Here is a 203,781-nt window from a genome sequence, read left to right on the forward strand (position 1 = left end):
GTACACGAAAATATAAATACAAACAATTCGAAAAAGTTTGATGAAGATCGGATGAATAGTTTTAGAGATATCACGTTCACCGCAACGGTACTTTTCAAAAAACTTAGTCCCGAGATAATTGCGTTTAATGTTTTGTGTTAACTTCATTCGCGGAAGAACCAACGCGACTGTAGTTTGAAATCTGATGTTCCGATCTGGATGAAATTTCGCACAGATATTTTCAAAAGCATGTACTTTCTGAATATTCAATAAAAATAAAAATAAAAAAAATAATTTTTTTTTGAGTTCCAACTTTGTATATAACCCTTAAGATAAAATTGAGTGTTAATATACGGTGTAAACTGTATATAAATGTGGTCGGTACTTAGCCTGATTCCATATGGCAAGAAACAGACACTTTTTATGCACTCTTACGACTCAAAACAGTACTATATACATTATCGTAGGCTTTCGGAAAACAATAAGATAATATAAAAGTTAAGAATGAAACACATCTTTCGACCGGCTGTTATTTTAAGAACGAGAATTACTTCAAAATTTCCGCATCCTAAACCTTTTCTCGCATTTTTTTCCTACAAATGGGTTCACACGGTCTCGAACCTTGAAGCATTAGCTTACGTGCCTGCAACAAACTTCATACACCATTTGATAGGTGTGGTTAGTTCGGACCAAACTCATTGGCTGTTGGGAAAACGCTTATTATTATACCACTCTGATTTACAACTTTGTCTATGCGAATGTGAGATAACTAACTCGCCTATCATAAGATACTCATATATTATAAAATCTCCATTTTTCGTCCATAGAAGATACCCAATAAAATTGTTTGCAAAATTTATCAAATCATAGAAATCATATTAATCATATCAACTTTTTCAAAATTTACTTTAGGATTAACTTTAGCTTCAACATGTTTCGAGTTCTATGAATACACGCTTTTTACATTTCTTATAAAAGAAATGTATAGAATTCGCTCAAACTTTCAAGATTTTTTCCGAGGCCCGGAGGGCCGAGTCTTATATACCAATCGACTCAGCTCGATGATTTGGGACAATGTCTGTGTGTGTGTGTCTGTGTGTGTGTGTGTGTATGTAACGGACAAATTCTCATTCGTGTTTCTCAGCAATGGCTGAACCGATCTTATCCAAACCAATTTTAAATGAAAGAACTAAAAAACAGTATGAACGCTATTAATTTGTTTTTGATTCTGATGTTTAGTTTCCAAGATATGAATGTTTAAATGCGTAAAAATGGCGTTTTTCGCAGTTTCTTGGAATTATTTGCCGAAGTTGACAATATAGATCAACAATTTATATTTTTTTAGACAGCTTTAACGAATACCTTTCGAACAAGCTGTAGATTGTTGAAATCGGACTATTATCAAAAGAGATATTTAACATTAAATGCGGACGAAAGATTTTTATCATTTACCATTGCCAGAAATATGACCAAAAACATGTAATCTATTATTAACGCCAAAACGGCTTATTTTAGGTCAATAGTATCTTCGGAGAATTTAATGGAGGAAATATGCGCTTTCTTTTGGTATTGTGCTTTTGCTGATTAATCCCCCTATGAGTCAGATATTTTCACAAATTTTCTTGGAAGTGATTATATCGAAATGATGCCTTCTACAAATTTGTAGCTCTTACTTTTGCGAATAACTTTACTGAAGACTTCAAATATCTATTTTGAATACTTTAAAAGTTATGGCTTGTTGTTTGTGGATTACTCTTTGTCGCCTATTTATTGTTCAATATAGAAATAATCCATTGAAATAAGCCAAACATTATTTCGACAAATCGAATTTTGTATTTCATTTTTCCTCCTGCAACCGCTAGAAATAATCACCGAACACTTCCAAGTTGTCTGGAAGGAACTTGATAACTTATCAGTGCAAAAATGTTCATTTGTGCGAACCTTCTGACTGCAATTTTTCTAACTAATGACCATCGGATCGATCTGAAACATATCGGAAAATGAAAAGCGAAATAAATAACTCCAAGCAACGGCGTAGCCCAGAGAAGGTTTTGGGGTTTAACACCATACAATGCCCGATTTAGTCAATATCCCCATTTTGTCAGCCTAAAATACACCATTAAATTGATAAAAATGGGTCTTTATTGTATGTATTATTCACTGTGTTTCACATTAATAGGTACATTTCATTTTTGGGGATTTTTTATTGCATCGAACTACAACAATTTTTAGGTAATTTTCAAGGGGTTTTTTTTATAAACTTCTTCCAAAATTTGGCGAACCTATTCCAATTCGTATACCAATTAATTGGTATACTTAAGGGTTAATATGTTGCAGATAGAGAAAATACTGAAATTTTCAGCTTTTTTCTTACACAATATTACGAAAGATTATTAAACAATTTTTCTTAATAAGTTTGTGAAAATTATAAACTATTTGAATTTTTTTAATAGTATAATTTTTTTTATTTAGCCGTGATTTTTTAATAAATAGTGACCGTCGCTTCACAACGTAGTCTATTTTTCATGGCTTGCGGTGAGCACGATCTCTCGAATTGCTGAACTGAAAATTATGGAATAGAAATTAATTTTTAGTATTCTTTATTTTACTCGCCGCGCAGATAGCTGCCCTAAGACGATTTCGCTAGATTTTCAGAGCACTGTGCACACAGTGCATTAACGCAAGTGACGGAAGGTTATCGAAAAGTTTCGTGAAAATGAAAATTCCAGTAATGATGATGACTTTCCCAAACGGTTCGTTTTCGAGAGCATTCAAGTTCTTTGGCATTAGGATTAGCGATAATAATTCAAATCAAGGATACTACTGGGAAGTCACCTTTAGAAAAAGTCGATGTCGAAGTAAAATTTGGAACTATGTACGCATGCACTTCAAAGATAGCGTGATATCCGGAGCTGCGATTTCATTTCAACCCTTTTTTGTGAAAATGGCGATACTTACAAATGTAAACATAAGGCTTTTTTCATACATGCGAATGAGGGCTTTGAAACGCAACCAATTAACCTAAAAATTTTGATTCTACGATATTGCTTTCTTAAACTACAGCAAAAAATACAACGGGCGAAACTGTATTTTTGTTTGTTTATTTAAAGTTTCGCCCTCCACGCTCCATGCAAACAAACAGGGCGATACTTTTTTTGCTAGCAGTTTAGAAGCGAAACTGTCATTTTCGTATTTTTTTTAGGATTATCAAGCTGATACCAGCTGTAAATAGTAACAATGATCGCTATTGAAAAAACCCGGACGAAATCAGTGGTGTAGAACGGTCGTTATTGTAAAAAAACGTAAGAACGATACTTCAATGCTGATAGGTGGTACCGAAAAAGTAAACAATCGCCAAAGGGGCGATACTATCATTTTGTAAATTTCAATAGCAAAAACAAATTTTAATTTAATAATTTCAAATACTTCATGAAGTTTTGGGTTTCGATCACTGAATCATGCAATCTAGGATATAAAAAACACAATAGTTTTTAAATAGGAAATAAAAGTCTGGAAATATTCACTGTTGATTTTCTTTGAATGGTGTCCTTTAGGAAAATTCAGTTTTCCCACCACAATTTAGATATTTTATTAACAGAGCATTAACAATAATTCGTAGCTATGTCTATTTTATGGGCCATTTTTTCGCTTCCCATTGATTTGATTTGAGATTTCTAGCGCTGATGTTGTCCTATGCTGATTTGAGCGATTCTCTGAGTCCTGCCACTTTCCCATGTAGTATGTGTTATCAAAAACATCGCGAAGCATCAAGTTCTAAATGTTCTCAAACGATATAATATCCGAAGAGAGTGATAAGAGTTATAAGAAATGTCTCATCACACTGTTAGGTGGATTAAAAGCGTTTTATATTTATAGTTCTGTTAACATAAGTACCTGCTCTGGTCTTGAAATTAACTGAAGCTTTTTATAAACAATATATACAAAAACTCATAATTTTAACTATAACCTAAAAGTATTGCCCATAATTACATAGTTCTAAGCTCCTATTTAAGGTACGATGCAATCATACTTGTATGGGAACGAATTGGAGACAATATCAACATATAACTAAGACCTTCTTTTCTACAAAGTTTCGTTCTATTTTTTCGTTTTGAAAACTTAACAGAGCTGATATTTTAATTTGGGGATTGAATTGAAGTCGGTACCAAGCCAGCATTTCATACGAAATTAGCCTCACCACCCTTTGATTTACGATTCTTGGCGTAGAATACTTGGATTAATTTGGCTATTACCTACTCCCATTTGTGTGGTCGTAATTGTTGCATATTATTGCACTAATAATGATCCTTTTTCTACATTATATGACTTAGCACAGATAACAGGCGTTTAGGGTCGATTCGAAACGTGTATAAATACCCGCTACCAAAATTCCGAGTAAATTGGCAAACGTTTGTAGGTGGCGCAGTGATCGACGCACTGTAGTTGCCAAAAACACGTAGCAAACAGTTGCGTAGATGGCAATAGTAAAACACGTTTTTCCAACGTTTATCAATTTGAAAGTTTACAGTTTTGTTCTAGCTTAAATGTCTGTTATCTGTGGACATAGTTTGCACTCATGCACTCAGCGAAGTTTCACACGATTAAACCAACAAAATTCATTTTTGATATCAATCGACAGTCTATTTTTGATTCTAAACTCTTTGATTGTTCAATATACAATATTTAATTGTTGAACTAACAATATTATGTTTATTCCAACCAAATTTTATTTAATTTTGGTTTTGCCTAGTAGTAAATCAGTGTGTATTGAAAATGTGTACCATATTTTTAATTTGTTAATGAAAATAACTATGTATTAATAAAAAAAACCAAATGTATACATGCTCCTACAAATTTTGGAATTCCGGTTTAAAAAAATTTCGCAGTCCAGGCACACCAAACTGAACACTGTGGTAAGTGTCAATGTTAAAATAATTAATAACATTGGAAGTAACATAAGCTTTGAAACTTTCAGAACAACCTCAAAATGCTGAAAATAAACAGCTGGCAAATGATCCTGTAACATTTTAAAATTAACAGCAAATTTAAAAATAACAATAAAATTTTTCTATTTTACTTTTATTAACAAACATCAATAGTAAAGATTGTCTTCTGTATTTGTTGTTGTTTCAATAAAATCATATTGCTGGACCAATCGTGTTCACAACATTAGATCAATAATACTGGCAATCGTTTCAACAATAATATTGTTGATTCAACCGATGATGTGATTGAAATCTAGAAACGTCAAAACCAGAATTTATTGTAGAAATAACAATATTACGGATTGAATCAAGTACTGAATACTATTAGCCCTGAGATAATAATAATTATTGTTGAGCTTAAACCAGAATATTATTATATCACAATTCATTTTTCTGCGTGTATACGAGCATCGTAAAGGAGTCATCTCAACGCACTATTTGAGATAAATTTTGTATAATGCTCATGCATGCGGTGTACCATTATACGATTCCGATACAAATTGTATGCTTATACGATTTTTGTTGGTCATCCTTATACGACGCCGAGTTAATTGGGTGACTACTACCGAATTTAATTTGAACGAAGTATTGGTCACTCGTAAATTTCCCATATAAACCTTTTTGCCATTCTACTATAGTCTACTATAGAAAGGTTATGCAATCATTCTGAAAATCGAACTTGTAACAGAGGCCCGGAGGGCCGAAATTCTTATATCATTGGACTCACTTCGACGAGTCGGCAAATGTGTGTTTGTATGTGACCAACAATCGTACATCGGTTACTCGGAGAACTGATTTTCTCACACTTAGTCTTAAATGAAAGGCACAGGTTGCTATGGAATTTAATTATGAGTGCTTTATTTTTTAATTTGCATCGCTCATTTGAAGAATGTGATGACTGCTAAAATAACGAGAAATGTCCAAAGGAATTTATACCACTACTCAAATGGTAGATTCTGTGAAGTTGAGTTACCGTATTCCTTGTGAGATGAACAGAGTAGCTGAGATGAATTGGGATTCGTCTACTCCATATCGGAATGATCTGCTTGGTTTCATTACCACACTGGATGGAATTATTCTCGCTTCACGAATCTAACCTCAATCGTATTACTGCTCCGAAGCACGAGATCTGCCACAAAGTTTATCTCTTCCAAGCGTGTCTTCGGCAGTACCTTGAACTGCAGTAGCGTATGTGCGATAACGGCCTTCAGTTCCATCATCGCATACTTCTGACCGATACAGTTTCTTGGCCCGGCGCTAAACGGTACGTAAGCATATGGATTCCTACGATCAACGTTCTCCGGTAGGAAGCGGTCCGCGTTAAATACATCAGGATCTGGAAACTGCTCCGGGTCTCGATGCAAGTCAAAGATATGAAGGTTGACAACGACACCCGCCGGTATAATGTTGCCATCCGACAGTACGATGTCTTCGGAAACAGCTCTCGAGATGAACGTCACCGGTGGCCACAGACGGAGACATTCTTTTATCGCCCTATCCATGAACTTCATTTCCGCGTAATCTTGTGGACTGAATGGTCCATCTTTAACCAATTTTTGGCTTTTTACTTCGCAGATTTCCTTATGTATTCGTTCCTGGACGTGTTGCTCTCTCGCCAGAGTAAAGAAGATGAACACCAGTGCCGACGCTGTAGTGTCGTGCCCCTCGAAGGTGAACGTATCCACTTCCTCGCGGATACCTTCGTCGTCAATCTGTTGCTTCTGTTCAGCTAGTAACAGTGAATCCAGCATGGCGTAACGCTTCTTTGTGCTGGTGTAACTGTAAGAGATCTTCTAGAAATTATCGTAGATTATCGACAAAGACACGATATTACAGGTTTTCTTCGGTAATGACTTCCGTCTTGTCAGAAATTTGTTGGAACTCCTGTCTTCGTTGGTTAATAATACCAGTTGTAAAAGAGTGAACTGGAAGTAACAATTTCTGCAGAGCGTTTTGGTACCCGTTAAGCTTACACGCTAAATCACTGTGCAACCATGGTCGCATCAGTCGGTGAACTAACATTTCTCCGATTTCGTACAGCTTCTGTCGATATTCGTCAGCACCTGCCGTAGATGATAGCTTTACACCCATTGAAGTTTCTGAAATATACTTCTATTGATAGTCACCTTTATAATTAATAGCAACCGGAGCCTACCACATATAGTACTCAAGGTAAACCTGGACATCACGGGTTGCAGCTTTGTAGCTCTTCCTAAACTGGCATCTTTGGACAGCGTCGCTATTAATTGATCACATTCCTCAACGAACGTTTGATGGAAACCATTGAGTATGTTAAAATGAAATGTAGGTGTTAAAATCCTGCGACGTTGCATCCATTTTGGGCCCGTGCTATTCAGCAAACCCAATCCTAGCAGTGGATGTAAGAACTTATAGAATCGGCTCTTATCGATGTTCTTAGTACTGGATAGCAATGATTCAGCTTCACGCACTCGCACTACATTTAGCACACAGAACCAATCGTTCCACCAGAATCGGTATGATCCGCCGTACTTCTTGGCCCAACCACGTGCACACTGAAATGTTTTCGCTGCAAACGAATTATTAGCTCCTAACTGGAGAAATTTTGTAATTTCTTTTACCTTGATTTAGAAACAAGATTTCACACAATGTCCCAATAAGCGGTCGAGTCGGTGGACCTGCAAATTTATTTATTGCACGAAACATTCGTCCTCTTTTGTTCATCAGGTCCAGAACAAAAATCACCAGCAGTAACAAGCCAACAATAAATAACCAATAATTTATAGAAAAATCCATTGCGTTTCAAGATTTTCACCCTTTGGGTTTTCCACAACCAATCCACAAGAGCACAATTTCAACTCTGAGTGCCGATGTTCGGAGTGTCAGTTTATTATAAATATGCGGCATAGTTTATCAACAATGCAAATGATAAGACGGTGATAAGGCGAGCGCACTTCTAGGATCATTTATATGGCAAATTACCTATTTACAAACATTGGGATCGTCAAGCTTCAATGCGAAAGAGTTTATGGCTTCGATCGGAGAGAGCACATCATATTCCGAAACGGGTGGGGGCGGTTGTGTTTTTACCACAGCCAAATGGACGCCATAGTATGAATTCTTCTTGACACTTCGACCAGATCCGTTGTTTTCGACAGCATCACCCCGCCAAGAATCTCAAGTGTGCTTTACTTAGAGGCCGTTGATATAAGTCACGTGGAAAGATATACCACAATTTTTGGCACTCTCCTCCCGCTGTGTGGGCAAGCAAGGACTTTTAGGTGATTAAATGAAGAATATAAGTCTTCTTTTCTTACATCAATTGATAGAGCACAATTTTCTAAATATAGCAACATATATGTACAATCCTTAAAACTTCAGAATACATTGATTTTCTACAAAAATGTAAACATGTCCGAGTTTGACACTATCGGTCTTCCTTGACAGTGAATTTAGCCACATGGGTTAACATATACATTTTTTATAATAGAAATATAAAGAATTCGCTCACACTTGTAAGAGGTTTCCGAGGCCCAGTGGGCCAAGTTTTAAGTACCAATCGACTCAGCTCAACGTTTTGGGATTAAGTTAAGTTAATTGGCAGCAAGAGTGGGACATCGCGGAGAAGAGAAGGTGGACCCACCGACTCATCCCATCATTGCTTAGGTCCATAGGAAGCATGGAAAGGTGAACTTCCATTAGACGCAGTTTTTGCCCGGGCAAGTATGCTTCCAGGACTGCCCGCAGCGATTTGGACATGCTTCGTCACCCCTTTGTCCGGACTGTTCAAACGTGCAAGAGAAACCGAAGTACGTGCTCTTCGAATGCCCTAGGTTCGAAGAAGTCCCTTCGTACCTTTGTATGCCTGGTGTGACAATTGACAATATCGTTGAAGAGATGTGCCACGACGAGCATACCTGGGACGCTGTCAACAAAGTGGTTACGAGTATACTCTCCGTGCTGCAGAGGAAGTGGAAGAAGGAAGATTCGGGGCGCCAGAGAACCGGACGTCTGGTTTCACAGGAATTGCAGGACCGACCTCGACACCCTACCGTGTAGCTTGTGAGTAGGCTAGATCCACCACCGGGGAGCTAAATGGCTCACGGAAACGAACATCGGTATTGGGAGCAATCTACCGTCAGAGAATTCACGGTAGGGTAGGTTCGCCGCCCTGGACTACCCGACAGAATCGTGACGAAAATGGGAGCTAATTGGCTCACGAAACAAACACCGTTACCGAGAGAAATTGCGTTACCGGTAAACTCACACTCGGAGTAGGATAATATCTGAGTCGATCTCGATAAAGCTGGGAGCTAAATAGCTCTAGGAAGCGGGTATCGGTGTTAAGAGAAATTCCTCCGTCGGGGAACTATCGGTCGGAGTAGAATGAGTTCGCCGTTGGGGACTATCCAAGTGGATCGTGATAATGCCGGGAGCTGAATGAATCACGGAAACAGGAGCTAAATGGTTCAAGGAATCAGCTCCTAAAAGGTTCATGAAGACAAGAGCTAAACGGCCACGTAATAGATGGAGACAAGAAGCAAGAGAAGAGTCGGGAGTTAAATCAAAGCTCAAAGATCGAACCATTTCATGAACCAAGTGAGGCTCCGAGATAGAACAGAAGCAAGAGGGGCGATGAAAACACAACGAACCCCCCCCCCCCCCCACGAAGTAATACCTTGACGTAGTTCCGTGGGGAAGCAGCTCCGACGAAGCGAGTCTGTGTCACTCCTTCTAAGATCCTAAGGTTTCAGTAATCACAGATCTTAGCAATAAAAGCACCCAAACCCAAGCGAAGTACCAACCGGCACATCAGGATCGACGCCAATAACATCTTGATTATGGTATACTGACCATGGCGAACGTCGACGGACAGGATACGGATCACGAATCAGATGGCGACTTTGGGCTGACAGGCGTGTATGGAAGTATGACAACGACTTGAAATGGCAAGTGGGCTAACAGTACGGCTGCCTCCGTCCCGCCAAAACCTTGGGAGGTCTCCGGCTACGTTCAAAACTCGTCACTATTCAGTTCGTGGTACTATGTTCGAATGGACCATTCTGCCGTTAAACAATTGTGATATGGAGGACAAGAGCCTCGGGACCAAGAGGCAGACGCGCGAGAGCGTTGTCATTGCTGAAGGAAAGGACGTCCCCCAACAAGGAGAAAGCTGGAGTATCGTTGTAGGTCGGAAGAAGAAACACGGGAAACAGCAAAAGCGGAAGAAAGAGCGAACAGAGGAGCAGAAGAGAAAAGGAAAAACTCCGGTTCCTCAGAAGGCACTAAAGGGAGAAGCCGTGCTCGTCAAAGCCAATGACGCGACAGCGTATGCAGCGCTGCTCAAGAAGGTCAGAGAGTACTCGGAGCTGGGGTATTTGAGGGAAGTGTGGTAAGAAGTGATGTTGATGGAGGATCCCATGATTAACAGCTCAACCTTGCAGGAGATTATTACCAAATCAATGGGTGAAAAGGCAGAAGTTAAAGCCTTAAACCCGGAGATGTGTGCAACAACCTGGATGAGGTCACGACAAAAGACGTGCTGAGAGTTGTACTGAAGCAGCAATGTAACCTGGACGACGTGCACGTGACGATCCGGTTAAAGAAGTGGTACGGAGCAACTCAGACAGCGATGATTCGTTTACCGGTAACCGCTGCTGACAAGGCGCTGGAGGTAGGGAAAGTTACGGTCAGATGGTCGAGATGTCCATTGAGAGCCGCCCCTCGAGTGGGCTTTAGACATTTGGCAGGGGCTTGCAAAGGCCCGGATAGGTCCAGGATTTGCTGGAAATGCGGGTAGACGGGCCATCTTGAGAGCGACTCCACAGGTGGGGAGGTGGTTTGTACTCCAGCGGACGGAAGCGACCATCACACGGGTGGCTTAAATACCCTGCCTACAAGAGGGCGACCGCAGGCCAACGGCAATGGAGATAACCCAGATAAATCTGAATCACTGTGACACCGCACAGCAACTATTATTGCAGTATACGACAGAAATTATGTGTGATGTCGCTTTGACTGCAGATCCGTATCAAGTTCCCCCTGATAACGGTAACTGGGTGGCGGATAGATCGGGAATGGCTGTGATACAAGTTATGGGCGAGTTCCCCATTCAAGAAGTGGTAGAATGCTCATACGAGGGCTTCGTGATCGCCAAAATCAACGGCGTCTTCGTGTGCAGCTGTTGCGCTCATCTAAGGGTGTCAGTGTTACAGTAAAATGTGTAATTTAATTTTTAAAAGGGAGGAACAAGATATTAGTGTGTACTGCAAGAGGTGCGCATTTGACGGCCCGCTTTAAAGCAAAAGATCGTAGCACAATTTCTTTGAAAACAAATCCCTGGATGAACGGGTGACAGAAAATAAAAATAGGTAGTCCGAGAAAAGATTTGACCGAGTACGGTCGGTGGCGGTTTTTTCTCCCGCTGCACAGAGGAGTAACTGGAGTCGAATCCTGGCCAAAACTATTTATTGCGGCTATTGCTGTTATTATGCCTTAATATGAACTAAAAATAGAAAATAACTGGTTTTTGGGACTATTTGGCATCTATTCACCCACCAGTGTAGGGGTCGATTTTCTTGATCCTTTCGAATACTAGTATTTTCGAGGTGATCTTTGAGAATACATTTGTTTTTCCCGCTTCATGAACAGTTGGTCAGTGCAAAAGGAAGAAGAAAAGGGATACTTGTGCACATTAGAGTGGGTCATGGTTATATGAAAAAAAAATAAAATTTGGCTCCGAGTAACTTTTTGGGATTCATTTAGCTCCCAGAACAACTATGCAAATTTTTAGCTCGATCGGTGAAAATATATTTTTGCGCCCGCGGTTTAAAGTTTACATGGAGTTTCGTATGGGGAAATTATCTTTTGCAAATTAATTCTTCCAAGAGTCGTCCGTTACCTCCTAAAAATAAATAGATGTCTGATTTTCATAGCAAATTTCTCAAGAAAACAAAGTCCAGAAGACTGCAAAAAGATATGATGCTTGTGGAAAAAGTTATTAAGCAAAATCCGATTGATGCCCTGAAGATTGATGAAAATTTCACTTTTCATAGCATCACTGCTTCTGACGGTCTAATTATATACAAACATTTGTAACTTTCTTTTATTATGTACAAAAGAAGCCTCAATTTATTCCTCAAAACCTTGCGAAGTAAACAAATAGCGTAGATAAACGATTTAGACACATTAAGAGAGGATTAAAACAAAATTGCGTATAATTGGACAAGCAACAGCAGTGGTGCTAGAAAAAAAGAATATTTTATCAACCGTCAGAGCATCAATCGGTTTCTGCTTAATAACTTTTTTCTCAAGCGTCAGATCGTTTTGTGGTTTTCGAGACTTTGTTTCTTTGTTAAATTTCCTTTAAAAGTCACATAACGATTTATTTTTAGGAAGTAATGGGCGACTCCTGGAGGAATTATTTTGTAAAAGTTAATTTTTCCATGCAAAATCCCATGTAAACTTTAAACAGTGGGCGCAAAAATATAGTTTCACCGATCGAGCTAAAAATTTGCACAGTTATTTTAGGACCCAAATGGTACCTAAAAAGTTGCTCGGAGCTGGAATCTAATTTTTGTCCCACCCTAGTGCACATATTCATAAAGATTCATTTTGCCACACATAGTATTTGACCCTGCAGCATTTTGGCGTTGAATTGAATTGAATGTTTTTCGGATAGCCGGAACCTTGTTTTGTAATGTTGTTTCAGCAACTTTGCCGGATCTTACCGTATAATGTAACTTTTTTATCATTCAAATTTGGAATAAATTGTTAAAAAAAGGTGTTTTCAAAACTGGTCCAATACACAGCAACACTACTATTTTCGATTATTTTTAAGCTGAGGTTATAAAAATAGTTGTGTTCAATTACGTTTGTTATAATATTGTCTTATTTAATACAGTCATCATCATTTGAAAGCGATTTTGCTGTAAATGTAATAAAAAATGATTAAAAACCCTTAAAATATCACCATTTTGCATCCATGCAAAAATTCTTTAGCAATGTTTGGCATACTCTTTATTTTGCCACAACATCCAGTATGCTTTTAGGTATCTAAAAAAAATATAGCTAAATAAAAAATCGAAAAAAAATGTTTTATATATATAATTCGTTTATTTGACACGGCTCATAGCGGTAGCTTAACGGAGCCGTGGATCTTTTATATGTTTACAAATGTAAAAATAAAAATACAAACAAGAATTATAATAGTAATAATGGATCTCGAGCGCGCAACTTTTTATTGCGAGCGGAGACCTTCTTTCGCGGGGTTTGCTGGCAATCTGCATCTGGGGGGTCATTTAATTCTTTTTTGTTTTTCACGTCCAGGTCGAAGCCGGCTTGGTGTCCGTGATCAGATGTTTTTCCTTGTTTCTTGTACTTATTGCTGACCAGCGTGAATCCGTCACTGTTATTGTTATCCTTGCTAATGTTGCTTACAGTTGATTTTGCGGTACTGGATGCTTCCTTTGTGGTTGTCATTATGGTCTGTGCAACTGCTGCCACAAATTTGGCCACCGTTTGTGGTTCAGGCATTGGTATTGAAAACTCTGTTTTGGGTTGGTTTGCCGTAGATGAGTTGGCAATCGGCTGAGATGCGTCTTCCTCTGCATCTTCCGCGCACGGTTAGGTCATGTAACCTTACATCTATATAATCATTCTCAATATATACGGGAATCTTAATTCCAACGTTGTCACTTTCAACCACGTGTTTTAAGTTGTTCTTCAAAACGAAACGCTCGGCTTGTGCTAACGTGTTGAATGATATTAACACTGCACTGCGAAGATGATGATACTGAAGGTACAACACTTCCGTAAGTCTAAGTTGCATTTTTATCTTCAGAAGGTATTCCACTTCACTAAAACTCGGTCGTTTTAAACAAAATTTAAAGTCAACGACCGCAGCGTTGGGTCGGAGTAGAGCTTTTTCGTCAACTTTACTGATGATGACAAGAATAGTCCGATGTTTCCTTTGTTCTCGAGACAATGCACTCTAGATCGAGAGGCCTGTTGTTCACTTGGCTCGATTGTACGTCTGACTGCGGCAGAAGTAGACTGAAAAAAAAAATGTTTTGGTTATTGACCAAGAATTTGTTTTAGTTACTCCTCTGTGCGCTGAGGGATTAGAAAGAAAAAAACGGAAAAACGAAGGTGTGTAAAAGGTGGAGGTTCGCTTGTTCGTTGCACGTAAAAAGGAAAAGAAAAAACACAGTGAAAGCAAAATAAAATCATTCGTGGTGATTGTTTTGCCTTTGCGAGTGGAGTTGAACTGAGGTACGAGGAGAACGCTCCAATCAGGGAAAGTGTCTGACGATTGACAGCCCATCGAAGGCAAGGCCGGTTACTGCAATTGTATGAAACTCTGCTCGAAAAAGATTCGATAGGCGGAAGGTTGATTGGAAATTCCTAAATCTGTGCCCAATCTTCAGAAACGATCCTCTAGTGTTCCGTAACCACGACCATCGTTGACTGTGAGGGTGAGTTGGACCCTGTTCACTCCTTTTGAAACGGTGTGAGGTTAGGCATCGAAAAAGTAAACGAAACAACGTGATTTCTACTGGCAAGCGCTAGATGTGAGACGGTTCACCACAAAAGCACATCATTGGGAAAGCTTTGCTTTCCTCTACATCGGATTCTTCGTTCAGGACTGCCACCTTAGCACCAGTAGATCCGCCTTGATCTGTTTCAGCGATTGGGTCTGCTTCATTCTTAAAAACATCACGGCCCTGCGGAGTCGCGTCCAAATGCGAGAAGACCATAATTACTGACGAGAATGTCGGATGGTAGGAATCTCGACGGAAATCTAAAGGAACGACGTCAGCGTTGTCAGGTAAGCGTGCACACTATTGTTAGTCTCACCTCCCCTTATTAGTCCTTACCACTAAATACATGATTAGGGATTATTATTTATTCATATTAGTTTTGGGTTAAAAGCCAATTATTTGCCACACAGGCTAATGCTGGAGTAGTTAACCGAGCAGTTGATCGGTCGGAAACCAGTAGTCAGTCATTGGTGGTGACTTCAACGCCTGGGCTGTGGAGTGGGACAGTAGTGTATCGTGCAGGAAGCTCTAGCCAAGTTAGACGTACGAATTCAATGCGAGTCACAGCGGTTATTCCTCAGGGCTTCATTCTCGGTCCAACTCTTTGGAACGGGATGTACGGTGGGGTCTTAACACTGCGGTTTCCAAGGAAAATGAAAATCGTGGGTTTCGCGAACGACGTGTCACTAACAGTGATGGGTGAGACACTTGAAGAAATAGAGGGGGCGGTGACGGAGACAATAGACGCTGTCGAGAGCTGGATGAATGGGGTCAAGCTGCAAATAGTTGACCACAAGGCAGAGGTGTTGTTGGTCAGCAACTGCAAAGTGGTTCAGCGGATGCAGATCGACGTCGGAGGACACGTGATTGCATCGAAGCGTGCACTGAAAGAGTTAGTAGTGATAATCGACGACAGGTTGAGCTTCAACAACTACGTCGATTACGCCTGCGAAAAATCGGCGAAGGTAACGAACGAAATAGCGAAACGTCATACCAAACTACGGCGGTCTTAGAAGCAGCACGAGTCTACTCTACTGTTTCGTCATTGATACTACGATATAGGGATCCTGTCTGAAGTGCTGCGTTAAAAAGCAAGCGGAACCGTGCAAAGCTGAACAGAATATTCCGACTGATGGCCGTACGAGTGGCGAGTGCATATAGACAATATAGCCATAGGCAGTATGCGTTATGGCCGGGATTATCCCCATCTTCATCACCCTGGCGGAGAATATCGAATGCTATAATCGGAGAAACACCAGAAACGTTAGTAAGATGGTGAGAATCGATTCGATTGCGAGGTGACAGCACGAATGGGATAGTACAGAAAAAGGAAGGTGGCCCTACTGGCTCATCCCAAACATGTCGACGTGGGTCAGAAGAAAGTACGGAAAAGCGAATTTCAACCTAAAACAGCTCCTGTCGGGCAACGGCTGCTTCAGGAAGTGACTATTGTGCCCGGAGTGTGACAACGTCGAGGCGACACCGGAGCATGTGATCTTTGAATGTCCAAGGTTCGAAGCGACACGCAGAGATGCTCGAAACGGGAGGGCCGGACTCAACCCAGATAAGGTCGATTACAGACTGACAAGTGACGGGAACACGTGGAACGCGGTCAGCAAAGTGGTGACGCAGATCATGACTGCCTTACAGCGGAAATGGCGTGATGAACAGCGAGTGACGATTTCGGGAGAGCAAATACCACTGTAAAACTCTCCACCAGAATAGGCTAGATTGCCCGCCGATGAATAGTCGAGACCGCGATAAAGCACCGGGTATGTTTCGCCTACGAACCGGTCGTCACGCTCCACTCGGAATCGTCGGACTGACCATGGCACCCTACCGGTTGATCCGAGAGAAATATAGCTAAGACCCAGAAGAATCGGATCGAAAGAACTTCTTTCGTCGGGGAAATTTCCATCGGCGTAAGCTAGATTCACCGCAGGGGACTACACTGAGTAGACTGCGACGGGACATCACCATTTTTTAGTTTCATTAAAACTTCAAACGGTTTAAAATTTGAAGTTAATTGAATGTGCACTGCAAAAGGTAGCGCTCGAGGACGGGACGATGACTATTATCAAACGTTTGCAGCTATAAATCTTCAATTCTGAGAGTTACCATTCATCGTATAGTGGAAAGCTGCGTTATCAGTATAGGATCGAATGTACGAAAAATAGCTTACGAGAGTAGTGCCATAACTCGATAACACAACAATGCAACATCAGTTATGAAATCATGCGATAAGGTAGTATGGATTTTTATTGTATCAGTTATGCATTAATGAAAGAAACAATTCTTTAAATTGCATCAAAACAAAAACAGAATCGCTTCTTGTCTGTATATAGCTGCACACAATCAGCGGTAATCTCTAGACAGTCTACCAGCTTCAAGCGAGCGCTGATATTTCCACACATACACAACTCGAAATAATCGCAGTCTTGATTAAGAGTTCATCCGTGATGTACACTTTTGGCGCGATTGCACTGGCGGGTCTCCTGTTGCTACTGCTGATCCTGTACGAGATATATCTCCGATCGCTGCCAAGCTATAAGGCAGCGGCACAATTTCCCGGTTATCGCGTTTATCCGGTTGTGCAGAACATTTTCGCAGCTCTGTTCAAGGGTCAGGCCGAAGGTTTTGCCCGGACGCGGAAATGGGCCAAAGAGCATAATGGACAGAGCTATAGATTTCTTATTCGAGGCGTTCTCTTCGTGCAGGCCATTCAATACAAAGATGTTGAGATGCTGTTATCGAGTTCTAGGTTAATTCGCAAGAGTGCACTGTACAAACTAACCATTCCGTTCATCGGCAAAGGACTGCTGAACAGTAGCGGTGATAAGTGGCACAACAGAAGGCGAATTTTGACTCCCACTTTTCACTTCAACATTCTCCAAAGTTTTCTTCAAACATTTCATGATGAGTGTGCAAAACTGATAACGCATTTATACGAAGCTGCTGATTGTGATGCCATTACTGCCCTGCAGCCACTATCGACGAAGGTGACGTTGAATACAATATGTGGTAAGCTTCTAGAATCCTATATTATCGGCGCGTAGGTGATGCAGTACAAAGCAAAATCATTCTGAATCGTTCACAGAAACTGCAATGGGAGTCACGTTGGACTCTACAGAAATGGCGGATGTGTACAAAAACAACATTCGCGAGGTTGGAAAAGTCATTCAACACCGTATGATGAACCCGCTGCTGTTCGAAGATTTTATTTTCAAATTACTGGGATATCAAGCAAAGTTCGATAAAATTCTAGAACCAATACACAATTTCACCAGGAACATTATCAAACAGCGGAGAGATCTGTTTCACGCAAACGTTAAGAACATAGATGAAGTTTCAGACGAGAATGTGTACATGAATATAAAACAGAGATACGCCATGCTAGATACTCTCCTATTGGCAGAAGCCAGGAACCAAATCGACACGAAGGGAATTCAGGAGTACGTTACTTGTTATAAATGTTTAAACCTGTGTTTTGATTGCTTACTTTAACATAACCAACAGAGAGGTTGACACTTTTACCTTTGAGGGCCACGACACCACAGCTAGCGCGTTTGTGTTCATTTTTCTTCTGATTGCGACCCACGCAGACGTCCAGGAACGACTGGTTGAAGAGTTGAACTTAGTTATCAACAGCCGACCGGAACCAAGTGCGTCATTAACAGTACAAAATTACAACGACCTCAAATACATGGATCGAGTAATCAAGGAAGCACTTCGCATCTATCCACCCGTTCCGTTTATATCACGGGAGATCACGGAAGATGTTCACTACGATGGAAAGACAGTTCCGAAGGGGTCAATTTTTAACATCGAAATATACGACCTTCACCGGGACCCGGAGCAGTATCCTGATCCGGAACGGTTCGATCCCGATCGATTTCTACCGGAGCAGGTGGCAAAAAGGAACCCCTATTCATACGTTCCGTTCAGTGCTGGACCAAGGAATTGTATTGGTGAGTACGGTTACCATAACTTTCAGTATTATAAAAAAGTAGGATATTTAGGGTTAGAATAATTGACTAAGGCGCAACTTGCGATTTGGCATACTATAATACATTAACTCCAGAACACCGATTTTGGTCTTGTAAATATTACCTTGTTTTTCAACGAAACTGGTTTGATGTTTTAGTACTGAGCATGGTTTACTTGATCGTGTAGCGGCGAGTCATACCACAGACTAAAAGACATAACACTATGAGGGAATTCTCTCAAAAACATCGATCCGACAATTTCCTCAGAACACTAGCACAGACTAACAGACATAACACTCAAAAACAAAGCTTAGCCCGCTTTAACGGATATTAAATATATTTGTAGTTGGGACTGTCGCCACATTTGAAATTATGGCGCCACTGACATATGAACAAGCATATGGAGGATAGACCACTAGTGAAAAATTGTTCCCAAACCTGAGGGGTAACCCACCAGTACACAATCGTCTGAACTCTCGATCGAAGCAGATCGTTTTCTTGTGCTGTGCATAGAGTGGATCAATATAAATATATACATTGTGAAGGCCAGTCATTGTTTGCGGCAGGCTTTGTTCGCCGGTGCCTAGGTTGGTGAAGTGAATAGTTCAATAACCGGACAAGCCGCTATATAAGCTAAGTATCTTTTTTTTTCTCATTTCCCTTTCCCCCGATCTGTCGCTACTTCTTAGATCCCTTTCCCCTGAATATAAGTTTCATCTCTCGTTTACACCACGTGCTATCCTCGTGCCTAAATGGCCGAGGGCGAAGTAACATTGGATGGGAATGATATTCCCATGGATATACCGGATAAACCCGAAATTACTCCCTCCCCTGATTCCACCAGTCCTCCTCGTATTAAAACATACCCACCCAGTTCAACTGGGCCCTGGGTGGTCTATTTCCGGCCCATTACGAAATCGCTTAATATTTTAGAGATCTCACGGGAGCTGACTGCTAACTACCCGGCCGTAGCTCAGATAACACGTGTTAGAGCTAATAAGATACGCATATTAGTGAATGACCTCGACCAGGCAAACCAGATTGCTCGCAGCGAGCGCTTTACAAAGCAATTTAAGGTGTATATACCTTGTTTGGCAGTGGAGATCGACGGGGTCGTTGCCGAACCGGGTTTGAAGTGCGAAGACGTGTTGAAGTATGGAGTTGGTTGCTTTAAGGACCCCTCACTTGAACATGTGAAGATTCTGGAATGCAAGCAATTGTATTCAGCAAAAACTGAGAATAATAAGACAACTTATTCATTGTCAGACTCGATTCGGGTGACTTTCTCCGGGTGTTCCCTCCCCAACTATGTCCTCCTGGATAGGGTTCGTCTACCGGTTCGCCTGTTTGTACCGCGGGTAATGAACTGCAGCAATTGCAAGCAGCTGGGCCACACAGCCACCTATTGTGGCAATAAGAAAAGGTGCGGCAAATGCGAGGGAGAACATGAGGATGACGCTTGCAGTGGAGAAACTGAGAAGTGTATTTACTGCGGGGGCCTTCCGCATGATCTTAAATCATGCCCCGCGTACAAACAGCGCGGGGATAAAATTAAGCGCTCCCTTAAGGAACGCTCGAAGCGCTCTTATGCAGAAATTCTTAAGAATGCTTCGCCATCTGTCCCTTCCGAAAATTCCTTTGCTCTTTTGGCTGGCGTTGAGCAAGAATCTGACGACCCACAAGAGGGAACATCTTTGGTTAACCCAGGGGAGTCCAGGAAGAGGAAAAATCAAGCTTCCCCTAGATTGCCTCGTAAGGGTGCCAAGGTGTCGTCCACTCAGAGTGCGCCAACTACAATCAATAAATCCAACGGAAGTGATGCACTAAAGCCGAAGCAATTTGCTCCAGGACTTGGAAATTTTAATTCTAACAAGGAGTATCCACCACTTCCAGGGACACCAAAAACCCCAAGTGTTCCCTTTTTTCAAACAAATACTCAGTCCAGTAGCGGACTAATGAAATTTTCTGACATAGTGGACTTAATTTTCACAGCTTTCAATGTTACTGATCCTCTTAAAAGCATTCTGATACATTTTCTCCCTATGGTGCAAACATTTTTGAAACAGTTGACTGCTAAATGGCCCCTCCTTGCAGCGATCGTATCCTTCGATGGCTAAGTCATCAAACGAGGTCACTGATTCGATCACTGTCCTACAGTGGAATTGCAGAAGTATCCTCCCGAAAATCGATTCCTTCAAATTCTTACTAAACAGTTTAAAATGTGATGTTTTCGCATTATGTGAAACTTGGTTAACTTCCGATATAAATCTCAACTTCCACGACTTTAATATAATCCGTCTGGATCGAGAAAACCCTTATGGAGGAGTACTTTTGGGGATCAAAAAGTCCTATTCTTTCAACCGAATTAACCTCCCTTCGACACCAGGCATTGAAATTGTCGCTTGTCAAGTTCTAATCAAAGGTAAAGACCTTTGCATTGCTTCCATCTACATTCCTCCTAGAGCCTCGGTAGGGCACCGAACGCTTTGTAATATCACGGAATCCTTACCGGCACCGCGGCTAGTTCTGGGAGACTTTAACTCGCACGGTACGGTATGGGGCTGTCTTCATGATGATAATAGATCAACATTAATCCAAGATCTTTGCGACAATTTCAACATGACCATCTTAAACACGGGAGAAATGACGCGGATTCCTACACCACCAGCACGCGCAAGCGCGTTGGATTTATCGCTATGCTCGACATCGCTACAGTTAGATTGCAGGTGGAAGGTGATCCCTGATCCCCACGGTAGCGATCATTTGCCTATCGTGATTTCAATTGCTAACGGTTCAAGACCATCGGAAACAATCAATGTCTCGTATGACCTCACACGGAACATTGATTGGAAGAGTTACGCGACCGCGATATCCGTTAAAATCGAATCCACTCAAGAACTTCCTCCGGAGGAAGAGTACAGGTTTTTGGCTGGTTTGATTCTCGACAGTGCGAATCAAGCTCAGACTAAACCAGTACCCAGCGCGAATACCCATGGACGGTCTCCCACCCTGTGGTGGGATAAAGAGTGCTCAGAGCTGTACGCGGAAAAGTCCACTGCATATAAGGCCTTCCGGGAAGACGGGTTACCCGCTAGCTATCTACAGTACGCGTCGTTAGAAAGGCGAATGAAGAGTCTAATGAAAGCCAAAAAACGCAGTTATTGGCGCCGGTTCGTCGACGGGTTAACGAGAGAAACAGCGATGAGCACTCTTTGGGGTACGGCTCGACGTATGCGTAACCGTAATAGTACCAACGAGAACGTGGAATATTCAAACCGTTGGATATTCGCTTTCGCCAAGAAGATCTGTCCGGACTCTGTCCCGGTACAGAAAACGTGCCGCGCCGCGTCTCCTCACGATACCGCGAACGAAACACCGTTTTCGATGGTGGAGTTCTCACTTGCTCTCTTATCATGCAACAATAACGCCCCAGGGTTAGACAGAATCAAATTCAACTTGCTGAAGAATCTGCCTGACACTGCAAAAAGGCGCTTGTTGAATTTATTTAACAAGTTTCTTGAGGGTAACATTGTCCCTCATGACTGGAGGCAAGTGAAGGTCATCGCCATCCAAAAACCAGGAAAACCAGCCTCCGACCACAACTCGTATCGGCCGATTGCAATGCTGTCCTGTATTCGGAAGTTGTTCGAGAAAATGATCTTGTATCGCCTCGACAATTGGGTTGAAGCAAATGGCTTACTGTCAGATACACAATTTGGCTTCCGCAAAGGCAAAGGGACGAACGATTGCCTTGCGTTGCTTTCTACAGAAATCCAAATGGCCTATGCTAACAAAGAGCAGATGGCATCAGTCTTCTTGGATATTAAGGGGGCTTTTGACTCAGTTTCTATCAACATTCTGTCAGAGAAGCTGCACCAGCATGGTCTTTCGCCAATTTTAAATAACTTTTTGCTAAACCTGTTGTCTGAAAAGCACATGCACTTTTCGCATGGCGATTTAACAACATCGCGATTTAGCTACATGGGTCTTCCCCAGGGCTCATGTCTAAGTCCCCTGCTCTACAATTTTTACGTGAATGACATTGACGATTGTCTTGCCAATTCATGCACGCTAAGGCAACTTGCAGACGACGGGGTGGTCTCTGTTACAGGACCCAAAGCTGCCGACTTGCAAGGACCATTACAAAATACCTTGGACAATTTGTCTGCTTGGGCTCTTCAGCTGGGTATTGAGTTCTCCACGGAGAAAACTGAGTTGGTTGTTTTTTCTAGGAAGCGTGAGTCGGCGCAACTCCAGCTTTTATTAATGGGTGCAACGATCAACCAGGTTTTCACATTTAAATATCTCGGGGTCTGGTTCGACTCTAAAGGTACCTGGGGATGTCACATTAGGTATCTGAAACAGAAATGCCAACAAAGGATCAATTTTCTCCGAACAATAACTGGAACATGGTGGGGTGCTCACCCAGGAGACCTGATCAGGTTGTACCAAACAACGATATTGTCGGTGATGGAGTACGGGTGTTTCTGTTTCCGCTCCGCTGCGAACATACACTTCATCAAACTGGAGAGAATCCAGTATCGTTGCTTGCGCATTGCCTTGGGTTGCATGCACTCGACCCATACGATGAGTCTCGAAGTGCTGGCGGGCGTTCTTCCGCTAAAAAATCGATTTTGGGAACTCTCATATCGATTGCTCATCCGATGCGACATTCTGAACCCGTTGGTGATTGAAAACTTCGAGAGGCTCGTCGAGCTTAATTCTCAAACCCGATTTATGGCCTTGTACTTCGACTACATGGCACAGAGCATTAACCCTTCTTCATATACTCCCAACCGTGTTCGTTTCCTAGATACTTCTGATTCTACTGTATTCTTCGACACATCCATGAAGGAAGAGATTCGTGGAATCCCGGACCATATACGCCCGCAAGTGATCCCCAATATATTTTATAATAAATTCCGAGAAGTCGACTGTGACAAAATGTTCTACACTGACGGATCAAATCTCGATGGGTCCACTGGCTTCGGTATCTTCAACAATACTATCACCGCTTCATTTAAGCTCAATGATCCCGCTTCAGTTTACGTCGCAGAGTTAGCTGCAATTCAGTACACCCTTGGGATCATCGACACTCTGCCCACAGATCACTACTTCATCATTTCGGACAGCCTCAGCTCCATCGAGGCTCTTCGTGCGATGAAGCCCAAAAAGCAATTCCCATATTTCCTGGGGAAGATACGGGAGTCCTTGCGTACGTAATCTGAAAAATCTTATCAAATTACCTTTGTTTGGGTCCCCTCTCATTGCTCTATTCCGGGCAATGAAAAGGCCGACTTATTAGCAAAGGTGGGCGCATTAAATGGTGACTTATACGAAAGACCAATCTGCTTCAACGAATTTTTTAGTATTTGTCGTCAGAGGACACTCAGCAGTTGGCAAACCTCGTGGAGCAATGGTGAACTTGGACGATGGCTACATTCCATTATCCCAAAGGTATCAACGAAGCCTTGGTTCAGGGGGATGGATGTGGGTCGGGATTTTATTCGTGTAATGTCCCGACTTATGTCCAACCACTACACCTTGGATGCGCATTTGCGGCGTATTGGGCTTGCGGAGAGTAGTCTGTGCGCTTGTGACGAGGGCTATCACGACATCGAGCACGTTGTCTGGGTATGCGCCGGGTATTTGGACGCCAGGTCTCAGTTAAAGGATTCCCTTCGGGCCCGAGGTAGACCACCCAATGTCCCATCAAACCATTACACATACACTTAAAACAAGAAGCACTATCATGTGCATACAGACTGCAGGTTACTGGGCTTTGGAACAGTAATCATGTTGATCTTGCTACCAGTCATATACGATTGTGGTCACAAATGGTTACATGGGGTGAAGATATTCTTGCTCCCAGCGATATTACACTCACTTGTAGTTTTCCTTACAGGACATTCCATGTGAAGATTCCCTCTCGAGAGGAGTGGTTGTCTGGCTTTATGGAAAGACAACAACAAACGCAAGTAGTCTGTTACACTGACGGTTCTCTGATGGAGGGACGTGCTGGTGCTGGTGTCTACTGTCGTGAAATGAGATTGGAACAATCTCACTCACTAGGTAGATATTGTACTGTATTCCAAGCAGAAATCTTTGCGATTATGTGCGGGGTGCAATCGGCCCTTCAACTGAGTTTGTCCGGCAGAGTTATAAACTTCTGCTCCGATAGTCAGGCTGCAATCAAGGCCCTTAGCTCAGACAAATCCCGGTCCAAGCTAGTGATCGCGTGCCGAACCCAAATCGAAGAACTAAGCATTGTCAACACTATCTACCTTGTCTGGGTGCCCGGACATTGCGGTATTACTGGAAATGAATGGGCTGACGAATTGGCCAGGGCAGGTTCAGCGATTGACTTCGTTGGTCCTGAGCCCGCCCTGCCAATTTCGACAAGTTGGATAAGGGAAAAAATACGGTCCTGGGCTTTGTCCGAGCACCGCAATTATTGGAGAAATCTACAAACGTGTCGCCAAACAAAGGCGTTTCTAGAACAACCATGCCCAGTGGTTTCGAAAAATCTCTTACATTTTTCGAAGCTCCACTGCGGCATGCTGACCAGGGCTTTAACCGGCCACTGCAAACTCAATTATCACATGGCAACTATTCAGCGCGCTGAGTCTTTTTCATGTGATCTTTGTGAATCCGACTACGGAACCTCATATCATCTGATATGCAACTGTCCAGCGCTAGCGCAATTGCGATTTCGAGTCTTCAGCCGTCCTTATATAGACGAAACCATGTTTGGTCGACTGAAACTCAGAGACATACTAAAGTTTCTTATCCAATGTGGTAAAGAGCTTTAGGATTATTCGCAGGCAAGTTGAACTACTTGTGAGTTTAACTTACCTGTTGTTTATTTTTGTTTTGTGCTGTTATTTTTCCCACCCTTCCAATTCTACTTCCCCACTCCTCCTTGTCCTTTCCTTCCACTCAGGAAATGATGAAAACACACGGCAAAGCACAAATCCCCGACTATGTACGGGGAACGTGCCATTTGAGCCAATATATTCTGATTCCAGTTAAAGGATTCCCTTCGGGCCCGAGGTAGACCACCCAATGTCCCAGTCCGAGATATGCTGGCAAATCATGATTTCCCCTATATGTCCCTTATTTATACTTTCATAAAAACGATAAATATCCCAATTTAGCCCCTCTCTTTTTATTTCTCGTTTTAGAAGTTTTCTCCTGCCTTTTGGGACCGATCAGCTCCAGACTGCAACTATGTAACCGCCGTCGCACTTACCACTACGGAAACTGAAGCGAGAGCGACTCGAGGTCCGATGACTTTTGAAGGATTCCCCGCGGGTCCGAAGAATACCATCCGCCAATCCGACCTACTAGACTGAGGCGCTAATTTGTCTCGCTGATCTTCCGTTTGCCCGAAAGTTGCAAGTTTTGCTCTTCTCTCCCGGTCACCATCTACGCTTTCTCTCCCCTGTCCTTGATACAACTGCTTATACAGCCCCCTCTGAATATCTTGACCAAGCATAAGTCTCCGCTAAAAAAGTTCAAATTTGTATTCTGTATTCCTAGTTTTAAGATAGTTGTAATTTTACCTCTTTGTTAAAACTATTGTCCCCCATCTTGTAAATAGAATTGTATCCCTTGTACACCGGTGAATTTTCTCATAAACATTTGTTCCCCCTTTTGTGTACCAAACTATATTGTTAGTTTTAAGATAACTGTAAATATTTCCTAAAAAACTATTACTATTGAATTCTTTGTTTTAAAATTTTTCATAAAAAAAAATCTTTTGCTCCCTCTCTTGTATATAGAATCTTATTTCTAGTCTTAAGATAGCTGTAAAATTTTTCTTTAAAAAAAAAAATATTTCACCATTGTAACCTCCTAGTTTTAAAATATCCAAAATGTAAAAACAAAAGAATTTGGCACCGCCAAGCTAACGCATTTGTGCCTATCAAATAAACGAAATGAATAAAAAAAAAAAAACCCACCAGTAAATGAGTGATTGGGACTGTGAATAAAAGGTGGAGCTAGTGTTCTGGGAAAATTGTCGGATCGATGTTTTTTGAGGGAATTCCCTCATAGTGTTATGTCTGTTAATCTGTGACACTAGCTCCATCTTTTATTCACGGTCCCAAACACTCATTTACTGGTGGGTTACCACTCAGGTTTGGGAGTAATTTTTCATTAGTGGTCTATCCCCCATATGCTTGTTCATATGACAGTGGCGCAATAATTTCAAATGTGGCCACAGTCCCAACTACAAATATATTTAAAATGACCGTTAAAGCGGGTGAAGCTTTGTTTTTAAGCGTTATGTCTGTTAATCTGTGGTCATACTCAGCAATCAATGCGCGTCGTGACATTGTGGCATCTTTTATCTGTCGATAAGTTTTTGACCGGTACTGATGAGATGAGGTCGAAACGTAATTTTCTCGACTTCTTTATGTTTAGTATTCTTCATGCACAAATTGATCATTTCCAATTTTCTACTAAGAAATAAATATAACAAAAAATTAAGATTAAACAGAAAATGGTGCGAAAATTGAGAACGAAAAAAATTAGTTTTTTCTTATACTGCGTACTAGATCTTAATAAAAATCAATCAGCAGTACTATAACCATATTCTACATAAGTTGATTGATTTTCGTGGAGATCTAACACACGGTGTGGAGAAAACTGCTTTTTTCGTTTTCGAATTATTTACCATTCCTCGTTCCTCCTTAAACGACTATAGCGGAGGATTTCCATAATTAAACCAATTATCGATTCAAACAATTCAATCCAAAATAATGTTAATTTTTTTATTTGTATTTTTACGCCTGACACTATGCAAAATTCCTCCCACAAGAAAAAAATGGATCGAATAAGTGACACCTAATTTAGAATTGTGCCCTTATGCACAAATTGGTTCTATTCAATGTTTTCCTATTAGGAAAATTTTATACATAATGCCAGGCATTGGACCGTAACTCATACACTTAGCAAAAATCATGAAAATTTGCATCCCCTGACCCTGATATATATGAACATCAAAGATGACATAGTTTTACCACAGAGAACAGACATATAAGCTAGAACAAACTTTCCCGAAAAATCTGTGTAAACATTTAAATGAAAATGCGTTGAAAATCACCATCGCATGCAGGTTTGCATGCGTGAGTCACCATTGTATCCAAGTTTGCATACAAGTCCCGTATAGCGATTGCTGGCCGATCGAAGCGCCGACCAGTGGCAAGTTGCTACTTGCTGTTGTCATTTCAAAGCGACAGTTTAATTTCTTACACAAGTTGAAAACTTTACTTGTATGTCAGTTCTCAGTGGTTTTACGTTTGATTCTAATTTTACATGACGTTGAATTTCGTAAAACACTTAATTCTACTCCACACATGGCATTCGATTCACATGTTGATCAGTGTAATTTTATGGCACTGCATATAGAAAGTACATGTTTCATGCAAAAGTAAACGGAACAGGGTTATATCTCGTCATTTTGTGGATTACGGTTTGCTGCATTATGTGTTCTTGGAAATTATGTCAACGATAAAATTCATATTGCTTCCCGAGACATCAATCGGTATCACCTCAGCGTTCACATACGTTTGGATTTAGCATCTAACTGGCTCCAAGTTGGTGCTAGTTACTGACTTGTACGTAATTCAAGAAACTTGGACTTGCGAAATTACTGAATAATGCATGAGATATCCTTAAAAAATTACGTGTAAGTTCCCTCAAACTTGAAGTTTAAGAGATTGAAATATTCACCCTCGCAATCAGTATTGCTGTAAATCGTGAGTTTGATTTTTGATTTTCGACAAAAAAGGTACCTTTTAATCTTTTTTATCGTTAGCAACAACAATAAGAGTTGTACACTAAAATTTTTCTAACGAATCCCAGTTTTTTGCATCTTTTGTTGATATCTTAATATCTGAGATCTCAGCAATTTTTTATTTTAATTAGTTATTGAAGTGGCGTTTCGAGTTCCTCTCCTCAGAATCCGACATTAACTTAGTGACAGGACTAAACTAGCGCCGGATTGACGCTAGCCCCAAAAAACGAAAACACGATTTGTGCTGCTGAGCAATTCCCTAGTTTTACGTGATGTTCTGTAAGAAAAGAAGTTCTGATTTAAGCTGATGAGAAGCGTTGCCAAGTATTTTAAACCTAAATCTGTCACATTCGAACAAAAAGTCAAAGTGAAACAAAAATTTGAGTATAGTCAACCCAGTGTGAAAAGGAAACTGGTTTAAGACTGTTTGTTAGTAGTTTTAAAGAATAAACGGTTTTATATTGACTTGAAGATTTCTTCATGTTCACCTTAAAATTAGTTTTGTTACTAGAGACTACGAGCACCAGATAATGTAGGTGATCGATTGATTTTGTCATCGTTCGTACACACGGAGTTCCTAACGACTGGATCTTCGTTATCTCCGTTTCACAATTCAAAATGGATCTTAACAGTTAAGTGGAATAATTTCTTCTGGCTATTGAACAAATCGGTACAACGTTCCTGATATGATGAAACTGGATAGAGAAAATTTTCGATCCATTCAACCAACGAAGAAGTAAACAACATGGAAGACAGAATAACAACCGTCACTCTCAAAACGATGAAAACCCAAATAGATCAACCAATAACAACAACACAACAGTATTTTTCCTCCGACAAAATCGGCTTACGTCAACACAATCGACCGGTTATACAACCGATTAATCGGTCGAGTGTTGTACCGACTATTATAGGAGTTTAACCCATTCATACCCATGTTGTTTGTGGACAACAACATTTGTAAACAGCTATAACTTTTGATTGAGGCAAGATTTGCTCGCAAAAACAAGTAAGGCTAATAAATGTGACTATTGCCTTTCATTTGAGCATTAACAGTTACAAGGATCAGCTCTAGAACTGAAGTTATTGCAATTAGTCTGATTGGATTCCGGTGGAGCAGTGCTGCCAGGGACAGTTTACGATGACGATGGAAAATTAATTTTTCATATATCTTCGTAATGGTGCAATATTTTTGAGAACTGATAAAACTTATCAATTTAGTTTGTCTTTGGCTACGTTTTCGATGCAATTGGACTATTGTAAATATTCTAGGAGAATTGCATTGAGCATTTGAAGGTAAAAATTTGGCAGCTTCTAGCACTGCAAGGGAAGCACCTATCTTTATGAAAAAAGACTAGACATGCACTAAAAAAAAGTTGGGCATGAAAGGGTTAACAACGCGACAACCGATTAAATACCTACCTTGATACCTTGTTGGCTACAGTGTCATCTCACCAATGCCGGGCATATCGTAGAGCTCCATCTTTGTCGGTCTTGGGCGGCTTCCTTCCAGTTTCCTGGCACGTTCAGGGATCTCGGGTCCTCTTCCACTGTGTATAGCCAACGTGTTCGTGGCCTCCCACGAAGTCGGCGTCCTCTTTCTGGCTCCCTGCTAATTAATGTTTTTGCAATTCTTTCTTCCGACATTCGTACCACATGACCGGCCCATTGCAGTCTGCCGTATTTTATCTGTTTAATAATATCCGCAGTTTTGTATACTTGGTAGTACTCATGATTCATGCATCTGCGCCACACTACATTTTCGTATATCCTGCTGAGTATTGTCCGCAGCACTTTACGCTCGAAGACTCCGAAGAATCTCCTATCTGTGAGCGACAAGGAGGATCAGTGTCTTGTATAAGGCGAATTTTGTTTAACAGAGTAAATATGACCGACTAAATCTATTGAAATCAGTCTATTTCAACCAATTGCATCAATCGATTAATTGGTAGTTTAAAACGTGATCCAGATTTACAGATATTAAATCTGGCGTTTTACAAGCAGACGAAAATTTATCATCGACGCAACCCAACTTAGTTGTTTGATTAATCGGTCGACCTGGAAGCACCCGATTTTATTGGCAGACTGGGAAAATTTCACAACTGTCAACTTTTCTATGCCCGCCTCCCCATATCAACGAATTATAAAAATTCAAGAAAAGATTCTCAGAATTATTTTTAATCACCAGAAGTAATTTACTTTGCTGTTCAGGAGTAAAACGTAGCATTCATAATATCTGGAAAAATCTGGCAAACCGGATGTCTGTTCGGCTGTGAAAAATCTGGAAAATTCCAGATAAATCTGGAACATTGGCAACGCTGCTGATGAGAATTAATGAACCGAAACTTGGTTGGGCTTAGCGGGCCAATGCAATATGCACTATGCTATATTTATCCTTGGCACAAAACCTATAACTAAATTAGTTATTTGGAGAGGCGTTTCGAGTTCTTCTCATCAGAATCCAGAATTGTTTTTGCTGACATCTCAGTACAAGTGACTTTTGATAGCTGAAATTTGAAAAATATTTCACTGAAAATCACTTTGATGAGATATCAGTTTCTAACTTTGTTGACTAAACAGATGTTTTAAAACTCCCGAGCTGAATTTAGTGTATGTGTCCTGACTCGCTTCGCATTTTTGTGAGTGTAGACTAAGTTCTTCCGTAAGCGCAGCACCAAAAATAAGAAACCTTTTCCAAAGTTAACACGGCATCCGAAGCAAATGCTCATGGTCCGAGACACCATATGGGTCCATATAAAGACCATACTAAGGTCCGCTACAATTAATCAACCCCATGATGCACCATAAATATACCATAGCAAGGTCCTTTGAAAACAACCTAGCCACCAAAAGATAATGAGATAACACTGACGCTTTTCTCCATACGTTCAACTTTTATCATACGTTGATCGGTTTGTAGAAGTTATTTCTGTGAACTGAATAAACTGAAATATCTAGGGCCGCTATATAACAGGTAATCAATATATCAAGAGTAATGTTTCGAATTCAGATCCCTTTGGCTTTTAAATGTTGACTTATCAGGTTATGAACTTGCAATAACAAGTACAAATTTGAGCATTACTTTCATTACGTCATTGTTATCAACCAAAAATTTTCGACGCATAACACTTGACAGTGTGTAGGAAAAAATCAATGTCCTTCAATGGTGTAAGCAATGGAAAAATTGTGGTACAATGTATGGTAAAACTTTGGGGCGAATTATGGTTTACACATGGTAGAAGTCGTGGTAGTTCAGTGGGGGTAAATCATGGTCTAGTGATAGGATAATGTATGGTCTAGTAATGGTACAATGTATGGTTTAATAATAGTGCAATAGATGGTCTAGTTATGGACTATCTATGGTCCTACTATAGAGGAATTTATGGTCGTTCAATGATATAAACAATGGTTCATTAATGGTAGTTCACATGGTCTATCGTTACACTCCACTATACTGAATCATAGTGTTTTGATGGGTTCAATGGACCATGCCCATGTTCATCGTCCTTGGAAGCAATGGTTATTGTATGAGATATTTCATGGGTGGATTCCATTTCCAGCACTATACCCATGCTAGTGGGGGTAGTTTTTGGGGTATTGTAGGGGGAAACACTCATCATTTTTCCAGACCATACGATGGTGTTTCTGTAGGTTTTCCATTTGCTCGGGATTGAGTGACTGGGAGCGTATTTTAGTGTTGAGCATGCTATATAAGTTTTTGGGATCAGTATGTGTCTCGCGCGAATATTTGACAAAATTTATGGCTTTATCGTTCTATACAACGCCCAGCGGGAGAATAATTATTAAAATGCGTATTCGAACGGCTTTTATTTTTTTACTGGTGGTTGTATACATGAAACTTTCAAACGACCTTGGTGGAATGCTGAGTTACGAAATCTTCGAAATCGTCTCAGAAAGGCTCGAAGAGGCAAAACCGACAAAACGTTTGTGAGGGAATTAGAACACCAATTCGAGCTCGTGAATGCAGCATACTGTCGCTCATATGTTTCCCGAATTGAATGCAGCATGAAGGACAGCCCAAAGCAGTTTTGGTCTTACCTGCGGAACAAAACGTGCTCCGGTGGAATTCCGGAATGCGTCAACTATCGAGACAGGACATCAACGTCACCAGCGGAGTCAGCAAATCTATTCTCGTCATTCTTTCAAAACGTGCTAAGTAATAACTCACAACCTTTGTCTAAATTGTACTTGAGTAGTTTGACAATGTTCACTCTAAATTTGCCTGCAACATAATTCACCGAACATCAGGTACATATTAATCTTCGAGGGATTGACAGTTCCAAGGGTCTGGGGTCCGACGGGCTACAACCATCGTTCATCAAGAATTGCTCTTCATCTTTGGCACTACCAGCATCTCTATTATTCAATCGCTCTTTTGCTGAAAATGTTTTCCCCACGAAGTGGAAAGAAGCTTTGATAACTCCAATCCACAAAACATGCAACGTACATGATGTCACCAATTATAGAGGAATTTCAATCTTAAGCTGCCTCCCTAAAATCTACGAGAGTATGTTGTTAGATGTTATCTACCCCGCGTTAAAACACATCATCGCTTTCGACCAGCATGGTTTTGTAAAAAATCGCTCGACAACTACAAATCTGATGAGCTACGTGTCTACGCTGATTGATAAATTGGAAAAACGACAACAGATCGATGCGGTGTCCATCGACTTCTCGAAAGCTTTCGACTGTGTTCCTCATCAGCTTGCTGTGGAAAAGCTAAGACGGACTGGACTGCCGGACTGGCTGACTAATTGGATATCCTCGTATCTTGCGAACCGTAGCGCCTCGGTGCGACTTGGAACTACACTCTCGGATCCTTTCCACATTTCATCGGGCGTTCCTCAAGGGAGTCATCTCGACCTCTTCTATTTATGCTCTTTGTGAACGACCTCTGCAGTGAATTATCGTCTTCTAAAGTCATGTATGCTGATGATCTGAAAATTTATCGTGTCATAACAACTATGGTAGACTGTTGCGCATTGCAAATGGACGTCGATAAGATCACTGACTGGAGCGACAGAAACGGAATGAGTGTGAATATTCAAAAATGCAGTACAATCACTTTTACACGAGTATATACTACCCATGATCGCATAGTTGTCCCGTTTTCTATGGAATTTCCTATCTTTATGGGACTGATATGCGATCATGGGCAGTATACTCCAATTAAGTTCGAATACTCAATGTGTTCTGCTCCCGTAGAACGAGTTGTATCCGTCAAGGACCTTGGTGTTATTCTCGACTGTAAGCTACGCTTTACGCACATTACTCTTCCGTTATAGCTAAAGCCTACGCTGTACTTGGACTCATCAAACGCAACACTCGTGATTTCAATGATGTATATTGTCTAAAAACACTACACTACATTACATTACACTGGTACGCAGTATTCTAGAATATGGCGTTACTTTTTGGGCTTCGTATCACACCATACACATTAATCGTATCGAACGGGTACAGAAGAACTTTATCAGGTTTGCACTTCGTCGGTTACCCTGGCAAAACCGTTTCCAGCTTCCTCCATATGGAGATCGCTGTATCCTCATCAATATCCCTACGCTGCGAAACAGACGGATCTTTCTGCAACGACTTTTCATTTTCGACCTTCTGACAGACAACATAGACTCTCCTGCGCTTCTAGCAAAACTCGACCTCAACGTTCCGGGAAGATCTTTCCGAAGAATTGATTTTTTTCCGACGCTCAACACATCGCACGCAGTACGGCCAGACTAATGCTTTGGATGTTTGCTGTCAACTCTTCAACAGTGTCTATCATTTGTTTGATTTTAATATTAGTAAAGAATCGTTTAAATTAAAAATAGGATTAAGTTAGTGTTTAGTCTAAGTCTGTGCGATGTAACTTTTTTTAAATCGAAGACAATACAATACAATACAACTTGGTGGTTGTACACATGAAAAACTGAACTCCGACACTGGATGATGATGCAGAGAATTCCTCAGTGATTTTGCATTTTTTACACGAAATGGAAAAAGCTTCCGCATTTCCAAATTAACATTGTTTTTATTGTTAAAAAACACGATTTAATCAGTTGTTCATTGACCCATCTTGTCTAGAAAAAATAAGATCATTACATGAGCATTTTCGTAGTTCGACAGGGTAACCCCGGAGGTATCTATCGTCCAAAAGGGGGTAACGCACACTTCATACGTCCTTTCCTTATCTTTGGTTTTAGAGTTATGGTGTCTTTGGCAAAGTTATTGTATGGCATCTAGGGCTTTATTTGATTTTTGAAAACATATTCTGGTCGGTGTTAAGTCAGACCAGACTAAGTCGCAAAACATCAAAAAATGAGATAATGATAGCACTGGATAAAGAATATCGTCAGCTACATTCGACTTTTGTCAGATTTGAAATATGTAATAATAAACAAGAATTATGCAAAAAATTGATTTTCAATCATAATGTAAAGGATGCTGCGATTCAAACTTTAAACTCGTTCTTCTCGAAATCAATATTTTGTCACTTAGTCCGGTCTGACTTAACACCGACCATCTGTGAGTAAAATTTTCAACCAAAACATGCTCTATCTCGAAACATGCAAGAACTACAAAGTTTTCATCTTCAGAAGATACATTTCAAATGATATAGGACCTACGACTTTCTCGAAAACACCACATTTCTATCTAGCTTTTTTTAAAAAGTTGATAACAGCGCCGCCCTAGCGACTGAATTCTGAACTAGTATGCTTCAACCAAACAAAGCGCTAGGTGCCATACAGCAACTTTTCCTAAGACACCTTAAATCTATAACGAAAGATAATTGATTCCACGCTTTTTAAATTCCCGACTGCAATGTACCGTTACACTCTTGATCCCTTACTGCTCGGTCAACTTCCAATGTAGAGACATGACACTTTTACTGGAATTTACGAAAAATTGCGTTCAACAATGTACATTCGTGCAAGAAATATATATTAGATAGAAAATAGCCATGCATAGCAATTATATGAGCGGCACTCACCTTCAGGAACGACTATTTCGGCCGAAACGTCAACCTACAATGCGGATTGCTAAAAACAGTATTATATCGAGTTTACCGATATTTGAGCTACAGCATAACATTTACTGATTGCGAATCGATAGATCGATCTTAAAACCTCGGAAAACGAACGAGAAAACTTTAATTTCCATAAGACTCAATGTGGGGTTAGCCCCTTCTGGACGCCAGCTAGTACTGGGGTTACCTCCATGGTCAACTTTGACTGCTAATAGCAAAAGAACTATCAAAAAATGCAAAAATGTCGATTTCGGAAAAAAAAATGGGTTAGCCCCTTTTGGACGACAGCCATTCACTTGTGGATGAAGCAGAGAATTCCTCGGTCATAATAGTCACAAGTGTAGAACTAACATTCCTTCCCATCCCAAAATTGACCTGCATGGACGTGGCCATCTACGTTATCGATCATGCTATAATCTTAGTCTTTTTAGGTTGCACGTTGTGTATGATGTACTAGTTCCAAGTATCATACAATTGGTTCAATATGCAATTTCGACAGGCTTTGATCAATCGCGGGAAACTCACGGGCAGTCAACTAAGCTAAGCTAAAGCTAAGCGATTACTATTTTAAAACCGATTTAATCCACCTAGCAGTGAGATGAGACATTTCTTACACATTTCTCTATTGGATTAGTTTGCAGAACTCACGAGAAGTAAGCACCCAACTAGAAGTGGGATGAAAACAGTTTCTAGTCTTGCACGAATACAATCTCGAATAAACTGAATAAATTATAGAAATCAACAAAACGACCGAAATAAAAAAGTAAAGCAAAAAATGAAATAATAGGTTTTTAAATTCATAAAATGAGTAGAAAAATTAATGTAAATCAAAATTATAATATACACGAATCAAATTAGATTAGGTTATTAAATAAAAATTACGATTATATTTAGAAATAGTTATAGGATTAATAGAATAAATTGACTCATACTAACAAATTGAATGAAATAAAACGAATGACTGAACATTAAATGCATAAAATTAAAGATATGAATAAAATGCATCAAATGAATCAATTGAATCAAATGAATCAAATGAATCAAATGAATCAAATGAATCAAATGAATCAAATGAATCAAATGAATCAAATGAATCAAATGAATCAAATGAATCAAATGAATCAAATGAATCAAATGAATCAAATGAATCAAATGAATCAAATGAAACAAATGCATCAAATGAATCAAATGAATCAAATGAATCAAATGAATCAAATGAATCAAATGAATCAAATATATCAAATGAATCAAATGAATCAAATATATCAAATGAATCAAATGAATCAAATGAATCAAATGAATCAAATGAATCAAATGAATCAAATGAATCAAATGAATCAAATGAATCAAATGAATCAAATGAATCAAATGAATCAAATGAATCAAATGAATCAAATGAATCAAATGAATCAAATGAATCAAATGAATCAAATGAATCAAATGAATCAAATGAATCAAATGAATCAAATGAATCAAATGAATCAAATGAATCAAATGAATCAAATGAATCAAATGAATCAAATGAATCAAATGAATCAAATGAATCAAATGAATCAAATGAATCAAACGAATCAAATGAATCAAATGAATCAAATGAATCAAATGAGTCAAATGAGTCAAATGAATCAAATGAATCAAATGAATCAAATGAATCAAATGAATCAAATGAATCAAATGAATCAAATGAATCAAATGAATCAAATGAATCAAATGAATCAAATGAATCAAATGAATCAAATGAATCAAATGAATCAAATGAATCAAATGAATCAAATGAATCAAATGAATCAAATGAATCAAATGAATCAAATGAATCAAATGAATCAAATGAATCAAATAAATCAAATGAATCAAATAAATCAAATAAATCAAATGAATCAAATGAATCAAATGAATCAAATGAATCAAATGAATCAAATGAATCAAATGAAACAAATGAATCAAATGAATCAAATGAATCAAATGAATCAAATGAATCAAATGAATCAAATGAATCAAATGAATCAAATGAATCAAATGAATCAAATGAATCAAATGAATCAAATGAATCAAATGAATCAAATGAATCAATTGAATCAAATGAATCAAATGAATCAAATGAATCAAATGAATCAAATGAATCAAATGAATCAAATGAATCAAATGAATCAAATGAATCAAATGAATCAAATGAATCAAATGAATCAAATGAATCAAATGAATCAAATGAGTCAAATGAATCAAATGAATCAAATGAATCAAATGTATCAAATGAATCAAATGAATCAAATGAATCGAATGAATCGAATAAATCGAATGAATCCAATGAATCAAATGATTCAAATGAATCAAATGATTTAAATGAATCAAATGAATCAAATGAATCAAATGAATTAAATGAATCAAATGAATCAAATGAATTAAATCAAACAAATGAATCAAATGATTCAAATGATTTAAATGAGTCAAATGAATCAAATGATTCAAATGATTCAAATGAATCAAATGAATTAAATGAATCAACTGAATCAAATGAATCAAGTGAATCAAATGAATCAAATGAATCAAATGACTCAAATGAATCAAATGAATTAAATGAATCAAATGAATCATATGAATCAAATGAATCAAATGAATCAAATGAATCAAATGAATCAAATGAATCAAATGAATCAAATGAATCAAATGAGTCAAATGAATCAAATGAATCAAATGTATCAAATGAATCAAATGAATCAAATGAATCGAATGAATCGAATAAATCGAATGAATCCAATGAATCAAATGATTCAAATGAATCAAATGATTTAAATGAATCAAATGAATCAAATGAATCAAATGAATTAAATGAATCAAATGAATTAAATCAAACAAATGAATCAAATGATTCAAATGATTTAAATGAGTCAAATGAATCAAATGATTCAAATGAATCAAATGAATTAAATGAATCAACTGAATCAAATGAATCAAGTGAATCAAATGAATCAAATGAATCAAATGACTCAAATGACTCAAATGAATCAAATGAATTAAATGAATCAAATGAATCATATGAATCAAATGAATCAAAAGAATCAAATGAATCACATGAATCAAACAAATCAAATAAATCAAATAAATCAAATAAATCAAATAAATCAAATAAATCAAATTGATCAAATGAATTAAATGAATCAAATTGATTTAATTCGTCCAGTGAATACAATGAATCAAATTAATGAAATGGATCAAATGAATAAAAAGAATGGATGAACAAAATTATTAAAGTAAAAAATAAATGAAATGCATAAATAAAACAAACGAATCAAATAAACAAAATGAGCTGAAGTGATAAAATGAATAAAAAGAAGAAAATGAGCAGAATTAAATGCATTGATTAAATTGAAAAATTGAACAATGGTAAAAGGTTATAAATTAATATAAAGAAATAAATTGAATCAAATAAATTATTTGGATGGAATGATTAAAACTGTAAAAGTAGTCAGATTATTAAACTGAACAAAATGAATAAACTGGAAAAAATTAATAAAATGAATACAATGAAAACAATGAATAAAATAAGTTAAATGAATGATATGAGTAAAATGCACAAAAAGAGTAAACTGATCAGAGTGAATCCAAAGAATGAAACGAATAAAATAAGTAAAATGAACGCAGATGAACAAAACGAATAAAAAGATGCTGAATGAAATAATTAATTAAAATGAAATGGTCATATATATGAAGCTAAAAACATTTTTGAATAAAGAAAATGAATAAACCGGATTGTACGAATTTGAGAACCATTGCATCAGAAAGTTTTGAAATGTTTTTGGAAATCCTATCTTCTGAGAAAAGGCTAATAAATATGCAATGGACTTTCTAGGGCTTCCATCTGTTTTTGGTTTTATTCTTTTTGTTTACATGCGTCTTTACTTGACGGCGTCGTTTTAAGATTATCTGGTGTTTCTACTTTATTGTTGTACCTTAATTAGTTATCAGGAACCTGGAATGTTCAATTTGCTTTGGAATTCGAAGTTTACTTTTTGTCACATATTCCCGAAAAAAGATTTATGTACAGAATAGAATTTACAGGTCCAGTATTTTAACACATATTGAATACAGTAACGTGAGACAAGGTCACATGTGCTTTCAAGTCCCTTGAACAGAGAATGACAGGGAGAATACGATTCGTGAATGAGACAGGTAGATATTTCAAAGTTTTTATTTGCATTGAAGTAAATAGTGTGAAATGTCTAGGCTATGTCGATAGCATAAAAGCCGTGCATTCAGTTGATTGCAATGCAGTCTCTTTCCATTCATCCTTATAGCTTTCATATTGTTTCGTTCGGAATTCTCGTGCAGGAAATATGAATAAATAGGTCCTATACAGACCAATACTGTGAAAAAAAAAGTTTCAAACTACTCAGTATATCCACATATGGACGACGATAAGTTAGAAAACACATTGTAGTTGCATCCCCCATCGAGAGTGGGTACTTTGGGGACTTCTTTTCCTGGATCTAATTTGTAGATATTTTTGGTCTTTGATCCGTTATTTTTTATGAAAGTTCGTACCAATACAACGAATGTGCAGCTGATACAACTCATGGTTCATTCGCCTGCGCCACGTTCCGTCTTCCATCTGCACGCCACTATATATGGTACGCAACACTTTTCGTTCGAAAACTCGAAGGGCGCGTTGGTCCTCCACGAGCATAGTCCAGGTCTCGTGGCCGTAGAGGACCACCGATCTAATCAGCGTCTTGAAGATAGTCAACTTCGTGCGGCGGCGAATTTTGTTCGACCGGAGCGTCCTCTGGAGTCCAAAGTAGGCACGATTTCCCGATATGATCCGTCTCTGAATTTCTCTGCTGTTATCATTGTCGTCGGTTACCAGTGAGCCCAAATACATGAATTCGTCGACCATCTCGATTTCGTCACCGTCAATCCGAACTCGGGTGGGAGGTTCACATTGTCGTCTTTAGAACCTCTTCCTCTCATGTATTTTGTCTTCGAAATCCTGGCTTCAGCTTTCAGTCTTTGAGCATATAGGGTAGACGAGCCCTTATTCATCTCATTAGTCAGGTTGTCACAATATTTCGCTGATAACTCGGCTTACAGTGATTGGATTACGCTTATATATGTAATAACATCTTTGCTTTGTTCTTAAGAAACAGTTCCATAAAAGATCTAGCTTGGAAAATGTAAAATATTCGCGTTTGAGCGAAGTGAAAAGTTGAGTACGACGCACCCTTATTCATCCTACCATATGAGCTAATGCGTTGAATAGAGATAGCTGACACTGCTCTAACTAATGTTTTCAAATGGGTGAGATGAATAGAGGTGCTAAGATGAATTAGGGCACAGTAACCCTATTTCATTCAAAATTCAATAGAGATACGAATAGTTTAAATATCGCAAGTGGAATGTCTCTTTTGAAAATTTCCATCGTCAAACTTTCATATTACCCAGTTAAGCCAAATATTTTTTTGATATAGCCATGAATTTCCTTAATTATAGTGTAGATACAGGCTTTGAATACAATTGAATTAAAGTTGAGTTGATGTAGCAGCAGACAAAAAATAGTTTTGTGTTCTCAAACCTTCGCAATTACAATTAATAAATATTTCAGATTGGCAGAAGATCTTATCACACAACTTAGAAATGGATACAAAAATAGCTAGATAGATGCGATAGAAGAGAGACAGAGAGAGAGAAGGAGAGAGAGAGAGAGAGAGAGAGAGATGGGGGGAGGGGCGTGTGAGTAATGGCAAATGATGGTTAATGCAGTGACATTATTTTTATAGGTATATTATTATGATATGTTGATTCTTACACTCTTATCATAAATAATGTAAGTAGTAATTTTTGCGCCATAACCAGTATAACCTAAATCTTGCAAAAGAGCTAAATTTTCGCCAGATTTTTGGGCTTCAAACATACAGTTGCTTTCGGTGACGCCATAAGTATAATTATATTAGAAATCTTTTATCTCACTACTAGGTGAATTACTTTTTGATCTGTGTATTGATATACCATCCAACATTTACCTCATGATTAAACGCAATGCCTAATCCAAGGAATAAATACTAGAACTCACTGTTTCTTTATCAACACATTATTTTGTCTTTGAAGTTAACTTATATATTGATTTTTGAGAAATAGTTAATTTATTATAAAGGTAATTCACAAAATGTTCTAAACATCGAATTCCTCGAATCACGTAGATGTGTTTTCATACCCCGATATTCAAAATCGGTTTAGTTTTGCCCCTAAAACACCAGTAAAGCAATACTCTGTATGAAACAATCTCATTTTTAATTAGTGGAAATTGGTAAGCGAGGACTAAAATACAAAATGTCTGATATCTCCGCCGCTCGTGCTCGGATTTAGACAATCTATAACTTGTTAGAAAGGTATTTTAACAAGCTTTCTTTTTATGTGCAGTTTGTTTGTTTTTATGTATTGTTCGAAAGTTATTTGCCAAAAACCTGCTGTATTTTGACAAAATCGCCCATATCTCAGAAAGTAAACAACATATCGAAAATCAAAAATAATAGTGTCAAATGGCAACGTTAGGCCTTTCATTTGAAACTAATTATATTAAGATCGGTTCAGCCATTGCTGAGATAATTACATGACATTTTGTACATACATACATACACACATACACACACACACACACATACAGACATTGTCTCAATTTGTCGAACTGAGTCGATTGGTATATGAGACTCGGCCCTCCGGGCCTCGGAAAAAGTTGTCAAAGTTTGAGCGAATCCTATACATTTCTTTTGTAAGAAATGTAAAAAGATAGCAAACGCGTTTAGTGTCAAGATCCCATGGTCTACCAACCTCCTGATCTTTTACCTTTCCTGTGGTTTTGGGTGTTCAGATTTTGTCGTGAACAAGCCTTAGTTCACAACTTAACGAACGTTACTCATAAATCAAATGTTGATTCATGATTTTATTCATATAGAACATTGTTTGCAGTCCTACTATATAACACTGATTCATGATTCATTACATCTTGATCATGCTATGGTTTTCTTGGTTGGGTATTAGTTCAAACTATCAAAACAGTCTTGATATTTTATCGTGTTATGAACCGAAAAAAATATATCCGATTCTTACAAAGTATACGGATGCTCCTACGAGCGATTTATTTATTTTTAACCGATTTTTATACTGGAGATTCATCCTTGCGGAGTTTTACTGGTGAGAACTTTTTAAACGATTCTTATACTGAAGGATTTCCGATTTTTATGCTTGAAGTTTATTTCCGATTTTTATATTCTATCATGTTTGAAACGGGTTTTGCGAAGCATTTTTTATCCTTGCGACTTTTATGTTCGGTCGCACAATTTACAATCTCTTTTGTTTGATACTTGAAGAGTGATAAATCGTTGAACATGCGAGTGTCTCCATTTCCAAAACAAACAGTGACAGTTTGTGTCGTTTTCGTTTTTGACAGTGCACTACACCGGTGTTGTCGGTGCTACACTCATTCAAACTTGGGTGTAATCAGTCTGTCTCCTTTTTGCACTACATCAGTTGATCAGGAGATAAACCAACTATTTGCAAAATAATATCAATAGAAATTCCTCTATTTACTAAATTCTTTGCAATAGCACCAGGTAAAAACGAAAACGCTATTAGTTTGTCTCACAATCTCTCAATTCGATCAAGTTATTGATGCAAATCTAACCCTGTAGCATCCCAAACAAATTTTTTGCTGTGATCTTCAGTTCATTGAGGATCGCGGAAACAGTTTCAAATAGCACCGTTATCATCGAGAACTACTCGTTTCTACAAACGACACATGGCGGGTACTAACATTTTAGTGCAATGAATGCATTTCATGAAAATATTCATTATCTTCATAACGAACAAACGAATTTGCTTGTTTATATACTCACCAGCGATAATCAAACTCTGGCGTAGAGATTCAGAATCTATTCAATACAGCGACACCATCGACGCGAGCGGTTGGTAGGTAGTGACGGTTCGCAAGCTCCAAGATCGAACATATTTGGCTTGGACAATGAGAAGTTTGCAGTCATTAGAGTTTTTGGTTTTTTTTGCTGCTTCTTCGAACGGTGAGCTCATCTCAACACAATCCACAACAGTGCGGAATACCCAAGATCGACGGTAACGAGTTGATAGTACATGGACAGACTACCTCACCTGGCGACTGGCCGTGGCATGTTGCGCTTTACCACCGCAAAGGGCGTTCTGTTGAATACGCATGTGGAGGAACTATTATCAACGATCAGTACGTCCTGACAGCAGCGCATTGCGTTATGAATATCGCAAATGGATTTCAACTGGCGCCGAACCGGATATTTGTGCGAATGGGTATTCACGATTTGGAATCATTCGATCCGAAGTCGGCACAACAGCATGAAGTAGGAAAAATCCACAAATTCGAAAACTTCACCCGACTGACTGATGACATTGCGTTACTCGAGCTGAGTACGATTATCCGATTCAATCCTTACGTTCAACCGGCTTGTGTTAATCTGGAACCAAACATAACAGGAGAGTTCGGAACAGTTGTTGGTTGGGGACTAACGGAGGATGATGTGACATCAGTTACCTTGAAACAAGCTGAAATGCCGGTTATTGATCCTCTAACGTGTCTGAGAAGTGATCGCGTTCTGTTTGGGCAAACATTAAATGAAGGACTATTCTGCGCGGGTTACACTAACGGAACAAGTGTATGCAATGGTGACAGTGGTGGAGGATTATTCTTTAGAAGAGCTAACACATGGTTTTTGGGAGGAATTGTGTCCTTTTCTCAGACTCGTTCTGGTGGTACGAATTACTGTTATACGAAAGGTTATGGAGCCTTCACACAGGTTCAGAAATACCTCTCCTGGATGAGAGAAATCACGAAAATGCCTCTCGTGCGTGAGTAATCGATTTATTATTTTGGAATGTGTGTTTGTGATTCCATTATTTTTGCAGCTGATAGTGATGTGCGTATTTGTAAACCGGAAGTTCCTGATCCAGCAAAGACATATCCCAATTATTTACCTAGACAATGTGGAGTGTATATTCCCAATCGCATCTTAGGAGGGCAAAACGCACGCGTATTTGAATTCCCTTGGATGGCTATATTACAAACCGACGAAAAGAATTTTCTCTGTCCAGGAACTCTGATTAATAAGCGTTACATCCTTACGGCGGCTCAGTGTATAACGAATCAACTACCGTAAATATTATTTGAGGAAGAAACAAAAACGAATTGATTAGTCAACATACCGGTTATTATATTTGTAGGAAGAAAGCGATTTTAGGAGAGCATACCATTGAACAGGATACGGATTGCAATGGAATGGAGGACTGTGCTCCACCTGTACGACAGTATAAAATTGAGTGTGTCATAACGCATCCAGATTATTCGTGGAGACACAAACAAAACGATATTGCATTAATTCGTTTAAGTGAGGATGTTTGTTGGGATGGTAGTTATTTTTATAACTTTAAAGAGAAAATTAATTAATCAACTCTTTCCTGTAGATCATGTTCATCCAATTTGCTTGCCGTACACAGAGGATCTCAGGCGCTATCAACCCTCGCGCTATATCGTCACAGGATGGGGTTACACAGGGCCTTTGACATTGAGAAACTCGAGTTTTTCAAACATACTTCAAAAGGCAACTCTTTTCCCAGTCAATCGTACCCGATGTCAGGCTTGGTTGAATAGTTTCCCAAAAGGTTTAGTTTTGCATGACGGGCAATTATGCACAGAAGGGAGAGAGCCGAATTTATCTGACACCTGTGCCGGAGATGGTGGGGCACCGTTGGGGTACGGTGCTAAACTCTATGGGACACGTTTCGTGCAGTTTGGTATCGTTTCGTATGGAGTGGAGTGCGGTACAGCTGCGTCTGCTGTCTATACAAATGTTTCTTATCACATGGACTGGATTTTTGCGAATATGAGACCATGAGTAAAGTAAATTAATAGCGTTTTGACCATGCTTCTTCTTAATTAACGTAAGATAGTCCGTATTAATTCCACTGTGTTTTCATTAAGGGGTTATGCATAAATAACGTAGCATTTTGGGGGGTAACGGGGGTACACCAAATTTGCGACGAAGTGTGTCGAGTGGTAAAGTAGGGGAAGTTGTGCGACGGTATTAAGTTTAATAGTTTTTTGACGGGCGTCAAAACCAATTTTTTTTATTCATTTCGTTTATTTGATAGGCACAAATGCGTTAGCTTGACGGTGCCAAATTCCAAAACCAATTGATTAGAGAAAATAATTTAATGTTCCTCCATTCTTAAGAGAAATAAATTTAAATTTACAAAAGCTACTTTTCACGCGGAGTTTTTCGATTCTCAGAATTGCTAACTAGCAAAAAAATGAAAATCATACGGATTTAACTTACTACATTAGTTAGCTAATCTTGCTCACTAGTAGACTTGTTTATGTTTATGTTTATTACCTTCACCCTTGGCCCCAATGGTGGTTGCTTAAACTAATTACATTTCAAAATTGCCAATATTATCGCATTCCGCGTCCGGTTGAAGTCAAAGGCCGTCGCCACACTGTTAAAAATTCGCTGAAGTCCGGTAACAGCGCTCTGGCAACCATAGTTGGTTTCTCCTGAACGGAACTCGCAGAAGAGAGTTATTACGTAGACAGCGCACCTGGGTTCGAGTCCCGACCCCCGCACATAGGGTAAAAATATTTCATAAGAGATTTTTCTAACCCGAAGAGGCGAATGACCTTAATGTTAAAACCTTTATAATCAAAAAAAAGTTATTACGTAGAGCTCGAACTTGGGCTTGAAAATCCAGACGTCCACTCTGGCAGAAAGTAAGTCCGAGACGAACAGGGCTCGAGAGCAGTCCCTCCGAATGCTGAGTGTATCGAGATGTATCAACTGGCTGTGACGTTTAAGATATTGTTAAAATTAAAATCATTATGCGCAATGAGTTGCAGCATAAAAAACAATTATAAATGATGGTTCTTGAGTTGCAGCATAAAAACAATTATAAATGATGGTTCTTGGGGAAAATGATTTGAACGTACACGGCACACCCTACATAAGAAGCACGGTGGCCAGACTTACCGATTTATCGGTAGTCCTACCGATTTTGGTCTTCCCTACCGATTCACCGACGACCAAGGCAAAACTACCGATATTTTGTAATACCTACCGAAAACTACCGATTTTTATTGATTTTGGACACATTCTACTCAACATTCATTTCTTGGGTTGGATTTGGTCTGAGATCTGTGTTTTCAGTAGTTTACAATTCTATGTCAACACTTCGTTTTTGGGACAACAACCCTGCCTACCGATAACTACCGATAAACTTTTAGTGACCCTACCGATATTAAGGAGTTCTATCTGGCCACCCTGATAAGAAGGTATGCCTCAACATGCTCGCTTGAAAACCGATAAATATACTGGAGAAAAAGGCCGGACGTCAAAGAAAAAAAAGTAGAGCGTCTGTCGTGTTCAGTTTGGGAAAAGAAGCCGACGGTACAAAAAGGTTGCGTGAGAAAAAGTTGGTGAGCCACTGCGGAAAAAGGAGCTAGGACAGTGCCAGGCGGGTGTTGATCGAGCAGGCGAAGTGTCCGAAACCGGACAAAAGACTAGTAACGGCATTCCGGCGGTTTCGCCCGGAAGATTGCCCCAGCGTACGACGGTTCATTTTATCCACCCCGCCATTACGGAGAAGAGTGATCACCGCGTGACAAAAAGTTTGCAGCCGCTGCGAAAAAAAGGAGCCAGCGTCGTGAAAGGCGGTCATCAACGGAGCAGGCGAAGTGCCCCGGAACAGGACAAAGGGACAGCAACGGTATTCCTGTGGTTCCGCCAAGAAGAAGTCTCAGTGTACGCCTGTTGATTCTTTTCGCCCCGCCGCTCCGGAACAGAATGCAATCGGAATCTTCCTCTTCACACATCCGCCGGGGATCGTGACGGTGTGAGTCCTGGTGCGATTGTTCGTGGCGCGGGCAAAGTGAAGATTGGGCGGCGCGGTAACGACGGAGTGCGACACATCCTCGTGGTCAAATGACGACAAAGAAGACTGCGATGGCTCAAAGTTGAGTGCACCCATTCATATTCCCTTTTAAGAAACCATCCATTTTTTGGGGCTATTAGATGACAGATTTGGGTATAGCCAATTTTTGTTTTACATGGCCAACGGCAGTTTGAATCTGTTTCGCCATGGAAGATGTCGAAGGGTGAACCAACCCCTCAAGTGCAAAGACTGGTTTTACCAACAAATTTTCATCCTAGTGAGAAATTTTGGTGTTTACCAAATTTTCCTCCTTAGGGTGAAATATAGCATAATATTCCAACGTTGAGCGGACCAACGCACAATAAAGCGATTTAAGACAGTATACGTCTCTGAAGTTTTTCATTTTTGAAGTATGTAATTTGAACGTTAGTACCGAATTCATAATGACTCCGAGATCCTTGATGTGAGAGTGTCTTGGAATGCTCGAGTCGAAGAAATAATAATCAAACTGACGTAACGATTGAACATTTACTCGGGTTTAAAACCATTCTGTTTAGATCACACCACGTAGTAAAGCACTCCAGTTCCCTCTGAAGAAGCTCGGCATCGGTTGTATCCTGTATTTGTCGAAAAAATTTCATGTCGTTGGCGAAAGAAAGGCGAAGTCCTTGTAATGTGATATTGACGTCATTAAAATAGAGGAGGAATATTACTGGACCGAGATGGCTTCCTTGTGGTATGCCGAATGTAGCGAAGAATGGTGCAGATAGACAGTAGCTCATGCTGGTTTGGAGTTGCCTTCCATCGAGGTAGGAACGAAACCAGCGCAGTTCTCCATGAATACCGAGTTTGTCCAGCTTCGCTAATTCGATATTATGGTTGATTTTGTCGAAGGCCGCAAATAGGTCCATGTAAATAGCATCGGCGTGCAACCCGTCAGCGAATCCATGTTGTGAACGAGAGCAGGTTGGTCGTTGTTGATCGTTTAGGCATAAAACCGTGTTGGTCGTCTGTAATGTAGTGTTTGCAGTGAAAGAGGCACGCGTCATTTGTTCCCCTTTCCTGTCAGCATACGACCACAGATCCCGCCGGATCTGCACTAATGCCGCATCCATTCGAAACGAAACTGAGTCTGGCTCCAACCTCAACCGCTGTCACAATCTATGAACTGACAGCAGTTGGTGCCAAAACTCGACCCGGTTCATTACAAGCTGAGATAGAACATGTAAGGGGTCATGCATAAATGACGTAGCATTTTGGGGTGTAGGGGGGTATACCGAATTTGTGACGAAGTGTGACGAGGGGAACGGTAGGGTCAGAAGTTGTGCGACGTAGCATTAAGTTTTTTTTTGACGGGCATCAAAACCCATTGATTAGGGGAAACAATTTAGTAATTAGTCCAGGTGTTTGCGTTTCGACTTCGTCTCTTCAGAACCACGGCACTTGACGATACACCGGGCTGACGCTAAGTCCAAAATTGGAAACACTACTTGTGAACACACTAAACGACTTTTACCTGACAATGTCCTGTTCGTGAAGAGGTTCTGTTTGCTGATGAGACCTACTTAAATCGAACCTTGTTTTCCGTTAAGCAGGCGAATGCTAGCAAATGCTATATTGCTCCCTAAGGAGAAAATTGGTTTAAAACCGTCATTATGCATGAAGGGCACAAAACCTAACTATAGTTAGTCAGCAATCAGAACCTCTTCACCTACGGGACATCGTGAGGTAAAAGTCGTTTGGTGTGTTTACAAGTAGTGTTTCCAATTTTGGACTTAGAGTCAGTCCGGTGCATTGTCGTAACGCAAACACCTGGACTAATTATAGTTAGGTTGTGTGCCCTTCATCAAACATGTAAGGATATGTATCTAAAAGAATTGAAAAACCTATGTAATTTTTTTTCATTCCCCGGCTGCGTTGGTCATGGAGGGGGCTACAGAAATGCTACGTTATTTACAAGGGGGAGGTTATAATTTTGTGACCGAATGATACGAGGGGGGAAGGAGGGGTCGAAAATCGTCGAAAAAAGCTACGTCATTTGTGTATGGCCCCTAATCAAGAATCCGTCGCGATTACATATGACCTCATGAAAAACCACATATGAGTTTTCATATATTTAGTAGATTGATTAAAATTAAATCTGAAACGTCGGTTTCGACAGCACAAGGCATAAAGTAACTTTACGCTTGTCCGGACATGCCGCAGACTGTGTTGATCCGCAAATGCCAAAATATCCTGACCCCTGCGTTGCAGAAGACAAAGAGTTAAGTCGCCGGGAAACCCTAAAATTGCTCATATGACCCTATTGCACGCTTTTCTAAACTTTCGTCCTTCAACTCCTTGTTCTTCCTTGAGTACTTGAGCTCTTAATATTGAAAAATATTTCACACTATCCGTCGTTACAACAAAAAAAGTCTGAAACTTACTATATTTGGAATCATAACCATATTGAAAAAAATCAAATTAACTCTTATTGGTATACCCATGTTTTTCTACGCTTTTTCGCGTTTTTAAGAGGTTTTTTACGCGGATTTTCCAATTATCGCGGCTTTTCCAATTACCGCGGTTTTTACGCGAATTTTCCAACTAACGCGGTTTTTTTACGCGGTACGTATCCCCCGCGTAAAAAAAAACCTGGATGTATTGTGGGATCCCGAAAAGGGCCATTGGTAGAATCCTGAAAACTGATAAGAACAATTTCTTGGTCTTGAAATAGGCGGCGCTAACAAGTACACCATTAATCAAAGCACAACTAATGATTGCTTTTACAAAAGAAATTGTATCATAATTGGTAATCGTATCCTCTACGGAATCTGTTACACAATTGATGTGAACATCTCCCAACAGATTGCGCAAATTGTTTCGTTCAGTACACCCGAAGAATATTTTATTTGACAATCAAATTAGCCCTTATCAGCTCTATCAAACCTTCTAAAGAATTAAATTTGAAAAAACTTTTCCATATTACATATGTATGCTACTTTCTACCCATCGAAAATTTAAAAAAAATCCTGTAATCAAAATAGTAAGCCCGATGGATGAGAAAACATTTAACAGTACGGATCATTAGACGATGGACTTTTTACTATTTAGGGTGGCATTGCAAACAAATTTGTCAAATACTTAAAATGTAGATTAGTTAGAGCAGGGGAAAAGGCCAATGAATTCTTTATGCGAAGAAAACAGTCGCCCTGACAAGGGCGGTTTTTTTTTATTGATGCGGCCAGAAAGACAATGTTAGGCAGCACTCTACCCTGGGCAATGTTCACGCCGGAGATCATTTTTTTCCTGCCAACTCCAATCCTTCGGCGGCCACCCTACTTGGTTCAGTTTGTGTTCGAAACTAATTGGGCTGGCTGGTCATCAAATTAAATCAGTTTACTTCCATCGTCAAAGAGGAGGAGCTTCTAACCAAAACTGTTCAAGATTTGCAGATCGGTGCATGTAATTAGCGCGAACCGATCAGAAATGAGCTCCAATCAGATGACCAATTTTAGGTTTTTTTCCATGCGTGTGTGCTAATTTGGACCCGTTGGAATTGTCCAAAGAAAATGTTCTCCGGGTGGAGGATTTTTGTTCCAATTGGCCCTCGTAAGTATCACGGAGCTGTACAAACTAATCATTACAGTATGTCCATGGAGCTGGCCAAGGATGGTCAACATCTTTTTGAAAATATTCAAGATAAGAAAAAATATGCGCTGGTGAAAGTTGTGTATTGTGACGATTAGAAGAACTTTATCGAATATTTTAAAATTATAGGATTCATAATTAAAGGATATAAAAATACGAATTTTTAGGGATCACGCAACTATAACGAGCTTTAACTTCTAAAATTGTTCAAGAAGAGGCTTAGTGTATTCATCAAAAATATTTTCGAAAGCAATCTCCACAACTTTGTCGTCTATCAATACTTCTCTTTCAGACCTTACACTGAAAAATTAATTAATTAGGGTGGATGTACTAATAGTCGCATACTTAAGGAAAACTTTTGCTAAAAAATCGATGAATAGACCTATGGGCAATGTTAATACATTAAACAAAAGTTTTCAATCCCTACTTCATAGGAAAAATATAAAGATGGTTTAATAACCAATTTATGTATTCAAAACCGCTTGTACCACTATAGGAACATATGTACCAATAATGGTGCAATCGCTAATTTCGGTTTCTATTGTTGTAAATCCCATTGATTTCTTATGGGACTTGGGACTATAGGTACATTAGATCAACTATAGGTGCAAGGGAGCTCAAATTCCATAAAAAATCAATTTTTTCAATAGTTATTTGAGCAAATTTCAAGGATAAGAGTTTTACTGTCGCATAATTTTAGTGCGATGAATCGATAAAAAAATATTTGTTGAATGTTGGTACCTTAATTAGGCGTATAACCCACTACTGCAACTATAGCTACACCTCAACTATAGGAGCACCCACCCTAGTTAATTCTATTTGCTTCAAACCACTTAAAATCCATGTGAAGAAGAAATGCTAATGTTATCTCGCGCACAAATACAACTGTATAAACTATGTATGCGCACACATAAGCTATATGTGCGTAATGTTATAGAATCGGGTTTTATGTGCCTTATAGTTATGAAATGTGAATGTAAGATAAATATGTCTTGTAAATACACACATTAGGTTCATGTGCCAGCAAATAGTGTCTATCTGCCTCCGCTAATTCCAAAAGACTAATGTAAAATCAATAGGCATAACGTTTACATTTTTTGAGTGTAGGGAGCTCAGATTTCACAAATGTATAACTTTCTTGTAGACACATATCAAAGAAATATATAGAAAGAACAGCTCATGTTAAAAAGAAGGAAACTATCCACAGAGCATTTAATAACTACAAATATTGTAGATACAAGAATAATTAAACGGTATTCAATTTATGACAAAAATTTGATTCGTTATTATTTAGTACGTATCTATGGATTTCTCTATTATGGTTAAGCAGATAAATATATTTCTATAGAAAAAAGGCGGCGCTAACAAGTAGACCACCCAAGTAACCACTAAGCCATAAAAGTGGCATCGATTCGGTTCTATAGTCCCGTATAGAACAAGAGTTACTGTGCTTATAGCCATCATATTGTACATGAGTGCTGTTCGAAAGCCACTTTTGGCGAAATATTAATAGCTTACTCCCATTTTTCCACCGCCCGAGGAGGAATGTCATAACAATTTGTGGGTAGAACCCGCTTGTTGAAAAAAATTAAAAAAAAAACAAAAATGGAGGAAAAAGTTTTTTCTCTTTCTATCCTTTCATGATCTATCTGTCACCTGTTTGATTTTTTTCAATGCAATGAACCATTTAGGCATTTGATTATATTTATCTTTCTTAAATCGAACGATTTTTGTTTTGATTCGAGATTGATTTCACTAATGAACAGCATGGCTTAACTTCCTTTCTATACTAAAATGAAATTTATCGCAATGTTTCTTATCATTTTTGGTTCAAAGACAGTCTTCAATTTGTTTGTTACAAATCTTCGAAGTCGATAAGCTCTTCTTTTGCGTACCAAGTGCTCCATATCAGATTTGTTTTGATTTGGAATTCAACTTTTTAATAGAAATGTCAACCATTAATAGCATTATAACGGCATCGGTAACTAGCGCCTGCGGCTTACAACTGTAGGGTTTTTAGGTTCTAAAGTATAGCTCCATATACCCATATACGGTCTATTTTAATGCTTAATGTTCGTAATGCTTATTTGAAAAGCTTATATAAAGCTTATAAACATTTGTAAAGCCCATATACAGCTTATAAGCATTGGAAAGTTGTTATATAGTCAATATACAGCCAAATTTAGTGCTTAGTGGTTTGCTGGGAAGTCATAGAGAGAAGCGCCAAACCGTCTGATGGGTTCGCGAAGCACGACTCGAAGGACACATGCAGAAAAAACATTTGTATGTTTAATAAAATTATGGATTAAATTCAATAAATAAATTTATTAGTCGGGAGACAATCAAATTATTTATTGAATTCAATAAAACTTGCCTATTGCTTATTGAAATTTTAAAAAATCATTGAATTTTAAAATGTATTTATTGAAATTAACAGTCAACTATATATTTAAGAAAAAAATTTAGGCCGGTAATTTTGTTGTTAAAGGTTATGGACAATAAATGATTGGATTTGATAACACATATCTTGATTCAAATATGTAAAATTTTTCTGCGTGCAGGCAGACAATAGAATTTCTTTGTTTGAAGCTATGCATCCACATCCACATTTGAAAGGCAAGTGTATCTGTGCAATACAGTACAAGCGCGGATTTTAAAATGCATTTTTTATAATAAACACAGCCCTCAAATCAGTGTTACGAATACGAAGAGATAAGATGTTTTGGCAGAATTCGTTTCAAGTAGCTGGTGTAACTGAACTCATGCATTTGTATTCCGGACACGTTAATCGCCAAATAACTATTCAAACGTTAATTAAGAAGAAGCATGCATGAATCGCTATGGATTTACTTTACTCATGGTTTCATATTCGCAAAAATCCAGTCCATATGATAAGAAATATTTGTATAAACAGCGGGAGCTTCTGTACCACACGACACTCCATATGAAACGATACCGAACTGAACGAAGCGTGTTCCAAAGAGCTTTGCACCGTACCCCAACGGTGCCCCACTATCTCCGGCACAGGTGTCAGATAAATTCGGCTCTCTTCCAGCTGCGCATAATTGTCCGTCATGCAAAACTAAAGCATTTGAAAGATTTTTCAACCAATCCTGGCATCCGGTGAGATTTACTGGGAAAATGGTTGCCTTTTGAAGTATGTTCGAGATTTCTGGGTTTGCTGGATCTGTAATGCCCCATCCTGTGACGATGTAGCGCGAGGGTTCATAGCGTCTGAGTTCTTCTGTGTACGGCAAGCAAATCGGGTGAACATGGTCTACAGGAAAGAGTTACTCAATTAATTATCTTTCTCTTTAAAGTTATAAAAGTAACTACCATCGCAAGAAACATCTTCACTTAAACGAATCAACGCAATATCGTTTTGTTTGCTTCGCCACGAGTAATCCGGATGCGTTATGACACACTCAATTTTATACTGTCGTACTGGTGGAGCACAGTCCTCGGTTCCATTGCAATCCGTATCTTGCTCAATGGTATGTTCTCCTAAAATCGCTTTCGTCCTACAAATATAATAACCGGTATGTTAATTATTCAGGTCGTTTTTTTCAAATAAAATTTACGGTAGATCATTCTTTATACATTGAGCAGCCGTAAGGATGTAACGCTTATTGATCAAAGTTCCTGAACAAAGAAAATTCTTTTCGTCGGTTTGTAATATAACCATCCAAGGGAATTCAAATACGCGTGCGTTTTGTCCTCCTAAGATGCGATTGGGAATATACACTCCGCATTGTCTAGGTAAATAATTGGGATATGTCTTTGCTGGATCGGGAACCTCCGGTTTACAAACACGCACATCACTATCAGCTGCAAAAATAATGGAATCATAAACGCACATTTAAACATATTAATCGAATACTTACACACGAGTGGCATCTTTGTGATTTCTCTCATCCAGGAGAGGTATTTCTGAACCTGTGTGAAGGCTCCGTAACCCTTCGTATAACAGTAATTCGTACCTCCAGATCGAGTCTGAGAGAAGGACACAATTCCTCCCAAAAACCATGTGTTGGCCCTTCTAAAGAATAATCCTCCACCACTGTCGCCGTTGCACACACTTGTTCCGTTAGTGTAGCCCGCGCAGAATAGTCCTTCGTTTAAAGTTTGCCCAAACAGAACGCGATCACTTCTCAGACACGTTAGAGGATCAATAACCGGCATTTCAGCTTGTTTCAAGGTAACTGATGTCACATCATCCTCCGTTAGTCCCCAACCAACAACGGTTCCTAGCTCTCCTGTTATATTTGGTTCCAGATTAACACAAGCCGGTTGAACGTAAGGATTGAATCGGATAATCGTACTCAGTTCGAGTAACGCAATGTCATCAATCAGTCGGGTGAAGTTTTCGAATTTGTGAATTTTCCCTACTTCATGTTGTTGTGCCGACTTCGGATCGAATGATTCCAAATCGTGAATTCCCATCCGCACAAATATCCGGTTCGGCGCCAGCTGAAATCCATTTGCGATATTCATAACGCAATGCGCTGCTGTCAGGACGTACTGATCGTTGATAATAGTTCCTCCACACGCGTACTCAACAGATCGTCCTTTGCGGTGGTAAAGCGCAACATGCCATGGCCAGTCGCCAGGTGAGGTAGCCTGTCCATGTACTATCAACTCGTTACCGTCGATCTTGGGTATTCCACACTGTTGTGGATTATGTTGAGATGAGCTCACCGTTCGAAAAAGTAGCACAAAAAGTAAAAATTCTAATGGCTGTAAGCTTATCATATTTCTTCTCAAAATCCGAGCCAAATATGTTCGACCTTGGAGCTAGGGAGTCGTCTCTTCCTACCAACCGCTCGCGTTGATGCTGCCGCTGCACTGAACAGATTCTCGATCTTCAAACCAGACTTTGATTATCACTGGTGAGAACATAAACAAGCAAACTCGTTTGTGGCTTAAAACGAGAGCACCACACTATAGAGATAATCCATATTAAATGAATATTTTCATGAAATTCATTCATTGCATCAATGTATCAGTACCGGCAATGTGTCGGTCGTAGAAACAAGTAGTTTTAGATGATCGGGGTGCTATTTGAAACCGTTTCTGCGATGCTCAAAAGGGAGTTCAGCTCTTATTTAAACTTATTCTCTTGTAAATACTCTTTGTTTCCTTAAAATCAATCTAAGTTGATGCTTTAAATAAAATTTGAAAAAAAAAATCCGATGAGTATACCGATGAGGAAATTGCGCAGAGGTTTTTTGATTCATATCACTTTTTACCGAAACTCTGAAGCTAGTCGAACTCAGTCAACATTTTATTCTGCTGTATATAGTCCTTGCTTAAATAAAAGAAGCAGGCCGAACGCATGTCATGCGGAAACTCAGCATGCGTTAATCACTCGACGTACAACCGATAAATTGCACATGACTAAAATAGGACCAACATTCTTGTTTAAAATCAATTTCATTTGTAATGATGTATGAATAACGCACATTAACATAGATTATTTCTTACATATTGTTATGTTTATTTGGTTTAGTAACATATTAATATAGAAGTCCTAAGATACAATACAGAAACAAATGAAATACTTACAATGGTAGATGTCGCCACGCATACCACCCGTAATCGAAGAAAACCGGATTTGACGTGAGCAAGTAGCAACAATAGGTTTGTTCCAGTATACGGAAGTTACTCCCTGTTGCTCCGGAGCCAAAAGTTTTTGCTCCTTTTCACTCCGGTTTGCCACCAAAAGAAGAAAAAGGGAAGAAGATAATACAGGAACGTTTTTCTCCCTGTTTGCTTCGGAGTACTTCCAGTTTCTCCTGGTACTGGAACAAACCTAATATTAGACAGACAAAGGCAGACCACAGAGTAGGTAGTTTTTGCCTTTCTCAATAGAAAGGTATTGCTCTGAAAACCGACTTTTTAACGGAGGCCCGGAGGGCCGAGTGACATATACCATTCGATTCAGTTCATCGAGTTCGGCAAATGTCTGTGTGTGTGTATGTATGTCTGTGTGTATGTATGTGTGTGTATGTATGTGTGTGTATGTGCGTCTGTGTGTGTACGCGAACACAATCTCACTCACTTTTCTCAGAGACGGATGAACCGATTTTTACAAACTTAGTCCCAAATGAAAGGTGCAACGTTCCCATAGGCTGCTATTGAATTTCTAATGGATCTGACTTCCGGTTCCGGAATTACAGGGTGATGAGTACGATCACGCAGAAAATGTCGATTTTAAGAAATTCTGCAATGAATGTATAATGGTGAAAATTTTTCCAAAATGTGACCACAACTGCTTCGATTTGTAGTACTAGGTCATTAACAGCCATTCAAAGTCTCTTTGGTCACATTGGCCACCATTATCGGTTCCGGAAGCCCCGGCGGAAGTATCCAAATTCAGACTAACAGTCACATCGGTTTCTCGGAGGTGGCTAGACCGAATCAACCAAACTTAGTCTCAAATGAAAGATGTTGCGTCCCCGTAAATGGCTATTAAATTTTATCCCCAACCGACTTCCGGTTCCGGAGTTACGGGTTGTGGCGTGCGATCACATAGCAAATTGTGATTCAAACCGATACTCCGATGGAAGCAAAAAAGGTAAAAATTTCGCTAAAATGTCTCTCAAATAACTTAACTTTGCAGTTCTAGGTCACCGACGGCCAAACAAACTTTCGTTGACTACATTGACCACCATAGACGGTTCCGGAAGTGCCCGGGAAAAGCGGCCATCTTTCAAAATTTACGAACTCACATCAGTTTCCCGAAATGGTTGGGCCGATTTTCACAAACTTAGTCCCAAATGATAGCTATAATATCCCCATAGATGTATATAAAATTTCGTACGGATCGTTTATATGGGTCCGGAAATATAGACTAAATCGTTCGGTCACATATGAAATTCCCATATAAGTCGGAACTCTAATTTTTTTCAAAAAATTTCAGAAATCGAATTCGTATTTTTGATGCCAAACATCTTTAAAATGCATGAAACGTCGAGATTTTATGTTATCTCGAAAAAATTTTATTTATGAAAATCGACTTTTTGGGACTTTGCCGATTTCGCACCTTTTTGCCTTTCTCATATAAAGAAAGGCTATGCAATCACTGTAAAAATCGACTTTTTAACCGAGGCCCGGAGGGCCGAGTATCATACACCATTCGATTCAGTTCGTCGAGATCGGCAAATGTCTGTGTGTGTATGTATGTGTGTGTGTGTGTGTGTGTATGTGTGTGTGTGTCATTTAAACTCACACAATTTTCTCAGAGATGGCTGAACCGATTTTCGCAAACTTAGTTTCATCTGAAAGGTATAACGCTCCCATAAGCTGCTATTGAATTTTTAGTTGATCTGACTTCCGGTTCCGGAGTTACGGGTTGAAGAGTGCGGTCACACAGCAAATTCCCATATAAACTGGTACTACCATAATGTTCAAATGATGTAAAACATATTAAAATTGATGTAACATTACTCTAGTTTGCGGGTCTGGATCACTAATGATCAATCAAAGCAGCTTTGACCACATTGGCCACCTATGACGGTTCATGACGCCCTCGGGGAACCCGCCAAGTTCCTAAGCTAATATCACACCCATTCCACAACGAATTCTCTACCGATTTTTACGAACTTAATTTCAAATGAAAGATACAGTAATGCCATTGACTGCTGCTGAATTTCATTCGGTTCTGACTCTTGCTTCCGGAGTTACAGGGGTGTTTGTAAGGATACACTGGAATTTCCCATATAAATCGGTACAATCGTAATACCTCAGAGGCTAAAAACTATTGAAATGGTCACCAAATTACTTCTAATCGTAGATTTAGATCACTGATTGCCAATCAAACATTCTTTGAATATATTGTCCACTATCGACGATTCCGGAAGTCTGGAATTCCGGGCATATTACACAATTAAAGTCACATTGGTTCATCGGTGATGACTGAACCGATTTTCTCAAACCAAGTCTCAAATGGAAGGCAAAATATGCAGTTGAGTATTGCGTAGCCGCCCCTTCCCCCCCCCCCCCCTCCCCACCTTGCCCTTACACCTCCCTTCTTCATCACTCCCCTCTTCTTGGATCACCCTCACGCCTAGATTTCCTTCATCCACCCCGTATACCGAAATAAGATGAAGGATTTCTGACGCATCCTCCACACCCACTCTACTAAACCCCCATTCCCTACACGTTCAAACGCATTCCACCAACCTTTGCAAATTATAATCACATGAAGATAACATTGAACTCATGCTTATTAAGCTAATTAAATATTATTCTTTTGCCTTTCTTATATAGAAAGGTTATGCAATTGCTCCAAAAACCGACTTTCTAACCGAGGCCCGGAGGGCCGAGTCTCATATAACATTCGACTTAGTTCGCCGAGATCGCAAAATATCTGTGTGTATGTATGTGTGTATGTATGTATGTGTGTATGTGTATGTGTGTATGTATGTGTGTGTATGTGCGGATTTGTTAACAAAATGTCCACATCGGTTACTCGGAGATGGCTGAAACGATTTTTACAAACTAAGATTCAAATGAAAGGTATAATATTCCCATAGGTTGCCATTGAATTTCATCTTCAACCGACATCTTGTTCCGAATTACGAGTTGAAGAGTATGGTTACAAAACAAAATTTGTTGATTTTTCCAAATCGATTTCTCGGAATTTTCTGAACCGATTTTGACAAACTTAATTTTAAATGAAAGGTCCATCAGCTGCTGTTGAATTTTGTGTGGATCCGAGTTCTGGTTCCTGAATTACAGGGTGATACGTACGATCACGCAGCAAATCCCGATTCTAATGAATTCTGCGATGAATGTAAAAAGGTGATTTTTTTCCAAAATGTAAACACAACTGTTGAATTTGTAGATCTAGGTCCCCAACAGTCATTCAAAGTCTCTTTGGCCACACTGGCCACCATCGACGGATCCGGAAGCATCCAAAGTCAGAATAACGGTTATATTGGTTTCTCGAAAATGGCTAGATTTGCTCAACTTAGTCTCAAATGAAAGGTGTTGCGTCCCCAGAAACTGATATTAAATTCCATCTCCATCCGACTTCCAGCACCGGAGTTACGGGTTGTGGAGGTCGATCACATAGAAAACTCCGATTCAAACCGATACCGCGATGAATGCAAAAAGGTGCTCTTATATATACTTACCAAGTGTAATAAGAATGAAAGACATTTCCATAAAGTTATATTGTACGAACCAGCTATTAAATCATAGTTTGGAGAAATGAGAAAGGCACAATTGCACCTCTAGGTGGATTAAAACAGGTTTTTCAGTTCAATATTACCGTGGCTGTTTTTTCTTTTACAAAATTTTAGAACTCGAATAATGATTTATTTTCCTGTATATGGTTGTCATGTGATGTATAATAATAAAATGTAATATATGCATTTAAAAGTTTTTAATGAATATAAACAACGCACACATTCTCGTGATTCATGATTGAGAAAGGCACAATTGCACCGCTAGGTGGATTAAAATAGGTTTTGCCAAGTGAAACGAGGTCAGTGCCAGAAAGTTTTGCGCGCGACTCGGCAATCGTTGGCAAAATAATGGTGAGGGGCCATCGAGGTCGGAAAACCGCTCGGACGGTACGGTATCACCACGTGTGGAAGCTAACCTCAAAACGACGGTTCGCCGGTGACGCAACCGATAGAAGTTAGTTAACAAGCACCGATAAACCGATAAGGACTCAGGATTAGCGATCAACTTTTTGCTGAAGCGGTACGCTAGTGACGGTCAGCTCGAGACTGTAAATTGATATGCGATTTGTAATCGACAGGCATAAAGGCGATTCACACACATCGTCGGCAGCAAGTGCAAAAGGTAGCCACAGTACCACACAGAAAAAGACCTTCCAAAGGAAGTAGGTGGCAAAAAGTTCAAGGTCCAAATGGAGGCCAATTCCCATGGTGCCTCAGGGCTATTATTTGCAGATCTAAACCAGAGGGTTCGGACCAAGGAGTTTTTATTCTCAGGTGATACAATCCTCAAAAACGCCGATCAGCCATGTTGGTTTTAGAAACGACAGCTAACAACATTGTTTACTATTTCTCTCCATATGTTTGCTTAGATTTCAGGCGGTAAACAAAGTTGTTCGCTGTCATTTTTCTTCCCCGCAGTATACTGCACGCTTACCTCACTCCTCACCTAGCTACTGTCAAAGACGAATCACCTTATAACTCAAAGCACCTTGGTTCGGACAGCAAGCGGGATCGGTCAGCAACCTACGAGGGGAGACGGCGGTACAGAACGAATCGATCCGCTCTGAGCGTGACTTTTTGACGGAGACGGTTTGGTGAGGAGATCTGAGTAGTCGACGACCACTTGCAGCTTCCACGACGACTATATGTCACACCGACACGAAGGACAAGTTATCCGCTGGAGCACGACGGCACGGCCCGTTAGGAGAAAAGTCGATTCGATCGCATTCGTACCGATCGCGAGTTTGGGTTGCGGAAGTGCCTTCATGATGGGTGCGAACTGCAGTGTGCATCTCCAGGAAAAAAACGGCGCGGCGGACATGGTAGGGGTGCACGCAGAGCAAGCGTGGGTAAGAAGAAAAGAGAATGGCTAGGATTAGTAGATAAAAGAGAAGAGAGAACGAAAGGAGTAGAATAAGATGCAGACAAAGCAGGACGATGGAAGGAGAATAAAGTTTGTGTCAATGAAAATTTATGTTGTGGATTTTAGTTTCTTCAGTTTTATGTACCGAGCTTTCCAGGGCTGATCCAGGTTTTCGTTTCCCCCTTAACAGTCACACACGATAATACAGCCATGGTGCAGTTATCCAAGAAGAAAATATATGCCTTGAAGAACAGCTCATGAAAGAAAGAATGATGCATTTGCTGCTTGTATATTGATTATCTCCCTTATTATTCAGTTCAATAATTATATTTCTATGAAAGTTATGGGATCTGTCTTAAACGAGTGAGAGAAACGTAACAGCCGTTCCCAAATGCCGATACTGTCCATAACACTGCAAATTTTCATTGGTTCCAAAACTTAATGTTTATTCATTATTCTGTTTTATTTTTCAATATTTGGATACAATTGTATTGGTAATACATCTCATAAAGGGTGTCCCACATCAAACTGCACCGCGGGTAAAACGCTGTAGAAAGTAACACATTGGGTATTTTATCTTGAAAATTTGGGTAGAAGTTGTTTAGAGTGTATTGTTTACACTGTATTTTTATCGCACTCAGTTTTTCGAAAATAGGAAAAATAGCGTCACCCAAAAAGCAACGTCGCGAATTGAATTCGCGCAAGAACCTGGAAAATCCTCACCTCTCTCATCGGGACATCGGAAAACAAGTCTGAGCAGTCAACGTTGCGTCGTGTGATTAAACGTTACTACTCAACTCTGAGCATCTAACGGAAGGAGAAATGCGGTCAAAATGGATGTTCTATTAGTGATGAGGAACACGAGCGTGTAGTGAAAGCGATTAAACGGAATCCCAAGGATGTAACCAAAGAGTTGAATCTGTCTAAGCATTTCGTTCAAAGAGCGAAGGACCGTGCAAAAGGCTCCAAATCGTGACGAACGGCAAAATACGGTGGGAAAGTCGCGGACCCGAAAACTTTAGAACACCCAGACGCTGACGAAGCTTCATTGTCTCATTATGGATGATGAAACTTATGTCAAGGCGGACTTCCGGCAGCTCCCGGGGCTACTATTCTCATCGCCCAGCGCACGCTTGATGTTCCGGAGGAAGTAAGGAAGCAGAAACTTTCAAAGTTCGCCAATAAATACATGATTTGGCAAGCGACCTGCTCATGTGGCAAACGAAGTGCGCCGTTCGTGACTACCGGGACTGTAAAAGGGGAGATCTACCTCAAGGAGTGTCAACAGAAGCGTCTGCTTCTTTTGATGAAGCAACACGAGGGCACTACGATCTTCTGGTCGGATCTAGTATTGAGCCTCTATTCTAGTGTTGTCCTGGAGTGGTACGAAGCCAACGGGGTCACTTTCATACACAAGGACATGAACCCCTCAATGCACCGAAACTAAGGCTCATCGAAGAATGCTGGGTAATTATGAAGGAGGCACTACGGATGCAAAACAAGAAGATTTAATCTTGAAGAAAAAGTGGGTTTGCGTACAGAAGAAGCTGCAACTAGATGTTGTACAGAGCCTAAATAGTGGAGTTAAGCGTAAGATGCGAGCGTACAGTTATGGTATTGAAGTTGAATGAAATAAATATGCCAAAAGCTTACTAATGGGTTTAAATTTATTGTCTGAAAGTTTGAAAAGGATCGGTCCACTAGATAATTTTCTACAGCATTGTTTCCGTGATGCAATTTGATGTCACCCTATATTTATGTAAAAATGAAAAAACGCCGTTTTCCGCTGTGCATATTAGTCGTATGCTTTCTCCTTGATGGTGCCGGCTGTTGGGCAGGAGGGACTAGTCGCAATTCTTACCAACTGATTGCACTGATTGCGCTACCCTTGCACAATACGAAAACTCGCATCTATGGTCAATAATTGAACCAAACAGAGCGATTTTTATTCAAAAAGTTTCAGGAATCGTCTGAGCTCAGTATTTTGGTTCTTAAATGTGCTAGTTTGGAAGACATAATAAAGATAACTCAACTTGCTCATATTAGCCCGTTTCGCTCTGATTCGCCTTTCTATATTTTCTAATTAGGGCGAATGTCCCATCGAGGTTAAAGCTCCAATAAACAATACAATACAATTTTCTAATTATTTGGCTTTAAATTTGTCATAAGGGTTCAAATAAGAAGGTTTTAAGTGAATTTAATACATTGAATTCATTTATGACACTGAAACGTAGTTAAAATTAGCATTGTCGTTCAATAGGGTTATTCAATCCATATTAGACCATATTAAGTAATTATAGCTTTAAAGTTTTTTTTTTTTTTATTCAAATCGTTTATTTGATAAGGCACGTTGCGTTAGCTTAAAGGTGCCAATTTTGTTTTGTTTTACATTTTAAATTGCTTAAAACTAGGGGATTACATATTGATTTTTTTTTAAATGAAACTAAGGCGATTTTATAGCTATCTTATATATCTACACAAGGGGATAATATTGTTTTCGTAAGATTAGGGGGGTCATTTAGTTTTTGTGGCAATATGGTTTGACATTTTTATCAGTGAGATTATTGGAGCAAATAATGTTTAATTAAGGGGGACAATTTTTTACGACTAACTTAAAACTAGGCATAACTAGAGGGCATGATTGAATTTTGTAAAGATTCGTAATTATAGTTATTTTTTGTGGGTAGTAGAGTTGGGCAATTTCAACGAGATTATATAATATAATAGTTAAAACTAGAAGAGACAAGAAGAGCTAAATGCTTCGTGATGATATTGGGGGGGTAGGGGTGTTACTTCTGGGTATAAGAGTCAGGGGAGGGAGGGTAGACAAAGATGGCAGGGAGAGAAAATTATTTCAGTTTCAGGCATCGTGAGATCAACGGATGGATTACAAACTCGGGTGGCCTTCATCAGGGGAATCATGTACTGGGACGCCGGGTGGTCCTCCTCAAGATGGCAGGGGTTTTTCCAGACGATTTCGTAGTACGGCTCAGATGTGGATCGGCTACATTTCGAGTTAAGCGTGTTATGTTCGTGCCGTAGGTCCCGTGTTTGTTGGCTCATTCGATACAGATGGTTTGATACAGGTGGAAGAGCGTTCTGAGAATGATAAGGAGATAACAAGGGGCAGTTAGACTTGTATATTGATGGTTTTCACAAAGGTGTATATAAGGGACATATAGAGAACATCGCGGCTTGCCAGCACATCTCTAACCGGGACGTTGGTTGGTCTTCCTCGGGCCCGCAGGGTATCCATTAGCCGAGACCTAGCGGAACTGTACTCGGTGCACGCCCAGACAATGTGCTCGATGTCGTGATAGCCGTCGCCACAAGCGCAGATACCACTATCCACGAGCCCAATACGCCGGAGATGTGCATCCAGCGTGTAATGGTTTGCCATGAGTCGGGACATCACACGAATGAAGTCACGACCCACATCCATCCCCTTGAACCAAGGTTTCGTCGATACCTTAGGGATTATCGAATGTAGCCACCTTCCCAGCTCTCCACTGCTCCACGAAGTTTGCCAACTTTCGAGGGTTCTCTGATGAGTAATACTGAAAAATTCGCTGAAGCAAATTGGTCTTTCGTAAACGTCTCCTTCTAAGGCACCCACCTTAGCTAAGGAGTCTGCCTTCTCATTGCCCGGAATGGAGCAATGAGAAGGGACCCATACCAAGGTAATCTGGAAAGAGTTGTCAGATAAAGCACTCAGTAGCTCCCGTATTTTCCCCAAAAAATACGAGGAGTGTTTGCCATGTTTCATCGAGCGAATAGCGTCAATGGAACTGAGGCTATCCGAAACGATGAAGTAATGGTCTGCGGGTAATGTTTCAATGACTCCAAGGGTATACTGAATGGCAGCTAGTTCTGCGGCGTAAACTGAAGCAGGGTCACTGAGTTTGTAGGAGGCGGTGAACTTTTGATTGAAAATACCGAATCCAGTGGATCCTTCGAGGTTTGATCCGTCAGTATAAAACATCTTAGAACAGTCGACTTCTCGGAATTTATTATAAAAAATGTTTGGAACCACTTGTGGGCGTATGTGGTCCGGAATTCCACTAATCTCGTCTTTCATGGATGTGTCGAAGAAAACAGTAAATGAAATGCACACGGTTGGGATTGTAAGAAGAAGGGTTAATATTCTGCGCCATGTAGTCAAAGTACAGGGACATGAAACGGGTCTGAGAATTGAGCTCAACAAGCCTTTCGAAATTTTCAATCACGACCGGGTTCAAGATATCGCATCGAATGAGCAATCGATATGAGAGTTCCCAAAATCGATTTTTCAACGGGAGAACGCCCGACAGCACTTCGAGACTCATCGTATGGGTCGACTGCATGCACCCTAAGGCGATACGCAAACAACGATACTGAATTCTTTCGAGTTTGATGAAATGTATGTTCGCGGCGGAGCGAAAGCAGAAGCATCCGTATTCCATTACCGACAGTATCGTTGTTTGATACAACCTAATTAGGTCTCCTGGGTGGGCACCCCACCATGTTCCGGTTATTGTACGAAGAAAGTTGATCCTTTGCTGGCATTTCTGTTTCAGATACCGAATATGGCATCCCCAAGTACCTTTCGAGTCGAACCAGACCCCTAGATATTTTACTGTGAAGACCTGAGCGATAGTTTGACCCATTAATAGAAGCTGTAGTTGTGCTGGTTCACGCTTCCTTGAAAATACAACTAGCTCAGTTTTCTCCGTGGAGAATTCGATACCCAGCTTAATAGCCCAAGCAGACAAATTGTCCAGGGTATTCTGTAATGGTCCTTGTAGATCGACAGCTTTGGGTCCCGTAACAGACACCACGCCATCGTCTGCAAGTTGCCTTAACGTGCAGGAATTGTCAAGACATTCATCAATGTCGTTGACATAGAAATTGTATAAAAGGGGGCTTAGACATGAGCCCTGGGGAAGGCCCATGTAGCTAAATCGTGATGTCGATAAGTCACCATGCGAAAAATGCATGTGCTTTTCCGACAACAAGTTTAGTAAAAAGTTGTTTAAAGTCGCTGAAAGACCATGCTGGTGCAGCTTCTCTGAAAGAATGTTGATCGAAACTGAATCAAAAGCCCCCTTAATATCTAGGAACACTGATGCCATCTGCTCTTTGCTAGCATAGGCCATTTGAATTTCAGTTGAGAGCAACGCAAGACAATCGTTCGTCCCTTTGCCTTTGCTAAAGCCAAATTGTGTATCTGACAGTAAGCCATTTGCTTCGACCCAATTGTCGAGGCGGGATAGGATCATTTTCTCGAACAACTTCCGGATACAGGATAGCATTGCGATCGGACGGTACGAATTGTGGTCGGAGGCTGGTTTTCCTGGTTTTTGGATGGCGATGACTTTCACTTGTCTCCAATCGAGTGGGACAATGTTAGCCTCGAGAAACTTATTAAATAAGTTCAACAAGCGTCTCTTGGCAGAGTCAGGCAGATTCTTCAACAAGTTGAATTTGATTCTGTCTGGCCCCGGAGCTTTATTGTTACACGACAAGAGAGCAAGTGAGAACTCCACCATCGAAAAAGGTGTTTCGTTCGCGCTATCGTGAGGAGACGCGGCGCGGTAAATCTTCTGTGCCGGGGCGGAATCCGGACAAACCTTCTTGGCGAAATCGAATATCCAACGGTTTGAATATTCCACGCTCTCATTAGTACTGTTTCGATTTCGCATACGTCGGGCTGTTCCCCAAAGAGTGCTCATCGATGTTTCTCTCGTTAATCCGTCGACGAACCGGCGCCAATAATCGCGTTTTTTGGCTTTCATCAAACTCTTCATTCGCTTGTCTAACGTCGCGTACTGTCGAAAACTGGCGGGTAACCCGTCGTTCCGGAAGGTCTTAAACGCGGCGGCCTTCTCTGCGTACACGTCTGAGCACTCTTTATCCCACCAGGGATTGGGAGAACGTTTTTGTATGTTCGCGCCGGGTACTGGCCTAGTCTGAGCTTGATTCGCGCTGTCGAGAATCAAGCCAGCCAAAAAGCTGTACTCTTCCTCTGGAGGAAGTTCTTGGGTAGATTCGATGTTGTCGGATATCGCGGCAGCATAGCTCTTCCAATCGATATTTCGTGTGAGGTCATACGAAATATTGATTGATTTCAATGGCCTTGAACCGTTATTGAGGGGTCATGCATAAATGACGTAGCATTTTAGGGGGTAGGGGGGATACACAAAATTTGTGACGAAGTGTGACGAGGGGGAGGGTAGGGTCAGAAGTTGTGCGACGTAGCATTAAGTTTAAATTTTTTGGCGGGCATCAAAACCCATTAATTAGAGAAAACAATTTATTGTTCCTCCATTCCTAAGTTGATTTTCACGCGGGTTTTTCATTTTGTAAATTTTACTGTTCGCGGAATGGCAGGCTCGCATAGAAAAGGATAGATTTTTCATGCGGATTTAAATTTCCACATTAGTTAGCTAATATTGCTAACTAGTAGACTTATTTTGGTAGCTGAATTAAATTTTCTTTCGGATTCAATCAAAGAAAATTTAGTAATTTAGTTGAGCTTATGCTTCCTAAAGTCGTTGGCAGCTGCAGGATTGTGAACTTTTCTTCATGCTTTATGATTCTAAACAAAACTATCCACACTATATTTGTCATGAAATGGGCTTCTTTTGTAGGCAATTTGCAGTTATAATGAAAATGTTGATAAAAGTCGTCAAACATTTTGTAAGGATATATATTTAAAAGAATTGAAAAACATATGTAATTTTTTCATCTCCTGGTCACGTTGCGGGGGGGGGGGTTAGAGATATGCTACGTCATTTACAAGGGGGAGGTTAGAATTTTGTGACGAAATGCTACGAGGGGGGAGGGAGGGGTCGAAAATCGCCAGAAAAAAGCTACGTCATTTGTGTACGGTCCCTGATTGAGACTACAATCGGCAGATGGTCGCTGCCGTGGGGATCAGGAATTACCTTCCACGTGCAATTTAACCGCAGCGATGTTGAGCAAAGGGACAAGTCTAAGGCGCTCGGGCGCGCTGGAGGAGCAGGAATCCTTGTCATTTCACCCGTGTTTAAAATTGTCAAATTGAAGTTATCGCAAAGATCCTGAATTAAGGAAGACCGGTTATCATCATAGAGGCAACCCCATGCTGTACCGTGAGAGTTAAAGTCTCCTAAAACTAGTCGCGGTGCTGGCAGGGATTCTAAGATGTCTTGTAGCCGTCGGTGCCCAACCGCGGTGTTGGGGGGAATATATATGGAAGCTATGCAAAGGCTTTTGCCTTTGGTTGTTACTTGACAAGCGACAACTTCAATACCTGTTATCGAGGGAAGGTTAATTCTGTAGAAGGAATAGCACTTTTTGATCCCCAAAAGCACTCCTCCATAGGGGGTGTCTCGATCCAGGCGAATAATATTAAAGTCGTGGAAGTTGAGTTCTATGTCGGAAGTTAACCAAGTTTCACATAATGCAAATGCATCGCAACTCAAATTATTTATTAAAATTTTGAAGGAATCGATTTTCGGGATGATACTTCTGCAATTCCACTGTAGAACAGTGATCAAATCCGTGACCTCGTTCGATGAGTTAGCCATCGAAGGATACAATCGCTGAGAGGAGGGGCCATTTAGCAGTCAACTGCTTCAAAAATGTTCTCACTGTAGGGAGAAAAGCTAACATAAGACTTTTAATAGGATCAGTAATATTGAAAGTTTTTATTATCCAGTCCACTATGTCCGAGAGTTTTATAATTCCAGTGCTGTGATTACTCTCGAACTGAAACAAAGGAACACTTGGGATTTTTGATGTTCCTGGAAGTGCTGGGAACTCCTTCTCTGAGCTTAATCCTCCGAGACCAGGAGCTAATTGCTTCGGTTTGGTTGCAATACTTCCAATAGATGTGACTTTCGGAGCCCCCTCAAGGGACACCTTCTGGCCTTTACAAGGAACTTTACGAGAGGAAGTGTTCCTCCTCTTCCTATAAATTCTAGGCACCCTAGTAGATGTTCCCTCTTGTGGGTTACCAGCCTCGCCCTCGTCAGGAGGCAAGTGAGTATAGATGTTTGCTGAGGATGGTGGCGTAGCATTCTTTAACATTTCTGCGAAAGAATGTTTGGATCGTCCCGCAAGGGAACGTTTCAGTTTATCCCCGCGTAGTTTGTACGCGGGACATGCCGAGATATCATGCAGACTCTCCGCACAGTAAGGACACTTTTCGGCTTGCCTACTGCACGAATCATCTAGATGATTCTCCCCGCATTTTCCACAGCGGGCCTTATTGCTACAATGGGTGGCTGTGTGACCCAGTTGTTTACACTTTGTGCAATTCATGACCCGCGGCACAAACAGACGCACAGGCAGACGAACCTTGTGCAAGAGGACGAAATTTGGCAAAGCGGTACCAGCGAAGGTCACCCGATAAGAGTTTGATTGGGGGTACGTTTTTGAACCATCCCCCGCAACTACTACTGAGTGCAAACGTTTGCACTCAAGTATTTTAACTGGCTGAAGAAAGCGGTCTCTGAATCGGCCAACCCCGTACTTCAGCAGATCCTCGCACGTCAAACTCTCATCGGTTACGACGCCTTCGGATTGTACTCTTACAGCCGGAATATACACGTTATAATCCCGCGTAAAGTGCTCACAGCAAGCAATATCGTTTGCCTGCTTTGAGTTGGCTAGCAACACCCTTATCTTGTCCGAGCGGACCTTTGAAATTTCGGTCACAGCCGAGAACCGTTCCGTCAGGTCTCTAGAAATCTGAAGAAGATTCAGTGATTTAGTCTTGGGCCGAAAGAAGACCACAAATGGACCAGTTGAGAGTTCTGGATAGCATTTGGGCCGGGGGGGAGCCTTAGAAGTTGAACCCGATTCAACTTCCATTTGACCATCCGGAGAGGGAACCATAGAAAACGTCAACGCACGGGGTCAGCGCCCGCGCAGACGGAAGAAAGCAATAAATGTGTTACAAAAGACAAAAACCACTTAGCTTTAAACTGGTGTCCAACGACGAACCGATCCAGCTTATACAGCTGGCTATTGTTTAATCCTCACACGCGAACAAAAGACTGAGGACCGAACCGAACTGGCAAAATAACCTTGAATGCGGATTAAAACTATTCTTTATCGCCTCACACAGCACTACGGACTAGAAAAAACAACCTCTGTCTCGATGGAGAGCTCGAAAACGAATGATAGCTTTAAAGTTGTAATAACCTAGACCTTTCAGTTCAATTAGAACTTTTAATGATGGATACTAAGTTGACAAAGGTCAAGTACTCAATTGTCTATTTGATACACTTCCAAATATGTACGGGGTCATCACCGACGATTTCCCCTGAGTTTCTTTTCAAACTGACAACTGAATCGATGAAATGGACTCTTCAACGTATTGCGCTGTATAAGTCTCCGGAAAAGATATAATTATTCCAGTTCTACTTCAACGACAACATGAACACTTCAGGCACATTTTCAAAAAAGTTCTTTCTTGTAGTATTGCGACAGTCCGCGCCTACGATGGCTGCATATTGTGACCATATTTTGCATCTCTTGGTTTGGAACCTAGCACACGAGATAAGGACAGTATCAATGTAGCTAAAAAGGTGTGCAAGAATAAGTTCAAGTTATATTCTTCCTTAGTGATGCACGTATTCGTTCAGAACTATTGACTAAATTCAACTTTTGGTTAAAAATGAACTACTACCGCTATTCGTATATGTTGTGGGCCGTGTTCGGAGGTGACCGATAGAGAAGATTACACGATCCACACGTTAAAACATATACTTTATTAAAATATTACGCGGACGAAACAGAGTGGTAAAAATACGCGTGTTACTGCTAGTATGGTATATCACTTTCTGACTAGCTAACCGGATGCTGTTCGGTGCGTCAACTGAGTGACAGGCGGGCTGCCACCAGTGAGCCCAGCGATTCCTATTGAGTTGTAGGGATGTCCACGTCTCCAACAACTCCCCTCCTAATACAGCTGATAGGGGTCGAACCATTGCGGAGCTCTTCGGACACGCGAAGAGCGGCGAGGTACCTGAACAGCTGAATCGGCTTCATTTGCAGATTGAAATTCTGATGTCGAACTTGGCGATGTTGAAGATGAAGAAGACGATACTGATAACTGTGACGATGACTCCGATGATAAGGTAGGCCTTCTCACCAAAGTATTTGGTGTTGACGATGGTCTCAAATTAGAGCAGCTTGTAAGAGGTGCTACTGGCGTTGAGTGTGCTAATGGATCCGTTGTGCGACGAACTGGAAGATTCCAAGCATTAAGTAGAATGTTGAGTGAAAGTTTCGTACTATCTTTCGATGTCGATACGTTGAGATCCTCCGATACAGCGCGATCTCGAAGCCGGTTAACATGGGACCGAACAAGCCTTCTATTGTCGAGCTGAACGTTGTACATTACACGACCTATACGTTCCAGTACTGTTCCTGGAGCCCTGTGCCATTGATTTTTAACGAAGACTTTTGCTTATACCGGATCTTTAGCTTTGAACTCACGCTTCAAGGGTCGGCTCTCGCTAGGCTGTTCAAACTGCACAGAATCTGGTGGAGGACGGAGTAGATCCAAACTGGTACGGATCGGACGACCGAACATGACTTCTGCTGGTGATTTTCCATCCGGAGAAGAAAAACAAGGTGTGCTCCGGTAAGTCAGCAAAAATGTACTGAGTGCTTCACGCATTGTCGCTCTCCCCTCCTTAATCTTCTTTATTGACCGTTTGAATGTATCCACAAACCGCTCAGCTTGACCGTTCGATTGTGGGTGAAACGGCGCAGTTGTGAGATGCTCGATACCGTTATCCGTACAGTAGGATTGAAATTCTGCACTGGTGAACTGTGAGCCGTTGTCGCTCACTAGTGTCTCTGGCATTCCCAAGCGTGCGAACAGTTCTCTGATGATTTTGATTGTAACGGCTGTAGTGATGCTGCGAGTCTGCACAATCTCAGGCCACTTCGAAAAAGAATGCACGACGACCAAGTAGTATTCCCCGTCGATCGGTCCAGCATAGTCAAGATGTACACGCTGCCACGGTTTTGTTGATTTAGGCCAAGACAAAGGCGCTGACTTCGGTGGTGTTTTCGCAGCCATCGCACATTGATGGCATAATCAACAATGTCGTTATCGAGAGTTGGCCAATAAACATAAGACCTGGCAATCACCTTCATTCGCTGGATTCCATGGTGGCCACGATGAAGCTGCTGAAGACTGCGCTTGCGATGGGGCGAAGGAATAACAAGTCGATCGCCAAATAGTATGCAGCCTTGTACCGTGGTAAGTGATTCACGTCGTGCATAAAACCGCTTGAGCTCTGCATCAGTAACGGTCTCAGGCCAACCGTCAATCAGGTATCGATAAACTGCTTTGGTGATAGGATCGGACTGTGTAGACTGTTGTACGATTCTAAAACTCAGAGGGAGAACGGTTAGTGTATCTTGTGTAACTGACCTTAAGTCATTCTCCAAAGAGACCGAAGCAATCACGTAATCTTCCTCAGGTCTGACGTGCTGGTTAATCAGACGGGAAAGTATGTCAGCATTGCCGAATTTCGTTGTCGGGACGTACTCGATGGTGAACTCATAAAGCAATAGCGTAAGAGCCCAACGTTGTAACCGGTTCGATGTGTAAACAGGAATTCCTTTCTTCGAACCGAAAATCCTCAGCAGCGGCTCGTGATCAGTCTGAAGATGAAAGCGACGACCAAACAACATTTTGTGAAATTTAGTCACTGCGAAAATTATTGCAAGTCCTTCACGATCGGACTGACTATAGTTTTTCTCTGCTGCTGTGAGTGCTCTGGAGGCATGCTGTACCACCTTGAGAGTACCGTCCGGAAACTTGTGTGATAATGTTGCACCGACACCAACAGACGACGCATCTGCCGACACAACTATATCAAGCGCAGGGTTGTAGTGAGTCAACAGTAGATCGGATTTCAACACCTCTTTAAATTTGTTAAATGCCGCCTGGCATTTTTCCGTCCACTCAAATTTTGCATCCGCCTTGAGCAGCTCATCAAGAGGATACCGAAGGGTGCGCATACTAGGAACAAACTTGCCGTAGTAATTTATTGCTCATAGGAAAGAACGAACACCGGAAACGTCAGTGGGCGGTGGCATTTCGTTGATGGCTTGAACCTTTGATGGATCCGGGCGAAGACCGTTGCGGTCAAGCAGATGACCTACATATTTAATTTGCGGCTGAGCGAATATGCACTTTTCTACACGAATGGTAAAACCAAAATCGCTATTCCTTTGAAACACTGCATGAAGGTTCGCCCAGTGATTTTCAGGATTTACACCACCAACGACGACGTCATCTAAATAACCGCACGTATGAGGGAGGCCTGCCAGCATAGTATCGATAAGTTGCTGCAATGCTCCCGGTGCTGCTTTGACTCCCGGTGTCAGACGGTTGTACCGGTAAAGTCCCCGATGGGTGTTGATGGTTAACAATTCACGGCTGCTTTCGTCCACTTCTACCTGCAGAAATGCATCCAACAGATCAATTCGGCTAAACACTATGCAATTAGCCAATTTGTTGAAAATTATTTCTGGTAGCGGCAACGGATATTGATGCGGTTGCAGAGCATTGTTGAGACCGGTGGAATAATCACCGCAAATACGAATAGATCCGTTCGTTTTTCGGACGACAACGATGGGAGCTGCCCAATCCGAAAAGTCTACCGGTGTGATGATATTTGCTCGTTCCAGTCGGTCGAGTTCGTTATCCACACTGCTATGTACCGCATAAGCCACTGGACGCTTTGCACGAAAAACTGGGGTTGTACCTGGTATTAGTTCCAATTTCACTTTTGTTTTCGTACACAACCCCAGCTCGTTCCTAAACACACTCGGGTATGCTGATTTAAGTGACTGCAAAGTGACAGAAGGAACAGTGACGTTGTTGCAGTACGTGCTAATGGCACAGACTAACAGACATAACACTATGAGGGAATTCCCTCAAAAAACATCGATCCGACAATTTTCCCAGAACACTAGCTCCACCTTTTATTCACAGTCCCAAACACTCATTTACTGGTGGGTTACCCCTCAGGTTTGGGAACAATTTTTCACTAGTGGTCTATCCCCCTATGCTTGTTCATATGTCAGTGGCGCCATAATCTCAAATGTGGCCACAGTCCCAACTACAAATATATTCAAAATGACCGTTAAAGCGGGCGAAGCTTTGTTTTTGAGTGTTATGTCTGTTAGTCTGTGCTAATGGGCAGTGACCAGAGATCGAATGCATCCATCAAATCGATGCCAAGAAGGTAAAGTGGTTTTTCAACAACGTAAAACTGACCGGTATGTTGTTTGCCATTGAACGAAATATCACAACTGAACTTAAACAAAAACTGCAAGCGGTCGTCTGACGCTGTTGCGGCTTGTTCGTTTGCCGGTACTGTGGGTGGTTTACCTATTTTCTCCCACAAACGTTTCGAAATGATGCTTATGTCAGATCCCGTGTCCAACTGCAGACGTACATTCACACCGTTCAACATCAGTGTAACAAAACGGCGCCTTTTATCGACGGTATTAATCACAAGACTTACGCTTTTTGTAGCATACGATCCCGGGTGCTTTTTGTTTCGACTGGCTTTGGATGTTCGCTTGGCAGTGGAACAATAACCCTCACGGTGTCCGACAATACCACAATCTTTGCATTTGTGGCTCCTATGACTGCAGTCTCGAACGAAATGCATTCCTCCACAGAACCAGCAGGGCGTCGAGGGAATGTTTTTGTCGGGTCCGGCTGTCTCCACTGGCGGCTTCTGTTGATGTTTTGAAAATCGTTGTTTTCTCTTAATGAAATTTACCGATGACGGTGATGATGATGACTCGATCATTGCCGTGTCCCGCTTTAGGCACAACAATCGCTGACAATCTTCCGAAAGATGATCGAGAGTAATGTCATCGCGTTCCTCAATTTTCGACAGTAGCCGCGTTCGTATTTCGCTGTCTCCTTCCGACTTTAGACCGCAAACAAACATAAGACATTTGAACTGCTCCTCGTTAAGTTTGCTTAGCTCGAATTCAACGCAGGTCTTGTTGAATCGACAAGCATATGTGACGTAATCGTCGGTCGGTTGTTTGGTAACCTGCAAACACCGATACCGTTTACTGATGACGGACTTTGCAGCGCCGAAAAGGATTTTTAGTTTTTCAACTGTATCAGTAAATTTGTAGTCCTTCGGCAATTTCGGCAGGATGTAACTCACATATCTTTCGTGCTCAGATGATCCGAGTTTTCGCATGAGCAAGCGGCAGCCGTGCAGCATCTTGCTCGAACAAATCGTCGTATCTGCCGTACCATGCAGCGAAGGTTATGTTTCCATCCGGATCGTAGCGAAACTCTTTGATATTGTTTGCTAGTGAATCGAGAATCATTTCAGGGTTTGGAGGGACCTGAATACTGATTGATGAGATGACACTCCGGAAGAAATCTTGCTGCTGCTGCATTAACTGTTGTTGCTGCTGCTGCATGAATACCTGTTGCTGCTGCATTAGCTGCCGAAAGAGCTGGTAGGATGCTTCGGCGGAAGACGAACTGGTACTTGAAGATTGCTGCGCTGATGGTGGACCGTTGAAAAATGGAGCTGAATGCCGCTGATGATTTTGCTGCATTCCCGGGTGTTGTGGGTTTACTCCTGGCGGTAGTGGACCGCCTGGCAAGCCGTTTCCCGGCTGATGCTGCTCCGGATTGAGGTTAGATTCCGCCATGCTTTCCGTTTACACGTGGGTGATAAATATTGGCTTTCGATCGCCAATTTTACTAAATTCTCGTCGCCACTGTTGTGGGCCGTGTTCGGAGGTGACCGATAGAGAAGATTACACGATCCACACGTTAAAACATATACTTTATTAAAATATTACGCGGACGAAACAGAGTGGTAAAAATACGCGTGTTACTACTAGTATGGTATATCACTTTCTGACTAGCTAACCGGATGCTGTTCGGTGCGTCAACTGAGTGACAGGCGGGCTGCCACCAGTGAGCCCAGCAATTCCTATTGAGTTGTAGGGATGTCCACGTCTCCAACAGTATACACGTTCAACCAAAACTTCTTGAGCACCGTTAGCCAGGGCGTTTTATGATTGCGAGAGTAGGTATGCGTGGATGATCGCGAAGGACTCGAGCGTTTGTATGTTAACGAGTTTGATCGTTTGGGCGTTTTTATGTGGCGTGGCCGACTATGACACCGTGAAACTTGTTGCCTGTGGTATGAGTACATTTTTTTAAATAACCCAACTGAGGGCATGTATCTAGACTACTAGCACCAAAGGGAGGGGGCTTCGGAGTGAGGACGATTCATATGGTCATCCATAAATGCCAACACGTCTATTTAATCACCGGGTAGTTTGCGAGATCGCAAGTGGATGATCGTGATTGTATATTCGCGTTTGTGATCCGGTTGGTACTCTCTCTAAAGGCTCGAGCATTTGTATAGTAACGTACTTGATACACTGATACACGTATGTGACTTAGGTGTTCAATTTTGAGTGTACGGTACAGACGCTGGAAGAAACAGAGCGGTGCCCTAAAATTTGTTTTCAGTGATTGAGCACTGTTAAATTATTAAAAAGCTTAAGAGTTTAAAAAACTAAATTTTGGAGGAAAAAAATCACATTGCAAAAAGAAGAAAATAGAAATAGTGCCTATTTCTCTTACCACCCTGCCCATTTGAGGTCATTGGTTAGAGAGCCGTCTAAGTACTGTCTTTACGCATAGACCTCCTTGGTGCTAGGGCTAAGGGCCCCGGGATTTTCCATAGGATAAATATTAAATCGTTGTACAAACTATATTCCACAAAAATAGTCGCATTCAATTGTTTTGATATCTTCAGCGCATAGGCAACAATGGAACCGTAGCAATTCGGAATTACGCATTGCAAGACGTTTACAGAACATCAGAAACCTGAGTGGAGTGATGTTAGCGACAAGAAACGAGGTACTACATGACCAGGATGATATTGAACCAATTCAAACGTTAATCCAACATTTCGATTCAAGTGCCAATTTATTTTAAGCAAAAACAATTAAACGTTTTACACAACACGTGTACAAAATTCGAATGGCACCGAACCGGAACGACAACCAGAACAAGATGACAAAACTCGCACAAGGAAGCTGTAAAGGAAGTGGAAGAAAATGTTGACGAACATTGCCACAAAATCTTTGTTTAGCAAGCGATCCGCGGATATGGCAAAATATTTAGCTCTTCATCACATCTGGAGTCGTCAACGGACTATTTTATATGGAAGGAAGGAGCCTCGATACTGTTTTGGGCGGATTTAGCAGCTTTCACTATGTCCGGATCTTATGAGCTGGTACAAAACCAATAATGTTGTTTTTGTACTGCACTCCGCCCAATTAAAAATAATTTAAGCCATCATGAAGGGAAACGTTTGTAAAATTCTAAAACAAGTTTTAAAATGCCGTTGCGAAAGTGTGATTGAAAGTATCTACACAAATCTACTCCACTTGTACTCTCAATCTGATTAGAGGAGTCAAGGCAAATGTGCTTGCGTTTGAGGATATTTGAAAAACCTCGAACGTTTCATGACCTATACTGTGTGTACATTTTTTTTTGGATGACCCAAATATTTAACCAAAGAAAAATAGTTTTATTAATATTGTGGGCAATCTACATATGCTTAACACAAGCAGAAAGGTTTTGTGCTGTCGAAATGAAATAATTTGAAATTTTAAAATTCACTTTATAATTGCTAAAATCATAAACACAGTTCACGGGCACATGACGCACGCAAAGACGTATTATACGTCACGGTCACGTGCACGACATGAATTGAAACAAATTTTACCGCTAGGTTCGAGTAATTTTATGTTTCGTTTTTAAAGCAATTTCTAACAAACGTCTGTCGAAATACTTTTTTTTTGAGAGTTGTCTTGCTGGAGCTGTGGAGCTAGGTTCTCAGAAGGGCTCCCCATCAGAATTACACGCTACAATTGCAGACTAGACAGACAACGTCGCCTACTAAAACACTGCTTAAGGCTAATTGCGGCGGGCCGTGGTTCTGAATGTGATATTCATTGTACGGTTCAGATATGTGCGGGCGTAGAGACTTCGCGATCGCATGTATCATCGCGAAGGGATCGAGCGTTTGTACGTTAACGTGTTCGATCGCGTGTGCGTTTGTATGTCGCGTGTATACGTAACTTCGTGTCTATAAATTCTATTTTATAACCGTGTGCCTTTCGCATATTTGCGTGTGTTCTGGAATGATCGAGCGCGAGCCATGGATCTGATACATGATTTTGGTGTATGGTTCAGATTCAAGAAGAAAATTGGGTTCTTCCATATTCCCAGTCAGGTCGCCATGGAACGTGTTGGCTAATGGATATGAACGTTATTTTTTGATCGGTCATGTTGAATGTATAAACCTAAGTTGCTAGGACGGAGGGTAAAGATTTCCCGACATGACTAATTCATGATTGCGCGAATATGGACATTTGCGGGTTCACGTTTGAGACCGCGTTTGTAACATCGTAGTACTATAACGTTCACCTTATTACCTTAGTACTATAACGTTCATCTTATTGCCACCTTATACCGTTCACCTTATTTACCGTTACCAAGTTTGCACGATAGCGGGCGTAGGTATGCGTAGATGATCGCGAATGGCTTATTAAGTCTTCGTATGTTGACATATTTGTCGCGTGTACGTGACTTGGCGTGTATGAATTTGATTTTATATCCATGTGGCCATTCTTATATTCGCATGTGTTCTAGTATGATCATGCGGACCGTCATTATGATATCTAGTTTTCGGTGTACGGATCACAATCTAAGTTACCCCACATCACTAGAGTTCCCGGTCATGTCGCCGTGGAACGTGTTGCCCAGTGGATATGAGAGCTTTCATTTTTTAATTGGTTCAATTGAAGGCATGGGTCTTCCGGAAGTGACCGATTCATGATTGCGCGAGCGCAGGAGTTTATAGGTTCACGTTTGAGACCATGTTTGGAAATTTATAAGTGCTGAGACGTTTATCTTTCCACCGGGATGTCATCATGTTTGCGAGATCGCGGGTATAGGTTTCGTGGATGATCGCGAAGGGGCTCAAGCATTTGTATGTTAGTGTGGTTGTCGCGTGTAGGTTACTTTGCGTGTATAAACTCGACATTATAACCATATGCCCATTCGCATATTCGTGTGCTTTTAGATTGCGTGGACCCGGAATCTGATACCTAATCTTCAGTTTACGGGTTCAGATGGTAGAATATATAGTGTATGAGCGTCATTTTTCATTGGTCCAACAGAAGGCATGAGGCTAGGCTGCTAGGATCCAGGGTAGAGATTTCCAGACGGGAATGATTCATGATCGCTCGAGCGGTGGGTTAGTGCTTGAGACCGCGTGTTTAAATTTATAAGTGCTAAAATATTCACTTAATTAGCGTGTTTTTATATTGGCAAGATTGCGGCCGTAAGTATGTGTGGATGATTGCAATTGCATGCTCGCATTTGTGCCCAGGTTTGTGTTATCGCGAAGGTCACGAGCGTTGGTACGTTTAGAATGGGAAGATTGTGAGTGTGTATGAGAGACCAAAGCCCCTCCAGAGAGAACTTGGCCTTAAACCCACATTGTACATTATTTCGACCATGGCATCAGTAGGTAATAAAGGTCGCCCGAACCACATCAAGGCACAGAATCATGCCGCGAAAAACGTCTGTCGAAATATGTAACAAAAATCTAGATCACCAACTATTCGTGCCAAAAGTGATAATATTTCAAAGAATTGTTCTATTCAAAATATCAAAATGACCGAATCTCACATTCAACGCAATTGAATTCAACATAATGGCAAATAATTTCAAAGATTGCAATATTCGGTCGTCTACAAGCGATGTCTTCTAATTTAGCAATGATTGCACATCTGTTAAAGAAGGTTGGTTGCTACTCACCAAAAGTAACGTCGACGTTAACAACTTCAAATTGAACTTGTGAATATTTGAATTATTCCAGAAATTATAAACGCTGCGCTTCCTTTCAGGACACACCTAATGGAGCTTGTACGAAGATCGACTCTGGATAACTTTCACATGATGAACGATTAACTCGCACTTCTTTAGAATTCCTACTTCTCGACGGAGGCATTCTTTATCCTCAAACAACTTTGCAAACTATGAAGGTCAGATTACACTGTTTGGGGGAGTACATAGTGTAAAGTGGAGAAAAATATAGATTAAAACTATTATTTCTCCACTAAGGAGAAAGTTGTATAAAACATTTGCGCGTGAAGGGCAGAAAACCTATAACTGAATTAGTTATGGAATTTGCGTTTCGATTTCGTCTCGTCACTATCATTAGAATTATTGGAAGTGTCCCCCACATTAACTTAGTGAGAGGACTAAGCTAACGCCGGATTGATGCTATCCTAAAATTCGAAAGCACTATATGTGTTTCTGAGCAAATGCCTAGTTCTGCGTGATGTTCCGCAAGAAAAGGAGTTCTGATTAAGCTGATGAGAGTTAAGGTTCAACTGAGAAAGCTTGGAAAAGCGGCTATCTTGGAAAACGAAAAAAGCACTTTTTCTCGCACCGTTGCAAACATCTTCATGAAAATCAATCAGTAATACTCAATCAATGCCCCGAATACATTGATTCATTTTCATGAAGATTTTTCACCGGTCTGAGCAAAAACTGCTTTTTTCGTTTTTCAAGATGGCCGCCTATTGAGGCTTTCTCAGTTGAACTTTAATGTAATCGAGACTTAGTTTGGCTTAGCAAGGCAATGCAATATGCACTATGCTATATTTCTCATTTGAGGAGTAAAGTATAGGTAAAAACTATTTTTTCTTCACAAAGGAGACAATTATTTAAAACTACATTTGTGCGTGAAGTATATTGCATTGGCTTGCTAAGCCAAACCAAGTATCGATTTCATTAATTCATTTTGGGCATTCTTAAACTGACCACAACTGCAAAGTTTTGTTCGAATCGGCAATGGTCATGTTTTATGATCGGCCGTTTTCTCAAGGAGTCTCTCTTAAAATCCTTTATTGCTGCCTGTCAGCACCAACATTAAAAGCGCGATCGCTACCTGCGGCATGCTGTCGAAGCATTTTTTGTCGAGGTTGCTTAACTCTTCGCATTGGAAGAATAGGCTGCTATCTGCTTCTTACTTCTCCAGTGTATATAGCGCCTTCTCGAAGATTACCACGCAACCATCGTTTGTAATTTGCCCGTTCTCTCGGGAACAAAACCGTCTCCGCTGGTAGCAAAAACTAGAATGGTGATTTCAAGTAGTTGCCGATTTTATAACTGAGTGTGATTAGCTATATAAATAAGACAAAATTTCTGAAAATGTTGCCACCTGGTAGGGTTATGTTTTACAAGTTATGGTAAATAGTCTCAGTTGAATAAAAAAAGAACTATCCTAACATCTACGTACTTTAAAAGAAAGATGTACAAAGTACAAACACTTTAAGACATCTTAAGCCTAATGCATTTCGTTTTCGTTATAAATTGAATTCTTGTTAAATACGCGTCCTGAGAACATATTTCGCATTTATTTACAAATCTCATGGTTTCAAATTGGCCGAAATCCAGTCCATGTAATAGGAAATATTCGTATAAATAGCGGGAGCTCCTATTCCGCATCCTATTCCAAGTGAAGAAATACCAAACTGCACGAAGCGTGTTCCGTAGAGTTTGGCACCGTATCCCAGCGGTCCGCCGCTATCTCCAGCACAAGTGTCCGCTAGATTCGGCTCTCTTCCTCCCGCGCATATTTGCCCATCATTTAATTCGAAACCCCTTTTAGAACGACTCAGCCACTCTTGGCACTGAGTTCGATTTGCGGGGTAAATGGTCGCTTTTAGCAGTGTGTTTGATGCACCTTCCCCCATACCAGTTCTACCCCATCCAGTGATGATGTACCGCGAGGGTTGATGGCCCCTGAGATCCGCTGTGTGCGGCAGACAAATTGGTTGAATGTGATCTACGAGAAAAGGATATTCCAGTAAATTACTTTCCCTTTTTAAAACGGTGTCAACGCCGTTACCATCAAACGTAACATCCTCGCTCAAACGAATTAGTGCAATGTCATGTTGCTGCTTCCTTATCGCAAAATCTGGGTGTGTTATGATGCACTCAATTCTATACTGTCGTACAGGTGGAGCACAATCCTCGTTTCCGTTGCAATCCGTACCCTGGCCAAGTGTATGCTCGCCCAGAGTTACTTTGTTCCTGCAAATTGCAACAACCGATGTATTAACTAACCAATCATTATTTTAAAAAAATATTTACGGTAGATCATTTCTTATACAGTGAGCAACAGTCAAGATATAACGCTTATTGATTAGCGTTCCTGGACATAAAAAGTCACTGTCTTTAGTTTGTAATATCGCCATCCAAGGGAACTCAAATACACGTGCAGTTTGCCCTCCAACGATGCGGTTAGGAATATACACTCCACACTGTCGAGGAAAATAGTTGGGATATGTCTTTGCTGGATCGGGAACCTCTGATTTGCAAATACGTACATCACTATCAGCTGAAATTAGAAACATATCCTTAAAAACATTCTTATTAACTTAGACCATCGAATACATACGAACTAACGGCATCTTTGTGATTTCTCGAATCCAGGAGAGGTATTTTTGAACTCGGGTAAAGGCTCCATAACCTTTCGTATAACAGTAATTTGTGCCACCAGATCGAGTCTGAGAAAAGGACACAATCCCCCCCACAAACCATGCATTGGCCCTTTTGAAAAAAAATCCTCCTCCACTGTCACCATTACACACACTTGTTCCATTAGTGTAACCCGCACAGAACAGTCCTTCGTCTAAGGTTTGTCCAAAAAGTACGCGATCACTTTTCAGACACGTTACGGGATCAATAACTGGCATATCTGCTCGTTTCAAGGCGGCCGATGTCTCGTCATCCTCCGTTAGTCCCCAACCAACTACCGTTCCGAACTCTCCTGTTATATTTGGCTCCAGATTAACACAAGCCGGTTGAACATAATCATTGAATCGGATGATCGTACTCAGCTCGAGTAACGCTATGTCATCGACCAGTCGGGTGAAATTTGCAAACTTGTGGACTTTCCCTACTTCATGTTGTTGCACCGACTTCGGATCGAATGATTCCAAATCGTGAATCCCCATCCGCACAAATAATCGATTCGGAGCCAGCTGGAATCCATTTACGCTGTTCATAACACAATGCGCTGCCGTCAGGATGTACTGCTCGTTGATTATGGTTCCTCCACAAGCGTAGTCAGTGGATCGACCTTTGCGATGGTAAAGGGCAACATGCCACGGCCAGTCACCAGGAGAGGTGTCCTGTCCGTGTACTATCAACTCGTTACCACCGACCTGTGGTATTCCGCATTGTTTTTGATTGGATTGGGATGAGCTCGTCGTTCGAAGAAGTACAGCAAAAATCAAATATTCTAATAGTAGTAAGTATCTCATAGTTGCACGGTTTTGAACCACTATCTCACAATCCAAGCCAACTATGTGCGACCTTGATGCTAGGGAGCCGACACTACCTAGCAGCCGCTCTCGTTGATACTGCAACTGCACTGAATTGTTTCACGATCCATACTGTCAGTAGATACATCAGAACCAGATTTTGATTATCGCTGATGAGAATAGTGACGCCAATCGAACAAACTCTCTTTCTGTATTAAAAAGAGAAGCCACATATGTCACTACAGATAATCCGTATCAAATGAATATTCTCATGAAATTCATTATTACTTCACTGTGTCAGTGCCGGACAGATGCCGGTTGTTGGAACGGGTAGCTCTCGACGATCGGGGTGTTAGTTATTTGAACTTGTTTCGGCGCTGCTCAATCGTACGGAAATCCCGGCGAGACGTTTGTTTGAGATAATACCGTCGGTGAGATGTTCCATCAACCACAAGATTGAATCGAGAACTGTAACTTTTGGTTTTGGAAATGGAGACAATCTTGTTGAACGATTTATCAAGTTTCAAGAGTCAAACAACAGGCGTCGTACAAATCACTCATTACTTATTCAACAACACTGCCACGCATGTGTGGCCGGCTTACCTATATTAGGCTAGTTCGATTGTCGAGCGGGAGTCATCCAAAGCGTCAGCGCAAACGGACACCAAGGATTCGATTTATGTTTCAGCTAATGCGTGATCGTCACCTGGTAAATCGCGAGTAATATTCTTGAATTGTGTTTCTCAGATATGGTTCATTTTACCACCTTTTTATCATTATTTTTTTTGAGAGCGGACCAACAGCAGGCATATATCTAGGTGCTCGGAGGGGATCCCTGACAGCTGTGTGCTTCAGTAGCAGACGTTGTGGGAAATGTTACTCAGTGAAAATCTTCCGGAGGACTACTGCAGCGGGCCGCGATACTAATATCAAGTTTAGAATTACACCACAAAACAAAATTGGAAGCGCAACGAAAAAAAATAGCGAAAGTTAGTTTCAGAAAACTTCTGGCGAAGAAATTTTAGAAAAAAATTGGAACAGGGCTTCACAGCTTGAAACCAAATGTAGGGTAGTTCTATAGGAAAGATATCAATGAAAATGGGCATCTTAAATTTTCGCATAAAGTCTTACGTAAAATCATAGACGGCTCCAGCCGACTGGCAAAGAGGCGGGCGGCACATCTTTCTGACAAAAAAGTTTCGAATTTTGGAAATTTATTTCTTAACACGATTCGTATTTAGTGATATACGAATCGTGTTAAGATATTGATTTTGTTAACATAAACGACACGTGGTGAAAGTTTTTGTTTTCCAGATAGTCAAGCCCAATTTTACGCAATCGAACAAGATACAATGGGTGATATGAAGGATTTCACTATAGCAAGTCTGTTAGCAATACAAACTCAGAAAGCATTTACAGAAAAACGAAATAATATTTTAATATTAGCTTCAAATTTAAATCTTAATTCAATTTCAGCTTATAATTGACATGTAAGATATCAAAGTTTGTTCTCATTTTGTTGCGCTTTTTTGTTGATTTATTTTTCCTCGGCAAAACATCAAATTGAATACTTACTATTATCAATAAGAAATTTCAACATCTCAAATGCCGTGTGGTGACCGGCGGGCTGAAATCTTTTTGCACTATTTCAGCCAAGAATAGAACCTCTGGGAACTGCTCCCATGTCGTAAGAGGCGACTAACAAAATGCTAGGAGTTCCTAGGTCGAGGTATTGCTTCGTACCGAAGATTTAAGCAGTTCCTAGGTCGAGGTATTGCTCCGTACCGAAGACTTAACCTGGACGGACCTTAAGGTTTTACATCATAACCTTTATCCATTCTGTATTTAGTGAATCACTGACATATAGTCACCTTTTCTGATTCACTATTTTCGATTGTGTACCAACGTTTTAAGTTTGTATATTAGCCGTAAAGGACGAAGTCTAACTCTACACTAAGTAACAAAATATATTAATATACCGGCACTTCCACGCCAAGGTTTAACTTCCAAAGCTTTGGTTTAAAAACCGTTTTTTTTAAAAAGGAAACTTTCATGTAGGAAATTTATTGAATTGGCCTAAGATGGAGCTGTCGAATTAGCATAAGCATAAGAGATCGCCCGTAGTTGCTACTCCGTTATTGACCAGAACCAAATTAGGTTGCAAAATGTTCATTGGAACAACATGCTTGGGAATAACATGATGAGTCACATTGTACAATCTATTCTGATCCCTGCATGCTGATCAATACCGACGCCGGCCACGTCCGAATTCAGATCTTCTGGGAAAGGAAGGAATGTTAGTCCGATACATGTTGCTACTAGAGACCGAGGAATCCTCTGCATCTCCACATGTATCACGGGATGGGGAGAGTTGTTAGTAAGTGTGCCAATAGCGTTATCATGTAATAATTACTCTGGGCAGCCGGCTGCCGAGAATTTGGGAAATTTATCATTTGTTGTATTATTACGATTAGCAAAATAAGCACCTTGAACTCCGGATAGCCGGCTATAAGGAGCACTGCTTATATTTTTTAATAATATTCAATCACACAACGAATTTTTTCGTGGTTTCTATCGTGTCGGTGCTGATTTTACCCGGCGATCGTTTGAATAAAATGAGGAATCTTATACAGAAAGTTCATCAGAATCTTCCACAGGTATCGCGGAGTTGGTGGTTTGGAAGGGAACAGGCTCTAGGATTCGCTCCTAGCAAGCGATGCGTCCTGTATAGCATAGTTTATTAGGTAGTAGTTCAGTTAGTTTTCGAGAACACGATCGCTCGAAAAATAAGATCTACCGAGAGTATCCTATGTTTTCTAAATAAAAGCAATTTCACATCCACACAGCCGATCGTGGGAGTATTGCCTAGAAAAGCTAATCTTATCTGTGTAATGGGCCGGATCACTATTTATTGCGACATTATTTAGACTAATTTCGCTATTCCTTCTCTACGATATATTTTTTGGGTTGCAAACTACCGAGTGATAAAACGTTATACAGACAGAGAGCTATGATAACTCTAGATGTTATAAATCAACGAAAGTATTTCCTATTTCTAATAGCGGATTGTTTGTGAAATACACGTATACGAACGATTATATCGAACATTGAAGGGAAATACAGAGGATCGTTAACCTGATGCACGGGCTTGCTTTGACCGGACATATCTCAGCCGTTACATATTCGATTTTAAATCTGTCTTCATCAATAGAAAGGTATGTCTTTTGTGAATATGTCGAATTAAAAAATAGAAGAATTGAGTTGTCTACCGAAAGTTAGAATAAAAAGAGTATAACAAAGTCAGTGAGAAAAAAAATGGGAACGCTTCTTTGACTTGCCATATCTTAGCTGTTTGCTCACCAATTTTAATTCTTTCTTCACCATTCGATAGGTAAATCTTTAATAAAATCAGTGAACAAAGAATGATGGAAAACAAATTTGTATAACCGAAGAAATTGTAAAAAAAGTAATTGAGAGTCAGTACAGACGAAATGAATGTTTCTGTTCAAACAATCGTTTCTCGACCGTTTGTCAACCAATTTCAATTTTCCTTACACCAATGCAATCCTTAGAGCTTCTAAACTTGTAATATATGCAATAAAATAAAATAAAATAATAAAATAATAAATACTATACTTTTTCGAGTTTTTAGGAGATAGGATTTTTACAATGTACGTGGCATACGGTTGATTGAAATTTTTTGCGACTTGTTAGTTTTACGGTTTGAAAATTACCTGTTTACTCAATAGCCCTACATATTATACATGGATATTATTATGTCAAAATGTTAGCACAAACGTGGAGAAACACAATATTGTATGTAAGTTACTAAATAATAGAGTGTGTTAGGACGATTCAGTAAATACGAAGAAGTTCAGAATTTTAAAATATTCGTCATGTAACTCTAAATTTGAAGCGATGACCTATACATTTTAATAAACCAATCGATTGTAATTGATGGCGGCTACAATTTCTGAAAAACACATTTTTATATTTTCTCAAAAAAATAGCCAAAAGTACGTAGAAGTACAGAAATTTCATTTAGTTGGCAAATAACGTCGAATTCAAAGCGATGGCCTATACCTTTTTATATACCAATCGATTATAATTGCTTTTGGTTACAATTTCTGGAAGAATAATTTTTATATATTCTCAAAAATAGACAAAAGTACGTAGAACTACAGTAATTTCATTTAGTTGACAAATAACTTCAAGTATTCAAAGCTATTACCTATGCAATTTATACACCAATCGATTGTAATTGATTTTGGCTACAATTTCTGAAAGAACAAATTTTTATATTTTCTCAAAATAGCCAAAAATACGTACAAGTACAGAAATTTCATTTAGTGGGTAAATAACGTCGAATTCTAAGGGATGATTTATACTTTTTTAAACACCAATCGATTGTAATTGATGGCGGCTACAATTATTTAAAGAACACATATTTATATTTTTTCAATAAATAGACAAAATACGTAGAAGTACGGAAATTTGATGTAGTTGGCCAATAAGGTCAAATTCGAAGCGATGGCCTACACTTTTATATATACCAATCGATTGTAATTGATTTCGGCTACAATTGTTGCAAGATAAACTTTTCATATTTTCACAAAAAAAACGACTAAAATACGTAGAAGTACAGAAATTTCGTCTGATTGACACATAACTGCAAATTCAAAGGGATGATCTACACTTTTTATACACCAACCTATTGTAATTGATAGCGGCTACAATTTCTGAAAAACACATTTTTATATTTTCTCAAAAAATAGCCAAAAGTACGTAGAAGTACGGCAAATTTCATTTATTTGGCAAATAACGTCAAATTCAAAGTGATGAACTATACTTTTTTATATACCAATCGATTATAATTGATTTTGGTTACAATTTCTGGAAGAACGATTTTTATATTTTCCCAAAAAATAGACAAAAGTACGTACAACTACAATAATTTCATTTAGTTGACAAATAACTTCAAGTATTTAAAGCTATCACCTATGCAATTTATACACCAATCGGTTGGAATTGATTTTTGGCTACAATTTCTAAAAGAACAAATTTTTATATTTTCTCAAAAAATAGCCAAAAATACGTATAAGCACAGAAATTTCATTTAGTGGGTAAATAACGTCGAATTCTAAGTGATGATTTATAATGTTTTATACACCAATCGATTGTAATTGATGGCGGCTACAATTTGTGAGAAAACAATTTTTATATTTTATCCAAAAATTGACAAAATACAAAGAAGTACAGCAATTTCAAATAGTTGGCATATAACTTTGAATTCATGTAACATAATTTGGGAAATACTGTCTTAACCACTATTCTCATCAGACCTTACTCCCTCCGATTTTTGATCACTGTAGTCATTTCTAAGAGGAAAAAATTCATCGGAATAATACCCTCCATATGGTCGCCGATGGATCTTCGTTCTTCAAGAATGAGAAGTATCATATCAACTGGATTGAAAAATTATGCGTTTCATCCAAGACGAAGAGAAACAAAGATAAGAGCATTTGTCACTTTTAAGTTATTAGTTTTTTTAGTTGTTAAATTAAACATGCCCGGGACCCTGAAAGTAAACATAACCATCCGGACGAGTATGTTTAAAAAATTTCCGACATCAGGATCGGTAACAAAGCCAATTATGTCATTTGTTTATGTTTTTCTTCTTCATGTTCTCCGATAAAGCAGTTTTATCGAAGGAAAATGATAACCGTACTCATACATAGAAAAATGTGGCCACCTGGCAGTCTTGCGTTTCATAGATGTTAAATTATTCGGTTGTATTTGTGACATCGCCACTTTTTTGATTCTGGGTTAAATTTTCAATAGAACCTCATGGCGGGATTTTTTTTATAGAGGTTTTAACTTTAGAATCATTCGCCTCTGTTATCGGGTTAGATGATTCTATTTTAAAAAGATCTCAAAGCCTATGTACAGGGTGCGGAATTGATCCCAGTTGAGCTACGTACAAGGCATTCGATCCCCATGATGAGATTCTCTTTGCCTACTGTTCGACAATCGTCTTAGGACGCCAGCGGGTGCTCGTTCAATGAGCCATTTGCGCGACTTCCCGAGGGTTAACTATCAACAGCTGAGATAACAGTATGTCCAGATTTTCCCCTCAAATACACTAAATGAAATTTCTGTACTTCTACGTATTTTTGGCTATTTTTGAGAAAATATAAAAATTTGTTCTTTTAGAAATTGTAGCCAAAATCAATTACAATCGATTGGTGTATAAATTGCATAGGTGATAGCTTTGAATACTTGAAGTTATTTGTCAACTAAATGAAATTACTGTAGTTGTACGTACTTTTGTCTATTTTTTGAGAAAATATAAAAGTTGTTCTTCCAGAAATTGTAACCAAAAGCAATTATAATTGATTGGTATATAAAAAGGTATAGGCCATCGCTTTGAATTCAACGTTATTTGCCAACTAAATGAAATTTCTGTACTTCTACGTACTTTTGGGTATTTTTTGAGAAAATATAAAAATGTGTTTTTTCAGAAATTGTAGCCGCCATCAATTACAATCGATTGGTGTATTAATATGTATAGGTGATCGCTTCAAATTTAAAGTTATATGACGAATATTTTAAAATTCTGAACTTCTTCGTATTTACTGAATCGTCCCACACTCTATTATTTAGTAACTTACACACAATATTGTGTTTCTCCACGTTTGTGCAAACATTTTGACATAATAATATCCATGTATAATATGTAGGACTATTGAGTAAACAGGTAATTTTCAAACCGTAAAACTAACAAGTCGCAAAGAATTTCAATCAACCGTATGCCACGTACATTGTAAAAATCCTATCTCCTAAAAACTCGAAAAAGTATAGTAATTTTTGAAAATCTACTATTTATTGCATATATTACAATTCTAGAAACTCGAAGGATTGCATGGTGTAAGGAAAATTGAAATTGGTTGACAAACGGTTGTGATACGATTGTTTGAACAGAAAAACTCATTTCGTCTAAACTGACTCTCAATTACTGTTTTTACAATTACTTCAGATATACAAATTTCTTTTCTATCATTTTTTGTTTACTGTTTTTATGAAAGATTTACCTATCGAATGGTGAAGAAAGAATTAAAATTGGTGAGCAAACAGCTAAGATATGGCAAGTCAAAGAAGCGTTCCCATTTTTTTTCTCTCTGACTTTGTTATACTCTTTTTACTCTAACTCACGGTAGACAACTCTATTTTTCTATTTTTTTAATTCGACATATTCACAAAAGACATACCTTTCTATTGGTGAAGACAGATTTAAAATCGAATATGTAACGGCTGAGATATGACCGGTCAAAGTAAGCATTCCCATTTTTTTAGACCCCCTTGGTAGTCCGCGTAACTTTTTACCCCCTTGGTATTCCGAGTGTTAAAACAGACGCGGCGAATTTTCAGTACGTATTGACCCGCGATCATCGATACTAGTCAAATTAAAGTCTTATTGTCGCTGATTTCCGAACAACTTTTACGGTATTGTTTTCTCGGCTATATCGCATACTCTCATTCTGCTACTATCGGCAGAGCGCTGATAGCTCCCAGTCGTCGCCGGTCTAAGGACCAAATGTCATCAATAGACTTAGACTCGCGTGGAGGCATGCGATAGAACAGAAAACTAAGCAATGCAAATGACAGCAAAACACTTATTCTTCGTGCTGACATTACTGAAGGTAATTGCCAACCGGTCCCCGATCCCTCTCGCGAATTGTCAATGCTCAAACCTTATACATGATTGAAGTCATTCCACTCAAATAAGGCCATGTGTTTACCTAAAGCACATTGAATGCTCTGTGAATCAGTTCCCCCATTGGTAAAACAAACCCTAAAGAAACATAAAAAATAGTTTGCTCAGTCCAAAGAAAAGTTTGCCGACCGGCAGATACGTGTTCACTTACAGCGCCATCACATCAACGAACACCCAAAATTTACTTGCGACAAAATATCTGCAATCCCAAATATAAAAGACTCAAAACCTCTACTCATTTGCATTAAAATAATACAGTAAAAAAAGTTGAATATCCAAGGCGGCACATTTTTAAAGATAGCACCGCCGATGAAAGACTCAATAAAAAATAGGTGACAAGGGACGCGGACGAAATTAGCTGAGCACCGATCGGTTTGTTTGCCACCTATTTTTCGGGCGAAGAATTTTGGGCGACACCTGGTAGTCGCTAGTCGCTGGTGAAACGCCAATTATTTGAATGTCAATTTTTCTTATTGCCATATTTTTTCACTTTTCGAATCGAATTTTTTTCTCTGAAAAACCATTTTTCACTATTTTTACAATGTACACTGTGTTTCTAGATTTTTTCTGTACACTTTTATTAACCTTGCATCGGGAATCGACGGCCCGTAATGCGAGGAAAAGATGTTTTTTCATTTGCCGGAATTCAATTTTCACAAACTGTCACCACTCGCGTCTGTCGAAAATATGCCGAAAAATGCTTTTATAAACCACTTCGCTTTGTATAATTGTTAAATTGCACCGTTATTAACACTTTTGATAACCGGGAGACAGTAAACTGTGCCAAAAATGATGAAAATTAACCGACTCGAAGGGAGCTCTACGAGAGTCAACCGCTCGCGACGAAGATACACACTCGAATCTGGCCTAAGATGGAGCTGTCGAATTACACAAAAAGTTTTTATGTTGCAAGCGATCTGTAGATGTGTTAAATTAGGTATTTTTTTTATTAAATCTGGAACCGTCTACCGACAAATCTACATTTATGAATACCTCCAAAAAAGACTTCTTGAGGTCTCATGAAGGCCTGACACTAACTTTATGATACTTTTGCTTTCCTAAACAGTGATAAAAATCTCAACATTCCAGAACTTCACTTTGTCAGAAAATGTAGGGCCACCGGAAGCTAAAACTTCGTAAAATCGCACTCCTGGTCCTTTCTTCAAAATCATCCAGTGCAGTACTTACGTCACTCGTTCGAATTTTCACCACTCATATGGTAGTCGGTATTTGCTAGTATTGCTGTTCTCCCATCCATTCTTCTTCTGGATCACCGAGGGATCCTCTGTCGTAGTGTTTATTATATTTGTTACGCATAATAAATATGTCGTTTGCAATTGGTATTTAACTTAATTATGGGAAGGTGTCTGATAGGGAGAGTGGAGATGCCAACTTGTCATTAACATTTCGCAGTGAATTGTTTCACATTCATTTGGGATATCTTTTATACATTTGTACGCTTTATTTGTACTGCAAACTTTGAAAATGATTATTAAAGTGTTAATAAGAAGCATTACTCCCGATGGCCGGCTGTTCGGAGTTCAAATTGTTCGTTTCGAATTCTCGGAAATTGATCGCGAGCGACTTCGTACATATTGCTAAGATCATATTGTCTATAGATGAATAGACCTCTATCATATTCCACGCGGCTTTATCCTTTCATTACCCCCCACGGAAGAATAATTTTTAAAATGCCTATTTGAATGGATTCATATTTCTACTGGAGGTCGCACACCTAAAAACTTTGATCTAAAATAAAAAGACAAAGCGTGTGAGTACTAGCTAAATCACGATATCTACCAAGATATATCCTGATTCATCTCCCTACCTACTAACACCAATCCTATCCTGTGACACTTGTGGATGATGCAGAGAATTCCTCGGTCATAATAGTCACAAGTGTTGAACTAACATTCCTTCCCATCCCAAAATTGACATGCATGGGCGTGGCCACCTACGTTATTGATCATACTATAATCTTAGTCTCTTTAGGTTGCACGTTGAGTATGATGAACTACTCCCAAGTATCATATAATTGGTTCAATATGCAATTTCAACTGACTTTGATCAATCACGGGAAACTCACGGGCGGTCAACTAAGCTAAGCTAAGCTAATAAGAAATTTCAACATCTCAATGAATTTTCAATTTACTTTCACTGATTACACAAAGAGAAATTCTGTTTGATGTCATGGAGCAGTTTTTCTGACCAAGAACGTCGAAACAAAATCGGCTCCCCGGCTCAAAGTATACCCAAGCTCAGCCACCGGGCCATTCGTGATCTTCTTTCGGACCAAAGATAAAAAGTGTTTGAATTTGTTGCAGATTTCTCGAGTTCTGACGGATCGGTATTCGGCCGTGACAGAAATATCGAAAATTCGCCCTGATAAGCTTCGGGTGGTTGTTAACAGTTTAACTCGGGCAAGCGATATTGCTGGCTACGGGCCCTTTACGAAGGAGTACAGGGTGTATATTCCAGCTAGCAGGGTTGAAGTCAGTGGGGTCGTTTCCGATTCGAGTCTGAATTGCGAGGACCTGCTAATATATGGGACTGGCTTTTTCAAAGACCCCATGCTTAAGCCAGTGAAGATACTGGAAAGCAAACGTTTGCATTCAGCATCAGTCGCAGTTGACGGCAAAAAAATATACGTCAACTCAGACTCTTATTGGGTGACCTTCGCCGGTTCTGCTCTACCCAACTACCTCCTCTTTGACAAGGTTCGTCTACCTGTTCGCCTCTTTGTGTCGCGGGTCATGAACTGTACTAATTGCAAAAAAATTGGGACACACAGCCTCCCATTGTAGCAACAAAACCCGTTGTGGGAAATGCGTTGTAGGAATCATGCGGATGATTCCTGTGGAAAAGATGTCGAAAAGTGTCACTATTGTGGAGGAAACCCACATGATCTCCCTTCATGTCCCGCGTACAAACAGCGCGAGGAGAATCTTAAGCGTTCCCTTCAGGGACGCTCTAGACCATCTTTTGCAGAAATGCTTAAGATAGCTACGCCACATGTGTCTACGAACATCTATACCAACTTGTCTACTGACGAAGCGACTGTGATGAACCCCAGGAGCGAACATCTTCTGCTGTGTCTAGAAGCAATAGAAAAAGGAGGAACAATTCCTCTCCCAAGCTTCGTCCTAAAGGCCAGAAGGTATCTCTTCATGCCCCCCCCCCCCCTAAAATAACTACTCAAGGAAGTACTGGTGCAAAACCGAAGCAAGTCGCTCCCGGTCTCAGTAACCTGAGCTCAGAAAAGGAGTTCCCAGCACTTCCAGGAACATCAAAAACCCCAAGTGTTCCCGTATCTCAGCCAGAGAAAGAAAACAGCGCTGGCTTAATAAATTTCTCTGACATTGTGGACCGTATTCTTACAGCATTAAATATTTCTGACCTCCTTAAAAGCATCTTGATAAGCTTTCTCCCCGCAGTAAAAACTTTCTTGATGAAGTTCACTGCGAAATGGCCCCTCCTTTCAGCGATTGTATCCTTCGATGGCTAATTCATCGAACGAGGTCAAGGATTTAATCACTGTTCTACAATGGAATTGCAGAAGCATTATCCCGAAAATCGATTCGTTTAAAATCTTACTAAATAATTTGAAATGCGATGCATTTGCACTATGCGAGACATGGCTTACTTCAGAAATTGACCTACACTTCCATGATTTTAACATTATTCGCTTGGATCGAGAAAACTCTTATGGAGGAATACTTTTGGGGATCAAAAAGTGCTATTCTTTTAATCGATAATATAATAATAATTCAATAATATTGCTAACGGTTCAGGGCTCCCGAATACAATCAATGTTTCGTATGACCTCACACGAATTGCACTCAAGAGTTTCCTCCGGAGGAAGAAGACCTACCGCGCCGCGTCCCCTCACGATAACGCAAACGAAACACCGTTTTCGAAGGTGAAGTTCTCACTTGCTCTCTTGTCATGTAACAATAAAGCCCCAGGGCCAGACAGAATCAAATTTTACTTGTTAAAGAATCTGCCAGACTCTGCCAAGAGACGCTTGTTGAATTTATTTAATAAGTTTCTTGAGGGTAATGTTGTCCCTCATGACTGGAGGCAAGTGAAGGTCATCGCCATTCAAAAACCAGCCTCCGACCACAATTCGTATCTGTTGATAATACCGTAAGAAAACACGAAGTATTTCTGTAGGTAGGTTTGAGATAACTTTATTTGATTCTTGTTCGTCAAGTTATATAATGCTAACATAGTTCGATATCGATTGATATTTCATGCACTGTTTATCACAGTCCCTTATTGACTGCCAAACCCTGTCATACCCTCTGCCTATAGTAAACAACACATCCATGCGCGGCGTCCATATGCAAAAGCTCAAGTTACCCACTTGAAGCTTTTGTCACATGACGTTCTGTCAGATGACATCTCCGAGCTTTTTATAGCACGTTCCATATGACAGTTCTTACTGTCAACTGCCGTCCTGTGAATGGCAAATTGTTTATATACAAAGAATATTTCGTACGTATATCACTGCGAAATATTCTTTTTCAACACTTCCCCACAATTTGCACATTCAATACACCGAATAACTTTCTGTGTATATTTTTAGGTAACCCCTTAGTGAAGGCATCTGCAGGTTGATCGACGCTTGGGATGAACTGTAGTTTTACTTTACCATTTTTGATGAGATCCCGGATGAAAAGGTATTTGATATCCAAGTGTTTCATCCGTTGATGTGATCTTGGCTCCTGTGCTATGTTGATACATGGGATGCTATCTTCCATTATGATGAATGGTGTTATGTTTCCAATTCATTGAGAAGTTGTGTTAACCACACTCCTTCTTTCGTAGCAGCGCAAAGTGCTATCAGTTCTGCTTCACTTGTTGATAAGCTTACAGTCGGTTGTCGTTTCGTTGACCACGAAATAAGATTACCGTACAGTAGAAATGCGTATCCTGAAACTGATTTCCTATCATCAGGATCATTTGCAAAATCTGCATCGGCAAATCCTACTAAAGCTGGATATTCGCTATTTGATGAATAAATTATTTTTGTGTTGCTCGTTCCCCTCAAATATCGCAATATTCGTTTTAATCCTGACCAGTGCCAATCGGTGGCGCAGTTAGCATATTTGCTTAGGGTGTTTACCGCAGAGCAAATATCAGGTCTAGAAGTTAGTGAAAGATATTGTAGGCATCCCAGCAGTTCTCTGTATGTCTCTTCAGTGATTTTTGCCTCAGATTTTGACCATTTCGTGTTGATATCCAATGGTGTGGGGACACTGGTTTACAATCAGCCATCCCAAATCTACTAAGAAGTTTCTCCACGTATATTGTTTGAGAAATTTCAATAGTCTGGCTTTCCAAATCACGATTTATCTCCATTCCCAGGAAGTGCTTAATCTCTAACATGTCTTTCATTTGGAATAACCTTCCAAGTTTCTTTTTAATCCACGTAATTGCTTCGATGTTTTTGGCAAGTAGTAAAATGTCTACGTATAGTATTACTATAATGCCTCTAGATTTTGACTTATAGATGCAGTTGTCATTTTTGAGAGGGACAAAACCTAGTGTTTTCATTGCATCATCAAAATGTTTATTCCAAGATCTGCTTGCCTGTTTCAATCCATACAAACATTTGTGTAGACGAACAGTTTGTCTTTGCCCATTTACGTTTGGTGGAAGTTTCATGTATATTTCTTCTTCTAACTTCCCATGTAGAAATGCAGTTTTGACATCCATTTGATGTACTAACAATTTATGCTCGTTAGCAAGGGCTAGTGCTAACCGAACACTCTCTAGTTTGGCGACTGGTGCAAATGTTTCACAGTAATCGAATCCAGGACGCTGTGAACACCCTTTTGCCACTAATCGTGCTTTATATCTTCCATCTTCTTTCATTGAGAAAACCCATTTTGAGTTAATTGGTTTAACTCCTTTTGGCAAACAGTTAACCACTGTCCAAGTGCCATTTTGATGTAATGCATCAAACTCTTCTTGAATAGCATGCTTCCATTCTTGCCAATCAGAAACTTTCTTCAATTCCTCAATAGTTTGCGGAATCTCTTCGTTGAAAATCATTGCTGTTTTTGCTGTATAATCGGAATACCAACCCGGTATCTTTCTCTCCCTCTTGCTTCGACGCAATGATTGACCATCATCGACGTCCTCTCTTTCGTCTGTTGGATTTTCATTTGTAATTTCATAGTCAGTTTCGCCAACTGATTCTTCAAGTGAATCTAGATTATCTTGCTCTGTTTCGAGTGTGCATTCTTCATGCTGTTCTTCATCAGAAGGATGTATAGCAGCATCCTCGTCTTCGTTCTGTTCTCCTTGGTTTAAGCGTGTACATCTAATTAAATCTTGACCAGATGATTCTACGAAATCCATGTTTGTGTAGTCAATATCTTGATTGGCTCTGGTAGATTCATTGAATACTACATTTCTGCCAATTTCTATTGAACGCGTATCCTTGTTCCATAATCTAAAACCATTATTTGCGTACCCCACAAATATCAAAGGTTTTGTTTTGAAATCTAATTTCTGACGCCTCTCTTTAGGTATTTGTTTAAATGCTTTACACCCAAAAACTCTTAAATGATTCAAGTTTGGTCGCTTTTTGAACCATTTTTCATACGGAGTTTTGTCCTCTTCTATCCCACTTGTTGGAGATCTATTGATTAGATATGTTGCTGCATATAATGCTTCTCCCCACATATCTTTCGCTAATCCACTTTCGTAAAGCAAAGCTCTGACCTTTTCCATTAAAGATCTGTTCATACGTTCACTTACACCATTTTGCTGCGGTGTGTATGGAACAGTGAACGTCATTCTAACACCATTTCTTTTGCAATGAGCTTGAAGTTCGTTACTTGTATATTCCCCTCCATTATCACACCTTAGCATTGAAATACGTCTTTCGAAGAATGCTGTCGCCATTGCTTCGAATTCTTTAAATTTCTCGAAAACCTCCGATTTCTGTTTCATGAGGTAAACCACGAGAAAGTGCGTATAATCATCTATAAAGGTTACAAAGTAACGATAGCCATCATAGGTTTCCTGCTTCATGCTTCCACAAACATCCGAATGTATGAGTTCCAGTGGTCGTTTTGATCTTGGCAGCTGCAATTGTTTAAATTTGGATGCAGCCTGCTTCCCCGCCATACAACCATCACATACATTTGTTTCACTAATATTTCCAGAAGTTAGATTGATACCCTCAACCATTCCCTTCTTAATTAGTTTCTCCAAACTCGTATCACTGATATGGCCAAGTCTTTTATGCCATGTTTCCAAACTCACCTTCTTTCCGAACAATGCTAAGTTTGTTCCATCTTCCGCCGACTTTTCTTCCCGAAATAGATCAAGGTGGAATAAACCATCAACGAAGATTCCTGAAGCAATTACTTCATCTTCAAATTCAAAGATAACCTCTTCATCCGTAAAAGTAACCCTTTTACCATTTTTGCTAACCCTTCTAACCGAAAGGAGATTTTCTTCAAGACCCGGAGTAAAAAGAACGTTGTACAATTTCAATTCTTTTATTGTATTGTTACCCACAACACTCTTTAATCGCAGTTTTCCAACTTTTGTTGCCCGTAAATTCTGGCCCGCTTTCGCCGTCGAAATGGTGATTTGCTTCTCTAATTCTTGGACATCTTCCAGCAGCTTCTCGTCATTAACCATATGGTCGCTTACTCCTGAGTCAATTACGAATCTGACTCTCCTAACACGATCCGCTTTGGTCATCATTGCAAAGCTCTTTTTAGGCTCCATCTTTTGCTGCTTCTTGAACTTATCTTTCTCCTTCGCGTTAAACTTTTTCATTAGCGGGCATTTATTTTTAAAATGCCCAGTTTCGTTGCAACCGAAGCATCGGGTTACCTCTCTCCTTGGCTTGTACTTTGAAGACAGCGCAACGTTTTTCGTTTCTGCTTGCTTCTCTTCCCCAGCTTCAGCATCAATAAACATTCGTTTGATCTCCATGATCGGCTTGGCACACAGTTCTTCATTCGTCAGTACCATCAGAGCGCCTTTGACGTGTCGGTACTTGTCTGGCATGGAGATCAGTAGAGCATGAACTTTTTCCGATGCTGTCATTTTTGAACCCATACGATCTAGCTCGCGAATAATCAGATCGTACTCATCAAAAATCATGGACAATTTGTCGTAATGTCTTTGTTTGATGGTATACAACCGGTCCCGCATATTAACCATAGCGGCTGTACCACCCTTTTGGTACGTTCTGACCAGAGTATCCATGGCTTCTTTCGCATAGTTGAGCCCAATGAGTTTATTCAAAACATCATTGTTGACCATCATGACAATCTCGTCCAATGCTTCGACGTCGTCATCAAGCCGTTTTCTGAGCTTAGCCTTCCTGGCTGTTTCTAGCTCTTCCGAGGCACCTACTACTGGTTCGTAGAAGTCCTCTTCTTCGGGCGTTCGTCGCAACGTGTGCTGGAGTTTCATCTTTATAAGATGATGTTCCATTCGCCATTTCCAGGCTGGAAACCGCAACTCCGAACCGTCGAATATCGATTCGCGGTTGACGCTACCGAAGTTTGCCGTCGTCGGCACGGTGCGCTCGAGAGTTCCCCTCTCGTAGCCACCACCTCTTCTGTCCTCGAGAGTAACCCTCTCGGCAGATCCTCCAGCTTGCTGCTGGGTTGCCATCCTCTCGGCAGATCCTGAAACGCTGGTGCTCGCTGGATGCCGTTTCTTCCCGAAACGCTGGTCCTCGCCGGATGTCGCTTCTGTCCGAAACGATGGTTCTCGCTGGCCGTTTCTACCCGAAACGCTGGTCCTCGCCGGATGCCGTTTCTGCCGGAACGATGGTTCTCGCCGGCCGTTTCTACCCGAAACGTGTATCTTCCAAAACAACTATTTTACAATAGTCCAGGTGGCTAGTTCCAGTTAACTACTGGGCCCATAACCTGTTGATAATACCGTAAGAAAACACGAAGTATTTCTGTAGGTAGGTTTGAGATAACTTTATTTGATTCTTGTTCGTCAAGTTATATAATGCTAACATAGTTCGATATCGATTGATATTTCATGCACTGTTTATCACAGTCCCTTATTGACTGCCAAACCCTGTCATACCCTCTGCCTATAGTAAACAACACATCCATGCGCGGCGTCCATATGCAAAAGCTCAAGTTACCCACTTGAAGCTTTTGTCACATGACGTTCTGTCAGATGACATCTCCGAGCTTTTTATAGCACGTTCCATATGACAGTTCTTACTGTCAACTGCCGTCCTGTGAATGGCAAATTGTTTATATACAAAGAATATTTCGTACGTATATCACTGCGAAATATTCTTTTTCAACAGTATCGACCGATTGCGATGCTGTCCTGTATCCAAAAGTTGTTCGAGAAAATGGTCTTGTTTCGCCACGACAATTGGGTTGAAGTAAATGGCTTACTGTCAGATACACAATTTGGTTTCCGCAAAGGCAAAGGGACGAACGATTGTCTTGCGTTGCTCTCAACAGAAATTGAAATGGCTTATGCAAACAAAGAGCAGATGGCATCAGTTTCTATCAAAATTCCTCCTGAGAAGCTGCACCAGCATGGTCTTTCACCGACTCTAAACAACTTTTTGCTAAACTTGCTGTCTGAAAAAACATGCATTTTTCGCATGGTGATTTATCGACATCAAGAATTAGCTACATGGGTCTTCCCCAGGGCTCAAGTCTTAGCCCCCTTCTCTATAACTTTGTCGTGAATGACATTGACGAATATTTTGTCAATTCCTGCACGCTAAGGCAGCTTGCAGATGACGGTGTGGTCTCTGTTGCAGGTCCAAAAGCCGTCAATTTGCAAGAACCATTGCAAGATATCTTGTACAATTTGTCTGCTTGGGCTCTCCAGCTGCGTGTCGAGTTCTCCACGGAGAAAGCTGAGCTAGTATTATTTTCAAGGAAGCGTGAACCAGCGCAACTACAGCTTTAATTAATGAGTCAAACTATTGCTCAGATTTAAACTTTCAAATATCTCGGGGTCTGGTTCGACTCTACAAGAACCTGGGGATGTCACATTAGGTATCTGAAACAGAAGTGCCAACAAAGGATCAACGTTCTCCGTACAATAACCAGAATATGGTGGGGTGCCCACCCAGGAGAGCTGATCATGCTGTACCAAACAATGATATTGACGGTGATGGAGTACGGGAGTTTCTGTTTCCGCTCCGCTGCGAACATATACTTCATCAAACTAGAGCGAATCCAATAATGTTGTTTGCGTATTGCTTTGGGTTGCATACATACGATGAGTCTAGAAGTGCTGGCGGGCGTCATTCCGCTGAAAAATCGATATTGGGATCTCTCATATCAATTGCTCATCCGATAAAATATCTTGAACCCGTTAATAATTGCAAACATCGAGAGGCTTGTCGAGCTCAATTCTCAAACCCGATATATGTCCTTGTACTTCGATTACATGGCACAAAATATCAATCCTTCTTCATATTATCCCAACCGTGCCAATCTTCTTTGACACATCCATGAAGGACGAGATCCGTGGAGTTCCGGATCATAAACGCCCGCAAGTGATCCCAAACATCTTTCATAGTAAATTTTGAGAAGCCGACTGCAACAAGATGTTTTACACCGACGGGTTAAGCCACGACGGTATATTCAATCAAAAAGTTACCGCCTCATTAAACTCAATGATCCTGCTACAGTTTACGTCGCAGAACTTGATGTCATTCAGTATACCCTTGGGATTATTGATACTTAGCCCACCGATCATTACTCTATTGTCTCGGATAGTCTAAGCTCAACGTTCAATGCAACCTTAAAAGCACATTCCATATTTTCTGGGGACTCTTTAGCTAAGGCAGGCGCTTTAGAAGTTGATATCTACGAAGGACCAATCTCCTTCAATGAATTTTACAATGTCTCTCGTCGGAGAACGCTCGAAAGTTGTCAGACATCTTAGAGCAATGCAGAGTTAGGACGGTGGCTACATTTTATTATCCCGAATATATCAACGAAACCTTGGTTTAGAGGAATGGATGTGGATCGGGATTTCATTCGTGTGACGTCTCGGCTCATGTCCAATCACTACACACTAGATGCTCATCTTCGACGTAGCGGTATCTGCGCTTGTGGCAACGGTAATCATGAGTACTTTTCTGCCACATCTCAAATATTGGATCTTCTCTATATGTCCCTCGTAGACAGCTTCCTCTGTACCATACACCAACGACGGTTTAGTGTGACTTAACTAACAAACACAAGACCTATAGCACAAACATCACATGCGCAACGCGAGTTAAGAATAAGAGTTTGTGATACTCTTTTTAAAAAATACAACTACACTACTCTACCGTTCCACCTCGAATGAATTTATTTCAATTAATTAGCCCTAACTACAGTTCAATACTGCTAACTCTACAATCCTCGCGGTGGTGCCATCCATCCGGTCACACGTTGCCATCGATTGGGTCGCACCTTGTCGTCGTCTAACAAAAATGCCTAGCTTGGCGATTGCGATTTTTGCTGGTTGTCTCGAGGAACTTCGACGGCAGCACCTGAGTCGCGTGGCTTCATCGTTAACTCGTCCTTCCTGAGAGATGAGGTTCCGTACGAATCACTTCTCTGATTGTCAAACGTCTAATGTTAGGTTGGATGTCTGGTACTGGATCTTCGACTGTTGTGATCCTGGCTGCAGGTTGTATGTTTATGGTAGCTGATCTATGGATGAGAAATCTAAGGAGAAATGCTATACCGATTAAGCTAGGTAGGGACATAATTCCCCCGAAAATGGATAATGTTGGCCACTTTATACTGTTCGTTGATAGCCGGATAACATCCAGCTCCTTCCTCGTTTCCAGATGGAGTTTATGTAAATGGTCCAGGCTGATGTTTAGAATCTCTTGATGCATATTCACATCGATTCCGTCTAGGGGTAGTTGTATTGGGTTTCCCGGTAAGGTTTTCACTCTTGAGCTATATAAAACATTATTGATGTATAACTGACAATTTCTGAAGAAAACGATGAATGCTCCGGTCAGGTTTCTGTTTGTTAGGCCACAATTTGATGAAAGGGTGAAATTTTTCATAGTGTTTATGAACAAGTGTTGGTTGTCTAGAAAGATAATTTCTTCTTCAACTGGGTTGGTGGTAAAATTACAAGTTGCCTGTTCTCCTTTCAATAGCTTCGGTATGCAGGTTGAATTGTCCAAATTGATTTCGTTTGCGTCGAATATAGTAGGTTCGACTGAGTTTATGGAGTAAATCTCGTCTTTGTGAGTTAGATAAAATCGATGATCTATATGAATTTGCTTATTTTTGTGAATGATTGGGTATAGACGTATTTTGTTGAATATTCTCGGGTCGAGTTTTGGCATTTTTATTATGAGTGCAATTTCCAAACTGTTCGTTGCCACTGATGTCGTCGCATAATTCATTGCCTCCAGAGCAGTATGAACCGTTATATTTTCCCTAGCTAAATCATTGATTAAAATATCGATTTCACGTTGGCTCAGAATTTTTTCGTTTACTATTCCTAATTTAGCTAACAAGATTGTATCAATTATCTGGTTCAATTTCTTTGATAAGTACTTTAAATGAAATAAAATCTTAGTGGAATAAGTTTCGGCTGATCTTGTGTTAAACAGATTGATTGCCTTTTTCGTTTCAAACATTGCTTCCTTCAATTGTAGGTTTATCTCACGGTTAATCCTGATCTGCTCATTATTGTTCATAATTAAATTATTTATGGTAGAATTGATGATTCTCAAATCATTGGCATCTGGACTGCCAGCTATAAATTTCCAAACTGTGCCTAAGCTATCCCAACGTTTATGACGTCTGATAGGGTCTATGCTTTTTAATGCAAAATCTATTTCGTTAAATTTTTCTATTATTAAGTCGGAAAATTGATTTCTGCTAAAGTTTTCAAACTGATCTCTAAGGCTTTTTACTTGCATTCTAATAGTCGTTAGATTGAAGTGATGAATGTAATATGTGTGATCAAGTTTGATCCGTGCCTCGCCTTGATCGAAGATCATGACTGGTTGACGTCCTACGTCCCGCAAGTCGAGTGTCACATCTTGTGTCGATTGAAGTTGGTCTGGTTGAATACATAATAGCAGTAGTAGTCTGAAACGTAGAAGTAGAAGTCACGTTTTATATTTTCCTAATTTTCAGGTCGTCTTTGTGGATTCGTCGGTTATCGTCAGTCGTAATTGTGCTTTTGTTAACTTTCGAAATTTTTATTTTTTTGAACCTTTTCTTGTGTTTAAGTCTTTGTCGGGTCGTCTCGTATGCGTCTTGATTTTCTTCGATCGGTACAGGTTTCTTTTTTTTATTATGGTGTTCCAACGCATTTTTCTGGGTCCGTAGTAGGTTTCTGTAAGTCTTTTCGATAATGTCCGGTGTACGAGGAGAGGGGAGAATTATTTCCAAAGGAGTGAAATTTGTGGAGGAGTGAATAGAAGAATTATATTTCTGTACGGATAGTTGGATCAGGTCTGGAGTTGAGAGATTCGGATTTTCAGTTTTTGTTATTCGGTAAATTTCTAGGAGCGTTGAGTGGAAACGTTCAACGGTTCCGTTCATTTCGCTCCGTCCGGTGGCGGTTACATATGGGTTGATTTTGTGTATGTTGTAAAAATTAACGATCTCTCCCGTCATAAAGGATTTTTCACCATCCATCACAAGTGAGTTTGGTGCTTTGTACTTTAAGAGAATATCCTTTATTGCTGGTATGAGGTCGACGGCTGCTCTTGATTCGATCTGTGTGACTTGAGCGAATTTTGAAAATTTGTCGACATATGTCAAAAAGTGAAAAAAAAACATAATGTCGATGTGCGCTATTTCAAATGGAGCCTTTGGAATTGGTGTTTCTTGTATAGGAAACTTTATCGGGTTTCTATCATATTTGCACTCATGACAAATCTGACAGTTAGTGATAAAATCTCCTAACTTTTGAGCTAATTTTGGAAAGAAATAATTTCGAAATATTTGCTGTTTATTTTCCTGTGCACCTCTGTGGGCTCTGTAGTGCTCAGTGCGGATGATATTCCATTGGTCATCTTCCTCTGTTATGTCTTCAAGCATATTCTGAGTGAAACGAATCGTTAACAGATTTTGTTGTCCGAAATGTCTTTTATAGACCTCTTGCATTTTCCCCATTGTATTCTCATCTGTTAACAAACCATTTACTTTAGAATAGTTAAAGTGGTTTTTTAGTACCTGTAATAATGAATCATCGTTAATTTCATTTATATAAATTGTAATTCTTGTGTATCCTGAAAATGGGGTTTCTGTTATTGTTTTATCAGGTCCTTTCTTTATTACCACTAGATGACGAAATACGTTGATTGGCGATTCAGTCGAAGGTATATAAAAGTCGTCGCTATTTTCGGCTGAATGTTGGGTTGCTGATAGGGAGCATACAATTCTGCTTAAGGCGTCTGCCACCACGTTTGCTTTTCCTGGCTTATACACTATTTCATAATCATGCTCTTCTAAATATGCCTTCCATCTTTTGAGTTTTGCATTTGAATTTTTTGGAGATAAAGCAAACGTTAACGGTTGGTGATCAGTTAGAATTTTAAACTTCGCCCCGTATAAATAGTTTCTAAATACTTGCAAAGACCAGAAGATCGCTAACATTTCCTTCTCTGGCACAGAGTATTTTTCTTCCGTTGAAGACAAAGATCTGGAAGCAAAGTGAATCGGTTTGTCTTTGCCGATGTCACCTTGGGATAGGACAGCACCTATAGTGAAATCAGATGCGTCCGTTGTGAGAATAAAAGGTTTCCCATAGTCTGGGTAAATGAGAACGTCACACGATTTTAATATGTTCTTCACCTTGTCGAAGCATCGTTTTTCATCACTCGAGAGCGAAATTTTTCTATTTGATGAGGGATTTCTTTCCCCCCGAAGAAGGTTTGTAAGAGGTTTTGCGATTTTCGCAAAGTCTTCGATAATAACTCATCATTCCAACACGCAAAAGAATTGTGCATGTTTGATTCTATAAATTATTTCTTCATTTTTAATCGATAAAAATTCTTTATTGTGAACCAAGGACTTCATTAAACCAAACTTAATTTTTTGGTTAGATCAACCAAAATATCTTTTGAATCAATCTTACAAGTTTTGTTATCTGTGCTTTTCGAAGATCGACAAAATTATTGTTTGTTCCAAACAAATCAGTGATTCTAACAAAAGCATGCAGCTAATTGATTCAAAAGGACTGAATGCATTACATCAACAGTCCTTGTTGAATTGAAACAAATAAAAATAAAAGTTGCTACGAAGAAGAAAACTTTTTCACTTTTTTTTTAAATCAGGGAATTCAGATTTCGGTAAATTCTTATAGTGCACAGATTTTCCGGACTCGAAGGGCGCAAGTGCAGCTTGAAAATAATCATGATGTCGCACAAAGGTTAGTGAATAAATTAAGTCGAATGCACACGGTGCGTTTTATGGTGCCTTCCTCTATTCCAGGACTCAAACAAAACACCCTGTGTGGCTTAAAAACGACAATCGCAGAACTGAAAAAACGTCACCGCACCAGAGATAAATAATACCCGTTCGAGAGGACAGTTTCCTGTACTTCACCATCTCTGGTCCAACAGGAAGACACAGCGTATTCGTGCGCCTTCTGCAATCTTTTTGGAAAAGCCGAGACTCTGAAGCACTACATTATAGCGCATATCTGGAATAAACCACGCGCACGGCCAAAGGTACTACATAAAGGGACGGTGATTGGAATCGTATGCGCTGCATGTAATAAAATTTCATTTCATTCCAAGCAAACCTACTCCGGAACAGGTTTGGAATCCCTTATGGATTCTCGCTCAAATGCAACAAACGATTGAGTCGGAATCGGTTGTTGCCTTTGAGCTGGAACTCATAATGAATCCATTCAGAATTCCTAACCGATCCCGGAATGGGTTTGACTGGGCCATACTGCATCCATTCAGGATTCCGAAGCGGTTCCAGAATGATTTGACTGCGTAAAATTAATGCGTTTGTAGCCTGTTTTTAGAGAAAGGCCAATAAGTCAATGGCAAGTATTTACTTTGTGAGGTTCATTTGTACTGATGTTATCTGTTGTCAGCGAGTAATGGTTTGTTCTAAATTTGTCACCATGACAGTTGGCCTTTCGTTCCTATTACAGAATAGGCATATTTTATATACAATAATATTGGTTTTGCTTCAATATTTGCTATGCATTGATTCAAATATTTGTTATGTTTAAAGCAATAAAAGATATTATTTGATTTAACAAAAATGTTTTTTGTATTAAACATTTGACATGCATTGATCCAAATATTTTATTAGTTTTATTCAACAAAACGAGCTCATTGATTCAACAAAGTTGTTTGTTGTTTTGATTGTTGTTATGATAAAATCAATAAAAATTTTTGTTGGTCCAACTATTTTCCATGTTTGATACAATAAATTCTTCAGAATTATTTCAACAATTATTTTATTTATATAAACATGTATTTTTTATTGAACACAGAACAACTTGGTAAATTTATTATTTCAACTCTCATATTATTTGACATTAAAAATTATTTTTCTGCGTGAAGGAAGGAACGAAGCTCTTTGAGATTCTTAGGCTCTGGGTACCTATTGATAACTTCAATTTTTTTAGTGTTAGGTTTGATTCTTTCAGCACCGATAATAAATCCTAAAAATTCTATTTCAGAATGCAAAAACTCGCATTTGTCCAACTGAATCTTGAGATTTGCATTATTTAGTGTTTCTAGAATTATTTTAAGATTTTTCAAATGTTCGTTTAGGGTCTTTCCAAACACGATGACGTCATCGATGTACACATAGCATATTTTCCCTATGTGATCTCTTAGCACGTCGTCAATTGCCCGCTGGAAGATCGCAGGAGCGTTCTTCAAGCCGAACGGCATTCGAGTGAACTCATATTTCCCGTTGTTGATGGCGAAAGCCGTTTTCTCGATATCTTTCTCCCTCATTTTAATCTGGTGAAATCCAGACGCTAAATCAAGGGTGGTCAAGTATTTTTGACCCTTTAGCTGATCTAAAACATACCCAATCTCGGGCATTGGATATTTATCGGGAATTGTCTTCTCGTTCACCTTCCGATAGTCTATCACCATTCGGAATTTTTTCTCTCCTGAGGCATCGGGTTTCTTTGGTACAACCCATACTGATGCCGTCCACGCTGAACGAGATGGTCGAATAATACCATCTTCCAGGAGTTTGCTGATTTGCTTTTTTACCTCGTCTGCATAGGCAGCAGGGTAAGGATTAGAGCTTCCATCCCGGAAATTTATTTCCCGGGAATCCCGGGATTTTTGGATTTCCCGGGATTCCCGATTCCCGGGAAATTGTGTTTTCTCATTCCCGGGATTCGGGAATCCCGGGAAAAAAGATTTTTAATTTATTTCAAAAAGCTTAGGTTCTGCGAAAGAAATTCTGTAGGAAATATCTTTATCGGCAAACATTTGGAGTGAGCAGTGAATGCAGATTGTGCTTTTCCAACTGATTTACAGATCTTTTGACTATATATCTTTAGGCTCGTTGATATGCTTTCATGATTTTTTAGGTATATAGTCTAAGCCTTACTCAAAATACTACTAAAAATGTTGATGTTTTCATGCAAAAATGGATTAATTTGGCGGTTAGTGATGCGCACGATATCTCTGCAACCAATGAGCCGATTGATCAGATTTTTTAACAGTTCTTTTAATAGATTATTTTAATAGTTAGATCTTGAATGAAAGATCTTGAATGAATGCAATCAAAGTAGTAATTGAAATGGCGGTAATTTCTTAAAAAAATCTATGAGTGTTTGTTTCAAAACATGGGATGGTTTGCAGTGATATCATGCTTAACGCAAACGTTATTTAAAATAATGAATGTTTCTAGAACGTTTGCAGAAATATTTGGTCGGTTCATCGAATGCATATGTCGCCTAATTTGTTATACCGGAACTGTAATATCTGTAAATTTTTGGTTGTATGAAAAGAAAGACATAACGCTGTAGCTGTCCAATATCATGCGCATTCAACATATTTGAATGTCGCTTTCAACGATGCAGGCAGGATTTTTGAAGGGATAAGATCAAGCAATCCAGATACTCGCCCGTAGCAGGAAATCGATAGTAGGCTTCATCCATCGCTGCACAGTTCGTCCATTATCTGCTTGATTTTGATTCACACTTAATTCGGAATGATGCTGATCCTACTGTGACAGAAACAGATTCCATATATCACATTTTCTCATTTGATCGGAAATAACTGCACAATACCCTGAAGCAGCTTAATATTTTCCTTCAAGATTAACTAAAGAAGGTGCTTTGCATTAAATTGATCCATCGTATCAGAACAACGAATTCCAATTTTGGACAGTAACTCCAGCAGCCGCGTTTAGTATATCGTCCCAATCGTATCCGTGATTACCATAATTTAGATTATACATATAACCAAGAAAAATCAAAAGAAGTTGATGTTGCGTAAACTTATTGACGAGTTATCAAATGATTGATTGATGTGTAGGACACCAAATTGCCTTTTTCTATCAACTGCTTTTAGGACAGATATGCATGTAATAAAACGGGTTTGAAAACTTTTCAATTTATTCTTTTTTTTTAAGAAAATCATTCACCTTTTTATATTTCTTCTGTATTCCCGGGATCCCGGGATTTCCCGGGAAATTTATTATTTATTTCCCGAATCCCGGGAAGCTGAAAACCGTCGGGAAATGGAAGCTCTAGTAAGGATATACCTTCTGATGAACTGGAATATCATCGGTGGTATTGATTGTGCACTCAACGTTTGTTGAGCATGTTAATTTTGCATTTGTTTCATGAAAAACTTCTTTTGAGCTGTCGAGGACAACACTTAGTTGATTCTGCTCCTCTTCAGTAAGATGAGCTGTTCGAAAAACGCTATTGGAAGCACAGTTTGTCTGAGAATATTCGCAGAGAGGAATGACAAGTTTCTGATTATCAGAATACAAGGTCAAAGTCCTATTAGGAAAATCAATATTTGCATTTAAGTCATTCAGTATTTCTGTCCCTATGATTCCGTAGAAAAATGAATGAAACTTATGTAACAGAAATTTAGTAACGTAATTAATTTTCGGATAAAAAAAGTTTATATCTATCGCAGAGGTTGCGTTAAATTTACCGTTAGCACTAGTGATGCCTTCGGCATTGAAATCATACGGCCTGCTGTCCTTGTAGGCCCAGGCAAGTTTTGGATTGATTAAGTTAATGTTTGCTCCTGTATCTACTAAAAAGGGGAACTGTCCACTAGTAGTCTTCAAGTTGATGTAGAGCAATATAGGTTTCACCAACTTGAGTTCCATTCTAAAAAATGGGTGGCTGTAGCCTCATCTTGCTGCGGTTCTTGTTCTTGCGTATCTAATTTAGGTTCTGGTTCTGCCGGTGATTGCATATCATAATATAGATATGAATCGTCGTAATAATCATATTCGTAATTATAGAGATCTTCTGTTCGATCTTCAAAAATGGTATCGATAGGATGAGCGTGCTTTTTGAGATTTCTTTTAAGATTCATTGGTGGCCTGTTACCATAGTCCACATTGTGTGTTCTCATACTCTGGTCAATATCCATCGGCTCGGGTTTCGGTAATGGTTTCGCAGCCCAAGGCCGTGGGGGTGCCTGGAATGGATTAGGCTGGTACTGAGGTCTGGTTTGGGTGAAAGGATTGGCTTGAAAGTGTTGCCTGCCAAATGATGGCATCTGTGGAAAATTCCTTGGGGCTGGAATTGGTGGAGATGGATATCTCCTTGGAGGTGGTCTAGGAGGAAGCCTATTGATTTCCAAATCCCTTGGTTTGGGAGTTGGGGTGAAATGTTCATTTCGGAAGGGTGCCGATCTGGTATCCATATTGTGGTAGTCTAGGAAAAACTGATACGCCTGGTTTAACGTCTTTGAATTGAATGTTTTTAGTAAATGACACAGAGGTTTTTCTAACCCTCGAATAAATGCATCTATTGCTTTTTCTCGAAAATAGTCAATGTGTGAATTAGCATGGAGGAACAGTTTTTCCTCCGTTTGAATTTGAGCTACTATGGATGAAAGTAGTTCGTTCACCCTGGAGTAGTAACTGCCTAAACTTTCATTGGAGTTCTTTTTAATAGTTATTAGTTCGAAGTCCAATGTTTTTATATCACGCTTATCCCTGTAATATAGAAGCAACGTCGATTTTATTTGTGCCCAATCATGCACAATGTTATTCGAATTGAGAATATCGGCTGCTTCGCCTCTAATTTTTCGTCTCACGGAGCGTTCAATTAAATCAATTTGAGCTTCCGTGGCTCCGGCATCTCTGTACATGCAGAAAATGCCCTCAACATCTGTAAGCCATACTAATAGTTCTGTTGGCTTACCATCAAAATTTTGTAAATCACGAATAAAATCTGGTAGTTTTCCTAATTCTATAAATTGTTGCATGGTCAACTGTGAAGCCGCAGGAATTGCGGCTGAGTTTTCCATTATTTTTTTGAAGTAAAAGTTTAATCTAGATTTTTTCTTACTAATTTTGACGGAAATTTATTTTTAATGAAAATTGATAATTAACACTTTTTCACTATACACCTGTACTCTGGATTTTCTTGGATTTTTTTGTCACTAACACTTAGAATGATAAAAAATTATTGGTACTTACATATAGGACCGTGTCCTCGGTTCGGCCGGCATAAGTTAATCCGGTCTTCTTTTTGGCGTTCCACCAAGTGTCGGGGGAGAAGAGGCAGATATTTTGGGTTGCTCCGTTTTGCTCTGCTGTGTTGCATCCACTACTCCGGACCCTACTATCAATTGGGATAATCCACGGTGTCCTCGCTTCTCGCTTTGTGTCGGTTTTTAACTTGTGGCTCCTTGGACCACCACTATTTAGATTTTTTGCTTGGCTCTAGAGACCAGGTTGTAAGATTTTTTCACAAGTCACTCGAACACTTATACACTTCCCGGCACGAGATGGATCTCGCCGGAGCCTCCAGTTAAGAAAAAGAGTTTGTGATACTCTTTTTAAAAAGTACAACTACACTACTCTACCGTTCCACCTCGAATGAATTTATTTCAATTAATTAGCCCTAACTACAGTTCAATACTGCTAACTCTGCAATCCTCGCGGTGGTGCCATCCATCCGGTCACACGTTGCCATCGATTGGGTCGCACGTTGTCGTCGTCTAACAAAAATGCCTAGCTTGGCGATTGCGATGTTTGCCGGTTGTCTCGAGGAACTTCGACGTCAGCACCTGAGTCGCGTGGCTTCATCGTTAACTCGCGGTATGTTGCCGATCCGCATCTGAGCCGTACTACGAAATCATCTGGAGGAACCCCGCCGGCTCGAGGAAAACCGCCTGGCGTCCCAGTACATGATGCTTCCTGATGAAGACCGTCTGAGTCTGTAATCTTTACCGTTGATTTCCCGATACCGGAAACCGCAAGTTAATATCTTCCTTCACCCTGTCAGCTTTGTCTCCCCTGTCTCTGATACTCACGTGCCAGTTCTGTAACCAAACGGCAAACTACGGAATCATATGCCAAATCAATTAAAGAAAATTCATCTACTCTAACCAACACCACCAAATAGCCTTGGATATCTGCTGATGCCGGCCAAAAAAATGAATGCCGGACAAACAATATTCCACAGTATCCTGAAGCCAATACTTAACGTACGCAGGGAAGATATAAACAAGAAGGAAGACGGCTATACCAAAGACACACGAAAACACAAAAAGCACTAATAATCTAACAGCGACGACCAAAGCTCCAACGATGAAGACATGGACGTAAACACGAGCGCAGGGAGGGCAGACGGAATGATCAGCAAGCGAAAGCAGGTTAACCTGGCCATTGCTCCACCACCAAGCAAGAAAATCAACACAAGAAGCGGACAGCAGTGCACCCAGCAAAGCAGCAATAATACATGATTATTATTTTTTTTTCTCTATTATTTTATGAATTGTAATTTATTATTTTTGAATTGTACATGAAATCAAAAAAGGTAAACGACCTTGGGGGTGGTTAAAACCTTAATAAACAAGCAAACAACGAACAAAGCTCGATATACAACTTGCTTATAAGACCAACATCTTACATCCAGAAAAAATGGAATGCAGAGTTTAATGGAAACACCCTAAATCAATTTTTAAACTTTCTTATATAATTAAAAGTATGGCTGATAGATCGTTGGCGTCTTCAGCCAACATGCTTGATAGTACTACAACTTTTGTGAAAATAGTTTAAAACTAGCTTTCAACTTTGGAAAGGAATTCGGATTGGAAAAAAAATTAAACATCTTTTTAAAGTACAACCTTTTGTCAACGCCATCTCAACTCGGTCATTTCTTTAGTTTTAAAGTTAGAAATCCTGCTAAATACGCGTCCTGAGTGCAATGTTTTACTGATCTCATGGCTTCAAATTGGCAGAAATCCAATCCATGTAATGAGAAATATTTGTATACAAAGAAACATGAAAACCACACGATGCAATCGAAGAGATACCAAACTGTACAAAACGTGTCCCGTGAAGCTCGGCAGCGGATCCCAGCGGTCCTCCATGATCTCCATTACAAGTGACAACTACATTCGGTTCTCTTCCTCCCGCGCATATTATTCCATCACCTAAATCCCTATCACCATAACTAACATATTCCTGACACAGCGATCGATTTGCTGGGAAAAGGGTCAACTTCTGAAGTTTGGCTGTAATAACGTTCATTCTCGTTCCACCCCATCCAGTGAAGATGTACCGAGACGGTATGTGGCGTCTAAGATCCGCTGTGCGCGGCATACAGATTGGTTGAATATGATCTACGAAAAAAAGGATACTTCAGTGAATCACTTTTGTATTTTAAATAGTCGTCAACACAATTACCATCGAAAATAACATCCTCACTTAAACGAATTAACGCAATATTGTCGGCAACCCTGGACTGATAGCCTGGATACTTCATAACGCACTCAATTCTATACTGTCGCACAGGCGGAGCACAGTCATCGTTTCCAATGCAATCCGTATCCTGGTCAATTGAATGCTCTCCGAGAAGCACTTTGTTCCTACAAATTGCAACAACCGATATATTGAGCACTCTATTCATATTTTTCATTAACGTAAATATTACGGCAGCTCATCTAGACAATAGGCAACAGTGAGGACGTAACGCTTGTTGATTAACGTTCCTGCACAGGTAAAACTCCTATGTTCACTTTGTAATATAGCCATCCAAGGGAACTCAAATATACGCGTACTTTGTCCGCTATCGATGCGGTTGGGCAAAGTTCCACAATGTCGAGGGAAATAGTTTGGATACGTCTTTGTTGGATCGGGAGCCACTGATTTGCAAATCCGCACATCGCTGTCAGCTGTAATTGAATAGCTGTACACGTTTAAACTATGCTATTAAAAATAACGAATACTCACGTTCAAGAAGCATCTTTGTGATTTCTCTCATCCAGGAGAGGTATTTTTGAACTCGGGTAAAGGCTCCATAACCCTTTGTATAGCAGTAATTCGTGCCACCAGATCGAACCTGTGAGAAGGACACAATTCCTCCAACGAACCAGGCGTCACCCCTTTTGAAAAACAATCCTCCACCACTGTCACCATTGCACACGCTTGTTCCGTTGTTGTAACCCGCACAGATTAATCCTTCGTTCAAGGTTTGTCCGAACAGTACACGATCACTTTTCAAACACGTTACGGGTTCAATAACTGGCATATCTGCTCGTTTCAACGTTACCGATGTTTCGTCAGTCTCTGTTAGTCCCCAACCAACAACTGTTCCGAACTCGCCTGTTATATCTGGTTTCAGGTTAACACAAGCTGGTTGAACGTAAGGATTGAATCGGATAATCGTACTCAACTCGAGTAACGCAATGTCATCAATCAATCGGGTAAAGTTATCGAATTTGTGGATTTTCCACACATCGTGTTGTTGCATCGACTTCGGATCGAACGCTCCCAAGTCGTGAATCCCCATCCGCACAAATAATCGGTTCGGTGCCAGTTGGAATCCATTGGCGCTGTTCATAACACAATGCGCTGCCGTTAGGATGAACTGATCGTTGATAATGGTCCCACCACACACGTAGATACTTGAAGGACCTTTGCGATGATACAGGGCAACATGCCAAGGCCAATCACCAGGAGAGGTGTCCTGGCCATGTACGATCAATTCGTTACCACCGATCTGCGGTATTCCGCATTGTTGTTGATTGTGTTGAGACGAGGTTGCCAATCGAACAAGACCCGCGAAAACCAAAAACGCGAATAGTTCTAAGTTTCTCATACTTGAAATGTTTTGAAACACTACCTATAATTCAGAGCAAAATCTGTTCAATTTTCAAACCGGCACAGACTTTCCAACCGATCGCATTGAAATTGCATTTGCACTGAATCGTACCTCGATCCATATAGCCAGACTTTGCATTATCGCTGCTGAGAATATAAACGATGATCACGCAAGTAGTTCTCGACGATCACCCCGCTAGTTTTACCACAGATAACAGACGTTTAGGCTCGATTCGGAATGTGTGTAAATACCCGCTACTGAAATTGTGAATAAATTAGATTCTGAAACACGTTTGGCTACGGTGAACATATTCTCAACTGTTTCACCACCATAAAAGCCCCAAAGCGAACTCTATTTGTAACATGTCAAGAGAATCTAGAACGCACGCGGTATTTTCAATTTTGCCACCTATTTTCAAATCGAGTTCACTGTTTAGAAAATTTTCGGTGTTGGAATAATGCGATGTTATGTTAGCAAGATAATACTGAACTTTTCTAAGCAAATATTTAGCTCTGGAATGTTTCATTTTTACGTTTATGTTTTCAACGTTCCCTTGACTAAAATTAGAAATGAATGCAAATATAACAATTAGATAGAGCAGCCCTCGTAACAATTGAAGTTTTAAGACACTCTTGAAGCCCTTCTTAAAACTTAGTATGCACTTGTAGTGTGCTATAAAACCAGAAATGCTACTTGGGAATTTTCGATTACGCCTAACAATATGCAATTCGAATACGGCGCAATAATTTATGAAAGCGCCATGGTCGCTTTTTCATTGTTGCAAACTTCTTGGTAAAAATTTTTACATTGCGACTGATCATGACGATCTCCCAAGAAGACACGTGTTAGTGTTTGCTCACAAATGTTGTAAAAAAGATGATGATTTAGAAACATGAAGTTGTGGACATAAGCCTCTCACATCATAAAGCAAATTTAGCAAGAATTTTGAGATTTGTCTAAAACTAAACAACTTAGCCTTATTTAGTCTTTAGAGAATTTTTCGTAGTTTGTGAGCCTCTTCTTTTTGTTAAAACAACAGTTAGGGTGGTTCTAATTTAACCAAGATCAAAATTTTTTAATCATTCTAGCTAGAGCCAAACCTTCCTCAGCAAAGTTAGAACAACAAATTTAAATAAATTTAAAATCGAAGGTTAGGGTGTTTCTTAGTGTTTCTTTGAAAAACTGTTTAATTCAAATATCTTTTGCGGCATTGATTTAAAACTGCGGGAAGTCGTCAGACAACTGTAAGATTGTTTTAAGGCGAATAATTTGTTTCATGGCACCACATATCTAACTATTTTCGTTGAAAAGTTATGATCCTTTTTTCACCAAAAATGGGGTTCTTTGGAATAACAATATCACTCATTCTGAGCATCAAATCATGGACTATTTATTTGTAACGAAATATATGCGTTACTCTCTTTCCGTCGATGAGTATAATTTCAGGCATTTTAATGACGATTCTGACTCCAGGTATCATTAACTAATTTTCTGAAAAATATCAACTTATTTTATGAAATTAAAAATAAACTATAACCAATGATTATTAATCTACTAAAATTAAATGGTAGACTTAAAAATCTCTCAATTATTATTGTTTAATTAGCAGGATTTTTATGTAAAAGTCTTAATTTCTAAACGTTACTTATTCATTCACCAGGGTTTTTTGCTCAAAACCAAATTGGTACCCTAGTGGGGCGATTTATTTATGCATCGTGTGATTGATTGATGCAACAAATAACTGTAATTTGAGTTTATTAGAGTATGATTTGTGATTTGTTCTTTGTATTTAAACATACCTGTTATTGTTGTTCTTATTAACTAGTCTGCGCAAACAAAATGCAATACGTAATTTCTTGATTTTCAAGTTAATTAGCAAATCTTTCATTAATGGCCATCGTCATCGTAGGATTTCTCAACCGATTTCTAACGCACAACAGGACTACTACGGACTAGTGTGGATCTTACTGGGAAAATACCTCCAATGAACTGCTTTTGGGATCAATGCTTTACCTCCAGCACCATCAGTACCACGAATTTGCACTTCCAAATATTACAAAACACCATGAGAAGTTTTACTATTTTCAAACCAAACATGTCGTAATTTTTCCGTTAATTACTGTCTAAAAGTCACGAGATTTTGCCAATGTTCAAAATATGTTCACTTGTGAGCTGCCTTAAACTAGGATTGTATTGGTCGACATTGTGTCTCAAAATCTACCGAGTAGCCTGGAACAGATGCTAATGGTTAGCTGCGGTTACATTCCTTTAGATTTGGGTCTAGAAACAAGTTATACTTATTAGACTCAGACTGTATTTGTTCAAGCGGTTTTGAATACATAAATTGGTTATTAAACCATCTTTATATTTTTCCTATGAAGTAGGGACTGAAAGCTTTCGTTTAATGTATTAACATTGCCCATAGGTCTATTTTTTATCAAAAGTTTTCTTTAAGTGTGCGACTATTGGTACATCCACCCTAGTTGGTGTTTTAAAGTAAATTATGCGCCCCAAACTAATCTTCAAGTTGTTCAAACGGTATTACAAAAGTTATAGAAATAAAACCGTTTTTAAGGAACACCCTAAAGCTTACATTAGAATTTCTCGAGCAATGGAAGGTGTAAAAGTTGGAGCTTGCGTGTCTTCAGAAAATTTGTCTAAAATGTGTTGCTCTACAACTTCGTCGAAGACAGTCAAGCTCTATGTCGAGTCGTTAGAAAGTTCAATTTTAAATATTGATAAAACCCCTCTTCATACGTCTCCCAACCTTTGAACGGAACGGATCGTTATATTTCACAGTGGTGTTCGGTGTGTAAATTTCAGTGAGTGAAGGTCATCCTTTGTTCGTTCGTTAGCTGCCATTCTGCTGGTGCCGGCAGTAAATCCAGTACATTGTTTTCGCTGGTGCGGAACAATCGACGTTGTTTGCAGATAAGTTTTGCATTATTTTTTTTTCCTCGTTTGCTTTCTTTCCTTTTCCCTACTTTTACTCTACCTTGTAATCAAATAATAAGACACATTCCCGTTTATATAACGCTCTGCCCTCGTGCTTAAATGGCCGAGGGCGAAATACCATCTGATGTAATCATGGAAGTCCCTGATCCCCCTAATACTCGCATTGCTCCCCGTATAAAGCAGTACCCAGAAGGTTCCTCTGGGCCATGGGTGGTATATTTTCGGACCGGAGAGAAACCGGTTAATATATTAAAACTTTCTCGAGATCTGATTGCTAATTACCCGGCCGTAACTCAGATAACACGTGTTCGGGCAAACAAGATACGTGTTCTAGTGAATGATCTCGGCCAGGCAAACGCGATTGCTTGCTGTGAGCGCTTTACGCGGGAATTTAAAGCGTACGTGCCTTGTGTGGCCTGTGAAATCGATGGGGTAGTGTCCGAACCGGGCCTGAAATGCGAAGAACTGTTGGAGCACGGGGTTGGCTGCTTTAAGGACCCCTCTCTTGAACAGATTAAGATCTTAGAATGCAAACAATTCTATACCGCAAACACCGAGGGAGGTAAGACTACCTACTCTCTATCAGGCTCGCTTCGGGTGACATTCGCCGGGTCCTCTCTTCCCAACTACATCCTCCTTGACAAGGTTTCCCTACCAGTTCGCCTGTTTGTACCGCGGGTCATGAGCTGCAGCAATTGCAAGCAGTTGGGCCACACAGCCACATATTGTGGAAATAAGAAACGATGCGGCAAATGCGAAGGAGAGCATGAGGATGACTCTTGCGACAAAGAAACTGAAAAGTGTATTTGCTGCTGGGGCCCTTCACATGCTCTTAAATCATGTCCTGCGTACAAGCAGCGCGGGGATAAAATTAAGCGCTCCCTTAAGGAACGCTCAAGGCGTTCTTATGCAGAAATGCTAAAGAATGCTTCGCCATCTGTCCTGTCCGAAAATCCCTATGCTGGTTTGGCTAACGTTGAGCAAGAATCTGACGACCCACGAGAGGGAACATCTTTGGTTAACCCAGGGGAATCCAGGAAGAGGAGAAATCCAGCCTCCCCTACATTGCCTCGTAAGGGTGCCAAGGTGTCGTCCACTCAGAGTGCGCCATCTACAACCAATAAATCCAACGGAAGTGATGCACAAAAGCCGAAGCAATTTGCTCCAGGACTTGGAAATATTAATTCTAACAAGGAGTACCCACCACTTCCAGGGACATCCAAAACCCCAAGTGTCCCCTTTTTTCAAACAGATACTCAGTCCAGTAGCGGACTAATGAAATTTTCTGACATAGTGGACTTAATTTTCACAGCTTTCAATGTTACTGATCCTCTTAAAAGCCTTCTGATACGTTTTCTCCCTATAGTGCAAACATTTTTGAAGCAGTTGACTACTAAATGGTCCCTCCTTGCAGCGATCGTATCCTTCGATGGCTAAGTCATCGAACGAGGTCACCGATTCGATCACTGTTCTACAGTGGAACAGCAGAAGTATCCTCCCGAAAATCGATTCCTTTAAATTTTTACTAAATAGTTTAAAATGTGATGCTTTCGCATTATGTGAAACTTGGTTAACTTCCGATATAAATCTCAACTTCCACGACTTTAATATAATTCGTCTGGATCGAGAAAACCCCTATGGAGGAGTACTTTTGGGGATCAAAAAGTGCTATTCTTTCAACCGAATTAACCTCCCTTCGACACCAGGCATTGAAATTGTCGCTTGTCAAGTTTTAATCAAAGGTAAAGACCTTTGCATTGCTTCCATCTACATTCCTCCTAGAGCCTCGGTAGGGCACCGAACGCTTTGTAATATCACGGAATCCTTACCGGCACCGCGGCTAGTTCTGGGACTCTTTAACTCGCACGGTACGGTATGGGGCTGTCTTCATGATGATAATAGATCAACATTAATCCAAGATCTTTGCGATAATTTCAACATGACCATCTTAAACACGGGAGAAATGACGCGGATTCCTACACCACCAGCACGCGCAAGCGCGTTGGATTTGTCGCTTTGCTCGACATCGCTACAGTTAGATTGCATGTGGAAGGTGATCCCTGATCCCCACGGTAGCGATCATTTGCCTATCGTGATTTCAATTGCTAACGGTTCAAGACCATCGGAAACAATCAATGTCTCATATGACCTCACACGGAACATTGATTGGAAGAGTTACGCGACCGCGATATCCGTTAAAATCGAATCCACTCAAGAACTTCCTCCGGAGGAAGAGTACAGGTTTTTGGCTGGCTTGATTCTCGACAGTGCGAATCAAGCTCAGACTAAACCAGTACCCAGCGCGAATACCCATGGACGGTCTCCCACCCTGGGGTGGGATAAAGAGTGCTCAGAGCTGTACGCGGAAAAGTCCACTGCATATAAGGCCTTCCGGGAAGACGGGTTACCCGCTAGCTATCAACAGTACGCGTCGTTAGAAAGGCGAATGAAGAGTCTAATGAAAGCCAAAAAACGCAGTTATTAGCGCCGGTTCGTCGACGGGTTAACGAGAGAAACAGCGATGAGCACTCTTTGGGGTACGGCTCGACGTATGCCTAACCGTAATAGTACCAACGAGAACGTGGAATATTCAAACCGTTGGATATTCGCTTTCGCCAAGAAGATCTGTCCGGACTCTGTCCCGGTACAGAAAACGTGCCGCGCCGCGTCTCCTCACGATACCGCGAACGAAACACCGTATTCGATGGTGGAGTTCTCACTTGCTCTCTTATCGTGCAACAATAACACCCCAGGGTTAGACAGAATCAAATTCAACTTGCTGAAGAATCTGCCTGACACTGCAAAAAGGCGCTTGTTGAATTTATTTAACAAGTTTCTTGAGGGTAACATTGTCCCTCATGACTGGAGGCAAGTGAAGGTCATCGCCATCCAAAAACCAGGAAAACCAGCCTCCGACCACAACTCGTATCGGCCGATTGCAATGCTGTCCTGTATTCGGAAGTTGTTCGAGAAAATGATCTTGTTTCGCCTCGACAATTGGGTTGAAGCAAATGGCTTACTGTCAGATACACAATTTGGTTTCCGCAAAGGCAAAGGGACGAACGATTGCCTTGCGTTGCTTTCTACAGAAATCCAAATGGCCTATGCTAACAAAGAGCAGATGGCATCAGTCTTCTTGGATATTAAGGGGGCTTTTGACTCAGTTTCTATCAACATTCTGTCAGAGAAGCTGCACCAGCATGGTCTTTCACCAATTTTAAATAACTTTTTGCTAAACCTGTTGTCTGAAAAGCATATGCACTTTTCGCATGGCGATTTAACAACATCGCGATTTAGCTACATGGGTCTTCCCCAGGGCTCATGTCTAAGTCCTCTGCTCTACAATTTTTACGTGAATGACATTGACGATTGTCTTGCCAATTCATGCACGCTAAGGCAACTTGCAGACGACGGGGTGGTCTCTGTTACAGGGCCCAAAGCTACCGACTTGCAAGGACCATTACAAAATACCTTGGACAATTTGTCTGCTTGGGCTCTTCAGCTGGGTATTGAGTTCTCCACGGAGAAAACTGAGTTGGTTGTTTTTTCTAGGAAGCGTGAGCCGGCGCAACTCCAGCTTTTATTAATGGGTGCAACGATCAACCAGGTTTTCACATTTAAATATCTCGGGGTCTGGTTCGACTCTAAAGGTACCTGGGGATGTCACATTAGGTATCTGAAACAGAAATGCCAACAAAGGATCAATTTTCTCCGAACAATAACTGGAACATGGTGGGGTGCTCACCCAGGAGACCTGATCAGGTTGTACCAAACAACGATATTGTCGGTAATGGAGTACGGGTGTTTCTGTTTCCGCTCCGCTGCGAACATACACTTCATCAAACTGGAGAGAATCCAGTACCGTTGCTTGCGCATTGCCTTGGGTTGCATGCACTCGACCCATACGATGAGTCTCGAAGTGCTGGCGGGCGTTCTTCCGCTAAAAAATCGATTTTGGGAACTCTCATATCGATTGCTCATCCGATGCGACATTCTGAACCCGTTGGTAATTCAAAATTTCGAGAGGCTCGTCGAGCTTAATTCTCAAACCCGTTTTATGTCCTTGTACTTCGACTACATGGCACAGAGCATCAATCCTTCTTCGTACAATCCCAACCGTGTCCGTTTCCTAGATACTTCTGATTCTACTGTATTCTTCGACACATCCATGAAGGAAGAGATTCGTGGAATCTCGGACCATATACGCCCGCAGGTGATCCCCAATATATTTTATAATAAATTCCGAGAAGTCGACTGCGACAAAATGTTTTACACTGACGGATCAAATCTCGATGGGTCCACTGGTTTCGGTATCTTCAACAATACTATCACCGCTTCATTCAAGCTCAATGATCCCGCTTCAGTTTACGTCGCAGAGTTAGCTGCAATTCAGTACACCCTTGGGATCATCGACACTCTGCCCACAGATCACTACTTCATCGTTTCGGACAGCCTCAGCTCTATCGAGGCTCTTCGTGCGGTGAAGCCTAACAAGCAATTCCCGTATGTTCTGGGGAAGATACAGGAGTCCTTGTGTACGTTATCTGAAAAATCTTATCAGATTACCTTTGTTTGGGTCCCCTCTCATTGTTCTATCCCGGGCAATGAAAAGGCCGACTCATTAGCAAAGGTGGGCGCATTAAATGGTGACATATACGAAAGACCAATCTGCTTCAACGAATTTTTTAGTATTTGTCGTCAGAGGACGCTCAACAGTTGGCAAACCTCGTGGAGCAATGGGGAACTTGGACGATGGCTACATTCGATTATCCCAAAGGTATCAACGAAGCCTTGGTTCAGGGGGATGGATGTGGGTCGGGATTTTATTCGCGTAATGTCCCGACTTATGTCCAATCACTACACCATGGATGCGCATTTGCGGCGTATTGGGCTTGCGGAGAGTAGTCTGTGCGCTTGTGACGAGGGCTATCACGACATCGAACACGTTGTCTGGGTATGCGCCGGGTATTGTGACGCCAGGTCTCAGTTAAAGGAATCCCTTCGGGCCCGAGGTAGACCACCCAATGTACCAGTCCGAGATATGCTGGCAACTCGTGATTTCCCCTATATGTCCCTTATTTATACCTTCATAAAAACGATAAATATCCCAATTTAGCCCCTCTCTTTTATTTCTCGTTTTTAGAGTTTCCTCCTGCCCTGTGGAACCGATCAGCTCCAGAGTGCCACTATGTAACCGCCGTCGCCCTTACCACTACGCCTGCATAGAAGGAAACTGAAGCGAGAGCGACTCGAGGTCCGATGACTTTTGAAGGATTCCCCGCGGGTCCGAAGAATACCATCCGCCAATCCGGTACTCGACGACTTACTAGACTGAGGCGCAAATTTGTTTCGCTGATCCCCCTTACCACCCCCCCCCCTTCGAGCGAAAGTTGCAAGTTTTGCTCTTCTTTCCCTGTCTCTCCTCTGTCCTTGATACAACTGCTGCTACACTGATGCGGAAATAAGCCACCCTCTGAATATCTTGACCAAGCATAAGTTTTAGTTAAAAAGATTTTTAAGATAGCTATAATTTTTACTCTTTATTGAAACTCTTGTCCTCCATCTTGTAAATAGAATTGAATCCCTAGTTTTAAGATTTCTGTGAAGTTTCTCATAAATATTTGTTCCCCCTTTTGTGTACTAAACTATATTGTTAGTTTTAAGATAACCGTAAAATATTTCGTAAAATACTATTACTCCCCCTCTTGTATATCAAAGTGAATCCCTTGTTTTAAATTTTTTCATAAAAAAATCTTTTGGCCCTCTCTTGTATATTGAATCTTATTTCTAGTCTTAAGATAGCTGTAAACTTTCTTTTCCTTTGTAAAAAAAATATTTCAACACTGTAGTTTTAAGATATCCAAAATGTAAAAACAAAAGTATTTGGCACCGTCAAGTTAACGCATTTGTGCCTATCAAATAAACGAAATGAATAAAAAAAAACCCCTCTTGCAGGTTGATGGGATTGACGGTATTGTAAACATCGTCAAGCCACAAAAGCTTCAATATAGTTATCTAAATATAAGGACCTTCGCTCTTTTTAGTTTCTATTTGCACCAAGTTCTGCTACTTGAGGTTAATTAGTTCTCATGCTAATAATCCACCAATCATTATGACTACTCAGAATTCGAATTATATAAGAAGCTCGCTTCAAGATGTTGCTTACAATACGCCTCGATAGTGGTGTATCGATGAGGACGGGAGGGCTGATGTGAGCCTTTTTCTGTTCTATACTTTTCCTCTCTTTACCAGCTCACAACCAACAATCAACCAATAACAAATTGAGAAAGGATGTGCTATGTGTGGTGGTTGGCTATTCAAGTATTAGTAGTGTTTGAAGTACTAATGTATATTTGTAATGCGATGATCATAACTTCAGCAGTATTTTGTACCTGTCTAATCCATTACATTTCTCATCTATTATCTTTTATATCTTCTTTTCAAGTCTTAGACTGCCTTCAGCTGGGTCAGTCAAAAATGACACTCATAACCACCAGATAACACGTTATATGTCGACATGACCGGGAACTACAGTTCATACGAGAGAACTCACTCCCTTTTAGCGTCTGAACCGCACACTGAAATTTAGTATCAGATTCACGACTCGCGCGATCGTTCAGGACCACACACAAATGTGTGAATGATACCATGGTCACAGAATCGAGTGTATACACGAGAAGTACACGCTAGCACACGCGAAAAACAAGTTAACATACAAACGCTAGAGCTCTTCGCGACCACCCACGTACACCTATGCCCGCGATCTCGCAAACATGATTACACCTCGGCGATAGTGAACGTCTTAACACTCATACGTTCTTAAACGCGGGCTCAAGCGGAAACCTACAAAAATGCCATCGAAGCCCTGGTCCATACCTTCAGGAGGACCAATTAAGAATGTTGGCACAGAAATGCCTCCGGCAACACTACTCGGTGAGACAACCTTGTGTTGAATCGAGTAACAGTTCATATGACTCAGCAGTGTGGCATATGGTATGTCAAAGTTGTCGAGAGGAGCATCGCGATTAGTCGTCCAGTAAAACTATCCCGTACAATTAAACCACGTGTCGAATTAATCATTTTTAAAATGTAGGTATTATGTACTTAAGTACGATACGCAGCCTTAGGCGATATTCTGTCCACTGGGACATTTATTAATTACTTAATACTTTAGCTGAAGTGCGTTCGATACGCCGTTCGAAGGTGGCACACGTTCGGTACGAGCCGACTGAGGAAATAGGTTAGGTAAATAACGTGGATTTATTGAATTAAAATAATTATATATTTACAATAACCGCAGTTGGGAGAACGTTTATTATCGGATTTATATAATCAAAAGCTAGTAGAACACCAATCTTGAATTTGCTTTCACTATGCGCACTAATTATGTAAGTCATTTTAAATTTACTATTTGATTATAAACTGTATACTGTATATTTCTTTCTCAGCTTGAAGCAAATAAAATTCGCTATCAAGAGTAGTGTCGTTTTGTTTTACGTGAACAAAACTTCAAGATAATTATGGAAAACACCGACGACGTCTTCAATACAACTCCTCCCGCAGGGCAAGTGTCCAGTTGCGTGGCCTGCAAAAGACCGGATTCAGCCGACAACCTTGTACAGTGCGACAAATGTAATAACTGGTGGCACTACACGTGTGCCGGAGTGACGGACTCCATTGCAAGTCGTGATTGGGTATGCTGTAGATGCCCTTCCGCTTCATCAAAGTCCGCGTCGATCAAGTCCGGATCCAGCCGAAAAAACCGTCTTGAGCTATCCCTTCAGCATCTTGAAGAGCGAAAGGAACTAGCGAAAAGGCAGCTCGAACTCGATATCGAAAAACGGTTTCTAGAGGAAAAGTTCCAGTTGATGGAAGCGACAATGCTAGAAGAGGAAGATGTCGGGAATCGAAGTGTTCGAAGCCGAGTCGACGAGATCGAGAACCGGGAACGAGCCAAGCATGTCTCAAAGTGGGTCGATCAGCAAATGCCACGAGCGTCGGCCACGGAAACAGCTGGTCAAATAAATCTTGGAAACAGCCATGTGCGAACTCCGATCGTGCTCGTGAGTGACGAAGATGGTGCTGGCGGAGAAACTCGTACACGCTCTCAACTTCTACCAGACGTTTCATCTTCTCATCGAAACCAACCAAACGTAACGCCCCAGAGAGAAGCCGAATCTCGATCATTACAACTGCTTCGACAGCAACTGCATAATTGTCAGGTAAACCCACGGCCATCCATCCTACAGTTACAACAACTTCAAGAACAGTTGCAGATGTGTCAGGCACACATGTCGACTTCAAATCTAAAGCGGCCAGAGCAGCATCCTCTGCCGCCTTCAGCACGTTTGTTACCTGATATCAATACCGGAACGATCCCTAAAGCAGGTTCGAAACTTGCAATAGAAGCAGCACGACCGATGTTCCAACAACAGCAAAACAATCAGTTTCGAACGAACGACGGAGTTACGCTTCTTCCGAAGACAACGGGCTTCACGGGCGAAGCAATCGCGTTCCCGGTTATAAACGGTCCACCAGAGCCTGATCTGAACATACCTAATACGTTCACGAATGAACAGCTGCGCAATTTAATCGCACGTTCATCCTATGCCATGCAGGGTTGTTAATCGATAATTAATCGTCATCGTCGATAACGTTAACCACCTTTCAACGTCATCGGAAACTCCGTTAACGATAATGTATCGTCGGATTCATCGTCATCGTCGATAATTCATCGGTGGTTATCGCGATACATTTTGCGTTACTTTCCCGTTTATTGGAGTTGAAGTAGATGCGGTTAACTTTCAATTGTTTAGAAATAAATAACTATTGTTGGCAGTTGAAAATCAGAAATCAGGGGGAGGGGGGGGGGTAAGACGATGTGCCAAAATGGATTTTTTGTCAACTTTTCGGGAATGTTTTATATTGAAGGGAAAGTTTGGTAGTTGGCAGTTTAAAATCGATAGTTTTGAACATTTTCAATTTACAGGAGGATCCACCAGTGCACAGTGTTTCCAAAGTGTCAAAAAGGTGAAAGAAATTCTTTGAACCACGAAAAAACATTTTTTAGCTATTGTGTCTTCCGCAATGTTTATTTATATTTTTTTGCATTTAAAAAGTATTATTTGGGTGATTAATCCCTCAGAAGCTGAGAAGCAAGTTTTCGTTTGGTCATTTATGAAAATAAAAAAAACTTTTTCTGACAAAGTTGTTGAGCTTTAACTTTACTGAAGAGACAATGTGCCTATCTGTCGATTTTAATATACATTTGTGGAGATAGCTTTGATATACCCCCGAAAATTGCTGTTTTCAAAATACTTGCCCTGGTAATTTTGTAGAATTTCAAAATGTTCCAAGATTTTACTATGCATAAAAAATACAGAATTTTTGTAATGCTAGTTTATTTGTATCTCTTACATTTTAGAAGTTGTCGAATGTTTTAGTGTTCAAAAGCAATATTTTGGTATGGAAGCCGACGAAGCTATACCAATACGAATCTGTAAAACAAACACTATCAAAAACGTTTGGTGAGCTCTAGCCTACGTTCAAGTCAAATTCGAGTAAATTCCTTCTTTAGCATATTTTTCTTATCTTAGTGATGCAAAATATACAAAAATAAAAATACTGTACTGTAAGACGTGTTTAAGGGACATTTTTATTAAATGATCAGAACAGATTATGAGGCTTTGTCGAGGGACTAAAGAAGAATATATTAACCGCTGCGGTTTATTAAAAAAAAAAAAGAAAAAAATATGTTAGTCCAGTCCATCGTTTTATCAGTCTAAAATTCACCAAGGGGCTGATAAAAATGAGTCTTCACTGTATTTAAAAAACGACTAAAGCTCTATTATGAGGCCGTTCATAAATTACACTACATATTTAAGAGTAAAACAAGAAAGCATGAAGGATCTTGTTACATAGTGGAAAGAAGAAACGGAGGAGGGGGCTAAATGCTTCCCAACTAGAAAAGGAAAACAAAGATTGGAAATATGCATATTCTCCTTTTTAAAATCCAAAATCTTCTAGTTTAAATTAAAACTATAATGAAATCTGTTTATCACCACACCTTTTAAATGTGTAGTGTAATTTGTGAAAGGCCTAATAATAGTGGTATAGTAGATTTTTCAATATATGTTTTTGCGTTCTAAACATTACTAATTACACAATTGCTCAAAATTTGTTTTCTTCATGGTCAAAACATCTTTGATCACCTTTTTGTCGCTTGGAAACACTGTGCACCTGGGACACTTCTGTGCACCGGCTTACTCGAAAAGTTGAAAAAATTCCATTTTGACACATCGTCGGACCCTTCTGCGTATTGAAAAAGTCCAAAATTATTGATCTTCAATTGCCAACAACTTTCCCTTCAATATAATACAATTCCGAAAAGTTGAAAAAATTTCATTTTGGCGCATCGTCGGACCCCGCTGTACATAGAAATTGTCCAAAAATATTGATTTTCAACTGCCAACAACATGTCCTTCAATAGGTATTTATTTGTAAACAATTTAAAGTTAACTGCATCAACTTCAACTCCAATAAACTGGAAAGTAACGCAAAATATATCGCGATAACCGATTAACCGACGATGACGATGAATACGACGATACAATTATCGGCGATGACGATGAAGGCGACGATACATTATCGTTAACGGAGTTTCCGATGACGATACATTATCGTTAACGAGTAACGCCGATAAATTATCGTGAAAAATGTATCGTATTAACAACCCTGATTGCCATGCCACCGCGCCTACACGCTGATCAAAATGAAGCACCTCCCAGATTAACTCAGGTTCATAAACCATCTCCGGAACAAATAGCAGCCAGACAAGTGATGTCGCGTGATTTGCCGGAGTTCTCTGGGGACCCCGAAGAATGGCCTATTTTTATTAGCAGTTTTAATAATTCAACGGCGGCGTGTGGTTACAACCTGGCGGAAAATCTTGCTCGTTTGCAACGTTGCCTAAAGGGTGATGTCTTAAAGTCGGTGCGGTACTATTTATTGACCCCCGAATCAGTCCCGGATGTTATTAAAACACTTCAAACCCTCTATGGAAGGCCCGAGGTGATAATAAACAAATTAATCACAAACGTACGAGATTGCCCGACCCCGAATTTGGTATGACCGTGCAAAATCTGACGCAACATCTCATCTCTGCTGGCCAACACGCTCACCTTTCTAATCCAGTACTTCTGCAGGAACTCGTAGAAAAGCTACCAGCAAATGTTAAGCTACAGTGGGCACAACATTTGATTTATTTTCCTGCACCCACACTACAAATATTCAGCGACTTCATGTCATCTGTGGTTGAGTCTGTAAGCAAGGTGGTGCTCTACGTTGGAAATCACGGGAAGCCCGAAAAGGTCAAGCCTAGAGAGAGAGGATTTCTACATACTCACACAGAAACGGTTGTACCTACAAATGTAGGTAAGAACAAGATTGATACTATAAGAAACTGTTTAGTTTGCAATAAAGCTGGTCATCGTGTGAAGGAATGTAAAAAGTTCAAGGAGAGTAATGTCGGTGACCGCTGGAAAACCGTTCATTCATTGAAGTTGTGCCGTTGCTGTTTAAATTCGTATGGCCGGCGAGCATGCCGTGTAACAAACCGATGCGAAATTAACGGTTGCCAGTTTCGGCACAATCCCCTTCTGCATTCTGAGTCACTCATGGTGAACACATCTACCACCGAACCATCTACCGAAAATCACGCCTACAACCATTGTGGGCTGTCAATATTGTTCCGGATTGTACCAATAACCCTTCACGCGGGGTTGAAGGCTGTGAACACGTTTGCCTTTCTTGATGAAGGGTCATCCACAACGCTCGTCGAGATGAGTCTGACTGAACAACTTGGTGTGGAAGGTCCAAAAGTTCCCTTATGTTTAAAATGGACGGGAAACATGACTCGTTCCGAGGAGGAATCGCAGCTAGTGACACTAGAAGTGTCTGAGGTCGGTCGACAGGAACATTACGTTATAAATAATGCCCACATGGTAAGCTGCCTAAATCTTCCGTCGCAAACTCTGCGATTCAAGGAGCTACAGCGAAGATTTGAGCATCTTAAAGGTCTACAAATACACAGCTATGAGGAAGCAAAGCCGCAACTGTTGATTGGTCTCCGAGATTTATCGCTGGCCGTTCCAAGGATAATTAAAGAGGGAAAAGAAGGTCCGATTGCTGCAAAATCCCGACTTGGTTGGTCGGTTTACGGGAAGCTCTCGAATGTGCGCGAGTCGTCTGAATTGCTTAACTTTCACATTTGTGAATGTGAGAGTCTGAACGAGATGGTGAAAGACTACATTTCTGCTGAGGATTGTGGTGTAAAATCGACGATGAAACATGAATCAGATGGTGAAAAAAGGGCTCGAAACCTTCTCGAAGAAACAACCGCACGGGTAGGCGACAAATTCAAGACCGGCTTGCTATGGAAGCATAATAACATTGAGTTCCCAGATAGTTATCTGATGGCTCGACGGCGATTGGAGTGCTTAGAACGTCGCATGTTCCGAGATCCAATATTGAAGGAGAATATACAACGACAGATTACTGAGTACACACAGAAAGGTTACACACATCGTGCCACCGATGCAGAGCTGGCTGCAGCTGATCCACGGCGTATTTGGTATCTTCCGTTAGGGGCAGTTACCAACCCCAACAAACCAGGGAAGGTAAGATTAGTATGGGACGCTGCAGCAAAAGTAGATGGTATTTCCCTGAACTCAGTCCTCCTGCCCGGACCCGATCTCTTAACGCCCTTGCCTGCAGTTTTGTTTCGCTTCCGCCAGTATCCAGTGGCTATATCTAGCGATATCAAAGAAATGTTTCATCAGGTGGGCATTAACGACCCCGATAAACATTCTCAACGATTTCTATGGCGTGAAAATCCAAATGAAAAGCCAGTGATCTTCCTGATGGACGTAGCAACTTTCGGGGCTACAAGTTCACCGACTTCCGCACAGTTTATCAAAAATAAAAATGCGGTGGAATTCATTGACCAGTTCCCCAGAACGGTGCAAGGAATCGTCAAGAGTCACTATGTTGACGACTATCTCGACAGTTTCGAAACAGTAGATGAAGCGAAATCCGTTGCCAGCGAAGTACGGCTGATCCATTCTAAGGGTGGCTTCGACATCCACAACTGGGCGTCTAATAGCAGAGAAGTTTTAGATCATCTTGGAGAAACCTCAAACGCAGCAGCAAAACATCTTACGGCAGGAAAAGGTACCCTTACTGAACGTGTTCTGGGCTTGCTCTGGCACTCGAAAAACGATACTTTGAGTTTCTCTACGTCCTTCAATGATAGAATCCAGATGATATTGGTGGCGGGAGCGAGACCTACAAAGAGGCAAGTTTTAAAAGCAGTCATGAGCCTTTTCGACCCTCTAGGGTTGCTGGCCTCGTTCTTAGTGCACGGGAAGATACTTCTGCAGGATATTTGGCGCACAGGAATCACCTGGGACGAGCCCGTGAGCGATAACCACTTTAGTCGTTGGAAACAATGGGTTGAGTTGATGAAGCAGGTGAGCCGTTTGCGTATCCCTCGATGTTATTTTGAAGATGCCAATAAATCTATATATGACTCATTGCAAGCCCACGTCTTCGTGGATGCAAGTGAGGTTGCATATTCAGCCGCTGTATATTTTCGGATCAGACGGCCAGACGGAACCTTTCAGTACACCTTGGTGGCAGCTAAAACGAAAGTAGTCCCATTGAAACACGCTTCAATCCCACGTTTAGAATTGATGACTGCATTGTTAGGAGCTTCCCTACTGTCGTTTGTCGTCGACAATCATACAATAGCTGTGCGCAAGCGATTTTTGTGGTCAGATTCAGCCACGGTATTATCCTGGATCTGTTCCGATCACCGTACATATAGACAGTTCGTTGCTTGTCGTGTAGGGGAAATTTTAACTATGACCAGCGAAAACGAATGGAGATGGGTACCGAGTAAATTTAACGTCGCCGACGAAGCCACTAAATGGGGTAGAGGACCCTGTTTTGATGCAACCTGTCGCTGGTGTACGGGACCTGCTTTCCTATATTTGCCGGAGGATAAGTGGCCACGATCGAAGCAGCCAATTCTTTCTACCAAAGAAGAGATTCGCCCTTGTTTTCTTCACCAAGAGACATTACCGGAAGCTTTGATTGATTTTGGTCGCTTTTCTAGTGGGAGTCGTCTTTCAAGAGCGTCGGCATATGTGACAAGAGCAGCTACCATTTGGAAGCAAAGGAAGAGCCGATCGAACGCGAGGAATCGTGCTGACCCAAAAGGAACTACAAGACGGTGAAACCCTGATATGGAAGCTTGTACAAAGAGAGGTGTACCCCGATGAGCTCGTACTCCTCGCAAAAAACAATGATTTGCCCTTTGACGAACAAGCCACCCTCTTGAAATCTAGCGACATTTACACAGCAACTCCAAAGCTGGACGGAGACGGCGTAATAAGAGTAAATGGGCGGATAGGTGCAGCCGAACTGGCTCCTTGTAGTATGAAATATCCTGTGATTCTTCCCAAGACTCATCAAGTTACGAGACTTCTTATAAACCATTATCATCGCAAGTTTCTCCATGGGAATCCCGAGACTGTGTGTAATGAGCTGCGACAACTTTTTTATATACCAAGGCTTCGCGTTCTTATAAAAAAGATAACGAGGGGATGTCAATGGTGCAAGGTGCACAAAACCCGCCCAGTCATCCCGAGGATGGCACTATTACCGACGGCCCGTTTGTCTGCTTGTGTACGTCCTTTCAGTTTCGTAGGCCTGGACTACTTTACCTATACTAGTGAAAGTCGGTAGGACAAATGTGAAGAGATGGATTGCGCTATTTACATGCCTCACAATTCGTGCAGTGCATGTCGAAGTAGCCCACGAATTATCTACACAGTCATGCATTTCTTCCATCCGGCGATTCATATGCCGTAGAGGGGCACCTCTTGAAATCCATTCTGACAACGGACGGAACTTTGTCGGAGCCGATCATATCCTGAAGGAGCAGATCAAACGAATAGAAACTGAAGCAGCCGAAACTTTCACTAACGCGTGTACAAAGTGGGTGTTCATTCCTCCCTCCGCCCCACATATGGGTGGCTCATGGGAGCGAATGGTGCGATCCGTAAAAGCTGCCATGATCAATCTCCCACAAGATCGCAGATTTACAGACGAAGCTTTGCAGACGATGGTGGTAGAAGCGGAGGCGATTGTGAACACTAGGCCGTTGACTTATTTACCTATCGATTCCGTGGAGCATGAAGCGTTGACTCCAAACCATTTTCTTTTGGGCAGCTCAAATGGCATCAAACAACCAGCCATAGCGACGGCGAACGGACGTACCATTCGCAACTCTTGGGACTTGATCCAAAGAAACCTAGATTGCTTCTGGTCGCGGTGGATTCGTGAATATCTCCCGACTCTAACCAAACGTACGAAGTGGTTTCGTGAAGTTAAGCCTGTGGAAGCTGGGGACCTGGTAATAATTATTGATGAAACGCGGAGAAATGATCCATGATCGGGGACGAGTGTTGGAGGTAATGAAAGGGCAAGATGGTCGAGTAAGACAGGCGATCGTTCAAACCTCAGGTGGACTGTTTCGCCGACCGGTGTCAAAGCTAGCAGTGTTGGACGTGACACCAACGGGCAGAGCTGAGGTCAACACTCACCGTTACGAGAGGGGGAATGTGGGCACAGAAATGCCTCCGGCAACACTACTCGGTGAGACAACCTTGTGTTGAATCGAGTAACAGTTCACATGACTCAGCAGTGTGGCATATGGTATGTCAAAGTTGTCGAGAGGAGCATCGCGATTAGTCGTCCAGTAAAACTATCCCGTACAATTAAACCACGTGTCGAATTAATCATTTTTAAAATGTAGGTATTATGTACTTAAGTACGATACGCAGCCTTAGGCGATATTCTGTCCACTGGGACATTTATTAATTACTTAATACTTTAGCTGAAGTGCGTTCGATACGCCGTTCGAAGGTGGCACACGTTCGGTACGAGCCGACTGAGGAAATAGGTTAGGTAAATAACGTGGATTTATTGAATTAAAATAATTATATATTTACAATAACCGCAGTTGGGAGAACGTTTATTATCGGATTTATATAATCAAAAGCTAGTAGAACACCAATCTTGAATTTGCTTTCACTATGCGCACTAATTATGTAAGTCATTTTAAATTTACTATTTGATTATAAACTGTATACTGTATATTTCTTTCTCAGCTTGCGCTATCAAGAGTAGTGTCGTTTTGTTTTACGTGAACAACGAAAATACGTTCATACTTATTAGATAACACGTCTCATGGCGACATGACCGGGAACCCTAGCGATATAAGGAAACCCACTCTCTGATAGAATCTAAATCGTGCACCGAAAATTTAACATCAGACTCACGGTTCGCATAACCATGTTACGAAATTACGTCAGCATGCAAACATTTGGGCCCCTCGCGATTATCCAAGCAACCTACGCCCACGATCTCGCAAACACGATAACACCCCGGTGATAAGGTGATCGTCTCAGCACTCAAAAAATTAAAAACGCGATCTCAAGCGTCAACCTACAAACTCCCGCGCTCGCGCGATTATGAATCGAACACGTCCGGAAATCTCTATCATCGGTATCAACAGTCTAGGCCCATGCCATATTAATAAAAAAAAACAAAAAAAAATCAATTTGAAAAATTAGGAAAAAAATAACTTCCGTAGTGATATGGGAGTCCCTGTCAGAATGTCATCCGTACACCGAAAACTAAATATCAGAATATCGGTCCGCGTGGCCATCCAAGAACACATGCGAATATGTGAATGGCCACAGGGTTACAAAATCGAATTTATACACGCGAAGTCACGTACACGCGACAAACACGTCAACATACGAAGGCTTAAGCCCTTCGCGATCATCTACGCACACCTACTCCCGCGAACTTGATAACACTCCGGTAACAATGTGAACGTTTTAGTACTTATGAAGTTCCAAACGCGAATTAGCACACGCTCGCGATCATGAATCGGTCACGTCCAGAAATCTTTACCCTGCATTCTAGCAACTTAGGTCCATACATTCAGTTATACCAATTAAAAAAATTAAGCTCATATTTACTAGACAATACGTCCCATGACAACATGACTGGGAACTCTAGTGATATGAAAGAACCCACCTTCTCCTAGAATCTACACAAAAAATTAAGTATCTGATTCACGGTCCGCGCGCGATCATTCTGGAACACACGTGAATATGGTATACGGTTTTAATGTAGAATTTGTACACGCGAAGTTACATACACGTTAGCACACGCTCTACAGCTTCAGTAGGACAACTCTCGAAAAAAAATTCAATGTTGCTAAAATTAGAACCACCCTAGCTTCTGTTTAGGCAAAAAGAAGGGCCTTGCAAATTACAACAACTTTGCTAAACATATTGTAATCTTTAGTCATTTAATTTTAGCCAAAAGTTAAAATTGCTGCTAAATTCACCTTCTGAACCACTGTGCATTGTTCGGTCCTCCTTAAAAAACCTCATGTTGAATCGCCCTGTACGTTTTTGCCTTTCTCATATTTGTTTATTTGTTTGGTATAATTTCATCTGATATAGATTGTCTTAATGAAAACTTAAAACTAAAAGTTAAAACTAATTAAAAATTTAAACATTACGAACAACACGAAAATTATCAAGTACTCGTTGAAGTGTGCCTGAGTGTGCCTGTATGTATGTATGTGTCAAAAAAACTTGGTCATTTTTCTAACTGATGGATGAGCCGATTTCAACAAGATTATAATCAAATGAAAGGTGTGGCATCGTTATGGGTCGCTATTGAGTTTTATTTGGATTGGAGTTCTGGTTCCAGAGTTACGGGTTGAAGAGTGCGGTCACACATCAAATTTTAATATAAACCGAAGTTAACTTGCCCTCTATGTGTGAGTGTGTGTGTGTTAACCATCCTATCTCCCACTAGCTGGTAGTGATTTACAGAAAACAGATGGCATGCTTTTAAATATATTCATGCAAATAACTTGGTTCATGGATTTAGTTAGGTGTTAGCTCAATTGACTTTCCGATGACCCATTTCGTGTACAGCGCCAAACATGTTCCGAGGTCACCGTTCCGTCAACCAGCCCCGCCTTAATGTTATGTTTGTATCAATTAGATTTTAACATTACAGTAAAGCTTTCAATTCCTTGCTGGAAGAAAGACATCGACGCGTATTTAATATTTTCCGGTGAATGCACTGAATTGTACGACATTAGCAGTACACATTTGGAAATTTATTTCTGAGCTTTGTTGAATCGAATATTATCGAATAGTGTTGGCGCCATCTATGCGGTCACAGATTGAACTAAAATTTTCTAACCAAAACATAACTCGTATTATGTACTACAATTCTTCCGAACATACTAATCAGCTAAATCTAACCTTTAATGCACAAAAATGTTTAGTTTGTTAGAACCTAGTACTGATACACTACCATGCACTGCTAGGCCCCATGCAAAACTGACTCAGACATCACTTTGTTAAAAGTTTAATAACTTTTTTTGTTCGAGTCGGATCGCTTTGCAGTCTTCAACAAAGTTGTAGATAATAAAATTATCTTCTCAAGTTTCACTTTTGGTGATAATCTAATGTATACAGTGCCACCTAGCGGCGAAAATGTGAGCAAGTGGGTTTTCTCCATGTAAATTGTCGAAAAATCCCATACAAACTTCAAGCACGTTGGTCCGGTAGCTAGACTTGTTCGATTTGGCTCAAATTTGGAGCAGACACTCCTGGTGGGACTAGGAATCGACTCAGGGGTGGGCCGATGGGGGTCATTTTTTTCTGTCACTCTAATGTGTATGTATGTGTGTATATGTGTATGTGTCAAATAATCTCACCCATTTCTATCAGAGATGGCTAGGCCGATTTCATTAATATCATATTTAATTGAAAGGTGTAACGTTGCCGTAGGCTAGTATTGACATTTATTTGGATCAGAGCTCTGGTCCCAGAGTTACGTGTTGAAGAGTGAGGTCACCAAAAAAACAGCCACGTAGGTATGCAATTGTACCTTTCTCATTTATCAAAGCTATGATTTAATAGCTGGTTACGTTCAATATAACATTGTGGAAAGTATATATAAGTGCACGACTACTACGAACCTGATGAGCAACATGTCGACACTGACACACTTGAAACAAACAAAAATATAATATTTAATTAGATTTATCAGTATGAGTTTAATGTTGTCTTCATGTTAACATATTTTGAATTGCGGGTTGGTTGGGGGGGATATAATTAGTGGATGGGGAGGACGCGTCGGGAGCAACCCAACATATTTTGGTACACGGGTGGATAAAAGAAATCTGAGTATGTGGTTAATCTGAGAGGGGGGCGTGGTGAGAGAATTAGGGAGAGATCTGAGAGGAAGGAGGGGGAGGGGTGGATAGGGGGTGCATCCCAGCTTCATATTATACCTTCCATTTGAGACTAAATTAGTGTAAATTGGTTCAGTCATCACCGAAGTGGCTTTAGTTGTGGAATATACCCGGAACCCGAAATTTCCGCAATTACCGATAGTGGACGACATATTCCAAGAATCTTTGATTCATGTACAATATTGGTTTGTGATCATAAAAATTCTATCAGTTGTTGAAATACTGCTTGTTGAAGATAAATTTTTACTAGACATTTCATAGCAGGATTGTCGTATATTTGTAATGATGATAGTGTATTTTACAGAGCTTCGAAACTAGTGATAGCGCTAGTGATTTCAAGAAAAAATGTGAGTAGTTTCGTGCGCTTGTGGCATTCTCGTCTGGCTTGTAATTCTGATTTTGTCAAAACCGTCAAAACCTAGTATGACCCTAGGGTCACTCTGAAGTTAAAGACCATCACTGTTACAGCTTTTTTTTTTAAACAGAAAAACACGTGCTCAAATCAATAAAAACTCCATGGTTAATTATTCTTCAAATCATAAAATACCATTCCAATACACCGTTCCTTGAAAACGATTTATTGACGAAAAATTTAGGTACCCTCTAGCAAGACTGTTAAAGTTGAACTGTAGGTAGTCCAGGAACTATCGCATTGTGCCCGGTTTGAACAGAGGAGTTTAATATTTTTTTGAAAAATATGTGATCAAAGCCACCTAACCATCTGTATCTACAGCATCAAATAACCATGCGTCTCCATTGAAACTCTTGCAAAGCAAGCACATGGTGTTCTATTTGTTTCATAGTCATAGTACCGGATGTTTCCATTTTTACAACATGCACACTAGATATTCCACAAAAAAAATTGAAAACTTAATCGGCCTACCTCTGAATCAATCCTTAGTTATACCAGAAGTACACGGTCTAAATTTGAACTAAATGGGATACTGGATCAATCAACCATTTCGCCAGGATGGTGTACCCCCGCCTTTATCATTGGGCTGGAGTCGCCTATGCAGGTTATATGTGTTCTACATGCATAAGAATTAATTTCAATGTCATTCACCGTAAGAAAATAGTGTTGGTGGTATGAGTGAGTTATTACATTAACGAATGGCATCAGGCTGTTCCAATAATAATAATAGATATCCTTATCATTTAATTACTGACCTATACTGTTTACAAATAAAATAAAACTGTTATGGCTGTGTCATGGTACACCATTTCACTATATCAGCACCGAGTAGCACTGTATTTCATCGATTATAGAAAATGGTATGTGAAATGGGTATAGGAACCCGTCGATCAGCCGCTAAACACACATGATAATGGCAAAAATTCACTCCGTAACGGATTCGAGTTTTACTCTGATCTCACCAGTCTTCTTTCGGCAGCCACTCAGCATGGAGTACTTGTCAGTAGTTCTGTTCATTCTACTACTATTACTAATCCTCTTCGAGCTGTACCTACGCTCACGTTCCAGCTATCGAGCAGCTAAGCAGTTCCCGGGTCCTCAACCGTTACCACTCGTGGGAAATGCGTTAAGCCTACTATTCAACGATCAAGTCAGTACTTTCATATTGCCACGCGGATGGGCGCATAGATTCAGAGACAGCTACGTACTGCTAGTTCGCGGCGAACTCATCGTTAACGCAATACGGGCGAAGGAAACCGAAACGCTACTATCCAGCCCACGATTGATCGATAAGGGTATAATCTACAACTTCCTACATCCGTTTATGGGTTTAGGTCTACTGAACAGTACCGGTCAGAAATGGTTCCATCGGAGGAAGATCCTAACGGCAGCTTTCCATTTCAATATTTTACCGAAATTTTTGGTAACGTTTCATGAAGAGTGCGACAAATTACGGCGACAGTTGGATGCAGATGTGAATCAGAATAAGTGCAGCATTTTACAACAACTGGCCGCACGATTTACTCTCAACACAATCTGCGGTACTTTGCTCTTTGATAGGCGCTGAGGTTGACTTCGTTTGAACTTGTCCGATTATTTTTCAGAAACTGCTATGGGCGTGAAGCTCGATTCAATGACTATGGCTGACGAGTACCGATCGAACCTACAGGGGATGATCAAGCTGCTACTTTACCGTGTGATGAACCCTTGGCTGTTCGAAGATTTCACTTACAAAATCCTAGGATTCCGAGCTGAGCTGAACAAGCTACTCAAACCAATTCATGCCTTCACTCGATCAGTGATCAAACAGAGACGAGAACTGTTTCATGCGAATGTTAAAAACTTGGATGAATTTGCTGAAGAGAATATCTACCTGAACACTAATCAACGGTACGCTCTGTTGGATACCCTGCTAGCTTCCGAGGCGAAAGGACAAATCGATGATGAAGGAATTCGCGAAGAAGTTGATACATTCATGTTCAGAGGACACGATACGACAGCTTCAGCTTTTACTTTTATCTTTCTTCTGATCGCCAATCACACGGACATTCAACAGCAACTATTCGAGGAAATCGAAATGATCATTTCGGGTCGCGGAATCTCCCAAGATCGTATGACCGTGGCGGATTACAATGATCTCCGATACATGGATAGGGTAATCAAAGAATGCCTCCGACTGTATCCACCGGTTCCGTTCATCGCTAGAATGACTTCAGAGGATACCCTGTTCGGCGATCGATTGGTTCCGAAAGATTCGATGGTCAACGTACATCTGTACGATTTACACCGAGATCCGGAACAGTTTCCCGATCCGGAACGATTCGATCCGGACCGATTTTTGCCGGAAGCTGTGGAGAAGCGTAATCCGTATGCGTACGTTCCATTCAGTGCCGGGCCGAGAAACTGTATCGGTGAGTGGATTGTCTTGTAGAGGTTCCCTCGAGACAGCGAACGCACATGATCTGAAATTATTTACGTTCAAAACATAGTTGTTGTTACTCAACAATTCCAATATTAAACTGTCAAAGGGTAATTTCAAGGATGCAAAATATTCCTTGAGATCGAGTTAAGCACCGACCAGTTTAAATTCATAATTCTGAATCTTTAATTTCACAATACTCATATCTCTCTGTTTTCAGGTCAACGATTTGCAATGCTCGAGTTAAAGGCGATTTTGGTATCTGTTCTTCGAGAATTTCGAGTTCTTCCAATAACCAAACGAGAGGACGTAGTTTTTATCGCTGACATGGTCCTCCGTTCCAAAGACCCCATTCAAGTGAAATTTGAACGCCGTGCCTAAAGTGAATGGAAATTTCTCTGCACTTCTACAACATTGAGAAACTAGCTACTACCTACTGCAGACACTATATATTGCATAGTACTATAATAATGTGAGGCTGATTTATATGTTGTTATACCTATCATAGTGTGTATAAATTCTAGAATATCTCAATAAAAGATAATAAAAAAAGCAAACACTCACCTCCAACAAGCTGCTCATTACTGCTGCTTCTGTTGCTGATGATTCGCGGTGGATTGCGAACCACCCGTACCACCTTGTTGAACGCCAACCTGTTGTGCAACTCCACTAGTGGCCTGCTGTGCGTGGCTTGTCTGCCCACTGACTTGGCTACCGGATTCAACACTCTGTTGCTCGACTCCAATCTCGTCGACATTCAAACGTGTGATGAACCGTAAACGCATCTGCAGTGCAGGGCGCAACCGGCGAATGATCGCTTCCAGTTCGGACTTCATCAGATCACCCACGAACATGTACTTGATGTGATACAGCAGATCACAGATCGGATCCATGTATTTGAGGGGAGCCGACGGTTGAGCTTTGTCGACCTGTTCGAGCAGCTCGTACAGGAGCAGTGTGATGTCTGAGACGGCACGTGGTCGTTCTGTGCTTAGTCGATTCAGGAAGGGACCGACCACGTGACATAGGTAGATGAGTTGATACTCGGATTTTATGATAGGTTTGAACTTCTCTTTAATGTAGCTGGAAGGGAAAAAACAACAATCTGTTTAGTATGGTGTAACTACATCAGGGTATGCAAACATTGAATAAATATAAGCATAGGAGATCGCCCGTGATTAATATTCCGTTATTGACCAGAAGCAATTGAGATTGCAAAATGTTCATTGGAATAACATGCTTGGGAATCACATGATGAGCCATATTGTGCAATCTATATTGATCCATGGATGCTAATAAATACCAACGTCTCGGGAAGGATTGTTGGTAAGTATTTCAATAGCGTTATCATATAATAATTGCTCTGGGCAGCCGGCTGCCGAAAATTTAGAAAATTTGTCATTTGTCGTATTAATATGATTGGCCTAATAAGCAACTTGAACTTCGGATAGCCGACTACGAGGAGCATTGCTTATATTTTGAAAAATCAGTAATGTTCATTTTTCTATCATGCGTCGAATTTTTGGTGGTTCCTATCCTGTCGGTGCTTATTTTATCCGGCGACCGTTTGGATAAAATGCGGAATCTTATACAAGATGTCTTTGTGTGCGTCTCACTTTTTTCTTGTGTCAGGTACTATTCTTGTAGATAGTCGAAATTGCACATGTATAATGGTTTTGTAGTAAGAGGGGCTTTTATTAATATTAAGCTACAAAATTAATATGACAATAGAAGTGGAAAACTGAGTTATTTCCGTAGCAATAGTATAACAGAATTCAGATTCTAAGCCATCACGTCTACGCGCGATTTATTTATTGTTATGAGAACTACTGGTAATGCCAAGTAATTACTAAGTATAAAAATATGAAATAGTTGATAGTACTATAGTTCTGAGTGAAGATATAGAATACAGTTAATTCAAACATTATTCATATAGAAGACAAATCAGCAAAAGGAAAAGATGATAATGTGTTAAAGCCACCATCAGTACAAGGACTACGCCAATGGCTGCAGTTACTTTCAACAGCAAGGCCCAAATTATGTCAGTGAACGACCTTCATTGTATCACTGTTTAAAGGGCCAAAAGGATTGGATCCATAAGCAGAAGTTCTTATGCGCACTCCACAGGGACTAAGGGACAAGAATCTCCTTCCAGCAATAAAATCCAACCATTTGAATAGCACAATTTGCAATACTCGTTAAGGCACTGGCTGATGGACAAACAAGCAAAAGGAAAAGCAACAAAAAAATCGCGAATAGAAAAAAACGAGAATGGAACCGAACTGAGGCCACAACTTAACAATATCGACCGCTTTCGCAACAGGGATATGAAAACATTTCTTCGTGCTGATATGACCGAGGAAAATCAATAAGTGGTCTTCGATCCCTATCACGAATGGTCAATTCTCAACCCTCATACATAACTGAATTTATCACTCCACTCCGACAAGACCATGCGTCCTCCCCACGCACACCTAATGCCCCATGAATTAATTCCCTGGTTACTCAAACAAGCGCCAAATAACCATAGAAACTGGTCTGCTCAGTCCAAAGCAATATCAGCCCGACTGGCATTACCAGGCAGATACGTCCTCCCTCACAATGCCATCGAAACAACGAACATTTAAAATTGCATTCGACAAAATATGTTGAGCTTTGAAAATAATAAAATGAAGACTACTACTTTTTTAGCGGGCTGATCCGTCCCGCGAGACAAAATTTGCAAAATCGGACGAAGTGGCAAACGTCTGCCAAGTAAACACCGGTCCATTCGTAACCCAACTTTGTACCGGGAAACAAGTGCTTTTGTTCTCTCCGGTGTGGTTTAGTTTTTTCGGTGGTACGAAGGTGCTTGCTGTGGCAGAGGCTGCAGTAAAGCATTACTAATAAACAGTCCCGCGAGTGATAATTGTTACCTGCGATATCAGTTAAAGTAGTGCAGTGAAGTGCGTTACTAAACATTTTTCTTGCCTGAAAGACGGCTTTGTTTAGACGAGCTATATCAGCTCTACTGTGTGAAGGTCACGCGGGTGACGGATAAAACAAACGAAGGATCAATTCACCTACCAGCTCGTCAGGAACCAACTGGTGAAGTGTTTCGTTTTTTACTTTTCTTATCGATTTTTTTTTATTATTGTTTTTGATTTTATATTTTGATTTTAATTAAATAGTGCGATCGAGCGTGTTGCTCCCGCAACAAAATGGAACAAATAGAAGGATCACCCTCCGAAGACGAATATTATGGGGAAGAAGAACGTATATCTGATACTGAGACAGATAATGTTATGGTCGATCCACTTCCCCCCAATGTCTCACAGCCCCCCCGAGTCAAGGTTTACCAGGAAGGATCCGCTGGTCCTTGGGTGGTATACTTTCGGCCTCTTTACGCTGGAGTATCGCGTCTACATCCCTTCTCGTGATGTGGAGATCGACGGTGTGGTAAGTGATGCGGGTCTAACTGTCGATGATCTGATGAATGATGGGGCTGGCCGCTTTAAGGACCCTAACCTTCAATCAGTTAAGATTTTGGAGTGCAAGCAATTGCACTCAAAGTCCATCGAAGATGGTAATTACTATCCATCAGACTCGTTTCGCGTAACCTTCGCCGGATCTGCACTTCCGAGCTACGTTGAAATGGGAGGAGCTCGTCTACCTGTACGCCTGTTTGTACCGCGGGTCATGAATTGTTCCAATTGCAAGCAGCTAGGTCACACGGCCACCTACTGTAGCAACAAGCAACGGTGCGGTAAATGTGGGGAACGCCATGCGGATGATACTTGCAGTAGCCCCGCTAAGAAGTGTGTTTACTGTGGGGAGAATCCGCATGCACTTTTGACATGCCCAACGTACAAACTTCGCGCGGATAAACTGAAGCGATCCGCCAAAGATCACTCCAGACGCTCTTACGCAGAAATGCTTAAAAGAGCTGTTCCACTTATCTCCGAAAACCCATTCGCTCTCTTGCCAACTGACGATAACGCCTCTAACGACCCTTGCGAGGGGCATTCTTTGGCTCCGCTTGGAAACTCTAGGAAAAGACCTAATCAAAACTCACCTGAACTTCCTCGTAAGGGTCCTAGGTTGTCCCAAACAAGGGTACAAAATAAAAATAATTCATCAACTGGAAGTGCTGGTACAAATCCGAAGATAATACCTCCTGGTTTTGGGAAATTGAGATACAACCAGGAGTTTCCAGCACTCCCCGGGGCACCAAAAATCCCAAGTGCTCCAATTTTACAGTCAGAAACTCAACCTAAAACGGGATTCCTTAAATTCTCTGACATTGTGGACTGGATATTCACAGCTTTCAACATTACCGATCCTATGAAAAGCTTGCTGGTTGCTATTCTACCAACAGTAAGAACATTTTTAAAACAGTTGACTGAACAATGGCCCCTCCTTACAGCGATCGTATCCTTCGATGGCTAACTTATTAGACGGAATCAGGGATCTGATCACTGTTTTACAGTGGAACTGCAGAAGTATTATCCCCAAAATTGATTCATTAAAACACTTGCTAAATTACAATCATTGTGATGCATTTTCCCTATGTGAAACATGGCTAACTTCTAATATAAACCTCAACTTCCACAATTTTAACATTATCCGCTTGGATCGAGAAGACTCATATGGGGGGGTACTTTTAGGGATCAAAAAGTGCTACTCTTTCAATCGAATCAACCTCCCTTCGACGCCAGGCATTGAAGTTGTCGCTTGTCAAACAACAATCAAAGGCAAAGATCTTTGCATTGCTTCTATTTACATTCCTCCTAGGGCCATGATGGGATATCGAAGATTCTCCAACGTGATTGAACACCTTCCCTCGCCCCGCCTGCTTCTTGGAGACTTTAACTCTCACGGTACGGGGTGGGGCTGTCTATACGACGATAATCGATCTTCGACAATTCAAGACCTTTGTGACAACTTCAATATGACAATTCTGAACACAGGGGAAATGACACGAATTCCTAAACCACCTGCGCAAGCAAGTGCACTGGACATATCTTTATGCTCGACATCACTACGGTTAGATTGCAAGTGGAAGGTAATATCTGATCCCCACGGTAGTGACCACTTACCAATTGTAATTGCAATCACCACTGGTTCAAGACCATCGACACCAATCAATGTTCCCTATGACCTCACACGAAACATTGATTGGAAGAGCTACGCTGCTGAGATATCCAAAACTATCGATTCAACACAGGTACTTCCCCCGGAGGAAGAATATAAGTTTTTGTCCAACTCGATTCTCGATAGCGCGATTCAAACTCAGACGAAACGAGTACCCGACGTGAACACCCAAAAACGTTCTCCCAACCCGTGGTGGGACAAAGAGTGCTCAAACGTGTACGCGGAGAAAGCTGCCGCGTATAAAACCTTCCGGAACGACGGGTTAGTTGCTAGTTATCGAGTGTACGCGATATTAGAAAAGCGAATGAAAAATTTAATGAAAGCTAAGAAACGCAGTTACTGGCGCCGGTTTGTCGACGGGTTAACAAGAGAAACATCGATGAGCACTCTTTGGGGCACGGCCCGACGTATGCGAAACCGAAACAGTGCTAACGAGAGCGTGGAATATTCAAACCGTTGGATATTCGATTTCGCCAAGAAGGTTTGTCCGGATTCCGCCCCGGCACAGAAAATCTACCGCGCCGCGTCGCCTTACAATACCGCGAACGAAACACCGTTTACGATGGTGGAGTTCTCACTTGCTCTCTTATCATGTAACAATAAAGCCCCGGGGCCAGATAGAATCAAATTCAACTTATTGAAGAATCTGCCAGACTCTGCCAAAAGACGCTTGTTGAATTTATTTAATAGGTTCCTTGAGGGTAACATTGTCCCACATGACTGGAGACAGGTGAGGGTCATCGCCATCCAAAAACCAGGAAAACCAGCCTCCGACCACAATTCGTATCGTCCGATTGCAATGCTGTCCTGTATCCGGAAGTTGTTCGAGAAAATGATCCTGTTTCGGCTCGACAATTGGGTCGAAACAAATGGCTTACTGTCAGATACACAATTTGGCTTCCGCAAAGGCAAAGGGACGAACGATTGCCTTGCGTTGCTCTCAACAGAAATTCAAATGGCGTATGCTAACAAAGAGCAGATGGCATTAGTATTCTTGGATATTAAGGGGGCTTTCGATTCAGTTTCGATCAACATTCTTTATGAGAAGTTGCACCAGCATGGTCTTTCGCCAATTTTAAATAACTTTTTGCTAAACCTGTTGTCTGAAAAACAAATGCATTTCTCGCATGGCGATTTATCGACATCACGATTTAGCTACATGGGCCTTCCCCAGGGCTCATGTCTAAGCCCTCTCCTCTACAATTTTTACGTGAATGACATTGACGAATGTCTTGTCAATTCCTGCACGCTAAGGCAGCTTGCAGATGACGGTGTGGTCTCTATTACAGGTCCTAAAGCCGTCGACTTGCAAGGACCACTGCAAGATACCTTGGACAATTTGTCTGCATGGGCTGTCCAACTGGGTATCGAGTTCTCCACGGAGAAAACTGAGCTAGTCGTATTTTCTAGAAAGCGTGAACCAGCGCAACTACAGCTTCAATTAATGGATCATACTATTGCTTAGGCTTCAACATTCAAATATCTCGGGGTATGGTTCGACTCTAAAGGTACTTGGGGATGTCACATTAGGTATCTGAAACAGAAGTGCCAACAAAGGATCAACTTTTTCCGTACAATAACTGGAACATGGTGGGGTGCCCATCCAGGAGACCTAATCAGGTTGTACCAAACAACGATATTATCAGTGTTGGAGTACGGATGTTTTTGCTTTCGCTCCGCTGCGAACATACACTTCATCAAACTGGAGCGAATCCAGTATCGTTGCTTGCGTATTGCCTTGGGTTGCATGCACTCGACCCATACGATGAGTCTCGAAGTGCTGGCGGGCGTTCTTCCGCTGAAAAATCGATTTTGGGACCTCTCATATCGATTGCTCATTCGATGCGATATTCTGAACCCATTGGTGATTGCAAATTGCGAAAGGCTTGTCGAGCTTAATTCTCAGACTCGATTCATGTCCTTGTACTTCGATTACATGGCACAGAACATCAATTCATCTACGTATAACGTCAACCGTGCTCATCTCTTAGATACTTCTGATCCAACTGTATTTTTCGATACATCCATGAAGGAAGAGATTTGTGGAATTCCGGATCATATTCGCCCACAAGTGGTCCCAAATATTTTCTATAACAAATACCATCAAGTCGACTGCGCCAAAATGTTCTACACTGACGGATCAATTCTCGACGGGTCCACAGGCTTCGGTATCTTCAACGAAAATCTTGCTGCCTCATTCAAACTCAATGATCCTGCTTCAATTTACGTCGCAGAATTAGCTGCCATTCAGTATACTCTCGGGATCATTGACACCCTGCCCTCAGACCATTACTTCATCGTTTCGGATAGTCTCAGCTCCATTGAGGCCATCCGTGCGGCGAAGCCTGGAAAGCACTCACCGTATTTCCTGGGGAAAATACGGGAATATCTGAGTGCTTTATCTGAAAAATCTTACCAGATTACCTTGGTTTGGGTCCCGTCACATTGTTCTATTGCGGGCAATGAGAAGGCGGACTCTTTAGCCAAGGTGGGCGCATTAGAAGGCGACACTTACGAAAGACCAATTTACTTCAACGAATTTTTCAGTATCTCTCGTCAGAGGACGCTCGATAGTTGGCAAACCTCATGGAGGAATGGGCATCTGGGACGGTGGCTACATTCCATTATCCCGAAGGTATCAACGAATGCTTGGTTTAAGGGGTTGGATGTGAACCGGGACTTTATTCGTACGATGTCAAGGATCATGTCCAACCATTACTCGTTTGACGCGCATCTCCGTCGTATAGGGCTTGCTGAAAGTAATCATTGTGTTTGTGAGAACGGCTACCACGACATCGAGCATGTTGTTTGGCTGTGCGCAGAGTACTGTGTTGCCAGGTCCCAACTAATAGATTCCCTTCGGGCCCGAGGTAGATCACCCTATGTGCCAGTCCGGGACGTCCTGGCAAGCCGTGACCACCCCTATATTTTTCTTATCTATATCTTTTTGAAAACCATTGATGTCCAAGTTTAATACATTTTACCCTCTCTCATTCACAGTAGAATCTCACCAACCTATCCCTGTATCTACAATATGGCATTGCTTCACGAGTCTTCGGTGCATACTCTTCTTGATAACCGTCTATCCAGAACATGACATACCGCACATGCAGATGATATAGAGTGCCAATAATTATCCGAAATATCGACCCTCCCCTCGCCCCTGCGATTACAGGCTGGAAACTACAACACTACAACAAAGTGTGCATATCCGCCACAATGATCAATCAGCAAACGACGATGTCAATTACAAAATATGTATCCCACTTCCTACCTTTTTCCTTTACTTACATAAGAGGGGAGCAAGCCGCCCCTAAATACGGCTTTCCCTTCCCCCACTAACATGTGACATGTAATATAAAAAAAAATGAATTATCGGCCTCGTTAAGCTACAGCATTTGGGCCTAAATAAATGTATTTTAAGATAAGTAAACACCGGTCCTCGAGAGGACTAAATTTTTCGCCTGTTTGTCTCGAAGTGTGTAACGCCAAGTCCTTTATTTGTTCTAGTCCAATGTATTCTGCTTCTAACAACGCGTGTTAAGTAGTTAGTGATGCAATGAAAATTGCGCATTGTTTTCTTCCTGATCTGCTCTCTTCCTGATCTCCTCTTGGGTCCCCTAGGTCTGAAGCGGATCAGCCGACTATTAAGTAAATCAGAGAGCGCTGGTAACCGTAATGTCCACGAATACCTGCAACTATTCTGCCAGTTATTATTTCTGTTCTAGTGTGTATCAACGATTTTTTGTTTGATAATAAGAAATAATTAAAAAAAATTAATATGTTACAACTAAGTCACAGAGAACTGACATCTAGGTTCGAACAAACAAGTTTAAAATACGTGTTTCGTCATTTGTACAAATATCAAATATTGTTGTGGGTTTTTGTTATCCCCACTCCACAGTTTTAGTTTTTCTCTCCGTAACTCATGGCACTTCCTCAACTGTCAATACGCGACATGAACGGCTTCTCGGTAATATATTTAGAGCAGGCAGTCCAATGAAAAATGGGATTGACAGGACTTTAGTGCGCTTTTGGCACCTTGTGTCACATCTTTATGTGTGTTATACATACAAAGAATACCAGAACATGTGATGTGACAACCGGAAGATTAGAAAAGAACTCCCTTTCCCCTTTTCCCCTCAGAGGTATAGAATACAGTTATTTCAAATATTATTCCTACGGAATACAAACCAGCAAAAGGAAAAGCAACAAAAACCTCGAATAGAAAAAAAAAACAAAAGGAAATCCGAACTGGGGCCACAACTAAACAATCTTGACCGACAGGGATACGAAAAAAATTCTTCGTGCTGATATGACTAAGGAAAATCGATAGCAGGCCTTCGATCCCTATCGTCAATGGTCAATTCTCAACCCTCATCAATGACTAAATTCATCACTCCACTCAGACACGACCATGCGTCCTCCCCACGCACACCTAATGTCCCGTGGATGAATTCCCTAGTTGGTCATACAAGCACCAAATAACCATAGAAATTACTATGCTTTCGATTGAAACACATAGTGTGTTTTAGTTTTAAGGGATTTGCGTCAAGCCGGCGCTAATCTATTCCGACAATAAGTTAGTGTCGGTTTCTGATGAGGCGAAACCGAAACGCAACATAGTATGACATAGAAATTAGTCGATTCAGTCCAAAGCAATGTCACCCGGCGGATACGTTCTTCCTTACAATGCCAGTTAAAATTGCATGCGACAAAAAATATGCGATTTATGATAAATTTAGGCAAATTTTCAAAATGTGTGTGCCAACACCTCTATAATTAAAAAAATCTGACAGAATGAGAGTTGTCAAAAAATCAAGCTGTGCCAGATAAATCTGGCATCATAGCATCCCTGGATGTGGGTTGTGTTGCAAGTTTGAAAGTAGAAAGCGCTTGACTTAATTGAAGCAACAATACACAAGGTGATGAACTAAAAACAACTATAGGGGCTACCTCAAATGGGTTCAATAAACGTCACAAACTTGATTTCACAATTGTGGCGTGCCGCTTCTTAATACAATCGACGGAGTATGTCTAGTTTAGCAAACTGCGCTCGTTTGTTTCCGAAAAGAACGGACGAGAATGGACCAGATGTTTAAACAACGATCCGTTATTTATCAGCTAGGGGTCTGATCATCGACATGTGTATTCTAACGAAATCGGATTCCGTGAAACAAAACAAATCACAATAGATTGCTATAACAGAAGTATTTACTGTGTATTTCCAAAACTGAACTGTGACGATGTGCTGTAGGTTCATACTGGAAATTAATTTATCGTTCAGAGTTGTTGTTGTTTTTCGCAATTTTTGTACGTCATCCGGAAGAGCCTAATCACCATCAGCGGATCTGAATCTGAGACATGCCCATAACTTGAATCCCACGGAAGAACAAATAGCCCACATAGAGCAGCACAAAAACACTGCGATGTACACATCACCCACAGAAAGAAAAACTTGAAAACGAAACATAGAAAGATCTGTGCACCAAGAGATGCACAATTTCGCGCAAAGAGTAACCTTGAAGAGCCACTTTTTGCGCCTGCCCTAACTGGCAAACAGGGAGAAGAACAGTATGAGGTTGATGAGGTTAGTTGTAAAAGAGAAGAACGGTGGTTCGCATGAAAAGTGCAAAGAGCGTTTTTAATCTTCTCTTTATTTGCTCTGAGGTGCATTCCATCCCTGCTGTTTCCGTAGATTTGCCTTTTAGATATGCAAACTGGTACTTGTTTAGCGAAACTTTCGATAATTGCTACGTCCGAATGTAGTGGTCCAGCAGGTTTTCCATTAGTTTCAGAAGTGTTAATGTCAAACTGTCAAATCTATTTTTACCCTAACTTCTCTCCAGGTGTTAGGTCGGTGCCGAAGCATAAGACTGGATCTCAGGAAGTTTAGTAGATCCGAAAGAATTTTGTCTACGGATTTTTGTAGAAATATTGGAAGAGTGTTATTAGGGCCGGGTTGTAGGTTTCGAAGGTTTAATTAGAGCTGGTGTGAAAATCGGACAGACCAATTTCTGTGATGCCTCAGAAGTCCTGTTAGGACGGAGTCCAATGTCCAATTTTTCACTATTGCCAATTGTTAAGGAACCATCGCCTTTTTTCACTTGCTCTAGGCCTTTTGTGTGATCTTTCGACAAGGCTTTTCGAAGGCGAACTGCCTCTGGAAAGTTTTCTGTTTTTACAAAACTCGCGCATTGATAGTTTTTTAGCCTTTCTCAACTGACAGTTGTATTTGGTAAGAGCAGTCCTGTGGTTTGTCTAGGTACTAGTATTTTTTCTTATTGATCAGGCGCATAGCTTCCTTCCTAAGTGATGCTAATTTTTTTTTAATCACGACATACAGACCTCGTTATAAGAGAACAGCTATCATTAAAGGCGTATATGATCCTCTTTTGTAGGTCGTTTACCGCATTATTCTACTGAAGATGTCATCTTACTCCCCGTTCTTTTCGGCTGTTCCAGATGTAAACGAAATGCACACGAATTTGTGTTCCTTATTACCCTGTCTTTTTGCATTGTGTGTTTATTGGTTTCTTTGGCGAACATTGTGTCTGTGATCCGACAGACTAGGGTCGTCAGAAAAGTGCCAACTTTATATCTCTCCCGTTATTTAAGCGCTGCATACCGTGAGGTCCAGTTCTTCGCTTATAACTGCGTTCATAAATGTAGGTACAACTCCCTTGTTACAGACATTGACATCATTTGACAAAAAGTATTCTAGTAGGTGCTCACCTCTGGTATTTATATCCGTGCTACCCCATATTGTGTGATATGCATTGGCATCACATTCAATAATAAACGGCTTGTTTATGCTTCTGCAGTACTTTATGAGAGCATCGATTCCAGAAGGTGTTGCTGTATCCGCATCGCCAGGGAAGTAGGCAGATGCGAACAAAATCTCCTACTTTCCCGTAGCCGTCGGTGCCTCCACTGTTATTGCAATGACGTTTCGTTGAATGAATCCTGTTATTTGGTGAGGATTTTACTGCCCTATTTATCAATACTACAGTCAAAGATTTTGTGCTCATTTGCCCACGGCTCCTGTAGAAGAGCGATGCTCAGTCGCTCCTGGGTGAACCTCCTAACAAGGACGCTTGTGGCACCTATTGCATGGTGAAGGCTCACTTGGTTCGTCCCATTTATTGTGCCGACGGGTAGTCACAGGCTGTGTGCTGTTCGACGTTCCAGTGGCCTTTTCTGGTCCAGTATTTGCGTTGGCTCTTGCCGTTTGCGCACCTTCGCCTACAGGGGGTTTCACTGAAGCCTCATCTACTGCCGACAGGAGCTCTACCGCTTTGAGGACCGTAGTTCTCTTCACAACCCTCCAGCATTCTGTGCAGAAATTGTCGTTCTGATTCTGCACCAGGCGGAGGATGTTCCTATCGGACCTGTCGATGCTGTCTGGGAAATACCCGATGTAAAGCGCTTGTTTTGGAATCTGCGACGCTTCAATGAATTCCAATGAAGCGTCTTCCCAGGGCTTGATCGCAGCTGTGGCATCCTGCAGCCACTTAGCTGTTTCTTTGTTTACACTGGTGATTTCAAGATATCCTTGTTTGTAGGTGCACTTCCTAACTTTGAATCTCGTTTAGCTTGAGCTTTGCTTTATGGCGCTATCGATCAGCGCGCATCGAGTAGCATTCAGCTTTTTATGACTGAGGGTGTTCGCAGGGTACCCAACCGGAATGATGGTAATCGAGTATGGTTTGGCCATTTCGGTCAAGGTTGAGCCCTGTTCAGTTTTTAGTGTCTGTCTAGGATCCTGACCCTTGATCTTTCTCGATTGCACTTCCTTCCTGCACCCATTATTGTTCGGCGACTTCGCGTCCGTGTTTTTATTTTTAATATGTTTTAATTCAACTTCTATTGCAAAATATATCTCCTTCTTTGTTCGGTTATACCTGTTTCAATAAAATTATCTTCTCTTCTAACATATTTGCTTCTCTATTAGCATCCTCCAACACTTTTCTTTTTTTAGCTTCCAGCTCCCTTGCATCAGCTTCACGTTGTCGTTTCATCGATGCCATTCATATACCGGCCTCTTCAGCAGCTTTCTTACGGCGATCACGATCTTCTATGAACAGAGCATGTGCGTTTCTGGCTCGATGGAGAAGCGCATTGGGTATTTCCATTCGGTCCACGCTTCCCATATGTAGAACCGCATCGTACACCTGTCGACGTGCCACTACTGACTCTTCCCGCATGTTTTCTTGTAAACATTCGGAGTTAACGGAAAACCCACGCTCGACATTGGCATTGCCATGTGATAGACAACATGTCATTTTAATCACAGCAAGCAACTCTCTACCGTCATGTTGTGGCAGTAACTCTCTCCAGAAGTGATCAAGACGGGTTTCTTTTCGATCATAGTTTTCACATTTTGAGGCATATCTAGAATTAGTTAAAATGGTTCGGTATTGTCTAATCGCCAAATCTGCAGATGCGCCACTAATTCGCCCAGCATCCGTTAAAATAGTTAATAGCTTGTCCAAACTAGATGTCGCTCTTGTTAAAGGGTATGTTAGTGGAGAACGATTCATCATTGTGCACACCAACGCTTTAAGCATCTCCTTACATCCTGATCGGAACTGAAGCACATCTTTTTCTTTGACATTATGAGTCATTTTCAGAACTTTTTTGGTATCAAAGTCTAATACAACATCTTTCAGCGTTAAATGATTTTTCTCCTCCTTTACATCATTCAGTTTAATTTGGGAAACGTTTTTGTAGGACTCAGCTTCCATAAACCTTTCGACAAGGTTTCGAATCATTTGACACAACGGTGTATAAATGAAAGGCACCAAAGGATCGTCGCTCTGATATTCACGCAAAAACGGTTCAACTTCTGAGGCAACCGATTTAAAAATGCCAATTTAGAAACCAGTAGCGGATCTTTGAGGCAGTTGACAATATCCAGGTATGATTTGCACTTAGGTTCCTTCTTGTCCGACTGAACACCTTCTACAAATTTTCGTATGTGAGGGGTTATTTCAATCGCTCTCTGGGCTACATGCAAGTTTTCCAGCCATCTGTGACCGCAATACTTAAGAGGAAAGAGTGAACATCCTGAGTACTGTGTATATAATCCTCTACGTGTCGGGACATCTTTAAACATGTTGTAGATACCACGAAGATAAGTAACTACCTCCCAACCGCTGGCTTGAACCCCATCCTTAAAGGCGCCGTGCAAAATGTGGATTCCGCAGCTCACAATATCTAATAGCATTTCCTCTCCTTCTTTAAAGTCCGTTTTGAGCTCTCTGAGAAAAGCCCAATTAACATTGGGGCCATCCATTGATACCTGAAGTACTTTTTTGAGTGGAATAGTTCCGAGACCTTCCTCAAAGGAGCGGAGCAGATCCGAGGCTTTCGACCGCTCTAGAAACTTTGATGCCATATATCTAGTTGTTATCTCGTTACTCTCATTGTCCCAATAACGAATATTTATGTCCATCTGCTGTTTTTTGTAATTTTATTCAGCGATTCGTCAAAACCAACCACAACAAATTCGGCTTTGTTAATCGATTCATCCAGAAGCATGCTGAAATATGGGGCAATAGCAAACATCAGCACGTAGCAAATTTTGTCCCGCCCGAGTTGCATTTTGCTTGCAAGAGTACTATCAGGAAACATACTTTTCATCACCATCTTTTTCCGCTGCACGTAATGACTTATGACTCATTATTGTCTCTATGCACCACAGAATTTCGGCTCTGGTAATATCGCTTTTAATCGTTTATTTATCAATAGCACAAGAAGATGACGTTGAACTGATGGAAGGTTCTACAATTTTTGCTTGTGGGTTCGTTTCGACTATAGAAGCTGACTGACCCACAGCATGTTGCTCTGCAAATGCCAAACTTTTTTGGTTTCAGCAGTCATATATCGAGCCATAGAGTTAAAATTCGATGCAGCTCGCTGAGTATGTTTTTTAGCTTTCATATGGCTTCTAAGCGACTGCTTCCCCATGTTGCTCAAGGCAAAATCACAACTGCAAATCGTGCAATGAGCGTAGCCTGGCTTTTTGTCGATGCGCTTTAACCATGACTTGAAATCCGATTCAGTGAGTCACACATCCTGAAAAGTCGTCATCACACAATCTAGGTCGACAAAGAGTATACAAACAAATTTAAATGTTATTTTCCAAGTGTTTGGCCATAACAGAAACAGAACCAGCAGAATTACCTTTAGCACTACTTGATTCTCAAATCGGTTCCTATGTTAGTGACACGTAGTACAACCAGCTTCTCGCTACTGTTGGAATCACCAATGATGCAGGAGAAACAATTCTGCAGATCAAAAAAAGGATAACAAACCATTTTCCGAGGCATTTTTACATTTAACAGACTTATTTAAATTGCCTTACATCAAACTTATTTATAAATCCACACGTCGTGCAGCATATCAGAATCAGTTTAAATCCTCAGCGTTTAGTACCGGTCGGAAATGAAACAAGTTTACGAAACATTTTGAAAATATTCAATTTGAAAGATAGAAATGGAGGACGCACCGCGATCGCGACTGAAAACTATATTCTGTAGCAAAGTCGATAAAATCAAGTCACGTCGAGAATGAAGCAAATATTCGCGATCTAAAGCGGACCCTACACGAGCAGAAATATTGATCAATATAAAATTTATTGATCAATATATTGAAAGTGTGAGGGCGTGTTGAATATATTGAAGTAAATATTGACGAAAATCAAAAAAGTTTGATTTTTTCGTCAATATTTCCCCTTCACGAGGGGAATGCAATAATCTTATTTGTGTGAATGTGAGTGTGATAATTGCTTGCTAGTATGTGTGTAGTGAGCTTTTTGCGCTAAATATTTTGAATGGTAAAATGGCGTCGTGTCGGTTTTTCCATTAACTTGCTTCATTTGTACGCGTGCTGATAGAAAATAAAAGATATGGATATCGAAAATTTCAATGAAAGTGATGACGAGTTATTGGATTCAAAAACTGTTTCAAAGGAGGAAGCACTTCGCACATTTGTCGAGGTTTACGAGTCTCTTCCTGTTCTATGGAACAGCAGCAATGATAAGTACCGAAACAAAGCGGCAAGAAATAAAGCTCTTGATAAACTGCTAATTACTTATAAGGTGTTGAAACCGGAAGCCACTCGAGCGGATGTGACAAAAAAGATTAATTCATTGAGGACAAATTTTCGGAAAGAATTAAAGAAAATTGTTGCACCCAAGCGATCGGGAGCTGGAGTAGATGATGTCTACCAACCAGAATCTTGGCTTTTCGAGGCACTGCAGTTCCTTCGTAGTACCGAACAGCCGGCATTAACAGAAAAAATAACTGTTGTAGGTGTATTAGCCAAAATTATTATAATCAATCTTTTATTATATTTTATTTATTTATGTTTATTTTACTATTCAATCAAACTGAATAGCAATCGTGTGCCGAAGCCAGAACAGTAACGCCAGAGCCCAGACCAGCTGGACAATCTCCAAAGCACTCAACTACATCTATAGTGGCAATTCCTCCGCCTGTAAAAAAAAAGCGAGTTGTTGGCCCAATCAGCAAACAAAACGAGCTTTTGGCTAAGGCCTGCAAATTCTTGGAGCAGGATGTGCAGGTACACGAAGTAACTCCTGCAATTGCAAAAGTTTGGGGAGAAAAGTTGCTGATGCTGGAAGAAAAACAGCGTATCTTTGCTGAAAAAGCAATAAATGATGTGCTATATGAGGCAACACTCGGGAATTTGACCAATGGTTGCGTAAAGATTACTGTGTCAGAACAGTTCCATGCATCGACCAGTAACATTCGACATGCACAAGGATCAAGTACTCCAAAGTCATTCCAAAGCAATAACTTTAATCCTCATCAACAATCGCATAACTCTTCAAACGCCCAGGAAAGTGATATCAGCGAGGACTTTTATAATCCAATTGAGTTTCATCCTGACATGAGTCCAGAAACAGGATCAAGACCAGATTATGATCATTCAAGCTCAACTTCAGATTCAAAAATTTGTATACCCCTAGTCTTGAAGACACTACATCAAATATAATGAAGCCGGGAACACCACTGCACACAACCACAACATCCATTATTAAAACACCGGTATCAGAGAGGTTTATGTGAATTGGGATCACCAGAAGATACAACATTTAAAGCCGCTGCATCTGGAACTGGTTTGCCGGTGGTTTCTGATGCAACAGATAACGAAATTGTAACACCTATCGTAGATACAGCAACCAATCCAGGAAACAACATGCTAGGGAACATGCTGTACAGCTTCAATCCATCTTTGGAAACAGGTCCTTTTTATTTTATTATTCCAGCTGCGAACAGCACGGAAGAACAATCAGTCTCTACTAATACTTCACTAGCTTCATATTTCGTAAACTACAAAGATATTTGAGTTTAACATTTACTATTTCATTCTCATTTTTTAATAAATCTGTTTCATTACACTACATTGTATTACGTTCAATTACAATGAACAAAATATGTTTGCACCTTTATTTTACACTGAACTGGATTTCTCATTATGCGATCATAATATCTATCAATATAATATATATCGACTATTCTTTTGCTTTTCTACGCGAATTGTTTACGGCAAAAGTCGAGTAACACCGGAAACAGCCTTGATAACAGCTCATAATTTAAAAAAATAAAACCTCAATTCCATTCCTATCGACGGTTCTAATCAACTAAATTGTATAGTACAATGTACACGATCCGCAGTCTTCCATTTCCGATATAGTAGTACATCAACGTGCACGATTGCGCATACAAGAAATGCATTTATCTTTATCTGGTGGAACGGTTACGTTACGTTGACGGAAAATGATGTATCGTGTGTACGTAATTATCTCTTTTGACGTTCTATGCCCCCAGTAAAGTTCAGCCGGAAATGAGCCGTAATACTGGCTGGCTCCAATTAGTATTCCGGCTCCAGTGACGCAACCGATTTTAACAAGAATCGGTGGTGTTACGGAAGCCGGAATACTAACTAGAACCAGCCAGCATTTCGGCTAATTTTCCGGCTGAACTTTACTGGGGCTGCGTGGGCTGGTCCCAGCTCTATTGTCCGAAACAGTCGATTCGGTGACAGTGGAGAAGGTGAATAGAGCAAAACAAGCAAAACGTTCAACTTCTTTCAATCTTATATTTTTTCTGTATTCTAGAAATTTGCTTGCCGACGATGACAACAATCTATTGATGGTATCGATTTGTAAATTGTGATTGTTTCTTAATAATAATTATTGATTCATTTTGAATGTTTCAGATGATGTTAATGACACCAGATACTTTCTGCATCAAATTGATTACCTGGTAAATATTGGTATCGTGAAAACTAACAAACGTCATGGAATCCTTCGCATAGATCTTTGTTCAATCTCGCCACAATAAATCCCACGTTGGTGTCAATTACTCCTGAAGCACCGAATATTACCACTCAGGATGATTCTATCGATACCGACGCCCCGCGGTCTTTTTATAATTTTCAGGACCGCATCTAAAGCATGTTACATTCATTTTCGAATTACGATACCTCGCAGTATGATATCACCATAGTTGGACAAGTGAAAAGTCGTCTAACGGTTATTATCATTAGCATCCACCTGAACGGTAAATGGTCCGTTTAAACTGTAAATATATGTATGTATTTTATAAGTTATTTATGCTAGGTATTGTACAAACTGTAGACGTATCCCATTTTCAGTGACAGCCGTAAACCTTCGATTCCAATCATCTAACAGTGAGTACTATGGTACAAGTACTTGACTGGTAAGGAAGTATGCCTTGGAATTATACACCCAACCGACTTCGATTTCCAACTAATCAGTGTGCAGTTACCAGGTTATTGTATGCACCAGCCGCCCACCATTGCATCTTGTGGTTCTGAGTTTGACAAAGACAGCGTCGCATCAAGCTTATCGATATGCAGGATAGAATCAATACGATGCTCGTGTCATCAATTAGTCCAAAAGTAAATAACCATATCGAACTGTTGCATATACATTCATATAATTCAATCCTTTTTTGCACGGTATGCTAGGAACAAATTCTAAAAGTACACGCATACCACCCATAGGCTGGCGACAAGTATTCTTCGATTACGGTCGCATTCGTCGTGCTACGGTTCTGGTGTAGCCAATACCAGCAAATCATCCAGATGCTTAGTATGCCGCAAATGTATAAAAACCACACCATATCTTTCGATACCGGAGAAGACACATGAAAAATGAAAAAGCGTAACTATACGCAGTTATTATTGAAAGTCCTCTAACATTTCTGTGGGTTGGACAATGGACATTGGCATTTGCTACTAACCGAGCTACATGCACATTCATTTGAATGTTACAAACACCAGCGTTCCGCACTACTGAGTTTAAATTTATCAAGGGAAACAACTGACACGTATAGATAAAAAAAGAAAATATATTTCCTTTTCTTTTTATTGGAAAAGAACAACCAAACCAAGAAAAATAAGACGAGTACAAAAAACATTATTTATAAAAAAAATTACAACTCATGGAATAATAATAAATTTAATATTGCGAATCTTTTCTTAAATCCACATTGCGACTTTTCAGCCATGCCGTGCGTTGAATTACGCGCCCATCTAATATGCATCAGTGCGAGTGAGAAAACGTTTTGACGTTTGTTTTTGTTTCGATCGCACTCGAGTGTTTCGTACATAGCAACAACTCGGAGAAATGCTATATTATCTCGAGATAGACAATATCATGACAATCACTACACCGTCGCAACATGAATCTAAAAACAAAACGTCATGCTCGATTGGATCCGGCATTTGACATAATATTCAATTTAATCCATTTAGTGTTTCCGCCCAACTAGGAATATAGAAACTATACTAATTCTTTATTATTGTTTTCGGTGTCCTCCAGAAAATATGAGAAGCGATTTTTTCAGCTTCAAGACATTTTTTGTGGAATCGGTCTGGTTTCTGGCAGAATTCTGCCTCAAAATCAGAAATCGATTCAAAGTTCTGGTAAATATGTGTGGATATATTCGTTCTGATAAGTTCAATTATTTATGTTGTTGGTAATGCATATACATTTTAATTCAGCAAATTTAATATACTTCATTGATGGGAAATTTTTTCTTGTTGTGATGATTATAACCTACAGAATATTAATTAGTTTTCCTTCGTTGTTAAAATAATGACACAACCGTTCACGAATATCCTTGGCGGCAGTGGTACTGTTTCGGTGTAACGAACTTTTCAGGTTTTTAAGAGTGTTGCAAACGACTTGGGGTCTTTCATTCATTTGGTAGGAAGCATGGTTTGTCTCTCTTGATAAAAAATTGTGTAAATAACAGCAAGCCGTAACAATAGTAGTTGCTTTAACAGGACTTAACAGTATTGGTTTTTGAAATACTCCAAATCTACTATTTAGTATACCAAACGCGTTTTCAACAGGTGCTCTAGCTCGAGATAATCGTTTGTTGTACTCGTGGCGCTCATCATTTAATATCTTTTGTGGGAAGGGTTTCATCATATTAACATTCAGAGCGAATGCCTCGTCTGCCACAAAAACATATGGAAATTTTTCATCAGTGTTAGGCAGGGGTGCGGGTTCTGGAAGCATCAGTCTGTTTCTTTCCAGGAGCTCGCCAAATTTCGAGTAAAACAACACACCTCCATCAGACACTCGACCATTGATTCCAACGTCGATCATTATAAATTCTTTGTTGGAATTCACCACGGCCAGCAGGACGATACTATAGAACCCTTTATAGTTGAAATAAAGTGACCCCGTGTGAGGTGGTTTTTGGATGGCTACGTGTTTACCATCGATTGCACCGACACAATTGTTGAAGTTGTATCTACTGCCACAACCAGCTGCTACATCCATCCATTCTTCAGATGTTGTTGGAAACTGAAAACATTCGAAACAAATGTTGCTCAATTGTTTGATGCATTAATAAATTGTTTCAGCGTACCTTTATATAATCTTTCAGCACATAAGCCAATACTTCACATGTTTCTAGAACGGCGTTGCTTATCGAGACTGGCGACATTATTGCCGAGAATTTCAGATCCTCAAAACTTCTTCCGGTTGCCAAGTATCGTAGTGTTAATGCTAAACGCTCAGTTACTGATATGCACTTGCGCATTACTGTATCCTGTCGATGTAACCATGGGCTAACCAATGCAAGCAGTTTGTTGTATGTTTCCTCATTCATGCGGAAATAATTGCGGTAATCCTCGGCATCCGTTAAACTTATTTCTTTTAGCAATGTAACGTGTGATAGTCGCTCTCGTTTTTTCAACCAATCTTTTACCCAACAGCGTCGATTCAGAGTTTGGCTCCCTCCAAGGCCAATAAGTAAGGCCAAACAAACTTTTCTTCGACGATCCATTTTAACTTTCAAAACTTGTCTACGACAACGGCAACAGACGTTGCAAATAATATTGCTGGTTGATGAAAATATTGAAGCCCGTGTAGGGTTGAAAAATCTTGATGAAAATATTGAAGTTCAGAAATATTGAAGAGATTCTTGACAATAAATTTATTGACAATATTTTCGCTCGTGTAGGGTCCGCTTAACGCTGGAGGTTGACTGTCAGATGGCACGAGAGTGCAATGATGCTGTATTTATTTTCATCTGTCAAAATGCATCGTCAAAACGTAAAATTTTAATTTTTTGAACTCAATCAATATTCAAATTAAATGTTATTTCTTCTAATGAAAAGTAATTTTGATGAAAAAAATATGTTTTTTACCACTGAAAAATATATAGAATGTAAATTTATTGTACATCACTGAGAATTCGTTCTTCCAGTTTCAGTTTATACTAAAATTCGGAGATTGAAATCAGGATGGAAAACACGACAGTGGGCGAAAATCACGGAACCTTTTCCGAATCTAAAACAACTTACTCAACTTTAAAAATACAAAAATAACTCCGGATTTCGATTATTCGCAACAAATATCGATTTCTATTGCATGTTTTGGTATCAAACGAAAAAACGAATGTTTTCTTATCGCCTGTCGGCCTGTACTTCAAGTTTTTGTAAAACTGTTACGTTTATCCTAAAATAATTGAAATAGAACAACTATCCTACATAATCAACGCAAGAAAATACTTTCGTCATCATTCGGCTGGTATTGCACAGTTCACACCAAATCGAACTGCATAGTACGGAAGTGTGGTGAATCAAAAGAGAGATCAAAAGTGCAACTCCTTTGACCTGACAGATTTTTGACATTGAAAATCGAAAAAGTTAATTTTTTGTTGCTTTCATATCATGTTTGTTTTCTTTTGTTTGTTTTGTTTATTGGTCATTCACCCGATATCATTTCATTTGGCAACCGTGAAAAAAGTGTGATAGCAAAGTGCATCAAAAATCCAACTTTCAAAACAATAAATAATACCAATAATGAAATTTAGTTGGCGCATCAAGTGGATGAGTTTCACGTTTGAGAACCAATTGATTTTTCGTCCACCTGCATGATTATTGGCAATTTAACATCGGTAAGGCCTAAGAGAAGAGAAGACAATAGTGAATCTCTTTTATCGACTCTGTATAAGTGGAAGTCTACCCACCAACGATGCCAAATGTGATTTTACATATTGAAGACAAAAAACCTGGTATCCCTGCTACCCACTGAGAAACCCAAAAAATTATTTCAAAATCGTTCAACACGAGTCCAACGATGGACGTCTGTTGAACGGTTATTTGGACATCGTTGAACGTTGATCCAATGAACGTCCTTCATTGGATGATTTTGAAACCAACCGTTCTTAAACTGTTCGCAATGCTGTGGTGTTGTAAATCAGTTTCAAAATGACAAGCCGTCGAATAATTTGGATCTGTCAAAAATACTCCTAGAACACGGTCTTCCCAATGCGATGATTTGGCCATCTGTTCTAAATATTGTATCTTTGATTTTGTTATTGTTGTCACTTATTTTACATATTGTTTTTTCTGCTGTCAATCGTCACACATACTAATGAAAAATATTTGAAACTAATCAAGAAGATTTACCAGGTACCTGCTACGCCGCCATGTTTTGCAAGCCAAGATACGTCGTTTTAAGGTCGATCCACAATCAACGGAATCGATTCCATACGACACGGCTCATTGATGCTCGAATTCGTTTTATTATCGATGTATCATGGTGTAAAGTGTTTGTTTTACATCAACATAACGAAAACAGCACTTTTCTTCCATTTATTGTCCAATATTTTAGCTCGATGACAAACATCTAAAGATCGAGTCATGCCGTATCGTTTTTATCTAGAGTGGATCGAGCTTGCAGCAAAACGAGCAGAGCAATCAGAACTGTCAGTGGGGCCCATAATTTGTGTGCCAATCAATATAAACGGGATAGGGATGCCATATAAGTGAGATTTACAAAAAAATGTCTTCAAAATATAAAAAATGTCTCCATAGCATTTCAAATGTCTTCATATCTGGCATCGCTGCCATACATGTTCAATGACATATCGACGGAATTCCCATCATTACATCAATTACATTTGAATGCACATTGTCAATCCAACCTTTTTGCCTTTCTCATATAAAGAAAGGCTATGCAATCACTGTAAAAATCGACTTTTTAACCAAGGCCCGGAGGGCCGAATGTCATACACCATTCGATTCAGTTCGTCGAGATCGGCAAATGTCTGTGTGTGTGTATGTATCCTCCACTCCCACTCTACTAACCCCCCATTCCCTACATGTTCAAACCCATTCCACCAACCTTTCCAAATTATAATCACATGAAGATAACATTGAACTCATGCTTATTAAGCCAATTAAATATTATTCTTTTGCCTTTCCTATATAGAAAGGTTATGCAATTGCTCCAAAAACCGACTTTCTAACCGAGGCCCGGAGGGCCGAGTCTCATATAACATTCGACTCAATTCGCCGAGATCGCAAAATATCTGTGTGCATGTTTTTTTTTTTTTTTTTTGAGAGCAGTAAAAAAAATTTCAGAAAAACCCTGAGTGAGGAAAAATGTACAAAAACCCCATTATCAGGGAACGGGTTTGGGCTGCCATCACCCGACCCGCTAAAAACCACTGCTCTTGCCCAGAACCTGATTCCTCCCCGGCACTACCTTACGGCATTACTTCGGGAAGGGGTTTTTATGTGCATAGCACACACTCTAATTCAACTACTTACTAGTTCGTTTCTTCCGTAGGGTGACAGCCCCACTCCTCTACACACCACCAATTCTCTACCATCCACACAGACTGGCAAGCTCTGCATGGCAGTCGGAAAGCTGGCTGTGAGTCGAGGCTTAGTACTCCTCCCCTACGAGTACAGTCTGAGCGGCAAACTTCTGACTGTCTAATTCACCGAGCCCTGCGGCTCGCTTGTGCCGGTTAGCACCGCAACTCCCTTCTCGCACCATTCAACGCCGTTTACTCTTTGAGCACCAGACTTGTTCGCGAACTACTCGGTCTAGTCCCCGACGATGGACCTAGCCTACTCCGACGGAGAATTCCCCGGCGAGAGAAGTTCTCCCGAAACCGAGCCAACCAACCAGATGTCGAGGTCAGTTCGGCGATTCCGGTGGAGCAGAGCGTCCGGTTCGCTGATGCCCCGACGACCTGCGACTGGTGGTATTTCGTCGCGGTCTACTCAGTCTAGTCCCCGGCGGTGGATCTAGCTTACGCCGACGGAGAGTTCCCCGGCGAAGGAGGCTCCCCCGGTACCGATTCTTCTTTTGTTTTAGCACCACAATTTCATGAGCTCTTTGGCTTCCTCTCGTTCCGTTTCGCCCGATCTACTCGATCTAGTCCCCGGCGGTGGATCTAGCCTACTCAACGGGCCATACAGTAGGTGCTGAGGTCTATCCGGCGATTCCGGTTGGAGCGTAACTTCCGGTTCACCGGCGCCCCAACGACCCACTGCTAGCTCTGCGACGCGGTCTACTCGGTCCAATCCCCGGCGGTGGATATAGCCTACTCACGAGCTACCCGGAAGGATGTCGAGGTCGGTTCAGCGATTCCGGTGAAGCTTGACGTCCGGTTCCCAGGCGCCCCGACGACCCAACTCGGTGCTACATCACGCACTACTCAACTGGTCCCCGGCGGTGGACCTAGTCTACACAGTTGGAGAGTTCCCCGGCGGCGGAATTTCTCTCGAAACCCGATTTGCGGTTTCTTGTTGGTCTCTACGCCACTTCCTCTGCAACTCGGAGAGTATGCTCGAGACCACTCTGTTGACAGCGTCCCAGGTATGTTCGTCACGGCACATCTCTTCGACGATATTGTCCGCTGTCATACCAGGTATACCCCTACGAACTTCTTCGAATCTAGGGCATTCGAAGACCACGTGTTCCGGTGTCTCCTGCACGGTCGCACAACCCGGGCAAAGGGGTGACGAAGCATGTCCAAACCGATGCAAGTACTTCCGGAAGCATCCGTGCCCGGACAAAAACTGCGTCAAATGGAAGTTCACCTCTCCATGCTTCCTATGTACCCAGGTCGATACATTTGGGATGAGTCGGTGGGTCCACCTTCCTTTCTCCGCGTTGTCCCACTCCTGTTGCCATTTAGCCAACGAGTCCGCTCGAACCTGTCTCCTGGCGTTACGTACATTTCTCCGCTGATAGCATTCCACGTCCTCCGCCAGGGTAATGCAGATGGGGATCATCCCGGCGATAACGCATACTGCCTCCGACGATATTGTTCTGTAGGCACTCGCGACTCGTACGGCCATCAGTCGGAATGTCCTGTTTAGCTTTTCACGGTTCCGCTTGGTTTTCAGCGCAGCACTCCAGGCAGGAACCCCATATCGGAGTATCGATGACGAAACAGTAGATAGCAGACGTCTCGTGCTGCTTCTCGGACCGCCGACGTTTGGCATGATTCTCGCTATTGCGTTCGTTGCCTTCGCCGACTTTTCACAGGCGTAATCAACGTGGTTGTTGAAGCTCAACCGGTCGTCGATTATAACTCCCAATTGCTTCAATGCACGTTTCGATGCAATCACGTGCCCTCCGACGTCGATCTGCATCCGTTGGACCGATCTGCAGTTACTGACCAACAACACCTCCGTCTTGTGGTGAGCTATTTGCAGCTTGACCCCGTTCATCCAGCTCTCGATCGCGTCTATTGTCTCCGTCACCGACACCTCCACTTCTTCAAGTGTCTCACCCATCACCGCTAGTGACACGTCGTCCGCGAAACCTACGATTTTCACTTTCCTAGGCAGCTGCAGCGTTAACACCCCATCGTACATCCCGTTCCAAAGGGTTGGACCGAGAATGGAGCCCTGAGGAACGCCCGCTGTGACACGCAATGACTTCTGTCCTTCGCTCGTCTCGTACAGTAGCACTCTGCTCTGAAAGTAACTCTTCAGGATCTGGCACAGATAGTCGGGAACCCTCATTCTATGCAGCGCTGCAGCGATGGCTTCCCAGTTGGCACTGTTGAACGCGTTCTTCACATCTATCGTGACCACAGCGCAGTATCGATCTCCTCTTCGCTTCTGTTTAGATGACTTCTCGGCACTCTCGAGCACTATCCGAATTGCATCCACTGTCGATGCTCCTTTGCGGAAACCAAACTGCATCTTGGACAGTCCGCGCTCACCTTCCGTGAATTTCGTCAACCTGTTAAGAATGATCCTTTCCAGGAGTTTTCCGAGTGTATCCAGCAGGCATATGGGTCTGTACGAGGTCGGGTCGCCAGGTGGCTTCCCTGGCTTCGGCAGCAACACCAGCTTCTGGACCTTCCACATTTCGGGGAAGTTGCCTTCATTTAGGCACTTCTGCATCACTATCCTGAACATGTCCGGATATGCCAGGATCGCAGCTTTCAGTACCACGTTTGGTATTCCATCCGGACCAGGGGCTTCCTTTGGTTTTAGGCGCTTCGATGCTTCTACTAGCTCGTCGTTAGTCACTTGCCGATCCATGTTTGTTCCTTCTTCCTCGCCGTGCGGTGACGGTGGCCATATAGTTGGATCGTGCTTCGGGAAAAGACCCTCGACGATTATCTTCAGCTTGCTCGGACACATTTCGGCTGGCGTCGTCGGACCCTTCATTTTCGCCATCACGACTCGGTATGCGTCACCCCAGGGATTGGCGTATACTTCTCGGCATAGCTCCTTGTGGCACTCTGACTTTCTAAGTCTGATCTCCCGTTTTAGAGCGGCCCTAGCTTCCCGAAACGATGCCTTATGCTCTTCTCTATCTGGTTCCGACCTTGCTCTTTGGGCCCGCCTTCTGGCTCTGAGACAAGCAGCGCGTAACGTACTAAGCGTTTCGTTCCACCAGTAAGCTGGACGCCGTTTGTTGCGTGGTTCAAGTTTTCGCGGCATTGTGGCGTCACAAGCCGCCACAATCCTTCTTGTTAGGTCAGCCGCATTCACGTTCTCGGTCCCGCCGTTCGGCCGAAGTGCCTCAACAAAGAGGTCTTTGTTGAAGGCTTTCGTCTTCCACTTTCGTTCGCCGGTCACCCTTCTCTGTACTGCCGCGGGGTTCCGTTGGCCGATACGGTAGCGAATCTCCTGGTGGTCACTATGCGTATACGTTTCGCATACTCTCCAATCCATGTTCGCCGTCAATGAGGGACTACAGAATGTGACGTCTATGATGGACTCCCTCCCGTCTCTCCGAAATGTACTAACAGAGCCTTCATTGCACAATCGTACGTCTAACTTCGCTAGAGCTTCCTGCAGGATACACCCTCTTGTGTTGGTTACTCTACTGCCCCATTCCACAGCCCAGGCGTTGAAGTCACCACCAATGACTACCGGTTTCCGATCGATCAACTGCTCGGTTAACTGCTCCAGCATTAGGCTGAACTGCTCTACTGTCCACCTTGGGGGAGAGTAACAGCTACATACGAAGATGCCGTTGATTTTGGCTATCACGAAACCCTCATAGGAACGTTCTACCACTTCTTGGATAGGGAATCTTCCCATTGCTTGTATCGCTGCGGTTCCTGATCTATCCGCCACCCAGTTACCGTTATTAGGGGCGACTTGATAAGGCTCTGCGATCAAAGCGACATCGCACATAGTTTCTGTCGTAGACTGCCACAACAGTTGCTGTGCGGTATCACAGTGATTCAGGTTTACAACATTGAACTCATGCTTATTAAGCCAATTAAATATTATTCTTTTGCCTTTCCTATATAGAAAGGTTATGCAATTGCTCCAAAAACCGACTTTCTAACCGAGGCCCGGAGGGCCGAGTCTCATATAACATTCGACTCAATTCGCCGAGATCGCAAAATATCTGTGTGTATGTATGTATGTATGTATGTATGTATGTATGTATGTATGTATGTATGTGTGTGTATGTGCGGATTTGTTAACAAAATGTACACATCGGTTTCTCGGAGATGTCTGAACCGATTTTTACAAACTAAGATTCAAATGAAAGGTATGATATTCCCATAGGTTGCTATTGAATTTCATTTTCAACCGACATCTTGTTCCGGATTACGAGTTGAAGAGTATGGTTAAAAAAACAAAATTTGTTGATTTGTCCACATCGGTTTCTCGGAATTTTCTGAACCTATTTTGACAAACTTAATTTTAAATGAAAGGTCCATCAGCTGCTATTGAATTTTGTGTGGATCCGAGTTCTGGTTCCTGAATTACAGAGTGATACGTATGATCACGCAGCAAATCCCGATTCTAACGAATTCTGCGATGAATGTAAAAAGGTGAAATTTTTTCCAAAATGTACACAACTGTTGAATTTGTAAATCTAGGTCCCCAACAGTCATTCAAAGGCTCTTTGGTCACACTGGCCACCATCGACGGATCCTGAAGTATCCAAATTCAAAATAACGGTTATATTGGTTTCTCGAAAATGGCTAGACCGATTTGATCAACTTAGTCTCAAATGAAAGGTGTTGCGTCCCCGGAAACTGATATTAAATTCCATCGCCATCCGACTTCCGGCTCCGGAGTTACGGGTTGTGGAGTGCGATCACATAGAAAACTCCGATCCAAACCGATACCGCGATGAATGCGAAAAGGTGCTCTTATATATACTTACCAAGTGTAATAAGAATGAAAGACATTTCCATAATGTTATATTGTACGAACCAGCTATTATATCATAGTTTGGAGAAATGAGAAAGGCACAATTGCACCTCTAGGTGGATTAAAAGAGGTTTTTCCATTATACGTTCAATACTTTTGTCAATACTCTCTATTGTTGACAAAAATATTAAACATATAAGGGCTATTGAAACATTGTTCTAGTCCTGTTAAGTTTAATCGGAAAATGAGCCGGAATGCTTACTGGTTCTAGTTAGAATCGGTTGGGTCATTGGAGCCGGAATACTACTAGCCAGAATTCCAGCTCATTTCCGGTTGAACGTTACTGGTAGCCTACCCACCGTAACTTGCCATTTACTGTCAAAATAGTAGTAGTGTGCTATTTGCCATTTTCTCTGCTTGGGCAGAATGATAACTCGCTCTAATATTTCCTTTAGCAAACAAATTGTCTGTATATAGAAGTGTGCTAGTCTGCAGTTTTCGAATATAAGTGTTTTCTTGGCATAGAAGAGGCAATTGGCAGCAATAGCTTTAAAAAAGGCTCGGTTCTCCGGGCTTCGATTAGCCAAATATAAATTCTGAGCGATTTTATCACGTCTATGAGAAAAACAGTACATCTGGCATTAAAATGAAATACAAATTCATAAACTAATGTGCTCAGTTGACTGTTTTGGATTTTTAAATAATGCTTTGTTAAAAAACCTGAGTTGTTTGAAAATTTTAGGAATCCAAGCCAAATAACTGCTTTGAGAATCAACGAATATAAAGATTTGGGTAAAGCATTCGAGGGATATTCCTTAAAATAATTAAAAACTGGTAAACTGTTGAATTTGATATTGTTTTAGCAGGCCGGTAACAGAAATTGAGCAACAATACGATTCGTCTCAAGGGCGCCGAAGGATTTGCAAACGTTACTTCCGAGTTATTACCTGAAATTTTTTGATGCCAAAGATTGGTTTCAACGAGATTGGTTTCCCTTTGGAATTCAACTAATTTGTTTTGCTATTTTCAAATCGAAGTGTGAACACTTTGAAGAAGTGTTTTTTTCGGTAAGGGACACATGTGTGATCGATTGTTGCCAATTTATTTGTAAAAGTTGGTTTTCCCTGATTTGGATAAAAATTCCCCGAAAATTCCAGGGTTTTCCAGGTAAAATTATATTCCCTGAAATTCCCTGATTTTCCAGTTTTTGTCCTGGAATCGCCACCCTGCCATATGATTTATTAGAAAAAAAAAATCCCTATTCGACGCAATTATTGATTAGACATTTTTCATCAATGAACTCCCTTGAATTGACACAGCTCTACTGATCACCCTCCCACAAAAACTCGCACAAGCAGAATGAACCTATACTCACTCCGTAACGGTGGAAATTTGTCCAATTCCACTGTGATGTAAAATACTCTGAGCGATCGCCAGAATAACCACGTAACATCGCTCGAGCATCGCTTCCGTAACGATTTTAAAGTTGAACATCTCGAACGGACTCTGCCGGTAGGTCCATTCCGCCATCTGCGGTGAACTGATGACATCCCTAAGCCGCTCGTAAATCACACCCCAGTACGATTCCGGCAGAGCCGCCATCATTAACCCGATCGTATTGATCCAATTGTGCACACTCTGGAAGGGTATCACCGGGTATCCCTTAACGACCACGTCAATGAGACTATTGGCTACCGACTGGGGCCCAACCGGAAGACCCAACAATTCCACACAGCTCACGTGAAGTGCGTGGGCCGGAGGGTTGGGAAATTCGTTGAAACGCCAGTCAGTTCCCGGAAATACATTGTTACCGTCTATCGCTGTGACAGGAAAATTGTTAGTTAAGGAAAATATCTATTCAAATGGGAATCAAAGCTGGTGACAAAATGTCGATTTTAAAAAAGGATACTATCTTGCATTCGACGAACTAAATGAATGTAATAGGTTAGCTCCGGTATCCAGGTGATGGTTTCATCTTTTTTAAGCATGTACGACTGATACTGCTCCGTCAGAGCCCAATTATCCGGGCGAACGTCTTTCAGTGAACCAATGACTGTTCCAACCTGTGAAGGGAAATAAAATGTTAGAATCTAACGGCGAGAGAAAGTAAAATTTCTCACCAATCGCTTTTTCAGTTGTGGCCTATCCCGCAGCCTTCGTTCGTAGTAGTGCAACGTATTGTACAAGTACGTAATCGGTCTATCATGGAACTTATACAGCGATCCTAAATGATCCAGAAAAACGTCCAGCGTCTTGCTCATACTGGGTGGTACCTCCAAGTACCGATGAATTGTGATATCCAAAACGGGCAGGAACCTCAAACAAACATTACCGAAGTACACCGGCAGCGACGGATGAGAAACCGATTCGTCCGGGGCAAACTTTTCCGGAAATTTCTGATGGAAGGCCAGATGTCGTTCGTGCCAGTTGTTTTGCTTCCAATGTTCCGGCGAGTTGATACTAACAAACTCCTGCAGGCGACTTCTGAACTCCGTCGTTTTCAGCAACAAGAGCTGTATGATGCAGAAACTCACCTGCGCTTCGTTGCCGTCGAGGGTGCGCAAGGTAAGACAAAGCACCAGCCGGTCAATGGTGATTATGTTGTACTTCCAAATCATGTCGTTGATCGTGTCGACGCATTTGTTCACGTGGGCACTCGCGCCCGCATTGGCTACCTCGAACACGAGATAGTCACACAATTTACGCAGATGCGCAGACAGAGCACGGGCACCAATACGTTCCAAAATTCTGTAAGTTGAAAAAGTAGTGGTTAATAGGAACGGGAGAAAAGTCTATTCCATTTTTTTCAACGAAACTTACTTATAGGACATCGGGTTAATCGTACTCGTCTCCACAATCATCTTAAACAGCAAACACAGAAACAGTGGCTGTGTACCGGCCGTGGCAAATGTTCCGATCATGTCATTCTCATTCGACATCGAAGCCCATTTGCGGTACTCCTCGTCCACCGATTTCTTCAGCTGTTGTTTGTTCTCCTTGGGGATGCTGTGCTGCATATAGAAATCATTCAACACCTGCGGGAAGCACTGCAGCGTGTGGTGTGACCAGGAATGGGGTGTATTTTGAAGAATACTAGCCAGTAGATCCTTACACCATGTGCTGGATTGTGAATCGTTTCCGGTGCCAGTGATTTGCATCGAACGAGCTAACGTGAGGATAAGAGCACGGTTCAGTTCTTCACTTTCGGCTGAGACAATATTTCCAGGGGTTTTCGGTTCGTTCACGTAGCGGGATAGTTGCGCTTGGACTTCGACCGAGCCGAGACCGGTAATCAAACGGAGCGCGGTAGATTCAACGCTAAAATTCGAACACATTCATGAACTGGTTTTTTTTTTTTGCCGGATGGATAAACTCACCAAGAGTGCAGCTGCATCTGATTGGTATGAGGGACAGAAGCTAGAGAATGCAGGTGAGACAACAGTTGCACCCGGTAGTGCGGTTGAATGTGATGCATACGATAGGAGAACATCTCCAGTAAGGTATACAGAATTCCCCATGCATGGAATTTAAATACTTGCGGAAGTAGTTGACCTGAAATAATTTAATTAAATTATCAACTTCTTAAACATTCCAATAATCAACTTACTCAAGAACCCCTTGATTCCCAGCGACTCGATTTCGGTATACACCAGCAGCCTAGAATAAGTTTCAACCAGCGCCGGGGCCATATTGTTCGCATTCGGGATGGTACTTTTGTTCTGTGCCTGTTTGATCATGTGCGTAACGATGCTGTGAATAAGCGACATCTTACTGTGGATTGTTAAACTGTCCAACACGCACATCGACAACGGAACCGTTGGCAGTTGCTGGCTCCCGCCGGCACCGGTTTGATTTTTCGGATTCCCTAAAATAGTCTCGATCAGGGCTGCCATTGGACGGGAGAAAAGGTCCTGGTTGGTTGAGTAAGCGTTACACAGCAGAGCGATACGATAATCGGAACCCATACAGAGCGAGGCATTGTTGCTTGGCATAACCAAATGCTGCAGGAAATCGTGGTGCAACTTCAAAGCCATCGGAATCGGGCGGTTTATGTTGTAGTGCTCCGATTGGGCACGTTTAAGCAAATGGATCCAGATGCAGGTCGGTGCCATCTGATGAGTACAGTAAGGACTATTATAGTCCGGCACTGGCAGAGGTTCCTTTTCCGGATACAGAATATCGTACAGTTTCAAAATCGGTAGAAAGTTTGAGATCGAATTTCTCTGAATGCTTCCGGAAATATATTGTAACAGGACCCACATCAGGTGATCTCGTCCCCGGCGTAAATTTCTAACAGCCAGTTTGTCATGCAATGAGTTCACGATATTTTGAAACGTAGCAAACTGGAACAGCACAAAGTAAATCAGCTGAGAACTCAGATGAAGCCATACCCACTGGGTGTGACTGGAAATCATGTCATCGCCTTCGGTGGGATGAGCTGGCTCCTTTTCCGAGCACTCCATTGCGCAAATTACCAACCAAACTAGCTGTTCTTCCAACGCAACACATTTTTGTTTATGCTGTTTCTGCAGATTCAACATCGAACACACCATATCCCGGGAGTAGGGTTGTTCCAAGACAAATCTCAGCAGTTTTGTCTGTGGCTGCAATAGTTCCGGTTCGTACGGAAGATTACCACGCAGCGCAAGCTTCAACGTATTTGGATCGAGCTTCCACGGATTGATAAGATTGTCCGCGTACGAGGAATGCTCCACGATCGGCAACATCGACGAGTGGCCGATAATAGCCAGCATCTGAGCCACGATTACGAACTCTTCGATAAAGTTCGCAATCAGATTGGCTATGCGCCAGTGGGTGTCCTGAAAATCTGGCTTCTGAATCTCATTGATGATGAAGTACGCCGGAAGGAGGCACGCGTTCCGGTTGAAAATATGCTCAATAACCTCGGTCAGCTCCAGCATCTGCGGCAGAATGCTGGAGCCGATTGCGGACGGGAACGAGAGTGCCTTCTCCTTGCAGCACTTCATGATCTCCCGGACGCCCTTGTAGTCGACGCCGCCGATGATTTTGCGAACAACCTTACCAAAAAAAAATATATATTATTCAACAACATCCAACCAGAATACCTTCGAATAGCTCACCTGAAAGCACTCGATCCAAAAGCTCTGATTTTGATAAATCAGCTTCTCGGAACTCATAATCTGTTCGCACAATAACCGTGCCGGTATGATGTTCAAACCGACTAGCTTGTTCAATACCTGCATATGTTTGTGAACTTTATTCCGATGGTTGATCCCGGCCACATAGCTCAAATAATAGCGCAACGCAGACTCTTTGCCCTCCTGGGACATTGTCCCGAAGATGGTCGCAAACTTTTTATATCCTTCCTCGGCTCGTTTTTGCAGTTCCTCATCGTCCACCATCGGACCCTCGTAATCAAAATCATTGCTCTTTTCGCCCTGGCGGTGCGGCAACAAATACAACAACGGTGTTTGCGTCATTTTTTGAAGATGATTTTTATGCTACAAATGACACTTACCAAGATCTCCTCAATCAGTTTTGTGATCTGTGTATCCGAATTCATGTTTAGGCGATGAAATTAGGTCATACTTTGCTTAATCAACAGTAAAAGTTTAATTTTTTTCGCATAGAACGCGATACACGCAGTACCGTTACCGATTGTTTACATAAATACACCCGTCTAGACGCGATTATGTCGAAAGAGAAACGTCAGAATGCGTAAAGAAGCGCCGGCTCTTCAGACAAGCGGTGCGTTTAGCGAGCACAAAGTTTCTTGAATGAATCGAATGAACTATTTCAATAGTAATTCTTCAAAAGGGCTAATGAGACTTTTGTAAACAAACTTATCTCGCTCATTATTCCGCTACCGAGTTGAATTTCATGAAAAATACACATGAATCAACATCTTTATCCTTGGTAGAATCAATTTCAAATGTTTTCTGTGTTGAAATAATAACAAATTAGGAGAAATCAGCAAAACAAAAGTTTGTTTACAAATCTTATTAGCCCTATTCAAATGTTGATATGGATTTGTCGGAGTTAAAAGTAGAAGCGCGCAGCCAGCTAACAGAAACCAACCCACATTACTACACCAATTGGCTAACTAATAGAAGGCGAGATTTCCCACTTGCCAACACCACTTGTGAAAATACTGAGAAAAACTCTATCCAATTTTTTACGTGCCATAATGGCGGTCTAAATTGTTCAGTTCGTAATACGTTTAATTGCCCTTTTTGACAATAATCGTTCATTGCACAGTCTATAGAGAACAGTTGCGCAGAGTGAAATAAAAAAAGATGGGTGGGTAATGTCTAGGACATAACCGGAGTGTCGTTACTACTCGTTTGACTTGTAATTCAAATCGAATGATACTCAATGAAATATGTGGGAATGTTTCAAGTTATTCTTTATAATAATTATGGTGGTTCTGAAAAGAATCTTTGTTGTTGGCGTCTGCGTTGATAGGGGATGCGCTGGATTCTAAGCTCGTTGAGACATTCATTCATGAAATGAACAAATTTCATATTTTCTTGCTTTGAAATATCAATGTAAAGATCTCTCGAAGCGACCATCGGAATCTTTTTCCTAGCGTACAGAAATGAACACGCTTAGCTAAAAACTAGGGGCGGGTAATGCCCGGGACATAACCACGATGATCATATTCTTAAAATTCTGCTTGTATCTCTTTCAAATGGCTAAACTTTACGCATTAAGTTCGATTCCCCGGGCTCAGCAAAATTTTCCTGGGGATCCCGTTCGTTAGTATATTCAGCAAAACAATTTTATTACCGAGTTCTCCGCATTGAATACAGGTCAATAATTTCATATAATGATTTCAACAAGCAGACAATGTACATGTATGACAGGTGGGAGTGTTCTGAAGTGTTTTAGTGGAGGTAACAACATAAAATCGTGTATTGGACATTTTACAATGATTCTCCTTAACCCTGCAAAACCACGGGGTTGGCAGCAGAGGCTTAAGTTGTTTGGAAGAGATGACAGTTAATATATGATAACTAAAAATATAAAATTGTTCTATAAATTGCAAACTTATTGCCGCGTTGACCTGAAAATTTGTCATTTCATTCATATAGGAACAATCATTGAAATTATGTCAATTTATGCTTTGCAAGATTTGAAATAACTTCGAAGTGTGGTCACGACACCCCATACGTATATGTCATATACATTACCAACCCATCTTTTTCATTTTTTCCTTTGTCCTAATAAGGACGGTTTGTAAATAACTATGTTGATACAAGGCGAGAATCTTTTGAAACAATTCAAATCTTGCCGACGATTGTTTTTACTGCGTACACACATATGATCTTTCCCCTTCCGCAGCTCACACCGAATGAGCACGCTTTGCATCAAGGCGTTCCTATTTATAAACTTTTCGATGCATATGAAAGGCCCTCCTTTTGTGAGATAAATGAAAATATTTTTATCATTCGTTTTGGTGTAGCTTTCGCTTAGTGGCAGTTGCCACATTCACTGATATTCTTGGAACGATTTGCAAAAACCTTCGGGTGTGTAGATTAATTTGAAAAATATTTTTTTTATGATTCACTGGTAAAAGTACAGAATTTACAAGCGCAAACTTTATACTACTTAATAAAAGAAACTTTCTAATTTAATTCTTTTTCCATTTTGCATTCCCTAATAAGGACGGTTTGTAGCTAACTATGTTGATACAAGACGAGAAACTTTTGAAACAGTTCAAACCTTGCCGACGATTGTTTTTACTGCGTACATAATATGATCTTTCCCCTTTCGCGGCTCACACGGAGTGAGCACGCTTTGCATCAAGGCGTTCCTATTTTTTGACTTTTCAATGCAGATGGAAGGCCATCCTTTTGTTCGATAAATGAAAATATTTTCATCATTCGTTTTGATGTAGCTTTCGTTTAGTGACAGAGTTGCCACATTCACTGATTTTCTTGGAAGGATTTGCGAAAACCTTCGGGTTTGTAGATTAATTTGAAAAATATTTTCCTATATAATTATTTTTAATTATACAAATTAATAAAAGGAACTTCCTGATAAAATTCTTTTTACATCATATATTCATCCTAAGGACGGTTATATGCAAACTATGACACAAATCCATCCACAATTAACAGCGCTAATGGAAAATAAGCACCACTAATTCTTTACAAGTATTTTGTTAGTCCTGAAAAGGACTGTTGGCAACATTATAGACGCGTGAATTTACTTATCTTCTTCAGGCAGCTTTCTTGGCAGGTTTGGCGGCCTTCTTTGGCTTGTTCGCTGCAGCCTTCGATGTTTTGGTGGCATTTTTAGTGGCAGTTACTTCCGCCTTTTCAGTGACTGCGTTTCTTAGCCTTTGGCTTTTTGGCCTTCTCACCGCCACCACCTCCACCAACGTTTTTCTTCTCTCCGGTGGTAGCCGATTTGATTGGTCGTCCGATGCAGCTTCTCACGACCATACACGTCTGTTATGCACTGCGTCTTACACACGTCTGGCTTTGAGAAAAGCTGCGACACCCCTATTTATAGGTTTTATCATTAATGTTGATTCTCATTTAAAGTAGTTTTTGAACTATTTGAACAAATTTTATATAGCAAACAACGTATCGGTAGCAAGCGTTGAGCGTTTTCCTTCCGATTTATGAAACAAGATTGGCAATCCGTTTAGTAGAAGAAAAGTTATAAAGGTTCAAAGAGCACGTAACGTTTTCGCTAATATGCACTACTATCGCTTTCTCGCTCGTTCTCGTGGCGTGCATGAGCCTTTCCTTTCCGTACGGCTTCTAATAGCATAACCAAAACTAATATGCCGGCTTTACCCCACCAACTGCTCTCGTCAAGCAACCCAATACGAACAATCATAGGAACAAACATGTAGTGGACCTATATATGAACTTTCCATTATTTTTCGGTTGATGCACCATATTGACGGCTCTGTGCGGGATGGGCTGAAAATTTTCACTTTTTCGAGTTTTCGAAAGATTTTTCAAAACACTATTTTTCCGTTGATAATGAATGTCCTACATATTCCAAAATTTAATACAACATTGGTACAAATATTTTCGACAAAATGCCGAAGAAATTGATTAAATCCATTCAGTACAACAAAAGATATAAGCATTCAAAATCTTACATCATTTTTCTTCCGAAATTTTGAAAAGGGGCCCCTATATTGAAAGGTGAGTCGTTAGTCACGACAAAAAGCGAGATCTCTGATACCTCTGCAGCAAAGTTGGATTCTAATTTTGCTCGATAGGTAGACTTTTTTCGGCTTCACTTTCTGCACACTCTTTGCGTACCTTTATACTAAGGCCTTTGGTTCATTGAATAAACATCCAACGCATTGGACTAACGTAGGATGACTTAATTTCACTGGGCGGTTTACGTAAACGATTATTGTCAAAAAAGGGTCATTAAGCGTATTACGAACTGAAAAATTTAGACCGCCATTATGGCGCGTAAAAAGCTGGATAGTATATATGACTTTTATGGTTGTTTAAACTATTTGCCAAAAAAGTAGGAATGACCATGAGATCGGTAAGGTAATACCACAGATAACAGACGTTTAGGCTCGATTTGAATCGTGTGTAAATACCCGCTACTGAAATTCCGAATAAATCAGACGTCTGAAACACGTTTGGCAAACGTTTGCAGATGGCGCAGTGATCGATACAATGCAGTTAGAGTGCAGCTGTCAAACATGTGAAGCAAACAGTTGCGCAGATGGCAATAGTGAAACACGGATTTCCAACGTTTATCAATTTGAAAGTTTACACAGGTTTTTGAAGAAATTTTGTTCTAGCCTAAACGTCTGTTATCTGTGGTAATACTAAACTTCTGTGTCGTAAACAATACTATAAAAATTGATTACTGCTCAACTATGCTGTTGGTATTTAGGACTATATGACATGGTCACTCCAACAATATTTATCATCTTAAAACTGACAATGGAATAGTCTGAATCACCGTTAAAATTAAGTTAAAATGAAAACTAGTGTCATTGTTTTAACTACTTTTTGTTTCGTTGTTCTCTGCACAATGTATCAATAAGTCCCGAAGACTTATTGGATAGTTGTTATGAAAACACAAAGGTTGAATTAACTAAATACGTACCGTTTATGTGGACGAGACCCATGCCGTAAGCACTATTTGCGTATAGTGCTTTTCAGCTAACTATACTTTGTATAATTACCAACTATAAAACGGATCAATTTCTGCGTTCCCAAATGTATTTCTACATGTCGCGGCCATTACAGTGAAAAACCGTATACATACCATACGGGCTTTTTTCACGCTTACAATAATTTTGCCTTATAAACCATCTCATAATCGAGTCCTAACCTGGAAGGGTTCTTAGTGACCAAATAGGAATTAGCACTAGCCTTAAGGGTCTTTACCATATACAAATATGATATACATATTTGTATTTGGTTAAACTATATTACGTAATGCGTGATTTTTCCGACTGCCTGGTACAGCAAGCCATTACTGGACTAGTGACCATTCCTTTTGATTATTATATTTCTGGAAATCAGCTACAACGTGTTGCCTACATCAAAGGCCCTGCAGTAATACTGGATTATAAGCTAACTTACCATCGTCACTTCACTGTTACAATTGACAAGGCCAATCGCCAACTGGGATTCATGTTTAAGATATCCAACGAATTTCGTGATCGTTTGTGTTTTAAAGCTCTTTACTGTTCATTAGTGCGTTCGAGGCAAGAATTTGGCAATGTCGTTTGGAATCCTTACCATGCTGTTCGGATCAATAGGATCGAAGGCGTTCAGAGACGGTTTGTGAGGTACGCTATGCGTTTCTTGCCATGGAGTGATCTGCAAAACCTGCCGCCGTATGAAGACCGCTGTCGTTTGTTAGGCTTGCACACCCTTTCTGAAAGGAGAATGACATCGCATGCAGTCTTTGTGACCAAAATACTGATGGGAGGATACGATGTTCCTGACCTACTAGTACAAATGCACCTCTATGCGCCATCTCGTACCCTTCACCAAAGAGTTATGCTTGTTCCTGAAATGAGACCAACTGACTATGCTGCCAACAGGGCTGTCATCGCAATGGTTTGGAGGTTCAACGAGTTCTCCGAACTGTTTTGAGTTTAACCTCACCGTATTTGGATTTAGAAGACGAATTCAATCAAACTAGTTTTAGGAAATTTCATTGAGACATTAAATGTTAGATGAATAAATTTTTACAAATATAAAATACAAATATAAAAATATCTACCCTAGAGTTAAAACTTGGCAGGAATCAAAATGCCATAGCCTCCAGCAACCTATCCAATAATAAGTGGAGTCAAATGACACACTCAAGAGTAGATTGACGTAGTATAAGCACAGGCTTAGAGACTTAACACTATGAGGCAATTCTCTCAAAAAACATTTATCCGACAATTTTTCCAGAACACTAGCTCCACCTTTTATTCTCGGTCCCAAACACTCATTTACTGATGGGTTACCCGTCAGGTTTTGGAGCAATTTTTCACTAGTTGTCTATCCACCATGTGCTTGTTCATATGTCAGTGGTGCCATAATTTCAAATGTGGCCATAGTCCCAACTACAAATATATTTAAAATGACCGTTAAAGCGGGCGAAGCTTTGTTTTAAAGTGTTATGTCAAATCGCGACATTAAAGTTGTTGGTATTTGTCTCCAATTCATCAATCCACGTTGGATACTCAGAAGTGTTTTAGACAGGGTTCTCAGAAGCGATCTGCGATTGTTATGAGCTACATTGTGACGAGCGAAAATTTGAAAGGATAATGAACTCACGTACGGTGAATATAATGACTGCTTTGTCCTTGAAGAACTGTGATAATTTGAGCGGAGAGAGAACTGAGCGACCGAAATGAAAGTCACATGGGGAAGGCATAGCATAGTTGGTAAATCGATTGCCTTGTAGGCAGCTCACCTGGGTTCGATTAACGATATAACGAGAATTCAGAAAATGTAATGCTGTTCTGTCAGTACTTTTTGACGTGCAAATAAAACCGTATAAATTGTCAAACATAACATTTGAAATCGGTAATTTTTATTATTCAGCTTAATTACAAGGAAATATTTTTTTAATAAAGAACCTAGTAAATTGGAGGGTTTATCTTGGAGGAAATTATAAATAGGTAGAAAATGGAGGTAAAGTCTGATGGGAAAGATTTGTTTGTGGTACAGTCCTAACCCTGCTTTTCTTTGCAGAAGTTTCATAAAAAATTATCGAACAATCTGTTATATGCATTCTCTTTTGCCATATTCTGTAAATAAAAGTACAATACGTACGGTGAAACTTTAATATAATACGGTAAAATAAATTATCGAACGGATTATAAAAATTAATTCCCAACTACCGAAGTTCGGTGAACACGTCAATCCACGAAAATGAATTGTCAAACCGCGGCCATTTGCAAGTTTGAAAAGAATTTTGTAGATACCGGTTGTGTCTACTCTTCAGAGTTGGTGATAGTGAAAAACAGACAATCGGTTTTAGTGTAGATACTAAAATGGAAGAACTGGAGGATCATGGTGAGCGCCTCATCAAAATTTTCCGTGAGTATTCTTTTAATAACCCTATCCACTTCCTTCTTTTCTTCCAGATCATGGTAATGTTTTTACTGTCGGGAGCTTCGCTTCACATGCGTATCCGACTGGACGATAGTAATTATTTTTATAGCATTTAATTTTTTGTACTGTGCGAGCACTATATAGAAAATAAAAGCATAAATGTTATACATATCGTAATCCAAATACAAATCCGAATCTCCTAAGTTACATGTTTTTCATTCTAATTGTAAACTGAAAGTACCGAAAAAGCCCGGTAGATTTTTCCGAAATTACCAAAAAAATCCGGTAATTTTTCTACTGAAATTACCGAAGCCATTGGAAGTGTTTAACAGATCAGTGAAAAATTCCAGCACCGAACATTCTGTGATAGATTCATTTACCGAACTGCCTACCGAACGTTTAACTGTTGAAAGTTCGGTAAAAAATTACCGAATATTGTAAAATTTTCAGTGTGTAGAGAAAAAATAGTGATTGCATTCAAGGATTGTGTGATTTGTCCATCTATTCGTCAAACACTAAAGACCCACTGAGTTAAAAATAAGTTTCCAAAATTCGGCACTATTTTGTCAGAAATGTGTGCCCCTCCCCCTCCTTTGTCAGCCGCTTATGATTTGAATCCGAATTATCTACGCCTAGGGGCAGATCACTTGTGATACATTTTTAAAAATCAGCGAAATCAAATGCATTTCTTTCCATCAAAGTAGATATTCGTAATGCATTTTAAGTTGCTTACTCGTCAAAACCCTACAAAAAATAGCCCTACATTTAACAAAACATCGAACAAAGTGAATCAGCGTAGGACGCTTGTTAAGTAATCTTTTCTGCGAGTGAGTGCAAAGTTGATGCAAAAATGGACATTAAATGCATTTTTTCTGAGTTGATGCAAATTTGTTATATTCTGGTTGCAGTTGAAAATCGAAGAATTGACTTGCGCCTATCGTTTTTTCCCTATTTGCAAAGTGGGCAACTAAAGTGCATCTTGTGTACATGTTAGATAATGAGCTTGCGCATCATCTACACAAGTTGCGCTTTAGTTCCGCACACTGAAAATAGGAGAAAAATCGAAAGGCGCAAGTTCACTATTTCGATTCTCAACTGCAATCAGAATACATTCCTAGAGTGATCTGCCCCTAGATCTACGCTATATTTCTCCTTAGTGGAGAACAATTTTGGTAAACACTTATTTTTCTCGATTGAGGAAAAATTGTTTAAAACCATCTTTGCACGTGAAGAGCACAAAACTTATACACTGAAGTTTTTTTTATGCGGGGGCTATGTACCGCATAAAAAAAATCCACATAAAAAACGCATAACTTTGAAAATCCGCATAAAAAACCGCATAACTTTGAAAATCTGCATAAAAAACCGCATAACTTTGAAAATCCGCATAAAAAAACTGCATAATTTTGAAAATCCGCATAAAAAAACAATGTGTGAAATATTTTTCAATATTAAGAGCCATAGTACTCAAGGAAGAGCAAGGATTTGGAGTAAGAAAGTTTAGAAAAGCGTCGAGTAGGGTCATATGAGCAAGCTTAGAGTTTTCCGGCTACTTAACTATTTTTCTTCTGCAACACAGGAGTCAGGATCTTTTGGCATTAAATGCGAATCACCTGAGTCTGCGGCATGTCCAGACAAGCGTAAAGTCACTTAATGACTTATGCTGTCAGAACCGTGACTCCCCGGAATCGCAAGACCGACCTCGGCACCTAACCGACCAGCATCGAGATAACGATTTCGAGAGAAATTTCAACGTCGGGAAATTTCTCCGTCGGAGTAGACTAGGCCCACCAGCGGGGACTAGTTCGAGTAGATCAGGAAGTAGCTCCGGCAGATGCTCGTCGGGGCGCCTGTCAAGTGGAAGTCACCCTCCAACCAGAATCGCAGGACCGACCTCGGCATTTGCCCGGGTAGCATCGGTTTTGGAAGATCTTCAACTGCCGGGGAACTCTTCGTCGGAGTAGGAAGATTCTACCATCGGGGACTATTCCGAGTAATCCGTAGCGAATCGCCGGCTTGATTCATCGGGGCACCAGTGAACCGGACCCAATCCTCCACCGAGAATCGCTGGACTGACCTCGGCATTCTGCCGGACTGCTTCTAAAGAAAAATAACGTGTCCGTCAACAGTTGCAGGAGACATTCGTTCGTCGGGGGACTCTTCGCGGAGGTAGGCTAGCTCCACCGTCGGGGACTACACCTAATAGCACCGAACGCGACAAACCACCAGGGTATTTGGATCACCAGTGAACCGGAAGCCCCCCTCCAACCGGAATCGCCGGATTAACCACGGCATCCAAGTGGTCAACGTAGAGAGGAAGGCATGTAGAATATCATGCCATGCAGGACTAATATGGCGGTTACGAGACAAGCGAAAGCTAAAGGCCCTAGTATAAAGGTACGCAAAGAGCGTGCAGAAAGTGAAGCCGAAAAAAGTCTACCTATCGAGCAAAATTAGACTCCAACTTTGCTGTAGAGGTATCAGAGATGGATTCCAATTGTGCTCGATAGGTAGGCTTTTTTTTTAACTCCGCTAGCGAATGACGGATCTCAATAGTAGCACGTCTGTAATAACATACGTACATGGAACTATTGAGAACCAGAGCTACAGGTCCAAAGCCCTGGTAAAGGAGGATGGTTGTGGTGATCCGGGCCGAGATCACCACGTAAAGCAAGGTAGGGCATAACCCCAATTCCAAGGTGTGAAGCGACCCGTGCCGAGGGATGAGTGATCGAGGGGGTGAAAAAGATGCTCGATCGTTAACGGAGCCTGTGGGGTACCTGGGCAACCCCCACAGTAAGCGTCCCTTACCACGCTAATGCGGAGCTCTGGCGTGGCGGACATATATTTCTCGCGCTACTCGTGGGACTAAACATGGAGACAAACAAAAATAAAAACAAACAGACGGAGGTGCCAAACCCCTTCGCAAGAGGTGGTTTGGCGAGGTCTCCCCCCCGTGGGGAGAGTAGTGGAGCGATGAGTGCTGCATCCGAAAGCACCAATGACCCCCCAGCGGCGGTAGGCAATAACCCTACCAATGCATCGGAGGGGCCAATAGCTGCGATGCGCAAAGTAGCGAAGCAACTCGATTCTATAATCGACTTTGCTAGCGCAAAGCAGAACATAGCCAAGGAGTTGAAGTTGAGCCTTCTGGAGCTCCGGAAAGCTGTTCGTGTCGCAAGACAGGAACAGCAGGCCTATGTTGAGAGGGTGGAATGTAGGGAGAGGACCGACAGAGAAACCCAGACAGTGGCCTCCAATAGGGAGGAAAGAGAGAAGGTCGATAGAGGTTCACAGACAGTGGCCTTTACCTTCTACGGAGCAGCCACGTCGATCGGAGCGGCGACCGAGTTCCCCTCGAAGGGAAAGGGAAAGGGCAATCGCAAGACGGCATCAAATGCGAAGCGCCCTAGGAAGTCGCCAGGCGAGGGTGCCAAAACCGACACCACTCGGCGTGCAACCGTCAAGGTCAAACACCGCCTGGGTGAGGTAAGCGAGGGCGAGAGTGACCTCGCTGTGGAGAGCGATGGTACCAGCAACCAGGCACGACCGGGGCAGGGGGGCTCAAACCCCTGGACGCTGGTTACCAAGAAAAAGCCGGCACCGAAACCGGAGGTACCGCGGCCTGCGAGGAAGGCCAAGGACAGAGGCGAAGCCTTGTGGTTAAAAACCGACAAGGACAAATACGCCGATGTCCTTAAATCGATGAAGGCGGCCGAAAGTCTCTCGGCCCTTGGGCAGGATGTGCGTAGCGTAAGACGCACCAACACGGGAGAGATGCTCCTGGTGCTGAAGCGAGGCGCACAATCAAGTGCAGTATATAAGGCCTTGGCCCAAGAGGTCCTTGGCGAGGGCGCCCAAATCAGGTCGCTAGGTGCGGAAACAACTCTCCAGTGCAAGCACTTGGACGAGTTCACGACCGCAGAAATCGTCGTCGCAGCCGTCAAGGAGCACTGCGGCGTCACAATCGAGCGGGCCTCTGTGCGATTGAGGGACGGACCCTCTGGTACCCAAGTAGCCTACCTCAGGCTACTGAATGCGGATGCCAAAAAGGTAACCGAGAAAGGGAAGCTGAAGATCGGGTGGTCGGTATGCCCTATTAGTATACCCCAGCCGCCTTCAGTGGACAGGTGCTATCGGTGCCTAGAATCCGGCCATAAAGCTTGCGAATGCAAAGGCATAGACAGGAGCAAGCTATGTCGTCGATGCGGCGAGGAGGGGCATAAAGAGCGGGGGTGCACTAAGGCATATAAGTGGCTTATCTGCACCGCTAAGAAGCAAGCCCATAAACATGCTATGGGCGGACCTTCGTGTCCCTTCGGCGAGTTAAATAAGAAGAAGCCGTGAGAGTCACACAGCTAAATCTTAACCATTGTGCAGCAGCCCAACAGCTGCTGTGGCAGTCGGTCTCGGAGTCGAGGACAGATGTCGCCCTCTTATCAGACCCGTACAGCATCCCTGCCGGCAACGGCAATTGGGTGTCGGACGGGTCTGGAATGGTGGCAATCTGTACAACGGGAAGGTTCCCGGTTCAAGAGGTAATACACCCCTCCGCCGAGGGTGTGGCGATTGCCAAAATCAATGGTGTGTTCTATTGCAGCTGCTACGCCCCACCAAGGTGGCCAATAGAACAGTTCTACCAGATGATCGACAGGCTCTCGTCGGACCTCGTGGGCCGGAAACCGGTAGTAATAGCGGGAGACTTTAACGCTTGGGCAGTGGAGTGGGGCAGCCGCTGTACAAATAGCAGGGGTCAAGCGCTAATGGAAGCGTTTGCGAAACTCGATACTGTGCTAGCTAATGATGGCTCCACTAGTACATTCCGTAGAAACGGAGTGGAGGCGTGGATTGATTTGACCTTTGCCAGCCCGAGTCTGGCTCCAGGCATGGAATGGAAGGTAGACGAAGGCTACACCCATAGCGATCATTTAGCAATCCGCTTTAAGATCAACTATGGTGTGCAGCATCCGAGGGCGGGAGATCCCTGTCAGGTACGCGGGTGGAAGTCCAATCACTTCGACAGCGAAGCTTTCACCGTGGCCCTGGGACTGGAGGCCAACACCGACAGTCTAAGCGGGGATGCGCTGGTAGCTGTTCTATCACGCGCGTGCGACGCCACTATGCCGAGAAAAACACTGCCAAGAAACGGTAGATGCCCGGTATACTGGTGGAGTGCCGAGATTGCAGCTCTACGGTCAGCCTGCCTTAGAGCTAGACGTAGGATGCAAAGAGCTCGCACCGAGGATGCAAGAGAGAACCGCCGTGAAGTGTTTCGAGCTGCGAAATTAGCCCTTAACAAGGCTATTAAAAGCAGCAAGAGAGCGTGTTTCGACAACCTGTGCGAGAGTGCCAACGCGAATCCGTGGGGTGACGCCTACCGGATTGTGATGGCCAAGACCAAAGGGGGCTCCTCACCCCCAGAACGGTCTCCGGACCGGTTGGCAACGATTATCGAAGTACTCTTCCCGTCTCGAGCCACAAGCCCCTGGCCACCTGCACTACGAGACAGTGCGGGCACGGTCGAAATGGTGGCTCCAGTGACGAATGAAGAACTACTCGCAGTGGCTAAATCCCTAGCAATGAACAAAGCTCCAGGGCCGGATGGAGTTCCAAACAACGCTCTCAAGGCAGCGATCATAGCGAACCCGAACATGTTCAGGCTAGCTATGCAGAGATGCCTTGACGAGTGCCGTTTCCCCGATAGATGGAAAAGGCAGAAACTGGTGCTGTTGCCGAAGCCCGGGAAGCCGCCAGGCGACCCATCGGCGTACAGACCAATCTGTCTGATAGACACGACTGGCAAACTGCTTGAGAGGATCATCCTCAACAGGCTCACCCCGTACGCGGAAGGTACGGACGGTCTGTCAAGCAACCAGTTTGGCTTTCGGAAGGGTAAGTCCACAGTGGACGCTCTCAACTCAGTGATAAATACTGCCGAGATAGCGATCCAACGAAAAAGGCGAGGTATTCGATACTGCGCGTTAGTGACACTTGACGTGAAGAACGCATTTAACAGCGCAAGTTGGGATGCCATCGCGCTCTCGTTACACCGGCTTAGCCTACCGGTGGGTCTGTACCGGATCCTGGAAAGTTACTTCCAAAACCGCGTACTGATATACGAGACCGATGCCGGTCAGAAAAGGGTTCCGATTACCGCCGGAGTCCCGCAGGGCTCGATCCTAGGCCCGGTGCTATGGAACCTCATGTATGACGGGGTTCTGAGACTGAAGTTCCCTCCTGGGGTCAAGATCGTCGGCTTTGCCGACGACGTAACCTTGGAGGTCTACGGGGAGTCAATTCCTGAGGTAGAACTAACCGCAGAACACGCGATTAGCACGGTGGAGGAATGGATGAGCGCGAGAGGCCTGGAGCTCGCTCATCATAAGACGGAGGTAGTTATCGTCAACAACCGCAAGTCGGCACAACATGCAGTTATCCATGTGGGAGAAGTCGCGATCACTTCACAGCGAAGTCTGAAGTCTCTCGGAGTCATTATAGACGACAAGCTGACCTTCGGCAGCCATGTCGACTATACGTGCAAGAGAGCGTCGACTGCTGTTGCGGCACTATCGAGAATGATGTCCAACAGCTCAAAGGTGTGCGCCAGTAGACGTAGGTTACTGGCAGGCGTTGCCGTATCTATCCTCAGGTACGGCGGCCCGTCATGGTCAAGAGCACTGAGGGTAACCAGTTACCTACAGAAACTGGAGAGCACCTACCGCGTGATGTGCCTCAGAGTGATATCTGCCTACCGCACGGTATCACACGATGCATCCTGCGTGATAGCGAGCATGATGCCAGTCGGGCTGGTCATTCGGGAAGATGAGGAGTGCTTTGAGCTACGTGGAAATAGGGGAGCCCGCGAGCGCACCAGGGTGACCTCGGTCGCCAGATGGCAGCGTGAGTGGGACAACTCCTCGAAAGGTAGGTGGACCCACCGGCTGATACCTAGCATATCGAGCTGGGTGGGAAGACCCCATGGGGAAGTTCACTTCCACCTGACACAATTCCTGTCAGGCCATGGCTGTTTCCGTCAGTACCTCCACAGGTTCGGGCACGCGGAGGTCCCAGTCTGCCCGGACTGCCTAGGTGTAGATGAAACTGCCGAACACATACTGTTCGTATGTCATCGGTTCGACGTCGAAAGAAGAGCAATGCTTGACGTCTGTGGCTGGGACACAACCCCGGATACCCTTATCCAGCGGATGTGTCAAACGGTGGAGAAGTGGAACGCAGTCTCGGCTGCTACCATCCAGATTGCCAGTAGGCTACAGGTCATCTGGCGAACCGAGCAACAGATGGCGGGCACGGCTAACTAGTGATTGGTTAGCTGGAGCGAAAAAGGCCAAGAGCAAAATAAGAGAGTGAATGGTCTGTTCATGCCGAGGTAGGTTGGCGCAGCGAATGGCAACCGCGTAAGGGGTAAACCCAGCCACCCCGAAGCAAGACAGAAGAGTGAGTGTATAGGCGTATAAGTGGACTGCCTCATGCCAAGACGGGAGGGTCGTAGCGTAGTATGTTGGAACTAAGCTATCGATGCCTCATGGCGTGGCAGAGGAGTGAAAGGGTGAGCATCCAAGTCAGTCTCACATTGCATGTTAAGGGTGAGCATAAAAGTCAGCCTCACAGGTTGGTAGAGGCTAGCACAAAAGTCAGCCTAGCAAGGAATGAAAAAGGTGAGCACAAAAGTCAGCCTCGCATGGTATGTCAGAAGTGGGGCCTAAGAAAAATGTCCCACATGGGATGCCAGAGGGAGTGACAAAGGTACAATAGAGTGGCACGTTTGAGAGTGAATCAGGTGATAGGGTGAGCACCCAAGTCAGCCTCACATGGATGGGTAGGGCGAGCACAAAAGTAAGCCTAGCAAGGAATGAGTAAGGTGAGCACACAAGTCAGCCTCGCATGGAACGTAAAAGGTGAGCACAAAAGTCAGCCTCATGTGGGAGTGTTTGAGAGTGAATCAAAGTGTGATTGGGAGAGCACCCAAGTAAGCCTCATACAGGATGTATGATCGCGTGAGTGAGAGTGAATGAGTACACTTAGTACAGCCATCCCCCCAGAAGTAATACCGAGAGGTAGTTCCTGGGAGGAATGATGGCGGAGCCCAATGGAGTTTAGTCGGTTTTAATGGCTGGTCACCATTCGAGTCCGACACGCCCCCAGTGCACCCCGTGTGGTAGATTGGACCCTACCGTTAGCACGTGTACTGGGCTAGGACATAAAGGTCTTCTCCATTGCAAAAAAAAAAAAAAAAAAAAAAGGTAGGCTTTTTTTGACTTCACTCTTTGCGCAACTGTTCTCTATAGACTGTGACGAAAGCTAGCACGACCAGCTAGACCTGGAATCAAGTGAAGTGCATTAGCACGCCTCCCCCAAAGTAGTCATTTCAAATGGAATCCGGGGGATCAGGCAAATGTCGGACTTCTTGGTGGAGTTTAGAGGAATAGGGTTCAGAGTTACCTTCTCTGTTCAGAGTCCCTTACTCAGGAACACGATGGACGAAATCGGTAGTATGAACTGAACGTGTGCCGGGTCGGCGTAAAAGCTTTACCACTAAGTAAAAAAATACACGCTCAGAGACTTTTTTTTCCGATCTCGCCGAACTGAGTCGAATGGTATAAGAGATTCGGCTCTGCGGGCCTCGGTTAAAAAGTTGAAATTCCGACCGATTGCAAAAGGTTTATTATGAAAAAGGTAAAAAAGTATTCAGTCATTTTCTGTTTTTATTTTCACTGCATCAAGAATGCTTCTCATATCCTTAACCCAAAGACTAGTAATTTATAATCCAAAATAAAGATATAAACATTTTATGTCTTTTGTTTAAGCATGTGCATTCACGAGGATCTATCTTTCGATAAAAGTCGCTTCAGATGATGCCCTAAAAATTAAAAGGAAGCTGCATAAAAAGAATCGCATAACTTTGAAAATCCGCATAAAAAAGTCGCATAAAAAACCGCATAAAAAGACTTCTGTGTACCGCAATTGGAATTTGCGAAATATAGCATAGTGCATCTTGCATTGGCTTGCTAAGTCAAACCAATTGTTTCGATTCCATTAGTTCTCATCAGCTAAAAATGAGCTCCTTTTCTTGTGGAACATCACGCTTGACTAGGTGTTTGCTCCGTTTTTTGAAGCTAGTCATTAAGTTATTGTCGGATTCTGATGTGACGAAGTAGAAACGCAAATTCCATAACTAATCCGAAATCAGTTAATACGTCAGAGCGACATTACTACTCTACAATGATATTAAGGTCACCTGGTCACAGCGTGTCCACCAATATTTTATTGTCTCATCATGATTATGCTCGCAGAATTTGACCAATTGAAGCTGGCTCTATGCTTGGGCGAGTGACTTGGGTACTAACGTTGTTGTGACTGAGGGGGTGGGTGTGTGATTGCGTTCGAATGATGTGCGCAGGTAACTGGCTGACACGTACTGTTGCCATACAGGTAAATTGAGAGCAATCTTTACTAAATACTCTCGATTGAGAATAAATGATGTGTACATCTCGCGATCACGTCTTTCTCTCTTGTGCTCAATTTATGTTTCACATCTCGCTCGGAGGGCGAGAGTATCAAGAGAGAGAGTGTACCGATTCTGAAAGGTATATGCGCGCTGTTGTCACGTTTTATTCAATGGGCGCTGTTGCATCGAACTGGATGTGGTAGTTCTAGGCGTACACACACACAACCACACGCATGAATAAGTCAGCAAGTTAAGTGACTTTAGAATGCCACTGTATGCGCATGATCGTTAATCGACCGAGTGAGTATCATAATTAGTATATCCATGGAAGAGGTACGGAAAGTGGAAATGGGAAAATTAAATGTTTTTAAAATCATTACAGAGCAGTATATAAATTATTAGCAGTTTGTTGAAGAAGCTTATCGCGCATGACACTCGTCGCCCGTCGGTAGGTCAAAAGTCTCGATTGATTTCGGGGCGATGCAATGCAATTCTGTTTGTTATTATTTTCCATGCATGCGTGGGCAGTTTTTTGTGGTTTGCAAGTAGGTGCTTGGTACAATGACTTTTGCGTATTAACGAAATTCGCTTGAGCAGTCGCACACGCAAGCAGGGGTAAATGCGACTACAACATACTATCAGCGATTTAATGCAAAATACAAACATGGAAATTGATAAGTATTGATATCAATTGAACTGTTTTGACAATACTGATCATCTACCCTATCACACATCCATGATTTGTCTACCGCAATGGCAGCTAGACTGAACATGATGAAGTTATTTGCCTGTTGGCGATTGGGTGTAAACATAGGATACATGGTCGTAAATCCTGTAATTCAATTTGAATCGATACTGCTGGATAAGCGTCTCACATTTCTTGAATCTTCTTAACAGCTAAAAATATCATAATTTCGCTAGATGTAATAGCTTAACAGTTTAAGTTACTAGCTAAAGCATGGTCGCAGTGGCAAAGTTCCCAATTACAGATGAAACCACAAACAGAACTAATTACTAGTTACTTTAGAATCATAATCGTGTATGTTAGGAATAATCGGTCTATGGTTCAATATTTATCATTTAGACTATATTTCAGTTCAAGATCATGACCTTCTGTTTCGACCGACTTCACAGACGTACTATAAAGTGTAGGATCATCATTCTACCGGCACTGCTATATCTGTTGTCCGATCGGACCATGCATTAACGGATGCGAAAAATGCTGACTATCGTCCGTGGACTGGAATAGAACTTGAGGTCGGTGTATCGACCTGATGGTAAGGTGATCTGCCAGGTGTCTAGAAGTGGAAGGGTTTAGCAACGCATCTATGCACAGAGCCCCACAGTCAGTCTTCGAGGGGGGAGAGAGAGAGAGAGAGAGAGAGAGAGAGAGAGAGAGCGAGCGAGATGTTCCAAGAGACCATCAAACGAATGGTTGCGCTACAAAAACTGGTCAGAGGCCCGAGCAAAGCAGGACCCGTCAAAAGCGGCATAGAGAGTTGAGTAGCCAATTTATATACCGTCTCAGAAATGGTTGTTGAATGGCGACGTATTCCACTGCGGGTAGGCAGAGGGTATTTGCAGGGAATGACCGACCATCGCGCGCCGCGTGAGAGAACGGGCGCAAAGTGAAAAAAAAATAAAATAACCTGTTTCTATATTATGTTATTTTAATTTCATTGTATACAACGTTGGTATGCTCGATCCTCTTTGGTTGGTACTTTTGCGTATAGTCTCGAGAGCCTTTGGAGAGAGGTTTCCACTTTTTCCTCACTGCCGAACTTGGCGATGGAAGATTTTCTTCTTGTGCCAAATGACTACACTCTCGGCAGCTCTAACGACGGGCTGAAGAGTCCTTCGATTGCTTTTTCTTCGCAAAATTCAGCAAACAAACACACCTTGAAAACGAGCGTTCCACTTCACAGAGTTCAAGTTTTTCTTCGCCGTGACTTCATGTTGGAGGAAACTTGGCTCAAGAACGTAGCGCGGACTGTTCCTCTCACTTTGGTCGAACTCTATTGAAATGCTATTTTTTTTTCAACTGATCTTTCTGTCTTCGAACATATCGGATGATACCCGGGTGCGCCAATCACCAAAAACATCATATGGAAATGAGGTCAACAGGGGCATTAATCAACCTGTAAAATATCCCACGAACAGGTGACAGTGGAGTTTGATAAACGAAGCCAGTCAGGGTTGAACCAAAGATGTGACTTTAAATAGGTTAGTGCAGTCCGTGCACGATCTACGATCGCCTGCAATACATAAATTGATTATAACCCATAGAGGCGATAAAAAGCTGTTGGAAGTTCTACAAATTCGATATGCGACAAAAGTACTTTGCTTCGGCGATCAATCAGATGGTCTGTATGTGTGTGGGTGTGAGAGAGAGAAGAGAAACGGATGAGTCGAAAAACTTTTTCTCACACGTAGACATCGGGCACTAGAAGATCCAAAGTAAAGGAAGCTCCGCGATCGTTTCTCGCATGCCACAGCCGCTCATTACACACAGCAACAATCTGTGCCTTTTAAATGTTAAGTTCACTGCACCGTTCTCTCTGATGGAACATTTTGTCGGTTTGTGGTTGTGTGAGAATGTTCCCTTTGCTCATTCAAAATACCTTTACATGACTCCAATCGCATTTTGTACTTGATTTCATTTGATTCAGCGACGAAGCGAAAACCCGAGGGGTCCAGTGTTGGTAGTTTTTGTTCATAAGTAGTTGGGAGGATGATTTGTTTTAAAGATAGAGCTACTTATCTATGCTATTGATTTTTTTTCCCGAGATTTATCCTACTGGAGCTATAGAGCTAGGGTTGGAGAGGCTCCCCGTCAGAATCACTCATTACAATTGCAGACGAGACGGGAAATGTTACCCACCAAACACTGCTGATATTCATTGTACGGTTCTGATATGGCGGGTGACGATCGCGTGTTGTATTGCGAATGGTTCAAGCGTTTGTACGTTAACGTGTTCGATCGAGTGTGCATTTGTATGTTGCGTGTGGTAACGTGTATACATTCTATTTTATAACACTTTCGCATATTCGCGTATGTTCTTGGATGATCGCGTGGACCGTAAATCTGATACTTAATTTTCGGCGTACAGTTCAGATTCTAGAAGAGAATGAGTTCTTCTACATGATTAGAGTTGTCGGTCATGTCGCCATGGAACGTGTTTTGTAGTGGATTTGAGGGTAAAGATTTCCGGGTGTGACCGATTCATTATCGCGCGAACATGGACATTTGTGAGTTCGCGATATAGTGTGACTTCGCGTGTAATGGTTCGATTTTGTAACCGTGTTGCTATTCACATATTTGCGTGTGTTCTTTGATGATCAGTCCGCGTACTGTCATTCTGATATTTAGTTTTCGGTGTACGGTTCTCATTCTGACAGGGCATGAGTTACTCCATATCACTGAAGTTCCCGGTCATGTCGCCATGGAATGTGTTGTGTAGTGGATATGAGAGCTTTTTTTTAATTGGTCCAATTGAAGGTGTAGACCTAAACTGCTGGCACCAAGGATAGAGACTTCCGGAAGTGACAGTATCATGATAGCGCGAGCGCGGGAGATTGTGAGTTCACGCTTGAGATCACGTTTGTAGATGCTGAGACGTTCACCCTATCACCGGGATGTCATCATGTTTGCGAGATCACGGGTGTAGGTTGCGTGGATCATCGCGAAGGCTTCAAGCATTTGTATGTTAATATGAGCGTCACTTTTTGCCTTTCTCATATAGAAAGGTTATGCAATCGGTCGGAATTTCGACTGTTTGACCGAGGCTCGCAGGACCGAATCTCTTATACCATCCGACTCAGTTCGTCGAAATCGGAAAATGTCTGTATGTGTGTGTGCGTATGTATGTATGTATGTATGTATGTGTCAAACAACCTCACCGATTTTTCTCAGAGATGGCTGGACCGATTTGCACAAACTTAAACTCTCAATTGAAAGGTACAACCTTCCCATCGGTTGCTATTGATTTTTTCATTGATCCATCTTCCGGTTCCGGAGATACGGGTTGAAGAGTACGATCACACAGCAAATTTCCATGTAAACTGGCACCACCATAATGTCCAAATGATTCAATAATTATTGAAATGTGCTTGGATTTGCGTTTCTAGATCATTATTGATCCGTCGAAGGCATACCAATTTCTCAGCGAATTCTCTACCGATTTTTTCAAACTTGGTCTCAAATGAAAGGTACACCGTTCCCATTGGCTGTTATTGAATTTTTAATTGATCTGATCTCCGAATCCGGAATTACAGGCTGATAAGTACGAACATGCAGCAAATACTGATTTCAACATATACGTCCATGAATGTCAAAAGGTGAAATGTTTTCCAAAAGGTGAAAATTTATCCAAAATGCGATCACTACTGCTTCTAGCTCTAGATCACTAACAGTTATTCAATGTCGCTTTGGTCACATTGGCCACTATCGACATTTCCGGATGCTCCAGCGGAAGTATCTCAATAGGGATCTTTAGGGGTGTGCGGGTTAAGGCATATTCTGATGCAGATTAGTACCGTGAGTTAATATCTCAGTCCTTTTTCAATTTTTTGGCCCGAAACTATTGAAAAAAAACATTTTTTAATTTGTTTCCTTTTAGGACAATAACACATTCAAACCCATGCATCTTGCACGATCCTATAGGTTGCCTTATCAGATCTACCATAGTTTGCAGATGAAACTTGGGATGGCAGGTTGCTAGCGGATTGACAAAGTACCAGATCATGCTGTGTGGGGTGCTGTCCCGGTTAACAATGAGGCGAACGAGATATTTGCAGATACGTCATTTAGTAGGACAACTGTCAGTTTGCTGGTTGAGTTTAATTTGGTTTTTTTTTAATTTAAAAATCATAAAAAAATAATTAAGGTTTAAGAATGATATGAGTGTACTCGTAAGGACACCCGCTACCAATACATATGAAAACCTGGCACAATTTTTCCAAATTAAAGATCCCTATTCAGAATAACAGTTACATCGATTTCTCAGTGATGACTGGACCGATTTGAACAAACTTAGTCTCAAATGAACGATGACTCCCGAAAAACTAAATGAAATTTTATTTCTATCCGACTTCCGTCTGCCCATTACGGGTTGTGGAGTGTGGTCACAGAGAAAACACCTATTCAAACCGATACCACGACGAATGCAAAAAGGAGTTTGCCTTTCTCATCTAGAAAAGTTATACAATCGGTCGGAACTTCAACTTTTTTGTTAAAATAGGAGCTTGCATTTGCAGTTCTAGGTGAGTAACGTCCCATCGAAGTTTTGTTGACCACATTAACCATTGACCATATACGGTTCTGGAAGTGATCGGGAAAAGTTGCCATCTTTTAAAATTAACAAACTCATATCAGTTTCTCGGAGATGGCTGGGCCGATTTACACAAACTCTCAAATCGAAATGAAAGATATATTATTCCTATAGACTACTATGAAATTTCGTACGGATCGGTTATATGGAAATGTAGAATGAATCGTCGGGTCACATAAGAAATTCCCATATAAGCCGGAACTAAAATTTGAATGTCAAGGAGGGGATCCCATGAAATATCAGAGATCGAATTCGCGTTTTTGATGTCCTTAAAATACATGAAATATCTACATTTTATGTAATCTCCAATTATTTTTTTTTGAAATAAAATACTTTTTTTGGGACTGTTGTTTTCACTCTTTTTTGCCTTTCTCATATAGAAAGGTTATGCAATCGGTCGGAATTGCAATCTTTTAACTGAGGCCTGCATAGCCGAACCTATTACATCATTCGATTCAGTTCGTCGAACTTGCAGAATGTCTGTCGCAGAGTGTATGTGTGTGTCAAATAATGTTTCTCAATTTTCTTAGAGATTGTTGAACCGATTTGCACAAGCTCAGTTACAAATGAACGGAATATTGCTTCTATAAGCTGCTATTAAATTTATAGTTGATCCGAATTCCAGTTCCGAAGTTACGGGTAGAAGACTACGATCGCACAGCAAATTCCCTTATAAACTGGTAACATCATGCTGTCCGAATAATGTAATACATATTCAAATAGGACTTTTGGTTCCGAAGCTACAGCTTGGTTATTGCGGTCACATAGGAATTTCTCATATAAACCGGTACAATCGTAATACCTCACAGATTAAAAATCCATTGAAATTAACATCAAATTACTTCGATTCGCTGGCCTAGATCACTGATTGTGAACCAATGATTCTTGGAATAAATTGTCCACTATCGATTATTCCGGAAGTTCCGGGTTTCGGACATACAGTAAGGACCCGGTTGCCCCTTGGTGAATTTTAGGCTGATAAAAGCGGGACATTGATAAAATCGAAGCATATATTTTTCTTTCTTTTTAAGAAACCGAAGCTCTTAAAATATTCTTCTTTAGTCCCTAGGTATAGCCTCATAACCTTTCTTGATTATTCCCTTAAGGGGGTCTGACAGTGCAATTTTTTTGCATATTTCGGATCTCTAAGATAAGAAAAATAAGCTCAAAAAAGGATTTGCTCGAATTCAATTTGGTTCGTCTGCTAAAAGCTGACTGAACTTGTCTTCAAAGGAAGGTATAATATGAAGTTGGCGGTTGCACTCCCCATCCACCCTTCCTTCCTCTCACACTCCTCCTCAACTCTTTCACCCTCATCTCAGACCTACCTGACGCCCGCATTCTCTTCACTCACCCTTATACCCAAAATATGTTAGGTTGTTCCCAACGCATCCTCCTCTCCCACTTCTTATCCCCCACCAAACCGCATTTCAAAATATGTTCACATGAAGACAACGTTGAACTAACGCTGATTAACCTAAATAAACATTGTATTTTTTTTTTGCTTCAAGTGTGTCGGAATCGACATGTTACTCATCAGGTTCGCGGCAGTCGTGCACTCATATGCATTAAATATTTCCACAATGTTATATTGAACGTAACCAACTATTAAGTCGTAGCTTTGATAAATGAGAAAGGAACAATTACACCACTAGGTGGATTAAAACAGTATTTTATTTGGTCCACCTGAAGGCATTGGGGCTATACTACTAGGGCCGAGGATAAGGACTTCCGGACGTAACCGATTCATGATCGCGCGAACATGGGCTTTTGTAGGTTCACCCCTGAGACCGCGTTTGTAAATTTATATGTGCTACAACGCTCACTTAGTCACTGGAGTGCTATTCTGTTCTCGAGATAACGGGCGTAGGGGTGCGTGAATGATAGCAAAGGACTCGAGCGTTTGTATGTTAAAGTTTTTGTCGCGCGTGCAAGCGTATTTTTTTTATTGGACCAACTGAAGGCATGAGTCTAGGCAACTACGATCGAGGGTAGAGACTTCCGGACGTGTCCGAACTATGATCACGCAAACGGTGGGTTAATGCTTGAGACCGGGTTTGTGAATTTATAGGTGCTAAAACGTTTACTTAATTACCTGGGTGTTTTAATGTTGGCGAGATTGCGGACGTGAGTATGTGTGGATGATTGCAATTGCATGTTCGAGTTTGTGATCAGGTTTGTGTTATCGCGAAGGTTACGTTTGTACGTTTGGAGTGAGAGAGAATGTGAGTGTAAACGAGAGAGTAAGCAATTTCTTGTACTGGTGAGTGTTAGAATGAATCTACTTTAATATATAGTAAAAAAGGGAAAAAGACGAATACAGATAAAAAGGAAAGAAATTGAGTAGAAGCGTATAAATTGATCCATATTATTTTTGGTATGAGCTGAATTAGAAATAGGTTTTAGGTTTGGGGATGTCTACATTGGACAGGAAAATAGCCAAAGAAGAGAAATCTTAGTCGGCGAAAGGCAGATTGATCCATAGATAAAGTGGACACAGTAATAACAAAGTTGCATATTATCAAAAAGTAAGGAAATATTCTGATTTTTACAGTTATTTCTGCAGTGATCGTGTCTAGTATTAAGCCCATCGTTCTCGTGAGCTTTGAAAAGTTGTTCTTAAACTACATTGTCGATACATTGCTCATAAAACATTGACAACAGCAGTATACAGCAAAGATGTCAAGTTTCTTTACAAATGTTTCGATCTTATTTCTATTACAGTGGCATTGGGTTGAGGTCAAGACGGATACAGGTGTGCACATTTTTTCTGTGTGTGAGTCATAGTTAATTTAATCGGTTTTTTTCGAGGTAAAAAGTGTCCCTAAGTGTTTTTTATTTATTTATTTATTTATTTATTTAAGGAAATACTTGTGGAGTAAGGACTTCCGCTTCTTTGGTTCTACAATCGGAATTCATTTGACCACGTACTAATTATTACTAATTCAATTTCATTCATCTTATTCCAAATTAAATTTAAATTAAAAACTAATTCCTTTCTCTTAACCAATCCAAACACTCCCGATGGAACCGCTCACGAGATTCAATATTTTTAATGTCAATTGGAAGCTGATTCCACAAATTGACTGCTCGCACAAAGAACGAGTCTCTATAATTGCGTTTTAATCGGTACATCCGAGGTGAAGCTTGGCCTTTTCTCACTTTTCAGCGTGCGCCAAAGAATCGGGATGCTCGTTCGGATGTTTTTGTTTACTTCAAGGGCCCCGGCCGCCATTCTTAATTTTGCAAGTATAAAACTATTACACTCAAAAGTGTCAAATGTTCCCACCTTTCTCTTTATCTTGGGTTGAGGTAGTACAATAAATTAGACGTCTTTTTTTCGCAATAATAGCTAGACCATGACCGCGAGATAAGTAGTAGAGTAGTTGGATACGAAGAACGGTTTATCAGGAGAAAGATACGTTTATATTAAGATTCTTACATCTATGTTGTTTATGATAAAGAATTCCACGAAGTCATTTTTTCACTCTGATAGAGTTCCAATTTAGGCTCCTAGACAGCCATAGAGGATGACCAGCAGACCCAAGATGTAGATCACGACACGTGCGGCACTGCTGCAGCTTATTGACCATGCATTTCGATATAGATTTCCGACAATTGTTCTACCGAAAATATTGGAGAGAACAGCTGATCTGTAGAACTCGTTGATGATAATCGGATTACTTATAATCGAGTCATAACAAAACAATAACACTGTTATGAAACGAAATTCGTTGTAAAATAAACCCGCACACGTAAAAAATTCATATTTTGAAACGCTAGCTGCTCAACTGGGATTTGTATAATGTTAAGACAAACAATAAAAATTAGTAAAAATATGTGATACTGCATAGTCAAGTATTATAAAAATAATAATTTGTAAAACTTTTAATTTGTTTTCCTTCCTAAAACATCTTTCAGTTCGTGTTTTGAAATTCTGCAGGACATTGAACAAGACTTATTTTCGGTTTAAATCTCTAAATCTAAACTTCAGAATGATTTGAAGAACGTAGAATATTTTGTAATTCCACTTAGATGTTTTACGCAATATATTGTAGTATGTTGAAGTTTTGTGAACCAGTACAGTAAAATCGGTACATCGTAAAAGCCAATGTGAATTCAATATAATTTCAAATTATAAAATCTAGACGTTTTAATAAGGTATAATAAATTGTTAATAGAACAAAACGTGACGAAATAGATCATCATTCGTGAAGCTAATGCCCGAATTTAACATTTTGCACTGTCATAAGCTTCCGATGTGTGTATCAAGGCGTTGTGGAGCGAGTAGTTTACAACTTATTTTGTACATATACGATTCTGTATGACAATGTAAATATTATGCGTATTTTTAATGCCAAATTTTTGATGACATTACTCCACTGAGCCTGAAATTATTGTTATGAGAAGTCTTGAATCATTTGAATAAACAAGTTCGAAAATTACCCTACATTAAATTCTCTCAATATTCTTCAATTTACTTGTTTAACAGAATGTTGACAGAGAATATCTCATATATTATGAAGCAAACCCTAGAAAAAATTGGAATCGAGACGGTTCAATAAGTTGATCCTGAGAAACTCAAAAATGTCCATTCTACAAAAAATTGCATAACTTCCACAATTTTCATCCGATTCATTTTCATTGGTTATAAGCAGGCTTTATTTTCCATGAAAATATAATTTTTAGGATTGCCTTATCTTGCAGAAAATATTGACCACACGCTCATTTTACTTCAAAAAATGACGAAAAATTATGAAAAAATTCAAAAGATTCGTGAATAACGTCAGAACCCGTAGTATCGCTAAAACAATATATTCTAACGATCAAAAGTGCATTCAATTACCTTAAATTCAAGATAATAATATTTCACATTGATGCACTACAACCGAAGATATTTGGATTTTACTGAACGAACTTTTAATTTTAAAGGTAAAATTCATTCATTTATTTTTATATTTGGATTTTACTGAACGAACTTTTAATTTTAAAGGTAAAATTCATTTATTCACTGTAACTCGAAAACTGTTCTACTGTAAATTTTTTGACCTCATTTTCGGATTCAGCACACGATTTTACATTGAAAATGGCAACCAGCTTATTTAGTTCAGAAATGTTGTAAACTAGTGTTAGAGGGGCCCCTGAGCTCCGTTGTGCCCAGGGGCCCCGAGACGGCCCTACAAATACATTAATATAGTTTTATACAGGATGGTAGCACCAGTCTTTAGCGGCCCTTACACGTCCAATATTTTTGTCAATACATAGTATTGACGATATTGCTTCAATATATCAATCCCATTTGAAATGCACATCGTCAATACAACCTTTTTATATTAGGGGTGACCGGGGCTGGTTGGCCGAAGAGGCAGGTTGGTCGAGTGCCTTTTATGAAAAGGCTATTAAGCGCAGTAGCGACATCTATAGTGATTTTGTTGGGGTATTAGGTCACCAATGTACCGACGTAATTTCAGATGTTTTGGTGGTGTCGTTTGTAGAGGAGCACACTTGTTCTTTTTTCGACACTGATGAGTAAATTTCTGTTTCTGAAAAATAATATGTGTAGCGCGAATCAATTTACATACGATTTTCAATAACTTGGTACTGCTGGAAAGGGTATTCAAAACCCAACAAAATGGTATAACGGTTACCAGTGTAATCTTATATTTGTTTGTGTAAATCGGCCGAGTTGTTAATTTAGTGTAGGGTAATGCGCACTTTGATTTTTTTTTTCAAAGAAAAATTTGATATTATGGAAATATTGATGATTGTAAGGAAAAATATACACGAGAAATAAATAAAAAAATATTTTAAAATTATTACCAAATAGAAATAAGAGATTCAAATCATTAAAAGTCGGCAATTGTTTATAAAAAAGTTGATTCCGATATTTTATGAATTGAGTGCCAAGCTGGTTTCAGAATCATTTGCGTGGGCCCCTTCAATCCTGAAACTTTCCTTCTGAGGAGTTTCTGGCAGGATTTGTCACAGATCGACCTAACCCCGAACAAAACTCGTCCATTAGCATAGAATCTGCTGCAGATGCAAGCCTCTCTGAAGACATCTGGCCCCTTCCCAAGGCGAGTGCACGATCTGATTCTAAGAAAGGGCAAGGTCGTAAACGCTGATCGACTCAAATTTTGACCGATTCCCCAATAAAAGCAATATTGGAGGAGCAGAACAATAAAATCAAACGTAAGCATACGCTGGCGGAGGAAAAAAATCA

At 41.0% G+C, this 203,781-nt stretch overlaps 10 protein-coding genes across 14 annotated transcripts; 2 read left to right on the plus strand and 8 right to left on the minus strand.

Moving 5' to 3' along the window:
• Nucleotides 1-5,807: 5,807 nt before the first annotated feature.
• On the minus strand, nucleotides 5,808-7,791 carry LOC131692406 (cytochrome P450 4C1-like). The gene is made up of 4 exons (XM_058979434.1): nucleotides 7,565-7,791; nucleotides 7,120-7,512; nucleotides 6,799-7,063; nucleotides 5,808-6,743 (listed from the first exon to the last, which is right to left on the minus strand). Exons 1-4 carry the CDS (start codon nucleotides 7,737-7,739, stop codon nucleotides 6,038-6,040), a joined length of 1,539 nt encoding a protein of 512 aa, XP_058835417.1. The 5' UTR covers nucleotides 7,740-7,791; the 3' UTR covers nucleotides 5,808-6,037.
• A 6,102-nt stretch (nucleotides 7,792-13,893) lies between these two features.
• LOC131693102 (mediator of RNA polymerase II transcription subunit 23) lies at nucleotides 13,894-175,854 on the minus strand. 4 transcript variants are annotated; one of them, XM_058980652.1, is made up of 10 exons: nucleotides 175,718-175,854; nucleotides 175,320-175,637; nucleotides 173,825-175,256; nucleotides 173,595-173,769; nucleotides 173,038-173,535; nucleotides 172,338-172,965; nucleotides 172,127-172,280; nucleotides 171,593-172,037; nucleotides 141,682-142,200; nucleotides 13,894-13,997 (listed from the first exon to the last, which is right to left on the minus strand). In XM_058980652.1, the coding sequence occupies exons 1-9, from the start codon at nucleotides 175,760-175,762 to the stop codon at nucleotides 141,699-141,701; spliced, it is 4,197 nt and encodes a 1,398-aa protein (XP_058836635.1). In that variant the 5' UTR covers nucleotides 175,763-175,854; the 3' UTR covers nucleotides 13,894-13,997; nucleotides 141,682-141,698. The 4 variants fall into 4 exon arrangements, with proteins under 4 accessions (XP_058836635.1, XP_058836634.1, XP_058836632.1 ...); XM_058980651.1 differs by lacking the exon at nucleotides 13,894-13,997 and adding an exon at nucleotides 113,049-113,122; XM_058980649.1 differs by lacking the exon at nucleotides 13,894-13,997 and adding an exon at nucleotides 141,548-141,616.
• On the plus strand, nucleotides 16,945-45,260 carry LOC131688352 (uncharacterized). The gene is made up of 7 exons (XM_058972558.1): nucleotides 16,945-17,506; nucleotides 17,583-17,937; nucleotides 18,002-18,491; nucleotides 43,346-44,192; nucleotides 44,250-44,496; nucleotides 44,565-44,749; nucleotides 44,805-45,260. The coding sequence occupies exons 1-7, from the start codon at nucleotides 16,945-16,947 to the stop codon at nucleotides 45,233-45,235; spliced, it is 3,117 nt and encodes a 1,038-aa protein (XP_058828541.1). The 3' UTR covers nucleotides 45,236-45,260.
• Nucleotides 53,359-55,751, minus strand: LOC131693104 (CLIP domain-containing serine protease B15-like). The gene is made up of 4 exons (XM_058980653.1): nucleotides 54,779-55,751; nucleotides 54,476-54,722; nucleotides 54,231-54,415; nucleotides 53,359-54,171 (listed from the first exon to the last, which is right to left on the minus strand). The coding sequence occupies exons 1-4, from the start codon at nucleotides 55,644-55,646 to the stop codon at nucleotides 53,750-53,752; spliced, it is 1,722 nt and encodes a 573-aa protein (XP_058836636.1). The 5' UTR covers nucleotides 55,647-55,751; the 3' UTR covers nucleotides 53,359-53,749.
• LOC131688353 (uncharacterized protein K02A2.6-like) lies at nucleotides 71,893-73,463 on the minus strand. Its single transcript, XM_058972560.1, has 3 exons — nucleotides 72,871-73,463; nucleotides 72,585-72,825; nucleotides 71,893-72,375 (listed from the first exon to the last, which is right to left on the minus strand). The coding sequence occupies exons 1-3, from the start codon at nucleotides 73,461-73,463 to the stop codon at nucleotides 71,893-71,895; spliced, it is 1,317 nt and encodes a 438-aa protein (XP_058828543.1).
• On the minus strand, nucleotides 73,497-76,145 carry LOC131688354 (uncharacterized). The gene is made up of 4 exons (XM_058972561.1): nucleotides 75,736-76,145; nucleotides 75,242-75,545; nucleotides 74,978-75,196; nucleotides 73,497-74,297 (listed from the first exon to the last, which is right to left on the minus strand). The coding sequence occupies exons 1-4, from the start codon at nucleotides 76,143-76,145 to the stop codon at nucleotides 73,497-73,499; spliced, it is 1,734 nt and encodes a 577-aa protein (XP_058828544.1).
• On the minus strand, nucleotides 81,929-84,009 carry LOC131693105 (transmembrane protease serine 9-like). Its single transcript, XM_058980654.1, has 4 exons — nucleotides 83,003-84,009; nucleotides 82,696-82,942; nucleotides 82,451-82,635; nucleotides 81,929-82,387 (listed from the first exon to the last, which is right to left on the minus strand). Exons 1-4 carry the CDS (start codon nucleotides 83,868-83,870, stop codon nucleotides 81,969-81,971), a joined length of 1,719 nt encoding a protein of 572 aa, XP_058836637.1. The 5' UTR covers nucleotides 83,871-84,009; the 3' UTR covers nucleotides 81,929-81,968.
• LOC131688355 (uncharacterized) lies at nucleotides 102,959-111,493 on the minus strand. The gene is made up of 4 exons (XM_058972562.1): nucleotides 110,938-111,493; nucleotides 110,768-110,872; nucleotides 108,414-108,861; nucleotides 102,959-104,738 (listed from the first exon to the last, which is right to left on the minus strand). Exons 1-4 carry the CDS (start codon nucleotides 111,491-111,493, stop codon nucleotides 103,187-103,189), a joined length of 2,661 nt encoding a protein of 886 aa, XP_058828545.1. The 3' UTR covers nucleotides 102,959-103,186.
• On the minus strand, nucleotides 113,936-116,272 carry LOC131693106 (transmembrane protease serine 9-like). The gene is made up of 4 exons (XM_058980656.1): nucleotides 115,038-116,272; nucleotides 114,739-114,979; nucleotides 114,492-114,673; nucleotides 113,936-114,427 (listed from the first exon to the last, which is right to left on the minus strand). Exons 1-4 carry the CDS (start codon nucleotides 115,903-115,905, stop codon nucleotides 114,024-114,026), a joined length of 1,695 nt encoding a protein of 564 aa, XP_058836639.1. The 5' UTR covers nucleotides 115,906-116,272; the 3' UTR covers nucleotides 113,936-114,023.
• On the plus strand, nucleotides 138,341-141,668 carry LOC131693107 (probable cytochrome P450 4ac1). Of its 2 annotated transcripts, none has more exons than XM_058980658.1 (3): nucleotides 138,341-140,239; nucleotides 140,303-141,065; nucleotides 141,338-141,668. In XM_058980658.1, exons 1-3 carry the CDS (start codon nucleotides 139,606-139,608, stop codon nucleotides 141,441-141,443), a joined length of 1,503 nt encoding a protein of 500 aa, XP_058836641.1. In that variant the 5' UTR covers nucleotides 138,341-139,605; the 3' UTR covers nucleotides 141,444-141,668. The 2 variants fall into 2 exon arrangements, with proteins under 2 accessions (XP_058836641.1, XP_058836640.1); XM_058980657.1 differs by having other exon boundaries at nucleotides 138,345-140,239; nucleotides 140,303-141,109; nucleotides 141,338-141,662.
• Nucleotides 175,855-203,781: the final 27,927 nt, after the last annotated feature.

Source organism: Topomyia yanbarensis, chromosome 3 (genome assembly GCF_030247195.1).
Source record: "Topomyia yanbarensis strain Yona2022 chromosome 3, ASM3024719v1, whole genome shotgun sequence".
In the NCBI taxonomy this organism is placed as follows: domain Eukaryota; kingdom Metazoa; phylum Arthropoda; class Insecta; order Diptera; family Culicidae; genus Topomyia; species Topomyia yanbarensis.

Bases quoted from the DNA above. Each gene is read 5' to 3' on its own strand.
- LOC131692406 (XM_058979434.1), bottom strand. From the start codon at position 7,739: ATGGATTTTTCTATAAATTATTGGTTATTTATTGTTGGCTTGTTACTG. The intron at 7,064-7,119 runs GTAGGCTCCGGT...AGTATATTTCAG, and splicing joins TACCTTGAGTACTATATGTG to AAACTTCAATGGGTGTAAAG. The intron at 6,744-6,798 runs GTAATATCGTGT...GATCTCTTACAG, and splicing joins GTCATTACCGAAGAAAACCT to TTACACCAGCACAAAGAAGC.
- LOC131688352 (XM_058972558.1), top strand. From the start codon at position 16,945: ATGTACACTTTTGGCGCGATTGCACTGGCGGGTCTCCTGTTGCTACTG. The intron at 17,507-17,582 runs GTAAGCTTCTAG...AATCGTTCACAG, and splicing joins GACGTTGAATACAATATGTG to AAACTGCAATGGGAGTCACG. The intron at 17,938-18,001 runs GTACGTTACTTG...CATAACCAACAG, and splicing joins GACACGAAGGGAATTCAGGA to AGAGGTTGACACTTTTACCT.
- LOC131693104 (XM_058980653.1), bottom strand. From the start codon at position 55,646: ATGATAAGCTTACAGCCATTAGAATTTTTACTTTTTGTGCTACTTTTT. The intron at 54,723-54,778 runs GTAAGTATTCGA...TTATTTTTGCAG, and splicing joins CACAAAGATGCCACTCGTGT to CTGATAGTGATGTGCGTGTT. The intron at 54,172-54,230 runs GTAGTTACTTTT...TCTTTCCTGTAG, and splicing joins TGAAGATGTTTCTTGCGATG to ACCATGTTCACCCGATTTGC.
- LOC131688353 (XM_058972560.1), bottom strand. From the start codon at position 73,463: ATGCGCACCCTTCGGTATCCTCTTGATGAGCTGCTCAAGGCGGATGCA. The intron at 72,826-72,870 runs GTCAGTTACACA...TCTGAGTTTTAG, and splicing joins TCTTTGGAGAATGACTTAAG to AATCGTACAACAGTCTACAC. The intron at 72,376-72,584 runs GTGATTGCCAGG...TCTTTTTCGAAG, and splicing joins ATGGAATCCAGCGAATGAAG to TGGCCTGAGATTGTGCAGAC.
- LOC131688354 (XM_058972561.1), bottom strand. From the start codon at position 76,145: ATGGCGGAATCTAACCTCAATCCGGAGCAGCATCAGCCGGGAAACGGC. The intron at 75,546-75,735 runs GTACGGCAGATA...GTCCGTCATCAG, and splicing joins AACATAACCTTCGCTGCATG to TAAACGGTATCGGTGTTTGC. The intron at 74,298-74,977 runs GTAAGTCTTGTG...GTCACTTTGCAG, and splicing joins GATCGTATGCTACAAAAAGC to TCACTTAAATCAGCATACCC.
- LOC131693105 (XM_058980654.1), bottom strand. From the start codon at position 83,870: ATGAGATACTTACTACTATTAGAATATTTGATTTTTGCTGTACTTCTT. The intron at 82,943-83,002 runs GTATGTATTCGA...TTCTAATTTCAG, and splicing joins CACAAAGATGCCGTTAGTTC to CTGATAGTGATGTACGTATT. The intron at 82,636-82,695 runs GTAAATATTTTT...TGCAATTTGCAG, and splicing joins TGTATAAGAAATGATCTACC to GAACAAAGTAACTCTGGGCG.
- LOC131688355 (XM_058972562.1), bottom strand. From the start codon at position 111,493: ATGGATACCAGATCGGCACCCTTCCGAAATGAACATTTCACCCCAACT. The intron at 108,862-110,767 runs GTAAATTTAACG...CTGCCTATGCAG, and splicing joins AGGCATCACTAGTGCTAACG to ACGAGGTAAAAAAGCAAATC. The intron at 104,739-108,413 runs GTTTGGAAAGAC...TCTACGTTTCAG, and splicing joins TACATCGATGACGTCATCGT to ACTACTACTGCTATTATGTA.
- LOC131693106 (XM_058980656.1), bottom strand. From the start codon at position 115,905: ATGAGAAACTTAGAACTATTCGCGTTTTTGGTTTTCGCGGGTCTTGTT. The intron at 114,980-115,037 runs GTGAGTATTCGT...ATTCAATTACAG, and splicing joins CACAAAGATGCTTCTTGAAC to CTGACAGCGATGTGCGGATT. The intron at 114,674-114,738 runs GTAATATTTACG...TGCAATTTGTAG, and splicing joins TATTGTCTAGATGAGCTGCC to GAACAAAGTGCTTCTCGGAG.
- LOC131693107 (XM_058980657.1), top strand. From the start codon at position 139,606: ATGATAATGGCAAAAATTCACTCCGTAACGGATTCGAGTTTTACTCTG. The intron at 140,240-140,302 runs GTACTTTGCTCT...ATTATTTTTCAG, and splicing joins TACTCTCAACACAATCTGCG to AAACTGCTATGGGCGTGAAG. The intron at 141,110-141,337 runs GTGAGTGGATTG...CTCTGTTTTCAG, and splicing joins CGGGCCGAGAAACTGTATCG to GTCAACGATTTGCAATGCTC.
- LOC131693102 (XM_058980652.1), bottom strand. From the start codon at position 175,762: ATGAATTCGGATACACAGATCACAAAACTGATTGAGGAGATCTTG. The intron at 172,281-172,337 runs GTGAGAAATTTT...TTCCCTTCACAG, and splicing joins CACAACTGAAAAAGCGATTG to GTTGGAACAGTCATTGGTTC. The intron at 172,038-172,126 runs GTATCCTTTTTT...TTCCTGTCACAG, and splicing joins AGTTCGTCGAATGCAAGATA to CGATAGACGGTAACAATGTA.